Raw genomic sequence first — 250,041 nt, 5'->3', positions numbered from 1 at the left:
TACAATAAAAAAGTACCCAGCATTCACATTTCAGATGTTAAGATATATTAAGTTTTTTACACTAACTAAATCGAAAAATAAACATTTCCCCCCCCCCCCGAATGTTAAATGTATTGAGCTACTGTAAAACAATCTGATTGCTTTATGCTATGGGGAAATTTCAAATTATGGATAAGCTGCACAAACCATATGAACAAGTATATAACAAAGTATATTAGTCGGAGTAAAGCAACTCTTGAGCTCTAGAGCTCAAGCCTGACCACCCTCTCCAGCAACTTCCTTAAAAAAGGGAAGATTAGAAAGAAACTGTCCAGGATGGCTAAGTCCAGTAATGGTCTGTTAAGATATGGTGCACTGCAGCTTCCTTCAAAGCTGAAAAGACCACCTGCCAAGTCACCTTTCCTCCATTGTCACCTGGACTCTAACCAAACCCATGCCCACTGTATTGATTATCTAACCATCTCATCTTGTGCGTACCCTTCTCCTTCTGCCTTCAAAATATAAGTATGCACATATGTATGTGTGTGTGTATGACAAAGAGTTAAAGGGAGACTAGAATAGCTATTTCGAGCTATTTAGTTCTCATCAGCTTGCCATACCCTTCTGAGATTCGAACCTGGGCTGCATTGCATATTAGGCAGCTGAATTAACCTCTAGGCCACAGGTTCTCCTCGCTTTTTGTCAGCTAAAACAAGGGAGGAAAAATTTAAGTGTCTGACAGAGCACCCGGTCTACCCAAATATGGGACAGAAATCTGCCTTTCAGACCCAATCTAGGAGCTTTGTCAGTAAAATTTACTATATACACACAGTTTGTTGTAACTACATCTGCCTGCAAAATGCTACACACACACACACACACACACACACACACACACACACACACACACGTGTATGTATACGTCTTAAGTGTTTTTTTCTGATGCACCCAGTTGGCACAAATATGGGAAGAAGAAAGCTTTTGCCTGTATCAGCCCCAATATAGGGCTATCCCCAGGCAGCAGACTGGTATGGCTATTTCAAGAAGAAATGGAAGTAGTGACAGATTTTATTTTCCTGGGCTCCAAGATCACCGCAGATGGGGACTGCAGCCAAGAAATTAAAAGACGCTTGTTCTTGGGGAGGAAAGCCATGGCAAATCTAGACAGCATACTAAAAAACAGAGATGTCACCCTGCCAACAGAAGTGTGTATAGTCAAGGCCATGGTTTTCCCAGTTGCAATGTATGGCTGTGAAAGCTGGACCATAAGAAAGGCTGAGCGCCAAAGAATTGAGGCCTTTGAACTATGGTGCTGGAGAAGACCCCTGTGAGTCCGGTCAGGCCTAAAAGAAATCAACCCTGACTGCTCTTTAGAAGGCCAGATCCTAAAGTTGAAATTCAAATACTTTGGCCACCTAATGAGAAGGAAGTAGATTGAGGTGGCTGGATGGAGTCACTTAAGCAGTAGGTGTGAGCTTAAATGGACTCCAGAAGATGGTAGAGGACAGGAAGGCCTGGAGGAACGTTGTCTATGGGGTCGCGATAGGCTGGACACGACTAACCTAACAACTAACAACTAACAACAAATACATACATACATACGTGTGTGTGTGTGTGTGTGTGTGTATGTATATGTATATATGTGTGTATATATATATATATATATATATATATATATATGTACATACATACAAACATACATACACACACACACACACATACCCCATTGTTCTGAACTGACCGCTAGTTCATGCTTGTGGACTCTAGGACTCTAGCCTGGAGGCTTTTTGCAGTTTCCCCAACATAATTGCACTGGCAATCGTTGCAGTTAATTCAATAGACTCTGGATGACATGTCGCCTTCGGATACAGGTTCCTTTGGGCACATTATTCTTGTGCGCAGGGTCTGGCTGTGTTTGTTCGCTACATTGATATCATGGGTTGTAAGTATCCGTGCAGCCGGCTCAGATATTCCATTAATATATGGAAGCGTCACACCAATAGTTCTCAGGTGTGGGCACACATAGGTGAGAACGATCATACATTTAATTTTGCAGGTGTTGAAGTCATTGCCCAAGATCCCACAAAGGGTGACCGCCTATTAAAAGAGGCCTGGCTATCTGATCAAAACTCTTATTAATCAGAACGTGGAATTACTACCAGCATTTCAATTGCTGAAACAGCACGAACAGTCGCACAGGGAATTAGAGCAAACAAACCGTCGACCACCTCCCTTCCGGATGAATAGGAGGATGAAAGATCTGGGTTGCTTACCCATGGAATGGCAGGGTGTCACAACAAATGGAGATATGGAAGTACGAACTGGACCCACCACAAGATCAAGGGAAAGACAACAAGCCAATGTGACCGGTGCGATGCACATGGCGGAGGACCACCAATTGGCGCAGCTGCACGGCATACTGACAGCACAGGTGGGTGGGACAGCAGGAGGAGTGATCCAGCAACGATGCTGGACAGCCGCAAGCTGCAGGATGGACGTGACCGGCAGGCGGGAGGAAGGAAAATGGCAAAATCGAAGCGGATGCTGGACAGCACAGCAGAACCAGCATCAATACAGTTAACTACGGGAGAGGAAGGGGCAGGTAGCCCTGTGACCGCTCGATGACTAGATCGTTAACATCTAAACAGCTATAAGAACAAGCGCCTCTAGATACTAGCTCATACTTTGACAACGTCAACAGTGGTTTGACGAAAGCTTGGTTATTAATAAAGGGGTTTTTTTGTCCAGGAGATCAGTGGTTTTAGCAGATATTAAATGAGTATACCTGGGACTCAGGTTTTTAGAACAATTAAGGAGATATATAAGTTTGTGCGTGCGCACACACACACACACACATTTATATGTATGTATGTATGTATGTATGTATCTACCTACCTACCTACCTACCTACCTACTCAAAAATTAAAAATACAAGAAAAGGAAAAACAGAAAAAGAGAAAAAAATACAAGGAAATGGCTTCCAATTTTCTTTTACAGCGGTTTTAAATCTTCTTCTTTACTTCCTCTTACTTACAGCTTAGAGTGTTGATACAAAGTTCTTATTCTTCTGGCGACCTCAAACATTGTTAACTGATATTGTTGTAGTCTATCTTCTTTTGGGCCTGCCTTGCGTTCTTTGACATAACTTTTTGCATATGCCTTGTATATGCCAATTTTTTAAGTACAATTATGTATTTACCATACTTATTCTATGGTTACAACAGAACTCTCTAAAGCCACAAATCATAAATTTATTTTTTTCTGCAAAAGTCCACTAGGGGTTTCATACAAAATATTCAGCAATAAACATGGATGTTATCTTTGCTCTGATTGAAAGTCAATTTACCACCTCAGACATTTCCATCATCTACATCAACCATTGTGCCTAACGCCAAGTTTTCTATTTACGTGCATGCGATAATCTTGCTGCCATTATCATATACAAAGAAAGTTCATGAATTTTTCCCAAGTATTTAAAACTCGCAAGAAAAGACTGATCTCAGTTGAATATTAATCTTTAACATTCTCTGAAACAGTATGTGTATTTGAATACAAAGTTTTCTAGCTTTTTATATGTCCAAATCAAATTAAATCTGAGCAATTTTATTAAATAGTAAAATTATTCCTCATTATGGCCCTGCAGCTAGCTGTGTGATCCATCTCTCCAAAGCAGGGAGTGGGTCATCTTCAAAAAATTGCTACTGAGCAGATATTGGCAGATACAATAAAGGGAAAAATATGTGGCTTTGTTGCTCTTGATTTATGCCCTTATATGAATTCTTACCTAAGTTCAATTAGATTTATCTCCTAGAGTTCGCATCAGAAAACAAAAGCACATCCTAGTTCTGTGTGAAAGGCCCCACATGGACAATATGGTCTAGGCCTTCTGCCACTCTCTTATTCCAGTTGTAATCAAAAGTTTCAGGTAGAATTGCCACCTAGATCTTCAGAGAAAATCCCAAGCTCCCTCTGAAACCCAACCATGTCTTTCAGGCACCCAATGCAAACTGATTTAACATCTCACCCTTGCCAGGCCAAAAAGCAACCACTGAGTGATCTGACAATAAATTAATAACAATATCCTCCAGATCAACTGTCCTGAGACAAAAACCTGATCTAATGTGCAGCTCCCAATTTATGTTCAGCCTCTTATGACTTGGGGCAGATGCCATAGTTGCCACAAATTCCTGAGCTGCCCCAGATTTCTGCCAACATCATCAGGCTGGCAAATTGTAAACCCTGATTACTATCAGCATCAAGATTTCTATTGCCAGCCCAGCAATGGAATCCAATGGCTATTCCTTACAGCTTAACTTCAACCAAGAAACTTCCCAAATGGTCTGCAAAGAGAGCTTCTGAAAGCCAGCAACAACTTGTGGATGACAACTGTCACCCCACTTCCTCTCCCCTGGAATTTTGGCTGGTGCCAGATCCAAAATCTATTTGCAAGAGGAAAACACTGTTGGTAAGCCCATCCGGCCCCCAAAGTCCTCACAGCCCAGGATTAGCTGCTCCACACCAAATTTTTCCAGGTCCTTTTCAAGAACCATCCCAGATCTCCCTTCTGCAGACTAAACCACCCCAGGGAATCAAAGCACCAATTGTCCAGGCCTACATCAAATATTCCATCTCAGACTTCCGATTTGTCATGCAGCCGCTATGGACGTCTGGGAGACTTGCTCTCTCTCCCCTGTCCAGTTTCACATCGCTGGGGGGGGGGCTGAAAAGGGCCGAAAGTCGCCCTGAAGAGGTGACCAGCAAGGAGGGGCGCTTGCTGGATCGTGGGAGAGCCGCAACTCTCCCGTTGGACCTGGCGGTCCCTCCAAAACGGCAGACGAAAGGACCGGCCATTATGGCTCGTCCCTAGGCTATGAACAACCAAAGTCACATTTTCCACCAGGCAACTCTTAAAGCAGTGCGGAAAGGACTGGGCGAGATCTACCTCTTTTACATGCTAAGCATTCTCCCCCCTGCGGTGAGGGAAGGGGGACTTTAGCCCTCCCTCTAGAAAGAGCAGTGACTAAATACCCAGGGGCATATTAAACGTTGAAAAAATAACTGAATCCCAATTGGAACTTCACTTCTTTTTTTTTTAATCCCATTTATATCCTGCCCTTCTCCGAAGACTCAGGGCGGCTTACAATTTAAAGCACAAATCAATGTGCTTAGCAATAGCCTTCATTCTATGTATATGCCTGCTTATTAGGGCTTCCCCCCCCCAGCGGCATTATTACAAAGTCAGCTTAATTGCCCCCAACAATCTGGGTCCTCATTTTACCTACCTCGGAAGGATGGAAGGCTGAGTCAACCTTGAGCCTGGTGGGATGCGAACCTGCACTAATTGCAGGCAGCTGGTGTTACTTAAGGAGGCATTAGCCCACTGCTCCACCAAGGCTCAAAGCATGTGGACTGAAAGATCTTTTACTTTTTATTTTTCATTGTCTACTTCTGTTGGAAATCTGGGTTTTTTCTTATATAAAAAAAGAAAAACTGAAAAGATTAAAATAACTTTGGGACTCAAAAGGGAAACTTTAAAAGGGGCCTGGCTGACTGCCCAGGGAAATAGATAAGATACATAACCTTGAGAATTTTGAAACAACAGCTGTGAAAGGCTCTGTGTTCCCTACCTAGAAAAAAAAACTTTTTCTCCCTTTTGGATTTTCTAAGTGTAAAGCCTTTAGTTTAAAATACCAACATGGAAGAAGACCAGGAACAAAATTTATTTATAGATGAAGATCAACAAACTCTTGCTATGTTAAAAACAATAATCCAAATTCCAACCACAACCAATGAAATATTAAGAGTTTATGTGAAGGAACAAGAAGACAGCCCAGATATGAAAGCCCAAACTTTGACCAAAATTAAAGAACCATCTATACAAAATACAATAGAAAAAATGAAACATTCAAGTACCATGACAGAAGAATATACTATTAAACAAATATTGATATTTGAAAATCCAGAAAAGACATTGCCAACCTGGAAAAAGGAAAAGGTTTCTTATACAAGTCAGAAGGAACTTGAGGATCTAGAAAAAGAATAGTTGGATGAAAAGACAAACAATTCAGAACAACTACATCGATATGGCAGAATAAAGAGACGACCCACTAGACCTATAAGTAGTCTCAAAAAATGGCAATCGGATGGTTTTGCCAATATCAATTAATATACATGATATTACAAGGAGATTGGTTTGATGACCCAAAAACAAGGACATGGAAGATGATCTGGCAAAGGAAAAAAGCCAGAATAAGAATCAAGAAGAATGGAGTTTTGACCATCTTATTGAAATCTGAAACAGAGTAAGATGTATATATTGAACACAAGACATTGTTATGAACTGAGTTAAAGAAAACAAATTGCTCATTAAAATTTAGCAGTATAAATACTAATAGCTAATTTGAATATTGATTTGTGCAGAAAGGTCATGTAAATGTGAATAATGTAGATAAGCTAAAAACTTATTGATGAAAGTCTAGATGGAATGTTAAAAATGAAAATTATCAGTTTAAGCAAGAGATAGCAGATATTAAGAGGAAGCATTAAATATTGAAATAAAATTTTTGATTACTACTTAAAAAAACAACAACTGAAAATTAGCAAAAAGGAAGGATATCATATTGTATCCTTAACTTGTTGACATAGAGGGTGAGAAGTTAAGTAAACGGGATGTGTATTTTGAATATTAGATTTTGTGAGGAATGGTGATAGATGAATTGGGAGTATACTAAAAATCTTGAGAATGATAAATATCAAACGTTAAATCTAAATGTTAGTGGAAATTAAAATTGAAAAATCTATTAGGTCATTGATTGTCTAAAAGATTGTATGTTAAAACAATTAGAATACGTGTAAACTAAAAACTTCCTGGCAAATAGATGGGGAAGAAATGGAGGTAGTGACAGATTTTATTTTCCTGGGCTCCAAGATCACTGCAGATGGGGACTGTAGCCAAGAAATTAAAAGACGCTTGCTCCTGGGGAGGAAAGCCATGGCAAATCTAGACAGCACACTAAAAAGCAGAGACATCACCCTGTCAACAAAAGTGCGTATAGTCAAGGCTATGGTCTTCCCAGTTGCAATGTATGGCAGTGAAAGCTGGACCATAAGAAAGGCTGAGCGTCAAAGAATTGAAGCCTTTGAACTGTGGTGCTGGAGAAGACTCCTGCCAGTTCCTTGGACTGCAAGGCGATCAAACCGGTCAGTCCTAGAGGAGATCAACCCTGACTGCTCTTTAGAAGGCCAGATCCTGAAGCTAAAACTCAAATACTTTGGCCACCTAATGAGAATGAAGGACTCACTGGAGAAGAGCCTAATGCTGGGAAAGATTGAGGGCAAGAGAAGAAGGGGACGACAGAGAATGAGGTGGCTGGATGGAGTCATTGAAGCAGTAGGCGTGAGCTTAGATGGACTACAGAAGATGGTAGAGGACAGGAAGGCCTGGAGGAACATTGTCCGTAGGGTCGCGATGGGTCGGACACGACTTCGCAACTAACAACAACAAAAACTAAAAACTATGGATATATGTAAGAAAGTTATTTGCTATGTGATGGATAGGATTACACTTGTCTTTTAATTTACAAATAGACAGTATATATGAAGGGAAAAGGAGAGAAAATATTTATGGTAGCAATTTGAAATCTGTACTAATGATATCTGTATGTAACTGAAGTACTACTACCCAGCCACCACACTGCTTTTCAAATATGTGAATGTAATATCAGAAAATCAATAAAATTTGTATAAAAAAACCAAAAACAAATATTCCATCTCACTTTGGGGGTGGCAGGTAGGCAAAATAAACCAATCTCAGTAAATAAGTGAATAATCTTAGAAATTAACCTAATTTATGCTTTACATTTCTTAGTTATTTTGGAAAGTAGTAGTGTTTGAGAATCCAACATTAGAGTATTGTTTGGATATTGAAGCTGCTTAAAAATACTGCAGGCTATAAAGTAAAAAAGCACTAAATATGTAAATTTAAATTCCCCCCTTTTCTCTTTATGGCATCTCATATAATTTTCTTAATCACATGCATAACCAAATATAAAGATAATTATTTAGAGGCTCAACGACAGAGAAAGACAAAAACCAATTTTTCCTCCTCTCTCTCTCTCTCCCCCCCACCTCCCTCTCTCTCTCCTTCTCTTTCATATAGAAAACTTTTTTGTTACATAGGTGTTTTGGTATACTCACTATCAGTTAGATCCCATAGCCGTGGAGGAAGATCACTGAAGTACTCATGGCTCAAAGCTGCCTGTGCTGACAATCTGTTTTTGGGGAAACATTGGAGTAATTTGGAAGCCAGATCCTCTGCATGATCCACGTAGCTTAATCTATAATAAAGGCAGATTCAAATTAGCCAATGTACATACACATACACATTCACAAATATACTCTTTAATGCAATATAACACTGAGACCAAGAAAAGCAGAAACATTAACTAAAGTCCATATACATGACCATATTTTATTATTTTATTACCAAATAAAATTAAGTAAAATAAAAATTTATATTTCAGGATGCTTCAAAGGCATTTTAGGTATACCTCTGGTAAACTATGAGAAACATGACCACTAATAATAAAACTGTATTAGACCTGTAATACAAAATTTCTTATAATGATTATAAACTAAATTTATAATTATATCAAATTAGCTTACATCTCATTCTACTGAAAACAATGAGACTAAACAATGACATTTTTAGAATGGAACATAGAAATAATTTACAACCCAGTTCTAAAAATAATTATTAGGAAAGGAATTTCACTGAGCTTAATGCAACTGTTTTGGATAATTAAGTATAGTATTACAACCTTCATGTAAGAATAATTCTTTGCTTGCTCAGATAATGAGACCACTCCCATCGACAGACTGATCTCTGGGAACTAGTAATACATGAAGTAGGACATCTGACCCTTTCATGGATTATTGCCTTGTCGTGGTGAAGGGGCTTGCGTAATTCAATGAAGCTATGAGCTATGTCGTGCAGGGCCACCCAAGATGGATAGGTCATAGCAGAGAGTTCTGACAAAATGTGATCCACTGGAGAAGTATCTTTGCCATGAAAACCCCACGGACAGTACCAAAAGGCAAAACGATATGACGCTGGAAGATGAGCCCCTCAGGTCGGAAGGCGTCCAATATGCTACTGGGGAAGAGCAGAGGGCTAGTACTAGTAGCGCCAGAAAGAATGAAGCGACTGGGCCAAAGCCGAAAGGATGCTCAGTTGTGGATGTATCTGGTGATGAAAGGAAAGTCCGATGCTGTAAAGATTTTTCTCCATAGGAACCTGAAATGTAAGATCCATGAATCAAGGCAAGCTGCACATGGTCAAATAAGAGATGACAAGACTGAACATCGACATCTTAGGAATCAACGAACTAAAAAGGACAGGAATGGGTGAATTCAGATGACCATCAGGAATACTATTGCGGGCAAGAATCCCTCAGAAGAAATGGAGTAGCCTTCATAGTCAATAAAAGAGTAGGAAAAGCAATACTGGGATACAATCCCCCAAATGACAGAATGATCTCAGTTCGAATCCAAGGCAAACCATTCAATATCACAGTAGTCTAGGTCTATGCCCCAACCAGTCAACAAAGAAATCAGATTGACTATGTGCTCTGCAGCCAAAGATGGAGAAGCTCTATACCAAGGGTGTCAAACTCAATTTCATTGAGGGCCACATCAGCATTGTGGTTGCCCTTGGGGGGCCGGGTGGGTATGGCCAGGGTGGGTGTGGCCTACTGGGTGGGCGTGGCTAGAGTGCGTAAGGCCTACTGGGTGGGCATGGCCAGCTCTACATCACTGGCATCAAGGGGGCCTATGGGGGCCTGGGCAGGAGTGGGACAGATCTGGGGGTCTCTGGCAGAAGGAGGGTCTCTGGGCAAGGGCCAAGGCAGCGAGGACTGTTCCCTCACTGTTTCCAGGAAGGCTTCAGGGGCCACATGAAACCACTTTGCGGGCCGGATCCAGCCCCCGGGCCGTGGGGTTGGCATGTCTGCTCTATACAGTCAGTAAAAACAAGACCAGGAGCTGACTGTGGCTCAGACCATGAGCTTCTCATTGCAAAATTTAGGCTTAAACTGAAGAAAGTAGGGAAAAGCAGTAGGCCACTCAGGTATGAACTAAATCATATCCCTGATGAATATACAGTAGAGGTGACAAATAGATTTAAGGAATTAGATCTGATAGACAGAGTGCTTGAAGAACTATGGACAGAGGTTCCCCAACACTGTACAAGAGGTAGCAACTAAAGCCATCCCAAAGAAAAAGAAATGCAAGAAAGCAAAATGGCTGTCTGAGGAAGCTTTGCAAATAGCTGAGGAAAGGAGGGAAGCGAAAGGCAAGGGAGAAAAAGAAAGATACGCCCAATTGAATGTAGAATTCCAGAGAATAGCTAGAAGAGATAAGAATGCCTTCTTAAATGAACAGTGCAAAGAAATAGAAGAAAACAATAGAATATGGAGGACCAGAGATCTCTTCAAGAAAACTGGAGAGATGAAGGGAATGTTTCATGCAAAGATGGGCATGATAAAGGACCAAAATGGCAGGGACCTAACAGAGGCAGAAGAGAATAAGAAGAGGTGGCAAAATTACACAGAAGCACTATACGAGAACGAGCTTAATGTCCCTGATAACCACGATGAGGTGGTCCCTGACCTCGAGCCAGACATCCTAGAATGTGAAGTGAAGTGGGCCTTAGGAAAGCTGAGCAACAACAAAGCTAGTGGAGGTGATAGTATTCCAGCTGAGCAATTCAAAATCTTAAAAGATGATGCAGTAGAAGTGCTACACTCAATTTGCCAGCAAATTTGGAAAACTCAACAGTGGCTACAGGATTGGAAAAGATCAGTTTACATTCCAATTCCAAAGAAAGGCAGTGCCAAAGAATGTTCAAACTGTCACACCATTGCACTCATTTCACATGCTAGTAAAGTTATGCTTAAAATCCTACAAGCTAGACTCCAGCAGTATGTGGATCGAGAACTACCAGAAGTACAGGAAGGATTTCGAAGAGGCAGAGGAACTAGAGATCAAATTGCCAACATACGCTGGATCATGGAGAAAGCTAGGGAGTTCCAGAAAAACATCTACTTCTGCTTTATTGACTATGCTAAAGGCTTTGACTGTGTGGATCACAGCAAACTGTGGCAAGTTCTTAAAGAGATGGGAGTACCAGACCATCTTATTGGTCTCTTGAGAAACCTATATGCGGGTCAAGAAGCAACAGTGAGAACTGGACACGGAACCATGAATTGGTTCAAAATTGGGAAAGGAGTCCGGCAAGGCTGTATACTGTCGCCCTGCCTGTTTAATTTATATGCAGAGCTCATCATGAGAAAGGCAGGGCTAGATGAATCAAAAGTTGGAATTAAAATTGCTGGGAGAAATATCAACAACCTAAGGTATGCAGATGATACCACTCTAATGGCAGAAAGTGAAGAAGAACTAAAGAGCCTCTTGTTGCGGGTAAAGAAGGAAGGTGCAAAAGTTGGCTTGAAACTAAACATTACGAAAACCAAGATCATGGCATCCGGCCCTCTCAATTCCTGGGAAATAGATGGGGAAGAAATGGAGGTAGTGACAGATTTTATTTTCCTGGGCTCCAAGATCACCACAGATGGCTACTGCAGCCAAGAAATTAAGACGTTTGCTCCTGGGGAGGAAAGCCATAGCAAATCTAGACAGCACACTAAAAAGCAGAGACATCACCCTGCCAACAAAAGTACGTATAGTCATGGCTATGGTCTTCCCAGTTGCAATGTATGGCTGTGAATGTTTGACCATAAGAAAGGCTGAGTGCCAAAGAATTGAGGCCTTTGAACTATAGTGCTGGAGAAGACTCCAAGGCGATCAAACTGGTCAGTCCTAGAGGAGATCAACCCTGACTGCTCTTTAGAAGGCCACATCCTGAAGTTGAAACTCAAATACTTTGGCCACCTAATGAGAAGGAAGGACTCACTGGAGAAGAGCCTAATGCTGGGAAAGTTTGGGGAGAAGAGAAGAAGGGGACGACAGAGAATGAGGTGGCTGAAGCAGTAGGTGTGAGCCTAAATGGACTCCAGAAGATGGTAGAGGACAGGAAGGCCTGGAGGAACATTGTCCATGGGGTCGCAATGGGTTGGACACGACTTCGCAACTAACAACAACAATATATGAATCTGTCATGCACCAGATTTTTAATTACTCCAGCTGCCATAAAGCAGTCTGAGAAACTCTTATTGTTCTCCATTTGCTGGGTGATGGTTTTGTTTTTTGTTTTTGTTTTTTGCCCACCAGCTGAAATTCTTTTTTTTTTAAACTGTGTAATGGGCAACAGGGAAGATCTTGTTTTCCCCTTTTCACCTCTGTGGGGATTTTTTTTCCAGCAAGAGGTGTGAAATAAGCCACGTTTACTCTGTCTCTTATAGACAGTCTTCTATAATGTTGTCACAATATCAGGGGTGTAGAGAGACAAGGAACCCCAGCAAAGGGCACTAGTAAAATGTCAGTACATAAAATTCTCACAAAAGCATAGTTGGTAGGCTCTAGGAGGAAAAAATATTCAAATGTGTATGTATAGTATCTCATAAAATAATATTGATTTAATCTAAAGTAACTTGGAAAATCTGTATGATTTAGGTAAGCCAAATCCAGTCAAATGTGGCTGGATAACTTTAAGCATCAAGACTTCCCAAATATAGAGATTAATATTCAATAATAATTTACTAAGAAAATAATTACTTAAAAATCAAGCATTAAATTTATCATTTCCAGTAACATTGTTATATGAAAACAAAGGATATAATTCTGATGCAACTGGAACTGAAATATAAACATTTTTATTATGAACTTTGACCAGCATGATGATACCAAGCTACAAGTACAAATACAACTTATGACTGGATGCTTAGTGACTGGTCCAAGTGTATGATGGACCTTGCCAAAGTTACTTATGACCTGGTTTCAAAGTTCTGATGACTTGCCCCCTCCCCCACATTTATATGATCGTATTTTGGCACTTGGCAACAGCCTGCATTTATAGCTGTTTGCAGCATCCTGTGGTCACATGACTACAATTTTTGGCATTTTTGCAAGAAACCAACTTGTCATAAATTGATAAGTGTCTAGATAGTAATGACTGCGGGGTTATTGAGATGGCTGGAACTTCAAGGACCAGTTGTAACCATCATTCATTCAGCACAATTGTAATTTTAAATGGCTGCTGAAGAAATAGTTATAGTTCAAGGACTACCTGTATCTGAATGTCTTCCGACTGAAAAATATAATTATTTAGTAAAGAACACAATGGCTGTCCCAATAAACAAAGGAAAGGCAGATGTTATCATGTACGATGTAGTTCTGGACTAAGGATATATCAATTGTTAAATAGTGAAGACCTCCGATTTACTTTCAAAATTAAGACTTGACTATTTAAAAACAATTATTAACCCACTACTTCTGATTTAAAAATCAAGTAAAAGTCTCTGAAAATAATCCACAACGTATCATCTTCTTATTCAGCAAAACATTTTTTTCTTTACTGGAGAGATCAAACATCCCTAGTGTTAAATGAATAACCAAGCTTCCAACATAAAATGTTTGACTAAAGTTAAACATATTCTGATTTGGTCAGAATATGCAGTGTAAGTAATCCTTAATTAACAGTGACTATTCAATGTTACAACGGTGCTGAATGTGAGGGACTTAAGATGAATTGTCGTAATTGAGACTGTAGTAGCATCCCTATGATGATGATTCAGGCGCTTCGTAATCTTCTTGCAAATATGAGATCACAGCATCCTGTGGTCATGTGATTGCCATTAATAACCTATGCTACTGGCTTTCAACAAGCAAAGTCAATGGGAAGTTAACAGAAGCCCATAAATGGCAAACATGACTATGCAGGATTCACCTAATACAAACTTGAGACTACCAGAACTGCTGTCACATGTCAGCATAGCCATGGGACCATGACCTTATGACTGCACCTTTTAGCAATGGGGTTCCCTGTTCCAATTTTTAGAAGTAATTAGCAAAAAATTTATACTTGGTATGGTATCTAATAGTGCTCTATTATTTTGAAGTCTCTCCAAGTACAAAGAAATACATACATTTTTGTTATGAGAAGTTTGCTGGTGTCTTCAGAATTGGAGGTAGAATATTTTTGAATGTCTCTGACAACTAGATTAGAAAAGGATTTCTAAACTATTTGTCAGAGACATTCTGACAACATTTCTATGCATTTAATTAACAATAGAAAACAGGATTCTGCACTGAATAAGCTTTTGGTCTGATTCAGCAAATCATTTCACGATTCCATCAAAATGTCTGAATACAAGTATAGTATATTTAGGATCTTAGCCACACAATATTCACAAGGGCAGATTCATTATTATTTTTTTAAAAAAACCAAACTGGTTTCTGACAACATATTTGCAGTGAAGGAACTTCCTTACTTATTTCTGGCCATTGTGACTAAGCCTAAAGGTAATAACTAGAGGCTATAGATACCATTTTTTGCTATCCTTACTCCCAATTTGAAATGCTGCTCACATGCTGCCAGATATGAACTCTTGATAGCTTAATAAGTACTTCAAGAAAATGAAAACTGATACTAGTGAATGCTGTGCTGCAAATGTTGACGAACAAAGCTCTTAGTAAATTTAAGAGCAGGATCCTTTTTAAATAATATATTTAATTTGTTCCAGAAAATTCTTCGTCCCAAATCCCAGACTGGAATAAAAACTACTTAAAAAACACTGCTTACAAACTCCCTTCCATGTACCTGGGCCTGAACAGTATGTTGCTGTCCAGTCTAATCTTTTTCTCTCACAGCTCATTCATCTTCACTTTCTCTGCCTTCTCAATTGCTAAGCTTTATTGTTTCTTTTCTTCTCAATATCTAGTCTTAAGCACTTCTCTCCCCTCCAAAATCCTTTAGCATCCTTATTTTTCCTTCCTATTAACCTCCATCCTCCCCACTTCTACCTCTTACTTATTTTTCTGCATTCCTTTCTAGTCCAAAGCCATATTATTTCTCTTCTATACTTGAACTGTTTTTCACGCTCAACCTCCTTTCTCATTACCTCCCCACTTCCCCATTCATTTTCAGATATTCCCTTAATTGATTAAGGTTCCAATAATGGCCAAGGAAGTATCAATAGGGACAACCAAAATCATGAGCAGAGATTTCTACCCACCATGTCTCCCTGAATTCTTACAGCTGGATACATGTTATTTATTTATTATTTATTTATTAATTTAATTTCTATACCGCCCTTCTCCCGAAGGACTCAGGGCGGTGAACAGGACAATACATAAAAACAAGATACAAAAATTAAAAATTATTAAAAAGTAATTAAACAGTGCCCATAATAAATTAATACAGATTAACAGTTAAAATCCATTTATAAAATCCAACCCTATTCCATCAGGCCAGGCCAGCTTGTTCAAAGAGATGGGATGTTCTTTTTCTCATGTGACTAGGAAAAGATAAAATGATATGTTTCACAGTAACTGAGTTCAATAAGATTTGTGGAAGTGGGTACTGGATTCTGACCTCTGAAAATAAGAATAGAGGGGATAAATAAGGCCAGAAAACAAGATCTGTGTGTAAGTAAGAGAGGTGGGTGACAGGAAATAACATTGACTGAGGCTCACCTTATAAAACAGCTATTATATGGAGTCTATACACAACTATTATGCTTATTGTGATGGAATGTGCACCTGGAGAAGCTGTGTGTGTGCATGCGCGCACACACACACACACACACACACACACACACACACACACACACATGCATGTGTGTGCATGCGTGCATTTAGAGTTTTGGCACCATACAGTTTTTTCCAGAGAGAGGCTCAAATGAAGAGATTGTGTAGTCCCAAGCTGGGTGAATAGGGGAGAAGAGGTTCAGGGTAGCCATGCCCTAGAATCTCTCAGGATACCTCTAGTAAGTTAGAAAGTTATAGCTTTAGTTTGGCAAGATTCTGTCCATTAGTGTAAGCAAATAAAGGATTGGGCTCAATTAAATATTTTCTTTGAGTTCAAGCCAACATTATGGACCTACACAAATGAAGGCAGATATACCTGTCCCAGGATAATGTTGCAATCTAGATCAGTCACCGGGATCAAAAGTTTAAACTTCTGAGCTTTCTGACTCATGCTGGAGGCCATCGTTAGGAACTTCTCTCTCACCAGAATGTGTGCTTTGGCTATTCTATGCATAGCATTTATGTGGTATTTATATGGTGCCTGGTTGCCTGTGGCTTTTTGGTTGTTATTAGGGTGTTGATGGCTGGCCAGTAAGTTGTTAGCTGTTGTTTTCTTGTGCTGCCAAGTCCTTGGCTCCTGAGTACTTATTAAGCTGATGGTAAATCAGCATGCAAGTGGGCAATGCACACTGCCCAGAGGCTACCATACAAGGACAAATCATGTATTACACAGATCGCTTGGAGGTGAGAGATACTTCTAATGTAATCTGTTAGATAACCCTGCATGGATTGCCCTGTGATTATGTAGAACAGAGGGGAGGAAGCTAGCCACCGGACTGCAAGAACACAAGCAAGCGGTCATAGAGGAGATCCAAATTCATTGGTAGCCTCACATTGCAATGAACAAGGACATATATTCAATTTCACAACTACTAAGGCTATTGTGCAAACAGGTACAAAAATAGCCAGATAAATGACTGAAGCCTGAGAAAATGGGCCTCTTGTCCGTCAACAGTAGTGCTAATTTACTGCCAGGTTATCACGTAATCAGGAGCCAAAGACTTGGCAGTACAAGAAAACAACAGCTAACGACTTATTGGCCAGCCATCAACAGGCACCATATAAAACTACGCATAGAATAGCCCAAAGCACACATTCTGGTGAGACAGAAGTTCCCTGAGGAGTGAGTTAGCCACATATGCATGTTTAGCTTGACTTTTTTTTTTACAGAAAAAACAAAATGTCAAGATAAAAATGCAAAGTATTGTTGTCAGAACTCTGAAGCAACAAGCCAGACTTGAAACAAACAAACGAACAAGAAAAAAAGTCTCTCTGAACTGTGAATAGACTTATTAGAAAAATGTTTAGGGTGACAGCACAACATTCCTAATAACTTCATTTTCTAATATGTAGCTTATATATTTCATTTAAAGTAGTTAATATCGTATTTACTTTCTCCTGCACTCATTGTGGAGGTGGAATGCACACTGTTGCATCTGGGCTCACATCTTGAACAATATTTACACAACAGAAGCCTCCTCACCTGTATGAGAATTCACTCTCATGAAAGACTGGCATGCCAAAGTCAAATTTATAAAAATGAATGAAGTAAGACAAAAATAACAAATTGGGATGAGGCAACAAATTCAATTTTATTAAAATAATATAAATTAAGTTAATATTGTGTCACTCTAAATATTTACTAATATATATGCATTAACTTACATTAAAATTATAATTCAGCTGAAAATTTGGGAGGGGATTTGTGGTATTCTATTAGTATTTTCTCCATTTTTGCCCCTTTTCATTCTGATATATTTTATCAATATTCTATACTGTTCCAGTTGTGATTGCTGGAATTTGTAAAAACAAATTGTCAAAAACACCTACATCTCAGAGCTGTGAGGGAAAAGAATAATATTATGAATATTTGCCACCGTGTTCATTATACTTCACTGTGAAGTAATGAAGATAGAAAAATAAAAATAAAATAAAATATTGAGGCATATTTTACATGTAATTTTACAGTGAGAGCTGTATTGAAGGCTGTGAATCCCAGCAAAGCCACAGGCCCAGATGGGGTGCTGGGGATAGTGGTCAGGAATTGTGCCAATCAGTTAGCAGGGGTCCTGACAAGGATTTTTAACATCTCCTTGCAAACGGCATGTGTACCATCGTGCTTGATAGCAGCTACCATTGTCCCAGTCCCCAAGAAAACTGCAGTTGAGTGCCTGAATGACTACAGACCTATTGCATTAACGTCTGTAGTCATGAAATGCTTCGAAAGATTGGTTCTCCAACATCTTAGGACATGCCTCCCACTGGACTTTGATAAACATCAATTTGCCTACAGGGGAAATAGGTCGACAGACGATGCCATAGCTACTGCTTTACACTCTGTAGCAAGTCATCTCGAGAAACCTGGAAGTTATGTCAGGATGCTTTTTGTTGACTACAGCTCAGCTTTCAACACCATTTTGCCGAGCATTCTCATCGAGAAGCTGACTGACTTGAAATTCTCCCCCGCCATCTGCGATTGGATTCAAGACTTTCTTAGGGATCGGTTACCAACAGTGAAGGTCGGGTCTGCTTTGTCCACCCCCCTGAAGCTTTGCACCGGCACACCACAGGGCTGTGTCCCTACCTGTACTCTTTACACACTTATGATTGTGTATCATCTAACCCATCCACTGCGATAATCAAGTTCACAGATGATACAACTGTGGTGGGTCTTATTACAGGTGGGGATGAGACAGCATATAGGGCGGAGGTACAAAAACTATCCATATGGTGTAGTAACAACGTGCACCTAAACATCGGCAAGATGAAAGAGATGGTGTTAGACGTCCGGAGAAAAAAGGAGGAACCTGCCCCACTTTACATTGGGGAGGACTGTGTAGAGAGAGTTTCCGCCTTTAAATTTCTGGGAGTCTATCTCTGTGAAGATCTCACCTGGCAAGTTAACACAACCCAGGTGGCTAGAAAGGCCTAACAGAGGCTTCACTTTCTTAGGGTCTTGCAGAAGAACAGGGTAGAACAACAGCTAATGACCCTATTTTACCGGTCTACTATAGAGAGCGTCCCCTCGTATGGTATTGTGGTTTGGTATGCTGGTCTGACAGCCGCGGACAGGAAAGTATTACAGAGGGTAGTGAGCACAGCACAAGACATTGTGGGCTGTTCCCTGACACCACTGGATGACATCGCCAGGGCTTGTTGCCTTGGAAGAGTGAGGAAGATTCTCAGGGATGACTCACACCCTGGACGGTATCTCTTTCCTACCATCTGGTAGGAGATATAGGAATATAGCCAGCCATACGAACAGGCTGAAAAATAGCTTTTATCCGTGGGCTGTTAGGCTTTTAAATGGGACATAATCTTATGCAGAATTGACTTGGGAGGCCGGTGTGTGGTGTAGTTGGTTCACATGGTGTGGTAGGATGGAGGGTTTGTTGTCACTGTGCGTTGGGGGGAGAGAGCACGGGGGGAGGCTCAGCTAATCTCAATGTACACATGTTGTACTTTGACAATAAAGGTTTATTATTATTTATTATTATTCATCAGGACTAGACTACCTTATTTTAAATCTTCAGATAATGGGAAATATGCTCTTCTAGATATTTTAATTATAGTATTTTGCATGTCACCACTTGGCATTTATAGATTTCAGTTTGTATATTAATCAGTTATATTCTCTAAATTTATTTAATATTATTCATTACTAGGTAAGAAAAAATAGTTCTTGTAACAACTGAATTTTCAAAATGAGAATGTTCAGGATTCAAAGCATATTTGAAGACTGTGGTCTAACTTTGAATATTGTTTAACAGACACTACAACTTTATGGTTGCTTTTAATTAGATGTTTTTGATCCTTTGAGGTTACAAGACTTTTAACCAGGACACTACTTTAAAAAGTCCTTCTTTTCTATCTCAGCAAACTGATAAGAACATCTTTAGAAAATAAATAGAAGTAAAATAATTACTCGAGGTGTCATTTTGTAGCCTATTATTTCCACAGCAAATAAATGCTGAATCACATTCAAATTTATTCAATCACTCACTCGTTCATTCATTTAATTTCTATAATCGCCCAACTCAATCAAATGATTCTGGGAGGCTTACACATTGCTAATATATTTAGCAAATATTTACTATTAACATATTCTAAATGAAAAACTGTATTTTAAGTTCCCAAAAGTTTGATTTTTAAAATCACCTCTAACTAAAGAAATTTTGCTATTCATAAATCTCATTTCTTGCCTCCAGCGTTGACGTTCAGAACTAGAAATGATTTAACTTTACCACAATGTAAGTAAGGACTTGTGGCCATTAATTCACTTCCCTGTCACTGAAGTCAGTAATCATCCATCACTATTAAATTTAAATGTTCCAGCAATGTATTCAAATCTGTCATACCTCACAGCACTCCTTGTCCCTACCACATTAATCTTTTCTATTTCTTTTCTGTCAAAACATATTAATGAATAAAGTGCATTGATTGGGAAGAATAAAAGAAAAGTACATTAATATATACCCTGTAATATCACTACCTGACATAGCATATTCCATCCAAGTTCTATTAACATTTTTTAATAAATATGTAAGATGCTCTCCACATTTGAATGCAGCTACATAATTATAAATATCCTGTATTAATCAGGGGTCTATAAATATTAATGTCCATCTATTGCTTTCTGAACAGTATTTTTTTTAAAAAAAGAGTAATTAATTTACCTAAGAAACTAAAAAAAACCCTCTGAGTATACATCATTTTCTACTACCAAGAAATTAAGCAAAAATATTTTGGTTATGTGAACTATTTTAATATTTTTTTTAAAAAACGGACTTCTGGTTTGACGTCGCAGTGTAATGGAACAGGAAGACGGGGCTCCATCTTCTATGTTTGATTTTGCCCTGCTGGGGAACCTAAAAAAAGTAGAAAGTCACCCCTGAGAGGACTCGTTAATCACAGATGGGTGGGAGCCCTTCCGTTTGATCCAGGGAAGCCCTCCAAACCGGTGGGGGAAAGACTGGCTACATTTGTGTAGCCAGAAGCTGCTGACAACAGAAGGAAATAAGCACTAACAAGCAACATGGATGAAACAGGGTGAGACTATATCCTCTCTTTATAACTTTAAGACTTTTTCCTGGAAAAAACCGCCCAAAGCAAAGAATCCTCCCCAATAAGAGAGGGAAAGAGAATTTCCACTCCATTCCCTCAGGAAAAAAAAAGCAGTGAACTAACTGCTTGGGGGGAAACCGAGAAAATTATAAGGTTAATTTGGAATCAATATATAGCCTTGAAATTGGGACTAAAAGTGCTTTTGAGACTTTTTAGAAAAGAGACTTGAAAAGTTTGCAATATAAGTTTGAAGCTGGAAGAAGGCGTTAACATCTAGTGACGAAACACGGCACTACAATTTATTATGCTTAAAGGAAATTTGGCCTGAAGCATAGGCTCAGATAAGACTTTGGGTGTCCTTGGAAACTTTCGCTTTTCAAGATTGCAGCTGGAGAAGGAAAAAAAACACTTGGGCTGCTTATCTGCATGGCAAAGACGATAAACTATTTTGAAATTGGCCTGCTTGGATTATGAATATAAATACTGACTTTTTAGAGCTGTGTCGTGGAACTATTCCCCTGTAGAAGAAACAGGCATGACTGATCGAGGAGATGGGACACTTTGGATTAAAAACTTTTGATTGATGAATAACTTTTGCTTCTTTTCTCACTGAACAGAAAGGATATGTTTTTCATTAGAGAGAAAAACCCGGACTTTGCTTATATTTCTTTAAAAAGGTAAAGGTAAAGGTTCCCCCGCACATGTGTGCTAGTCGTTTCTGACTCTAGGGGCCGGTGCTCATCTCCGTTTCAAAGCCGAAGAGCCAGCGCTTGTCTGAGGACGTCTCCGTGGTCATGTGGCCAGCATGACTAGACGCCAAAGGCACACGGAGCGCTGTTACCTTCCCGTCCCTATTTTTCTACTTGCATTTTTACGTGCTTTCGAACTGCTAGGTTGGCAGAAGCTGGGACGAGTAACAGGCGCTCACTCTGTTACGCGGCACTCGGGATTCAACCCGCCAAACTGCCGACCTTCTGATCGACAAGCTCAGCGTCCTAACCCACTGAGCCACCGCATCCCCTTATATTTCTTTAGGGGAGGCCTAAAGATAGACTGACTGGCTGTCTGGCTAATTTGGACTTCAAATGATAATTGACTGAAATTTTTAAAATCTCAAAATAGATTGGACTATAAAGACCAATAAAATGATTACAAAGAAGGAACCAGTAAACTAGAAAATAGAAGGCTCAGAGAACAGATAATTGTTAGAAATAAAAGTATTATTATAACTAGAAAGATAAGATATGGAGTTAAAATACTATATTTTGGTATGAGAAGGGAAATATGAAAATGCCAAGAGGATCTGAATAAGGGAAACCTTTGGTTACCCAAAGAAAATTTACTATGAGAAAACTATAAGCAATAGAGATGGGATATTATATTATTTAACAGATGTTTGAATATGATTAAGAAAATAAATAACTGTTAGAAATAAAAGTATTATTATAACTAGAAGGATAGGATTTCTAACTAGATTATATCTTGTTATGAGATGGGAAATATGAAAATTCTAAAAAGGTTTGAATAAGGGAGGCTTTTGGTTACCCAAATATAATATATTATGAGAAAATTATAAGCAATAGAGATATTTTGAACATTGATGGGTTGTTTTTTTTTAAAAAGCGGGAAAAATAGGATACTGATGGAACAAATGGATTTTAAGTGCAAATGCAATTGAGATACTTTTTGGCTAGAAAAGATATTATAGACTACAATATTGATATTATGTACAATACCATAAAGATATGATGAAAATGTCTATATTTAATTGTATATGTATTAACAGTAACAAAAATTGTATTTGCCCAGTGTGCAAAAATGCATACCACCAGAAGAAGAGAGGATCAAAGGAGCACTGGATGGTGTAGTATTGGAAGTAGACTGAGAAAGTTAATATATACCATTGAATTACCAATGGTCCCAGACAACATGTTGTTTATTAAGTATTCATGATTGTAAAATTATAAAATTAATAAAATGTTTATAATTTTTTTAAACCCACTTCAGTTAGGCAAATACTGCTACTTAGACATGATATTCAGAGAAATAATTGACTTCCTAAAATTATACTTTACTAATGATACTGTAATATTATAGTTTTTGTCCAATTTGAATGCCCTGTGATCATAGCTGTGATCACAGCTATACTGACCTTGTATAACTCTGTGAAAATTAGAATATTTTCTATAAAAACGTGATGAATTTATAGGGATGTTTTTTCAAACACATGTCCCTCTTATGATTATAAAAATGGTATTTTAAAGTCCAATACAACCAGGAATATAACCACTTACAAATCAGATTTGTAGCCTTAGGATATGAAATTGACACAGTGCCTAAAAGAAAAAAAAATCAGTTCCCCTTGGAATCGCTCGCCTATTTGCCCTCCAGCAATGACAGGTGCACCAATACTCTAGTAAATTGCTTTATTCACATTATACTGCTGAATGAGCAACCTGGTCTATCTGAATGCTGTGGCAAGAGAAACAGCACTTTTTGGCAAGACACACTAACCAATATAACTGTTACCAAAAATAAATACTTTATAAAAGTGCTTTGGGGTTTTATTCTACCATCAAAATTTCCTTTATAAATTGCTTTTACTGAGTACTTCAAATTGACTGAATGGGGAATATAAACTATATTCATAGGCATCTGGTATAAGCCAAAATGATGACATATCTTTTGGCATCATTATGCAGATGAGATATATTGTGTTATGTATGTTGTAGAATTAGTATTATTTAGTTTTATTGGTATTTTTAGTAATAACCTAGACAAAATGGCTAAATAGTACATGAACATATTGCAGTGATGATGCTAAAACAAGAGGGATGGTTAAGGATATCATGCATATGAGGAAAAAACCATTAGGGAGATAATATTAAATAAGATTGGTCATAGAGAACATTCAGTCTGTTATTTTAATGCAAAATACCAAAAATTAATCCTACCAATTAGTGTTCAGACCTTGTTGTACCATCTCTGAAACTGCTTAAAATACTGGTTCAGTTTATTCCTGGCTTGTACCAAAATAGTGTTTCTGCTATTTCTATTCCCAAAATAAGGAATTCTATTTTAATCTCACTAAACAAAATAATAAACCAGATTCATAAAACATTGAGAATACATTTGTAGAGTCTTTGACATTTCCTGAGCTTGGTTGGTTGTTTGCATAACCAAACTAGGTAACATCATCAATGTGGTGTTTGTTCCCTATTTATTATATACTGAGAATATAATTCACCAGTTAGGATGTAATAGGAAACCCTGCATTAATGCCAGCCAGAAGAGATATGCTGAAAGGTACTGCATAAAGAAGAAAGGAAAATTTAGGAAGTCAATTCCATAGCTCCCAGGAGAACTCCTAAATTGGAGGTAGAAATTGAAAGTTGGAATGTGGTTCCTGATCCTTAGAAGGTAAAACTCTGGGTTTAACTTAAGATATAGTATATATTATATAATAATTAAATGAAAATAATTATATATGTCTGAGATGACTGTTTTTTATCACTGAAATGAAAATAGCAATATTGTTAATGATTTCAACTGAGATTATTTTGTTAACTGTTATTCAGCTAACACAAGTGCTCCCCCAAGTGTCCAAAGTATTATTTTAAATTTGATATAATTTATTTTAATGGAAAGCACAAAGATTTATCTAAGTGACTGTGAGATAATAATTCAATATTTAATATGCTATACTTCAAGAAATTGAAGAAGAGTAATTGAAGATGTGAATAAGTAAAATTAATTTACACACACACACACACACACACACACACACACACACACACACACAAACACACACACACACACTCCAGCTCCTGGATGGCAAATATAAAGATACCATTGGCTGAAAGACTGTCCCTGTGATTCTGGAGAGGTGGAAACCTTTGGATATATCCTTTTTCACTGCTCTTTTTTATAGACATTTAAACAAAATTTATTTTCCCAATAATTATTAGGTATCCTCATTGTTCCTATACTGTTTAAGTTCAGTGGTTGCTTAAGATGTCACATAATGCAGATAGCTAGATTCTGCACAGCAGCACTAAAGATTTCTGGAATTTGATGAATAATCCGTTGTAACTGTTTTATACAATTAATGCACCAAATCTTTTGATGTTATTACTTTGTTGTATTTTAGTGCCTAGTAACTATAGACTTTTACAATATAAGGATTAATATTACAATATAGCTTAGGCCGTGCTCTTGTTTAAGTGCAATCTAATTACTTCGCTGCCCTCATCGCGTCCGCAGATAATCACCCAGCCGCCCTGTTTAGGGTGATTCACTCTCTCCTTGATCGGGAGACGAGGGAGGAACCCTTACAGGGGCGGGCTGAGTTTAGTCATCATCTGGTGGACAGATCCAGACTGGTTTGGACTCTGACTGGGCAGAGTCTGACATGGAGGAATCAAGCAGTCTTGAGCATGTTATCTGGACTGAGTTCGACCCCGTTTCCCCCGATGACATGGACAGGATCATGAAGAGACTGAGCTCCACCACTTGTTTACTGGACCCATGCCCCTCCTGGCTGGTTTATGCGGCCTGGGAGGAGACACGAGGCTGGTTCCAGGCAGTAATATCTGCTTCCTTGAAGGAGGGTATCTTTCCCGCCGCCTTGAAGGAGGCGGTGGTGAGACCCCTCCTCAAGAAGCCTGCCCTGGACCCGGCTGTTTTAAATAACTACCATCCGGTCTCCAACCTTCGCTTTTTGGCGAAGGTTGTTGAGAGTGTGGTAGCGCATCAGCTTCCTCTGTTCCTGGAGGAAACTGATTATCTTGACCCGTACCAATCAGGTTTCAGGCCTGGGTACAGCACGGAGACGGCATTGGTCACACTGGTGAATGATCTCTGGCGGGCTCGGGACAGGGGATGTTCCTCTGTCCTAGTCCTTTTAGACCTCTCAGTGGCTTTCGATACCATCGACCATGGTATCCTACTGCGGCGTCTCAGGGGGTTGGGAGTGGGAGGCACTGTTTTACGGTGGTTCTCCTCCTACCTCCTGGGCTGCTCACAGTCAGTGTTGACGGGAGGGCAGAGGTCCGCCCCGAGATCTCTCGTTTGTGGAGTGCCTCAGGGGTCAGTCCTCTCTCCCCTCCTGTTCAACATCTACATGAAACCACTGGGCGAGCTCATTCGTGGTTTCGGGGTGGGGTATCATCAGTACGCTGATGATACCCAACTTTTTCTTTCCACCCCGAACCAACCCCGTGGTGCACTTGACATGATGTCCCGTTGCCTGGAGGCGGTCCGGGTTTGGATGGGGAGAAACAGGCTTTGTCTCAATCCTGCCAAGACTGAGTGGCTCTGCATACCGGCATCTCGGGTTAGCCAGGCCGTTCCATCATTAATGATGGGGGGTGAGGTGTTACCCCGTCGATAGGGCTCGCAACTTGGGCGTCCTCTTGGATTCACAGCTCAATTTTGAAGACCATATAGGACCTGTGACCAGGGGGGCTTTTGCCCAGCTTCGTCTGGTGCGCCAGTTGCTGCCCTATCTGGACCGAGATGCCCTACGCACAGTCACCCATGCGCTCATGACCTACTAGACTACTGCAACGCTCTCTACACGGAACTGCCCTTGAGGACCACTCGGAGGCTTCAACTGGTGCAAAATGCAGCCACGCGAGTTGTTATGGGAGTTTCCTGATACTCCCGTGTAACACATCTTCTCTGTGAGCTGCATTGGCTTCCGGTTGCCCTCCGGGTGAGATTCAAGGTGCTGGTAATGACCTATAAAGCCCTAAATGGCTTGGGTCCGGATTATCTAAGGGAACACCTGCTGCCGGCATCAACTTTCCATCATCCTGTGCGCTCCCACAGGGAGGGCCTTCTCAGGGTACTGCTGGTTAAGGAATGCCGGTGGGTTATTCCCAGGGGAAGGGCATTCTCTGTGGGTGTGCCGGCCCTATGGAATCAACTTCCCACAGAACTCAGGACTGCCCCCGACCTTCGCTCATTTCGCCGGGGCTTGAAAACCCTGTTCTTCGAGCTGTTTGGCCCAGACTGAGGGGTTTTAATTTAATTTAATTTAATTGGGTTTTAGTTTAACTTCAGGGACTCTAATTTAATTAATAGTTTTAACTGATTTTAATTTTGTATGCTATGTATTTTAATTTTCCCTGTAAACCGCCCTGAGTCCTACGGGAATAGGGCGGTATATAAATTTAACTAATAAATAATAAATTGATAAATAGGTGCCAGATTATGATTTTAACAGATTTTATTTGTTTTGTTATTTGTCATTATTTAGATCTATACCTATATCTAGAATCTTAACTAGATACTCTCTTAATATTTTTAATTGTCTTTGACTGTAATAAATATTTTTTTGAAAGGCCTTGATTATGAGTACAACAGAACCATGCCCAAAGATCAAAGGTATTTATAATGCGCTGTATGCTTTTGCTTGCAAAAGCATATTTCCAGAAATATGACACCCCAAAGCTGTTCACACCCATCTTATTTATTTACATGATCTATATTTGTTGTCTTTGAAAAACTCCCAGTAGTGTATATTCATAAAAAATAAAATAATGAAGCCATTCTAAGCAAAACAAAACTGAAACTATACCAAATAATGATATGTGAGCCAACCATTAAATCTTGAAAGCCTTACAAAGCAAATACCTTTAACTGTCTTCGTAAAATATAAAAAAATCAGAGCCATCTGCATTTCTGGCAGAAGAGCATTTTAAGCAATACTTAGAAGTTCTATTTCTGGATATACCTTCAAAATCTTTAAAGAGAATAAAACTTAAAGCATTTTCCATTTGTTTAAATATATAGGATGGATATATTCCGTTGGCTAGAGACTGAAGGTATCTGCAACCCAAGCCATTTAAGATTTTTACATTAAAATAAGCACTTTGAAATGTACTAAAAATTATTTGTATGCAATGACCATACAGTCAGTGATACAAGGCTGTGGCAACTCTCACTTTGAACCAATTATAGTTTCAAAGGAAGACCATATATGTATAGTAATAGTCCAGCCTTAAGCCATTGTTACCAAGAACTTATCAGTAAAACTCTTAGTAGAATTATGGCATACAGCCATGTCAAACTAGTGATGTCATGTGACGCCGCACAACGTATCGGGACAGTTTTGCCATTGCCGGCAATGGGGTGGGCGGGGCTTCTGCATGATGCGTCCGGCCCTCAGGCCGGAATTTGACATCTATGACATACATTGTTAAACCTGTAATTAGAAGATGTCTATATTAATGACTAGTTTTGACAGGCAAAACCTACAAAGCATACACACCACAGATATACATGTATCTATACAAATACATTGTACAATATTCTTGAAATTCATGGGATAGATGACTTTAGAATTAAAGTGATACTTTTTTTTACAAATCAATTAGAACTGCTAACAGTTTACTAGCTCAACATCAAAATAGTTCTAGAGCAAACTTTGTGTTACAAAGAAAAGTATGGCAACAATATCATTAGCAGAAACTGTTTTTCATTACAGAAAAAGACATCAGATAAACATAAAATGGCCCAAGACATTCTAGGTTATAGTGCATCTCCCAAGTTACCAACTGCAATAATTTGGGATATAGAAAGTTTCATTTATATTATCTAAAACCAAAAAAAAACAGTATAGACCAGCATACTGAAATATATAATAATGTAATTTCCTTGGGTGTCTCTCCACATATTCAGTTTAGGTAAAACTGTAATGTAAATGTGGAAGTTTTGATAATTACTTATCATCTGAAAGGTATTAATTTACTTTACCTTTTAAGGAAATTATTAGGATGCTATTCAGTGTAACTATGTACATTCTTCCTTTTAAGGTTATCTCATATGATAAATGAGAATATTTGGTTTGTATATAATTCAACCAATTCTAAGATAGCAAAAAATATCTAAAACATTTAGAAAATTCAGATACCAGGATTGTAAAAAATCTTTATTACCCAACACTAAAAATGTGTAATGAGGCATTTTATTCATCTTCCTTTCCTGTGAAAGCAACTGACATTTCACAGTTAAACTGGAATATTTCACAGTACTAGTTTTGTGATTATTGTCTACCAAACTGGATAATTTTACAAAAGGATAAGACAAATTCATTGAGGCTAAGAATACCAATACTCTCTCTCTCTCTCTCTCACACACACACACACACACACGTCAGAGACACTATATACTCACTCTATATTAGTATTAATTATACAAGAATCAGTTAGAGCAGGGGTGTCAAACTGCTGGCCCGTGGGCCGGATGTGTCATGCCAAAACTGCGCCCACCCCATTGCCGGCAATGGAAAAAAAGTCGCGATATGTTATGACACGTCATGTGACTTGCGAGTTTGACATCCCTGAGTTAGAGGATATAGCATATGTTGTGTCTGTAGACTTCCTAATAAGCACATGTTGTGTCTGTAGACTTCCTAATAAGCATCCAATCGAAACCTTTCTGACAGACCAGGGAAGCCTTCAGTTTAATTTAATACAGTTTTATATTCTGAATCACTCTTTTTCTCTCTCCTAAATGTACAGATCCAGTATATCATATGAGTATCAGCTGGCTCAATCATGCTAAATTTGGGAGAGAAAAATAATATTGATCACTTAATAGAAGCAGAATTAGCAATAGGCAGATACAATTATGCATTGCCTTACACATTTCATAAATACTTATATAACAATGAAAAATAATTTCCATTTTAACAGTTTTGATGGCACGTCCAAAGCAGTCCTGGATTTCAGTTATCGATCATCATTTAAATTTATCTCCAGGACAGGTGCAATCCAATTCTTTCTGCAATAAGGAAGCTCTGCAGAGTATGTGGGCCATGTACACACACCAAGTACTAAGAACATAGAACATAATATTACATATTCTTTTCAGTGGCTCCAGCTTGGATAGATGACCCATTCTTTTTTGCAGGTGCTTGTTTTTTGTAGATGCTTATGATGCTGGCTGCTGAATTTTCAGAGGCACAAGCAGTAGTACTATTTCAAACTATTATAAAGAGATTAGGGACTAGAAATAGTATTGTATAGAAGTACCATTTATTTGTTCCTTGAAAAGAATATCAACCAGTGGAAGTAAACTAATTCCATGCATGCCTTGTACTTTTAGCTAAAGAAAAACTCAGATGTAAAAAAGTTATTTTTAGGTAGTTATAAATGTCAAGCTACTTTTTTTGTCGTTTGTTAACCACTGGTTGAGAAATTTTATAAGCTAAATATTTGAATTAAACTTGGGACAGTATTCAGCATTAAAATACAGACAATGTTGTAAAATGAGAAGTACTTCCTAATTAATTAGCAAGAAATCAACAATATAGCTAGAATGGCTTAATTGAAAGACTTACTTATTCCAGGCTTGTCTAAGATTTTTAGCACTGTACTGTGTAAAGCGATCTGCAACAAAAAATAAGGACTTTTAATTTTATATTAAACATTTTCCTTTAATATGCTTACAATTAAAGGCAATGTTTACAAGCTAGCTAAAATATGCCGATAGTAAACAATAGCTTCTGAAATCAAATAACAAGAAAAGCAGAGAGTATCCCATTACTTGTAAAAATAAATCATCACCTAATTCCTAAAACCAAATAGTAGGTCTGCAGATTAGGCAAATGGAATCATCCCTAGGAAATCATTTATAAGAACAATAGAGCAAAACAATATTGTTTATTAAATTTATTTAAGAATAAGTTTCTTTTCAGATATCTTGAAAAATGTTAATTCAAAGTAACTTCATGGAAACTGTATTGGAAACTATTAAATATTTAATACTATTCAATAATATCATTCAGTACTTTAATCTATCTGCCAAGATCTTGCACACATTAAACAACTTTGCAGAGACACAAGGATCCAATAGCATGTATCTTGTAATGTGGTGCTCTTTAGCAAAAATGCATTCAGAACATCACACATGTATGATTCAGGCTATCAGACTGAAGGCCTTAATATTCCAGTGTTTTATTCCTACAGTGACAAATCATAGCAGTTTCTCTTCATGTACATTCATATGACATTTTGATCATTGTATTGGAGGACATTAACATTGGTCCGTTGTTATGGAAAAATCATACCTTCTTTGTCCTCTTGGTCCTGTAGTTCTCCACAACTGCCCCCCTCCATTGCAGGGAGTTGGGCCTGTTAATCTACCAGACATGATTGGGTTTCACAAGGAAGTTGGATCACACAGCCGTTGATCAGACAGCACCTGTGCGGACTCAGCGTGATTGAGGATCATATAGAGTCCCTTTTCAAAAATCCATCTTTGGATCCACCTGTGTTAGATAACCTTCATATACTTTTCAACCTTCCCCTAGGCTCCTTTTAAATTTACATGAAACTGCTGGGGAGAGATAATCCAACAGTATGATATGGAGAAGTAGAACTCCTATCTGGCCATCCAGACATTGGTGTTCAGATGTTGATCCAGTGCTTGGAGGAAGTGGCTCCAACTCAACATGGCAAGATCAAGTGGGCGTGGATTTTTGGCTCCCATTAATCTGGTAAAGTGTCATTTCCAATTCTACAATCCCCCAGACAGACCTTGTGCATAATTTGGGGGCTTTCCTGGATTTGCAGCTCCTGCTTGATAGTTGCTGGAATCAACTGTAGCTAGAAGGGCCTTTGCCCAGATTTACAATGCATTCAGAAAGTATTCAGATCCCCTTCACTTTTGTCAATTTTGTTATGCTGCAGCCTGATTCTACAGTTGTTGAAATTCACTTTTTCATTAATATACACTCATATATATACCCTATAATTTCAAAGTGAAAAGAGGTTAGAAATGTCTGTAAATTTACTAAAATATCACATTGGCATAAGTATTCAGACCCTTCACTCAATACTTTGTTGAACCACCTTGGGCAGCAATTACAGCCTCAAGTCTTTTGGGGTATGATGTGACAAGCTTTATACACCTGGATTGGGGGATTTTCTGCTATTCTTCCTTGCAAATCCTCTCAAATTTAGTCAGGTTGGATAGCCATTTTCAGGTCTCTCCAGAGATGTTCAATAGAGTTCAAATCAGAACCCTGGCTGGGCCACTATAGGACATTCACAGGGTTGACCCTAAGACACCCCTGTGTTGTCTTGATGAGTGCTTAAGATCATTGTCATGTTGGAAAGTGAATCTTTGGTTCAGTCTAAGGTCCTGAGCGCTATGGAACAGGTTTTCATTGAGAATATTCTTGCATTTTACTCCATTCAGGTTTCCCCAACCCTGAGCAGTCTCCCAGTCCCTGCTGCTGAAAAACACCCCCACAGCATGATGCTGCCATCACCATGCTTCACTGTTGGGATGATACTGGGCAGGTGGTGAGTGGTACCTTTTTCTTTCAGACATACTGTTTAGAATTTAGACCAAACAGTTCAATCTTGGTTTCATCAGGGCAGAGAACCTAGTTCTTCACAATCTCAGAGTCCTTCAAGGGCTTTTTTGCAAACTTCAAGCAGGCTTTCTTATGTTTTGCACTGAGGAGAGACTTCTCTCCAGCCACTCTGCCATAAAGTCCAGATCGGTGGAGGGCTGCAATGATGGTTGTCCTTTTGGAATTGTGTCCCATCTCCACACAGGATCTCTGGAGCCCAGTCAGAGTGACCATCAGGTTCTTGGTCACCTCTCTTACTAATTTCTCCCACAATTTCTCAGTTTGTGTAGGCAACCAGCTCTTGGAAGAGTGCTGGTTGTGCCAAACATATTCCATTTGAGAATTATGAAGTTTCTGTGCTCTTAGGAACCTTCAGTGCAGCAGAAATTTTATTGTAGCCTTCCCCAGATCTGTGCCTTGCAGTAATCCTGTCTCTGAGCTCTACTGGCAGTTCCTTTGAACTCATGACTTTTGCTCTGCTACAGTATGCATTGTCAGCTGTGAGGCCTTCTATAGAGAGGTGTGTGCCTTTCCAAATCATCTCCAATCAATTTAATTTATCACAGCTCGACTACAAACAAGGTGGAGAAGCATGTCAACGAGTAAGAAAAATGGGAGGCATCTCAGCTAAATTTCAAGTGTTGATGGAAAGGGTTTGAATAATTATGCCAATATGATATTTCAGTTTTTTCTTTTTATAAACTTATAGACATTTCTAAAATTCTGTTTTTACTTTCTCATTTTGGGGTACTGAGTGTAGATTAATGAGAAAAAAATGAATTTCAACAACTGTAGAATCAGGTGGCATAACAAAATTGACAAAAGTGAAAGGGATATGAATACTTTCTGAATGCACCGTAATATGATATTTAAGATACTGTGAATAATTAGTAATGATAATTTTCCACTCTATGTACATTTATTTTTATTCTTTGATTTTATATCCTTTATAAATGAATTTCAAATTGAAATCAGATATATAATGTATGTAGAAACAAACTGGGAGGTATTGCTTATGTCTCTCTTTGGATAAAAAATATCTACAATTATAGTAATAACTTGTTTCTTTTCCCATAATAATAGACCAAGAAACAAAAGTTGTTTTTTGTATATACTTCCTAAATCACTACTATAAGGCATTCAGTTCTAGTTATGTACTATTTCCTCTATGTAGGACATAATTCTTTCAGAATTACTAAAGAAAGAACTGTGCACATTTCTTGTACAATAGTAATGTAATGCTTAAGTATAATTGATAATACCATTTATATTATTGTTTTACATGTGCTGCCAGAGCTCAAGGCAGCATAAATTAAATTTTACAAGTATAGCCACTGAGATAGGGTTGTTCTGTCTCGAACAGAGTGATTTCTTTAAGGACACCTCTGAAAGTTGAACCTGTGTTTTTAATACCTTATTAGTCCTTGACTTGCAACAGTTCATTTAGTGACCGTTCAAAGTTACAATGGCACTGGAAAAAGTGACTTATGACTGTTTTTCACCCTTATGACTGTTGCAGCATCTCCAAGGTCACATGATCAAAATATAGAAGCTTGGCAACTGACTCATATTTGTGACTGTTACGGTGTCCCAGAGTTGTATGATCCCCTTTTGACAACAGAGTCAATGGGAAAGCCAGGTTCACTTAACCCATTACTAACTTAACAACTGTAGTGATTAACAACTGTGGCAAGAAATGTCGCATAATGGGTCAAAACTCACTTAACAATTGTCTCATTTGGTACAGAATTTTTGGGCTCAATTGTGGTCATATGTCAAGGACTACCTGTACTACACTATTCTACCTTAAGCAACTTTTCCCCCCACTAGGCATCAATTTTTTCACTGGTAATTTGTGATCACAGGTTAAGTATGGCTACAGCCAAAATGGGTGAAAAAACTGCAATTTCTTATTGGAATCAGTTTCCTTCTTTTTGTTAATTTATTTCTTTTCCTCACAAGTAGCAGGCTTCAGGTGACAGAGACATATTTTTGTTAGCAGTTGTATTTAAGAAGTTGTGTTAATTGTAAGAGAACTTCTTTGAAACCAACCAGGTTTTGGTATAGTTTCTATGCAGAACAATTATATTATGCAATTTATCAGAATGGAAAATGCTCAAGCATTGTATTGAATCATATTGGACAAAGGTTGAGATATTTTTAAATTCAAGGTGCTAATAATCTTCAGATTAAAATATTTTAATTAAATCACAATGAATGCTGCAAACAATCAATTAGATTGCCAGTAATTATTTTTAGTACGATGGGCATATAAGACCTTAACTGAAAGGAACCTTTTTGGCCTTTCATGGTGAGTAGTGGATTTGGATCACATGTACATAATCATATCAAAAAATATCCCACTGATAGACATATGATCACACATAGAACAGTGAAGAAAGAAAACTCTTTTCATCTCTCTCCCCATGAATTCAACCTGTCCTCCATTTTAATAGGTTGCTATGGGATATCAAGCATACACATTGCTGCAGTGAACAAGGTGCCTTGGGTTCTGAAAGTAGTAAAAATTGCTCTAGTAGTTTCGTTGAAAACTTTTTAGGACCAAGCACTGAAGTTTCCCACTGTGGCTGGCACATTAGCTGCCTTATTAAAAGGTCAATTTAAAAACAGCAGGTAGAAATAGAAGGTAGAGAACTGGAATCACCTGTAGCAGGATTTGGTCCTGGCAAGAACATACCAAGGAATTGAGTAATTTTGAGAAAACATGAAACATATGAATAGGAATTTTTAGTAAACATAATATTTTACTAATTTTTAAATAATCATAATATTTACTGTAACAGATAGACAGTATTACTTAAATAAAAGAATGGTAACTTTGCTTTTTTGTAGCTCAGTGGTTAAGGCTTGTCAGCTGGAAAGCTGGCAACGCAAGTTCCAGATCCAAGTGCCACGAGACAGGGTAATCTTCGGACCGTGCTGGCTCAATGGCCTTGAAACCGAGATGAGCACCACCCACTATAGTTGGTTACTACTAGCAGAGTAAATCTGCAGGGATTCCTTTATCTTTTTAACTTTACTTTTCCCTTAAGTTCTCAACTTGCAAAGATCACTGTTTCAAAGCTAAGTTCAAGTGATAACAGGCAAAGTATTAAAATTTTGAAGTATACAATTACTTCAAAAAGTTAACATTTCATTTTAATTTTATTTTTAAAGCTCTTCAATACACAAAACATTATATGCATACAAACATTGTGCAGTATAGCATCATTAAACAATAACAGATCAGAACTGCTTCCTGACTGCCACCTAGCATCAAAGCACTTTTCTCTTCTTAAATCAAGTACTACACATGAAAGTAAAAGAACATATTCATTCATTCAGAAATACCATTAGCACTCCTCACAAAATTAAACAGTAGTCTTAGAAAGCTACAAGGTTTCCTTCCAAATGAATTTCAAATTTTTCTAATTATAATTTTATTTTTAAAAAACAGATCTTTTAATGTTCCTAGAAATTTAATATTTGATTAGTTTTATGGGAAAATGCATATTTTATGGGAAAATGCATATTTATATCATTTTAAAAGTCTTTTATATTACAGGGCAGTTGGGAAGAATGAATATTTTAAAAAATAATAATCAGAAAGTAATAACAATGGATTTTTAGCTGGCTGACAAACTGTACTCAATGAGTAGTCCCAATGGTATATCCACGTGGAGAGAAGTAAGCAGTGGGGTACCACAAGGCTCCATCTTAGGCCCAGTACTCTTCAATATCTTCATCAATGACTTTTATGAGGGAATAGAAGGGGAACTAATCAAATTTGCCAATGACACTAAACTGGCAGGAATAGCCAAACTCCCCAGAAGACAAACTCAGGATTCAAAAAGATCTTGACAAACTTGAACAATGGACCCTATCCAACAAAATGAGTTTTAATGTGAAGAAAAACAAAGTTTTACATTTAGGCCGGAAAAAAATCAAAGATATAAGTACAGATTAGATAAGACCTGGCCCAAAAACAGTAACTGTGAGAGGGACCTTGGAGTCCAAGTGGACAATCACTTGACTATGAGCCAGCAATGTGCAGCAGTGGCCAAAAAAGCTAATACAATCCTGGGTTGTATAAACAGAGGCATAGAATCAAGATCACACGAAGTATTAGTAATGCTTTATAAAACCCTAGTGAGACCACACCTGGAATACTGCAATCAATTTTGGTCACCATACTACAAAAAGATGTTAAGACCTTGGAAAATGTTCAGAGAAGAGCAACTAAGATGATCCAAGGCCTGGAGACTAAAACATATGAAGAACAGCTGCAGGACTTGGGTAGTCTAAATAAAAGAAGAAATAGGGGTGACAGGATAGCAGTATTCCAGTATTTGAGAAGATGGGGTCAAATTATTCTCCAAAGAACCAGAGGGCAGGACAAGAAACAATAATTGGAAACTGATCAAAGAAAGAAGCAACCTGGAATTAAGGAGGAGAAAATTCCTAACAATGAGAATAATTAGCCAGTGGAACAGCTTGCCTTCAGAAATCGTGGATGCTCCATCACTGGAGGTTTTTAAGAAGAGACTGGACAGTCACTTGTCTGAGATGGTATAGGTTCTCCTGCTTGAGTGGGGGGTTGGACTAGAAGACCTCCAAGGTCCCTTCCAGCTCTATTCTATTCTATTCTATTCTATTCTATTCTATTCTATTCTATTCTATTCTATTCTATTCTATTCTATTCTATTCTATTCTATTCCTATTCCTATTCCTATTCCTATTCCTATTCCTATTCCTATTCCTATTTATTTGTTAAGGACTATATCACAGGGTTTTTTTCAGAAGACCAAAGCAATATGTAACATTTCTTCCTTCATTTTTTCCCTGCAGCAAAACTGTTTAGGAGATTTGGTTGAGAGAAAAGAATTGGCTCAATGAGTATTTTGGAAAATATTTTTGAAAACAAGAAGAGCAAAACCATAGGTGAGAATGATTACACTTACAAAATCAAGCCAGATTTCAAACTCTGTCCCAATTCACATTCTATGAGTTGTCTGAGGTTATAAAAATAATAACCATAAGTATTTCATTAATATTCTTTAAAAGATAGCTCTTTAGGAAAATGAATTATTAACATTTCAACAGAAACACAAGACATAAAGCATGGGAAGAAACATTAATTCCAGTCACATTTTGGGAACCTATTATAAAATATTTAATTTATATAGAATGAAAGATATAAGCACTGCAAGTTTTGTTTAGAATAATTTTTTGCTTATCTAACAGACGTTTTAAAACTATTTAATATTTAGTGTACTTTGCCCATAAAAGTTAACAGTGTTGAAAAGAAGAAAAGTATTACATCAACAAATAATATTAATATAGATAATAATTCAAACAATAATTTTGAACCTGGTGACACAATGGTTAGAATGCAGTATTGCAAGCAAACTCAACCCAAAGTCTTGAGTTCAATTCTGATGGGGCTCAAGGTTGACTAAGCCTTCCATCCTTCCGAGGTCGGTCAAATGAGGAGTCAGATTGCTGAGGGCAATACACTGACATTGTAAACTGTTCAAAGTATGCTGTAAGCACTACGAAGCAGTATATATTAGTCTAAGTGTTATTACTATTGGCAATTTTCTCTAGCTTAGTAGTCAGCTCTATGCTTTTCATATTATATTCCCACTTTGTACATCCTAATTACATTGAAGCAATTCTGGTATTCAAAAGAATAGATCAAAGCAATGTTACAACAATTGATTTTGAAAAATTTGGATACCAGTTTCAGAGATTAATGAGTCCATATCCAATTCACTATTTCAGAAAATACAATATGTAACTCTTTTCTTTAGGAACAACACACTGATTTATTGGCTAAGTACATTGTTCCTTTACAGCTCTAAAACATTGAGCTGAGATGCTTCAGCTCCTATTACAATTCCTAATAAGGTGTAAAATTGCATTTTGGTTGTAAAATTGCATTTTGGTTTCTTGATAAAAGAGATGCCAAAATGGGATGAGAAAAGAAGTGTGATGTTTCTAATCATTGTTAAAAGTCTCCTAGGACTGTCTTGAAGAGATAATATAGGACTTAAGATATTTCTAGAATAGCTGAGTATAAAAATTTGGGGGGAGAGAAAAATACAGAGGGAAAGAAGTAAATAGGTGGCCCAAAAGCCATGTTCTCCCTAGCTAAAGTTAACATGTAGAATATCTACAGGAAGGCACCACAGACTGTTCATTCAAGCATCTTCATAATATTTCTTACCAAATACATACGTAATAAAAGCATACATAAGTTTCAAGCAAAGAATGATTCCTGATAAAGAAAAGAATCTCTGATCAAATATTAAATTAAATATTTATATAATTTAACTTTAAGTTTATTAGAAATCATTTTGCAATGACTTTTTTCTACTAACACACTAAACCTTGAGATGGTGCTTCTGTTCATATAACCAGTATCTTTCAAAAATTTTGTGTGTGTGTGTGTATGTATACACACACACACACACACACAAATTTTTGGATTGCTAACAAAGAATTAAAGGGAGACTGATATAGCTATTTCAAACTTGTTTGTTCTCATCAGTCAGCCACACCCTTCTGAGATTTGAACCTGGACTGATTGCACATTACGCAGTTGCTTTAACCTCTAGGCCACAGGGTCTTTCTTACTTTGTCAGCTGCATCGGGGAGGGAAGAGACAGGGGAGATATGTCTTGAGTATTTTGAACACCTTGTCAGCCCAAATGTTTTTGCCTGTATCAGCCCAAACTCAGGCCGTGTGTGTACATACATACATACACATATATACACACATACACATACACACACACACACACACACACACACACACACACACACACGTTTTCTGAGGTTTTCGTGGGCGTTTGTATGTAGATCTTTGGTCATTCAGGTTTTTTCCCACGTAGAATTTATATATATAAACAAACTTTAATAGCATGCAAAACCAACCTGGCTTGAAATGTGGTAGAGCATGAACTCCAGGCCATGACTCTTCATTTGGAGTTCCTAAAACCTGGAAAGCAGACAAACAAAAATATATATTCATTTTTATGTAGATGATCGCTTATTATGAAGCATTTTAAACTTGGATTAATAAGAGTTAAACTTATATACAATTTATATAATTTATAAATATCAGTCAAACTTTATGATTATTTTGTCACAAATTATTTATACATAGAAAGTTATTATCCTTAATTATTATTACCTAATTAAAAGGACAGTGATGCTACTAATTCAAAAATGAAGTGTATGCACATATAAAATGTAAGTGTATTATATAAAATGATGAATTACTTAATTCATTTAAACTGAATACTCTGTGCACACAGAGACAGATTGCCTTAAAGCCTTTAAATCTACTATCAATATTTAGTATGCCCAGCAGATGGAAGCAGACAATTTAATTTACAAAGTCCTTTACTCTTATAGCAACTTATTACTGTATTTCTCAAAACAACACTAGATTTTTCCCTAAATAACTTAATTCTCTAAAATGGGCGGATAATCTTAGATTTGTTGGAAATACTATATTATGAGACAGAAAAGTTTCCATTGACAATTTGTGCATGCAGGTGCATTAAATTCAGGGCTGCCTTCCTTAGAAGACAATATGGCTTTAGTAAATTAATATCAAGAAACCTAACTTCTTGATGAAAAACCTGATCCTACTATATATAGCTAATTTTAAAAAGTAATGAGTTGCAAGATTTCATATACCATAACTATTTCATCAGTCACAAAAAATATAAAATGTAAACTAATTACTAGAAACTAATTTTACATTTTGAAATTATTTTTAATCTTAATCTTTTAATCTAATTTTCCAGGAAAAGTAATTTACAATTAAAAGAACCTATATTTAACATGGACAATATATGTCTAAATATATATGCATCTGCATGTGAGATGTATTGACTACGGCTTACCAATGTGAAATCAACAAAGGTTACAACCGATTTTGCTAAGTGTAATCAATTCTAATCTACAACAATTTTCTTAGATTTTGTAGATTATCTGACACTAGTTCAATTCCCACATTTTTTTGAAGGAACCAACATTGTTCTCAGTTTTTAAAAATATTTTACACAGGTAGAAATCCAATTACAAAATAATAACACTTTCAGAGTGAACCACAAAGCAATAAATAGACCACAAGATTGGGATGGGGGTGGGGGAAGCAGCTGTTGCCAGATCTCACTTAGACAACTTCTCCAAGTAACTATTTTACTTTCTCAAAAGATAATTTAAGAACTGAACCCAAAGAAGAAAGCAAAATAAAACTTCAAAAAAATTACGGTACAAATTCTTCTGTTCCGTTGACATCTTCTTATATTTACTCAACATATATGTATTTTTTTCAAGCATCTAGAAGCACACCAAATCAATCCATCTTTAAAAAAAAGTTAGCAGATAGGGTCAAGGTTATGGAATACTTTGAGTGCAACATAATAGTATCAGTCTAATTTCTCTAAACTTATTTTTTAAAACAGGAAAAAAGTTTGTATCATTTGCGTATGCAACTTTCACTAACATAAGTCTTTGTTCTTTGAAGAAATATGTAATCTGAAGGTAAGAACTAAATATTTACTAATAACTTTAATGCTGCATACGTGGTTTTTTCAAGAGTGAGCAAACTACTACTGCCAGAAGAATGAAGGCATTGTGTGAGATGAACCTGATCATGGTAAAAGGAGGTTCTTCCTATATTTTTCCCCTACAGATCATTTTGGTTAGCCTGAGGAAGAATCTAAAATCAGCAGATAAGATAAGAAAGCTCTTTTATGGACAGTTTAGATCTTAGTAAAAGGATTCTCCTAAAATATTATGCTAAGGGGCTGCTCCAGAGAGACATAGTTGTAATAGTTTGCTTTGCAAAGGCCTAAAAATCAATGTATGCAGAACTCTATCATGCAACTTTCACTAAGCCAAATTCTGATGGACATAGGAAACTTGCTGTTATAATATTAAGAATTTCTGAAAAAACTTTAAAGCCAAATGAAAATTCTTCCATACCACTCAAAATGTATGATGTTGATAGCCTTCTTAAAAGATTCTGTCTACCTTCACATCAGAAATAAAAATAGCTATTTCTAGAATTCCTAAGCTCAAGACTCATCCAAATAGCCCATTACTATCAAGTAGATGCAGACCTTGAGACCATAAGGAACTTTCTTTGGATCCACATATTAGATAAGGAAATATTCCATCATCCCTACAGCTGAATGGAATTTGTTTAGTCATTTGTTTTGGTTCTTATAGAAAGGGTTCAGAATGAACTACAAGGTATGGTTAAAGTAAGCAAGATTTTGTAAACTAATTTCAACCATGACTTCAAACAGATTTTATTGTCAAAATTGCATGTTAAAATAACCATATAAAATATAATTAGATAAAAATTATAGCTTAGCAATAAGTAGATTATGACCAAAACAGGCCAGATTCTTTTGTAACAATTGACTGTATATTTTGACCTTCCTTTTTGTGGGACATGACTTTGCAATTTGTTACCAATATTAATATTCAAGAAATTAATTGTGGATAGCTTTCACTTGCTTCTTTCTGGCATTTAATGCCAGAAAAGATAGGCAAAATACTAACAGAAAGTATCAGGAAGGGAAACTAAACTACATCAAATGCAACATAGTAAAAGTTGTCAATCTTCTGTACTTGAGCATTTCATAAAATATGCATGTTGCCTAACACAATCACTTGGAAACTATTAATTCTGAACAAAATCTATCTGTTTATGCATAACTAAAAATGCAAAGCAGCCTGGACAAAACCAACAAAAACTGAGCATAATTCAGTTCCTTCCCAAGTCACTAAAATGAGGACCCAGATTGTTCGGGACAATATGCTTACTCTTTAAACTGCTTAGGAAGCTCTGTAAAGCACTGTGAATCAATATATAAGTCTAATTGCTATTGCTAATTATTATTCAATTTGGAAGGGTAGAATTTTCAGAAAATCCTATACGGCAGGGGTGTCAAACTCGCAATGTCACGAGATGTGTCACGACGTATCATGACTTTTTTTCTATTGGGGTGGGTGCGGTTTCGCCATGACACATCTGGCCCATGGGCTGGCAGTTTGATAACCCTGCTATAAGAGATAGAGTGAATGTTAGAATGGTTAATAGGTGACCATGACATCATTTTTAAAAATTTGATAGGAACTGATAGTGTGTGGAATTGATTGAGTTGTTGAACCACCTCAATCATTTCATACCTTTCATCAGATCCCTGTTTTTTGTTATAATTACCACAATAAAGGATCAAGAAGGTATTCAAGGCAAGAAGTTTGTACTTTTTTCCTACAGTATTTGCAAGGAGAACAAGAAAAACACTATGTGAGTCTAATTATTGTCCCTAATAACCATTTAAAACTATTTCATTTTCTTGAATTATTAAAAAATTATACTAATATACACTCCATCACACAGAACATGATCACTCTGTATTTTGCTACTTTGGTCTCAAATCAATGCTTGCAAATACTTTATTCATAAAATCTAAATATTGTCTGGATAAATGATGCTAAGCTCAATTTTGTTCCATTATTACAAAATGGAACATATTGTTGGAGATGCTACAATTTAACTAGAAATTGTTCTTGACCTAGGTATTCTTTTAAAAAAAAATCATGTGGAAAAGTTGGTTTTTGAAATTTGTTTCCTTTGATTTAATAGATGTGTCAGGACCCACCCCAAACCACGTCTTAGGAAGACAAAAACTCTTAGAGTCAGTTCTAGTCCAAAAGGAATCTTTACTAGGACATGCTTGGTTGTGGGAATACAAGACAGGACTTAGTATTGTTTTACAAATTGAAATTTTATAAAGGGTACCCGGTTCAACCCCCCTTCCCTCAACCCCATTTGGTCAGCCCACATCCTTCTACTTTGTGTCATCCCTTTCGTGGGGGGAAAAAAGGAACTTCGAATCTTTATGGTTATTGCCTTCTTCCTCTCCAGAATTAAAAGAAAACACAAACCAGATACCTTCTTCTCTAACCCTCCCTTTTGATCCCCCCAGTTCAAAAGGTTTCCTTGGTCTTTGAAATAACCTAAGGCAGACTGAATCCACATATGATCCTCCTTCCTCGGGAGATGGCAGAATCCATATGGTGGGGGGATAATGTTTTAAACATACATTTATGAATGTGATATAAATGGATTCTGACAAGATGCTTTAAAGACCTGGCATTACTGATACATTTACTGATTGCATTTGTTAAAAAAAATTCCATCACTGTATTTGGTATTTTTTACTACATGAACAAGGCGGGGAAAAAACCTTTTGCTGAGTCGTAAGATTATTAGCTGTGTTGTTATCCATATATCTACCTTCGTTCCTTCCTTCCTCCCTCCCTCCCTGATTGCCTCCCTGCCTACTTAAGATAACTCTTGCTTTAGTTAAGAAGCAGGCGAGACAGCGAGTTAAACGGGTTAACTTTTATTCCGAACCAGGCAGACAACAGAAGAACATGGCTCTTATTTATACTGGCAGCTGTCAGTAGGTTAGCCAATCAGGGCTGAGCCGGTTCCCGCGCCGTTCGTCTCCTCCAATCGGAGCCGGCAGATTTTAACAGCTCGGAGCTGTCAGTGGAGGCGCGTGCAGAACTGTCAGTCGGATGCGCCTGCGTAGTTCTGTCCGGCAGCTTTTGACAGCTGTCAAAAGCTGCCGCGGCTTTTACCTCAGTCCTGTCAATGTTCATTACAATAATACTTAACAATGTAAATAATGAATACATAACAATGTGCATTATAAGTGAATACATAACACCCCTTACCCCTCCCTCTGATTGTGTTGATTTTTCCCCAACTGTTTCTTTTTTGGGTTTCCCCATTCGAAGTCTTGTAAGTAGGCGGGGGGTCTTTTTATCCTTTCGGAACGCCGGGGGGTCGTCTCAGCGGGTTGTTCCTTTTTCCCAGGCAACTCAAAGACTGGTTCAGGTGTCAAGGGGCATGGTTCCGTCGTTTCAGCGTCGTTTGGAGTGGGGTCTTGAAGTGGTACATTCTGATCGGGGGGGTTGCGGCGTGAAAGTGTTTGCAGTGGGACTTCTGCCTGCATTTCGTCGTTCCCCCTTTCCCCCATTTTTTGCGGGCTGCGCCTTCGGAGTTGGTCGATGTGCCTGCGGATGTGGGAATTGTGTCCTATGTCTATGATGTATGATAGGGGGCCCGTTTGTTCAATGACAACCCCCTGTGTCCATTTGTTCCCCCCCCGTAGTTCCTTGCCCAGACAGCTTGCCCTGTGCTGAGAGTTCTATGCTGGAGGGGCAGTTCTGGGTCTGGAGGGGATCTGTCAGGATGTAGACGGTCTAGTCTGGTAGTTAATCTTTTGCCCCAGCGAAGCTCTGCTGGAGACTTTCCAGTAGTTGTGCATGGGGTGGTGTGTTGTGATAAAAGGAATTGAGCCAGTCTACGGTGCCAGTTGCCGGAGATGATTTTCCGCAGTGCCTCTTTGGTTGATTTCACCATCACCTCTGCCAAGCCGTTCGTGGATGGGTGAAATGGAGCCGTGGTGGTGTGCCTAATAGAGTTCGCCGTTGTGAAACTCTGGAATTCGTAGGAAGTAAATTGGGGGCTGTTATCGGAAACTATAACATCTGGAAGCCCATGTGTTGCGAATAACCCCCTTAAAACTTGTACTGTGGCTGTTGAAGTTGTGCTAGTCACTGGTGCCACCTCTAGCCATCTCGAATAGCTATCCACGACTATTAGGAATGATTGTCCCTGGAATGGACCTGCATAGTCTATGTGGATACGAGACCAGGGTGTCTTTGTAGTTTCCCATCTGTGTATGGGAGCCTGTGGCTGGGCGGCTCTAACAAGTTGGCAGGAATAGCAGCCGGCTACATGTGTTTCAATTTGCTTGTCTAATCCTGGCCACCAGACATAGCTTCTGGCCAGAGCCTTCATTTTGACGGTCCCAGGGTGACCTTCGTGGAGGCTCTCTAACACCTTGAGACTGTGTTTGTCGGGTATGATTACCCTGCTGCCCCATAATAGACACCCTTGATGGGTGGATAATTCCTTTTGCTTTAAAATGTAAGGTTGGAATTCTGGGTCTGGGGGTGTGCATTGCCAGCCAGACGTGACATAGCCTAAGACTCTGCCTAAAATTTTGTCTGCAGCAGTGGCTGCAGAGATGTCTTTAACAGATAATGGGCATTCTGGCAGGTCTGAGATAGCCAGTATCCTTCCAGCTGGTGCTGGGTCTGGGTCGACTATCGGTTGGGGCAGTCTGCTAAGGCCATCAGCATGGCCCATGGATTTCCCTGGCTTGTATTCTAAGTTGTATGAATAGGCTGAAAGAAAGGTAGACCATCTCAGGATGCGGGGAGATAATATTTGTGGGGTTAGTTTGTTTACTGTAAAAAGTCCTAATAGGGGTTTATGGTCCGTAAAAATGGTAAAGGGTCGGCCGTATAGGTAGTCATGAAACTTTTTTACGCTAGCCACTATAGCTAAAGCCTCTTTGTCAATCTGAGCGTAATTACGCTCAGGTTTTGACAGCGTTCTGGAATAGAACGCTACAGGGGTCTGCGTTCCTTCCTTAGTTAAGTGGCTTAGGACCGCTCGGATGCCGTAGGGGGAGGCATCACAAGCCAGACATAAGGGCAGCTGTTCGTTAAACAGGGCTACTGTTGCATTGCTGGTGAGTAAGTTTTTTAATAGATTAAAACTTTTATCATGCTCAGATGACCAGTTCCAGGGTTTGCCTTTATCTAATAGCCTGTGTAAGGGTTCAGCAATGGAGGCTTTATGAGGCAGGAAGGTATGATAAAAATTAACTAACCCTAGGAAGGCTTGAAGTTCTTGTTTATTTTTAGGGGTTGGTGCTGTTTTAATGGCTTTATTTTTTGTTTCAGTGGGGTGAATTTCCTTAGCATCAATTTTAAATCCTAAAAACTCTGTTGAAGGCACCCCGATGGAGCATTTGTCTCGTTTTAATTTGAGACCAGCCTCCCTGAATCTAAGGAGCACCTTTGTTAATTTGTCAGCTAGGTCTTTTTCTGATTCCCCTGCAATTAGGATGTCGTCAAAATATGGACAGACCCCGGGGATCCCTTTAAGTGTTTTTTCCATGATTTCTTGGAAGATCCCCGGGGCTGCGGAGATGCCGAATTGAAGGCGGTTAATTTTAAATGCTCCTTTGTGGGTGACGATTGTCTGAGCTAAGGCGGTGTCAGGGGTGACAGGCAGCTGTAAATACGCCTGCGCCAAGTCTAACTTGGCAAAAATGGCGCCTGACCTAATGGCCGCGAGGATGTCTTTGACAGCCGGGACCGGGTAGGCATGGGCATTTAATGCGCGGTTGAGGGTCGCTTTATAATCGGCACATAATCTTATTTGGCCATTTGGCTTAATTGGGGTCACTATGGGTGTCTCCCACTCTGCCCCTTCTACTGGTTCTAGGACTCCTAAGTTAATTAATCGGTCTAGCTCAGTTTCTATTTTTTCTCTCAAGGCAAAGGGAACTCTTCTTGCCTTGATTCTGACAGGCATTACATTAGGGTTTAGTTTAAGCGATACGGGCGGTCCAGTGTACTTCCCTAGCGAGCTGTCAAAGACGTCCGCGAATTGAAGGCAGACGGATTCTAAGTTTGACAGCTGAATGGTGTTGACGCCTGTCAACGCTATCCCTAGTGCCTCGAACCAGTCTAGTCCTAGCAGGCTGATTCTGTTTTCCTGGGTCACTAGTATAGGGAGGGATCCTTTAAATTGTTTGAACTCCACGGGGACGGAAGCGTTTCCCCGGAGTTTAATGGGTGTTTTCTGAAAGTCAGCTAGGCGGAGTTTGGTGGGTCGAAGGGCGGGCCGTTTTCTACTTTGGTTACAAATGTCCCTGTAGGTTTGCCACGAAATGAGTGAGACGGAGGACCCAGAGTCCACTTCCATCTCACAGGGGATTCCATGAATCAGAACGTCCACCTTGACTTTGGGCTTAAGAGTGCTGTGGACTGTGTATTCCCCCGCCCTTCCCCTCACATTAAGCACTAGGGGTTTGGAACTGTGCCTGGCTTTGGGTGTGTGTTGGCTCATACCTGCGGGTGTCACCTCCAGTTCATGCAGATTTTCTCGGCTCCAGCACGCGGCTTTGAGGTGACCTGTCTTTCCGCACCCATGGCATTTGGCACTGCGGAACCGGCACGTTGCTCTCGGGTGGCTTCCGCCGCAGCTGGCACACTTAGCCCTGTTTGGCTGGAAGTTAGCGCCCCTCTGATTGTTGGCAGGCCCCCCTCTGTAGTTGCGTTGCAGCCTGAGCTTTTTGAACCGCCGCTGTACCGCATCGATGTCCATGGAGACGTTGTCATCTTCGGGACCGCTGAACCCGCCGTCCTCCTGGTGCACGGACCCACTGGGCCCGCTGTCAGGTGAACGTCGGTTGTCACCATGGCTGTCCTCGTATGCAATGACTTCCCTCGCCACATCGGTCATTGTCATTTCTGGCTTGGCGATCAGCTTCTCCCTCAGCCTCTCGTCTTTGAGCCCTATGACAATCTGGTCCCGGATTCGGTCTTCTAAGTCCGGGAACCGACACCGTCGTGCGGCGTGTCTGACCCGGGTTATGAAGTCATTTGCTGGCTCGTCAGGAAGCTGTAGTTTTCGGGCGAAATTTACTCTCCAGAAGAGTTCTGACTTGATGGGCATGAAGTATTTGCTCAGCCCCTCGGTAAGATCGGCGTAGGAGATAGTGGTGATCGGTTCAGGAGTGAAGATTCCCACAGCGGCATCATAGACAGCGGGCCCGCTGAGCCAGAGGAGGGCGGCTGCCTTGGCCCGGTCGTCCGTAATCTTCTTTACCACCAGGTATCCTTCTACCTGGACCAGATGAGATTCCCAGCCTTCTGGGTGGCGGGTATTGAACTCTCGAATGTGGCCATTGTTCGTCATGCTGTCTGTAAACCGTGGGTGCAGCTGCTTGCGTTGAATGGAAGTTCGGCTTCCAAGTGACTTCAGCGAGTGACTAGCTCGGGCTAAGGGAAAAAATCTCTTCTCCCCTTAGGTAGTGACTTCAGCTTAGGCAAGCAGGCATCCCATCCTCGTCGCCAGTGCTTTAGTTAAGAAGCAGGCGAGACAGCAAGTTAAACGGGTTAACTTTTATTCCGAACCAGGCAGACAACAGAAGAACATGGCTCTTATTTATACTGGCAGCTGTCAGTAGGTTAGCCAATCAGGGCTGAGCCGGTTCCCGCGCCGTTCGTCTCCTCCAATCGGAGCCGGCAGATTTTGACAGCTCGGAGCTGTCAGTGGAGGCGCGTGCAGAACATTTTCACACTCTACAGACCTAAATTTTAAAAGAAGCGTAAGACCATCCACTCTAAATCTGAACCAAATGTCAAGCCACCACCTGTATTTCCATCTGGTCTGGATTAGGTTTCAGCTCATTATATCCTATCCAGTCCTTCATAGCAGTCAATTAATACCCCAAAGTTTTCACTGTCTTCCTAGAATCAAATGTAAATGAGAACAAATTCGGTATTTCCAAGAGGAATGAACAAAGATCTTTCAGTACAATGCTCCAATGCGTACACTATTCCTCTTTTAATTTGCTGTGCCAATTTTATTTTATTTTATTTTAATTCCATTTATATCCCGCCCTTCTCCGAAGACTCAGGGCGGCTTACAAGATTAGCAGTAGCCTTCATTCTATGTATATGCCTGCTTATTAGGGCTTTCACACACACCCCCAAGCGGCATTATTACAAAGTCAGCTTAATTGCCCCCAACAATCTGGGTCCTCATTTTACCTACCTCGGAAGGATGGAAGGCTGAGTCAACCTTGAGCCTGGTGGGATGCGAACCTGCACTAATCCAACAGATTTAATTTATGTTTTATTATTTCCATTTCTCTTTTCAGTATCTTCTTTTGCGGATTCATTTGCAGTTCCGATTCTAATTTTTCAATTTTTTCCCTTTTTTGTTTTTATTTTTTTTTCCGCCATGTATGTTATAGCTATACCTCTAAAGTATGGTTTGGCTGTATCCCATGTGTTTTGTAATGCTGTATCTTCTTTTTTGTTTTCTTTAAAAAAATTCCATTTCTTTTGTTGCTATAAATTCTTTTTCTTTCCATACAGATTGATTCAAAGTCCTTTTGATATTCCTTTCCATGTCATTTTTAAGGGATTGTGGTCTGCCCATACACCTGGTTCTATCTCAATCTCCTGCATGCTTGTTCTCAATTCAGATGTCATCCAAATCATGTCAGTTCTGGACCAGGATTGATGACTATTTGAATAAAATGTCTATTGTAATTTTCCTGGATTAATTTCCCTCCAGACATCCTGTATCCCAATTTCCTCTATCATATTAAAAAAGTCATAGGTACAAAACAAAACTGTTTTGAAAATGCAAACAAACCAGGAATATGATTAGCTTACAAACTTAAAAAAGAAGAAACTGATAAATAACTTAGTAGATGAAAAAGGTTGCTTACAATTTAAAAATGAAGAAATAAAAAGATAATTAAAGAATACTATAAGAAACTGTATAATATAGAAGAAATTTCATGGGAGAAAATGATTCAATATCTAGAAGAAAATAATCTTCCAAAAATTTCAGAAACTTTTAAAACCATGCTAGAGGAAAAAATAACATCGATGGAAATAACAGAGGCTATAAGAAGTAAAAAAATGAGAAAACACCGGGGCCAGATGGACTACCAGCTGAACTATATAAATCTTTACAAGATATATTAAGTGAACCATTGAAGGATGTGTGCAATGAATTTTTGTTGGAGGCAAAACTCCCAAATACATGGACAGAAGCAAATATTACCCTAATACCAAAAGAAGATTCAGACTTGACACAGATAAAAAATTACAGACTGATATCATTATTAAATGTGGATTATAATTTTTTTTACTTCAATAATAGCAGAGAGACTGAACTTTTTTTAAACTGAATTTATACATTCAGACCAAAATGGATTTTTACCAAAGAGACAAATTAAAAATAATTTAAAAGTCATAATAGACATATTGGAATACTATGAATTAGATCCAGGGAAACAATTGGCACTAATATTTTTAGATGCCCAAAAGGCATTTAATATTTCCTGGCAATTTATAAATCAGCAATTAAAAATAATGGACTTTGGACAAAACTTTATAAATATGATTAAAACAATATGCAATAAACAAACATATGAAAAGATACAAGGCAAGGATGTCCATTATCGCCATTGTTATTTATTTTAACCTTGGAAGTTCTAAATAGAAATATTAGACAAGATAGAAAAATTAAAGGACTAGAAATAAAAGGTGAAACATACAAATTACAAGCATTTATAGATGACTTGGTATTTATTTTAGAAGAACCTTTGGAGATGATTCCTAAATTACTGGGAAAGATAGAACAGTACGAAGAAATAGCAGGACTGAAAATAAACAGAGAAAAAACTAAAGTAATAGTTAAAAATCTCTCAGATAAACAAAAAAAACTACTGTCAGAAAAAATAAAACTACAAATAGTTAAAAAGGTTAAATGCCTGGGAATATACTTAACAGCAAGATGTGCAAAGATAAAAGAAGATAATTGTACAAAATTATTGAACCAAATAAGAGTGGACTTGGAAAAATGGAAAAACTTGCAACTGTCAATACTAGGAAGAATTGCTACACTGAAAATGAATATATTACTGAAAATTTTACTTCTATTCCAAACAATACCTATAAAACTTGAGAAAAAATTCTTTGAAGATTTATATTCATTAATCTTGAAATTTATTTGGCAAGGAAAGAAAGCTAGAATCAAGATGAAAATGTTACAAGATAGGTAAAAGAATGGATAATTCTTAGAAACAAAAGGTTGTTATATTTGGAGGGACATGGTTTACAATTGGGGTGACATGCCTTCTTATGGTATGGGAAAAATAAAATTCATTAAGTACTTTCAAAATCACTATATAAGACATGCATTATTAACAACATGGGGAAAAATAAAATGTAAAAACTATCTGAAAATTCCAGGGTGGCTTTCAACAATGGAAGGATTCGTCCACCCAAATTTAGTTAATTCTGCAAAATCCGGACATACAGAGATATTCTAAATGCTGAAGGAAATTTAAAATCTAAATAAGAAATAGAAAATCATGGTATCAATCTATCATGATGGGTACATTTACACATGCAAGTTATATATGATAAAAAATCTTAAACTGTATGGATTTTACAAGGAGCAAACTTTGTTTGATATAATTAACTTCTGACGAGAAACTAATTAAGAAAATTTATAATTTTCTACTAAATTTGAAAATGGAAAGTGAACAAGCTAAAGAAACAATGATAAGATGGGTAAAAAAAATTTGGATACATTATAGAATTAGAAAAATGGTAAAATTTGTGGGAAAGAAATTATAAACTGACGATGTCAATTTCTTATAAAGAAAACTTATATAAAATGTTTTATGTATTGCACTTGTCACCAGCAAGATTAGCAAAAATGTTTAAAAACATGTCAGATAGATGTTGGAAATGAAAACATAAGTCAGGTACTTATTACCATGTTTGGTGGACATGTGCCAAAGCAAAGGGTTATTGGGAAAAAATACATGCCTGGCTAGAAAAGATGCTGGGAGAATTTGAAGATTTTAAACTTGAACTTTTTTTATTAGGATCACACGCTGAGCATGGCAGGTCAGCCACCTACAAATACACCTGATGATAATGCTAAGCCACATTTTTCTATTTTATCAAGTAGATAGAGGTTACACTGTGCTATTCCCTTTTTGAAGAGTGTGCCATTTTAGAAACATCATGAATGCTAATTGAGGGGGAGGAACACCAATGATAAGCTAAAATAAGGAAGCTTGGAATATCTTTATTTTTATAATCTGTCTCTGCGAAACATGATTTAAATTTCTCTATGAATCTGCCATGCTCATTGGATAATAGGATTTATAACTCATAACTCTGAGGTGCTTGTTGTGAGAGAGTAAAAGCTTCCAACCTTAACTGAATGTGACTGATTAAGATATAATTTCATACTTGTAGGTCTGCCACCTAAAAGATTCACTCTTTGACCACAAGAGGGAGTGAAAGAATATAAAAGAGTGGGAAAGCCAGGATTAATAAACAAGGTGAATATTAAATTACAAAGGAAGAAGCCAACAAACGGAAAGGGATCTTATTTCTCACAATAGAAAGGTAGATGGAATAAAACAATAGACCTGGTGGGAATGGCAAAGACAACTGTTGTACAAGCAGAGGAATTCCTTTAGTTTTGTTCCCATTTGGACTTTATACTCAATACAGAAGAAATAAATGAAACTTTAGGTTAAGGATTGGTTCAATTTTTCAGCTATAAAATGTCTTATTATTACCTGAAATGCAAAGCAAAAAGCTGAGGCTGTAACTGTATTTGTATTATACTTAAAAGAGTTTGAAATCACTGCTTTTTTCTTCTTTTTCTCCTATGCCTTCTTTCCCCTTTTTCTGATTTTTATTTTCATTATTTTATACTACAATATATTTTAATAAAATTCCTTGAAAAAATGAACAGAATATAAAATAGAACATTTAGACAATGTTGGCTGGCGACCCCCAGGGGGAGGGCCTTCTCTGTGGGAGCGCCAGCACTGTGGAACCAGCTCCCCCATGAGCTTCGGATGGCCCAAGATCTCCATTCCTTTCGCCGCGGCCTCAAAACACTCCTTTTCCACCTGGCTGACCTGGACTGACAGGGATTTTGATTATGTTTTTAAGTTTTTAACTCTAATTTTAAATTATTTTAATTTTAATTTATTGTACAGAGGCCTTTAATTTTAATTTTATCTTAACTTTATCTTAACTTCTGTATTTATTGTATGTTATTGTTGTTAGCCGCCCTGAGTCCTTCGGGAGATAGGGCGGCATATAAGTCCCAAAAATAAATAAATAAATAAATAAATAAATAAATAAATAAATAAATAAATAAATAAATAAATAAATAAATAAAAACACTTACACTGCACATCGCCAGTGCAAAAGGAAAATGATACAGATGTGAACTACCAATCCCAAAATGATAATGTTCAAAATAAGAATCACTTTTCTAAACATAAGGAATCACAATCTACAAATAGGCTTAAGATACAGGAGGATCTGGACAAACTTGTACACTGGGTGCTATCTAACAAAATGAAATTCAATGGTGAAAAAAGTAAGGTTCTACATTTAGGCAAGAAAAAACAAATGTACAGGTATAGTATAGGTGGTACCTTGCTCAATAGTAGTAACTGTGACAGGGATCTTGCAGTCCTAGAGAACAATCACTTAAATATGAGCCAGCAGTGTGCTACAGCTGCCAAAAAAGCCAACACAGTGTGGACTGCATTAACAGAGGGATAGAATCAAGATCACATGAAATGTTAATACCACTTTCCAATGCCTTGGTAAGGCCACACCTGGAATACTGAATCCAGTTTTGGGCACCACGATTTTAAAAAGATGTTGAGACTCTAGAAAAAGTACAGAGAACAGTAACAAAGATGATTAGGAGACTGGAGGCTAAAACATATAAGGAACGGCTGCTAGAATTGGGTATGTCTCGTTTAAAGAAGAGAAGGATGAGGGGTTCATGATAGCAGTGTTCCAATATCTCAGGGGCTACCACAAGAAGAGGGAGTCAAGCTATTCTCCAAAGCACCTGAAAGCAGGACACGAAGCAATGGATGGAAACTAATCAAGGAAAGAAGCAACCTAGAACTAAGGAGGTAAACTTCCTGACCATTAGAACAATTAATAAGTGGAACAACCTGCCTCCAGAAGCAGTGAATGCTCCAAAACTGGAAGTTTTAAAGAAGAGACTGGACCATTGTCTGAAATGGTATAGAGTTTCCTGCTTGAGCAGGGGGTTGGACAAGATGACCTCCAAGGTCCCTTCCAACATCATCATCATCATTATTATTATTCATTAAACATGAAACTCAGTCAATTGAACACTCAAATTGACTAGCACTAATGGTTGACACGGGTTGCTGCCAGCATCCTAGGTATCAACCAGGTATCTCTTTAAAATGTAAGATGTTCCGAGTAGCGCAGTTTTTTGTAGCTTTGCTGGAGTTATTGCAGGAAGCTGCAATTTCTTGATGTATTTTGAAAAGTTTTTGGACATAGTTCCCAATGCCCCAATGACAATGGGTATCACTGTTACACGTTTCATCCATAATCGCACAGTTTCGATGGACAGGTCGTGGTATTTTGTAATTTTTTCCAGTTCTTTTACTTCAACTCTGGTATCTCCTGGTACAGCAATATCAATCAACTGTACTCTTCGGTTCTCTATGACTGCGATATCTGGCGTGTTGTGTTCCAAATGGCGATCTGTCTATATTCGAAAGTCCCACAAGATCTTCTCCCTCTCATTCTCGATGATGATGATGATTATTATTATTATTTAGTTTTTCATGAGAAAAGGGGGGGGGATTCTTAATAATTAATTATTTTAGTTAATGTATAATAATGAGTTACACAAATATATATTGCACTGTTTTGTTCAAAAGAACTAATAATCTAAAACAATTTTTAGTTTTCAATTTTTTTATGAATAAGAGCAGGGAGGTAACAAAATTAAAACTCACTAAAAGGGTTGTAGGAACTTACCAGAAATATTCTTTCAAGCTGATCTTGAATATCTTTCATTCCTGGAAAAGCAGCAATTCCTTGAATCATTTCCACAAAAATGCAACCAACTCCCCTAAAAACAAAGAGTATAAAATAATTACAGGGAGAAAAAAATCTGCATGAACCCTAGTACACACCCTGCAAATAGTTATATGGGATTCTTGAATATAAGTAAGTATGGGAAAATTATTGTTATTGCCTATGAAAAACTCAGAACTGCCGTTTTACAAAATAGCTTCAACTATAGCAAGTATTTCTGTTCACAAAATTATATTTCCTAGAGAAATAAGAAACTTGCTCTGCATGTTACCTTAAGAATTCCCTGAAAAAAGATTTGGGGTACATGTAAGACTGAGCACACTAGTATCAAAGGAGACAAAATAAAGAAAAACTTTATAACCATTGTATTTTATTGATACTGGATGTGGCTCACATTTTATTTATTTATTTGTATATGTATACAGCAACTCAACTGGAACTTTACGGAACACTCCTACTTAAGACAGCCTTATTGGAATAGGGTCAACTATCTGCTAAGACAACCATATATGAACCAGGATCAAAATATAAACAGTGTTTGTAGATATTTCTCTAAATCAGGGGTCTTCAAACTTGGCCCTTTTATGACTTGTGGACTTCAACTCCCAGAATTCCTCAGCCAGGTATGCTGGCTGAAGACCCCTGCTCTAAATCGTGGAAGCAAAATGGTTGTTTAATATTGATTTCAGATAGTTTCTTTTTTTCTAACGAAGAGTATTGTTTCATGGCATAGACGTTTATGAACTTGTACAAAGACCTAATATTGGAATGAAAAATGAGAGGGTGATCATGGCTGAGACATCTGTCACCAAGGATGATTCAGCTGATCTGGCTGGCTAGGCACATGTCCCCTTCCTCCTTCAACACTCCATGCGTGTCCGTCCTCTTGGTGAAAGAGGACGACCATCCCAGCTATAAGGAGTGTACCAATCTTTGGTCAAGGGTATATGAATAAGGGTATATGAATAAGGGACGCGGTGGCTCAGTGGGTTAGGACGCTGAGCTTGTCGATCAGAAGATCGGCAGTTTGGCGGGTCAAATCCCGAGTGCCGCGTAACAGAGTGAGCGCCTGTTACTCGTCCCAGCTTCTGCCAACCTAGCAGTTCGAAAGCATGTAAAAATGAAAGTAGAAAAATAGGGACCACTACGGTGGGAAGGTAACAGCGTTCCGTGCGCCTTTGGCGTCTAGTCATGCCGACCACATGACCACCGAGACATTCTCGGACAAGCGCTGGCTCTTCGGCTTTGAAACGGAGATGAGCACCGGCCCCTAGAGTCGGAAACGACTAGCATGCACGTGCGGGGGAACCTTTACCTTTACCTTTATATGAATAAAAAAGTAACTTAAAACAAGTGTGTGTGTGTGTGTGTGTGTGCATGTGTGTGTGTGTATGTATGTATGAGAGTGTGGTAGCGCATCAGTTTCCTCTGTTCCTGGAGGAAACTGATTATCTCGACCCGTACCAATCTGGTTTCAGACCTGGGCATAGCACAGAGACGGCATTGGTCGCACTGGTGAATAATCTCTGGCGGGCTCAGGACAGGGGTTGTTCCTCTATCCTAGTCCTATTAGACCTCTCAGCAGAATTTGATACCATCGACCATGGTATCCTACTGCGGCCTCTCAGGGGGCTGGGAGTGGGAGGCACCGTTTTACAGAGGTTCTCCTCCTACCTCCTGGGCTGCTCGCAGTCGGTGTTGACGGGAGGACAGAGGTCCACCCCGAGATCTCTCGTTTGTGGAGTCCCTCATGGGTCGGTCCTCTCTCCCCTCCTGTTCAACATCTACATGAAGCCGCTGGGTGAGCTCATTCGTGGTTTCAGGGTGGGGTATCACCAGTACGCTGATGATACCCAACTTTTTCTTTCCACCCCGACCCAACCCAGTGATGCCCTCACTGTGATGTCCTGTTGCCTGGAGGCAGTCCGGGTTTGGATGGGGAGAAACAGGCTTTGTCTCAATCCTGCCAAGACTGAGTGGCTGTTCATACCGGCATCTCGGGCTGACCAGCCTTCTCCATCATTAACAATAGGGGATGAGGTATTACCCCCCCCCGTTGATAGGGTTCGCAACTTGGGAGTCCTCCTGGATTCACGGCTCAGTTTGGAAGATCATATAGGAGCCGTGACCAGGGGGGCTTTTGCCCAGATTCGCCTGGTGCGCCAGTTGCGTCCCTATCTGGACCGAGATGCTCTACGTACAGTCACTCATGCGCTCGTGACCTCCCGGTTAGACTACTGCAATGCCCTCTACATGGGGCTGCCCTTGAGGACCACCCAAAGGCTTCAAATGGTGCAGAATTCAGCCGCGCGAGTTTTGATGGGCTTCCCGATACTCCCGTGTAACACCTCTTCTCCGTGAGCTGCATTGGCTTCCGGTTGCCCACCGGATGAGATTCAAGGTGCTGGTAATGACCTATAAAGCCCTAAATGGCTTGGGTCCGGACTATCTAAGGGAACACCTGCTGCCGGCATCATCTTCCCATCATCCTGTGCGCCCCCACAGGGAGGGCCTTCTCAGGGTACTGCCGGTTAATGAATGCCGGCGGGTTATTCCCAGGGGAAGGGCGTTCTCTGTGGGTGCGCCTGCGCTATTGAACCAACTACCCACAGAACTTAGGACTGCCCCCGACCTTCACTCATTTCGCCGGGACCTGAAAACTTGGCTCTTCGATCTGTTTGGTCCAGACTGTGGGGTTATTAATTTAACTGGGTTTTAGATTTACTCTTGGGGCTTGAATTTAATTTAATTGTTTTGTTTGTTTTTAATTTTTTGTATTCATGGTTTTAACTGCCCTGTAAACCGCCCTGAGTCCTATGGGAATAGGGCGGTATACAAATCCAATAAAATAAATAAATAAATAAATAAATAATATATATATTTATATAATTTTTATATATATACATACACACACACACACACACACACACCCCTATCTCCCTCCTGTACACACACACACACACACACACACACACACACACACACAGAGGAGGGGTCTTCAAACTTGGCTCCTTTTATGATTTGTGGACTTCAACTCTCAGAATTCCTTAGCCAGGGACACTGGCTGAGGAATTCTGGGAGTTGAAGTCCACAAGTCATAAAAGGGGCAAGTCTGAAGACCCCTGATGTACAATCATGAAAAATATTTTTTTAAAAAATTCTTGAATTGAACTACAAATTTAAGAGGCAAATTTATATGCCATTGTCATTTGTTAAGATAGCAGAAATCATTACAAACTGCTATTAGAAATTGCCATGAAATGAAGTGATTCTGTGCTTAAAGAACAAAGATGATATATGTGTATCTTATTGAATGTATACATATCACACCATCCTGAGACTCTAGAATATCCTATTCACAATCCATCTGTAATCAGCTTCAACAATGCTTTTGTATAAAATTAAGCTTAATAAGGAAGTCATTAAGCATTTAAAACAAACAGGCACCCCACCACACAGCAACAAAAATCACAACCTTCCACAAGACCATGGCTCAAAAACAACAGCCAGCCAGCCAAACAACCCGAAACCAGACCATGACTCAGAGGCAACCAAATGAACAAGGACCATTTGCATCACAAAGACAATACCTAAACACCAAAGACTATGGCCTAGCCATAACAACCAACCAGTCAAACAGCCCATAACCAGACCATGATTGAGAAACATCCAGACAAATAACACCCACACCAATGTACATCACACAAAAAGTTATTTAAAGGCCAGTGCTCTGACAGATGAGCACAATTCAAAGCACACTGGAGATGTCTCCCCCAAATGGAAACAAAACGTTTACAGCCAAATTGCCAATCTCAGAGATCAAACCAACAGCCCAACTACCAACGCAAGCTACTAATATTCAAACACATCTCAACCACTTTCAGGGATCCAATGCTCAATGCTGCTTGCCGCTAGGAGACCTTCACCTGCAGAGAAGCCTCCACATGTAAGCAACTATTCTTCCTTCATGAATGCCTATGACAAAACAAACTCCCTTGAAGTGTTAACCAATCAATCATCCAGCAGCATGAACAACAGCAAAACATAATGGTAAACACATGGTCCGACTGATGATAACAGATGCTCATAACCACCTGAATAAATATATAAAATGCCTCACTGAGCAAAAGCTCCTATGCAACAATACCATTGGACCACAACTCATGCAAAGTTTTAAAACACCGCAATCGAATGTGGAACAACAAACACAAGAGAAAAGAAGCTATCCAGACTAATGGCCAACAACTCCCACAACAAGAAACAGGCCTGGATCAAGAACCTATCCAACCACCAACTCAAAGATGAGGAACAACAAGTCCTGACAAAAAGTCTCAACTTCAACCATAAAGTTGCGCCAAACAGAATTCCTAGCAAGCCTAGAATATGCCTTAAAACCGAAAGACCTCAGCAAAGCCCAACAACAAATATGCCAGACTGTCGTCCCAATGATGAGACAAAAACAAAACTCCAGCATCTTTAACAAAACTGGAACTACAAGCAAAGAAGTCCTTCAGAACAGAAAACAATATATCTACTTATAGACACGTCAACAGACACCCAACAATGAAAATGACCAACAAGATCAACAAGACCCTAAAAAAGTTGCAGAAACTGAATCAAATCACCAAAGAGGAATACCGAAGAATAAAGCAACCGGTTCAAATATAGCACAGTTCTATGGTCTTCCGAAAGTGCATAAAGAAACCACCCCGCTCAGACCAATTGTCTCACTCCCTGGCACACCCACTTACAACCTTGCGAAAGAAATGGGGAAACGCCTAAGGCACCTAATCAGCGATTCCCAATATTCCATAAACAATGCCACACAATTCCTGGACAAGTTCAATAACCTACACATTGATGAAGATGTAACAATGCCATCATTTGATGTTATCGCATTATTAACATCAGTGGATCTGAAACTAGCAATTGACCTAATCAAAGAACTACTGGACAACACACAACCACAAGAGGACCACTCACAACAGAAAACACATGCAAATTCCTCCAGCTATGTTTAACCACCTACTTCAAATTTGAGAGAGATCTATGAACAACTGAGGGGATTGCCTATGGAATCTCCTATATCTGGCCTGGTCGCAGAAGTCATCATGCAGAAAATCGAAGAAGTTGTACTTCCACAAGCTATGGGTATGTTAAATGGACGATACCTTTGTGACAATCAAGCGCAACCAGGTCGTCCACACCTACCAAAGAATCAACACTGTCTTCACAGACATCTGATTTACAATAGAAACTAGAAGAGAATAGAATAACAACGAACTGCCATTCCTGAACGTCCTTGTAACCAGAACCATCAATGGTCAATTTCTAACATCCATTTACAGGAAGGCAACACATACAGATCAAAGCCTCATCTTTCACAGCAACCATCCCAAATGCCACAAAAAAGCTGTGTCAGAACACTGTTAGGGAGAGCAGAATCCCATTTCAACACCACAGAAGCCAGATCAGCAGAACAAAAACACTTATGCAAAATGAATATCCATGAAACTTCATCTGGAGATAACACACAAACAATAGAAACACTCAAAGCAACACAACAAGTACAATAGGGACAACAATGACCAAATGAATCACAATTCCCTATGTACAGAATGCTTCAGAGATGACAGCAAGACTACTATGTCAACATGATCTCGCAGTAGCCCACAAATGAGCCTCAACTCTTAGACGGGCCCTGTCAAAACCTAAGGAGCAGACATAAACAAACCAAAGATCAGGCTCTCATATACCGAATCCAGTGCAAAGAACTGTGAAAAGAACTATGTCAGCCAAATAGGAAGAAAACTATCAGACTGCACAAACACTGGCTATCAAAAGACATGACCCACGATCCTTCATGTCCATCCACAAAGACTCAGAAGGACACAAGTTGAAATCAAGGGGAGAAAGAGAATTCCTCGAAGCCTGGTTCTCCACCAGTAAGTCAATAAACAGACACATTGACAACGACCCAGTCTACCAACTGCTGAGAATGAAAGAACTACTTCAATACCAAAAGCAGCATTTAAAGCAAGCAAACAGGCACCCCACCACACAGCAACACAAATCACAATCTCCCACAAGAAACCGGACCATGTCTCAACAACAGCCAGCCAGCCAGCCAAAAAACCCGAAACCAGACCATGGCTCAGAGGCAACCAAACAAACAAGGACATTTGCATCACAAAGACGATACTTAAAACTCCAAAGACTATGGCCCAGCAGCAACAACAACCAGACAAACAGTCCAAAACCAGACCACGACTCAGAATTATCCAGACAAATAACACCCACACCAATTTACATCACACAAAAAGATATTTAAAGGCCAGTGCTCTAATAGACGAGCACAATTCAAAGTGCACTGAAGATGTCCCCCTGAATGGAGACGAAATGTCTGCAGCTAAATCGTCAAGCTCGGAAATCAAACCAACAGCCCAACTACCAATATTTCTATGAAAACTATTTATGTAAACATTAACAACTTCAATATCATCAAAATAATTTTTGCAATAATCCACCATTTTGGGGTATAGTGGTTTTTTGGTATAGTGGTGATTTAGTGGTTAAGGCTCCAGGCTAAAAACCAGAAGAATGTGAGTTCTAGTCCTATTTTACTCATGAAAAGCAGTGGGTGATTTTGGACACTGTCTCTCAGCTCAATCTACCTCACAGGATTGTTGTTGTGGGAAAATAGGAGGAGGAAGAGTATTAGGTATGTTCACCACCTTGAATTATTTGGAAAAATAACCAAGGCATGATACCAATAAATCATTAATTAAATAAAATATTTCAATATCTGAGTTACTTATAAAGTAATACAGGGAAGGCATGAAAATGTAATAAATAAATAAACCTCATTCTAAGAGGTCTGAATATATACAATTCATATTTTGTTTCCTAAGAGGAAAAACACTCTCTGTGTATTAGTTTTTATTCAAAAGCCTGATTAAAAAATAATGGGAAACAGTGTCTTTATCCTTTAATATTGGAATAATTAGAAGGCAGATTAATCCTCCTGATTCTTTGGCTGGATCCTAAAATCAAAGATACATTTGTGTTTGATTGGGCAAAACTACTCTCAATTACCCCAAATAACCTTCCATTTATGACCCACAATTTAATGTTGAAATCAGTATTCAATAGGGATAGGAGAAAGGAACAAGAAAAAAAGGAGTGCAGCCCACTAATATGCAAGCAAGAGACTCCTACATCCTCAACTCATCCTCTTTGCAATGAACTGTGAATGTGTTTTGAAACCCAAAATATTAATCAAGCAAGTAACATTTATTAGTTCAGTAAGATGAACTGATTTCATTAATTTTGTGTGGAATTATGTGTAGGATTGATAGAAAAGGGTATTTATATTTCAGATTGAACTGTGGTGTTCTTGCTGCTCAGAAAGCAGCTTGGGTGCTTTCTTGCAGACATTTCATTACCAAACTAGATAGTATCATCAATCCTAGAAGGGAATGCTCTCATTTTATATACTAGAGGTTAATCTGTTAGTATTGGTGGGAATGATTTCCCTACCAGCACTGATGATGTTATTTAGTTGTGTAATGAAATGTCTGTAAGAAAATAACCAAGCTCAGACACCACCCCGAGGCATCCCATGCTCTGCTTAATGACTTACACACTGTTACAGATGGGAAAGACAAGATCGTAGTCATTGAGTGAGGCAGTCATATGGGCCCATTACTTAATTAGTACTATAAATTAGAGCTCAAATTCCAAATTCAATTGTGGTTATAAGTTAGAACTATCCGTATCTCTTATCTATAAATAAATTTAAAGCATTGTCATTTCAATCCTTGTGTTAGCAACAGTTCATTAAGGGTTACCAGAAATAACAACGTATCTATTTTAACCTTGATCAGATAAACCAACTTTATATTCCTTCTTTTCACTTCTAACAATCTTAATCTTTAATCCATTCACATAATGTTGTAGAACAACATTTCTGTCATGGTTCTGATAGATGAAACCCATCAAAAGAATTTTGAGGCAAAATTCTTCCTTAAATAATATTTATTCAGAAAACAAAATATCGGCACTACATAGTTGAACCCAGTAACTAAATTCCCTTCCGCCAGATACAAAGTAACAAAGTATAATTCCCATCCCCAATAAACTGTCATAAAGCACATTCCCCAATTAGCTTAAAGCGTGGGCTTTCTCTTCAGCTCCTCAACCCGTGAAAACGTTATCAGCTTGTCCTTGGGTTCTCACAGCAGCGTTATTATGGCTAGCTGAGCTTACATCCTAACACACACACACACACACCGCTGCTCCTGATTTCTAAAAGCAAGAAAAAGCATGTTAAAGGATTAGAGAAAATGGCTGCATTTTCATCATTGTCAGAGCAGGAACATCCAATGTTAGCAGCGTTGACAATTTGTTTTTACTTTTACTTTGCCTCTTCTCAATAGATTCTTCAAAACTTCTCTTTTGTTAAGACCAGTATAGAAAAACTATCCAGGTCCTCTCTTTTGGTTTATTGTTTTTAAGTCCCTTTTATTAATTAAAACATCAGCCAGGTTTTTTTGTATATCCAGTGTAACATATTTTCGGTGTCTTCTTCCATCACATCTTTTAGACACAGTCTATCCACAGAGGCAGATACAGCTGTTGACATTAATATTTATTTCTGATTTTTGTTTTTCAAAACTATCCTTCAGTATTTCTAATATTGGAATATTTTGCACCATTCTGTAACTGTTAGTCAAATTTAAATACATATATCTTTTAACTGAAATCATTCTAGTGCCCAATTTTTAAACTCTTTATTATTTAAAAAAAAATAAAAACAAAAGCATTTTCCCATAGGAAGGACTCTACTCACCAGATGCCAATTTTCAGAGGCTTCAAAGCAGTGCAAGAGCACTGCCTTCCCAGTTAACTTCCAAAGAGTCTGGAGGCCATGTGAGAGAACACCATGTTGTCACATAGCCTCTGGAACCTCCAAAAATCACATGAAAATTGGGATTTGCTTTCATGCAGTTTCATAAGCCACACAAGAAAGGGGTAAGCTTTCACATGGCCTCTGGACGAACTTACTGATTTTAACTCTGGTCCTGAGGACTGCCTGAATAATTAATGGTGCTCCTATCATCACTAACTTCAGGCCATCTCAAAGGCTGATGGGAGATGTCACTACAGAAAACAATTGAAGCAACATCACTGCAGAAAGCTGCCCATTATTCAAGTTTCAAGTTAATCATAGTCTCAAATGAATTACAAATACTATATGAAGGGTATTGATTAGGAAAGATATACAAAGTGCTGTCTCTTTAACATCCCAGTGATTTTCCATCTATGAAATATGAACGGAATGAAACAAAAAAAGTAAAGGAGGAAAAATGTGAGGTATTATAGTGGCTTATATGAAAGATATATCAAGAACCAACTGGGATCACTGCTTTTGCTTAGATAGCAGAGGGCTGTAAAAAAGAAGAAAAGATAATTCAAATTCCAGGATCTCTGATAGCTTATCAGAATGAAAGAAAGGGAAAACCAATGATGAAATATTAATCATGTCATCTAACTCAGAGCCTTTTTCCTCTTTCACTTAACTATAGCACAACAGCTAGAAAAGAGAAAATAAACAGAACTAGTTAGTATAGTGGTGAGTATCCCCCGCCTGTCACGCGGGAGACCGGGCTTCGATTCCCTGACGGGGAGGCTTAAATACATTTTGGAACAACCTGCCTCCAGAACTGGAAGTTTTTAAGAAGAGACTGGACAGCCATTTTGTCTGAAATGGTATAGGGTTTCCTGCCTGAGCAGGGGGTTGGACTAGATGACCTCCAAGGTCCCTTCCAACTTTACTATTATGATTATGATTATATTTAACTTTCAGGATTATTTTGTTGACATTTTTGAAAAAAAAATATGGATTTATACTTGTAATCATATTAAATAAGGATGGTAACCACTCTAAAGGAAAAAGGCACTAAAATAAACTGGAGCAGCTTTATATTACATAATATCTCTTACATATCACAAAATTTAGTTATATGGTGAGACTAGACCTAGTACACTATAATATATTCTATAATGATTCCCACTGCTTGTTTTTACTATTACTAATACCATGGATAGCTTCATTAATATTCTTAAACAGCTAGTGGCTATTTACGCAAAAAGCTGGAGAATATTAATACTGAATATGAATCATTAGCTTTTGGTTACTTTCCAATGCCATACAGTGACAAATGAAGTGTATAAATAGCTTACAGCCACTGCCACCTGCTTCCCACCATTGTACTGTGGTTAGATTTGTATTTCTTTGCCTTTTTAAAAAAATTCTTAACAACTATAGCAACCAAATACTGTAATTTCCAGATGGAGGTTTATGACTGATGAATTATGAAAATAAAGGGCTAACTTGCATTAGTTGCATTGGTGTAAGGTAAAGGTAAAGGTTCCTCCGCACATGCGTGCTAGTCGTTTCCAATTCTAGGGGCCGGTGTTCATCTCCATTTCAAGAGCGCTTGTCTGAGGACGTCTCCGTGGTCATGTGGCCGGCATAACTAGATGCCAAAGGCGCACAGAACGCTGATACCTTCCCACCGTAGTGGTCCCTATTTTTCTACTTGCATTTTTATGTGCTTTCGAACTGCTAGGTTGGCAGAAGCTGGGACGAGTAACAGGCGCTCACTCTGTTACGCGGCACTCGGGATTCGACCCACCAAACTGCCAATCTTCTGATCGACAAGCTCAGCGTCCTAACCCACTGAGCCACCGCGTCCCTATTTGCATTGGTGTATGTGCAAATATCTATGATATTTTATTTCTACTAATTTATCCATTCATATTTGTACACAAATCACATTGTTATATAGTACATCTCTTCCTGTATTACAATGGAATCAAAGATAAATATAATATAGAAGTAATCACAATTATAAATGTTTTTTCCTTCTGTATTAATTTCTCAATAACATTACCCCTTTGGTATACTTTTCCATGCTTATCCATGTATATAGGCTTTCCATTGTAATTTAAAATAGATATAGGGTTTCTATAATAGAAGATAGAAAACACAGATATAGGTAATTTGAGATAGGTTGTATTGTTATTTATATATACTAAAACTAGTGTGTCTTTTGTAACCTTCAACTGGGCGAAATGATGAATCATAGGGCAATAATTTTTACAAGATACCTCAAATGGGCTAACAAACACAATGCTAGGTCCCATTTCTACCACAGGAATGAAATTTGTGAAAGTTGTGGCCATTTTAAGCACCACTATGCTGCGACAATCAGATAATTTCCAATGCTTCCTGAGAGCTTTCCACAAATCAATGAAAGCCAGCAGGAAGAATAAATTCAACTGTGATTACTGATGTCCCATACCAGCTTCCTACAAGTAATGATGTTGCTAGGGAATTGATTGGTAACATAGGCCAGGATGTTGTGATTCCTCGCCAGCCAGTGGATCTGGCAGCTAAGTCTGACGACTCAGATGCGGAGGAGGGGCCTGGAGTGACATTAGAGTTAGAGGAGGGCTCTGAAGAGCTCCAAGACTTACAATCGGATGAGGAACCTGGCTCCTCTACTCACGCTCGGGCTGAGACACAGCCGTGCTGGAAGCCTGAGTTGGACAGAAATGAGGAGCAGCTGGAACAAATCCCAGATGCACAAATGTGTAGACAGGAGAAGCAGGTGGGAGAGAGGAATGCAATGGGATGGCTCCAAAGGCAAAGGAGAAAGCATTAGGAAGCTACGCCTTGGCTGAATTATAAAAGGGGAGGTGTGGGAGGTGCTGGTTGCCAAAGGCAAACATTCGTGCTGAGGATCGAGTTTCTGTGAACTGTTTGTTTGCCTTGGACATTCACTTAAGTCTGTGAGAATAAAAGGGACTGTTTTTTTCTTGCGGTTCCTGCCTGTTTCTTGGAAGAGGGGGTTTATCCTTATGAGTACAACAAGGACTCACACAGGCTGGGACAGAACACAGGGCTTTTCAACCGGTGGTACGCATACCACTAGTGGTACATCAGCACCTGGCAGGTGGTACATGTACGATGGGTTGAACACCATTGTAAAAAAAAGTGTAACAAAAAGTGTAGAAGTAGATGAGGTGATGCAGCGGCAGCACAGCACAGGCTTGTGGGAAAGTCAGCTGGAACTGTGCAAGGCGTTGCCTGGGTCCTACTGAGAGCCCAGGATCAAAGTGCGCAGCTCCAGCTGATTGGCGGCAGCCTTGGGGGTGGGAGGCAGCCTCACGCAGTCTTCGGGTGGAGATTCAGCTGGAGCTATGCTATGCTTGTCTGCCTGGATCCTGTGGAGAACTCAGGATCAGCGTGCACAGCTCCAGCTGATTTGGGGGCACAGGGAGCCTCACGCAGTCTTCAGGCAGAGATTCAGCTGGAGCTGCGCAAGGCTTTCCCTGGGTCCTGCTGAGGGGGACAGAAGAGAGGATATAAAGGGGGGAGAGAACAGAAAATATAAGGGGGAAGAGAAGAGAGAATATAAAGGGGGGAGATAAGAAAGGATATAAAGGGGGAAGAGAAAAGAGGATATAAAAGGGGAAGAAAAGAGAAAAATATAAAAGGGGGGACAGAAATTTGTTAAATGAGTTTTGCCCCATTTTATGACTTTTCTTGCCACAGTTGTTAAGTGAATCGCTACAGCTGTTAAATTAGTAACATGGTTGTTAAGTGAATCTGGTTTCCCCACGGACTTTGCTTGTCAGAAGTTGCAAGAGGGGATCACATGACCCTTGGACAATGTGACCATCCTAAATATGACTCAGTTGCCAAGCATCTGAATGTAAATCACATGACCCTGGAGAAGCTGCAATGGTCATAAGTGTGAAAAATAGTCATAAGTCACTTTTTTCAATGCCGTTATAACTTTCAACAGTCACTAAGTGAACTGTTTTAAGTCAAGGACTACCTGTACTTTTTTCCATTTTTTTTTTTTTGGTCATCAAGTTTTTGACATCTTGCTAGGCGACTGGTGGTACTTGGGTATTGCCATATTCTAAAAGTGGTACATTCGGTGAAAAAGTTGAAAAGTCCTGACATAGGCAATGGGGAAGCCAGCAGGATTGGGCACTAGATCTTATACTCCAGCAATTAGGGCATATTCCCCAACATGAACTAAACTCCCATGCACCCTCCCTAATCCATGCATTCTTACACATTTTTGCACACACCCTCCCAACCAACACATCCACACATATCCTCCCTGACCCACACATATCCCGCGCTATTTCTTTAACCCCTTGGTACTTCTTATGCACCCTCCTCAGCCCATGCTGCAATCCCATATGTCAACATTAGAGAGCATATAAGTAGGTACACAAAAGTACCATGTAGGTCAGGAGAGTACACAGAGATGCAAGGAGGTGCACAAGTGGTACTATATGGATCAAAGGTACACCAGAATGCAAAGGGTGCACAAGAGGCATAGTGCAGGTTTGAGGATAATACATGGGAAGAACATGAGAGATGTCAGGCAGGTAAGTAAAGATATATGGAGGTGTGGATGGGATTGGGGGATGGGTGAGTTAGTTAAGGAAATACTTCTGAACAGTGAGCCAATCGTGGGTTGTCCAGTTTAAATAAATATATTTTGATAACTCGCAATAACAAAAAATTAAGGAAACAATACAAAGAAAAAGTTAATTTTAAGGAGAAACCTAAATTGAATTAAATAATTTCAGAGTCACTCTAGGAAGCTGTTTTAGGCATAGGCTTGCAGGATAGGAAAATACGGAACTTTGTAATAATGACTTTGTAATAATGCCACTGTGTGTGTGAAAGCCCTAATAAGCAGGCATATACATAGAATGAAGGTTACTGCTAAGCTTGTAAGCCGCCCTGAGTCTTCGGAGAAGGGCGGGATATAAATGGAATTTTAAAAAAAATGCCAAATAACTTTTGGATAACTGAAGCAATGATGCAGGTTAAATAAATGTTACTATATGGAATACATCTAGGCACAGTGATTATAACGCAGTATTGCAGGCAAACTCTGCCCACAGTCAGGAGTTTGATTCTGATGGGGCTCAAGGGTTATTCAGCCTTCCATCTTTCCAAAGCCAATAAAATTAGGATCTGGATTGTTGTGGTAATATGCTAACATTGTTAACTGCCCAGAGAGTGCTGTAAAGCACTATGGGGCAGTATAAGTGCTATTGCTATATGTCTAGAAATAACCAAGAAAAATGATGAGAAAAATAACAATCAATTCTAAGATGAAAGGAAATTATTCTGTCAAAAGAGCCTTAACTGATGGAAGACTTTAAAATTGTTTTGAAAAGTCAGAAGGTATTTTCTGACAAGATTCTGATAGAAAACATAGAAATTTGTTACTGAAATAACTACAGTTAAAAAAATACAATTGAAAACAGACCACCCATAACCAAAATCAACAGCTGAACAAAATAAAACAAAAAGGCAGCTCAACTCTACCACAAATGCTCCAAATCATCTAAATGAATTTGTGTAATGCTTTTTGAAAAATAACTATATGGGGCCAAATTTTAAGTAAGGTTATATATAACTCTATAATCTCGGGACTACCTCTAAGATGGAAATAAAATGGCAGAATATAAATCTAATACTGGACTTACAAATTTGGCAGCCCATGTAATGACCTCAGCACCAGTGTTATGGTGCTAAATTAGAAGCCAAATGGGAAGGGGCTGTATTCTGAACCAGTCTGCTATAGGATGGAAATGAATCACTGTTCTAAGGGCTGTGTTATATGGTATAATTATTTACTCTATTCAACCATATCTGGTTCTTGGAGACTGCCTGGACAAGTCCCTGCTATTTTGCTATAATATAACGCACAAATTTATGCTATTTCTGCACGATGAAGCATATAAGATAAACAAAATAATATATCTACACAGAGCTATTTTTAATATAGCTAAAACTCAGTTGAACATTGTAATAATAATAATAATAATAATAATAATAATAATAATAATAATAATAATAATAATAATAATAATAATAATACGGAAGGGACCTTGGAGGTCATCTAGTCCAACCCCCTGCTAAGGCAGGAAACCTTATACCATTTCAGGCAAATGGCTGGCCAGTCTCTTCTTAAAAACTTCCAGTGTTGGAGCATTCACCACTTCTGGAGGCAGGTTGTTCCACTGGTTAGTTGTTCTAACTGTCAGGAAGTTTCTCCTTAGTTCTAGGTTGCTTCTCTCCTTGACTAGTTTCCATCCATTGCTTCTTGTCCTTCTTTCAGGTGCCTTGGAGAATAGCTTGGCTCCCTCTTCTTTGTGGCGGCCCCTGAGATATTGGAACACTGCTATCATATCACCCCTCACCCTTCTCTTTGTTAAACTACACATACCCAATTCCAGCAACCGTTCCCTATATGTTTTAGCCTTCAGTCCCCCAATCATCTTTGTTGCTCTTCTCTGTACTCTTTCTAGAGTCTCGACATCTTTTTTACATCATGGTGACCAAAATGGATGCAGTATTCCAGGTGTGGCCTTACCAAGGCATTGTAAAGTGGTATTAGTAGTTCACGTGATCTTGATTCTATTCCTCTGTTAATGCAGCCTAACACTGTGTTGGCTTTTTTGGCAGCTGCAGCACACTGCTGGCTCATATTTAAGTGATTGTCCACTAGGACTCCGAGATCCCTCTCACAGTTACTACTATTGAGCAAGGTACCACCTATACTATACCTGTGCATTTGATTTTTCCTGCCTAAATGCAGAACCTGACTTTTTTCACAATTGAATTTCATTTTGTTAGATAGTGCCCAGTGTTCGAGTCTGTCCAGATCCTCCTGTATCTTAAGCCTATCTTCTGGAGTATTGGCTATTCCTGCCAGCTTGGTGTCATCTGCAAATTTGATGAGTTCCCCATCTACCCCCTCATCCAAATCATTGATGAAGATGTTGAAGAGCACTGGGCCCAGAACAGAGCCCTGGGGCACCCCACTACACACTTCCTTCCATGTAGATGCAGTTCCATTGAGGACCACACGCTGAGTACGGCCTGTCAGCCAGCTACAAATCCATCTGGTGGTGATGCTATCTAACCCACATTTTTCTATCTTATCAAGTAGTAGGTTGTGATCTACTTTATCAAATGCCTTACTGAAATCCAAGTAAATTAAATCTACAGCATTTCTCTGGTCCACTAGTTTTGTCACTTGGTCAAAGAATGCAATAAGGTTTGTCTGGCACAATCTGCTTTTGACAAACCCATGTTGGCTTTTAGTGATAACTTTGGTCTCATCAAGGTGTTCGCTGATTTGTTGTTTGATTATCTTTTCCAGAATCTTCCCAGGTATTGAGGTCAGGCTGATAAGTCTGTAGTTTCCTGGATCTGTTTTTTTTCCTTTTTTTGAAGATGGAAACTACATCAGCTCTCTTCCAGTCCTCTGGTAGTTCCCTAGTGCTCCAGGACCTTTGAAAAATATAGTTCAGTGGTTCTGAGATCACGTCTGCCAGTTCCTTGAGAACCTTGGGGTGTAATCCATCTGGTCCTGGTGATTTGAACTCGTCTAGGCTGGACAGGTGCTCACTTATCATTTTCTTGCCTATCTTAACTTGCGTTTCTATTCTGTTTTTTATGGCACTGGTTTTGGTAGGTTGGACTGTTTTTTCCCTTTGTGTAAAGACAGATGCAAAAAACGAGTTAAATAGTTCTGCTTTCTCCCTGTTGCTTGTCACCTTCTTGCCACTTTCCCCCACTAATGGACCAATCATTTCCTTAACATTTTTCTTGTTTCTTATGTGTTGAAAGAAGCTTTTTTTGTTATTTTCGACTTTGATCGCCTTAGTTCATTTTGAGCCTTAGCTTCCCTCACTTCATCTTTGCAGGCACGGGCTGTTTGCTGATATTCTGCCTTAGTTATGTGCCCCTCTTTCCACTTCTTATACTTGTCCCTTTTATCTTTCAGTTTATCAGAGAGTTCTTTATGCAGCCATGCTGGTTTCCTTTGAAAGCTGTTATTTTTCTTCTTTGTTGGTATTGTGCTAGACTGGGCCTTTATTATCTCACTTTTCAGAATTTCCCAAGCTTCTTGAGTTGTTTTCCCCTCTAGGATTCTCATCCATGGAATTCTTCCCCTCTCTAAGTTTATTGAAATTAGCTCTTTTAAAGTCCAAGATTCTAGTCTGGCTGTGTTCTATTGCTTGTGCTTCCAGAATGTTGAATTCCAATATTGCATGATCACTTCCCCCCAAGGTTCCTGTGGCTTTGACACTTTCTATCATTTCATCTCTGTTAGTGAGAATTAAATCCAATATGGCTAATCCCCTAGTTCCCTTCTCTACTTTTTGGGAGAGAAAGTTGTCTGCTAGGTTTGTCAGGAATCTGTTAGATCTTCCACTTGGTGCAGAATTTGTCTCCCAGTTGATATCAGGGTAATTAAAGTCCCCCATTACTATTGTGATACGCTTCCTACATACCTTAGTTAACTGACTAGCAAAAAGTTCATCTATTTCCTCTGTTTGGTTGGGCGGCCTATAGTATCCACCTATGGCAATGTCATTTTTTCCCCTTTTATATTGACCCAAATACATTCAAGTTTACAGTTTTCATCATTGTTGTGCTCTATTTCTGTAGAGATAAAAGTTATCTCTTATATAGAGAGCAACTCCACCTCCTCTTTTGTTTAGTCTATTTCTTTTAAATAATTTAAATCCCTCTAGCTGTGTGTTCCATTTGTGGGTTTCGTCCCACCATGTTTCTGTAATGGTAACAATATCATATCCGCCCTCATTTACCTGAATTTCTAGTTCACCCTGCTTACTGTTCATACTCTGCGCATTGGTGTACAGACATTTGAGTCCTTTATGAGTGACCCTGTGTTTACTTGCTACATAACTTGTGTGGTCCCTAAGTTCCCCTATCTTCTTAGATTGCCAGGGACAGTGATCTTCTGTATTAATTAACTCACTGTCCCCGTTTAGTTTAAATATTCCTTCAGAATAGCTGTGAATTTATTGCTAAGTAACTCAGTCCCTTTCTTGGATGGATGCAGACCATCTCTTTTGTACATTTTTTCATTGGACCAGCTACAGACATCGTGACTAATATAACCAAAGCCTTCTCCTTTACACCACTCCTTTAGCCACATATTAAATTCTGCTATACGCTGGCCTTTTCCATTTTATTTATTTATTTATTTGTTTGTTTGTTTTTATAAACCGCCCTCTCCCGAGGGACTCGGGGCGGTGTACAGAGTAAGATAGGCAACATAATGAAACAGTATTGAAAAACAATAATCAGAACAAAACAAACTGGGACCCCAATTAGAGCTATCAGAGCTATCAGGCCAGGCCGGACTGCTGGAATAGGTAAGTCTTTAAGTCGCGCCGGAAGGTGCGGAGGTCAGGGGCCATCCGGATTTCAGTTGGTAAGCAGTTCCAGAGGGCTGGCGCACCCACTGAGAATGCCCTCCCCCTGGGGGCCACCAGCCGACATTCCTTGAGCGGTGGCACCCTGAGGAGGCCCTCTCTGTGGGAGCGCACAGGGCGGTGGGGTGTTGACATTGGCAGAAGGTGCTCCCGTAGGTAGTCCGGACCCATGCCATGTAGGGCTTTGTATGTCATTGTTAGCACCTTGAACTTCACTCAGAAGGCAACTGGAAGCCAGTGCAGCGCACGGAGAGGTGTGATATGGGAGTATCGGGAGGCTCCCAAAAGTGTCCGTGCCGCTGCACTTTGCACCAGTTGAAGCTTCCGAGTGGATCTCAAGGGCAGCCCCATGTAGAGAGCGTTACAGTAGTCTAGGCGAGAGGTCACAAGGGCATGGGTGACTGTACGTAAGGCATCCAGATCCAGATAAGGACGTAGTTGGCGCACCAGTCGAACCCGGGAGAAGGCCCCCTTGGTCACAGCTCCTATGTGATCTTCCAGGGAGAGCTGTGAGTCTAGGAGGACACCCAGGTTGCGGGCCCTATCAACAGGGGGTAGTAACTCATCCCCGATGTTAAGGGATGGGATGCTCTGAGTATCCTGGCTTGCCGGTACGTACAGCCATTCAGTCTTGTCCGGGTTCAGTTGAAGCCTGTTCCTCCCCATCCATTCCCGGACCGCTTTCAGGCAGCGGGACATCACGTCGAGGGCATCACTGATGTTGTTTGGAGTTGAGATGAAAAGCTGGGTGTCATCAGCATACTGATGGTACCCTACTCCAAAGCTGCGAATGATCTCACCCAGCGGTTTCATGTAGATGTTGAACAGGAGAGGCGAGAGGACCGACCCCTGAGGGACTCAGCAAACGAGAGGCCTCGGGGTCGACCTCTGTCCCCCTGCCAGCACCGACTGTGAGCGACCCTGGAGAAAGGAGGAGAACCAACGCAGAACCGTGCCTCCCACTCCCAGTCTCCTGAGGCGTCGCAGCAAGATACCATGGTCGATGGTATCGAAAGCCGCCGAAAGGTCTAATAAGACTAGGACAGAAGAATGGCCCCTGTCCCGGGCTCTCCAGAGATCATTCATCAGAGCGACCAATGCCGTCTCCGTGCTGTAGCCCGGCCTGAAGCCCGATTGGTTCGGGTCTAGATAAACCGCTTCATCCAGGACCTGAGGAAGTTGGTGCGCTACCACGCTCTCAACAACCTTCGCAAGGAAGCGAAGATTGGAGACTGGACGAAAGTTATTCAATGAGGATGGGTCCAAGATGGGCTTCTTGAGGAGAGGTCTCACCACCGCCTCCTTCAAGGCGGTGGGGAAGTGACCCTCACTCAGAGAAGCAGAGATGACCACCAGTAACCACCCTCGTGTCCCCTCTCGAGCCGCATAAGCCAGCCAGGAAGGGCACGGGTCCAGTAAGCATGTGGAGGAGCTCAACCTCCTCATAATCCTGTCCACTTCCTTAGGAGTCACAGGATCAAATTCCTCCCAGATGACGTCGACAAGACTGTCCATGTCTTGTTCTTCCAACTCAGCCCAGTTGGAGTCCAGGCCGGATCGAATCCGAGCAATTTTATCCAGCAGATATTGACCAAATTCCTCGGCTCGACCCTGCAAGGGTTCCTCCCTCACCTCTTGCTTCAGTAGGGAGCGAGTCACCCTGAACAAGGCAGCCGGGCGATTATCTGCGGATGCGATGAGGGTGGAAAAGTAGTTGGATTTTGCCACCCTTATCGCAGCGAGATAAGACCTGGTGAGGATTCTTAATCGCAATCGGTCGGATTCGGATCGACTGGATCTCCAACAGCTCTCTAGGCCCCGTCTCCGACGCTTCATCTCCCGGAGCTCCGCGCTGAACCATGGGGCTCGCTGGGATCTGCGCCGGGTCAGAGGCCGCAGGGGTACAACTCGGTCCAGAGCCTCCGTGGCTGCCTTTTCCCAGGCTTCCACTAAGGCATCCGCCGAGCTGTGAGCAGGGAGCGCATGTGCATCCCCAAGCGCTGCCTGGAACCTATCAGGGTCCATTAGGCGCCTAGGGCGGTACCATCTGGTTGGCACCGTGCACCCACGGCGGAGGGTGGCAAAGGGGAAGTCTAGCCGTAGGAGGTGATGATTGGTCCATGACAGGGGCGTAACAGTCGTGGCACCCCCACCGATATCATCACGCCACCGTCCAGACAAGAACACCAAGTCTGGGGTGTGGCCTCTCTCATGAGTCGGTCCAGAAATTATTTGCGACAGGTCCATGGCTGCCATGGAAGCCATGAACTCCCGAGCCAGTTCGGACGATCCTCCCAGGGACGGTAGGTTAAAGTCGCCCAAGACCATGAGTTTTGGGAATTCAACCACCAACCCTGAGAGGACATCGAGTAGCTCGGGCAGGGCTGCCGCTGCACGATTAGGTGGTAGGTACGCCAGCAGCAGGCCCAACTGCGCCCCCGGGCCATATCTCAGTAGGAGACACCCGACCATCTGAGGGACGGTGGTCTCTTGCGGGCTAAGGGATTCCCTGATGATAACTGCCACTCCCCCGCCCCTCCCATGGGTCCGAGGCTGGTGCAGCACCTGGAAACCTGGCGGGCAGAGGTCAACCAGAGGGACACCACCCTCTGGGCCCAGCCAGGTTTCCGTGATGCAAGCCAGGTCCGCGTGCTCGCTCTCCACTAGGTCACGAACGAGGTGAGCCTTGTTAGCTACGGACCTGGCATTCAGGTAGACCAGCCTTAGCATAGGAGGCTGCACACCTTCGCTCCCGGGTCCTCCGGGGAAGTACAAAGGGTCGGAGCGTCTCACCGCTTGTACAGAGCGGAGATGACACTCCCGGTGACGATACGGCCCTCTGTTTGTGCACCTTCTGCCGTTCCCCACCATCCTGGGAATAGGCTGTTCGTCAGTTCGCCACTGGGTTTTGTCGGCGAATGGTCCTCGTTTTTCACCATCGCGAATGGTCGTAGGCCTGGCCTGCGTTATGGTAGCTGGAAGGCCTGCCTTTCCCGACCAACCATATTCTTTTCCCGCCCCCCTCCCTAACCCGACAAAAAACTTGACTAGAAACTTAACCAGGGGCCTCTTGTTGGTCTTGTGATGAAGGCCCCTGACCCTGCCTGGCCATCTCTCAGAGGCCCAATGGTCGGGCCTGTCATCGAGGTTTGATGTATTGAAGGCAGGACGAACCCAGGAGAGGGGGGAACTCCTGAGGGCGAGTAGATCTATGCTTGAATATTGGAGAGGCATAGGGAGCATTGGGAAGCATTGGGAAGGCGGTCCCCTGGGTGGAGCATTGGAAAGAGGGTCTAGTCGGGTAGGTGGGTATCTGGACCGTCATCCAACCACTGCCACTTGGCTGGGTGAACCCCAGAAGCAGGCCACTCCCCATCCTCTCACGATGGGTTGTGACTCTGCTTCTGGGGGTAGTCCAGGACCCACTCTGGGTGAAGCATACCCCATAGAGCTCTCACCTCTATGGGGCAGCAGGTGTAGGACAGGCCACTCTGCCACCGTGGCTTACACCCAGGCCCATCATGTCCTGTGGGGCGAGGGAGGGCAGGGGGTTCGGAGCTGGTGGAGGCAAGATGCTGATGGCCTCGGTGGTCTTGTCGCCGTCATCTCCACTGGTCAGCTGCATCCTGGCGTCTTTAGGTTGTTGATCGGCACGGAGACACCGTCGGAACCCAGGGTGCGGGCCGGAGACGCCACGCCGCATCTAGTAGTGCTGCCGTCGAGGGTTTTTTGGTGAGTTGGTTGACCAGGGCCTGGAGAAGCTTAGCGCCGCTGTCAAAGGCCCCTCGGTGGTGGTCGATCGGGTCCGCATAGCCAGTCTGCGGCGTCTCCTTGATCCCATGGAGACACCGCCGTTGTTCAGGAGCAGGCCAGGAGGTCGAGGCAGAGTAACGACTCCGGTCCTGCTCAGGGCGGTTGCTGCAGCTGCCTCTTCCGCCGCCTAGCTGATCCATTTGATCTGCGGGGTCTTTCCTGATCTTCCCAGGTGCCGCCATTGCCCAGGGAGGCATAACAGGGAGCCGAGGGTGGAAGCGCCGGCCCCACTCCGGATGGCTGCAGCAGCTGCAGCGGCTCAGGGGCGGGTCAGAGGCGCCCCACCGCCACTGCCCCCGCTGGTGTTCAGGCCCGTGGGGAGACGACAGACTAGGGCCCCGCGGGGTTCTCGACGTTGCCGACGATGCCGCTGCCTCCGCCACCCAGCTGGTCCGCGGCGCCTCCGTTGATCGCTTGGAGACGACGACGCCGCCCGGGAGCCGATCAGGGGGCCCGGGCAGAGCAGAGCCTCCGGCCCCTCCTGGATGGCTGCGATGGCTGTCGTGGTCCAGGGGCGGGCCTGGAGACGCCCCGCCGCCACTGCCACCGTCGCTGCCGGCTCCCTGAATAGACGACCAGACTGGGGCTGGAGAGTCGTCGCCGCTGCCGCTGTCGTCCTCGCCGCCGGCGCCTCCGCCACACAGCTGATCCGCGGAGACGCCGCCGCCGCCCGGGAGCCGATCAGGGGGCCTGGGCAGAGCAGAGCCTCCGGCCCCTCCTGGATGGCTGCGATGGCTGTTGTGGTCCAGGGGCGGGCCTGGAGACGCCCCGCCGCCACTGCCACCGTCGCTGCCGGCTCCCTGAGTAGACGACCAGACTGGGGCTAGTGAGGATTTTTAAAAAATCCTTTCAAATCTACCATTCTTGATTTCCTAAAATTTGATTGGTGGAGAAAAATTATAACAGCTATTCTGTTCCACTGTACTTACTACCAGGTGCCTGGATGCTTGGAACATTGCAGAAATGTTAACTGTCCCATCTTCAAAACAATGCTTCATAATTTTAAAAGCTGAAGATAAAACCATCAGTAGTTATATAGTTTCTTCCATGTACAGATTGAGTAGTTGTAAAAATTCTCAAAGGAAACCTAAATTTAAATGATTTTAAAAAAGCCTTCAAGACACTCCAAAGCAGTATAATGAAGATGGTGAAGCTTTTTCTGTAATAGTGACTTTGACCTACAAAGTTTTCTGGCCTCCTTCCATCTGATCTGACAAGTGAGATTCAACTACTAAGACCCCAATCGGTGCCTCTATAGGTGCTGTTTAGAAAATGCCATTCCAGTGTCCTATTATTGTGACTGGTGGGTATGTATGATTCTTCCTTTACTTAAAGGGAGTAAAAAAATCCCCAAAATGGAAGATTGTTTAAATGAAAACTAGGACTGTTTTATCACCTGTTTAGATGGCAGTAATAAAATTCACAAAAAGCTTCATAGATTTGAGAAATGGGCTAAAATAACAATGAAATTAAATTGTCACACAATTTTCAAACTTCTTTCAGTAGAATTTAGAAATGCACCACACAAATAAAAAGCATCATATTGATTGCTATTCACTGGATTCTTTGTCCCATTGGGTTTCTAGATCAGTATGCATAATCTACTATAATAACTTGTCAAATATATAATTTGACTAAATAAGTCAATATGTCCATAATATATGGATTCTGAAAACATGCTGTATTCTTACCACATATCGAGGCAAGTGGAATATTCTGTTGAGCCTAAGAGAACATCTGGAGGTCGATACCAAAGGGTCACCACTTCATTAGAGTAAGTGTGACTAGGAACAGATTTTGCTCTTGCAAGACCTGAAGAATAATGCAAATACAACAATAGAAAGATAAGAAAAAATAACTGATGTGCCTTTAATAAAATTGCTCATAACACTGCTTGAAAGGCAAATTTTGATAACTGTATGTTATTTTAATCAAAGAAAACTAATATTCATTTTTATCATTCAGCCACTGTAAAACAAAATGAAAATTCATCATAATAGAGATTGCAACAATAAGATCTGTCACCATTACCATCTTTTTAAAGATCTGATGTCCATAATTAAATAGAAGACAGAAAATGTAATTGAAATAATTTTAAAACTAGTAGAAATAACTATTAAATATAAACATACAGATACATCCTTAAGCATCAGGAGCCAAAATAAAGAATATAACCAAACCAATAAGATAAATATTACATCTTTATTTATTTTATACTGGAATCATTTCAAGCTTCAGGCATATGTTATACTGAAGCATGCTAAAGAATGGAAAAATAATATTTCCATACTGTTTTAACATTTACCGGTAATTCATATAATACATTTTCTTTGAAGTTCATAGGTATCTAGAACGTTTATGACAAATAAAGATATGTAGAACATCAAAAATTTAAAATATTTATCACCAAGAGAAATTTGTTTTTCTTAAATCTCAGTGCAGGTTGATGCAAATACGAACTCATGAATAAATGATAAAAAATTGCAGAGGTAAGAGTTATGGGAAGAATTGTGGGAAGTAGAAGAACTGCCAGTAGTAGAACTATGCCATTCAACAAATCAAGCAGGCATTATGCTCTATTATGTAGAATACTGTACTGCCATACAGCAATTATGATGTCTTTTTTAAAACTTTGTTTTCTAAAGTAACCATACAGAATAAGGTTAGTATATTATTAAAGTGTACTTGAATAGCATTTTTTTTAAAAAATGGGCATAATAACTGAAAGTATGTCTTGATAATTTAGCAAAAACATAAAAATAAAACAAAGCTACTAACTATGTCTGAATACTATTATTACAATTAGCAGTTTGACAAAATTTCAAAAACTGCTAACCACAATAAGCTTGAAGTTTATTCTGTTTTCAGAAGATCAACTGAAGAAATAAATACAGAACTATCACATATTTTTATTATGGCCGTAGCCTGCAAAAGCTACTGCCTCAAACACAAAATATACACCCAGAAGGAAAATACTCTGTCACATTCTGAGAGTTCAGAATCAAGGTAGTCCTAGTCTTCCCTTCCTTCTCTATTGGAGATGAAGAAAATATGTTGGGGTTTTTTTAGAAGAAGAGGAAGAGGGCTGAGAAAGAGAGGAAATTGTTGTGTATAGCCACTCAATTTTTAAGAAGCTGGAATAGTCCAGAAAATTGAAAAATAATCCAGATAATAGCCACTTTGGACATATAGCATTTTATATGTAGGCCTTCAATCTCCGTTGGATGATCCTAAGCATTATTTTGCTAGTATGTGAAACTAAGGATATACACTGGTATGATGGTTTCTACACATTGATAAGTCTCTTTTTTATTGGAATGTAGGTTGATCTCTTCCAATTTGTTGGCCACTGTATTATTCTCCAGAACTGCTGGCCCGGTTAGAACCTTATTTTTTGGTTGCTTGCCATATTTCTATTAGCATTACATCAGTTTCTGTAGCCTTCTGAATAAGTAATGAGTGGAGTGCTGTTATAACTTTAATACCAGACGTTCTTATAAATAGGGAATATCTTCTAGGATAACTGTAAACCATATAGTATTTCAATATCTCCTTTAATTTTTGTTTTTCTTTGAAAACGATTGGTGTTTATTGGTGTCCTTTAGCATAGTTGAAGCTCGGAATCTCATTTTCAGTTCAGAAATTTTTTTCAAAGATTTTTTTGCCATGCTTACTTCTATCTTCTACATCTTAACATATGCTATTGTAATACTGCTTATCTTTCAACATCTCTCCAAAAAATTTTGTTAAAATCCTTTCTAACATTTTTGTCCTCGTCTTTGGTTTCTTTAATTTCCTTGGCAATTTTCAGAGTTGTTCTGTCATCTAATTAATTTCTTCTGTTTGACAATCACTGACTGCATTCTACTGGTTAAGGCATCAGGCTGGAAATCAGGAAGTGAGTTCCAGTCCTGCTTTACACATGAAAGCTGGCTCACAGGGTTGTGGTTGTAGGAAAAATAGGAGGAAGGAGTATTGGGTATATTCACCACATTGAGTTATTTATAAAAATAATAAAGACATCTTTAAAAAATTGTTCTTGCTATACCCTGCCTAGCAATATAAGGAATGCCATTCTTTGTTTTTCATGACCTAAGTAATAGTGTGATTTTTCTAACTGAAATGTGCAACTTTCTGATGCCTGAGATGACAATTTCTAAATTTAACTTCATTTAATCTTTCACTGTGTAGAGTTTACCCCATGGTTATGCTTTTTATGTTCCATGTTTTCAGCTTCAGATTTTCTTTTCCATTATGGCAATATCATCAATTAAACGTTCCAAAAGCCTTAACTGAGCCACATCATTAGCACACTGAAAAATCGTCAGCTTTTCCTCAATGTCATGTTGAATGCTAACTGATCTGAGAAGTTCATCATCTGGTATTATAAATCTCATGTTCTCTTTCAATGTAATCGTCTCAGTATAAATATAGAAATGATTTATCATTGCCTTCTCTCGCATAGTATAAATGGATACCACTAAAGTATCCTGCTTTCAGGACTTCTTATATCACTGCTATGCCCTATATAGGTTCTTGCTTGGTTTAGCTAGGCAGTTAGGATGACCCTGATGGGCTGGTGACCTTGCTGGAGATATATACTCTTGGCATGAACATCCAAGTTCTTCACTCATTTTTCTAGGAACTCCACACCACCATGAAAAGATAGCATAGCAGGATTTGGGGAAGACAAATATTATTCAACTTTATAATGTACTAAATACTGAATTGTAATTTTTCTCCATCTAACAGGGAGATGTGATTTGTAGAAGACAGTAGCATTTTGTGCACTGCCTAAGGCACTGAATCTTCTTTTCAAATCTTCCTTTTAAGTTGTCAACAATAACATTGTTGTTTGAATAATTCTACAATTGGCTTTTACCAATTTATTTATATTTTATTATCTCAAATTTAAAATAAATATTTTAAATAGTTAATTCTATTTATCTCTTGTGAGATTAGTCTATCTTTCAATGAGAGGATCAAGAGTTGAATTATCTAACTGCTTGCACCTATTCTACTTGGATGCGTTATTGAAATTGTTATTTCTTTCTTCCCTGCATTTGAAACTTTAACTTTAAAGGCAGTATAAATTGCAAAATCCCTAATCCTGACACGTACAGGGGTTGTGAAAGAGCACAAAGATGATATGTCCTTATACAATATCTGCTGTTGGTAGGGTCTACTAAGACTATATCCCAAAGCAGAGGATGAAGTTGGGACTGAAGACCCATCAGTGCTTAATCTCCAATCTACTTGTGAGCGCAGCTATTCCACTGCAGTTTTTAAAATATAGTTAAAGATTATTCAATTTTTTAAAATCCCATTTATATCCCACCCTTCTCCGAAGACTCAGGGCGGCTTACAATCTAAGCACAATCAATGTGCTTAGCAATAGCCTTCGTTCTATGTATATGTCTGCTTATTTTAAAATATTTAAAATATTTTTTAAAAAGATGTAACAATTTTATAGTAGCAATTATAATCACTGCACTTAAATAATTTCAATATTAAAAGAATATGTCTTAAAAAGTATATCTAACATGAAATTGTTTCTAAAGCAATGTAAATCTTTAAATATTAGTGTTTTATTTTTCTATAGTCTTAGTCAAGAGCCAGTTTGATGTAGAAACCAGGAGACTGTGAGTTTTAGTACTGCCTTAGACATAAAACCATCTTGGTTGCTTTGGGCTAGTGACTCTTCTCCCAGGCCTAGGAAGCAGGCAATGGCAACCCACTTCTAATATCTTGTCAAGAAATCTTCAAAAACTTGTCCAAGCAGTTGCCACTGCAAGTCAAGCAGTGACTTGAAGACAAAAAATAAAAAACAAAATAAAACAAAAAGTCTTACTAAAGATCTATAACTGGGTACCAGACTACTGATGGAGGTACAAATTCAATGCACACTGCAATATTTGTCCTTTTGCTTGAAATGCAATATTTAAATATTTTCTACATTTAACATCATATTTAAAAACAAAAGAATATTATAGGTGGTCAGAAGGAAGAACAAAGTGATTAAATATTCAAGAAAGACGTAACTATGATGTAACAGGCCTAAATTATTTAAGTAATTACAGTCTCACGACCACTATCTGAGCTATCAAACAATAGTTCAGCATCTCAGAATCAATTTTATTGTTGTCATTATACTACAGCATTACGAAAAACCTAAAAGACTGCATTTTCTTTAAAACTTTCAGGTTACAAATAAATGTTCATTACATCATTATTGGCTTTTTCAGCCTAAAAGTGGCAATGTATTTCATATTATTTGTGAATCCATACATGGATCCTCATCCAAAATTTATCTAACTGCTTCTTCCAGCTGAGGGAAAACTGTAGGAGAGGATTAATTAGCACAGCATGTGCAATCACTTTGTTTAAGGATGTCTTGTCTATTTCCATGGTTACACCACAGGAAGCTACGAACTCTCTTTTTATAGTCAGGGTTCCTGATATTGGTAGATATGAAAAAATTTTAAATTTTCAAGTGAGAGTGAAAGCAAAAGCAAAAGCAAAAGGTAATTAGGAAAATAATATAGTGAGCAGACAATATTTAATAATGTTGGCCTGGACTAATATGGATAATGTCATGACAATTCTGTGAAGTGCCTTTCAGAGCTTGCTCTTTTTTACAAATAAAAAGGTCACTAAGGAGGCATCTTGCTGCTACCCCTCTATTTTTTACAACGAGCTAATAGTCAAAACTCAGCATATCATCTAATTGTCGAGTTATTATATGTCCAATAAAAAATTTCAAGAAAATAATAGGTGAAGGGTATGTGCTATTTATGTTATACTTTGTATCAGTATCACTACTTATACCACATATTCAAACACATCAAATGCCAATTAAATGACTGTGAATTAACAATATTTAAGACATTAAGAATGCAGTTAAATATGTTTCTTGTTATCAATACCAGTGAATAGTTTGGTCTAGTGGTTAAGGTATCAGGCTAGAAAGCCTGAGACTATGAATTCATGTCCCACCTTAGCAGTGAAAGTCAGCTGGGCCAGCCACTCTCTCTCAGCCCAACACTCCTCAAAAGTTTTATGTTGTTCAAAAACAGAGGGAAGAAGATGTATTGGATATGCTTGCTGCCTTGAGTTATTTGTAAACACAATAAGGTGGAATACAAATAAGTAAACAAAATAAATACACCATGCAAGGGGTAGTTCATTAAACAAAATGAATTTTAAATTAACCTTTGTAAGGTTATTTTTTAACAATAATAGAAAAAAAACATCCTGGTTCCCAGTAATTTTTATATGATCTTTGAAAAATCACAGAGGTCAGTTACTGGCAGAAAAGAACAGAAAACATCTTCAAAAAGAGGAGAAAAAGAAGGCCTGGGTAACTACAGAATGGACTGTTTGATGCTGATGAGAAAGACATTGACAAAATGAGAAGTATCAGAGAGGAACAGCTAGCAGGTATTGGGATGTTTAGCTTGGAGAAGAGAACACTGTAGGGAGACATGACAGTTCTCTTCTAGTACATAAAAGGCTGTAATATAGAAGACTCAGAATTGTTCAGAAGATATGACAAGAAGCAATGGATTTAAATTACGAGGATGTAATTTAACTGGCTAGAAATCAGGATAATTGTCCTAATATTCTATTATCAATGAGATCAAACACCATAATATGCCACAAATAAATGACAATATCCTGAAACAACTCATACAGGACCAAATTTATCTAATGCTGTACTAAATAGCATCCTATTATAATTAGTATGAAACTCCAGAACAGTAAGAAGATATGCTTATACATATTACTTAGAAATCTTCTGGAACAGAACAAATCTGACTTGGGAAAAATAGTTTGCAAAGAAAATGTTACACATTCTTGTTTAGCAACTGTCAAAAGAGTGATTGTTCTCAAATATAACTTTAATTAAACAGAAATTAAAGGCCATTTTCCAATTGGCATTTAGGATAATAAATCCCCCACTGTGAAAATGACTAAGTTCTGGTCAGTTTCAGGCGGCAACTAAAAGTGAGCTAAAGGGTGCATGGCTGAGCCTGTTAACCTTTGATTAGTGCTTTTTAAAGAAGCATTTTAGCTGTCTGAGAGAAAAAAACAGCTAAGGAAGAGATAGCTTGCTTAATTAATCTGCCCTGCAAGGGGAGAAAAATAGGGGAAAAATGAGTCAGAATACTATATGAGAAAATTCTATCTGAATAAAATGGCAGCAACAAATGATCTTTGCAGTCTTCTCTTTCTCAAATCACTTAGCAACAATTTCACTTATCTGAGAAAAATCAATAAAATTATATATATATATATATATATATATATATATATATATATATATATATATATATATATTTGTTAGCATATATATATTCTTTGTTAGCAATTTACACAAATATATGAGCTGTCACCAGTGTGACTACTGCCTGTTCGATAGCCTTCAAGATAGGCTGAAACAGGAAATATATATATATATATATAGATATATATAGATATATAGATAGATAGATAGATAGATAGATAGATAGATAGATAGATAGATAGATAGATATAATTTTATTGATTTTTCACAGATAAGTGAAATTGTTGCTAACATACACTGGATATATATATATATATATATATATATATATATATATATATATATATATATATATATATATATATATGCATTTCTTTTGTATATAATATTACTGGTATTGTTATGAGTGGGTCTTCTATGTAATTGAAATATTTATGGTTTGAAAACTGTATTTATACACCTTTTTCCCTATTTGAAAAAATATTAATATTTCTATCCTGTGAAATATAATGTCTTTCATTTAAAATCCTATGATAATTAAAACCTTGCAACTATGAATTCAAATGATCTCTTTAATATTCAAATGGAAGAAGGGGGTGACCAGTTAACAAGACAGATGGACTCAATATCAGTGGCAATGGGTGCACTGTTACAAGACCCGAAAGGCGAAGTTGGAAACAGAACAACCTGAAGGAAGTCTATGGGGCCGCTAACAATAACAACTAGATGGTGCATAATTAAATATGAAAGATGAAAGATATTTCAGTCTTTTTGTATTTTGTGGGAATAGGAAGCAGAAGTACTGTGTGCTGCCTTGATCAAAATAAAGGCAGACTAAATCAAAAACATATGAACTTGCTGCATTACCTGTTCCATTTTCTCTATTGGTATGGTGGCCAAAGTCAACTTATACTGTAACTAAGAAGAGAAGTTCTCAAGCCATCTCTCAACATTGCTTACATCATTATCAAATAATCTTGTAATTAATGGCTTGCCTACCAAAATCTGCCAGTTTCAACTCCCCAGTGTCACTGATCAGAAGATTTTGGGGTTTCAGATCCCTGTGCAAAATGTAACGTTGGTGGATGTACGAAAGTCCTCGCAGCAATTGAAATAAAAATAACTGAAAAAGAGGGGGGAAAACATGTTCATTAATATTTGTATGTAGTGCATTGCCTTCCTACATAAAGATCAGAATGCATATATATGGTGAAACGTTATTAATATAAATATTATTTAAAACCAAGATTTTTAACTGAACCGACACAACAGGAATTAACACTCACACATATTTCACTACATCCAACTGCATAAACCTTCTTTAGTTAATTCCATCAAAAAATAAATTGTATCAAGTCAGTTATATTCTACTTATTTGCAGTTTTACAGATTAGATGACAGCCTAAAAGACAGGTATGTATGCTTGCTAATTATAGAGAATAACAGCAACAGCACATGGAAAGTAGAGATGCACAAGACCACATTCCTTACAAGAAACAAAAAGGAGTGAAAAGGGATTACATTCAAAAATATTTTAACTATAAAACGTCATTCAAATCTTTATTTTGAAAGTTCAAACTATGAACAAAGTTATTTTATTCTTTTTCTTTCATCTACAGTAGCTTTCAAAACTGAAAATGAAATTAGCTATTTTCTCAGTATGTCAACCAATGTGCATTTTAAATATTATTAAAAATTCAGTCTTGTATGAACATTTGTCAAAACATTACATCAAAAACTGTCTTGGATGCTGGCAAAATATTATTATTCCATGCAGACTTCACAGAGATTTAAGGCAAAAGTAAATCCTTTGAAAAATAACTGTTTTAACATTAATATTAATGATAAGAGAGTAAATTGATAAGAGAGACAAACAATACAAATTCAATTTTGTACAGCAGTACCATTTTCAAAAAAAATTGTAAGATTTATAAGCTATTATAAATTCTTGGATTCAGTATGCTGAAATGAAATAGTTCCTAATTACTTAGCATCTTAGCATCTGTATGAACTTGTAAACTATGATTATGAAAGAAGTTAAACATGGAAGTACAGAAATCTTTCATTTCTTTTCTTGTATACACACACTATTTTAAAAAAGCAATTTTTGCTGAGGATAATATTTGTTAATAAAATACAGGAATAATATTAGAAATTTCAAAAGCTGCACTGCACTGCAGTAAAATAAAACAAAGAAGAAAAAGTAAAAAAAATGGAACTGTATTATAAAATTCTATTTTGAAAAAATACAGAATTAGGATGGTTGAAATTAAACTGCATGAAAATTTATTTCTGACTCACCTAACCCTAACCCATTAATAACATTTTTTCCAAAGAAGAAAAAGAAAATAGAATTAATTTAAATTATTGTGACCTCTCAGCTGAATTCTTGCTCTAGTAAAAATTTCAAAAAATGTCACTGGAGTTAAAACAACACATTTTCTTCTCATCTATATCCCATTGCGACTCACAACTTTAGTCTAGCCTCCCATTGCTGTAAAAGTTATACATACAGAAGACTATTTATACAACTCAAGTGTTCTTCTAATACTTTATCTGCTTTGGACAGAAAAGCATTTTTATTAACTCCTTTGTATTAACATTATACAATCTATGGTTCTGGAAGGGGACTATAGCAACATCCCGGTACAGGATCTCCTCTGCCCAGTTCAAGGAGATCAGTGAATTAATTTCTCACGTTCTCTTGCATTGTTCAATGTATTAATCAGGTGCTATGCTTTATTAAACACCCACTGGTTAACTGCTTGGATGAGGATAATTTTTGCTAGGGGACCTCGCTTCCAAAAAAAATCCTGGAAAGTTATTAAATTCTGTTCAGAAGCAGCTGCTACAAGGAGTATCTGGATATAATGTTGTCATTATTAATATGGTATTTATATTTCTATGTGATTAGATCTTGTTATATAGTCTAGTAATAATGGTATCTTTTATAAATATTCCTTTGTTTTTATCTTGCAATGATTTTGATCTTTGATGACAAATAAACGCTTAGCTAAATAGGCAGTTTGATTCTATGGGAGCCTTAAATAAAGATCTCTGAGTACAACCAAATGTGTAAGTTACCTTTAAGAATCAAGGTTCTGTTTCAAACTATTTGGTTGGAAGAGAACATATTACAGTATGGAATAAAAAATATCTGAATGGTGTCTCAGCTGAAGCTGTACTGATTGGGAAAACAAAGAGTAAAATTTACATGTGAAGAAATATATTTAAGTTTTAAATGTATAATTTAAACACAGAGAGGCATAATCTTATGATCATACTATTTAGTCCTTATTTTCATCCTGAATAAAGGATAGTCTTTATATTAAATTATTTTAAAATGTGCATTTAATGATAAGTGTAAAAAAGAAACAATATTTTTGCTGTTCTGTCCTGACAACTGCACTTTAAGTGAGGTAATGCTTTTCAGTAATAAGTCCCGGGATGTGTGGGAGGAATGTTACCATATGAAGGTCAAACCAATTTAGGGGTTTATGGAGTGTGATATCAGTGTGTTAGCAATGATTAAAGTGTAAGGGCAAACACATTAAAAACAACAATTTCTCTAATAAAGGCACATCAACTCTTGCCTCAAAGAGATACATTTTTCCAACTCACATTATAGATTACAGATTGAAACATATCCTGCTAACAAGAATTATCAACAGTTCTGAAATACCATTCATTGCACTTGAAACTGATGCGCTATGAACAAAGGCATGAGGAAATAATATAGAAAGCTAAAATTTAGCCATATAAATTTTTAAAATCTTTTCTATTTAAAAATGGTGGGGAAAATGTTAGTCTGAAGAAAAACTTTGCAATTGTCTAAAGCAGACACGTCAAACACAAGGCCTGTGGCCGGATCCAGCCCGCCATGTGATTCCATCTGGCTCGGGGACCTGCTCTAGAAACAGCAAATGACTGGCCTGCAGCCCCTCAGCCCAGCCCAGGCCGACAGGGCACTGATCTACAACCTGGTGCCAGCCATCAAAGCCAGAATGCACTCAGCCTTAGATCCACGGGGCAGTCCTGGAACCAGCGACAGTCGCCCCTGCCCCATCCCCTGGCAGCAAGCAGGTGGAGTCTGGTGTCCCAGCTGTCTTGCCCCATGGGCTGACTATACCCAGGACGCTGGCACTGGTTGTCTCCTGTGGGCACACCCAGTGGGTGGGGCAGAGGTGGCGGGGCAGCTCCTCGCTGGTTCCAGGGCTGCCGTGTGGATCTAAGGCTGAGCACGTTCTGGCTTTAATGGATGCAGCCAGGTTGCAGATCAGTGCCACTCTCCTTCACAACAGCACCTCTATGGCCCGCTTACTGACCTAGCCTCACAGCCACGAGGTTTCTCTTTCACTGGGACTGGCCCTGCCTGCGTGGGATAGCAATGGCTGGCAGCAGCATGGACACCAGCAGTGCTGGCAATCTCTCCCCCTCCCATCACCCTTTCCTGAGCACGGAGGAAGGAAAGAGATGAGAATTAGAAGGAAGGAAGGAAGGAAGGAAGGAAGGAAGGAAGGAAGGAAGGAAGGAAGGAAGGAAGGAAGGAAGGAAGGAAGGAAGGGAGGGAGGGAGGGAGGGAGGGAGGGAGGGAGGTGGGTGGGAGGGAAAAAAGGGAGAAAGGAAGGAAGGAAGATGCCCCAGTTCACGCAGTTCTGCTTCAATCCTGGATCCATTGAGACTTGGGCTCAAAGGAGAAAGCAATTTTTTGTTCTCTCTTGTCATAGACAGGACTTTATTGGTATTCTTGAATTGTGAACTCTTAGGAAAGTATCCCCTCCTTGTGTGTTGCAAACAGCCATTTCCAGTGGAGAAAAAAGGCAAAGCAGACTGAGGAAAAGTATTTTCCTTTGCTATATTTTCAGTCTGAATTGGACCATGGCAGGATCCCTATAGGTGAGCTCTCTTAAGGATTATGTATTAATAGAAAAGCAACTAATTTACCTCTGATCCTAAATGCTGAAGCTGTTGCACATAAAACACAGAGGAACTCTGATCAACTATCATAGCCACACTTTGACAGTTTTGCTATACTGTTTTCTGTGGACGCCCCCACTAAATGCAAGCATGGAATAAACTGAGCCTGGTTTGTTCTCAGTCTTTTAAATGGCCACAGACTACTAGCAAAAGTGGCATTTGATCACAAGACAAGGATCGAGAAATGTTTCCCCTTTTGCATTTGAGCATCCAAGAAGGAACAGGAAAGGAGAAAGAAAAAGAGGCAAGACAAACAAAATGAAGGGAAAAGGAGAAGGAAGGAAGGAAGGAAGGAAGGAAGGAAGGAAGGAAGGAAGGAAGGAAGGAAGGAAGGAAGGAAGGAAGGTAGGTTATAATGAGAGGAAGGGTCAGAGGGAAGTCCTGCCTTAGAACTTGGCCATGAGCAGCCCTGCTGCCCTTTCGCCATCCCCTTGTTCCCTGACCTGTCCTGGTGGTCTCCCATCCTATTGCTGAGGATGCTTTGGTTACAAAGCTGGGTCTCCTCGCAGGGAGAGGAAGTGGGCCTCCCTCTGGCCCACACATTTTGCCCTCCCATACATACCATAGGCAACATGGCCAAAAAGAGCGAGCCAACCAGCAGCAGCCTTGAAGAGGAGGTAAGTGCAGCCAGCTACCCCCTTGGGAAAGGCTGGACTGGATGCTTGACCTCCACTGCCCAGGGCTCCAGGCATCCTGCATCACTGGGAGTACTCTGCATGGCCTGAGAGGGTCAGCAAGGCTCCTCTGGTGACAAGGGTATAGCGCTTGTCCTGGTCTCGCCTTTTGCAGCTGGAGACAATGGATTCCCCTCCAGCCCCATCTGGTCTACCACAGGCACCCCCGACAATGTTAAGCTGGCCACTCCCACCTTGGCCACACCCATCCCAGCCCCCCAAAGGTCAACCACAAACCTGATGTGGCCTCAATGAAATCAAGTTTGATACCCCTGGTCTAGAGGTTCACTTCTCTAGCAACTGATGTTGGATAATTTTTTATTTAATTAAGAGGGAAAATATTGCAACTATGATTGTTCACCTGGTGAAGAATAGCTTTCTATTTTTTTTTTATTTTCAGAACTTCAAGAGCAGCTGGTAGCCAGGCCAGCCAGCATACTTGAGTTTTCTGGTAAAATATTATTGAGGAATGATAAAATATACATTCTCTCCAGACTTTTTTGTTTATTTTGTTACTCTTAAGAGTATGGAGGAGAGAGGCAAGCAAGAAATTATCCGGTCAGTTCCACTAATTCTTTAATTAATTAATTAATTAATTAATTAATTAATGAGATTTATATCCCGCCCTATCTCCCGAGGGACTCAGGGCGGCTAACAACAACAAAACTTAAAGGTTCTCTGTACAGTAAATTAAAAAATAAAATTTGAAATAAATTAAAATAAATTAAAGAATAAAGTTAGAATTGTAAATATAATTAAAATCCCTGTCAGTCTAGGTCAGCCAGGTGGAAAAGGAGTGTTTTGAGGCCGCGGCGAAAGGACTGGAGATATTGGGCCATCCGAAGCTCAGGGGGGAGCTAGTTCCACAGGGCTGGCGCTCCCACAGAGAAGGCTCTTCCCCTGGGGGTCGCAAGCCGACATTGTCTAGCCGACGGTACCCTGAGGAGGCCTTCTCTGTGTGAGCGTACTGGGCGATGGGAATTCGTTCCCGGCAGCAGATGGTCCTGCAAGTATCCTGGGCCTAAGCCATGTAGGGCTTTAAAGGTAAGAACCAGCACCTTAAATCTCACTCGGAGGGCAACCGGTAGCCAATGCAGCTCACACAGGAGAGGTGTAATATGGGAGTATCGGGGTGCTCCCATCACTACCCGTGCAGCTGCACTCTGCACCAGTTGAAGCCTCCGGGTGGTCTTCAAGGGCAGCCCCATGTAGAGAGCATTACAGCAGTCTATACGGGAGGTAACGAATGCGTGGGTGACTGTACGTAGGGCATCTCGGTCTAGAAAGGGGCACAACTGGTGTACCAGGCGAATCTGGGCAAATGCCCCCCTAGCCAGGATTTTCTATATGTAGTAAATGAATGATAAAAAATAGTGCATGAATGAAAAATTAACTCATTTTATTCCCAATAATATGTAGAGAAACATGCTCTGCTATAGGACAATGGAATCTATAGTTATTTTTGAAAATATGACAGCCTCTGTGCATTATTATTAAAATGACTCTTCTTTGTGTGTTAGAATAAGAGATATTATCTGCATCTTGAAGAAAGCTAAAGAGAAGGGTTGTGATATTTAACAATTTACTACTGAAACAAACATACTGATTGAATTCAGCGACTTGTGAAGAGTGTGATTTGTCAGGAGCATGGATTAGGGATGTGACAGAACAATTTCCAGTGCTTATCAACTTCACTGACAGTGATTCCTTCTACTAATATGTGTGGAGATAAACTGATAATGCCAAGAGCAGCTACATCTGTATCACATAATGTCTAGGCAAGAAGTTCAAGAATACAGGGCTCAGCTGGTAATCCTATCTGTGAGTTGCCTTCTACTTCAGAAGAGATAATTGGTTAAAAAAAGGATTTGGCTGAACCATGACAAGCTTGATGAGGAGGGCTTTGAAAGAATCCTGAGGAAGTTGAGACAAAACCGTGAAATAAAAACTGCAGACAAAAGATTTATGCACCATATAAAAAAGTAGAAGTGCTTTAATTGCCTTATTGAAACACAGCAGTAAAGAATATAATTAATTTAAACAGAAAGGAAGCAGAGAAAGGGAAAAGACTTTAAGCAAATGCTGAACACACAAACACACACACACACACACACACACACACACACACAAACACACAAAAATGGGGGGGGGAGATCCAAGAGAATGAGCAGTGGATTATCATTTCCAGTAGCAAACTACAGAGACATACAATAGCAATGATGAGGAAATGGTAAGCACTGAGGTGATCACAATAGTCACAACAACATATACTTAATTTGCAATGTAGAATTGACTTGTTAGCATTATTTTATCCTTACTTAGTTACTACTACTACTACTACTACTACTACTACTACTACAAATATTTAGCTACCGTATCTGCCGAAGTGGTGTGAACTGGCTGAATCCCACCACTGTGTGTATCTATCTGACTTTTAAAATAGCTTTTATGTATTTACATAGAAATTAGAGATCATTACATTTGAAATGTTACATAATATTTCCAGAATGGATCCAAAATTTCTCCCAAACAAATTTAGTGAAACAATTATAGATATGAACCACCCACATGCATTTAGATAATCATGTTTTCGAAGGGCATTTGTAGCTTATATTGCTGAACCACACTAAATCTATGCATAAATTATTTTTATACAGTATATTCACTGATTCACTAAAAATTATTATTCGAAGTTAAAAAAAAGCAAAATACAGCTACTGTATTCAATCTAATAAGCTCAAAATCATGAAACTGTATTTAAAAAGTTTTATGGTAGAGTTCTGAGAATGGACAATAGAAAAATATCTTAATAAAACCAATAAATATATTCCAAATACTTCTTTATGCAAGACAATTCAGGTTTTCCAATGGGTCATAAAATATTAATGTTTTATTGATTAGAATTAAGTCTTGTTTCATTTATTGTCTTGCACAATAGTACTTGAACATAGATTAGAGAAATTTTGGAAAGTATTCCTTTTATTTACAATTTAAATATTTATCTTAGAAAATATATTATTAAGTAGATAAGCATATACCCGCACAGTCTATTAATGTATTACTGTAAGCAATTAGATATTTTGGAAAATAATATTTGGAGATATGCTTTGTGTGCACTTTCATAGGCATATTTCAAATGTTTACATCTTTATTTTTAAAGAAAAAATATGCCTAATAAAGGTTAATAAATTGCATACATCTTCTGAAGACTTTTTAACACCATATTGTTTTGGGGTGATTTCAAACATAATTACATATGCTTTTAAAATATATTTATAAGAATACAAAGGAGTGACCTTGTTAATATCTAAATTGGTCATTAAGAGCTACAATTATTCATGTAACTATTAGTTAACGTTGGCGGAAATACATAGGATAAATGAATTTTAGTAGCTACAAATCTTAAAAAAAAATCTTTTTATAGGTAGCACAATAATCAAAGTCTATTTGTTCTGAACACATACTGCTCACAGTTCAAATACATATCAGCTGTTTTCCTTATATCAGGCCACTTATCTTGCCTGCTTGGAGTTATTTATAAGTTTATATTATTGCTTGTGGCATGCCACATTGTGAAGGTATGTGAAAAGACAGGGAACACATGCACCCAGAGGCACATGCTACAGTCTGACAGCTGTATGAACTTCTATTACAATTCTGTCAAATATTATAATATAGGTAGTCCTTGGTTAACAACCACTGAGTCAGTGACCATTCAATATTATGATGGTACTAAAGGAGTAGTGGTTATGACCAATACTCAAAGTTCCAATCATCACAGCACCCCTGCAGTTAGGTAATTGCAATCTAGATAGTTGCATCCAGCTATCAGTTGTAGCATCCCATGGTCACATGGCTGCAATGTGTGATCCTCCTGCTGGTTTCACAGAGTGAACAAGGGAACTGGCAGGGAAGATTACAAGTTGCATGGATAAGTCTCCTGCACCTATACTCCCTCTCTGCATCTCATTACACTCATGCTGTGCCTCCCCGGCCACCCATGCATCCTCCTTCGTACATTCTCCCATCCAAGCCCCACAATGCTTGCCCACGCTCTGTGCCCTCTGCTACTTGCACACTCTCTGTCACTGAGCAGCAACCCTGCTGTTCTTGTGCCATGCTTCTCCTACCACTCAAACATCCTTGCAGCCACCCCAAACCCTGGCACAGTCATGCTCCCTGCAACCTGTGTATACTTGTGCATCCATTCTCATCCTGGCAGCAGTCATTGCAAGCCCTGACTCATTTGTGCTTCTTGCCATTGGTGCCTTGCACACCCTCTTCCACCTGGTAGCAGATGCCACAAGTCCTGCCATGCTCACACCTGCCCTGATAATCACACACACTAACATGCCTTCTCCCATATAGTATCAGCCATCCCAAACCCCACTGCCTCATCACTCTACACAGCTCTCTTCTTACAAAGATTTGCAAAGGTTTCTATATTTTTAACTGTGATTCAGTTTGCCAAGTTCTGCAGTTTTAAATGCACCTTGGAATCATTTATTTAGCTAATATTCTACTCTATATATTCTGTTCTGTATTAGTCATAACAGAATAAATAAACAGCAATGGTTTTGTAAACTTTTAGCGATTATAAACTCTGATCCTCATATACTTTTCCACAAAAACCACCATTTGACATATTTCTGTAAAATACGTTCCTCCATATTTGTCTATCTTTACTAGTAGAAACATATCAGTCCAAACATTCTGGTTTACTTCTCATGTAACAGGAAAGCATAGTTCCTCTTCCTTACATTACTAGGAAACATTTTTTTAAACTATATGAAATAGAAGTGTGGTTTAGGGGGAAAGAACAAGATTAAATCCTTTTCTCAATATAGGGTTATAATCATAGTTATTATTGCAACAGGGTACAATGTAGATACTCTCTCTCCTTTCTCTATTGTGTGAAAGAGGATAATATAAGAAGGAATTCTAAGTCAAATATTTAGTACAACTGATTACACAATAGAAAGTGACTCTCATATGGATAATTGAACTTGACTTTGATATGAATATGTGAAGTATATAAATGAAAGTATGTGAGCATAGTATATCAAGCTTGGACATAGGGAGTTTCAAGAATGAAGCAAGTGAAATGTTGCCTCAAGTGAGAGTGGAAAGAGATAAAAAACGAGGACTGATATGTCCCTGCACTTGTACCTATACAATGGCAATAGAAGTGGTGAAGTGTGCATCTGTTCTACTTTTACTGCATCCTGTCCATCAGTTCTTTCAGAGTGATCCAGCCCTTCTAAAGGGTGTGCAAAATACCATAAGACTACCTGGACGTTTTGGCAGGCTTCTTTGTAATCATTTAATTTTTTAAAGAGAAATTTAAACTGCAATCTCACATAAAAAATTGCAGCATATGTCATATGATATATAGCATTTCTGAGATGTTTGTTGATGAAAAGCATAAGGGGATACTATATTTGTACAAATAGAATATGATGGGTTTTGAAACATATGCTGCTGTATGTTTAATTGACTCCATTTATGCTAAAATAATTTGTCTGATTTCCATGTAAGTGGATGGCAAACCGGTCTACTTACATGGAAATCTTATATTCTCTAATCTTCTCTAAATAAAGAAATAAATGGGTAGTTATGGGCCTACTTTTAAAAAAATCCTCAGTATAATTAAAAATGTTTATTTATTGAGTTGATCTAATCATTAAAAAATGTGATTATAATTACATTATTCATTGCTCAGGTTAGCAGCTGCAGGGGATAGCAAATTACTTCCTATCATAATATCATCATGCAAAGGATGTGAATTACATTTCATAATGATATTAAGATGTAAATAACCTATAGTATATAATTTACAACATTTGCCCAATGACACCACAATATATACAGCATCATCTGCCCCAATCTTGCAGCTGCTAATGGTGACTGGTTGCTTTCAGCAGGTTAGATTTAATCTACTTAAATTAACAATATATTATTGCTCACTGCTAATACAGTAACATAATATTTATCTGAAAAGTAGTATCCTACCTTCACATTATCTGGATGAAGTCCTCCAGGATGTTTGTCCATGTACTGACATAAATCAGTATGCTTGAAAACAGAAAGGAAATAAACTATTTTTCAATCTCTTTTTAAAATAAATCTGCATACTTCTGTTTGAAAGCCACTATTATATATTCTGCTGGATATAACAAATGAAAAATAGGGAAAATGTAAGTGTAGTTTAAATAGTGCCATATTTATACCACCATCAGGCTCTGTAATATATGATTAATATATTTACATATCATTTTCTTCTATCTATCTGTAATATCATAACACAAAGACTAAAGTCTCAAACAACTTCAGGTATGTAATTCAATATGGTTAAATAATAAATAAGCATTCTTACAATATGCATAAATCATGACCAAACAAGTAATAAGCGTTTTGATAGAATTAAGGAAGTTTAAATATGATTGTTTCAAAAGTTCAAAGTTATTGAACTTGGGACTGCCACAAAAAGGAGGAGGTCAACGTATTATCCAAAGTGCCTGAAGGCAGGACAAGAAGCAATGGGTGGAAACCAATCAAGGAAAGAACCAACCTAGAATTAAGGAGAAATTTTCTGACTGACAGAACAATTAATCAGTGGAATGACTTGTCTCCAGAAGTTGTGGGTGCTCCACTACTAGAGGTTTTTTAAGAAGCAACTGGATAATCATTTGTCTAAAATGATATAGGGTTTCCTGCTTGAGCAGGGGGTTGGAGTAGAAGACCTCCAAGGTCCCTTCCAACTCTTGTTATTCTGTTATTATTAGAGATTCTGGAACTGGAGTGGGAGTTAGACAAGCCATGTGACTTTTACAGGTCATATAAAATGTTTTAACACTTTTAATATGGCATCAAATAGTTTAATCTAGTAAAATTAAGAACAAGAAAAACAACAATTCATTCCAAGAAACATAAATTTGCTTCACAATATTATTATAGATACATAGAAAGGATAATGCTAACCTGCATACTAAAAACAAACTTCCAGTTACTCTTGCTAAGTACATCGTTAATTCTTGTGATACACTGGAATGCAGAAACTACATTTATTCTGTTGAATATGTTTTAAGCCAGGGGTCCCCAATCCCCAGTCCATGGACCAGTACCAGGCTGCAGCATGCCAGCAACCGGTCCGCACAAACAAGGAAAGCCTCATTCACAGGATGCAGGCAGAAACACAAAACCACACCCTCTCCGGTTTGCAGAAAAACCTATCTCCACATAACTGGTCCCTGGTGCCCAAAAGGTTGGGGACCTCTGTTTTACGCCATCTTCTTGCGCTACCAAACAAAACAAATTAACGGTTTAAGTATACTACTTAAACATTTTAAGTGAAGCAGCAGTGACTGTTACAGGATCAGACATTTAATATTTAGCCACCCAGCTTTACCTTAGCAGCTATTTTTATAATACAAAATTTGTTTAAGGCAGACATCATTAAAAATACAGTAGTTGGGATATATTCTCTCATGTAGAAATGACCATTAGGAATACAGATATGAGCACAGCTACAAAGGATGGATATGAGAGTCAGCTGTCCTTTTAAAATAGTTGGGAATATATGCAATGTCTGCAATGTTGGCAAAAGATTGGTGTTCTTTGTACAGTGGATTAACAAGACTTCAAGCCATATTACTGAACAAGTTTGCAGTGTAAACTGCTTGAAACTGCAGCAAAACATAAAGGATGAATGATGAAGAACTTTTTTCTCATTCTTCTTCAGTCCTGTATTAGTACTATTACTAGATGCAATGCTTTATTAGTTCCTTTTTAACAGGTAATACATTATATTGTCATCAAATCATTACTGCATTGTGTGCTTGCTTTTTGAGAGTACTGAAAACCTTTTTTCTTTTCTTTTTTTAAAGTAAGACTAGGACAATCTCCATAGATTGCCTTAGGATAGTCTTCCATCATGAAAACTCACAGTTCAGAAATTTCTTTTAACATTTAAGAGATAGGGGAATTGTGTCTTTCATCAAATATTTATGTCCTAGTATTACTCTCTATTTCTCTTCTGCAGTTTAAGCAGTAGCAGCTGCAGCAATACTTTAAATTTGCGCGCACACACACATAGCTAAGCAATGTCACAGAAATGAAAAAAATATATGAGACCTAATTTATAAAACTGATTTAAAGTTGTTAGTAAGTTTTTTTAAAAAAATTCCAATTTTAACAAGCTTGTAAGCCGCCCTGAGTCTTCGGAGAAGGGCGGGATATAAATGGAATTAAAATAAATAAATAAAATAAAATATACTTTTGTCTACTCTTTTTTAAAAATAATAACATTAAATAAATAGAGAAAAAATATTTCAAAGATTATTAGCGTACCAGTGTACTATATGATGAGTCACATGTATTCCAGTGATCATGAGTCTGGCAGCATCTTTTCAGAATAACATATTTTATTAAAAATATAAGATTTCATGAAATGTAGCTCACTTTGTGAGATGTATGGAATAGTTAGACTGAATCTATGATTCAAACTGGGATGAAGCAAAGGGAAAAAGGTAGGGGAAATGAGAATGCAGATGACAAGCAAGGTAGCTGTGAAGATGCAGATAAGATATTTATATTTTATAAATTAGCACATAATCTGTAAAAAAATTAACAAACATAATCTGACTATGCTAAAGCCTTTGATTGTGTGGATCATAACAAACTGTGGCAAGTCCTTAAAGAGATGGGTATACCAGACCATCTTATTTGTCTCTTGAGAAACCTATATGCGGACCAAGAAGTAACAGTGAGAACTGGACACGGAACCACTGATTGGTTCAAAATTGGGAAAGGAGTCCGGCAAGGCTGTATACAGTCACCTTGCCTATTTAACTTATATGCAGAGCACATCATGAGAAAGGCAGGGCTAGATGAATCAAAAGTTGGAATTAAGATTGCCAGAAGAAAGATCAACAACCTAAGATATGCAGATGATACCACTCTAATGGCAGAAAGTGAAGAGGAACTGAAGAGTCTCTTGTTGCGAGTGAAGAAGGAGAGTGCAAAAGTTGGGTTGAAACTAAACATTAAGAAAACCAAGATCATGGCATCTGGCCCTCTCAATTCCTGGCAAATAGATGGGGAAGAAATGGAGGTAGTGACAGATTTTATTTTCCTGGGCTCCAGGATCACTGCAGATGGGGACTGTAGCCAAGAAATTAAAAGACACTTGCTCCTCGGGAGGAAAGCCATGGCAAATCTACACAGCACACTAAAAAGTAGAGACATCACCCTGTGAACAAAAGTGCGTATAGTCAAGGATATGGTCTTCCCAGTTGCAATGTATGGCAGTGAAAGTTGGACCATAAGAAAGGCTGAGCGCCAAAGAATTGAAGCCTTTGAACTATGGTGCTGGAGAAGACTCCTGCGAGTCCCTTGGACTGCAAGGCGATCAAACCGGTCAGTCCTAGAGGAGATCAACCCTGACTGCTCTTTAGAAGGCCAGATCCTGAAGCTAAAACTCAAATACTTTGGCCACCTAATGAGAAGGAAGGACTCACTGGAGAAGAGCCTAATGCTGGGAAAGATTGAGGGCAATAGAAAAAGGGGATGACAGAGAATGAGGTGGCTGGATGGAGTCACTGAAGCAGTAGGCGTGAGCTTAAATGGACTCCAGAAGATGGTAGAGGAAAGGAAGGCCTGGAGGAACGTTGTCCATAGGGTCGCAATGGGTCGGACACGACTTCACAACTAACAACAACAACAACAATCTGTAAAAGATACTGTTGAACTTGCTCAAAAGGGTTTCAGGCCATATCTCAACAAACACAAATGGTGTTTTAATACATTAAAGCTGTTTGATAGAAACTCTAATATCTGCAAAGTGTAATTGTACACAGGTTCAGACATGTGTTATTTATTTTTAATCATCTGGAATATTAAAATAAGGTACATTATAAAATCAATGTTAATTCTATTTTAAGAGAAAAAGGAGCACACATGAATGAAGTATAAAAAAAAAACCATGTCTCATCAAACATGCATTGGAGTGGCGTAAAAGTTCCAGAAAAATAAGAACATGAACAACATATTAATCAAATTAACCAAACACTGGAAGTTTTTAAAAACAGACTGGACAACCATTTGTCTGAAATGGTATAGGGTTTCCTGCCTGAGCAGGGGGTTGGACTAGAAGACCTCCAAGGTCCCTTCCAACTCTATTATTATTATTATTAGCCCACATTTACACAAGACAGGCATGGGCCTAAATAATTTCACATACAAAGTTAGAGGTCCCTTTACATCCTCTTGCTCTACTGCGATACATGGGCTTAATTTTGCCAGCACAATTGGACATGAGACAGTTAAACTCACATCAAGAATTTTCAGGCAATCTTAGAAGTCCTAAAAAAATCCAATAACTTTTTTAATATCTTAAAATTGTTAATAGATAACATGGTTGTAATTTGTCTCCCTTGGAACCGTTATTTGAATTACTGATTGTCTTCTCTTCCCTTTCCCTAACTCTAACTCCATCCTATATATTTTAATCCATATCAATCAAGCCACACCATAAATGTAATGAAATGAACTTTGTGATTTTAAAATATTGTCTTGCAAGGTGTACAACTTTGAAATCTGGCTGTTATTCTATGTTTTAGAATAGGGTAGATGCAGTTGATTGATTTTATGATCAAGTTTAATTTGAAATTTACAGAATATGCATGCAATATGTGCTTCTTATGATTAAAAACTGGAATGCCAAAGTTAGAAACATGAACGGAGAAAATGTAGTTGGACTATATGGTTTATTAAATCAAAAATAAGTAGGAAATCATCTTGTCACTTTTTGCCATTCCAAAGATTTCTTGATAACTGCCAATGTCTGTTCTGTACCAGCCTGCTACCGGCCCTGCAGAAAAGGCAGGGACAACCCCTTTTACAAGAAGGCAAGAGGCTGGAACTAAGCCTGCCAAATTTATGGATACAAAAGCAAATAGAACAAGACACGAACCATGAAACAGGAGCTATTAAAGCGGTTGCCTTCAGCAAACCAGCCGTCCCACGCATTCCCCTTTTATACAGTTCAGGGCGTGGCTTCTCTCTGCCTCCTTCCGAGGTCCCCCATTGCCTTCCTCTGTTTACTCCTGATTGACTGCCTCCTGCGTCGGGCGTCCTTGAACAGGGCCAGCTGTGGGTCATCTTCATCCACACTGTCAGGCTCACACAGCTGGGTCTGCGTCGTGACCAGGTGGGAGGGGCCTGGCTGAGGGCTCTCATCAGCAAGCTCTCCAACCCCCTCAGCAAGCTCTCCAACACCCCCTCCTCCTCCTCCTCTGAATCGTCCAACCCAACTGCCGAACCCACAGGCTGACCCTGAATCACAACAATGTCTTCAAACGATTAAAATGTTACCTCCATACACAGACATCAAAAGATCAAATATATTGAAATCAAATTGACTGTGGATGCAGATCCTCCCCTTTAGCATCAAAGACATTAGTCAGATGCTAACTGTGGAACAGATCAGTCACGTTCCAAGTTAAGCTAAGAAAAAGCCAGTCAAGCTTCCACAATATGATCTTGAACATATGCCCACCATTTTCTAGGAGAACACTAGAAATCATTTTGAAGTCCTGACCCTCATTAATAAAGAACCATGGGAATTATGGAATGAAGTTAAATAAGTAATTAAGGATGTGTGTGAAAACAGATTACTGAGGAAAAAAAAGAAGCAAACTGGTTATCAGAAGAACCATAGAAACTGCCAAGAAGCCAAAGCCCAAAGGACAAAAATTTCAAAAAGGAATATAACAAAGAGTTTCAGGGAGATGTTGGAAGACACAAGAAGCAATAGGTTATAACCGTAAAGGACTAAAAGAAACACCAAAAGACAAATAGTAAGCAATTTAAAGGAGATCAAATGAAAATGGAAGAAATATATTGAAGTACTATACAGTGAGATATTAAAATATGTTACAATGATGCATTCTCTCCTTTCCTTTCCTTGCAGGCCTCTCCTCAGAAACAGGGGGCCTGGAGAATAAAAAACTGAGCATTTCTGCAAATGGCGTTGGGAAATCCACCCTCGCCTTTCCTTTCCTTGCAAACTCTGCCAGTTCCCATTTGCTGACACATCTCCGGGTGATTTTTCTTCTGGTGGGGTACCGAGTTAGCCCTGCATCCAGTTGCCCAGGTCAATTTGTTCTACGCCCACCTGGCCACGTGCACCCGGTGGCCCCCAGCCAGTCATATTCACGTTGCTCTGTGCAGATGGTCACCCCCACCCAGCTGCCCTGAGTTTTCTATGCTGAGCTGGCTGTACCTAGTTCTCCATGCCGACCTAGCCATGCCCACCTGGCTGTACTCAGATGTTCACGCCCATTCAGCCGCGCCCACCTGGCTTGTGAGTTTCTATTGCTGCTACAGATCTGATTAACATTCATACAGACCTACAAATGCAGGTGTCTATATTTATATAGTAATCATTTTGAACTGCAGGAACAAATGTTAATTTTCAAACTTATATCTACGACCTTCTTCTTCAGCATTCTTTCTTTATCTCTTACACATATTTCCAATGAAATATGCTCATAGCTCTTTCCTTAGCTATGATAAATCTGTATGTGACTTAGCTTTTCCATAGTTCTACCTAATTGGTTTCAGCTGTCATATCTAAAATGAAACGGATGGAAAGCCTGAGGCCTATGAATGAACAGGAAGCATTTGCAACTACATTCCCATCATGTCAAACCAGCAACATGAAAGAGCTCTCCCATTAAAACAAAAACAGTACTATTTGGCTTCTGGCAATGACATCATGAGGCAGACAGATTGGATTGTTTCACTGAGGCTGCAAGATTGCTACAAACCATTATTTTCTGCTAAAGAGATTGCACATACATTTATCATGTTCTGGATAGTCTACTGACTAAACTACTTCCCTATTGTCACCATTCTTAAGCAGACGAGGCAATGGAAAAAAGAATAAGAGAACTAAATATGAAACAGAAATAAATATGAAGTAAAAGTTCTGCATACAAAATCCAAAGGCAATATTTTTTATTTATTGTTATTAACAGTTTTGACATAACTAAAAGATAAAAACAAAAATATATAAAAAGTAAAAGGGAAAAAATATGGAAAAGAATACAATTCAAGAAAGAAAGAAAAAGACTTTTGTCATTTCACACAGTTACAAACTAACTTGTGGCAGGATGTCCTCAAGATACAACCATAATGGAACCATAATGGAACATGCCCATTATGGTTGCATGTCACAACAGTAGTTAGGTGAGTCACTTAACCACACACAGACACACACACACACACAACCTGGTCTTCCCAATGAATTGTTAAAGGAACGTGTGAGTTGCTAAGCAGAGCACAGGGTACTTTAGGGCAGCAAATATGATTCTTTTTGACTTCCGGTTTGCCGACATGGCCACTATGGATGCTTGGAGGATGGCTCTCGTCTTCCACATCTAGCTTCGCATCACTGGGGAGCCCTAAAAGGGCTGAAAAGTCAACCCGGACAGGCGACCAGCAAGAAGGGGCTTTCACAGAAACATGGGAGTGCAGCAACTCTCCTATCAGTGCCTGCGTTCCCTTCGAACCGGTGGACGAAAGACCTGCCATAACAATATGACTGGTCACTAGGCTGCAAACAGCTGAAGTCACACTTACCATCAGACAACATTAAAGCAGTGTGGAAGAGACTGGGTGGGATCTACCTCTCTTATATTCCAACTTTTTTCCCATCTAAATAAGCTGCTAAAGTATTTTTTCCCCTGTGGAGAGGGAAGGGGGATTTTAGCCCTCCATCCATAAACAGCGGCAATTGAATATACAGGGGAGATTTTTTTAAAAAAAAAGTTGAAAAAATAATTGGATCTCAACTAGAACTTTATTTTTTAATACTTGTGGATTAAAAGCTTTTGATTATCTACTTTTTACTTCCTATTTTTATTTGAAAGTTTGGCTTTTCTCTCCTAAAACAGAAGAAATAATTGAAAGGAATTTCCTAAACACTTGGGGGACATCTTGCATCTAAGCCTGAAAGTGCAATATGTCATTTTAAAGAAAAGAGACCTGACTGAAAGTTCAGAAAACAAGATAAGAGTAACCTTGAACACCAGCTGTGAGAGTTTTAGCTGTTTCTTATTCACTGAGGGGGAAAAAAAGAACTATAAAAGTTTTCAACTTAACTCATTACTATGGAAGACCAGGAACAGACTTTTACTATGGAAGAAATGCAAAAAGAAATTTCTGCTATGATGAAAATAACTTGCCAAACTTACCAATTCCTTTTTACAGCTGGTGATGAAATAAGAGCTTTTGGGGAAAAACTAGAAAGCGTCTTAGATAAGCAAACCCAAACTCTGACTACAACTAATAAACTATCTGTACAGAATACAACAGAAGAAATTGAACAATCAAATATTTTGACAGAAGATTTAACTACCCAACAAGTACAGATAAGAGAAAATTTGGGAAAAAAATCTGACAAAATGGATGGAGGGGAAAACTTGCTACATAAACCAGAAGGAATTTGAAGATCAAAATGAGAAACAGGTGGAAGTAAAGATAAGACAGTCCAGGACAACTATGCCAAGAGGACAAAATAATGAGAAGGTTTGGTAGTTCTGCCAAACCCCTCAATCCTCCAAAAATGGAGACTGGATGGTCACCTCACTATGATACAATAATACAAGAATTCTTTGATTATCCTGAAGCAAAGACATAGGAAATGACATGGCAAAGGAAAAAAGCCAGAATAAGACTGAAGAAGAATGGAGTGTGGACATATATCTAAGAGGCCTAAAATAGAATATATCTAAGTAGATAGGATCCATATCTTGAATATGAGATATTGTTATAATGTGAAGATAAAGAAAAATGTTGACTAATTGAAACTTATATGTATGAATATCAAGTTAAATTGAAATATTGAGTTGTTTATAAAGGTTAAATAAAAGTGATTAAGACATATATATGTTAAGAGTGATGTAACATAGGAGCTGTGACCAAGGGGGCCTTCTCCTGGGTTCGACTGGTGCGCCAACTACGACCTTATCTGGACCTGGATCCCTTAAGTACAGTCACCCATGCCCTTGTGACCTCTCGCCTAGACTACTGTAACGCTCTCTACATGGGGCTGCCCTTGAGATCCACTCGGAAGCTTCAACTGGTGCAAAGTGCAGCGGCACGGACACTTTTGGGGGCCTCCCGATACTCCCATATCACACCTCTCCTCCGTGAGCTGCACTGGCTTCCGGTTGCCTTCCAAGTGAAATTCAAGGTGCTAACAATGACATACAAAGCCCTACATGGCATGGGTCCGGACTACCTACGGGAGCACCTTCTGCCAATGTCAACACCCCACCGTCCTGTGCGCTCCCACAAAGAGGGCCTCCTCAGGGTGCCACCGCTCAAGGAATGTCGGCTGGTGGCCCCCAGGGGGAGGGCATTCTCAGTGGGTGCGCCAGCCCTCTGGAACTGCTTGCCAACCGAAATCCGGATGGCCCCCGACCTCCACACCTTCCGGCGCGACTTAAAAACTTACCTGTTCCAGCAGTCCGGCCTGGCCTGATAGCTCTAATTGGGGTCCCAGTTTGTTTTTACTATTGTTTTTCACTATTGTTCAATCTGTATACCTACCTTACTCTGTACACCGCCCCGAGTCCCTCGGGAGAAGGGCAGTTTATAAAAATAAATAAATAAATAAATAAATAAATAAATAAATAAACAAACATAATCAATATGTTTGGATGTAGAGATAAGAATAAAATTATAAGCCTAAATACGAGAGAGCAGACATAAAGAAGAAGAGAGAGGATGTACTAAATGCTAAAATGGGAGAAATCTTGGTTATTGAATCTATAATATGTGGAAATTACAATGAAAATAAGAATATTCTATTATATTATACTTATCTGTTGATATGGAAATGAAATAGATAAGATGTGTATCTGGAATACTAGGTGTCGGGGAGAATTGTAACAAAGGGAAGTGGGGTCATTCAGAAATTTGGAAATGATAAATTTCAAATGTTTAACTTAAATATTAATGCAAAATTAAAGCCAGGAAAATTTATGTTATTGATGATCTGTAGATGGAATTTTAAAATAAATAAAATATATAAAATTATTGACAAATGTAAGAAAACTACTAAATAACTAATGGATAGAATAAGAAGTATGTTAGTTTAGATAAGAGACAATATGTTTTAAAGGAAAAAAGAGGAAATATTGGCTGTAATAATTGGAGATTTGTAATAACATACATCTGCATGAAATGGAACTATTGTAACCCAGACACCACGTTGCTTTTCAAAGATATAATTGTAATATTAGAAAATTAATAAAAAGTTTAAAAAATATATGATTTGTTTTTATACATGCCTTATTTTATTGGATTATTGTATGCCTTTAATGATATGGATGGATGGATGGATAGATAGATAGATAGATAGATAGATAGATAGATAGATAGATAGATAGATAGACAGACAGACAGACACAAAATATTTACATTTTTTCTTTTTTCACAAGTCCTCCATACATGGTAAAATGTCCACATTGACACAATATTGACTAAAACTACTTTTATACATTTAAATCATGTCTACGATGTCATATAGTCGCAGCACATCATCCTGTAAAAATTCTCTCAAATTATAACACAATCTGAATTTCAGTCCCTTTAGTACATTGACTCCTACTATATTGCAGCCAAAATTCTTAGCCCATTCCATCATACTCTTTAATTTGTTCCCGTTTTGTTTCAAATTTCAACAAAGGTTTGTACATTCTTGCAATCAGATATTCATCCTTTGTAGAGTTCAAGCCAGTGTCCTACCTTATTCTGGCAAGAGCGATAGGATACATTAACATAGCCATCCTTCCATTTGAATGTTAGAAGGCAGCCATTACACACTAGACTGTTTCTTTTTCATAAATCAGCACCAGGTATTTTATGTTTTGGTATGTTCCATCAGAGGATAAAATCTTATGCCTGAAGGAACCATGACCAGGTGGCAGCCGCACAAAATCCTCCATCCCGGAGGGATTAATGCCAAGGTGGCTATTGAAATGACCTGTAATCCATGTCTGGTACTGTAGGTATAGCTTGAATCTTTTAGGTAATTTTATATATTTTAATCTACTTGGTATTTACAACTAAATGTTCAGATTGGGCACAGAAAGAAAAATAACTTTTCCATCAAGTTTAATGCTGCTGTAAAAATAGTCAAGCCATATCATACGATTTATTGTTGTGGGAAAAATAGGAGGAAGGAGTATTAGTTGTGCTCACTGCCTTGAGCTTCAGATAGATAGATAGGTAGGTAGGTAGGTAGGTAGATAGATAGATAGATAGATAGATAGATAGATAGATAGATAGATAGATAGATAGATAGATAGATAGATATACACACACATACATACAAACATACATGCATACATACATACACACACATTTACATGTATGGCAGAATTAAATTATAACAAGAACAAGTTACATTTATGTGTGTGCGTGTGTGCCTCTGTGAGAGTGTGTGTGTGTGTGTGTGTGTGTATCAAAATTAAATTATAACAAGAACAAGATAAATTTATTGGCCTTCCGTAACATCCTGCTGCTAATGCTTGGGGGAAAGCCAACTTTTAACAGGCCAGAGAGTTAGGGTCATCCAAGTTCCAGGAGAGAGTGTTTTTTTTTTATGGGATAAGCACAGCAGCAGAAAAGTTAATTATTCCTCAGTCCCACAAGATGGCACTGTTCGATAGAAGGGACCTGAAACATGCCCACCCTTTCAGATCTGATGGAACAGACCAAAACTCTCAAGAGATAGTCCCAGAAGTAACCTGGCCATGTAAAGCTTTAAAAATATTAACCAGCACCTTCAATTGTACCTGGAATCATATTGGAAGCCAGCTAGAGCTTATGCAAAAATAGAACTGCATAAGTAAGCTTTGAAACATTCAAAGCTGTGTCAGTTGGCACATTCTACACTAGCTGGTTTATAAATCCTTGCACAGCCCCTTCCTGCTCCCCCAGTCATTAAAATAGTTAATGCTGTAGAAGTATACTCCCACGTCCACAATAACTTCAAAGTAAATCTGATATTGAATTCAGTTCTAACTTGAAACCATTCCTAGTTTATTACTTAATGTGTGGCTTTGTACCTCATTCACACTTAGTTTCTTTGTATAGAATTATATCTAATTTAATGAATATTCCAATTAGAATAGATTCTCACTATTAATTCAGTTGATTAGTTTTTATTTCAGTCGTAATTTATATGCTGTTAGCTCTAGCTACTAATACATATTTTAGTTCATAGTTTAATAGTAGTTATTAGTTTTTAAGTGATGCATTTTAAATGGGAAAAAATGGGAAAAAAGTCTCTGACACATAATAAATTCCTCATTTATTTACTGGTATTGTGTTCCCTTTTCCTTTTTCTTGCTTTTTGTCGCTGTTTATATTCTTAGAGAAAGATACATATAATAAAAGAAATAAGAAAACTAATAAAATTCATTTATCTTAAAAGATATTACCAGACTCTCTCATTCTTGGCAAACAGCCAAGACAGCTCTTTTCCTACAATGTTTTTAGAAAGAAAACATTATAATAAATATACATTTAGTGTTTTCTATCAATACAAGCCAAAATTTGATAACCCCATTTTTTAAAAAAATATTTCATGTAATTGCTGACATATAGTAAATAAAAAGAAAATTTACATGCCAACAAAAATAATCTCCATTTTCTTATAGAAGCTACCAAACCTTACAGTTTTATTTAAAAAGGGGGGGGAACGTAATCCAGGAAACAGATTAAAGAATTGAGGCTTACAACAGCATGCAGGTTAAGTGACAGAGGAGTGAAGAAAGAAAAAAAGTGAACAGATTAAGGCTTTATAACTGTTAATATAGACAATTTAACTAATACTTCTTTAATGCAATGAAATCATTACACAGAGTTACTCTTGCAGAAATATAGAAAATAGAATTCCAAAGTTTCCAACTGCATGAAAATGTTCGGAATTGCAGCATCAAAACATTGGAAGGGGGCAATCAATGTTCCCCATTGGGGAAGACCTCACTGAAGTTTTCTTAGTAACTTGAATAGGAACTGAAAAAATTCATCATGCAATAAAGTTATAGAATGTGATTTTTTTTGTTCAAAAATGAAGCTACAAAAATGTCATGAATAAAGTTTCGACACAGTTTAAGTTGTTCTAGATGGAAAATATCATGCCTTTTATTGATATGTTATGCTATTTTTTCCTGGCTTTAATGTCAAGAAATGTTCAGGACATTATTACCAAAGCCTTGGTCTGGCATTTAATAAAAAATACCATTTCTGTCATTTCATATTATATTCAGAACAAATAGGATTAACATGCTTTTAAATTAACTGATTATGATAAGCAATAGAGGTCTGCTATTAATTGCAGAAGTATGAAACACTAAGGTATTTCTTATATCTGCATTCCATAATGAAACCCAAGGTTACCTAGATAATTTGTTTCATGAAACCCAAGGATACTTAGATAATTTACTTCTTATATGGTCCTACATTCAGTCTTAGATCAGAAAAAAAATCTGTTTGATTTTTTTTTTAAATGTTATTGGTACAATTTTATTTACATACAACATTGCTAAATAGAAACAATTTTTTTCCAAATTAATCATGGCTAAGGTTAAAGAATCAACAATCTTTCATCAATCTTTCATTTAGAAGAGAAGTCTGATCCAGCCAGCACAAATTGACTCACTCAAGATCACTTCTGTTCTTAAAATGTGGAGCTGTTAAAATGGTTTGCCTAATAACATAAATTAAATCTGCAGACCCATGATATGAATGGCTATTTGTTTATTTTTTTTAATGTTTTCTGGTATGAAAGATTTAGAAATACTATTGTCTAAGTAATATCCTATAATAAAGATATATATCTATTTAAAGATCCTCATATTTCAGGGACGAAGAGATATCCATCTCCCTATAAACAGCCAGACAACAGAATCAAATTCAGACAAGGAGATCATTCTTTTATCTGAATTTTTGTCATTTCATGGACAATAAGAGAATGGCATTCTCATCCATCAAAGAGTGACATTGATAAATGCATGGAAAGCGAGCCATCTGTTTGCATTATACTTCTACCAAATCCTTCAGCTACGCAGAACTGTCACATAAAATTGCTTGCTCTAATATAGCTATAGCAGGATCCAGTATAAAGCAAGTCTTTCTTAAGTTACTTTTATTATTTGTTTACTTACTTACTTCAGTTTCTATGCTGTTCCAATTCCTAACTCCGCTCAGTACCTCATAGTAAACCAAAATACATGCAAACATAAATAGAGGGGGGAGGGGAAATTACACAAGCATCCTAAGCACTACCACTGGTTAGACTGAGTAACTTTTAGTACTACAATGGTATTGCTACGTAAAGAAGTTAAGGAAAGTCTGAATGTCAAGAGTTATGCTGTTCTAGACATAAAGGTGTACCTTACCCCAAAATGCTTTATAAAAGAAATTCATCAAAGCTTGCCATGCAAGTCCTGCTACAATCCTAAAGTACGGTATGCACATTTCTCAGTAATAGATGTGATTACCCCATATCTGAGATGAAAATTATCAATACAATGCCACTGACTTATATTGCTGCAGTTCTCTAGAAGTGCATAAAACTGGCACACTACCATAATTATGATGTTAATACAGTGATACTGACTTTTGGAATTTAACATTTCAGTCTCAGAGGACAGAAAAAATAGCAGCAGCATTCACAGGAAGATTAGACCATCAAGCCATATTTCATTCTCTTTCCTTCTTATTGTTACAAGACAAAGGAAAAATGAATAGACTATCTATCATGAACAGATCTCTATATGTGTTATCTCTGACTAGTACATTTAACAAAGAGCTATTAACTTAAAAATATATTTAATTTCAATTACTTGAATATTTAAATGACATATTTACATTCACTAAGAGAAAAAATAAAAAAGGGTGAAGGAAAGAGGTTTTTAATGGTAAAGCAAGCATCTTCTTCATCGCTGAAGCAAGAGTAAAGTTTTAACTTGATTTGTGAATCATACACACACACACACACACACAGAGAGAGAGAGAGAGAGAGAGAGAGAGAGAGAGAGAGAGAGAGAGAGAGAGAGAGAGAGAGAGAGAGAGAAATTGTATTTTTTCATGAATATTGCAAACTAGTTTTCAAAATTAAAAAAATCATAATGGAGAGCCCAACTGCCTATGTTCTCTTTTAATTTCTTATTAATACAAACATAACATTCAAGTATCAGTTACTGAGATAATCATCTTCATCATTTTAGCCATTGTTTATCCACTGAAGGATGAAGGCCTCTTCTGCATGTTTCCAACCAATACTGTCCTAAGCTTCCTTTAACCCAACTGGGCCCACAATACTTGCTGATGCCGTTGATCGGTCTTATTGTGATGCTTTTTATCAGGTGGGATCCATTCTATGACCACCTTGATCCACCTGCCATCAGTACTTCTTGCTATGTGGCCAGCCCATTTCCAATCATCATCATCATCATCACCCAGTGAGGCACTACCTTGACATGGTTGTGGGGCTTGTGTACTCTGAGGAAGATGAGAGCTATGCCAGAAGTTCAACCATACTGGACAGGTCTCACCAGAGGAGTCAGACAAAGAGTGTCTCTCCCATAAAAAATATGGTGAGACGTCAATTTCAGAATGCCGTACTGGCTCGGATATAGGCTGGGTTAACATGGTCTGCACTAGATGTTGGAGTTCCTAGATATCTGGTGAAAAATGGGTTACAGGACCCAGGACTGTTGGCTGAACAACCAGGGCCAGCAGCTGCAGAACTAGTGGAAGAAAAGATGTTTACCCATCGCAAATACACAGTGATTGAAAACAAAGAAATAATGATCTGTTATTACAGATCAAGTCCAACAAGAAGAGGATATCTAAAACGAATGCACCAGTTCTGGAAAGAACATTCAGAATCAGAAATAACAGAACAGAGACTAGCAGATCAATCACGATTTATAATACGAAATAAAGTATTCACAGAAACAGAATTGGATGAACTGCAAAGGTTTACCCAGGGCTAAGAAATCAAAGCTTTGACAGAAGTAATTCAGAATGTAGAAGCAAGCCAGGGGGAGTTGGCAGTAAGGAATCCAGCAGAGATATACAAGTGTTCTCATTTGGAAACCAGGCACCTCTTCCTCAGGAAGAACAAAGCCCTCTAAAGAAATAAAAGAATTGAAACAAAGAATAACTGAGCATCCAGAACAGCACAAAAACAACAGAATAAGGGTGCCTGTATTGAAGCTTATTCCAAACAAACAGCTAGCACAAGCATTAAAAGATGCAAATACTGCAATATCAAGTATAAGCACCAATTCACTGCAAGAAACAAACTAACTAATGTACAGTTGCAGCTGCAGTTATAACTGAATACCTGGGGTACAAAATCAACAAAGAAGAAAAACAAAAGAACAGTGCACCAAAAAAATGGAAGTTAGACTAGAAAATAAGATCAGCAAGTTAAGATCACATGCAAGCAAGCAAGCTAAGACAGAAAGAAAAGAAGCTGAAGAACAAGAAGACCAAAGAATACCTAATCAAGAAATACCACTAGATGGAGGAGAAATTGGAGAAACTGGAGGAGAGAATGGAAGAGAGGATGGAACAGAAGTTCAGCGTGATGAAGGTAGACATTTTGTCTTCAGTGCATAAAGTGGCGGAATGTGTGGAAGATTTAGATGAAAAAGTGGATGATTTGACCCAAAAGAATGCAATATTAGAAGTAAAAGTACGGGAGAATGAAAATTTAAGAGACAAAATGGAAAGGGAGTTAAGCCTTGCCCAATATTACCAGATGCAGTTTGCTGTTAGAATCAGAGGTTTAAAAGAGAATATTAAGGAAGATTTAAAGCAGCTGGTTTCTGAGGCTCTCGAAGTGGTATTGAACCAACCAGCATCTGAAATAAGAGCAGCTATGGATAAAGTGTTCCGTGTGAATTCATGGATTGCCAGACAGAGAAAGTTGCCTAGAGATGTGGTGGTTTACTTTGCAAAAAGAGAAATTAGAGATGAAGTTATACAAGCTGCCTATGATGCTAAAGTTGTGATTGCTGATCAAGAAGTCTTGGTTTTAAAAGAAATCCCTCCAAAGATTTTAAGGAGAAGGAAGGACTTTACATTTCTTGTGCAAGAGCTCAAGCAACGAGATATAAGGTTCAGATGGGAGATTCCAGACGGGCTGATGGTGATGCATGAAGGTAAAAGGTATCGGCTGATTACTGTGAAGCAAGCGCGTGATTTCTACAATAATGTTTTAAAAGCAACCCCATTAACACTTCTGGAAGCTGCAAAGGGATCTGGAGAAGGAGAACATCAAGAGGATGAAACAGAGGAAAATGGTGCTGGAGGAGATCAAGCTGTAACTTCTTTGGATGATCCTAGAGAGCAAAGGGTAACGCGTGCTGCTTTAAAACGAGCAAAGAAAATAAAAGAACAAGACCAGCAAAAGTCTTCAGAATCTTCACAACGTACTCATAGCCAAGCAGTGGGAGGAGCACGGCCTAAAGAAGATAGTCCTATCAAAGCTGTGCTCCAAGAGCTTTGGGAGGATATGCATGGCAACTAAATTCTTAACCTGGAACGTTAATGGACTAAATTCACCACAGAAGAGGAAGAAAGTTTTTCAATATTTAAAACAATTTAAGATAGATGTTATATGTTTGCAAGAAACGCATATTAGAGTTTTGGATCAAAAGTATTTATCGAACTCGAGGTTGGGTACGCAATTTGTTGCTTCTGCAGAGAACAAGAAAAATGGAGTGGTTGTTTATGTTAAAGGTGCCTTAACAGCAGACTTAATTGAAGCAGATAAGCATGGAAGATATGTTATGATTGAGCTGCTGTTAGAAGGTAAAAAGACGCTTTTAGTTGGATTATATGCACCTAATCAACAACAAGATGACTTTTTTAGTTTACTTCACACAAAGCTTACCCAGTTGGATTATAAATCTTTTATTTTTATGGGGGACTGGAATGGTGTTTTGGATGTACAGTTGGACAAGGCTGGAGTTTTCAAGCGCATTCCAAGTCATGCTAGATTGCCTAAATCTTTTTTTGAAATGAAGGATGACCTGGAATTGCGAGATATTTGGCGTGAGAGACATTTGCAGGAGAAGGATTATACTTTTTATTCTGATAGACATCAATCTTTTTCGAGGATTGATTTTATTTTGCTGACTAATTATTTTTTTTTGAGGACTAAAAAGGTGAAGATTTGTGCAAGAACTATCTCTGATCACAGTCCAGTTTGGTTAGAGATTGATAAGGAGAAAAGAGATAGGCGCTCGTGGCGCGTAAATGAGAATTTGTTTAGAAATCAGAGAAATGTGGAAGAATGCAAACAGCGGATGAAGGATTTTTTTGAGATTAACATGAATAAGGGTACCTCTATGGATATGGTTTGGGATGCTAGCAAGGCCTATATGAGAGGGGTGTTGATATATATGAATAATAAACATAGACGTGCAGTGGAAACTAGAAGGAAAGAACTGGAGAATGAAATAAAGGAAAAAGAAAAGGCTTTGATTTTGAACTCAGAGGATGTGAAGACCAAGGAGGCTATTAGACTGTTAAGAGGACAATTTGATAAATTAATGGCTGATCAAGTGGCGACCAATCTGCGGTTTGCTAGGCATAATACTTTTTGCAACGCTAATAAACCAGGCAGATGGTTAGCTTATAGATTGAGGAAAAAACAAAGGGCTTCTAATATAGATAAGATTGAGTATAAAGGAAGGGTTGTGTTTCAACAGAACCTTATTAAGGATGCTTTTGTGGATTTCTATTCGAAATTATATGCTAAAGAAGAAATTAATGAAAAAGATATTGATATATATTTGGAGAATGCTAGCATCCCGGTTCTTACGCAAGTACAAAAAGAGGGGATTAATCAACTGATTACAGAAGAAGAAATTTTCACAGCAATTAAGGAATTGAAGGTGGATAAAGCACCAGGTACGGATGGCTTGACTGCGGCCTATTACAAAAATTTGCAATTAGAGATGATAAAACCGTTAAAGGAACTGTTCCAGACAATCCAGAGGGGGGGGAAAGGTGCCACCGTCTTGGAGAACAGCTTTTATTTCTTTGATTCCGAAGGAAGACAAAGATGCTACTCAAGTTAAAAATTATAGACCGATATCGCTTTTAAATACAGATTACAAGATATTTGCTAAGGTTTTGGCTAATAGACTGATGAGGGTTCTGCAACAGGTGATTCATGGGGATCAAACGGGGTTTATTAGTGGTAGGCAAATGAAAAATAATGTGAGGCATATAGTTGATGTGTTAGAGTTTTTGGAAAGGAACAACCAGATCGCTGCGGTGCTAATTTTTTTAGATGCTGAAAAAGCTTTTGATCAATTGAATTGGAAATTTTTGTTGAAAGTTTTAGACAAAATGGATTTTGGGGAAAAATTTTTACAACCGATTAGGGCATTAATCAAAAACAAACTGCCCGAATTATAGTTAATAATAGCTTGACAGAAGCATGTAATATTGAGAAGGGCACAAGGCAAGGGTGTCCGTTATCGCCCTTGTTATTTGTGTTAACATTAGAGATATTATTGGTTAAAATTCGGAATTCGGAAAAAATTAAGGGGATTCAAATTGGAGATCAGGACTACAGATTGAGAGCATTCGCAGACGATCTGGTTGTTACAGTGACCCAGCCAGAGAACTCTGTTGTGGACCTGATGGAGATAATAACACAATATGGGAAGGTTTCTGGATTTAAAGTTAATACACAGAAAACCAAAATTTTGGCCAGAAATATGACAGTTTCGCAAAAGGCTCTCTTAGAAGGATTAACTGGATTTGAGATTGTTAAAAGGGTTAAATATTTGGGGGTGATTTTGTCGCCCTCTAATACAAAGCTATATAAAAATAATTATGAAAAACTATGGGGGGAAATTCAAAAAGAATTGGAGAGATGGGAAAAATTGCAATTGTCTTTGTTGGGACGGATTGCAGCAGTAAAAATGAATGTCCTGCCTAAATTTTTATTTTTATTTCAAATGATACCGATTCTTAAGAAAGATTCTAATTTGGAGGAATGGCAGCGAGGTATCAATAAATTTGTGTGGGCAGGGAAAAAGCCACGAGTTAAACTTAAGATTATGCAGGATACTCGTGAGAGAGGTGGCCTTAAATTGCCTAATTTTAAATTATATTATGAAGCTGCTGCATTAGTAGGAATAAGTGACTGGATTAATTTGACGCAAGGGAGGTTATTAAATCTTGAGGGCCATGATTTGTTGTTTGGCTGGCATGCATATTTGTTGTATGATAAGAAGGTAGACAACGTGTTTAGGGTGCATATTTTAAGACAGGCATTGCTGAGAGTTTGGAAGAAGTATAGACATAAGTTAAGTTGCAAGATACCATTGTGGGCAATTCCAAAACACGCAATAGAAAATATACATGCTGGCTTCAAACATGATGTGACTACGTACAAGGAGATCCTGTTTGGAAAGAAATGTTTGGTGTTTGAAATCATATAGCCTCTTGCGAGAAGAGAAGGTTGTTCAAAATTGGTTTCAATATACTCAGTTACGGGCCAGGTGGAAAGAAGACCAGAAAAATGGATTTACAATGACTGATGAAAATTTGATAAAGCAAATTAGAAATCAGGGACCAGCACATATCAAACGGATATATCTTGCATTGATAGAGATTGACTCAGAAACAGAGCTTGTTAAGGATTGTATGATAAAATGGGCCCAAAACATCCAGGAAGTTATCACAATGGACACGTGGGAAAAGATTTGGGTGAGGAACGTAAAATTTACTCAAGCTCAAAATCTAAGAGAGAACTTTTACAAAATGTTTTATAGATGGCATTTAGATCCTAAAAAGCTTGCAAGTATGTATCCGAATTATCAGCCTAAATGTTGGAGGTGCGGTGATGAAGATGCAACATATTTTCACATATGGTGGACATGTAAGAAGGTTAAGGCTTTTTGGATAAAAGTCTAGTGGAATATGCAGAAGATTTTTAAACAGAGGATAAAGTTTTGTCCGCAACTTTTTTTGTTGGGAATAATTGCAGACGCTACAGTTGTGGACACCAAGTTGATGTTGAACTTAATTACGGCAGCAAGATTTTTGATAGGCCAATATTGGAAGAAAGAGGAACTGCCGACCATAGAAGAGTGGACTTTAAAGGTTTCCGACCTGGCAGAGATGGCGAAGATTTCGGCCTATTTGAAAGATCATTCGCAAGAACGCTATATTATGGAATGGAGAAAATGGATTGAGTTTATCCAGAACAAGTATAGGGTTAAGAAGTTTTATGTAGCATTTGAATAAGTCTTCTTTCGTTTTTTTTTCTTTTCTTATTTTAGTTTCTTTTTATACATATTTAATATTACTAAGGCTTGTTTTATCCTATATAAGCTAGAGAGTGATGGATTTTAGAGTTTATAGTTGTTAGTATATGATTGTTTATGATTGCTTTATATATATATACCTTGTATTTAGCTCTGGGAAGTCGGGGGGGGAGGGGGGGAGGGGGGGAGGTAGGGGGGGGAGGAGGGAGGGGGAAGGGGGGATTCTTAAAGGAAAATTGTATTTTAAAACTTTTCAATAAAAAAAAAAGAAATACCACTTAGAAACAAGGAAGATCAAGGAAACACTGGAAATAACAAAGCAGCAAATAATAGCTATAGCCAGGAAAATCAGTAGATACGAAGCTCGAATTGCAAATTATAAGCAGAACTTCCAATTTCAATCTAACTAGAAACGTTTCTACCAATCCATCAATGGAGAAACTGCAATGAAGCAGTCAGTACCAGACAAGGAAGAAACAGTGCAGTTCTAGAAGCAGATATGGGATAACACAAAGAAATACAACAAGGATGCGGCTTGGTTAAAAGAGGTGGATGCAAATAAAACAGAAGTTGAAATGAAAAAACTAGTAATAACAACAAAAATGGTAGAAAAAAAAGCAAGGAAGATCTAAGAATTGGTCAGCACCAGGTGAACATGAACTGCATGGGTTTTGGTTGAAGCATCTGTTATATACCCACTCATTGCCAAGCATTGCCAATATACTACAAGGAGGAGAAATTGAAAAGTAGCTAACAACTGAGAAAACCTACCTAATAATAAAAAATCCAGCAAAAGGGGCAACACCAGGCAACTACAGGCCAATTGCCAGCTTACCAACAACTTTCAAATTGCTAACTGGTGTGGTAGCTGATGCAGTACAACAGAATCTACCGTAGTTTCTGGCATATAAGATGACTTTTTAACCCATGAAAATCTTCTCAAAAGTCAAGGGTCGTCTTATACGCTGGGTATTGAAACTTTAGGGACAGGGCTGGCTGGAAAACCTGGAGCGGATCTCCCATTTAGTCTGCACAGGGAAAGCGGGACCAATTGTAGAAGAAGCTGCAGTCTGTGATTTTTTACAGGCTGGGGTCTGGGCATCTTTCCTTCTAAAGTTGAAGAGCAGCTGTAGTCTATCCCAACTTGAAAGACAGGTGGGGAATGCCGCAGCCAGAGCAGCTGCTTAGCTCTAAGGACACATTTGACTCAGGAACTGGGCGGGCTGGCTGGAAAACCTGGAACAGGTCTCCCATTTGGTCTTTTTTTTTTATCCCATTTATATCCCGCCTTTCTCCGAAGACTCAGGGCGGCTTACAATTTAAAGCACAAATCAATGTGCTTAGCAATAGCCTTCATTCTATGTATATGCCTGCTTATTAGAGCTTTCACCACCACCCTCCAGCAGCATTATTACAAAGTCAGCTTATTGCTCCCAACAATCTGAGTCCTCATTTTACCTACCTCGGAAGGATGGAAGGCTGACTCAACCTTGAGCCTGGTGGGATGAGAACCTGCACTAATTGCAGGCAGCTGGTGTTACTTAAGGCTCTGCGCAGGGAAAGCTTTAGAGTGAATTAGGAAAAGTGAAAAAGTGAATTAGAAAAATAGGAGACGGTTGCTGGAATTGGGTATGTGTAGTTTAACGAAGAGAAGAGTGAGGGGTGACATGATAGCAGTGATCCAATATCTCAGGGGCTGCCACAAAGAAGAGGGAGCCAAGCTATTCTCCAAAGCACCTGAAAGCAGGACAAGAAGCAATGGATGGAAACTAGTCAAGGAGAGAAGCAACCTAGAACTAAGGAGAAACTTCCTGACAGTTAGAACAATTAATCAGTGGAACAACCTGCCTCCAGAAGTGGTGAATGCTCCAACACTGGAAGTTGTTAAGAAGAGACTGGACAGCCATTTGTCTGAAATGGTATAGGGTTTCCTGCCCTAGCAGGGGGTTGGACTAGATGACCTCCAAGGTCCCTTCCAACTTCTTCTTCTTCTTCTTCTTCTTATTATTATTATTATTATTATTATTATTATTTATTAAAGTTTAATCCACTTGCACTGTTTTATGTTTACATGTTTGATGACAAACAGCCTTATGTTTATAAGTGACAGTTTTCCTACTAAGTACCTGCATGTCATAAGCATTTGAATTAAAATTACCATATTAAAATCAAATCTGATGTTTTTTAATTTTTATTTGGTGTGCGTTGGAAGAGGGGTAGTCTTATACGGCGAGTATAGCCCAAACCCTATAATTTAACAGGAAATGTAGGGGGTCGTCTTATACGCCCAGTCGTCTTATATGCCGGAAAATACGGTAGTTGAAAACAATCTCTTTCCACCCGAGCAGAAAGGAAACCGCCCCAATAGCAGAGGAACAAAAGATCAAGTCCTAATAGACAAAATGATCTTGGAAAACTGCAAGAAAAGGAAGACCAACCTGAATGTGGAATGGATTGACTACAAAAAGGCATTTGACTCTCTGCCACATGACTGGATAATCAAGTGCCTAGAAATAACAGAAGTCAGTAGAAACATCAGAAAATTTGTGCAAAGATCGATGGCGCAATGGAAGATACAGTTGCAGGTCAACGGTGAAAGACTGGGAGAGGTTAATATCAAGAGAGGAATATTTAATTATCACCACTACTATTTTGTTATTGCACTGTTTCCTCTGTCAACAATACTGAATAACTCAGGACATGGCTATCAAACATCAAAAACATCTGCCAGACTATCCCACCTCCTTTACATGGATGATCTGAAGCTGTATGGAAAAACATCATCTGAAATAGAATCGCTGCTGAACACTGTCCATCTATATAGCCAAGATATTGCAATGGAGTTTGGCTTGGACAAATGTGCCACACCCACTCTCAAACAAGGAAAAATATTAAAAACTGAAGGAATCAAGGTGCCCCACAAAAATAACATTAATAACATTTGGTTGGAGATTATTAAGATTAACAGAGATAGGCGCTTTTGGCGTGTAACTGAGAATTTGTTTGAAAATTAGAGAAAGGTGGGAGAATGCAAATAGCAGGTGAAAGTTTTTTTGTTTTTTGTTTTCTTTTCTTTTTTCTTTTTTTTGAAATTAATATGAATAAGGACTGGGATTAAGAAAATTTATTTTGAGTAAAGCTCTTTTTTGTTTTCCTCTTTTTTCCCCTCTATTTTATTTGTAATGTTAATATTGTTTGTATTCATTTTATATGAGCTAGAGAGAGATAGAATTTATAGTTTATTGTTGATAACATAGGGGTGTTTATGTTTGTTTTTTGATTTTATGCCCTGTATTTAGCTCTGGGAAGTCGGGGGGGGGAGGGAGTGGGGGAGAGGGATAGGGAGGGTTGGATAGGGGTGGGGGGGATTAAAGTCAAAATGTATTGTAAAACTTTTTAAATAAAAAAAATAACATTAAGAGTCTGGATGAGAAAGATTACTACAAATACTTGGGTATCCTTCAAGCTGACAACATCAAGCACACTGAAGTCAAGAAAAAGATTAGAGTTGAATACATCAAGAGAGTAAAGATGATCTTAAAGTCCAAACTTAATGGAGGAAATACCATGAGTGCAATCCCAAAACAACTGGAGCACCACTTGAACACCATTGGCACTGACAAATTTGCCATTAGTCAATTGCAAAAGGCGGCCTTACTTGGAACTGCTTCCGTCCTGCGATGATATCTATAATACCATCAAACATCCACATCTGCCTATCCCAGGTTCTTGGTAAGGACTTGATAGGTAGACAAAAATGCCAAATCCAGTCTGAACATCTGACTGTGTGATGATCAATAATAATAATAATAATAATAACAACAACAATAACAAAAGTTGGAAGGGACCTTGGAGGTCATTTAGTCCCACCTTCTGCTCAGGCAGGTATCTCTATACCATTTCAGACAAATGGCTGTCCAATCTCTTCTTAAAACTTCAAGTGTTAGAACATTCACAGTTTCTGGAGGCAGGTTGTTCCACTGATTAATTGTTCTAATGGTCAGGAAGTTTCTCCTTAGTTCTAGGTTGCTTCTCTCTTTGGTTAGTTTCCATCCATTGCATCCTGTCCTGCCTTCGGGTGCTTTGGAGAATAGCTTGACTCCCTCTTCTTTGTGGCAGCCCCTGATATATTGGAACACTGCTATCATGTCACCCCTCATCCTTCTCTTTATTAAACTAGACACACCCAATTCCAGCAACAGTTCTTTATACAGTCATGGACGAAGTTTGTTTGTTTGTTTGTTTATTTATTTATTTATTTATTTTTCTATACCGCCCTATTCCCGAAGGACTCAGGGCGGTTTACAGGGCAGAATAAAATTGTTGTTAGCTGCGAAGTCGTGTCCGACCCATCGCGACCCTATGGACAACGTTCCTCCAGGCCTTCCTGTCCTCTACCATCTGCTGGAGTCCATTTAAGCTCACGCCTACTGCTTCAGTGACTCCATCCAGCCACCTCATTCTCTGTCCTCCCGTTCTTCTATTGCCCTCAATCTTTCCCAGCATTAGGCTCTTTTCCAGTGACTGTTCTAACTTGTAAATATGAAGTGCTTTTAATTCTGTGACCAGCCATATGGTAAATAAATATATAAGCATTTAGAGAACATTATATTATAGATTTTTACTAATGGTTACTACTCATTAAATGAAGCAGGTATTACTTACGACAACATCTGAAATGATTATCACAGTATTTTAAGTATGAAATATCCTTTATATCAGGTGTCTCTAGCCCCCAGTCCGTGGACTGGCACCAGTCCGTGGCATACTAACAACCGGGCTGAGCAAACAAGCGAAGCCCAATCTGCTGGATGCAGGCAGCACATGAAACAACGCCCCCTCTGGTCCACGGAAAACTCTTCTCCACAGAATTGGTCCTTGGTGCCCAAACGGTTGGAGGCTCTGCTTTATATTATTTATTTATTTATTTATTTATTTATTTGTTTGTTTGTTTGTTTATTTATTTATTTTTATAAACCGCCCTTCTCCCGAGGGACTCAGGGCGGTGTACAGAGTAAGGTAGGTATACAGATTGAACAATAGTGAAAAACAATAGTAGAAACAAACTGGGACCCCAATTAGAGTTATCAGGCCAGGCCGGACTGCTGGAACAGGTAAGTTTTTAAGTCGCGCCGGAAGGTGCGGAGGTCGGGGGCCATCCGGATTTCGGTTGGCAAGCAGTTCCAGAGGGCTGGCGCACCCACTGAGAATGCCCTCCCCCTGGGGGCCACCAGCCGACATTCCTTGAGCGGTGGCAATCTGAGGAGGCCCTCTCTGTGGGAGCGCACAGGACGGTGGGGTGCTGACATTGGCAGAAGGTGCTCCCGTAGGTAGTCCGGACCCATGCCATGTAGGGCTCTGTATGTCATTGTTAGCACCTTGAACTTCACACGGAAGGCAACCGGAAGCCAGTGCAGCGCACGGAGGAGAGGTGTGATATGGGAGTATCGGGAGGCTCCCAAGAGTGTCCGTGCCGCTGCACTTTGCACCAGTTGAAGCTTCCGAGTGGATCTCAAGGGCAGCCCCATGTAGAGAGCGTTACAGTAGTCTAGGCGAGAGGTCACAAGGGCATGGGTGACTGTACGTAAGGCATCCAGGTCCAGATAAGGCCGTAGTTGGCGAACTAGTCGAACCTGGGAGAAGGCCCCCTTGGTCACAGCTCCTATGTGATCTTCCAGGGAGAGCTGCGAGTCTAGGAGGACACCCAGGTTGCGGGCCCTATCAACAGGGGGTAGTAACTTGTCCCCGATGTTAAGGGATGGGATGTTCTGAGTATCCTGGCTTGCCGGTACGTACAGCCATTCAGTCTTATACTCCAAACATCAGCAGCATTGGACTACTATGCAAGTTATACAGATTTCTTTTATCTAATGGTGGCCATTTTGTGTCTAACTGTCCTAGCTTAGGTTATAGAATGCAAAAAAAATTGTAAAAACTTACCACAAACTCAAATACCAGTGTCAGTGTCTCCTTTGTATGGATGATATCATGAAGCAGCACAATATTAGCATGTTTTAGACCTTTCAAGAGAGACGCTGAAAGACAAAAAGCAAAATCTCTGAAAAAAAGTATTCAATACTTTTCTCTAAAACAGTGGTTCCAAACCTTTTCTATACCCCGCACCCCTAGAACACTTCTGATATATTCTTGCACCCCTTACAAAATGTTCAAAATAATGGCAACGAATTATGCATATACACTATAATTTTGAAAACCCAAGTTTTTGCACCCTTTGAAATATCATCTCGCACCCAGTTGGGAACCCGTTCTAAAAAGTGCTTTTAACACACTAATATTTTGTACATCTTCTAAAAATTGGAATGCCCCAACATCACTGTTTTCTTTATTTTTACATATAGCTGAACCCACAGAAGTAGAAATTAGTGCAATTTCTCCCAATTATATAAAAAAAGAGAAAATTTATTCTTCCTGGATTATCTCTTCCAGAAACAAGAGAAAAAATATAGTAAAGAACGTTTGTGGGTGTGTGGGTGTGTCTGTGTATGAATTCCCGTCTTCATGACAAGTATAAACAATTTTAATAATATATCATCTCCTTTTAAAATACAAACAATTATCCTTTCTTCCCATATCTCTTTTACCTATAAACAAATCCATAAAGATAGTCATTTCAGTCGATATCATTAACATTCTTTCAAGGGTTACAAGAAATAACAACATATCTATTTTAACCTTGATGAAATAAATCAACTTTATATTCCTTCCTTTTTACTTCTAACAATCTTAATCCTTAATCCATTCAGAACTTGATTTCTTTTAATTTTTGCTTTATCCTTTTTCACAAGATTCTTCAAAAAGTTAACAAGATTCTTTTGTAAATTTAATACAGGAAAATTATCCAGGTAACTCTCTTGGTTTATTGTTTGCATATCCCTTTTAATTATTAAAACATCACCAGTTTCTTCTATATGTGCAGTGTAATCTTTTTTGCAGGAAATTCTTATAGCTGTCATTTAGAGCCTTGGTGGAGCAGTGGGCTAATGCCTCCTTAAGTAACACCAGCTGCCTGCAATTAGTGCAGGTTCGAGTCCCACCAGGCTCAAGGTTGACTCAGCCTTCCATCCTTCCGAGGTAGGTAAAATGAGGACCCAGATTGTTGGGGGCAATAAGCTGACTTTGTAATAATGCCGCTTGGGGGTGTGTGAAAGCCCTAATAAGCAGGCATATACATAGAATGAAGGCTGCTTGTAAGCCGCCCTGAGTCTTCGGAGAAGGGCGGGATATAAATGGAATTAAAATAAAAATAAATAAAATTTATAAATTCACTTTCAACTCAATCTTGATCTTATCAAGTAGAACTTGTTCCTTTTCCATAACCTCTTTTACACATAGCCACTTGATAGACAGATGTCTCTGTTGACACTGTTAAAATTAAGTTTTGAGTCCATAGTTCAAGTTTATGTATACTCCCTTAATTGTAATCCTTAGTATTCTCTAATGTCTAATTACCGTATGTTTTTATTCAACTCAAAGGAATTTTTCCATGAGAAGAATCCTTTATAATTAATTCCAAAATCTTATTTAAAATTCATTTAGAGTCTTAATCTGTTTTAATTTCTAAAATCAAATTTTTAATTTTGCTATTTTTTCCAAAATATTTTTGTAAGTTTTTAAACTAGTGGCTAAAACTTTATTTTGGAAAACAATTGAAACAAATTCACCAACTGCAATAAAGCTTGATCCAAAGGTTTCTAATAGATAAAAAACAGTTAACAAACTATTTCTAAAAATGATCAGAAAATGAAGTATATGAACTTAATGTTCTTTCAAAGGCAGCTACTGCAGTTTGTGCAACATGCCTACTCCCTTGTGCCCCAGATCTTTAAACTTGCTGGAGACTGCTACCTTGAGTAAACAGTTATCTGTAGCACTTTAGGATATCTCAAGTCTTATTATTTGGAGAGAAATTACTAAAGAGTTGGTCTATTGGTCAATGACTTCATTTTTTGTGCAACCATCTTCAGTCCTTTATTTCTTTCTCTAGAAGTCCAGAATTCATGAGAAGTTTCCCAGATAATCAACAGGGAAACCAGCAGAGAAGGCTGTAAGCTGATGCTGCCTACCAAAGCATTTCCCCTACCCTCTAAGTACAGGAGGAAAATTCTTTATCAGGCTGCAGAAACAAAGTCTGGATCTTTACTGCAGATCCTACTTTATTTTACCACTTTGCTCAATTATTACAATCCTGGCTTCTTTAGTTGTAGTCATTAAGATTCAGGATCTGAGCTTTGGTACTGCCTTCCATCCAGCCCTCTCAATTCCTGGCAAATAGATGGGGAAGAAATGGAGGTAGTGACAGATTTTATTTTCCTGGGCTCCAAGATCACTGCAGATTATTATTATTATTATTATTTATTTAATTTATATACCGCCCTTCTCTCAAGAGACTCAGGGCGGTTAACAGGGCAATACGTAAAAGACAGATACAAAAGTTAAAATTATTAAAACATGATTAAACAATGCCCATAGTACAAATTTAAAATTAAAGTCATAATAACAAACCCACCCCGTCCCATCAGGCCAGGCCCGCTTCCTTAAAGAGATGAGTTTTAAGGTCGCGCCGGAAGGAGCGGAGGTCGGGCGCCATCCGGAGCTCTACCGGAAGATGGTTCCATAAGTCCGGTGCACCCACAGAGAACGCTCTCCCCCTGGGGGCCACCAGTCGGCATTCTGGAATTCTGAAGATGGGGACTGTAGCCAAGAAATTAAAAGACGCTTGCTCCTGGGGAGGAAAGCCATGGCAAATCTAGACAGCACACTAACATCACCCTGTCAACAAAAGTGCATATAGTCAAGGATATGGTCTTCCCAGTTGCAATGTATGGCAATGAAAGCTGGACCATAAGAAAGGCTGAGCGCCAAAGAATTGAGGCCTTTGAACTATGGTGCTGGAGAAGACTCCTGCGAGTCCCTTGGACTGCAAGGCGATCAAACCGGTCAGTCCTAGAGGAGATCAACCCTGACTGCTCTTTAGAAGACCAGATTCTGAAGCTAAAACTCAAATACTTTGGCCACCTAATGAGAAGGAAGGACTCACTGGAGAAAAGTCTAATGCTGGGAAAGATTGAGGGCAAGAGAAGAAGGGGACGACAGAGAATGAGGTGGCTTGATGGAGTCACTGAAGCAGTAGGCGTGAGCTTAAATGGACTCCAGCAGATGGTAGAGGACAGGAAGGCCTGGAGGAACATTGTCCATAGGGTCGCGATGGCTCGGACACGACTTCGCAGCTACCAACAACAACTGCCTTCCATGCACGAAAGGGAATTGCTGCACTGGACTGAAGAAACAAAGCTTTGGTACTGAAGATCTAAGCTTCATTTGTTCATCCTAGTTCAGGAATTCCTTTCTGTACACAGTGGGAAGTGAACTCCTGTGTGGGCTAAAGAACAAAGCTTAGAGTATAAAGATCTGAGCTGAGCTTCCCCAGCTTGGAGCGGGAGTGCCCTTCCATATACCAATCTTGAATCTTAGTGGCTACAACTGAGAAAACCAGGATTGCAGTTGTTAAGCAAGGTGGTCATGTGAGTATTTCACTTAACAATTACTGTGCTCAATGACCGAGATTCCATTCCCAACTGTGATCATAAATCACAGAGTAACCGCATTTAACATGCAAATTTAATATTGCTAGTATATAACATATTTACTCAGTGTGACCTGACAATACACTTTGCTACCAATGCTAACATATCAGCAAATTATCAGTCCATGCATATATCACAGAACAAAGCAGAAAATTACAGTTTTTCAATAAGTCTATGAAAAATTCCATTCCCTTCTACTATCTGAAATATGAATGCATTCAATTAATAGTTGGACATATTCAAATTTAAAGCCAAATCTGAACATCATGTAGCCCTCCACAACCAATGTGTTTGAAGTTCTCACATACATACATTCAAAACTGAAATTAGGTGAACTTGCAGATTAAATTTCATTTATTCATTTATCGTATACACTCTCTCTAACCCTAACCCTAAAAAGAGAATTCCATAAATTGTTTAACAACATCTTGAAATACATTTCCAGAAAGGATCATACTATTAAATAGACAGAACATCCCAAAATTAATCAGGCTTTAATGAGTACTTATCAAAATTTAAGATTGTACAACAAATTGTGTTATTGCTAAAGGAAATCATTATAATATTATGATTTTCATACAAGGTCATGAACCTATTCAATGCAGATGATACTTGACAGACATATAGCTATTTAAAGCTATATGTATTATGATATGAAATAGTCTATGTGCACCTATAAAACCTTTCTTCAAATTATCATTATAAACCCAGTGTGAGTTTAAAAAATGAATATTTAATCTTGCAAGCCTTGTTAATAAACAATTAAAGAACATTTTCTTCAGTAAAGAAATGAATAATGTTTTTGATTCACATTAAGTCTTCTATAAACAAATTTTTATTTAGTTATAGGACTTTTGTGGAAAACAGATTGTGCTTTAGGTTACATATTTATTTATTTATTTATTGAACTTATTTATGCATAAATATTGAAAATTCAAAAAGTTTCACAAAATTTTAAGCACCATTGTAAATAATAAAATTATATTAGATAAATAATTTGCGCACCTTGGTAGAAAATAATTAAATATGAGGAAATGGATACAAAAATGCCATGAAAGTATTTGTGTGAAAATGCTGGTCAAATGGTAATAGTCAAAATGAATTTAGTTGAAATATATGAATATCTGTTGAAAGAAATATAATGGTTGTACATAAAATGCCCATTTACAGAAGTTAAAATTGGGTAAATGAAGAAAAACATAAAAATACATTTCATGTAACAAGAATGGGTTACATAAAAAAATATATCAAACAAGAAGTGATAGAATTAGGAATGGAATGGGTACCAAATGAATGTGGATTGAATACAAAAGTGTATGATCAGTCATACAGAGCAAATGAATGAGGATCAATTCACTAATCAAATATATGAAGAGTAAATGTATGTAAAGGAAGAGAGAGATCAAGATATTCAATTAAAAAACAGACAAGTAAACAGAATGTAGTACTTGAATTGATATAAGGAGATGATGATGATGATGATGATTTGGAAGGGACCTTGGAGGTCTTCCAGTCCAGCCCCCTGCTCAGGTAGGAAATCCTATACCATTTCAAACAAATGGTAATCCAATCTCTTCTTTAAAACTTCCAGTGTTGAAGCATTCACAATTTCTGGAGGCAGGTTGTTCCATTGATTAATTGTCTAACTGTCAGGAAATTTCTCCTCAGTTCTAAGTTGCTTCTCTCTGATTAGTTTCCAACCATTGCTTCTTGTCTTGCCTTCACGTGCTTTGGAGAATAGCATGACCCCTGAGATATTGGAACACTGCTATCATGTCACCCCTAGTCCTTCTCTTCATTAAACTAGATATACCCAATTCCAGCAACAGCTCTTTATATGTTTTAGCTTTCAGTTCCTGATCATCTTTGTTTCTCTTCTCTGTACCCTTTTTTATATTATGGTGACCAAAACTGGATGCAGTATTCCAAGTGTGGCCTTACGTGATCTTGATTCTATCCCTCTGTTAATGCAGCTTAGCACTGTGTTGACTTTTTTGGCAGCTGCAGCAGCACACTGCTGGCTCATGTTTAAGTGATTGTCCACTAGGACTCTTGAGATCCCTCACAGTTATAACTATTGAGCAAGATACCACCTATACCATGCTTGTACATTTGGTTTTTCTTGCCTAAATGTAGATCCTTACTTTTTTCATCATTGAATTTCGTTTTGTTAGATAGCATCCAATGTTCAAGTCTGTCAATATCCTTCTGTATCTTAAGCCTGTCTTCTGGAGTGTTGGCTATTCCTGCCAGCTTGGTGCGAATAAATAATAATAATAATAATAATAATAATAATAATAATAATAATAATAATAATAATAATAATAATAGTTGTTGTTGTTGTTGTTGTTGGAAGGGACCTTGGAGGTCACCTAATCCAACCACCTACTTAGGCAGGAAACCCTATACCATTTCAGACATTTGTCTCGCATGATCTGTTTTTGACAAACTTGTTGGCTTTTGATTATGACTTTGTTTGCTTCTAGGTGACAGGTCTGCAACCCGCAGCTCCGGAGCTGCATGTGGCTCTTTCAGCCATCTCCTGCGGCTCCCAGTCCTCTGCCATGTGTAGTCCAAAAAAAAAAAAAGTGGGACTAAAAAAGTTCAACCAATCAATTCAAATATGCAGGGTAGGTGCATATCTCGCCTTGGCTCCACTCTTCAGTCAAACCCTGTTCTGCGCATGCGCGCATGTACACACATGCGCCCCCATTTTTTGCGGCTCCCAGTTTTTCCTTTTGTGAGGGAACCAGTTCCGAGTGGCTCTTTCACTGTTTCAGGTTGCTGACCCCTGCTCTAGGTGTTCGCTGAGTCATTGCTTGATTATCTTTTCCAGAATCTTCTCAGGTATTGAAGTCAAGCTGATAGGTCTGTAGTTTCCTGGATCCTTTTTTTTTCCTTTTTGGAAAATCACCTCTTTTCCAGTCCTCTGGTAGTTCCCCAGTGCTCCAGGATCTTTGAAAGATATAGTTCAGTGGTTCTGAGATCACATCTGCCAGTTCCTTCAGAACCTTGGGGTGTAATACATCTGATCCTGGTGATTTGAACTTGTCTAGGCTGAGCAGGTGCTCACTTACCATTTTCTTACCTATTTTAACTTGTGTTTCTAATCTGTTTTTTATGGTACTGTTTTTGATAGGTTGGTCTTTTTTTCCTTTTGTGTAAAGACGGATGCAAAAAACAAGTTAAGTTCTGCTTTCTCCATGTTGATTGTCACCTTCTTGCCACTTTCTCCCATTAATTGTTTTTTTGCATGTTTTTTACTTCCGGTAAAAGTATAGTTGATATGAAAGGAGATAAAGATTTGAAAAGGAGGTATTGGTATAAACTAGATTTACCTAGCTTTCCTCTTTCTTAACCTCCTGGCTTTAATTTAATTACTTACTACTAATTACTCTTCTTTGTAACATAGTTTATTTCAAAGGTATCAGAGTGATAGGAATATAAGTGTAGACAATATGATAACAATAAAACAAAGATAACACAGATATCTGAATAATCTTAGTGAACTGTCTGTAAACTAATTAATAGTTTGGATAGTTTTAATCCACTTGCTTAAATGAGGCTCTGAACATCAATCTACAATACATAAAATGCATTTCCTAGGGATAATAAAAACTAACATAAAATAAATTATGAAGCAAAACTATTTTTATTAATGAAAGTAAAACAGCACGATCTCCTATGGGTTAAAATAGAAATAAATTACTCTAACTATGCAGTTCACGATAGATAATTCTTGCATATCAAGCAATTTACAATTTTGGAAACCATGGGTATCTAAATAGCTCACTAACAATCCTCTGTAATGCTAGTATTAGACTACCCTTATTTAGACATTCTTCCTACAAATAACAATTTAAGGAATTTAGAGAATGGAGAGTCTAAAAAAATATGCAAAATGAGACATTTATTTATAGGAAAGAAAGCCATTTGTCTTAAAGAAATAGTCAATTAGGAGATACATGTATAGATCTGTATCTATAGAAGCATTTGAACAAGGAAACAAATAATTTCTCTCTTTACAGATTTTAAAAACTAAGTTATCTTTCATTAATCAAAATGCATGTTATCAAAAAAATATTCCACGCATTTATAAAGAACCATTACAAATAATGATTAAAAAATAGGTTTACAAGTGGCACTAGAAATCAATACTTTATTTCTGTACAGAAATTTAGCTAAGCTATTTTAAATTGCCAATGTGCTATAATTTTAGGTGTATATCACTCTTACTGACTGCATATAATCCTATCCTCAAATAAAAATCTTAACAATTTAATAATATAAGTAGAAATAAACCAGGAGAAACGATTACATATAAACATAACCAATACATCAAAGTTGTTGAAAACCAACAGTTATGGGTTAATGTGAAATAAGAACTCATACTTTTATTAGCAAGCTTGTTATGTAATTTTAATTTAACATGATTTTTTGTTCTTGCAGCAAATGTAAAGATAAACATATGGCTCTGTTTTAATTTAATTCCCCAATGAGTTTTGAGCAAGTATCCTAGCATATGATGCAATACTCTAGTCTAAAATTAAAATGAATGCTTTTCTGGTTTGCTTATATTCAAGTTTGTTACATTTGATATACTACTTATTCCATTGTCATACTATTTTAACAGTTAAAATCTAATGGTTGAGGAATGGAAGGAAATACATATAATTTTCATTTTCTTACTGAGCATCAATAATGCTCTATTAAACAATTCTATAAAGGTTCCCCCGCACATGCATGCTAGTCGTTTCCGACTCTAGGGGCCGGTGCTCATCTCCGTTTCAAAGCCGAAGAGCCAGCGCTTGTCCGAGGACATCTCCGTGGTCATGTGGCTGGCATGACTAGACACCAAAGGTGCACGGAACGCTGTTACCTTCCCACTGTAGTGGTCCCTATTTTTCTACTTGCATTTTTACGTGCTTTCGAACTGCTAGGTTGGCAGAAGCTGGGACGAGTAACAGGCGCTCACTCTGTTACGCGGCACTCGGGATTCGACCCGCCAAACTGCCGATCTTCTGATCGACAAGCTCAGCGTCCTAACCCACTGAGCCACCGCGTCCCTAAACAATTCTATACACAGGTGTAATTCCAAATCTTGTTTTAATTGAATGTTATATTGAAACCCAAATCAGTTGAAGTTTTTAGAGTTGATATGATATATAGTATTATAGATCTATATATTATATTCTATTTTATGGTAGTGACTTATCATGTGACCACATTTTACATTCCAGTTTTCAGCAAAACTGCACTCATAGTAAACTATTGGTTTACTTAAAGATCATGGCATTTGCTTGGTTACTACCAAATTCACTTAATGACTGCCACAAAAAATTATGAAATTATGAAATTATCCAATTACATAACCAATCCATTTTACAATAGGTACGACATACGCCAAGGAATTACAGGGCTTTGAATTTCTGTCTCCTTTCCTTCCTCTGATTCTAATTCATCTTTTATCTCCCCTATCTCCTCTTCATCTTTTATATTTACAGGAGATGTATTATCATTACTAGTTACATTATCAGAGGAGTCCTCAAACACTAGAGGATCAGTATTAATAGTTTCTTGCTCTAACCTATCCCAACCAACGTGCTCAAGGAATTTTGCACTAGTACTATTATATGGTTAATATATTTTCAACCCAACATTGTAGGCTAGCACCATATGCCTAACAAATACTATTTACTATTCATTTCAAAGCTTATAAACGGGGATGATTATTTCAAGTTCAATCTAGTACTATAAACTTCTGACAGTAAGTTTTGTGTCTAGACCAGAGTTGAATTCCTGTCTCCCAATTTGTTTTTCAGCTGATGAGGTACATCTCAGTCCTGTTGATTTTCATCCAATAATTTATAACAATATATATAATATTAAAAAGCAAACACTTGTTAGATCTCAAACAATTTCCTTAGAGTTTAATAAAGGAAAGAGGAAAAGTTAGTTAACTTTGCTTTGGTAAATCTGTTTCTTTGGGCTTTGCCTAATTTTCACTTTTTTTTAATTGGCTTCTTGAATTATAATTTTAATCTGTAAATTCTTTTATAGACTAATCCAGGGGTCTCCAACCACTAGTCCATGGACTGGCACTGGTCCACAGCATGACAGCAACTGGGCCTTGCAAACAAGCAAAGCCCCATCCATGAGATACAGGCATCACACCAAACCATGCCCCCTTGGGTCTGCGGGAAAAACTTATCTCCAAGGAATTGGTCCCTGGTGCCCAAAAGGTTGGAGGCCACTGGACTAATCCACATTACCTATAGTGGAACTACAAAACAGTCCAGCTTTCCTCTGGTTTGATACCCTTCCCTATGTTAGACATCAGCTCAGAAAATTCATAGTGAGATGATCAACATTAAATGGTTAATTAATCTTGGTTGGAGCCAAGCACTTCTTAAAACCTCCCTCACATTATTTTAAAGCTTAGCTCCTCTTTGAATGCACATTTCTTTCCTTATGTCCAGTAGCATCAGTTAATAATTTGGATCATTCTGATTACATAGTTTATTTTTAAAGTCAAATATTTATTATTTCACATTATCTTTTATAATGTTATCTTTGGTACACTTTTAGTGACTTTAATTAATAAATAAACCATCATCCTTAGAACACTACTTAGTTGAAATTATTCTGGATTTGAATTCTACTTCTCAGTAGCAGTTCCGTGAATAGAATATTCTTAACGTGAACTGCTACTAGCATTTCTATACCTCCACAAACACACACATGCTGTCATGTATACCTGATACCAGTTCCTACATGAGCCATTCACCAAAAACAACTTTTTGATTTTATAACTTGCACTCATTCGAGTGGTTTTGATTTTTAAGTAGCAATCCTACTCCTCCAAGGACTGTAACCATATAATTTGAGAAACATAAAGGCTCTTCAGAATCAACAAGTAGAAAAAAATATGTCTGTTGCAATTACAAAAAGAAGAGAAAGAAAATTGAGAGCAACATAAAAAACATACCTTCTCTGATAGCTGTAAATGGAGCACCTTCTTCTTCTTGAAGTCTTATTACTTTCAATGCTACTAACTTTCCATTTACTCTGGAATAAAAAGAACAAAATACAATTATCTCTGCACTTTAGTAGACTTTTCTATTTGCAGCACAGAGAGCTTCTTATGATTATTACTCACAAAACAGCACATTATCATTTTTAAACCATTTTTAAAAAAGTAATCTTGGGTATTTATTCCAATTATACAGTGACATTTCATTTGTTGGTTTAAACTTAAATGGACATTCATCATTCATTACCAACCAAAATAGAAATAATGCCTACATAGGCTTGTCTCCAAACTACTGAATTAAGATGAAACAGATGTAAGAATTTTAGTTGCTTTGTTGGTTCAATTATACTAAGGCTCATGGTTCATGCTGTCTGAGTTTAAAATGGGAACATCCATCAATATCCATTATTTATAATTTTTGTCCTTTCCTGGGAACAGAACAAACCTGCTTATCTCTTTTATGCTTGGTAATGTTTCAGAATATGTTATTTTATTGTGGGTTTTTTCTGTGTTGTTTTTTTTTTTGCACTTAATATTGCACTGTTTTCAAAAAGTGTAAGGTATGGTTATTAAGTTGCTTTTGTACTTTTTTTACTTTTAGATTATTCATTAGTAAACAAGGCAAAACCAAAAGGATATTTTTATTTGTATTCACAATACATTTGTATTCTAAATAATTTTAGGTTGCTTCACAACATATTGTCCCTATGCTGCTAGGAAGGTGGGATCTTATGAGTTTAAAAGTCATGGATAAACCCTGAGGATCCAGAAGTACATTAGTAAAATGGCACCCAAAATTGAGTTGCAGAGAGAACATCTGGGGCAGCAACAGACATGGGAAGAAGATCAAGAAGAGGAAGTGCCATAGCAAGATGGAATGTACCATCAGCTGACATAGCAGACACTGGGAAATCCTATCAGTGACCGGAAAGGGCTGGCCTGAAAGACAGCACTGAGGCAATGATCACAGGAAGACAAGAACAAGTACTAAGCAACAGATCCATAGAAGTAGGTGTTTACCATACTTGAAGGGCCCAAGCTACAGACTGCACAGACAAGCCTCAGAGATAGTTCAATACACAGTGCCAGGATGTAAGAAGCAGGCAGGAATAGCACACAATGAAAGGCACAACAAAGTAGCTGGCACTGTATATGGGAACTTCACTTTAACTTACTAAAACAAACAACTTTTAAACATTTCTCAATCTAAGAAGCATTTCCAAGTTATTAGTTCCATTAAAATTATAATTTCAATTGTTAAACTTTCAAGCAGTTAATTATTTTTACAATATGTATAAGATTTTGATGTCAGGTTGTTCTAAGCCTAGAAACATACACAACAGTAGATTCAATTGAAGCAAACCATTCTTGTCCATTTAGTGATGACCTGATAACTTCAAATTGTCAACAAAATCAGATAGTTTAATTAGTTAAATTAATATATTCTACAGATAGAAAAATAAAATTTAGCAGAACATAATAGACTCTGTACTAATAAGAAACATTTTTAAAAGAAATCAATTGTAGATTATAGGTTTCAAACCTACTGACTCCAAAAGCATATTGATACATACACAAACGGCCAAAGAAGACCAAAGAAACGAATTTGGAGGCATAGATTTAAAATATTGAAAATAATCATGCCAATCTCATTGGCCTTAGATTTAAGCCCATTTAGTATCCTGGTTTTTAATATGAAGCTTTACTTTAATATGTGCCACTTCCGAGTCACTGTTGAGATCCGTCAGCTGCCAGCAGAGCTAGCAGCAGAGTCAGATGAGGAGGAGTAGGAGAAGGGGGAGCCTGCATCAACATTGGAGCCTTTGGAAGGCTATGATGAGGCAGAGGCAGATGCAGAGTCGGGGCCATCTGTTTGCGCCCAGGCAGAGAGAGAGGCAGCTGTCTTCAGGGCCTGAGATGGGGAGGAGGAGGAGGAGGAACAGATGGGGCCCGTCCCAGATGCGTGTATATGTAGAGAGGAGAGGAGAGGAATGTAAGGCAATAAGCCAGCTCTCAGGGAAAAGGAGGAGGAGACGCTAGCCAACACCTCCCCGGCTGAGAAATAAATAGTAGGGGTTTGGGAGTGGCCTGTTGTCACAGACAACCGTTCATTTTCCCAGATACATCGATCAAGTCAGATTCCTTTGCCAAGACCCAGGTTGGTCAGGACTACTTGCTCTCTATTTGAGGTGCCAACTCTTGTCTCCCTGCTGGGAACTAATAGACAGTGCATTTGCCTCAGCCGGTGTGAACAGGGACTGTTTCTGCTTGGCTAATCATTGAAAGACTTGTTATCTGGAGGTCTCATGTGAACAGAGACAGTTCTTGCCCTGTTTCAGAAGGGGAAAAGACTTTCTTTTGGGACTACTTCCTTTGGTTTTGTCCACCCAACATGAACAGAGATTGTTCCTGCCTGGTTTAATAAAAGGGGTTTGTTTACTCATGAGTAAACAGTTTCTCATTACTTGTAAAGGCTGGGTCAGAACAGTGACAAAGTTATAATATTTTTATTAAAATGTTACTTTAATATCTACATTAAAATTATTTCTCTAAAAATTTTATTTGACAAAATCTTAAACTTGAATGTTATGTATTTACATGTTTATTAACGTTAACATAATAATAATAATATACAGGGCTGAGGTAAAAGCCACGGCAGCTTTTGACAGCTGTCAAAAGCTGCCAGACAGAACTACGCAGGCGCCCACCGTCTGACAGCTCTTGGCTGTCAGAATCACCTGGCAACAGCACGCGCTACCGATGACAGCTCCGAGCTGTCAAAACCAGCCGGCTCGGATTGGCGAAGCAGACGGCGCGGGAAACCGGCTCAGCCCTGATTGGACAAACGTTGACAGCTGCTAGTATAAATAAGAGCGTTGCTCTTCTGTTGTTTGCCTGGTTCTTAATAAAGTTAAGTTTACTTAACTTTGCTGTCTCGCCTGCTCTTTCAAAGCAAGATTGTTCCTGCCTGGTTTAATAAAAGGGGTTTGTTTACTCATGAGTAAACAGTTTCTCATTACTTGTAAAGGCTGGGTCAGAACAGTGACAAAGTTATAATATTTTTATTAAAATGTTACTTTAATATCTACATTAAAATTATTTCTCTAAAAATTTTATTTGACAAAATCTTAAACTTGAATGTTACAAATATACTTACTTGCTTTTCCCTTTGTACACTGTAGCATATGAACCTTCACCCAGTTTTTCTAGTTTTTCATAAGAATCAGCTTTTCCAAATTTGGGACTTGTTGGCTGCATAATATAAAAAAAGAAAAAGTATATCAATGTTTATGCACTCATAACTGTAACCTATAACAAGTATCATGAAGGCCAAATATGATTACTGAATCTAACAAGATTATACCAGAGATATTTACTGCTTGATGATTCAACGTTCTGGATGGTATGTTATTTGATCAGTAACCCTCTATCAGGTGAATTCAGAATTATAAAAGGCTTAATTCACAGAATAACAAAATCTGTTGCATATTAGCCAATGCTGCCAAAATAAATGAAATATAGTATCTTGTAGTCAGGAAATCCAAAGCTTTAAGGAGCTCCTATAAGGAAAACATTTGAATTAACTTTTTACTGTACAAAATGCATTTTTTTCCATTTTATATTCAGCATATCTATATATAAGTGTAAAGCTGATAGTGAAATAACTCAATAAATAAAATCTCAGTGATATAAGCATTCTTCCTATTTAATGTACTTGCCTACTGCATAGTTCATCAAATATACTGAAATGTAACCCAACATATAACATCATACTATAGCTCCTCCTTAGTTATCATTCATCATTAAGCATATAAGACCTTTATAAGGTCTTATCTTGCGGCGATAAGGACGGCGAAGTCTAACTACTTTGCTGCCCTTATCGCGTCCGCAGATAATCGCCCGGCCGCCCTGTTTAGGGTAACTCGCTCCCTCCTTAATCAGGAGGTGAGGGAGGATCCCTTGTGAGGACGGGCCGAGGAGTTTAGTCATCATCTGGCGGACAAAATCGCTCAGATCCGGACCGGTCTGGACTCTGACTGGGCAGAGTCTGATGTGGAGGAATCGGACGGTCTTGAGCATGTTATCTGGACTGAGTTCGACCCTGTTTCCCCTGATGATGTGGACAGGATCATGGGGAGGCTGAGCGCCACCACCTGTCTGTTGGATCCGTGCCCCTCCTGGCTAGCTTATGCGGGGACACGAGGCTGGTTCCATGCAGTAATAACTGCTTCTTTGAAGGAGGGTGTCTTCCCTGCCGCCTTGAAGGAGGCGGTGGTGAGACCCTTCCTCAAGAAGCCTGCCTTGGACCCAGCTGTTTTAAATAACTATCGTCCAGTCTCCAACCTTCGCTTTTTGGCGAAGGTTGTTGAGAGTGTGGTGGCGCATCAGCTTCCTCTGTTCCTGGAAGAAACTGATTATCTGGACCCGTACCAATCGGGTTTCAGACCCGGATACAGCACGGAGACGGCATTGGTCGCGCTGGTGAATGATCTCTGGAGGGCTAGGGACAGGGGTTGCTCCTCTGTCCTGGTCCTATTAGATCTCTCAGCGGCTTTTGATACCATCGACCATGGTATCCTGCTGCGGCGTCTCAGGGGGTTGGGAGTGGGAGGCACCGTTTTACGGTGGTTCTCCTCCTATCTCCTGGGCCGCTCGCAGTCGGTGTTGACGGGAGGGCAGAGATCCGCCCCGAGGCCTCTCATTTGTGGAGTTCCTCAGGGGTCAGTTCTCTCGCCCCTCCTGTTCAACATCTATATGAAGCCGCTGGGTGAGATCATTCGTGGTTTCAGGGTGGGGTATCATCAGTACACTGATGATACCCAACTTTTTCTTTCCACCCCGAACCAACCCAGCGATGCCCTCGCCGTGATGTCCCGGTGCCTGGAGCCGGTCCAGGTCTGGATGGGGAGAAACAGGCTTCGTCTCAATCCCGCCAAGACTGAGTGGCTGTGCATATCGGCATCTCGGGTCAACCAGACTATTCCATCTCTAACGATGGGGGGTGAGGTGTTACCCCTCGTTGATAGGGCTCGCAACTTGGGCGTCCTCCTGGATTCACGACTCAATTTTGAAGACCATATAGGAGCCGTGACCAGGGGGGCTTTTGCCCAGGCTCGCCTGGTGCGCCAGTTGCGACCCTATCTGGACCGAGATGCCCTACGCACAGTCACTCATGCGCTCGTGACCTCCCGTTTGGACTACTGCAACACTCTCTACATGGGGCTGTCCTTGAGGACCACTCGGAGGCTTCAACTGGTGCAGAATGCGGCCGCGCAAGTTGTGATGGGGGTCTCCCGATACTCCCATGTAACACCTCTACTCCTCGAGCTGCATTGGCTTCCGGTTGCCCTCCGGGTGAAATTCAAGGTGCTGGTGATTACCTATAAAGCCCTACATGGCTTGGGTCCGGGATATCTGAGGGAACACCTGCTGCCGGCATCAAGTTCCCTTCGTCCAGTGCGCTCCCACAGGGAGGGTCTTCTCAGGGTGCCACCGGTAAGAGATTGCCGGCGGGTAACACCCAGGGATAGGGCCTTCTCAGTGGGGGTGCCCGCCCTTTGGAACCAGCTGCCAGTGGAGCTGAGGACTGCCCCCGACCTCCATTCATTCCGCCGGGGCCTGAAGACCTGGCTCTTCAAGGTCTCTGGCCCAGGCTGAGGATTAATTTATTTTAATTGGGGGTTTTATTATACAGGGATAAATCTAATCTTTTTAAACTTGGTTTTTAACTTTTGTATTTTTGGTTTTTAATTACCCTGTAAACCGCCCTGAGTCCTCCGGGAAAGGGCGGTATAGAAATGTAATAAAATAAAAATAAATAAATATATTCAAGTCAAAATATTTATGAAATATATAACAAAAAAGTGAAGTTTTTAATGCCTATGGTATTCTTCCTTACAATAAAAATATGATAAATTGGACTTCTGAACATTTCTATTATTAATCTAAGTTAAATAAAAGTTAAATACTGATATTTGCTACAGATTTGCTAATTATACAGATCATGATCTAGATGAAAAATTCACAATTTTGTATTGATTGCAAATTAATTTCCTTTTAATTATTTCTTTCCAAGATAGTTTGGAGTATTTAAGAGATTTTCTTAGATAATAGTTTATATAGCTTTCAAGTGAACCTCAAATATTAAATAAAATTAATTATACGTAAGAAATTTAATAAACTTTAACAATTTGCAAAGATTGAAATATCCTTGATAATCTGTCCCTCGTTATGGTATGTCCCTTGTTATTAAAAAACTATATTCTTGTAATCCCTGACTGTGGACCAAATTGCCAATATCTGGGTCCAGCATCAGAACCAGGTTGTAATCCTTAACCCAGAGCAGCAAGTGGGCCTGTAGAGAAATATAGAGATATTTATGAAGAAGGTACACAGCAATCATTAGGAAAAAGTGAACTTAGCCCAAAAAGATAGGAAGGGATGGATGAGGAAGAAATTTAAGGCCTGGGGTTTTTTGGTATAAGATGGTGAGAAAATGAAATACTATCAGGCTTTCAAGATTGTTGTCAGTCCTATGATGTAAAACAGGTGAGAAAAGACACACTACCAATAAATGCTAGAAATCTACTTTATTGATATAGAGACTATAAAGCACTTGAAAAAAAGATACTAAGATATTAGAGTAAGACTATGCCTACAAGAATTGAGCAGGCAATGACTTTCCTGTGACATTCACCTGAAGCAAAACTTTGAAGAAGAGGAATAAAAAGAGTACAGGTAGTCCTCAACTTACAACAGTTCATTTAGTGTCTGTTCAAAGTTACAATAGCAGTGAAAAAACTGACTTATGACCATTTTTCAAATTTACGATTGTTGCAGTATCCCCACGGTCATTTGATCAAAATTCAGATGCTTGGTAACTGGTTCATATTTATGACAGTTGCAGTGTCTTGGGGTCATGTGATCAGCTTTTGTAACCTTCTGATAAGCAAAGTCAATGGAAGCCAGGTTCACTTAACAAATCATGTTACTAACTTAACAACTCCAATGATTCACTTAACAACTTTGGCAGGAAAGTCATAAAATGGGGCAAAACTCACAACATTTCATCTAGCAACCTAAATTTTGGGGCTCAATTGCAGTTGTAACTTGAGGACTACCTTTATAGAGGCTTTAGTGTTGGAATACATTGGGTAACAAGGAAAAAAACCAAAAGGACGTATTATTAATTCAACCCAGAATTCTCACTTCAGACACAAACAACCAGATTTAAATTATTACTTGGGATACATAATGCAAAGACCTATCTCTTTGAAAGGTCTATAGTGCTAGGAAATGTAGAAGCAAAAAGAAGAGCACACTGACAAGGAAGCGAAAGGATTTAATTAGACAGATGTACAGTTGGAAAATCTGAAGGATTGAAGTTGGAAATAGGTGGAGATGGAGAAAATCTGTCTATGTAGTCACTAAATTGATCCTTACTTGATAGCACTTGATAACAGAATTTAATTCCTATTCCAATCCATTTCAATTTGCTGATATCTAAGACACTGTATATAGTTGCTTCACTTCATTTTTCACTATGTGGAGCTTTCCTATGTTCATGCTATTAACATTCCGTGTTCCCATTGTAATTCTGTCTTTGTTTAGGATTACCTGATTCTTCATGGCAACATCAGCAACCAGATGTCATAAAGGCTTTAATCTAGCCATGCCATAAACAACATATGTAATATGAAAGAGCAAAGGCTCTTGCTCAGCAACATGTTGAGTGTCATCCAACTCCTTGTCATGATCAATTGTTTTACTGTTTATTTATTGTATTTTTTGTACAATACAGGAATGGTTTATCACTGTTCTCTCCCATAACAGGATGACTTTTCTGTTGTTATTAAAACGATAACCCACCTTGAGCAACTTCCTATATCATTGCTGCCCAATATACATTCCTGGACAGCTGGGATAACCATCGTATCTTGGGTAACCTTATAGCAACTACATACATGGAATTACCCAATTTCACCTCTGAACAAGGTAGACACATACACAGTGGACTTCACCTCATCAAGACATACACATTCCATGTCTCCGCTCTATAGGCACCACATTTCACCAGTATAAAATAATCCCTATATCCTAATAGTGACACCCCCCAAGTTATAGCAAAAGAAATAATTTCTCCAATCTAAAGAAAAACAATTAAATATAAACCAGATTTAGCACAATAAAATTAAAACCACATAAACTAATTATATGAAAAAATATATACCATATCTTTTTAGGCAACTCTAATAAGGTATAAAAAAATCCAAAAAGAATCACCCAGAATAATGTATACCATTAATCCCTGATTGAACAAACCAGTATACAATCTTTTTTTTCTTTTCAATAAGTCTTTGTCTGCAATCCATTCAGATGGTTAATAAACCTTATTACAAATTTCTTTAGCACCTTAAACAATCTCTTGTTAATCCAATAAAAGTAAATTATTCAAATTATTTTCTGGGATTCTCATTTTTATTGTTTGATTTTTAAAATCTCATCCAATGTACCTAGCAACAGATTTTTGTTCAAAATGTTTATAGTATCCTTACGTAAATTTTCCTGGGTATCTTGTTCTGATATCTTTATTTGGGAACAGACTGTTCTCTAGATGAGACAACAAATTTCCATTTCTTGAAGCAGATATCAACATAATTCTTCAAAGATGTCTTAAAACACTATTATAAATTGCTTGACTTCTAGCTCAATTTCCTCTCACAAGCTTACATTTATTTTATTGAAAAATAGTGTCAAAATCTTAATATTCAAAGTCCAAAGCTCCATTTTTAACCCCTAGAACTTTTGGTAGCCAAAACCTTTTCTTACTTTTTGCTGCTATATTTTAAGTTCTTAGGAATTGTAAATCTTCATATTTTTATATTGAAGATTAAATCCATTAATATGTCACTTCCAAAAATAGTTAGCAAGGGAAATGCACAATTTAGCGGCCACAAAGGGCTACAATATGTAGTTAGAGGGAAATAGTAAATTACTCCATCCTCCCACCACCCAAAATTGCTCTGTTGCAATCTGTTTGTGAGGAAAAGGGATGATCATAAGGAGAAACAGCTTGGGCAATATCCAGTAATTCTCTTTCATTCAGAGAAAATGGAGTTCATCTGCTTTAGTTCCCTTGTATAAGCCTGCCAATCATGAGCTCTGCTTGTCTTTAGAACTATATTCAGTCAGCCATTTTCCCCTGGAAGCATAAATAGTGTTTAGAACTTCAGTTGATAACCCAGAGAACAGAAGTTTTATCAAGTTGGCAACCAAAAGATGATCTTATCTACTTACTCTAAACTCACAAAGATTTCTGTACTGCATTTTTCTGATTTTTCAAAAGATTCAGCTATCTGATTCAAATGGCTAGATGGCCCATTTATTACAGAGCAGAAAATGGAAGCTGACAATTCTGGATTTGAATTAAAAGGGTCAACTGCTTTTCCTGAAGATGAAAAGTGGGTCCCATGTTGTAAGGTGGGTTCCATGTTTTAAGAATTAACAGTGTCTCCCATAACATAAAAAGAATGCAATTGTAATGCATTTTTCATCTCAGAAAGTCTCTGGTGTTTCAGAGAGAAGTATAGATGAATATACTTAGCAAACAAGACATTCAAGAATTCTTTTCATTAGGAGAGGGGAAATTCTCAAAATATACAATAGAAAAATTCACAAGTACAACATGAGAATTCTAAATAGTTCTTTTTTCCAATTATTTAGACCATTTATATCCCAACTTTAACATTAAGCAGTTCTTTTATTGACATTTTCAATGTTTAAAAGACGAGATGGGGGAAACAAAGATCTGACCATTTTGTTTTGGTATGAGCTGACACAAAATGTATTTATTTCAAACACCACCGAGAGGGAACAGGGTAGCTTAGCACTGTTGAAAAGTAGGTCTTAAAGCAATATTCTGAGGTAAAAACTACATCCCTCTCACTTTAGAAAATGTACTATTAGGTAAGAGAAAGACCTATTGCTAAGAAGAAGAGTGGACATACAGGATACAAATACTTGAAGAAATAAGAGCTTCATAAAAGGCTATTTCCTGATGAAAGACAGGAGCTTCATTGAAAATAATGGTGCACTCTATTTCCTCCATTTATGTGGTGTATTTCAGCAAGTCTCTGAAGTTCAGAGAGAGCAAATTTGTCCTCTTTGGATGCAAGAGTAGCATGATTCATTTATTTCAGAACAATTTTGCCTTACATATCTTTCTATCAGACTAAGAATAATTTTGTTTCCATCACCTAGCATAGTACACAATGAGCAACTGAAATTTCAAAGAACCAAAATACCAAATTCTAAGAACAAAAGCTCGGTTTACATAGTTAGTACATAAGGCATCCAACTAATTTTATTGGCAAACATACCCAACCATAAGAATATTCAATCAAATAATAAAGTAATTACAAATCCTGTACCCTGCACAGCAAGAACCAAATAATTAAAGCTAGAGAAGCTACTCTTAGTTTAATCTGTGAAATTACCTACTACTACACACATATACATCACTGAAGACATGTTGTGAATGAAAAGAATGAAGTTTTTTAATTGCTTTGTACAAACCAATAACCCTTTGAAAGAGGGGGGGCAGGCAGGCAACCTTTATTGTCATATTTTATTGTGGGCACACTGGCACACATTAAAAATGAAATTTTGTTGCTTGCTCTCACACACCCCTCCCATGGTCACCTGACCGCGTTTTAGGACGGTTTGTCAAAAACTGACTTTTATTTCTGGTTTTTGACAAAACTGGCTCATCGCAAATCATTGGTTCACTTAATGTCAGCTGCAAAAAAGGTCATAACATTGAGTTGTGACCCGATTTACAAACATCAGGACTTATGACCATGATGGGCAGTGTCCAGTATAGTTAATAGATGAGAACTATCTGCGTTTTTTAAGTTATTTAAATTTCTTAACATACAATATTTTAAAAAAAACTTTAAACTTAAAATGAAAACAAAATACAACCCCAAACTAAACATACAAACTAAGAAAGAAAAGGAAAAATAAAAAACTAGCTTAGGCTTATCAATAGTCACTTGTTTACTAATGCACCACTATAATATAATCAATACAAAATATTTAGTCAGTAATGATTCCTGATTACTTCCTGGACAAGTTCCTGTAGTTTTATTTATTTATCACATTTCTACACTACCCATCTCACCTGAGTGATTCTGGGCAGTTTTCTTAACAAAATTTTGGAAGTGGTTTGCCACTGCCTTCTTTCCTCAGGGCTGAGAAGATTTAACTGGCCCAAAGCCTAAGGAAGACAATTCGTGGTCTACCAGTTTCTAGCTTGGTGCCTTAACCACTGCACCAATATGCTTAAGTTGTGAAGTCAGGACCTCAGTTATGATTTGGGAAGGAAGGAAAAATCCTTAAAACTGTAATTACATAACAAATGGTTTAGAGTCATGAACCCTTCTTCTGTCCAAACTTTCCAATAGAAAGTTTTACACCAATTTTCAAAGTGGAATTTTTCAAAAGAAATATTTATAGCTTATCAAAACTAAATCTATATTTCCATATAGTTCAAAGATTCTACTTTTATAGCTTTGATTAATATTAATATAAGCACATAAATAATCATTGTAGATCTTTTAAATAATCTTTTATAATTGATTTTATCACATGTTTTATCCAGTTTTAGACTATACTCATTGTATTTTTATTGTCAGGTCAGTATGATTCAGTTTTCTGAAGATAGCTTGTTTTTTATATACTGCCTGTAAAACTAGCCAGACCTTGGTTGCCTATTGATTGCATCATGGATTGCTATGTCCTCTTGTGATGGTTCTGTTTAATTTTGTTCTATTTGGATGTTTGACATGTGTGGCCTTTACTATTAATATAAGATACACTTAAAACTCCTGTAGTAAAGAGTCTCCAATGATCTCGAACTATTAATTTAAAAACTACACTATTTTATTTTAATACCGGTATTTACTTGAAAAAACATTGACTTTTTAAAAATAGACATACTTTCAGAGGATCATTTGTATTAAGCAACACTGCTATTAAAATACCAAAATATCTAAAACTTGTTTGAAGAATTTAAAAGAGACAAATACAGCATGCCTGGACTCACAGAACTAGGACTGGAATGCCGTCTGATTTTAGGAGATTCCTTCTCAGATGATGAAGATTTGAAGCTAATACAGGTGTTGTTCTCTGAATGCACTCTTTTTACTTGATTATTTGGCTTTTCAAATGGGTCAAAAGTGCTTTGTGTCCTCTGAACTCTGACTTTTTTGTCTTCTGGAATTGTGTCCAAGGGTTTGATCACAGAATCCATTCCTTGGCAATTCCGTGTGGACATCTTTGTGACACATATCTAAGAAAAGGAGACAAAATAGTTATTAAATGCTTATTTAATTTGCTAAAATACTTTTATGGCAGGATAAGAAAAGCAATATACTCCTACATTCTATAATTCTATATTAAAACCACAACTGAGTCCCAAATTTCTATTGCTAAGCGAGACATTTCTTAAGTGAGTTTTGCTCAATTTTACATCCTTTCTTGCCACAGTTGTTCAGTGAATCAGTTGTTAAATTAGTAACATGGTTGTTAATTGAATCTATCTTCCCCATTGGCTTTGCTGTCAGAAGGTTATAAAAGGTAATTTTGACCATGTGACCATGTGGAGGTTGCAATGGTCATAAGTGTGAAAACGGTCATCTCAGTGCCTTTGTAACTTTAAATGGTCACTAAATGAATGGGTATGTCAAGGATTATCTGTATAAGATAATTCTGAATTAAAATGTGTATACATTAATGACTGCAGGATTAATTAGAATAAAAAAATGGTTTCCAAAGAAGTAAACATGTTGGGAAACTGGTAACTACAGGTCAAATAAAGCATTTTGACTTTTATATGCAAACTTCTCCCCAATCTTTCATTATATTAAATGAAATCAAAAGCTTAGCAAACATTTGAACTGACCTTTTAATTTTCTATAATTAAAAATTAATAAAATACTATTATCTTGAAACTTTTGAATTTTAATTAGCGCATATCACATTGAGGGGTCCTTAGTGCTGTCTGAGTTTGGTTGTTTTTTTTGCATACATTTCATTAACCTAATTAAGTAAATCATCAATGCTAGTAAGGAGTGTTGTTTGCTGTCAGTTTATATTCTGGTGTCTTGCCTGTATGGGTTGGGGTGGTCTTAGGGATTCTTTGGTTGGGCTTTTCACTAATGGCTCTTTGGCATTTTCTTGATCAGTTATTGCTTACATGAAGATGACCTTGGAGTTAATCTATACTGATCTGAGTGCTGATTACTGGCGGAGAGGTGCTGGATTCCTTATCTCTTTTGGGGCGGTTGATTGTCTCTTTTGCATAATCTATAGATGTTGTTAATGTCTATGGGTCTAATATATATATATATATATATATATATATAGAGAGAGAGAGAGAGAGAGAGAGAGAGAGAGAGGGAGGGAGGGGGAGGGAGGGAGGGAGAGGGAGGGAGGGAGGGAGAGGGAGGGAGGGAAGGAGAGGGAGGGAGGGAAGGAGAGGGAGGGAGGGAGGGAGGGAGGGAGGGAGAAGTAAATCAAACACCAGGATGAAGTAAAAACCGAGCTTTCGTTGGCCAACTGCCAACGTCGTCAGAGTAGAATTGCTGGAGAGGTGAAACCGCATTTATATTACTGGCGCTTTTGCACTCTGCTCATAGAGTGTGTCAGAGGCCTATTTGCCTCCATCAGCCATATTATCTTGAGCTGTTTCACACTCGTTCTCATGGAGTGTGGTTGTGTCTGGGTGCCACCTGTCAAGGGGGAATCATGGACCTTTTTTTTTTGGCTGCGGTCGGCACCTTCATTGTTGCACATTCCCCCATGTCAAATGTTTTTGGAGATTCCTCTCCCCCCCTTTTTGCCTGTTGTGATGTGATGCTGTTATGCAGTCATGCTGTCCTGATCCTGGCTCAAAGATACATGCTACGAGTGCTTGTGTTGTCTGCACTGTTCTTCTTCCCAGCTCCTAAGGGCTTGGTATGCAGGGAGTAAATCTATATGGCGGTTAATTGAGAACGGGTCTGAAAACCAGGCTTTTTTAAGCAATCGGCCGCCCTTGGTGTTGTCTTGGGCAATGGCCTCAGCCCCGGCCAAATCAAAGGTATGATTGTAAGTAGCCATGCGTGCCCACACCTGTGAATGCTGTTCCTGCCGTTTGACAGCAAGCTCATGTTCATGCATCCTAGTCCCCAATCATTTTGAACAGCCGGCAATGGGATGGGTGCGGTTTCTTGATGATGCGTCTGGCCTGCGGGCCGGCAGTTTGACACACCTGCTTTAGAGCATGTCCACCATATATGGTAATAAGTACCTGGCTTTTGTTTGCATTTTCAACACTTGTTTGAAGTATTTTTAAACATTTTTGCTAATCTCACTGGTGTTAAATGCCATTTGTAAAATATTTTATATAAGTTTTCTTTATATGCCACTGCTTTCATTAATTTAGCATTTCTTTCCCATAACCTTTGAAAGTATTCTACTTCTATATTATGTCCAAAGTTCTTTGCTCATGTTACCATTGTTTCTTTTACTTGTTCCTCCTCCATCTTTAAGCTTAACAGATATTTAAAGAGTTTATTAATCGGTTTTTCATCAGTTTTTAGCAGTATCTGGTTGAATTCTGTCTGTTCTTTATAAAATCCTATTGTTTTAGCATCTTTTTCATATCTCATTTGGATTTGCAAATATGGCCACCATGATAGATTAATACTGTGTTCTTGTAAATCTTGTCTATCTTTCAATTTCCTTTCATTGTCCAAAATATCTTTATAGGTCACAACTTTGTTGTAATTTATTAAATTTAGGTAAGCAAATGCTACCATTGTTGAAAGCCATCAAGGTATCTTGATAATAAATTTTTGCTTTTATTCTTTCCCATTCTAAAAGACGTGCATTTCTTATAAAGTGGTTTTGAAAGTATCTATGAATTTTATTCTTCCCATACCACAGAAAGGCATACCAATAAAGTTGGAGGTCATGCGCCACTAGGTATAATAGTTTTTTATCTGTGAGCATTAGTGTGTATGTGTCTATTGATGGCTGATTTGTTAGAGTAACAGGCTTCTAGAAATTCTCTGGAATTTTTGGATTTGGACTGGTCTAAATTTTCCCAACTGAAACTATGGTTAAATTTGTCTATATGTTGTGAAATTAAAGAATTTTCGTCATGCCAGTTGATGTTCATGGATGCATTCTGCCAGTCTTCTGCCTGTTTCTCCTACATAGTGGTTATTGCAGTTCTTACACTGTATTTTGTAGATGACTCCTGTTTTTTCTTCTGGGGTTGCTGGGTCTTTGGGTTTACTTAGGATGTCTTGAGGGGCTTTAGTACGCTTATGTGCTATGCTAATTCCATGTGGTTGTAGTAGTCTATTTGCAGTTTCTGAGATGTTCTTGATATATGGCAGTAATACTTTTTAGCGTTTGTGTTAGTTGTGCTGTATTGGGTTGAATGGTCAGGGACTTTTTGATGAAGCTGCGTGGGTAACCATTTTGTTGGAATGTGTTGTATAGATGCCATCAATAAACACATAGACATTAACAACATCTATAGATTATGCAAAAGAGACAATCAACCACCCCAAAAGAGAAAAGGATTCCAGCACCTCTCCGCCAGTAATCAGCACTCAGATCAGTATAGATTAACTCCAAGGTCACCTTCAGACCAACAATCAAGTAAGCAACACCCCAATAAAGAAACTGCCATCAGTAAACAGCCCAACCAAAGAATCCCTAAGAACACCGCCACCCACACAAGACAGGCATGACACCAGAATATAAACTGACAGCACACAGCACTCCTTACTAGCAGTGATGATGCTACCTAGTAACAGTAATGAAACGCCTGCAAGAAAAAAACCAAGCTCAGAGAGTACCAAGGACTCCTCAATGTTATATGTGCTAATTAGAATTCGGAAACTTTCAGATAATAGTATTTTATTAACTTTTAATTGTAGAAAACTAAAGGGTCAATTCAGATATTTGCTAAGCTTGTGATTTAATTTAATATAATGAAAAATTGGGGAGAAGTATATAAGTTTGCATACAAAAGTTAAAAAGGTATATTAAGTACACAGAGATATTTTGCATGTCTTAAAACTGGATTGGAGGGCAGATGATTTGGTATTCTTTGACAAATAGAAATAATTTTAAAATATTTTTGGCAGGTCATCAAAAACAGCATAAATAAAATTTATTCTGCTAGAAGTACACTGTATAAATTGTCTATCAGAAAAATTATAAATAAAGCAATATATTATCATTTTATGGAATTCCTAAATTAGTTAGGCTTCTAAACCAAAAGTTCGGCAAAAATTGGTAATTACAATTGGGCCATAGAATCACTAAATGTTGGACATGACTGAATGGATAACCTCAACATCATTTAAAAGTAATACAATATTAAAATCCCATCAAGATTTGTAAGAAGCAGTAGCAATACCGAATACATAAATTTTCATCTTAACGTGGAAAATATCAATAAATATTAGACAAAAGCTCTTTTGACTTCCTCCATAATTTTTAAAAGTTGGGAGTGGTCCCAAGGAAAAATGTTTAAGAAACACTGCCTTAGGAGATGTTCTCAACTTCAAAACCTTTACTAGTAATATATGATTTTTTCACAACATTTTGGTCATTACCAAGATGGAAAGTTGTAGAAATTGATGCAGTAACTACAGAAATAGGACAAGCAACAGAAGAAGAATCTATAAAGGTTCTATGCCAGCAAATATGAAGAATGACACATAGGCCAACAAAATGGAAGAGGTTAATCTACATACCAACACTTTAAAAACCAGACTTAATAGAGTGCCCTTAACTTCACAGGCTAGTAAATAATTCTTAGCCTCATGCTACAAGGGGAGATGCCAAGTGTTCAGAAAATATTATTGCTGATACATACTGAATAACTAAAAAAGCTAACTGAAAATGCCCAAGTATGTCAAAAAGAAATCAATATATGTTTCATATATTTCATAAACTAAAAAAAGCCTTCATTGTGTCAATCAACTGTGAAAAATGGGAATCTCAGAACATCTCATTGTCCTCATGTGAAATCTATATCACACATCAGGAAACCAAGTCTGGGAAGAACATGGGTGAAAATTACTGGTTCCAGGTTAGCAAAGGAGTGAGACAAAGCTTTTTTTACATCCATATACTCTGAATTTATCTTGAAGGAAATTGGATTGGAAAAAGATGAACATAGCTTTAAATTTAGCGAAAGAAATATTAATAGCTTGCACTATGCAAATGACATTACCTTTATAGCTGAAAATGCAGCAGATTTGCAACCCTCAGTTCTCAAACAATATAGTGAAAAATGGGACTAAATTTAAATATAAAGAACAACAAACTAATGACTAAAGAAGAACAACCAGCTTTATAACTGGCAATGAAGATATCAAAATGGTGGATAGCGTCTGCCCTTTAGGATCAACCAGCAAAGGAATAGAAATACATCAGACTAGCACTTGGTAAAGCAGCAATAAAGGACTTGGAAAAGATATTCAAATGCTATGATGTGTCGATACCTACAAAGATCAGAATAAAGCAAGCCATATAATTTTTTATGACATTCTAAGGAAGTGGAAGTTGGACAAGATAAGAAAAGTACTGACATTTTTGAACTTTCATGTTGAAAATACCATGGATGGGCAAGAAAACAAACTGATGGATCATCGAACAAATCAACCTAGAATTCTCCCTCAAGGTAGAAATGACCAGACTCAAATTATCCCTCTTTGGACAAATTATGCAAAGACCTATGTCTCTAGAGAAGGCTCTAATGCTGTGGAAAGGTAGAAAGAAATAAAAAGAAAAGGACAACCAGCAGTAAAATGGATAGATTCATTGCCACTGTAACTGAAAGAAGAAAGATTGGAGAAAAATACATCTATGTTGTTCCTAGGAATAAAAAACTTGATGATACATAATCAAACAAACAAACAAAAATTAAGACTTTTATTCAATTGCCAATGATAAGAGAGTATTAAAACATGTTTTTTATTCATTTTCATTGGACACCTCAGAAGATGGATATGAAAGATTGGGTTTCAATCTCTTTACATTGGGAGTGTTATATTTAGGACAAGATACTGGCTTATACATTTTGAGCTTAACAGCACATTTTGGTTTAATATTCCTAAGATTATTATAGGTATAGGGCAGGGGTCAGCAACCTGAAACAGCAAAAGAGCCACTTGGAACCGGTTCCGTCACACACACACAAAAGTGGGAGCCGCAAAAAACAGAGCCTCGGTGGAGCAGTGGGCTAATGCCTCCTTAAGTAACACCAGCTGCCTGTAATTAGTGCAGGTTCGCATCCCACCAGGCTCAAGGTTGACTCAGCCTTCCATCCTTCCGAGGTAGGTAAAATGAGGACCCAGATTGTTGGGGGCAATTAAGCTGACTTAGTAATAATGCCGCTTGGGGGGGGAAAGCCCTAATAAGCAGGCATATACATAGAATGAAGGCTACTGCTAAGCTTGTAAGCCGCCCTGAGTCTTCGGAGAAGGGCGGGATATAAATGGAATTGAAATAAAAATAAAAATAAAAAATAAAATTAAAAAAATGCTCAGAACGCAAAATGTGCACCAGCCCTGCCCCCGTCCACCTCTAGTGTGGACGGCTCTGCCGTCCTGACTTTTCCTCCCTTAGAAAAAACTGCTCTCCCCCCGCCCTGTGCTCTCTCTCTCTGGGACTTTTTTCTTTCCACCTTTTGTGAAGCTTCGGGATCAGCTCCTGCCCTGGATCGCTTGCAATGTGCCAATCCTCGGCAGCCCTGACGCCCACGCTGCATCCTGAGCCGCGCGCACCTGTCACTGCCCGGTGCCTCCAGCTTACTGGGGGAGGTGGGGACTCGCAGGCCGAGACAACCGTGGAGGGCTGCGCAAAGACGAGAAAGGAAACATTTTTTCAGAAGATCCCACCCGGCCCCACCTCAGAGGCATCGGGCCCGTCCCCGGCCAAAGGAAGCCTTGCGAGCGTCTCTCGCAGCGTGGATCCCCCAAGCTGGGAGACACCTGCGTGGCAGCGGCGGCGGGTCTCCCTAGTGACGGGTGCTGGGTTGCAGCGCTGCCTTCAGCCCGGGCACCGCCGAAGCCACCCGAGCACCCTGCCCCTCCCCCCGGGGCCTCCAAACCTGCGCCGCCCCGAAAGAAACACGGACGAAGGCAGCAGGTCTCGAAACCTCCTCCGCCCCATTTGCAGGGCTGCCGGCTTCGTGCATGTTTGAGGAAGCCGGCAGAACTCCAAACGGACAGCGGCGGTTTGGAGAGCTGCGCGCACAGCTCTCCAAACCTCCTCCGCCCCGTTTGCCTGGCTGCCAGCCTCGTCCATGTTTGAGGAAGCCAGCAGATCTCCAAACAGGTGGCAGCAAACAGGCCGGAGCAGATTTCCAAACGGGCCGCCGCCCGTTTGGAAATCTGCTGGCTTCCTCAAACATGGACAAAGCCGGCAGCCCTGCAAACGGGGTGGAGGAAGTTTGGAGAGCTGCGCGCACAGCTCTCCAAACTGCCGCCACCCCGTTTGGAGAGCTGCTGCCTTCGTTCGCATTTCTTTTGGCCCCGAAAGGCACTAGCTCTCCAAACCTCCACCGCCCCATTCCCTCAATGGGACTTTTTCCCAGAACAGCGGAGGAGGACTGGGAGCCGCATGAGACGGCTTGAAGAGCTGCATGCGGCTCCGGAGCCGCGGGTTGCCGACCTGTGGTATAGGGAATATAAATTATGAACAAAGATGCAAATGCTTTAGCTACCAATGTCATGTAATTTTGATTATTTGGCTTTCTGGTAAGTTTCTGTTTGGTTTTGGTGATCTAACTGAATTTTTAAAAAACCTAGATGCAATTATTCACCTTAGTTAACAAAGGTCTTGATATACTGTAAGCTACAACATCTAGGACTTCTGCCAACTGGCCTTCAACAAAAACAGCTTTTTAAAGCAGGCATCTGCTATCCAGGAATCTTGAAATCTACTGACATTACCTGAGTCATTGTTGCTATACTTTAGTCAAACACAGGCAGTGAATAACATGAGCAGGAGGAGGGAAAACTTTCTGTGCACTATCAATTTTCTGATCTGCAGGAGGTCTAAAAAGCATTACATTTTCATTGTAGAAAACACACAAGGCACAAACTGTACAATCTGCTTTCCAACACAGTTTTCAGTTGAATTTCAGTTGCATAAATGAACATTCCATCCTCACAAACACTGATGGAACCATTGGCTGAAAACCTATATATACTTAAAACCAGTGCTTTTTTTCTAAAAAAAAAAAGTGCCAGAACTCTCATCTTGGCTGGCGCAGGAGGTGGTGGGGGTGGCGCTGTTGCAGCGGGCTGCCCCCCAGGGGCTGGAACCAACGCACCTGGTGCTATGGAAGCAGTGGGGCCTGCTCTATATGGTGGGGCTGTGCAAGCTACATTAATTGAACACATGGCACACATCACAAATCAGATTCCTCTTTAATGCCCTATTCTTTTGCATAACCGTAGGACTTTCAGAAACGCAATTACGTTCTTATGCTTCCAAAGCATTCTTTCTTATCTTCCTAGTACACTGATCACCATAAAAATACTCAAGGTCTCTTGGCATAAGAATAAGTATGGTATTTAAGGAACGCAATAGAAAGCATTCAAAATGCACAATGTATTTAAATTTCATTTTGTTTGAGGCAACTTCTTATAAAAGAATTGCCATTAATTTGTTTTAATAAAATAATTTTTATCAATTTTTCACTTGATTTCAAATTAAATGAATTATATTGGTTGACAATGAGATTTTTTTAATACAATTGCCAAATGCAATAAACTAGTTTTAGGTATATATGTGCACTAATTATTTCAACACCAATACATTTTAACAACATATTCTAAATGTAAATGAATGCAAATGCAAATTATACAATATTTTTGTGCAAAAATAAAACAAAGTAAGAGATTTAAGAGCAGTTATCATTAGTTATCCTTAGATAAAAAATAATTCCATCATCCAAAACTTTGTTATACTGTATTTAACGAACAGATGCTTTGGGATTAAAAAAAAAAGACTGACTACATTTGATTGTGTATCACCATGGCATTAAAACAAAATTTGAACAGTGTATGAAAAATAAAGGTTCCCTAAACGTCTGCTGGCTATATCCATACATTTTCCTTGTTAGCACTCTATTGCCTTCTTTTTTTAAAAAAAATTTCAACTTCCCAGCTTAAAAAAGGCAAGGCGTCCCGCACCAGGAGCTGAAAGTTTGTTTAAGCAGGTTGCTAGTCAACCTGTTCACACTTCAGCCCTTCTTACCCTCCTAGTTTTGAATTAGCCCATGCAGAAGATGTTTCCTTCGATTTGAGCCATCTGAAGGCCTGTTGCTGCAATGCATTCTGCTGCTCTGCAATCTGGCTGCCTCGTTGGTGTGCTGCTGAGGAGAATTTGGCTCTCCAGAACAGTTTCATTCAACTTGTGTGTGTGTGTGTGTGTGTGTGTGTGTGTGTGTGTGTGTGTGTGTAAAAAAAGGTGCCAGAACGCCATTCTGAGCGTTCTATGGGAAAAAAAGCCCTGCTTAAAACACAAAATACAAATACTTCTTGTTGACGTTTCTGTAAATGAAATTTATTTCTGGAAGGCCTCATTTCCAAATGTCAAGAAGGAGGAAAATATTAGTTTTATCATTTCGAGAGCCTTATGGCAAAAGATTTCATTAACTTTATATATTCAGCTTTCACAGAATGTGTGAGGGCACACCCTTCCCAAGTTATTTCCAGTATTAAGCAAGTCTGTTTCCTATTTTCTAAAAGAAATACTATTAATAAGTTTAGTCTTGCCTCAAGAGACTCCATTTCTCAGAACCAATTTTGAAACATGATCCAAAATTAAAAGGGGGGAAAGGTCCTGAAAACTGTGGCTCGCTTAAAATTACATCACATTTTGGAAAACATTGTAGCCAGATGAGGTAAATCTTATTTGTATCTAAAATAACCCTTGACAACCGGAATAATGTTGCTGTAAAAAACATTTGGATCTATTTTGATTCCTCAAAAATATTATTTGTTTCTACTCTATGATATTTCAAATATTAATTTTAATCACAATATTAAATATAGGTGGAATGTGCTGCCCTAATAAAACAAAAAAATGTTTGAGATTCAGAACCTAATTTTTAGTAATGCAAGAACAGGAAATTGCTCTTTCAACTTGTTTCTGAGCGTAGGCTATTCAATATTCTTAGGCTTCATGATGTGTGGTATAGCAATTAATATGTTGAATTAGAACCAGATTTAGCAAAGTAGTAGTCCATCTCAATGAGCGAGACTGGACCAGCCTCCCTGTCAGCCCAACCAATCTCATAGGACTGTTGTTAGGTAAATCTGGAAGAGGGGGGTATTTTAGATTCTTGGTTGCCTGGAGGAAAATAATAGGATATAAATATTACAAATAAATATAAAAATATTTTGAAGAAATAATCTGAGATGAAAATATTCACATCCATTTTTTTACGTTCAATCTCAGCCTTTATAGTAACCCTTTCCATATGAAATAAAGACAGATCAATACCACTCTAAGACGTTTAATAAGTTCTGAGTCACTTTAATATTGTATTTCATATCATTTTGTTATAATAATAATAACAGCTTATTTTATAAAACAAAATAGCATATACATAGCAAAAGTAATTATTCCACTACAAATTAATGAGATTAATTTTCCATACAGAAAATTAAGTTTTTGTTTCAATGAAATTATAAAATTTTGGCCAGCTAGGAGAAAAGAAGGATGCTTTTGTCATTTTCATTTAAGAAAATATGAGCAATTTTAATAATATTAATATGTTTTCATTGTTGCTTTTATTACATGCTACCCAGAATCACCTATATGGGAGACTATATAAATGTGACAGCTAAGTAGCCAAGTAGACAGGAGGTAGGTAGATAGGTAGAGATGATATAGACAGACAGACAAACAGTGAGAATGATTGACAGACACATTTGTAATAAACGTCACAAGGACCTAACTTTGCTTTTCTGTAAGCATAGCTGTTAAAAAATTTTATTTTTTTAATTTTAATTCCATTTATATCCCGCCCTTCTCCGAAGACTCAGGGCGGCTTACAAGCTTAGTAGTATGGTGAGAATTGATATACCATGGGAGACTCTAGTTTCAATACGATTTGTCACATAGTATGCTTAGGATAAAGAAATGAACAATTTTTTACCTGCCATTTCAAACAGACAATATATTATTATATAATTAAACTTACATATAAATTGCTCATGCTATTCCTACTGAAAGTATTATCCACTGACTTCACAAATCCCTCAGATTCAAACTTTCTCCATACTTAACATTCTAAATTTGAACTTTCAAAGAAAGAATAAAAATATTAATAGCTTTGTGATTTTTTTTTGCTACTGTTGTGACTCAGGGCCAGCCTGTGGGTCCGACAGCCGGCTCCGATGTATCGGATGACTCAGATGAGGGGGAGGGAAACGAACCGGCTGATGATGGTTCGGAGGCTTTGCAGAGCCCTCAGCCGGGGACCTCTTCTCAGCTGCGTGAGCCCGAGAGTGCGGAGGAAGATGATCCACAGCTGGCCCTGTTCAAGGACGCCCGACGCAGGAGGCAGTCGAGCAGGAACAAACAAAGAAAGGCTGTGGGACTCCTTGGGAGGAGGCACAGGGAGACCACGCCCTGAGCTCTCTATAAAAGGAGTGTTTGGGGAGGGGCTGGTTGCTGAAAGCAACTTTTCCGCTTGAGAAGACAAGCTCTAGTGTTTTTGTTAACTGCGTAATTAAATCTTGGCAGATGCCTTTTAGCCTTGGACGCTCTCCAGTCTCTTCTTTCTGAATAGGGGTTTGCCTTACTACAAGGCCAGAAGAGGGCTGGTTCAGAACAGCTACAATCCATTTGCCACTCTATTCGAAACAATATGCAATTTATATAATACACGTTCCAATTAATGAGATTTAATTTTAATTTTAAACATATGTGACTTGACATTTTTGAATATTAACTATAGTTAATATTCGTTAAATATTCCACTAAGATCTAATATGCTGCTAATATTCCCATGCATCCATTTCTAATGTTTTAGAACATCAAAATAAAGCTTACCCACAGGTAACAAACCAAACATTTCTGTTGACCTCACATCATTTGGCATTTCCTTCAAGGATCATTTCAGTGCAGTACTGAAATTCACATTAAGGAAAGCCTCTAATTTACTGAAGCTATTTATTCCATATAGATGACACAGACTTGTTTGCAGTGATGAAAAAGTGACTGGTCACATCTTTCATCCATTTGTCTCAGAGGACACTCAACCAAGCATGTATGAACAAAATTATCTATAGTACCTTTTCTCCACTCCAATAAAACATACTATGAGAGAAAGACATAACCAAGATGCCCAGTTCTTTAAACATTCCCATCATTTTCACCAAGAAAAAGAGATTTCTTCCTGTAATCCCCAAGGAATCTCAAGACAGAACACAATCTCTTGGGTCATTTTGAACTAGGTACAATATTCATCTTCCTTGATTTTAAGAATATAAAAAAACCAGAAAGAAAACCATACATGCACACAGCATGAAATAGCACTTATGTAGCAAATGATAACCAGGGATCAGTTTTGCTAATATAACTCACATTCAATTTATCCTGTTTTATAAACAAGCATAGCCTTACCATTTTGGTGGCAGAATGGTTCCTGTTAGATTCATCTGTAACTCCTTAACATTCCTCTAAGAACATTTCTAATTGCAATCAGGACAGACTCATTCATAGCAACTGAATTCACATCTTTCTGCACTAGCAAGCTGAAATGGTACGGCTGAACTACGACTAAGAGAGGGGGAAATTATAAGCAGAAAAACAAAGAAATCCCTAAAGGTAGAATGTTCTCACCAGAACTGCAATGAAGAAGATATCAACAATCATCAGGGAAAGAAATTCACCTGTCTAAATTTCATTCCCAGGACATGGATATAGGAAAGTAGGTTTTGGGTTCTCCTTTTTCACATAAATTGTGATGGACTTGCCTGTGGAGTTCCCAGGAAGACATTCTATTCAGGCTCTGCAGCAGCACTGCAGCCAATACACATGCTGTTGATGGTGTAAAGCTCTGTGAATATTTTTCGCTTAAGAATATTTAATTTACTACACAGAAATCTTTTAATGGAAGAATAAGCTGCAAATGAAGTATGCACTATCATCATTCTTATAAGATGCTGGAGGAATACATTAAGATTATAACTAACTATAGTCAGTTTGACTGTTTCCCTTGTATTAAACAGAATGAAAGCCTGTAAGTCACAGAGCAAAGGAAAAGCATGGCATTTTAGCATACAGTTATATTTAAAAGATGGGAAATTATCATCTGGTACAAAACCACTAAATGAAGAAAATTTTTGAAGTTTCTCTCTCATTAGCTGGAAGGGGCCACACAAGTGATCATATAATAAATGTAATATAATACTCTTCTTATCATGTAATAAAATTTAGGACTAGTATACAATATATTTTATTACATATAGTAGCAATTTCTTAAAAGTAAAACATATGTTTTATGGAGCTTCAAGTTGTCACCAAAAATGAACACTATATTAATTATCCATGAATTTAATTTCCTTTTATGATGCATTTAACTCATTCTATTATTGGTAGCTTAGATGCACAGAAGTTTCTCTTTTACTTATCACAGATTTCTAAGCAGCACTGCTTTTGGTCAAATAGCAAAGATTCTAAAAAGGTTAATAAGATCCAAGAAGCAGGACTACTCAAAGTCAAGAGCACTGAAAATAATTAACTTAGTAAAATATGGGTATATTGGTTAAATGTACCCAAACACACATTTTTACTTGAAATACTAGACTTGCAAACTGCCAAGAACTATTTTAGTGATCTTTAATCTGTTCATTGGTGTGGTTTGGTCTAAAAAAGAATGCACCAGGGTAAGTGCTAAGGAACCTTGCTAGAACTGGAAACAGATAGAAATTACAAATCCAAACAATGAAAGAAATCAAGAATCCTGAATATGTCTTGGATTTGATTTGAAGTTACCACAGAATATGCAAACCCTCTAAATCACATGGCTATCCATATGGTTGGCCTAATACAGGCATGTCAAACTCGTGATGTCACATGACGTGTCGCGACATATCGCAACTTTCCCATTGCCGGCAATGGGGTGGGCACGGTTTCGGCATGACGCATCTAGCCCGCAGGCCGGCAGTTTGACATGCCTGGCCTAATATATCAACTAGAATCTCAATCCATTGAACTTAATAAAATGGCTAGGGAGTCTTACTTAAGATTAAAAACCCTCTTGTATTATAACGTCTAAAGATACTGCTACAGTTTGGCAGGATTTGATGCAAATTTTGGAATTTGCAGACCATCTGGAAAAGCAACAGGTTGGAAGAAACTGCTCAAGACAATTGTGAAGCACTCATATACAGTATCAGTGGCCATCTAACAGAACCACTGCTCTTCAGGCAACTGATCATGTTTTGTATTCATTTTGGCTTAATAAAAACAGTGAACACTTGAAATTGTTATCTTAGCTACTGTTATCTATTCATGGCAGTTTTAGAAACACACTGCCGGTAGTATACTGTTCACAGATTACTTGAGAAGAAATCAAGAAAACCAGCTATTGCAAGACAGCCATAAAGGTAAAGGTAAAGGTTCCCCCGCACATGCGTGCTAGTCATTTCCAACTCTAGGGGCCGGTGCTCATCTCCGTTTGAAAGCCGAAGAGCCAGCATTTGTCTGAGGACATCTCCGTGGTCATGCGGCCAGCATGACTAGACGCCAAAGGCACATGGAACGCTGTTACCTTCCCACTGTAGTGGTCCCTATTTTTCTACTTGCATTTTTACGTGCTTTTGAACTGCTAGGTTGGCAGAAGCTGGGACAAGTAACAGGTGCTCACTCTGCTACGCGGCACTCGGGATTCCACCCACCAAACTGCCGATCTTCTGATCGACAAGCTCAGCGTCCTAACCCACTGAGCCACCGCGTCCCTCAGCCATGTGAAGCTACAAAAATAGATTTGTCCAGCAAGGACTATAAACAATCAAGAAGTAATAGCAAATACATGTACTTTATAAGACAAAAAATTAATATATTTTATGTGTGCACAAAAGTGCGTTCATCATTTTGTACATACTATATTTTGCATATGCCCAAACCTTAAAAACTTGTAACTTTTATATATACTCTGAGATTTGGCTCTTTTTGGCAACAAAATTACTCCACAAATGAACGTTTACATTGCTTGCATGGTTAAAATCCTTTTAAAAATATTGTCATAAAAAAATAGTAGTTTAGACCAGTGGGTAACCTGTGGTCCATGAACCCCTGGGGGATCCTTGATGTCACCACAGGAGATCCATGAAGCCTTGAAGAAATGCTATTATTTAAATCTTGAGTTAAGTCTTGGGGTCCATGGCCACAAAGGGTATTAAAGGGGGGTCCATAGTGAAGAAAAAGTTGAGAGCCACTGATTTAGTCTATATAATTTTCATTTCTAAATGTATACATAAATTTGCTACATTCAAAACTCATGTTCCTGATCTTTATTTTTCAATCTGTACCTGGTTTTCTGCTGATTTCATTCAGAGTCCTCAGAGTTCACCATTTTAACTGTTGAACAGATAAAAAAGCTAAATACAAATGAATGGTAATAACACAATAAAAAGATTTATACCATAAGCCACCAATGTAGGTTGAATTCATTAGTGACTTTTCTCAATTTCATACTTTTCTCCTAAAACATACATCAACGTTTTAAACACCAGCCACTGCCTAACCTTTTTAAAATTGTAGATCAAAACTTTTGATGCATCACTGCAAAAGACTTCTAATTGCAAGATTAGGATTATTCTTTTGATAAATAAAGCGTTTTCACAGGGTAACCATTTTCACTGCAAAATGTCATTTGTTTTTTGGGGGGGCTAAAAATGTTCAGGAGTTTAAAGTCAAATTAATATCAAGGTGCAAAATGACATTTAAGGAATTAGCTTTTGTGTAAACTAATTGTAATATAATATTTAAAAGTTATTCAGATTTATAAACTAAGCAATGCTAATAACTCTACAAAGTAGGTCAGTACGTTCTTTACCCCAAAAGCAAGTGCCTAAGAAAATAGAAATAGACTTTGCTGGTTGACACAGTTCCTTTAATCATTTGTATTTCATTTTAACATACAAATAAAAAGTAATAATAAAATATTAAATGCAATCTATGCAAGCAGGTAGGGAGGACTAGCTTAGAATTCCCTTCATCATGCCATTGTTATGATTTGTCACACAGCCAGATGTTCAGAGTGGATTTGGCATTTTTTTCTGCCTATCGAGTTCTTCCCAAGGACCTGGGATATTTATTTATTTATTTATTTATTAGTTTTTATAAACCGCCCTTCTCCCGAGGGACTCGGGGCGGTGTACAGAGGAAGGGAAGGTATACAGACCGAACAATAAAATAATAAGAAACACTAATGCACACAAACTGGGACCCCAATTAACGCTATCATGCCAGGCCAGCCTGCTGGAACAAAAAAGTTTTTAAGTCGCGACGGAAGGTACGGAGGTCAGGGGCCATCCGGATTTCGGTAGGTAAGGTGTTCCAGAGGGCTGGCGCACCCACTGAGAATGCCCTCCCCCTGGGGGCCACCAGCCGACATTCCTTGAGCGGTGGCACCCTGAGGAGGCCCTCTCTGTGGGAGCGCACAGGACGGTGGGGTGCTGACATCGGCAGAAGGTGCTCCCGTAGGTAGTCCGGACCCATGCCATGTAGGGCTTTGAATGTCATTGTTAGCACCTTGAACTTCACACGGAAGGCAACCGGAAGCCAGTGCAGCGCGCGGAGGAGAGGTGTGATATGGGAGTATCGGGAGGCTCCCAAGAGTGTCCGTGCCGCCGCACTTTGCACCAGTTGAAGCTTCCGAGTGGATCTCAAGGGCAGCCCCATGTAGAGAGCGTTACAATAGTCTAGGCGAGATGTCACAAGGGCATGGGTGACTGTACGTAAGGAATCCAGGTCTAGATAAGGCCGTAGTTGGCGAACTAGTCGAACCCGGGAGAAGGCCCCCTTGGTCACAGCTCCAATGTGGTCTTCCAGGGAGAGCTGCGAGTCTAGGAGGACACCCAGGTTGCGGGCCCTATCAGCCGGGGGAAGTAACTTGTCCCCAATGTTAAGCAGTGGGACGTTCTGACTCTCCTGGCTTGCCGGTACGTACAGCCATTCAGTCTTGTCCGGGTTCAGTTGAAGCCTGTTTCTCCCCATCCATTCCCGGACCGCTTTCAGGCAGCGGGACATCACGTCTAGGGCATCACTGATATTGTTAGGAGTTGAGATAAAAAGCTGGGTGTCATCAGCATACTGATGGTACCCTACTCCAAAACTGCGAATGATCTCACCCAGCGGTTTCATGTAGATGTTGAACAGGAGAGGCGAGAGGACCGACCCCTGAGGGACTCCGCAAGCGAGAGGCCTCGGGGTCGACCTCTGTCCCCCTGTCAGCACCGACTGCGAGCGACCCTGGAGAAAGGAGGAGAACCAACGTAGAACCGTGCCTCCCACTCCCAGTCCCCTGAGGCGTCGCAGCAAGATACCATGGTCGATGGTATCGAAAGCCGCCGAGAGGTCTAATAAGACTAGGACAGAGGAATGGCCCCTGTCCCGGGCTCTCCAGAGATCATTCATCAGAGCGACCAATGCCGTCTCCGTGCTGTAGCCCGGCCTGAAACCCGATTGGTACGGGTCTAGATAAACCGCTTCATCCAGGATCTGAGGAAGTTGGTGCGCCACCACGCTCTCAACAACCTTCGCAAGGAAGCGAAGATTGGAGACTGGACGAAAGTTATTCAAAGAGGATGGGTCCAAGGTGGGCTTCTTGAGGAGAGGTCTCACCACCGCCTCCTTCAAGGCGGTGGGGAAGTGACCCTCACTCAGAGAAGCAGAGATGACCGCTAGGAACCAGCCTCGTGTCGCCTCTCGAGCTGTATAGGCCAGCCAGGAAGGGCACGGGTCCAGTAAGCATGTAGAGGAGCTCAACCTTCTCATAATCCTGTCCACTTCCTTAGGAGTTACAGGATCAAATTCTTCCCAGATGACGTCGACAAGACTGTCCATGTCTTGTTCTTCCATCTCAGCCCAGTTGGAGTCCAGACCAGTTCGAATCCGAGCGATTTTATCCAGCAGATATTGACCAAATTCCTCGGCTCGACCCTGCAAGGGTTCCTCCCTCACCTCTTGGTTTAATAGGGAGCGAGTCACCCTGAACAAGGCAGCCGGGCGATTATCTGCGGACGCGATGAGGGTGGAAAAGTAGTTGGATTTTGCCACCCTTATCGCAGCGAGATAAGACCTGGTGAGGGTTCTTAGTCGCAATCGGTCGGGTTCGGATCGACTGGACCTCCAACGGCTCTCTAGGCCCCGTCTCCGACGCTTCATCTCCCGGAGCTCCTCGGTGAACCATGGGGCTCGCTGGGATCTGCGCCGGGTCAGAGGCCGCAAGGGTACAACTCGGTCCAGAGCCTCCGTGGCTGCCTTTTCCCAGGCTTCCACTAAGGCTTCTGCCGAGCTGTGAGCAGGGGGTGCATGCGAGTCCCTAAGCGCTGCCTGGAACTTATCAGGGTCCATTAGGCGCCTAGGGCGGTACCATCTGACTGGCACCGTGCACCCACGGTGGGGGGTGGCAAGGGGGAAGTCTAGCCGCAGGAGGTGGTGATCGGTCCATGACAGGGGCGTAATAGTTGTGGCACCCCCACCGACATCATCACGCCACCGTCCAGACAAGAACACCAAGTCTGGGTTGTGGCCTCTATCATGAGTCGGCCCAGAAATTATTTGCAGCAGGTCCATGGCCGTCATGGAAGCCATGAACTCCCGAGCCAGTTCGGACGATCCTCCCAGGGACGGTAGATTAAAGTCGCCCAAGACCATGAGTCTTGGGAATTCAACCACCAACCCTGAGAGGACATCGAGTAGCTCGGGTAGGGCCGCCGCTGCACGATTAGGTGGTAGGTACGCCAGCAGCAGACCCAACTGCGCCCCTGGGCCGAATCTCAGTAGGAGAGACTCACACCCGACCATCTGAGGGACGGTGGTCTCTCGCGGGCTAAGGGATTCCCTGATGATAACTGCCACTCCCCCGCCCCTCCCATGAGCCCGGGGCTGGTGCAGTACCTGGAAACCTGGCGGGCAGAGGTCTACCAGAGGAACACCCCCCTCTGGGCCCAGCCAGGTTTCCGTGATGCAGGCCAGGTCCGCATGCTCACTCTCCACTAGGTCACGAATGAGGTGAGCTTTGTTAGCTGCGGACCTTGCATTCAGGTAGACCAGCCTTAGCATGGGAGGGTGCGCACCTTTGCTCCCGGGTCCTCCGGGGGAGAACAGAGGGTCGGAGCGTCTCACCGCCTGTACAGAGCGGAGATGACACTCCCGGTGACGATACGGCCCTCTGTCTGTGCACCTTCTGCCATTCCCCACCATCCTAGGGATGGGACGTTTGTCAGTACGCCACTGGGTGTTATCGGCGACTGGTCCTCGTTGTACGCCGTCGCGAACGGCCGTGGGCCTGGCATGCGTTATGGTGGCTGGAAGGCGTGCCTTTCCCGCACAACCATAGTCTCCTCCCTCCCCCCTCCCTAACCCCACAAAAAACTTAACTAAGAACTTAATCAGGGGCCTCTTGTTGGGCTTATGCTGGAGGCCCCTGACCCTGCCTGGCCATCTCTCAGAGGCCCAGTGGTTGGGTCCGTCATCAAGATTGGATGTGATGCAGGCGGGTCGCACCCAGGAGAGTGGGGAACCCCTGAGGGCGTGCAGTGCTATGCTAGAGTATTGAACGAGCATAGTCACAGGTGGTTCCGGGAAGGCTGTCCCCCGGATGGTGAATTTGCAGGAGGGTCGAGTCGGGTAGGTGCGTATCTGGATCGTCGCCCTGCCACTGCCACTTGGCCGGGCGAACCCCCAGAAGCAGGCCACTCCTCATCCTCTCACGATGGGTTGTGTCTCTGCTTCCGGAGGTGGTCCAGAACGTACTCTGGGTGAGGCATACCCCATAGAGCTCTCACCTCTATGGGGTAGCAGGTGTAAGGCCCAGCCACTCTGCCACTGTGGCTAGCACCCAGGCCCGTTATGTCCTGTGGGGAGAGAATGGGCAAAGATGGGTGAGAGTGGGCAGAAGGCAGGATGGAGGGATCCATTAATTGGCGTCAGCTCCGGTGGTTCAGCCGCCCCAAACAGTTCTCTCCCTGATCCTCTGGGCGTTGCTCCCGGCCTATTGATTGAGGACCGTCCAGAGCGTGGTCTCCCAGAGGTACGGGAGTCCCTGGTGTCATGCCCCTGGTGTTGCCGTCTCCGATCAAGGTGTCTCGAGGAGGTGCAAATGTTGATGATTGATGGTATTACAGATATTGTCATAGGATGAACTTGTTTCAAGTAAAACTGTCTTTTGCAACTGATTTGTCAATGTCGATGGTGTTCAAGTTCAATTTGGGGGGAATTGCCCCCAAGGTGCCTATTACAATTGGTACAATCTTTACTTTTTTATGACAGTCATTGTCACAGTCTATTATTGTTTGCAGATCTTTGTATTTTGTTATCTTCTCCCATTCCTTCTCTTCTATTCTGTTGTCTCCAGGTACCGCCACAGACTTTTTTGTCTTTCTTATTGACAATTGTTACGTAACTGTAACTGTCTTTTTCTTTAATTTTGCTGTCTCTTTTGACTTTCTCTTTTATTCTGCTGTCTCCAGGTACTGCCACATCTACTATCCAGATTTTTTTTGTCTTTCTTGTTGGTCTTATCAGTTATAATTTCAGCTGGTTTAGTTGATTTTGCTATAACTGGTTTAGTTATAACTTTATAATTTTAGTTGGTTCGTTTCTTGTAGTGAGCTGTGCTTATATTTGATACAGCAGTATTAGCACCTTTTAATGCTTGCATTTACTGTTTCTTTGGAGCAAGCTTCAACTTGTTTTGTTGTTTTTGTGCTGTTCTAAATGCTCAGTTATTATGTTTCATTGCATAGTAAGCCAGATTTTAGACTGGATTTGGCATTTTTGTTTACCTATCAAGTCCTTCCCAAGAACCTGGGATAGGCAGATCTAGATGTCTAATGGTGTTACAATATCATTGCAGGATATAAGTTGTTCCAAGTAAAGCTGCCTTTTGAAATTGACTGATGTTGATTTGATAAACACTGATGGTGTTCAAGAGGTGCTCCTGTTGTTTTTGGCATTACACCCAAGACTTTATTTTGCCACAGCCATTCTAATTCTATTTGTGAGTCTTTGTATTTTGTTATCTTCTTCAATACTTTCTCTTCTATTCTGTTATCTCCAAGTACTGCCAGATCTACTATGCAAACTTTATCTTTCTTATAGAAAATTAAGTTGGGGGTGCTATGTGACAAGTGCCTGTCTGTTTGAATTCTAAAGTCCCAAAGCATTTAGCTTCTTCATTTTCTATGAATTTCTCTATTTTATGGTCCCATCAGTTCTTGCTTACAGGGAAATGATATTTCTTGCAGATCTTCCAAGATACCATTGTTGCTACTTTGTCATGCTGTTGCTTGTAGCCAGTCTTTGCGATCTTCTTGCAGCAGCTAACTGGGTGGTCCATTGTTTCAACTTCTTTACATAGACAGCACTTATTGTCTGTTGTTGTCTTCTCAATTCTGGCTTTGTATTCATTTGTTCTTAAGGCTTGATCTTGTGCAGCCCTCTGTGTCTCTCTTCAACTCTTCTGCTCTTAGCCATGCCATCTTCTGTTATTATCTACTTTCCCTACTACTTTATTTTTATAAATATTTTATTAATTTTCTAATTTTACAGTCAAATACTTAATAAACAACGTGTTGTCTGGGTCCATTAGTAATTTAGTGGTCTATATTAACTTCTTCAGTCTAGATCCAATATCACACCATCAAATGTTTCCTCTCTTCTTCCGATAGTACCTGTTTTCCCACATTAGGCAAATACAATTCTTCTTGTTATTAGTAAATATATAATTGAGTATCAACATCTTTGTTACATTTTTCTGGCTTCCGGTTTTGATGTTGCGACAGGATGGGCACAGGATAATGGGGCTCCATCTTTCGCATTCAATTTCACCCTGCTGGAGGACCCTGGAAAGGGTCGAAAGTCATTCCATAGAGGCAACAAGCAAGATGGACACCCTCATTGATCATAGGGGGTGGCAGCCTTCCCGTTTGATCCAAGGAAGCCCTTTGATCCGGTGGGGAAAGACTGGCTACATTCGCGTAGCCAGTCCTAAGCTACTGACAACAGAAGACAATAAGCACCAACAAGCAACATTACCGCAAAGTGCATGAAACTGGGTGAGACCTGATCCTCGCTTTATGATTTTAAGACCTCTTCCTGAAAAACTGCCCAAAACACTCCCCCCGATGAGAGAGGAAAGATAAATTTCTGCCCCATTCCCTCAGGAAAAGAAAAGCGGCAATTTAATTACTTGGGGGAAATGCAGAAAACTATAAAACTAAGTTTGAATTTATATTTCTCATTGGAGAGAAAAATCTGAATTTCACTTATATTTCCTTAGGGGAGGTTTAAGAAAGGATTGATAAGTTGGTTGGATAATCTGGAGCTCCAATAATAATTAACTGAAACTTCCTACGTTTTCAAACAGATTTCTATAAAGGCTATTTACAAAAAATAAAATGGATGTTCCATATTTAGCTCTAAATGGTAAAAAAAACCATCCTTAACATCTGTCTCCAGAAGCCTCAGTTTGATATACCACCAAGAATATAGTGATGAATCACAGAAATTAATTGTCTCCATGTTGAAATTAATACAAGAAACAATTGCCTTAGCTCGTGATGAGATCAAAAATAACATAAAGGAGATAAAAGAACCTTTTTCTAATTTAAATCTACAAACTCCAAAAATAACCAGAGAGAAGGAACTAGCAACCCAGAAAACAGAAGGAAAACTAGAGAAAGCTGACCCAAAGATGGAGGACTCAAAGGAAAAAAACTAACAGCCAGACTCAGACAAATGAAGAATTAGAAAACATAACGATAATATTGGAAATGGAAAAGGCATTTTATCAACCAAGATTTCAGAGCATACTGGGGGATAAAGAAGGAAAGCTGATGGAATGGAAGAGTTGTTACCAGAACTGTGGGGAATTGGAGAAGGAAGGAGGCTGTTTAATGAATATCAATGGCTAACTTTTCCAAAAATACTTTAACTAAATTGTTTCTTATGCTCCAAATAATATGTATAAACTTATTTGATGATCCAAATGCACTGAGTTGGAAAATCAGTTGGCAAAGGAAGAAAGCTAGAGTAAAACTGAAGAAAACAGAAGCTTTGACCTACTAGAGGGGATATTATATTATCAATTAGATGTTTGAATATGGTTAAAAATTGTTTGCTAGAAATAGAAATATTATTATAACTAGATAGATAAGCTTGGTAATCAGAGTATCATATTTTGGCATGAAAGGGGAAATAAGAAAATGTTAAGAAGTTTGAATAAGGGAAGCTTTTGGTTATCCAAATACAACTTGTATAGTTTTGAAACTATGATTGGGATATTTTGAACATGGATGGGAAATTAAAACTGAAAAAAAAACCAAAAGTAGGATACTGACTGAATAAATGGATATTGAGTACAAATGCAATTAAGATATGTTTTGGTTAGAAAAGATATTTTAAACTGATATCATTGATATTATTAGAAAACTGTAATAAATGCTGATATTCAACTGTATAGGTCAGGGGTCGGCAACCTAAAAAAGAAAAAGAGCCACTGGGAACCGGTTCCATCACAAATTAAAAAAAGAGGAAGCCGCGTGCGTGTGTCCATGCACGCGCATGCGCAAAAAGTTTTTTTTGCGCATGCGCGGACGCACGCGGCTGCCATTTTTTTAAAAATGAGATGGAACCGGTTCCCGGTTGCCCGATGGCGACGGCCCATCTGCAAAGCTGCCGCTTTCGGCAGCTTAGCAGACGGGCCGCGGCAGCTTCCTCAAAGAGCGGCGCCCCTGCCCATTTCGAGAGGTGCGCGCGCACCTCTCCGAACGACCGGAGGTGCGCGCGTACCTCCGCGCGAATGGGCAGCGGTGCCGCTCTTTCAGGAAGCCCGCCGCGGCCCGTCTGTGAAGCTGCCGAAAGCGGCAGCTTAGCAGACGGGCCGCGGCAGCTTCCGCAAAGAGCGGCGCCCCTGCCCATTCCGAGAGGTCCGCGCGCACCTCTCCAAACGACCGGAGTTGCGCGCGCACCTCCCCAAACCTTTGGGGAGGTGCGCGCGTACCTCCGTGCGAAGGGGCAGCGGCGCCGCTCTTTGAGGAAGCTGCCGAAAGCGGCAGCTTCCTGAAAGAGCGGCGCCGCTGCCCGTTCGCGCGGAGGTACGCGCGCACCTCCGGTCGTTCGGAGAGGTGCGCGCGCACCTCTCGGAATGGGCAGGGGCGCCGCTCTTTGCGGAAGCTGCCGCGGCCCGTCTGCTAAGCTGCCGCTTTCGGCAGCTTCACAGACGGGCCGCGGCGGGCTTCCTGAAAGAGCGGCACTGCTGCCCATTCGCGCGGAGGTATGCGCGCACCTCTCCAAAGGTTTGGGGAGGTGCGCGCGCACCTCCGCCCATTCGGGGAGGTGCGCGTGCACCTCTCCAAACGGGCGGTGCCACTCTCCATTTGGAGAGGTGCGCGCGCACCACTGCCCGTTGGAAGAGGTGCGCGCGCACCGGGTGGCTGGGAGCCGCAAGAGACGGCTCAAAGAGCCGCATGCGGCTCCGGAGCCGCAGGTTGCCGACCTGTGGTATAGGTATTAATAACAGTAAGAATTGTATTTGCTTAATGTGGAAAAATGTTTATTACCGGAAGAAGAGAGGAGATATTGGATGGTGTAATATTGGATTTAGTTTGAAGAAGCTTATATGAACCAAGAATTATTAATGGACCTAGTCGACATGTTGTCTATTAAGCACTTGTTTGTAAAAATAGTAAATTAATAAAATATTTATTAAAAAAATCTTTGTTACATTTTTTCTGATACCAATGTCAGTTTAAGATATCTTTTCTAACCAAAACATTACTTAATTGCACTTGCACTAAATATCCATATGTTCGATCAGTATCCTGTTTTTGCTTTTTTTAAAAAACATTAATTTCTCATCAGTGTTCAAAATGTCCCTATTGTTTATAATTCCAAAGTAAGTTATATTTGGATAACCAAAAGTTTTCATTCAAACTTCTTAGCATTTTCCTGTTTCCCTTCTCATACCAAAATCTAATATTCTAATTACAAATCTTATCTTTCTAGTTATAATAATAATTCTGTTTCTAGCAGTTATCTATTCTCCACCATATTCAAACATGTAATTAATAGTATAATGTCCCATCTAATGGGTCAAAATCTCTATTTTCTTCAGTTTTACTCTATTCCTTTGCCAACTAACCATCCAAGTTCTTCCTCTATTTTTGTGTATATTGTTTGGAATAAAAAACACCATTTGTTTAAAGTATTTTTGGAAGAACACTCAGCCCATTGATATTCATTAAACAGCCTCCCTCTTTCTCCAATTTCCCACAGTTCTCCTAACAGTTCTATCTTCCATTCAATCAGTTCTTCTTCCTTTTCCTCAAATGTGTTCTGAAATCTTGTCTTTTCCGTTTTCAATATTATCACTACATCTTCTAGTTCCTCAGATGTCTTTTCCGTTTTCAATATTATCACTACATCTTCTAGTTCCTCAGTTGTCTGAGTCTCTGTCTGTTAGTTCCTTCCTTTAGGTCCTCCATCTTTGGATCTGCTTCCTCTAGTTTTCCTTCTAGTTCCTGGGATGCTAGTTCCTTCTTTGTAGTCATTTCCTGGGTTTTAAATTTATATTAGAAAATTGTTCTTTTATCTCCTTTGTGTCATTTTTAGCCTCATCATGAGCTAAAGCAATTGTCTCTTGTATTGATTTCAACATGGAGAAAATTTCTTTCTGATCTTCATCCATATTTTCTTGGTGGTATATCAAACTGAAGACTTTGGAGACAGGTGATAGGGATGGTTTTTTACCCTTTAAAGCTGAGTAAGGAACATCCATTTTATTTTTTAAGGTGGTCTTTATAGTAAAAATTGTTCATCAATCAAAGATGTATAATCCAAAATATTTCCATCATCTCAAGCAATGATGTGTGTTTCTCCTGCAGGGAAATAGTTCCACAACACAGCTCTGAAAGTCAGTTAATGTTTATATTTGTAGTTCAGGTTTCGAAGTAGTTCATCATCTCTGCTACACCAATAAGCAGCCCAAGAGGGGGTTTTTTTCCTCCTTTTCACAGCTGAAGTCTTCAAAAGTATAAGTTTCCAAGGACAGCAAGAGTCTTATCTGAATCTGGGCTTCAAGCCAAGTTTTCTTTGAACATAACAAATTATGGTGCTCTAATTCGCCACTAGATGTCATTAACACTTTTCCAGCTTTTAAAATCCAAACTTATATTACAGTGATGGCGAACCTTTTAGAGACCGAGTGCCCAAACTGCAACCCCAAACCCACTTATGTACCGTCGGGGTGCCGGGTGAGCGTGGCCCATTGGGTGGGCATGTCTGCAGTGGAACGGCAGACTGGGTGAGACTAAAAAGTTCAATCAATCAATTCCAACTTTGCGAGATTTTTTTCCCCGCAAGAAGTTGAAATTGATTGATTGATTGAACCTTTTTTTTTGGCACACGGTGGCAGAGGCCTAAAGCAAAAAGGTTTTATAAAACCCAGATTAAGGCCTAGGACTGGGGCAAGAGCGCGCATGCCCACAGAGGCCTCTGTGTGCCACCTGTGGCACGTGTGTCATAGGTTTGCCACCACGGTTATATAACAAGCTTTTCAAGTCTCTTTTTTAAAAAAAGTCTCAAAAGCACTTTTACTCCCCAAATTTCAAAGCCATATATGTCTATTAATTCCAAATTAGTCTTTTAGTTTTCTGTTTTCCCCCTAAGCAATTAATTTGCCACTTTTCTTTCCCTGAGCGAATGGGGTGGAAATTTCCCATCCCTCTCTCATCAGGGAGGATATTTTGGGCAATTTTTTCCAGGAAAAAAGTCAGAGTCATAGAGAGGATAGGGTCTCACCTAGTTTCATCCACGTTGCTGAAAAGTTGCTCGTTGATGCTTATTGTCTTTGATAGACAGCAGCTTCTGACTGGCTACATAAATGTAGCCACTCTCTCACCCGCTGGCTTGGAGGGCTTCCTCCGATCAAACAGAAGGACCGCTGCCCTCCCACGATCAACAAGGGTCCCCTCCTTGTCACCTCTACGGGGCAACTTTCGACCCTTTCCAGGGTCCCCAATGGGGCAAAATTGAATGCAAAAGACAGAGCCCATCTTCCTGCGCACGTTCCGCCGCAACGTTAAATCAGAAGCTCCCTGCTTCTTTTTAATGTTTGTTCTTGTTAGCTGCGAAGTCGTGTCCGACTCATCGCGACCCTATGGACAACATTCCTCCAGGCTGTCCTGTCTTCTACCATCTTCTGGAGTCCATTTAAGCTCACGCCTACTGCTTCAGTGACTCCATCCAGCCACCTCATTCTCTGTCGTCCCCTTCTTCTATTGCCCTCGATCTTTCCCAGCATTAGGCTCTTCTCCAGTGAGTCCTTCCTTCTCATTAGGTGGCCAAAGTATTTGAGTTTTAGCTTCAGGATCTGGCCTTCTAAAGAGCAGTCAGGATTGATCTCCTCTAGGACTGACCGGTTTGATCGCCTTGCAGTCCAAGGGACTCGCAGGAGTCTTCTCCAGCACCATAGTTCAAAGGCCTCAATTCTTTGGCGCTCAGCCTTTCTTATGGTCCAACTTTCACTGCCATACATTGCAACTGGGAAGACCATAGCCTTGACTATACACACTTTTGTTGACAGGGTGATGTCTCTGCTTTTTAGTGTGCTGTCTAGATTTGCCATGGCTTTCCTCCCGAGGAGCAAGCGTCTTTTAATTTCTTGGCTACAGTCCCCATCTGCAGTGATCTTGGAGCCCAGGAAAACAAAATCTGTCACTACCTCCATTTCTTCCCCATCTATTTGCCAGGAATTGAGAGGGCCGGATGCCATGATCTTGGTTTTCTTAATGTTAAGTTTCAACCCAAGTTTTGCACTCTCCTTCTTCACCCGCAAGAAGAGGCTCTTTAGTTCTTCTTCACTTTCTGCCATTAGAGTGGTATCATCTGCGTATCTTAGGTTGTTGATATTTCTTCCAGCAATCTTAATTCCAACTTTTGATTCATCTAGCCCTGCCTTTCTCATGATGTGCTCTGCATATAAGTTAAATAGGCAGGGCGACAGTATACAGCCTTGCCGGACTCCTTTCCCAATTTTGAACCAATCGGTAGTTCCGTGTCCAGTTCTCACTGTTGCTTCTTGACCCGCATATAGATTTCTCAAGAGACAAATAAGATGGTCTGGTACTCCCATCTCTTTAAGAACTTGCCACAGTTTGTTATGATCCACACAATCAAAGGCTTTAGCATAGTCAATGAAGCAGAAGTAGATGTTTTTCTGGAACTCCCTAGCTTTCTCCATGATCCAGCGTATGCTAGCAATTTGATCTCTAGTTCCTCTGCCTCTTCGAAATCCTGCCTGTACTTCTGGTAGTTCTCGATCCACATACTGCTGAAGTCTAGCTTGTAGGATTTTAAGCATGACTTTACTAGCATGAGAAATGAGTGCAATGGTGCGATAGTTTGAACATTCTTTGGCACTGCCTTTCTTTGGAATTGGAATGTAAACTGATCTTTTCCAATCCTGTGGCCACTGTTGAGTTTTCCAAATTTGCTGGCAAATTGAGTGTAGCACTTTTACTGCACTGTCTTTTAAGATTTTGAATAGCTCAGCTGGAATACTGTCACCTCCACTAGTTTTGTTGTTGCTCAGCTTTTCTAAGGCCCACTTCACTTCACATTCTAGGATGTCTGGCTCGAGGTCAGTGACCACCTCATTGTGATTATCTGGGACGTTAAGCTCATTCTTGTATAGTTCTTCTGTGTAATTTTGCCACCTCATCTTAATCTCTTCTGCCTCTGTTAGGTCCCTGCCATTTTGGTCCTTTATCATGCCCATTTTTGCATGAAACATTCCCTTCATCTCTCCAATTTTCTTGAAAATATCTCTGGTCCTCCCTATTCTATTGTTTTCTTCTATTTCTTTGCACTGTTCATTTAAGAAGGCATTCTTATCTCTTCTAGCTATTCTCTGGAATTCTGCATTTAATTGGGCATATCTATGTTTTTCTCCCTTGCCTTTCGCTTTCCTCCTTTCTTCAGCTATTTGCAAAGCTTCCTCAGACAGCCATTTTGCTTTCTTGCATTTCTTTTTCTTTGGGATGGTTTTGGTTGCTACCTGTTGTACAATGTCGCGAACCTCTGTCCATAGTTCTTCAGGCACTCTGTCTATCAGATCTAATTCCTTAAATCTATTTGTCACCTCTACTGTATATTCAACAGGGATATGATTTAATTCATACCTGAGTGGCCTAGTGCTTTTCCCTACTTTCTTCAGTTTAAGCCTAAACTTTGCAAGGAGAAGCTCATGGTCTGAGCCACAGTCAGCTCCTGGTCTTGTTTTTACTGACTGTATAGAGCTTCTCCATCTTTGGCTGCAGAGCATATAGTCAATCTGATTTCTGTGTTGACCGTCTGGTGATGTCCATGTGTAGAGCCGTCTCTTGGGTTGTTGGAAAAGAGTGTTTGCTATGACCATCGTATTCTTTTGACAAAATTCTATCAGCCTGTGCCCTGCTTCATTTTGTACTCCAAGGCCAAACTTGCCTGTTATTCCAGTTATCTTTTGGCTTCCTACTTTAGCATTCCAATCCCCCATGATGATAAGGACATCATTTTTTGGTGTTACTTCTATAAGGTGCTGTAGGGCTTCATAGAACCGGTCAATTTCATCCTCTTCAGCACTGGTGGTTGGGGCATAGACTTGGACTACTGTGATATTGAATGGTTTCCCTTGGATTCGAACTGAGATCATTCTGTCATTTTGAGGATTGTATCCCAGTATTGATTTTCCTACTCTTTTATTGACTATGAAGGCTACTCCATTTCTTCTGAGGGATTTTTGCCCGCAGTAGTATACCTGATGGTCATCTGAATTAAATTCACCCATTCCTGTCCATTTTAGTTCTCTGATACCTAAGATGTCGATGTTCAGTCTTGTCATCTCTTGATGTTCAGTCTTGTCATCTCTTGTTTGACCACGTCCAGCTTTCCTTGATTCATGGATCTTACATTCCAGGTTCCTATGGAGAAAAAATCTTTACAGCATCGGACTTTCCTTTCACCACCAGACACATCCACAGCTGAGCGTCCTTTCGGCTTTGGCCCAGTCGCTTCATTCTTTCTGGCGCTACTAGTACTAGCCCTCTGCTCTTCCCCAGTAGCATATTGGACGCCTTCCGACCTGAGGGGCTCATCTTCCAGCGTCATATCGTTTTGCCTTTTGGTACTGTCCATAGGGTTTTCATGGCAAAGATACTGGAGTGGGTTGCCATTTCCTTCTCCAGTGGATCACGTTTTGTCAGAACTCTCAGCTATGACCTTTCCGTCTTGGGTGGCCCTGCACGGCATAGCTCATATCTTCATTGAATTATGCAAGCCCCTTCGCCACGACAAGGCAGTAATCCATGAAGGGGTCTTTTTAATGTACTGGCCATGTAATGCTTTGTCTTCCCATGCCTCCTTTCTTTTCTTCATTTGATCTTTCTTGTAGGCCAGTTATTCAGTATTGTTGACAGAGAAATTAATGCAATGACAAAATGCGCACACATTTTTTGCGGCTCCCAGTTTTTCCTTTTGTGAGGGAACCAGTTCCGAGTGGTTCTTTCACTGTTTCAGGTTGCTGACCCCTGTTCTAGATGCTCAGTTATTCTTTGTTTCAATTCTTCTATTTCTTTAGTTAAAGGTTATTTCTGAGAAAGAGGAGAGGGTGCTTAGTTTCCAAATGAAAATAATTATAGTTCTATATCTCTGCTGGATTCCTCTAATACCAACTCTCCCTTGTTTGACTCTACAGTCTAAGTTACTTCTGGCAAGGCTTTCATTTCTCTCCCCTGAGTAGACCTTTGCAGTTCTTCAAATTCTGCTCTCTGAATACTTTATTTCATATTATAAACTGACGTTGATCTGTTAGCCTCTGTTCTGTTATTTCTGATTCTGGATGTTGTTCTTTCCACAACTGATGCATTAATTTCAAATATCTTCTTCTTGTTGGACTTGATTTGTAACAAAAGATCATTATTTCTTTGTTTTCAATCACTGTACATTTGCAACTGATAAACAACTTTCCTTCCAGTAGTTCTACAGTTGCTAGCCCTGATTGTTCAGACAATAGTCCTCAGTCCTGTAGCCCATTTTTCACCAGATGTCCAGGAACTCCAACATCTAGCACGGTCCTTGTTAACATGGGTGACAACCAAGCTGGTACAAATTTCTGTAATTTATGTCTTGCCATATTTTTTAAGGGAGAGACGGTCTTTCTCACTCCTGCTTGCGCAAAAACATCCCTCCCGCCCAGCCATCACTGCTGCCACCACCAGTACTCAGAACCAGAACAGTTGAGGACCACTGTATTAAAGCTATCTAAGAACAAATGCATACGAAGCCAGAATAGGGAGTGTAGCAACAGGAAGCAAATTCCACCTCTAAAAAAGCAGCTGAAGAAACTACACCACTTAGTTAGCAGCTGCAAAAGAAGATGATACAGATGGACTATAAGCAGTGGCTTGACAAATTAGCAACAATGGTTTCATTGGAAGATCTGCAAGAAATACCTCACCTAATGACAGCAAAAAAGACTGGGGCGATTGCCACTACTAAGCAATGTAGTTACATGACTTTCCACTTTGCAACCATGTTGCTTAACTACAAATATTCCAGTCCCAATTGCCATCATAACCCAAAGACTACTTCTATCTGCAGTCCAAATTTCTAAACCACCCTCCAATTGGGACTCCTGGCATGAAAACCCTTTGTATTGTTATTATTTGCTATCAATGGAAGCATATGACTATTTTATAGTTGTCTTGCTAATTTTTTATAATTCAAACTGTAAATAATTCAAGAATACATTATTACCTAAAACAATGAACCTTCTCACCTCAAAATTCATGTGAAATTTCTTCAAAAGTTCAAAAGGGAATCACCATAACACAAAACTACATCATTATTTATTTAGGTTTATCATGTGAACTAATATTGCTCTTTGAGTATCTCATCTCCAACAATCAGCTGAACGTAACTATTTACAGACACAAAATAACATTTATTAAATTAAAATTCTCAGTTCAAGGTAAATTATAAGCACTAGAACCCATGAAAATTGCCAAAGGAGAACGAATTTTGACAGTTTGGTAGTCCTGACATGAATTGGCTCAGATTTCAATCAAGTAATATTATATTGAGAAATGGCTCCAAAATCCTAAGATTCTCATTTAACAATAATTACAAACGTCACTAGACTAAATTTCTTAAGTCATCTTATCAAATCATAAATTCACAACTCCGCCTAATCAAGTGTGCTAAATATTCAACATATCAGCCAGGTAGGCCATATAGTTAGTGAGAGACTGGATATTTAAGTGCTGTACACTTTTGACATGCAGCATGGAAGAAACAGTTTACCTGTTAAGAGGATGGCCTTAAAAATTGGAAAAATAAACAAGAAATAATTAATCTTGAGGTCATAATTCAAAGAACAAAAGGGCAAATGTAATGTGAGCGGGGGCAGGCAAGGGGGCGGGGGTAGTTTTGGGGCATTCGGTCTCTAAAAGGTTCACCATCACTGGGCTATAGAATACAAACACATCCGCCACAAACTGATCTCAACCCAAATCACCTTGTTGTTGTTAGTTGCGAAGTCGTGTCCGACCCATCGCGACCCTATGGACAATGTTCCTCCAGGCCTTCCTGTCCTCTACCATCTTCTGGAGTCCATTTAAGCTCACGCCTACTACTTCAGTGACTCCATCCAGCCACCTCATTCTCTGTCGTCCCCTTCTTCTATTGCCCTCAATCTTTCCCAGCATTAGGCTCTTCTCCAGTGAGTCCTTCCTTCTCATTAGGTGGACAAAGTATTTGAGTTTTAGCTTCAGGATCTGGCCTTCTAAAGAGCAGTCAGGGTTGATCTCCTCTAGAACTGACCGGTTTGATTGCCTTGCAGTCCAAGGAACTCACAGGAGTCTTCTCCAGCACCATAGTTCAAAGGCCTCAATTCTTTGGCGCTCAGCCTTTTTTATGGTCCAACTTTCACTGCCATACATTGCAACTGGGAAGACCATAGCCTTGACTATACTCACTTTTGTTGACAGGGTGATGTCTCTGCTTTTTAGTGTGCTGCCTAGATTTGCCATGGCTTTCCTCCCAAGGAGCAAGCGTCTTTTAATTTCTTGGCTACAGTCCCCATCTGCAGTGATCTTGGAGCCCAGGAAAATAAAATCTGTCACTACCTCCATTTCTTCCCCATCTATTTGCCAGGAATTGAGAGGGCCGGATGCCATGATCTTGGTTTTCTTAATGTTTAGTTTCAACCCAAGTTTTGCACTCTCCTTCTTCACTCGCAACAAGAGGGTCTTTAGTTCTTCTTCACTTTCTGCCATTAGAGTGGTATCATCTGCATATCTTAGGTTGTTGATGTTTCTTCCGGCAATCTTAATTCCAACTTTTGATTCATCTAGCCCTGCCGTTCTCATGATGTGCTCTGCATATAAGTTAAATAGGCAAGGCGACAGTATACAGCCTTGCCGGACTCCTTTCCCAATTTTGAACCAATCAGTGGTTCCGTGTCCAGTTCTCACTGTTGCTTCTTGGCCCGCATATAGGTTTCTCAAGAGACAAATAAGAAGGTCTGGTACGCCCATCACTTTAAGGACTTGCCACAGTTTGTTATGATCCACACAATCAAAGGCTTTAGCATAGTCAATGAAGCAGAAGTAGATGTTTTTCTGGAACTCTCTAGCTTTCTCCATGATCCAGCGTATTTTAGCAATTTGATCTCTAGTTCCTCTGCCTCTTCGAAATCCTGCCTGTACTTCTGGTAGTTCTCGATCCACATACTGCTGAAGTCTAGCTTGTAGGATTTTAAGCATGACTTTACTAGCATGAGAAATGAGTGCAATGGTGCGATAGTTTGAACATTCTTTGGCACTGCCTTTCTTTGGAATTGGAATGTAAACTGATCTTTTCCAATCCTGTGGCCACTGTTGAGTTTTCCAAATTTGCTGGCAAATTGAGTGTAGCACTTTTACTGCATCGTCTTTTAAGATTTTGAATAGCTCAGCTGGAATACTGTCAACTCCACTAGCTTTGTTGTTGCTCAGCTTTTCTAAGGCCCACTTCACTTCACATTCTAGAATGTCTGGCTCGAGGTCAGTGACCACCTCATTGTGATTATCAGGGACGTTAAGCTCATTCTTGTATAGTTCTTCTGTGTAATTTTGCCACCTCTTCTTAATCTCTTCTGCCTCTGTTAGGTCCCTGCCGTTTTGGTCCTTTATCATGCCCATTTTTGCATGAAACGTTCCTTTCATCTCTCCAATTTTCTTGAAAAGATCTCTGGTCCTCCCTATTCTATTGTTTTCTTCTATTTCTTTGCATTGTTCATTTAAGAAGGCATTCTTATCTCTTCTAGCTATTCTTTGGAATTCTGCATTTAATTGGGCATATCTTTCTTTTTCTCCCTTGCCTTTCGCTTCCCTCCTTTCCTCAGCTATTTGCAAAGCTTCCTCAGACAGCCATTTTGCTTTCTTGCATTTCTTTTTCTTTGGGATGGTTTTGGTTGCTACCTGTTGTACAATGTTGCGAACCTCTGTCCATAGTTCTTCAGGCACTCTGTCTATCAGATCTAATTCCTTAAATCTATTTGTCACCTCTACTGTATATTCAACAGGGATATGATTTAATTCATACCTGACTGGCCTAGCGCTTTTCCCTACTTTCTTTAATTTAAGCCTAAACTTTGCAAGGAGAAGCTCATGGTCTGAGCCACAGTCAGCTCCTGGTCTTGTTTTTACTGACTGTATAGAGCTTCTCCATCTTTGGCTGCAGAGCATATAGTCAATCTGATTTCTGTGTTGACCGTCTGGTGATGTCCATGTGTAAAGCCTTCTCTTGGGTTGTTGGAAAAGAGTGTTTGCTATGACCATCGTATTCTCTTGACAAAATTCTATCAGCCTGTGCCCTGCTTCATTTTGTACTCCAAGGCCAAACTTGCCTGTTATTCCAGTTATCTTTTGGCTTCCTACTTTAGCATTCCAATCCCCCATGATGATAAGGACATCATTTTTAGGTGTTAGTTCTATAAGGTGCTGTAGAGCTTCATAGAACCGGTCAATTTCATCCTCTTCAGCACCAGTGGTTGGGGCATAAACTTGGACTACTGTGATATTGAATGGTTTGCCTTGGATTCGAACTGAGATCATTCTGTCATTTTGAGGATTGTATCCCAGTATTGATTTTCCTACTCTTTTATTGACTATGAAGGCTACTCCATTTCTTCTGAGGGATTCTTGCCCGCAGTAGTATACCTGATGGTCATCTGAATTAAATTCACCCATTCCTGTCCATTTTAGTTCGCTGATACCTAAGATGTCGATGTTTAGTCTTGTCATCTTTTGTTTGACCACGTCCAGCTTTCCTTGATTCATGGATCTTACATTCCAGGTTCCTATGGAGAAAAAATCTTTACAGCATCGGACTTTCCTTTCACCACCAGACATATCCACAGCTGAGCGTCCTTTCGGCTTTGGCCCAGTCGCTTCATTCTTTCTGGCGCTACTTGTACTAGCCCTCTGCTCTTCCCCAGTAGCATATTGGACGCCTTCCGACCTGAGGGGCTCATCTTCCAGTGTCATATCGTTTTGCCTTTTGGTACTGTCCATAGGGTTTTCATGGCAAAGATACTGGAGTGGGTTGCCATTTCCTTCTCCAGTGGATCACGTTTTGTCAGAACTCTCTGCTATGACCTTTCCGTCTTGGGTGGCCCTGCACGGCATAGCTCATAGCTTCATTGAATTACGCAAGCCCCTTCGCCACGACAAGGCAGTAATCCATGAAGGGGCAAATCACCTTACCTTCCAGCAAATTTCAGAAATACAATATTCAAAGTGTGGACCATAAAACTGATTTTGATTCCAATAAAATTCAATTACTTTGGAAAACAACAAATAACACAGAAAGCCGAATTCAAACAGGAAAGAAACTTACAGTATATTCTTTTGAGATTTGATCATCTCAGAGCATGCTGATTTTGTCAAAAAAATTAAAATTATAGTACATTTACAGCTATAAAGGGCCAAGGAAAGATGTTCAATGGCAGTGTAAATTATATATAAAATTCAATTGTTCCTGCCATGAACATAATGGAACATAATACAGAGCACTGTAATCAGATTTATATGTGTGTCCAATTTATATCACTGTGCTTGTATTCAAGAAACCTGAAACAGCAAACTAATAAAAAAAAGAAATGTAACCAAAAAGAAATCCATAAATCTGTACAGAAACTCACTAAAACCATAAAACCACTAATTGCACCCATGTCAGAGACCCCATGCTTAGATCCCTATCCCAATACATGGAAAAAGAGATCAATTTGACAGCCTTCTGAAAGGACATAGTAGAAGCCATTATTTGTCAGGAGAGAAGTTTTTCCATAGGAGAGATGCTATAACAGAGTTATCATATAATAAGGCATTCAATCTCCATGAGGGCTCTATATGTGAAGGTCATTGTGATCAATAAGAGCACCATGTAATTGTCTCTAATCAATGCACATTTAGCACATCTTTTATAGAAATCAGAAATACAGGCTGATGAAAACTAAAAATAAATGTGAACACAACTGGATTACTGATCATTTGAAATAATTTGCAATCTGACAAAGACAAAAAAGACAATTTAAAATAATCTTGCTCCCCCAGAAGATTGGATAGAACAATGAAGTACTGCACATAAATCTTGTCTGCTTCGCTATTTATTAGCTAAAGTTTTCAATTCCCATTGAAACTAATCCTGGAATTAATAATGCATGTGATACTGTGATACTATAATACAGGAATAATATGACTATAAGACATATTCAAAGAAGAGCTGGTACAAAAAGAAATTAATTGAATTCATGCTATTTATTGCTATAAAAATAGGGCATCCCATTTGTAAATTTATTATCTGCCATTTCCATACACACATAAATTATTCTATTATACACATAAATATAAAATAGATTATTTGTTGAAATCTAAGCTAAGCTCATTATTGATCCTTTTTTCCCTTCTATTTACAAAAAGGAATTTTCTTAATTTTTCCTGAATTTTAAATATAAATAATCTCAACAGATAAATAATATGGGCAGAGGAAAAGTTACACTGGAAATATTGTGTCCGTGTTGAAAATGGCAAGAGGGCAGGGCTAGCAGGCTCACTCCCCTTAAAACATGTAGGAGCTTCTTCTATTCTTCCATTTTCCTTCTAGACACTTTTCCCCACTTTTTCATTCAATCTGAATAGTGCTTATTATTATTACCATATTAGCACTGAATGTAAAAAACTCCTTAATACAGAACAAATTATTTGGAGGAAAAAAGGCTTATTAAGTCTTTGAAATTCACCATAGAATGTACTGGACAAGAGTCTGACCAAAATGTGCCAAGCAAAAGCCTCATGTACAAATGTGTTGTAAAAGATTTTACAGACTCATTCCAATCAGGCACAGCATGAAGCTCACTTGCGGGTCTATGCAGTGATCATAGAAGCAGCAAAGCAGCAGTCTTCTATCTGACACAGACTGCATATAAATCCCACAGCTGCTGAGTTTTTTGCAGTTGTGCAAGGGCTAATCACATATTCACTGTATCCTCTGAAAGTTTAATTACAAAATGTTCTTATTTAAATCTCACACTCAGGCCAATCTCAGTAATGCCAATGATGTAGAGCAAATTAAAGAGAGATCTGGTAACTCTTCTTATATGGTTATTCTGGATTAGTTTATGACAACTAAGGATTAGAATAGGCTATTAAGAGCCTTGTATCTTCCACAAATTGTCCTCTTAATTATTACCCACATAACAGTGTTGACTTTCTATGGACACTGCAATAGTTCCAGTTCCTTCTAAGACATTGCTGTGAGATACCTGTTTGGTGTAATGGATGTTGGGATATGGTGTCACAATGTTTGTGGCTTTTGTGCTTATTCAGTAATTTATGAAAAAGAAACATCATCAATGTGCACGTTTTCAAGGTCCTACTTATAAACCCTACAGGAGCCAGGTTATTTGCAGGACCCGCTATCACCACTATTTACCAGATTCAACAGAGTAAGCATACTGTGGGCCCCTTCTAATAAACAACACGTTACTAGATGCCCAATCATGGCTTCTCTGTCACTGTGCCTACCACGTGGCAAGCATTTCCCTAGAAATCTAGATGGCCCTGACCCAACTGACCTTTCATAAGGCACTAATGATTTTACTGTACCCTTAGGAGGTTCAAATTATTTTTTTTACTAATTGTAAATTAGAATGATTTTTAGACCCTGAAGACGTTGATTTTTTGATTGTTCACATTTTGACTTTTCTTTGGTTTTAATCCAGTGTCATTATTATGAGAGAATCATCCATATAAATTGTTCAAACAAAGAAATAAGGTCTATATTCATCTTTTGAGAGGCTGTTCCAAGGATTGTTTCATTCTTGGCCATGCAGATGACTATATAAGGACTGTCCTTCTGGCTTCTGGTTCCGGACTTTCGGTTCTCCCAGACGCTTGAGGGAATTGCTCCTCATATCGCCTGGATTTCTTCATCGGGGGGGGCCCTGTAAAGGGGTCAAAAGTCACCCTGGAGGGGCAATGAGCGGGGGAGAGGTCTCTCCAGTCGGCAGTAGAAGGGCGGCGGCCCTCCCGTTGGCTTGGAGCTACTCTCCGAACGAAAGAAGAAAGGATTGGCCAGTCCCATGGCCCATCATTTTAGCCATTTCCTGCCAAAGCCAAAACCACAACAAAGCACTTGAAAGCAGTTGAAAACTGGGTGAGAATTGCCTTCTTGTTTTCCCAATTGTCTACTTTCCCTGTCAAAAGCTTCTTGAATTTGCTTCCCCCTGCAAGGAGGGAAGGGATTTTTTTTCCCACCCTCCTTAAGAGCGGCCTTTGTCTACATTGGGAGAGAAAAGAAACAGCCTTCTACTAAATTATACTGATTTATTGGACTAACTGCCTTTCTACTTTTGGCCCAAAGTTCCTATATTTACAGAAATTGACTATTCTACCTATTAGTCTAAAAAAAAGGGGACAAAAAAAGAGAAATAAATAAAAAGATACTGTCTGAAAAGGTTGAAGTATTCTGGAGACATCTAGTGAATACTATTGGCAAACAAGCTTGCTTACATTTTGGACTGACCTTGGTATTAAGATAAAAACCTGAAACAGCTGGAGATGAATTTGGCTTAGTCTTGTGGAGGTGGACTCTTACTGACTTTTGTTTGAAACATAGCCTCCACCAAGGACTATTTATAATTATTACAAAATGGAGAAGGATCAGCCACAAACCTTGCTTGATTATAACCTCATACTTGAAACAATCTACAGTCACTTAGATGTCTATCTCCAGATTTAATAATTTACATGCCAACCTTAAGTCATAAATTGAAACCCAAACTGCAACTGAAGAATTTATACATCAGAATTTAACAAAATTGGAAGATATTACTATTGAGACAGAGGAATATAAGCAACAACTATCCAAAGAACTGACAACTCTAAAGGTACAAGGAACTATCACTATGGCAAATAACCTTAAGGACCAAAAACAAACTATGAGAAAACTTAATACTCAACTTTTGACTCCATCAAAAGAGCCTATAACTTTAGAAGTATACTATGTACAAGATAGCGATGCTAACATAGAGGACGTGGAAGATCAACAAAGACAAGTTTTCTGAAAGCCTGGATAGCCAAGCATTAATTACAAAATTGGATAAGAATCTTTACTTAAAGCAGATGAACCCAGACGGAAGAGGAATCCAGACCAAACTGAAGATAAAGTTTTTAGAGCAAATACAGAGACTTAAACTAACAGGGCAACAACATAAAGATTACAAATGGTTTGGTTTTACAAATGGTTTTGTGGATCACTGATGGCTAGATGGCCTCCTTCGATTCAAATAATATGTATTGGAGCGAAGGGAGACCTGTCTGGCAATTCAAAGGCCTTGGTTTGGAAACCTGATTGGCAAAAAAAGAAACCCAAAGTTAGATTTAAAAAGTGAGTTCTTAGAGAACCATTAAAGGTTATCCTTTTTGTAATCAGTGATCTATTAGGATCTAAAATAGAAAATGTTTATGAGATAGAACTAGAATGTATTTATGTATCTATTAGGCTTATTTTAGACATTATAATTTGTGCACTGACATAATGGAAATTTGGTTTATAGATCCCACTTGATGTTAAAATACATTTGATTATTCTATTTAAGAATTAAGAATTAGCTAAAATTTAAAACAGAATCTGGTTGTGTATAAATAGTTGTAGATTGATAAACATAGGCTGTGATCCTCTCAGTAACATGTGATGTATTAGGATATGAAACAGATGATGTTTATTAGGTAGAACATAGCTACTAAGCCACTGCATACATGTTAGATGCTATACTTTTTGCTGTAATGAAATAAGGGAAATTTGGGTTGTGAACATTATTTGGGATGTTAGGCTAAATTTGAATAATATAATTAAAATTACGGTAGGTAAACTTTAATAACAGGACATAGATATATTTCAATGAAATTGAATTGACAAATTTTTCAACTGACCATGCTATTTCTAGAAATTTACTACTTTAAACTGGTTGTATGAAATGTTAAGAGAAATTGAGAAGGATGTTTTGATAATGTAACCTGAATTAGGTACTGAAAACTCTGTTACTGAATCTCTGATTACCCAGTCATCATGATGCTTTCTAAATATGTAGATTTTAACTGAAAAACCAATAAAACTTGTTGTTGTTGTTTTAAAAAAGGACTGTCCTTCTCACTGCAAAACCCAACTTAGAAACTGCATGTGTTGTCATTCAGTGCCAGGCAAAGATCTTTTTATTCTCCTTTAATTTTCCAGATTTCTGTGGCAATATATTAATTAATATATATTAATTAAACTGATCTGTATGTTAAGCTTTAGTAGCTAACATTATTAGTTCAACTGTACATTTCATTGTTTGGATATATATTTTTATTCAAGTGTTACCATAAATCATCCTGGGAGCTGGCTAACAAAAAAGCTGAAATATATTCAGTAAATAAATAAAACACTTTTCTGCTTTATCACTCAAATAAATGCATAAATTAATCAAAGAACATTTTCTGGATGATATCATTTATAATGATCACAATCACAATTTGGGTTTTGGAAAAATAGAAATTATCTATGTGAAAACAGACTAAATCTTCGTAATATGGAACTATTTTTCTGAATCTTATAAAAATGAGAAAAGAGAGATCACCATACTTGGACTTAATACAAAATTAGACTTTGTTAGAAATTTATTCTAAAAGCCTCCAGTATTTCACAAGATGAAGGACATGATTAGGGTGTGCGTGTTTAAAAGAGGAGATTATTATTACAGAAACAGTTTGGTCCAATGATTAAGGTACCACACCAGTGGTGGAATTCAAATATGTGAACAACCGGTTCTCTCTGTGGATGCTGCTTCCGGAAGTCCATTCTGGGCCTTGGCAACAAAAAATTAGCTACCGGTTCTGCCAAAGTGGTGCGAACCGGCTGAATCCCAACCACTGTGCCACACTAAAACTTGGAGGCTGTGAGTTCTAGCCCTGCTTTAGCTATTAAAGCCAGCAGAAAGTCATTCTTCCTCAACTTAACTTGCCTCACAGAGTTGTGGGGAAAACAGGAGGAGGAAGATGTGTTGGCTATGTTTGCTGCCTTGAGTTATTTGTACAAATAATAAAGGCAAGATACAAATAAAAATAGAATGTTAAACAAACAATCAAATAATGGCCTACCAGAGCCCATTATAGTAGAGGATATTCCTAAAAAAAACCTATTATCCTAAACAAAACATTGTCAAATAGCAGTTTCTCCCAACTTGTTATTGGTCATAATTCTAATTAGTACAGATGCTAATTAAGTTAGCTAGTGAATCTGTGAATGCAGATCAACATATTTAGGGGACAAATGTTATCTTATGAAGGATACACTGTAATGGCAAGAATTTTAAAAATGGCGTTTTTTACCAAACTAAAAATCTCAAAATAATGAGATGTAAATACCTTCCATTTAGCTTTCTAGAGAGGGCATATTCTGTTCAGCATGAAAAGGTCAGCCTAACACAAAAAGACAGAGGGACAGACGTCTCAAGATAATTCTGCACTTCCTGGGCAAAAAAAGGGTTGGACTTATGTTTCTCAAGCAGCCTCAGGCTACATGGCAAATACTTTTGAAACTGGAAAAAGCTTTAAAAGCAAATTTGTGACAGAACATGGTACCATGCAGTTTAGAGAAAAGGTTTAAACACACAATTCCTCTGAGTAGCTGGAAGCCTTCAGGCATGTCTAACGTAGCATACTAAGTGGATTTCCAACTAAATGTTTATTTCCAAGTGATACTATTCCTTGTTGCTTTCCTTAATTCTAGATTCTAGTATTAAATAAATTATTTAAATCCAGAACACTGGATTACTGAAATGAAACTGTTTATCCATTCTGTAAAAAAAAAACTTCTGAAGAACAAAGGCTTGCATGTTACATTATCAATAAACAGCAAATTAAAATTTGTTTTATGTTTTTCTTTAAAAAAAATAAAATATTCCTGGAAAAAAAAGATGTCTTATAGCTGGCAGAGTCTCTTCAGTGGAGTGGCCAATATAACCAATGTGTCACAAAGAAGACATTCAACAAACTACTTTCAATTGCAATTTAACAGCAACAGAATAAGCTAATAAAATATGTATTAATAGAATGCAATAGCCTCTCTGAATCACAACAGAACAGAAAACCATCTTTAATAACCCCACGAATTCATCTACTTCTTAACATGAAGACGATTATGCTTCTTTTCTGTTCCATTGGTGATCAATATAATTCACTAGGGCAAATTCCATGTTTTATGTGTATTAATCTGTTTACATATTGATCTCACCAGGACAGGCTAAAGTGATTATTTATAAGTAGGACATAGCAGTGCATAAAAGTCCATTTAAACAAATTTCTCTCTTGTGTTAAATGATTTTATAATGATCATTTTCAGCTGAGTGGAATGAGACATTTCTCAATGACTTTTATGGCAGGGCAACCTAACTCTATAGTAACTTGTTTGTTATGCTACAGTTCAACACAGTGGAACTAAAAATAGTAAAGAAATCCAAAAGATCTTCAAACTTTCTGACTTGACCTTTATAAGCAATATAAATACTTCAATCATTAATGATTAAATACAATAAAATATAACTAATTAATTAAATCTATTTTGGTCATTAATTTTTTTGAAAGTATTCATAGTTTATTAGGAATATTTGGAATCCATAAAACATGTTAACATAAAACAAAGAATTGAAATAAATAGCTGAATAAAATCCACAATACTAATCTAATAATAAGATACTTCCACCAAAAACAATATAACATAGCTAGACTGTAGGTAATCTAAATGTAGAAGTAAAAGCTGAAGCCCAAGTCTTTATCTAGAACTAAAAAACAGAAAGTGCTAGTCAATGCTTTTTACACGCAGGCTGCTTACAATTCCTAATATTCAGGTAGGGAAATTCAAATGGGAGAGGCACTACCTCAAAAATCAAGGATCTAAACATTTATGCGCTTAAATATAATTATTAAAATCTTGTCATTTGGTACAAAAATTATATGCAACCAAAATAGTGCCTTTAGGACTAATACCATATAATCTTTAAAATCATGGAAGCAAGAACTGCAACTGTCATCATTAACTATACAATATTAGTAGAAATGACAAGACTTGTTAATATATCTGGAGGATAGCAAAAGTGCTTCTATGACTTTAAATAAAAAAACACCATTGCTATTTATTCTCTACAAAGCCAACTGATCTTTTCTTTATTTAAAAAAAGTCCCTGTAAGAGCATAAGAATTATTTGATTGCATAATAAGAACAATTAAATCTTAAAAGTAATTAAATTTTACATATAGATTAAGTTATTCTGCAGAATAGTTTAGGAAGCTTGCCTGGACACATGTAGTATGTGTTGCATTATTTAATTTCACTTGCATTATACCAATACACTGGACTGAAAAGTCTGGAACAAAATGACGGCCTAGAAGGTTCAGCAACTGACAGGAAAAAGAAATGATCCGAAGTCCAAAAAATTAGAACCCATTATTTATGTAGGTTCTACATTAGTTTTATTACAAGCTGACTATATGCTTTCTTTAAAGATGGATACCTGCTCCCAATTTTTTGTCTATATATTCAAAGGCTAAAATATATTTTTCTTGTTAAATAGGGATAAGAAAGCTTGTAATTATTTGTAGACCCATTATGTGAGGGGATGAGAATTTTTTGGTTTCTTTCATTTTCTTTCTAATATGTAGCTGAGATGGATTTTTTTGTATGTTTAATGTTAGATATATTTGATGTTCAGATTTTTTCTCCTCTTTTTTGTACATTTTTTTGTTACTGTTGGGACATATGTTTTTTCTAATTTCATATATATACATCTGTTTTTGAAGTGCCCCATTGGCTGGCAGGCAGACAGACCTTCCCATCTGTGTCAGGTCTCCGTTCAGATAAAAAGTGTTTGAGCGGCAGCGTCTTGGGTTTCTCAGCTCCACCTGAGTGGAAGAAAGCAGAACTGCAGCAGCAGGATTACTCTCAATAAGGCTGGCGCACACGAGCAAGCGGCACACACATAGCGGAGAAACCCAAGCCACTGCTGCCACTTGAGAGGGGAGGGCGAGGAAAGAACGGTGAGGATTTGTGCCAGCCCGCTGGCCAGACAAGGAGCAAGTTAGGTGGGATGGCCAGGTGACTGGCTGGGAAGGGGGGATCATGGCCACTCAGGTGGCTGCCACTGCTACTACCATCAGCTTCAGTTTCTCAGCTCCATCCAAATACAAGAAAGTAGAGGCACAGCAGCAGGATTGCTCTCAATAAGGCCAGCCCACTCAAACTAACAGCGCACCCGGGTCTTATTGTTTGAGAGCAATCCCCCTGCCACGCCTGCTCTATCTTTCAACCCAGATGAAACCGGAGCACCCAGGCCATTGGCAGAAGTAGCCATCTGAGCGGCTATGATTCTCCCCTCCCCACAGCTCAGTGGAAGGCTTAGTCCTGCCTCATGTGAGTGAGCAGTGCACCAGGGCCACTGAAGACATTGGTTCCTGCACCCAGCCAACTCCAGTTCCACGCTTTGCACCATAGGCATGCAAACAAAGCAAACACTTTTTCCCCCTGGAGAATGGAAGCTTCTGGGAGCCATGATCTCTTGTCCTGTTGATCTCGTAATCCTCTGCTCTCTTACTGTTCCTTCATTTTCTTGATTCATCTTCTCTTTTTCTTCTTCCACCTGTGTAATTGTTTCCTCTATTGTTTATTCAGTCCGTCTCTGGCTTTTTCTATCCTCTTGTTGATATTGTGTTCTTTCTCCCAGAAATGCTCTATATGTTTCATCAAAATCCTCTGCCTTCCACATTGAATCCAATTGATATCTTGTATTATTCCAATTGATTAAAATCCCTTCTGGCATCAGCCATCTAAATTACTCCTTTTGCAATCAGCTTTGTAGTCAAGAAATGATACTGTCTTTGAGTATCCCTTATTCTCTTGGGAATATGTTTCAGCACTACTATTTCTTTATCTTTATATTGTAATGGATCATCTCTAACTCTTCTTAATATCTCAAGGAGTGATCTTGTTCAAAGTATGAGATTCACTCCCACCAATTCTCAAGTTACGAACGGAATTGGCAGGCTCCATTACATTCGTAACTCAAGGACTATGTGTACATCCAATAATTAACAAAAAATGTAGAAAAAAGAGAAAAAAATCTGAACATCAATAATAATAATAATAACAACAGTAGCAGCAGCAGCAGCAGTACTAATAGTTTCTATCCATTACTTCTTGTACTGTTTTCAGGTGCTTTGGAGAACAGCTTGATTCCCTCTTTTTTTGTGGCAATACCTGAAATATTGGTACACTGCTATCATATCACGTCTAGACCTTCTCTTCATTAAACTAAACCAACCATTCTTTATATATTTTAGCCTACAGACCCTAATCATCTTTGTTGCTCCTTTGTACTCTTTCTAGAGTCTCAGAGAAGCATTTGCATGTATGCAGGTATCCTTAGGATGCCATAGTTATGGATGAGAAATATTGGTTGCAAAGTTGGCATTTCTGGATGTAATACAGATATTTTGGACTTATTTTTGTTTCTTTGCATGTTTGATATTTTTAAAAAGGCATATGCTACTGACTACACTTATGCACATATGTAACATCTTTTGCTAGGATACATGATCACTGCTTGTCCAAAATTTTAATATACAGATAATACCACCAGAAATTATTTTAGCCTTTTTAATAAATGTTGTTATTAAATGTTGTTATTATGTTAAGCTCACCAGGGAAAACATCATATATTGTTATGTATATACTGGGTTAATTATTTAAAGATTGAAGTGCAACATAACTTAGATTCTTCAAAACACACAACAGTCCAAACAGTAAAAGTAAAGTCCAAATTAAGAATATTTCATTCTTAAGAATTGTTTAGATTCAAAATAATTTTCAAGAGTGTACAAAAGATACTAGAATCAGCTAAATTAGACATATTACATTGAGAAAAATGTTTCTCATTTCTTTCCTGTTACCTTTGTTTTCATTGCAGAGATGTTAACATAAGAAATAGATTATTTTGTTATCTAATTTTACCTTCCAAGACAGAAGCAGATGAAAAATCTGAGGTTCTTTCCTGTTGGCTTTTTTGAATTAGCTGCTTTAGATTCTAAAAGTTTAGTTCCTAAAGAAGTAACCCTGTAAATAATTTTAATGTCCTCCTCTAGTGCAGGCTCTTTTATGACTCAAGGACTTCAACTCCCAGAATTCCTGAGCCAGCATGGCTCAGCTTGGAAACCTCTCCCTTTCCCCTCAGCATGGCTGGCTCAGGATTTCTGGGAGTTGAAGTCCACGAGTCATAAAAAAAGAGCCAAGACTGCCTAGCCCTGCAATAGGGATCACTGAATAACTCTGCAAAAAATGAATAAGAAAAAAAATTCTTCCTCCACCCTAATATACACAAATACAAATGCATGCACACCACACACATTTTTGGAGCTCAAAGCAGCAAACATCTTTTTAACATATATATAAAACAAAAAAGTGTTTGAATGATGCATCCCATTTTCTTTGTACTTGTTTGCAAATCATTGTGATGCACAAATTGATGAGCTCCCTTGCTCAGAAGCAGCCAGACATTACTGTTTAATTTTCCTACCCTGTGCCTCCTGAAGACTCCCTCATAGTTGCCAGTCAGTCCCTACCCTAACACTGAAGTCACCCAGAACGACAAGTTTGTCACTGGCAGGCGGTTTGAATAATTTGGTGCTGGTCCTCATAGAAACCTTCCTTGTCTTCAGCTGGACCCATGAGATTTGGCACACAGAAACAGACAATAGTGATGTACCAGGACTTGTTGAAAGAAAAGTAGAACTTTATCATACATTCATTTATTCCAGTGGGGAAAATATTCTTCATTTCTCTAGAGATGTTTTTCAGCAGAGGAGTCTGTGAATCCTGTTGGCAGTCTGTGGTTTCCCCCTTTTTAAAATAATTTATATTCACATGCTCCTCCCTATAATGAACACTAATCTGCAAGTCTGGTCTCACTGAATGCAGCAATGTCAATGCTGTAACAGTGAAGTATGGCTGCTATGAGTACTGTTAATCTTTCAGGCCTTGACACCTACAGACCAATCAGTTTAACATCAATACCTGGGAAGATCCTAGAAAAGATAATCAAAAAACAGATCTGTAGACGACTAGAAGCAAACAAAGTCATAACCAATAGCCAGCACGGATCCTGCCCAACCGATCTTATTTCATTCTTTGATAAAGTGACTAAATTAGTAAACCAGTGAAATGCTGTGGACATAGTATACTTAAGATTTCAGTAAGGCATTTGATAAAGTAGACCACAACCTACACCTTGGTAAACTAGAAAAAGGTGGAATAGACAACATCACCACCATATGGATCTATAGCTGGCTGACAAACCATACTCAACATGTAGTCCTCAATGGCACTATATCCACATGGAGAGAAGTAAGCTGCATGGTACAAGGTTCCATCTTAGGCCCAGTACTCTTCAATATCTTCATAAATGACTTAGATGAGGGAATTGAAGGGGAACTCATCAAATTTGCAGATTACACCAAACTGACAGGAGTAGCCAACACTCAGAAGACAAACTCAGAATCCAAAAATGATCTAGACAACTTGAACAATGGGCCCTATACAACAAAAATGAACTTCAATGTGGAGAAAAGCAATGTTTTACATTTAGGCAAAAAAAATCAAAGGTACAAGGACAGATTGGGGGAGACCTGTCTTAAAAACAGTAACTATGAGAGGGAACTTGGAGTCCTAGTGGATGATCACTTGACTATGAGCCAGCAATGTGCAGAAACAACCAAAACAGCTAATAAAATCCTGGGTTGTATAAACAGAGTCATAGATTCTGAGATGGTATAGATTCTCTGCTTAAGCAGGCACCTGGACTAGAAGACATTCAAGGTCCCTTCCAACTCTACTCTATTCTACCTTGTCTCTGTCCAGAACTGTCCAACACTCCAGGTTTCAATGAGTTTTCTTTTGTTTTTCTTGATGCTCAACCACTAAGCAGATGATTTGCCACCCATATTTAGCAAGCCAAATGTGGATCAAGCAATGTTTATATCTTTTCTAAGCCTTTCCTTCAAGTGAGTGCTATTCTAAAAAGGGCTGTCCAGTCCACTTGGATGCTGCTGGACATCTTTTCTGTCCCAGGTACTAAGAAAAATGTCTACTTGTCCAAAAGCCATCCGTATATGCAGGTTTGTGACTATAATTGTCAGTGGTTATCTCTATTTATTGCAGAGGTGAACTGCAGAACAAAAAAAACTTCCATGTGGTGGAGTTTTAAGTGGAGGAACCATTGCTCAGGGACAGTCCCACTCTCTCAGAAGAGTAGACTTATAGTGAAACAAACAACTGTTACAATTGGAGTGGATAATGAGGATGCTTAAGGATCCTGTCATGCTCTCAATACCCCCCACAATGCTTACATGTCCTGCCTTGTTGATCACTGGACTGGTGATTGGTCTCAGCTCAGTCTGCCAGGGCCAGGCTTCACATGCTGGGATAGACAGATCTCCTACCTCATCAAGGGTAGAAGACTCATGTCAACCCTCCCCTAGTTTAGCCAGTCTTTTCAGAGATAACACTGTAGGTTGATATGAGGAGCTGTGATAAGTTATTTTTGTTGCAATATGTTTCCAAATTGGACCCACACATACTGATACTGTGTGCTCAGAATGGCAATTACAGAATTAAATTGTATACTTTATATGTGCTATGGTCAAACATATCTATTCTTCTCAGTCCAGATAATTGTGCAGTTATACCTTTGCTAGGTTTCATTGTGAAATTACCAGTTTGTTGTTGTGATGCTACTTTCCTTTATATGAACCTTTTACCATTCCACTTTATTAGCTTCCAAAATTTCATATTCCAATTTTATATACAAGACAGGAAAATTACCCCTAGTTTCTAAAGACTCTGCCTACTTTTAAAAATACCCTATGTCCTCCCTTTCCAGAAACAAAGTTCCCCCCCCCTTTTCTCATTGGGAGTTATTCCAGCCCCTTGATGTTGTACGCTGGCATATATAGATTTTTAAAACTTCCACTGAAACTCTGAATTTTTGAAATGAAAAGGAATTTGTCAATTACAACTTTATGATTGCAAGATGGGAAGTCTATCCTAGTGTAGCGGGGCTGGCTGAAAGGCTTTGCAGGAACCTGACCAAGGACAGGGAAGCTTGAACAGCTGCTGCTGGTTTTGGACGCAGCAGGTGTGGATCGGGCAGAAGGAAAGAAAAAGGAGGAAAGCTGGTTGCTGTTCTTGGGGAGAGACCACGTGAAGCCGAAGAGGGATTTGAGGTTTTAGCTGATCCCTTTCTCAGAAGAAGAGGGAAGGAGAGAGTGAGAAGGTGGAATTTTATTGCTTCTTTCATAGGAGGGGATATCCTGAGCAGAGGCAAGAGAGAGAGTGAGGAGAGAGAAAGTTGCTGGGGTTGCTAAATTCAGTTTTTAACAATAAAGGAAAGGGGGGAGGGGTTTTGACATCGATGAGACCTGAGGCTGCGAGCCACGACAGAAGAGGAGGCTGGTTGCTATTGCTTTGGAGACCAGCGGCCATCCGAACTTTGGTTACTGTTACTTGTGCAAGTTAGTGGAAAATAATTCTGTGTGAGATATACCTTAGCTTTCCTATTTATGCAATACTATAAGAAAGGCTCTTTGTGCGTGTGTGTGCGCGTGCGCACGTGCACATGCCCATGTGTATTTCCCATTGTCCTAGCTTAACAATCTACCAAAGTGGTTCCACAGCCACTTTAATGATATCTACCAAAGGAGAATTGCTCCAAATAATGTTATATTAAGGGAAGCGGTAGCTCTAGCTGCCTTTATGAAGCTGGTCCTGAAAAAACCTTGGATATATTGTCTTAATAGACCTATTCTAATAGAAGAGACTTGAGAACACTGTCAGTCAGTCTTTCAAATGATTTTTGTGGGGGAGGCAGATGCAGGAAAGTTTAATAGGCTGAATAATTCAAGCTAACAGCAGTTTTCTAAAAACTGCTCACTATGCTCTGTCCAAATTTTGTGTATTTTGGAAGAATAGTTACGAGTACTGAAACCTTTTCCAGCATTCTTGTGGCAATGCCAGTGTTTCTCCATAAGTTCTTCCTCCAAAACTTTACATCTTTGCTACTCTATCCACAAAACTCCCAAAGGTGCAAGGATATACATTACTTAGATGAGAGAAATGAGATTCATTGCTCTTTTTAGGGGATCTAATCTAACAGAACTAAGCTTGTGTAAGTACACTAATAAAAAAACTGTTTATTCCTGATTCCAGTAATCCTAATGGCAAAGTTCCTCTAAAGAAGGGGAATACATTGTGGTTGGAAAGGCATTGACTGCAGGAATTGAACAACTGAAAGTTCTCCAAGGTTAAGGAGAGATCATTAGATCACCATATGTGCTTCAAATAACTGCTTTACAATCAAGTTTTTATGGTCAGCTTGTAGTTGTTAATGTCATTTATATGGACCTTAAATTCATCTAGCTCACATTTTAATTTTTTCAAATTTTCTTTTTTAAAATTCTATGGCTTTCCTTAAAAATCAAGAACTCTCAGAGGGCACATTTTATGGAAATCACTGGGTGGATATCCTTCAATCCTTAAAAAAAAGTTTAACCATAAATTTAATTTATATTTCTAATGTTTGGAATATCAGTAAAAGGATTATTGTCGGCTTTGGAAAGTAGGGGCTCACATGGTCTTTTAATTTAATATTTGATTATTGACTGGAAGAATCCTCTTCCATAGGAGAAAACCTCTATTTACAATCTATACAGATAAAAAGAGTTTGAAGATTAGACATTAGAGGGAACAAGATGGCTACTTTAAAAGAAAAGTCTGAACCAGGGGTCTTCAAACTTGTCCCTTTTATGACTTGTGGACTTCAACTCCCACAATTCCTCAGCCAGCCTACCTGGCTAACGAATTCTGGGAGTTGAAGTCCACAAGTCATAAAAGGGACAAGTTTGAAGACCCCTGGTCTGAACCATAGCTACAGATTTTTGAACTATTCTTTATTAGCATTGGCTGGTTTAACTGCAGAGCATCATGCCTGATTGAATAAAGTGATATTGATTTGTATGTGTGATTAAAAAATACAATTTACAAGAAAATAATAAATTTACAAACAAAAGTTGTTTCAAAAATTGAAAAAGAAATACAAATAGTAAACCTTATGAATGATTTGGATTATTCCCTTACACTGAATTTACAAGAGGGGTTTGCTAATGTTGCTACAGTAGAAGTACAAAGCTGAAGAAAAGAACTTTGAGAGAAGAGTATGAGAAGGCAAATGCTAGAACTTTGAGGATTTTAAAGACTGTTTGCAAAAGAAAAAAAGAATACAAAATTAATCTTACTTGATCAAAGTTAAAATAATGGGCTGTTATTTAATGGCTTCTTGGTTAGGATTGGTGATTGGTGATGGTTTCTTCTGGTAATGTTTAATTATTTTTTGAGTGGGACTAAATTTTGATTATTCCCAGAGAGGAAATGGTGGGAAGGGATTTGCTTAAAAGAAAAGGCTGCATTCAGATTGTAATAGATACAATGATAAGATTTATATTGATATTTCTGATAGCCCTTACTGAACTTTTGCCATTTAATAGAGATGAGGCTTTAGAGATGGGTTTACAGAAATTTAGTTAGATATAGAATGAAGAAATTGTTTGGTTTGTTTTTTAAGAAATAAGGTAGGTTTTTTTAAGGCTGATTATACTTGCTGGGGCATAAAGGAATTTTTTCCCTTTTCTTTCTTTTTCTTTTTCTGCTTCCCCCTTTTTAATGTATCTTTTTATTTTGAAGTTGCTTTATCTTGTATAATATAATCCCTAATAACTTTACTCAAAAAAAGAAGCATTGACCCTCTCCCTCCAAAAGCAACACTCTTTTTATCACTTAACTTCTCATCTCTCATATACTATAGAAAGTCATGGAGTCTTTCCTAGAGTAGGACAACAGAGCGAACTTCCCCTCCCCTTCTCTGAGCACTGGTCTTCTCATGGAAGTCTTATAGAAGAGAAGGACTAGGGGTGACATGATAGCAATCTTCCACTATTTGAAGGGCTGTCACAGAGAAGAAAAGATTGACCTGTTCACCAAACCACCTGATAGCAGTTCAAGAAGCAATAGGTGGAAGATCTTTAAAGAGAGATCCAACTTAGAACTAAGGAGAAATTTCTTGACAGTGAGAACCTCTAATCAGTGGAACAGTTTATCTCCAGAAGTTGTGGATGCTCCATCACTGGAAGTTTTCAAGAGACTGGACAGCCATTGGTCCCAAATGGTATAGGATCTCCTGCAATTGACAAGGGGTTGGATTAGAAGAACCCCAAGGTCCCTTCCAACCTTACTATTCTATGTCTCTATGTCTAATTTCCAAAGTATTTATGGGCCAATGAACAGGCCCAGAGTCAACCTCTGAGGAGGGGGTGAGATGTTTTAAAAATATAAAATGATTTATCTGATCTTTTTAAGCCAACTTAACATCTGGAGAATGGCTAGAGAAAATCATAATCAGCCCTTTTAGCTCCTCCTCATATATGCCTGGGGCAGTAGTAATTCAAGACTGCATAAGAAAAACTGTCCCAATTTCAGTATGTTGTCCATTCAACACAGTTCATAAAGCATGTATTCACACAAGTACTCATTCCTTATGACTTTCCACTATCTTCTTATTCCTACCTTAAGAGGCATTCAACATCTGTCTTGCATTTTCCCACAGTATCTTGGCTTTTAGATCTTGATTGCATTTTTGTGCAGTTCTTAAAACTTTGAGGAATAAAAATTGTTATGGCTTGCTTAAACTAGTTATTATTCTGATACATCTTTTCTCAGGAAAAAAGGCCATCCAATTTAGCAAACTTGGTATTTCAGAAAGAGCTTGTTGAAGAACCAGAAACATCTAGTTTAGCGTATGATTTTTACAATAAAGAACAGAAAGTCTATGGGAAATTCTAACATGGGCTATAGAAGTTAATTGCCTTAAGGGCTATACTGAAAACCAGTATAAATCAAACTTTTTTCAATTTCCTTATTAAATTGTATTTTGTTGGTTCTTTTTGTCAAGAGACAGGTAATATCAATAAAATGCCCCTCAAACTTAATTTCTATTAACAATAAGTAAATGGCTTGCCATAGTCATCTTGTCAGTCTGTTTTTCTACTTCATCTAAATTGAAGGTACCTGAATCAAAGGGCCCTCCTCAGTCATTCATGCCCTGATTACCTCCCGGATGGACTATTACAATGTGGTCTACATAAGGCTGCCATTTAGCTGGTGCAAAAATACAGCAGTGCAAGCATGTGTGTTTCTGGCAGAGTACATGTTACATATCTGCTGCATGAGCTGCACTGATTTCCAGTTTGTTTCTGGGTACAATTCAGGTACTGATGTTAACCTTTAAAGCTCTACATGACATTGAACATCGTTATTTGAGGGATTGCCTCTCCCAAATTTCATCACAATGCTCCACCAGATATCCCAAAATGTATATTTTATGGCTGCCATTATCTAGAGAACTATATTTGCAGGCCCTGGGCAATGGACCTTTTTTGCTCTGATGCACATATTGTGGAATCTGCTCCTCTTGGAGATAAGGTTGACCTCATCACTCCCTAACTTCTGAAGGTCCTTCAGGATCTGGTTATGTCAGCAGGCCTGGGGACCCTAGGACATGAGTGAACTCAAGAGATGGCTCCCCTATCATTAACTATTGATGTAGGAGAAGGCTTGGCAGAGCCAGGAGGAGGGTGAAAAGAGGGATTAGCCTAGCTGCAGCAGGGCATCTACTAATAGTTAAGAGACTAAAGGTACTTTTCCAGTCCTTTTTTGTGGCTCCAAGTTATAAACAACAGCAGAGGCAAAATAGTGAATAGGTGTAGGTTATACTCAATTGCTACCATTCAAATCAAAGCTTCAGGGAATTACTCTCTTTTCTGTTTCTCCTCTGACTAAAATATTGGGAACAGCTCACCTTAGGCATCGTATTACAATATAAATGTATAATAAAAAAACAACATTAAAAGAAATCAGCTATTGTGAAAATCAACTGTGTACTGAAATATCACATTACATATTGAAAATATCCTTTCATCTTAACACACATAACCATTAAGGTATCTGCTGCTACCTTTTTGGAAAATGAGAATAGCATATAATAATATATATTATACTACTTAAATAATTCAAAAATTATATTAAAATGCAATTATAGTAGAAAAATGGTTTACTGTCCACTCTAAGTTGTTACAGAAAAATGCAATGGTGGCCATTAATTATAGCACATTTGCAACAGAAAATGGGACAATGAAGTGCTTTTAAATGGATTCCAAATTATGAAATTGGAATTGGAACTGGAGAAACAAACTTATTTGCCTTCTCTTTGTAGAGCAATGAAATCTTAGGCCAAGATTCTGTGGTCTAAAAGAAAATTAAAGTGCTATTTGAAACCATACATCCTGAAAATGCTTTGTACTGGAACTTAACCTCATTTCCACCAGTGGCACAAAGGTCATATTTATACAACCAAGACTTTCCACTTCCCCCTTTTTCTGCCGCCACCAGTGAAAATCTACACCAAAGCTACAGAACTGATAAACAAATTGATATCTTCCAGATGTTTTGGACATTAATTTCCATTTGCCCAACCAATCTGGTCAATGGGAATGATGTCCTAAATGATGTCGTAAATATTTAGATGGCAAAGATTAATACCGGTCTCCAGTATTATTGGAACTAGGGGAATCCTAGCTGAAAAGCTAACTCAGCTCTGATGAGAGTTGATACAAGACAAGAAAAAACAAAAATATAAGGTTAGTGCATCTTTCCAGGATTGCATCCCATCAATACATTAATGTTTATAGATAGTGGACTATATTCACAAATATTCACTTACATGCCTCTTTAAAAATATGAAGGAACTGTAACTCACACTTTTTATTTATTTTTTATTTTTTATTTTAATCCCATTTATATCCCGCCCTTCTCCGAAGACTCAGGGTGGCTTACAATTTAAGCACAAACCAATGTGCTTAGCAATAGCCTTCATTCTATGTATATGCCTGCTTATTAGGGCTTTCGCCCCCCCCCCAAGCGGCATTATTACAAAGTCAGCTTATTGCCCCCAACAATCTGGGTCCTCATTTTACCTACCTCGGAAGGATGGAAGGCTGAGTCAACCTTGAGCCTGGTGGGATGCGAACCTGCACTAATTGCGGGCAGCTGGTGTTACTTAAGGGAGGCATTAGCCCACTGCTCCACCAAGGCTCTTACAATGATTGCTTTCTTCAAACAGCAAGACTATCCTAATAAACCATTCCTTTTTTTATCATAGACAAATACACACAGAAGAGTCTATCAATTAGACAAATCATTTCCATATAATTTAGACTAAGAATACAATACCTAGTATACTATCACAATCTGCTCACACTGCCACACTGAGCAGGATGAAGTCCAAATGGAGAGCATAAGGTTACGCTCAAATAATTCTTTATATTTACTGCTTAAATTTCCTCTGGGATTTTATGCTACAGTATATCCACTCATTTTGAATTTTCTATTACTTTTTCCACTTTGAAAATGTCTCTCATTTGTTCTTTGTGGATCCCTTTATGTGTTGGCAATCCCACTCTTACCCAGACTTTTTTCAGTTTCCTGGTTCAATCTCAAGCCATCATCCTGGTACAGAAAGACAGAATATTGACCTCTTTTTTTCTTTTCCTTTTTTTTACCAATGAAGCACTGCTCATGTGTAAAAATCAATAGCTTGTTATATAAAGCACAGAAATGGCAAAAGAAGTTGATTGATGCCTATCTTGTTTTTTACTGAAAGGATCAGAAACCATCTATTTTCTGTTGCAGTACCCAGCCAACCTTTGGCAATAAGTTCCCCTAGCATCAATTTAAAAAAAAAAACAAAATAAACTTAAGCTGTAAATAAAGCTCCGGAAGGAAAAATAATTTATATTCACCCACCGAATGATTCCTAACATTCCAGGACAATTCATGAATCTCTGTGCCTTTGCCTGAACAAAAAAAATGTTCCGCTTGCTTTGTCAACTATGAGACAAAAATAGAAGAATTAAAAATCCCCAGAAATATATTATGCCCTCCCTTATTTTGCAATGTTCAGTGACAATACCTAAAAATCTCATTAAGTTAACAAGAAGGATTTTGAGAACATGGAAAAATAATTTAATTCTACACTTTATCCAATCCATCTTTTGCATGTCAGCAAAATAATCTGTCAGGGTTCAGAACTACATTTGAAAGTTTTAGCAGAAATATAAAATTGACATAAAGTTAGAAGTCATCTGCATAATGACCAGGTATTCACTACTTTCATGGGGGATATGGGAGCACATATTAAATGCAGCAAATGCCCTAAATCCCTTTTATTTTTAAAAGGGGTGGGATAACACTGATTAAATAACATTAATAATTGAAAGATACATAAACAATGAACTTCCTAATACCTTTGCACAAACTACTGTTGTTTTTGCCACCATTTTCCCCACACTTTCCAAAATGGGCAAGATAGACAATTTCAGGCTCTTCAGTAGAATATTTTTTTTAATTTATATATATTTATATGAATTTTACCCCAAAGTAAATAACATATAAAAAACAGAGAAATAGGAGGAAGATAGAATTGCAAAAGAAATATATATGAAGGAAGAGTGAAGAGTAAGGAGGGAGACCAATAAAATTATATTTGAATGGAGCTGATAAAATCCTCAAAAAGAGGAAGCTGAGAAGTTTAGATGAGAAAAACTATGTATGAATCAGTGTTTTCCTTTCATACCAGTTATTTTTTTTTACGTTTTTCTAGGGGGTATAAAATATTGCCCAGCCAAAAGAATGTACTAATAAAATGGCTATACATGTAGTTCTCGACTTAGAACCATTCATTTAGTGACTGTTCAAAGTTACCAGACATTGAAAAAAGTAACTTATGATTGGTTTTCACACTTACAACAGTTGCTGCATCCCATGGTCATGTAATCAAAATTCAGGCACTACACATCTGATATGTATTTATGATAGTTGTTCTGTCCAGGGTCATTCAATCACCATATGTAATCTTCCTATCTGGCTTCCAACAAGCAAAGCCAATGGGCAAACCCAAATTCATTTATTAGCCACATGATTCACTTAACAACTGCAGTGATTCACTTAACAACTATGGCAAAAATATCATAAAATGGGGCAACTCACGTAAAAACTTAGCAATAAAAATTTTGTGCTCCATTGAAGTCATAATTGAGGACTACTTGTATATGTATTTTGCCTTATGATTAGAGTACATATATATTTTCAGATGCACAGAACATAGGCAAATTGATCTAAATATCACCTAAATATTTTCTTTTCTAGCTATATTGAGCTATATATTTAGTAGATAAATTAGAATGTTGCCATATTCTTACACTGCAAAAAACCCCTATGTTTATACAATTGATAATAGTATACGCTTTGCAGGCCACAAAGCTAAGGTAGCATCCACTAATCAATTCAAAGAGCAAAAAAAAGTTTTGTCTCACTTGAGATTTAATTTGGGACAAGCGCTTTAAGTACAGTTTAATATTTTCTTCCTATATCAAAAAATTCTAAGGAACTCTTAACATCCTGTAAATTTTATAAACATTCTAGTCACTTCCACAGAGAAGAAACAAAGCATTAGAAGCATGCCAGATTTATAATACAATTAAAAGAACAGCCTGATAAAGGTCTGGTTGCAGAATTTATGACTTAGGCTTTTAATGAAACAATTATAGGACTTATACTTTGACGTAATTTCTGTACTTTCACAAATTCAGTATAAAGAGAGATTCAATGAATTCATCATTCCAGACAACCTGATTTCCAGAGTGGCATATTCCATTTTCTTTAATGGAAAGTTGCAATTCACATTAACTGTACTCACTTGCTTCTCAGTTTTCAGAGAACAGAAGATCAAAACATAGTCTTAAAGCAGATGGAATCGAAGTTGCTGCCTAAGGCAACAGCCTATCTAAACAATAGGGATAGGCCTTCATTTGGAATCCAGTGACAAATTAAAGCAAAGAGGTAAATGACTCAGAATTAGGCATAAACCTTTATTGTTCATAATTTTATGGCATTATACAATAGATTCTCACGAAATATTATCACAGCATTAGCTGAAAAACATAGTATGTTTTATCTCCTTCACCATTGCTTCACACAATAACTATAATTAAAATACAGATTCTTTATAAATTTTTATTTGTTTCAAATTCTTCTAATCCTTTTATCTATTACTTATTTCAACACATAACAAAAAAATTTTCCTCTATAGCTATGGGATTATTTTTAAAAATTCAGAATCAGACAAATTAAATAAACTATCGTTGAGATTTGTTTATGATGACATAATTTTCAGTAAGAACATGTAAAACTGAAAAAAATCAATAACATGTGAAAACAAAAGTCAATTCAGTTCCTCTTTCATCTAGAACAAGAATAATTTCTGGTTCAGAAAACTAACTTCCAGAAAACTTATAAATTATTTCTGGAATAGCTGGGTCAGAAAGGAGCCAATAAGGAATGGAACATTCCTTCAGAACATTCCAGAATGGAACTGTTACACTCCTTCGGAACATTAGAGAATGGAACTTGTAAATTAAGTAGTTGCCTACTTTTAAGTTGAAGCAATTCACATTAATTAACTCAGGGAGTGCAATGTTTTAGGACAATTCTTCAATTTTCTGAAATAAATTAATATTCTCTAGCATAAATTCATACGTTAAAGTTACTTTAAATTTTTGAAGCACCTTTCCAAAATTTATTTTAATCATGGAAAAATATGATTCCTGTAGAAAAACAGCAGAGTTAGGGAGTTAAGTGCACTACCAATTTAGAGCCATTGTGTACCCACAAGCGCTCAGGTCCAACCCCTCCTGAATTCAGTTGACCTTTATCTGGCGCCAGTTTAGTGTTAAACTTTAATTGATCAGATTCTTATGTATACGCTTGAACAAATCTTCTATACTGCAACCTAACTGGTGGTCCTAATTCTTCATAAATCCCTTTTTAAAAGAGGATTTCTGTTGAGTATCTTCTGCAGAAAAATTGGTCACAAATTCTAGTGTGGTTTTAAACAACTATATTCAATAATTTATTTTTCAACTCATAAGATCTTATAAAACAAAGATATAAACAATTTAGGAAGTATAGTGGATTTCTAAAACACCTTAAACCGGAATAATTTCATCAATACTTTAGAAATTCTTACATTAAATAGAACAGACTTTCTTCAAAATGTTTGAACAAACAGGAAATTACCTGGGATTTGAAATTTGATGAGTCAATACAAAATATTATTTAAATTTATTTTAGAAATCATCAACTATAAAAATAGCAAATCATGCTACATCTCCTTAAAAGTGTATTACAGCCTCTATTGAGCCTTTATTTCATATTCCTACCAAAAAGTGTCATTAACCCCTTTGTTACTCATTTTGGCTAGGAGTTTTTGAAGACATTGGTAAAACTACTAAAAGTGTTTAATAAATAATTCTAATGCAGCTATGTTCTTCAGAAAATATAAAATAGTGCAATATGAAAATTATTCAGTTTCCTTCCTATGAATTTGCTGTAGCAAAAACTGGAAAAATTAAAGTAAATCTTTCTTCTTATCAGTGATATTTAAAAGTATGAAAAAGAACTAGCTAAAAAAACTAATACAGCAAAAAAAATTATATTTCTTTATTTCTTTTACAGATTAAATCAGCATAATAACATATTACTCCATCTACACATACACCTTTTTAAAATAGAAGTGTTCAATATGGATGTTTAAAATTGAGTATTCTTACAGTTAGAAATGTAATTATATCGAATTACATTAGTTTTCTGTAGTTTTTTCATGGTTTATGTAGTTGTGTTGTATAAATAATTCTTTTTAGTCACTATTATTCTTTTTAATTCATCTTTCTAATTTGTAATATTTTGCCCAATATATGTTTAAATAAAACTTGAAATAAAAAATGCAACTTACCTCATCAAACCCATTATCATCTTTGTTCAAGGCTAGAAAAAAAGAGATAATTTGTTATCTAATTAGCTTACATTATTCGTACAAAATACTAAAAAGAACCAAAATATTTCTTTGTAGTTATTAAACTGAACTTGAATAAAATCACTTCACTTAGAAAGTGATGTGATGCTGTCTCTCTTCAAGTTTATTGTTCTATATGTAAAAAAAGAAAGATGTATAGTGTGTATAACTAATAATTTACTCTATTTTTAACAACAAATGTTATGAAAGGAGGGGAAAGGAAGAGGTGCTGCATATGCTGCTTGAACTGCTGAATAAATGGAGAGGTACTGAGAAAATAAGAGGCCACAGATCTGCTTCATCTAAACAAAATTAAGGCAGTGCTGGAAAACAACAACATACAGTACAAACAACAAATTGTTCTCTGTAGCTTTTCTCAAGCTACGAGAGTTACATGTGGACTTGAAATCTGACAGATTTGTGCTTTCCTGTATGATAGTATCTTCAAACACACCATTTTTTGCTTTTATACATATCCTGTACAGCTCAATACACCACAATAATCAAGTTTCAAGAGACAGAAAATAAAACCAGAGCCTTGTTAATTAACAAAAAGATCATCAGTGAGAGCAAGTGCACTTTTGGAAGTACATTCTGAGTTCTACCAGATGGCTGCCACATAAGGCATTAATAAGAAGGAAAACTCTCTCTCCCCTTTAGAATCATAGCTTTTTAGCACTACAGCTTATCCTTGCCTTTACCTCAGTAAAGGGTCACCTGTTCAAACAAAGCATTGAGCTGGAGAAACCACCTTTCTGATTCATATGGAGCTGAGAATTACTATTTTGGGGAAAAAATGCTAAGGAATGGTGGTTGTTCTGTAACAAATCAGGTTTTCCATTTTCCATTTATTCATTTCTTTCAATGTGTATACACACACACACACACACACACACATACACACACACACACATATAGGGACGCGGTGGCTCAGTGAGTTAGGACGCTGAGCTTGTCGATCAGAAGATCGGCAGTTTGGAGGGTCGAATCCTGAGTACCGCGTAACAGAGTGAGCGCCTGTTCTCGTCCCAGCTTCTGCCAACCTAGCAGTTCGAAAGCACGTAAAAAATGCAAGTAGAAAAATAGGGACCACTACGGTGGGGAGGTAACAGTGTTTCGTGCGCCTTTGCCATCTAGTCATGCCGGCCACATGACCACGGAGACGTCCTCGGACAAAACGCTGGCTCTTTGGCTTTGAAACAGAGATGAGCACCGGCCCCCTAGAGTCGGAAACGACTAGCATGCATGTGCAGGGAACCTTTATCTTTCTTTCTTTCTTTATATATACATGCATACATACACACACACATATACACATATACATACATACATACATATATACACACACATATACATATATATATATATACATATACACACATATATATACATACACATATCTATATATATACACACAGACATATACATACATATACATACATATATATATATATATATATATATATATATATATATATACACACACACACACACACACACACACACATATACATATACACTACACACACACACACACACACACATAGGTCTTGGCGTATTCGGGTCTTTTCTCATGTAAGATTGACTGTGTCTTGGCGACGTTTCGATGAGGTCCCACTCGTCATCTTCAGGCTGGTGTCTTCGGCTTCATGCTTGTGCGATCAAAGCGTGATCGGAGCTGCCATCTCTCTATAAATATTGGTGGGGGAGGTGTGGTGCTAGCTTTGTTGCTGTAAGCGGGTTGGTTGGCTGTGTTGTTACATCTTGATTGGATGATGGAGTTATTGTTTGCAGCTTAGTCGGCTGTTTTGTAACATCCTGTGTGGCTGTGTTGGCTGTGTGCCTATTAGTCTTTTGTGTTGTAACGACTTGGGTAATGGGCTGTGTGATGACATCCTGAATTCTAGTGTAGTGATAAACTGAGTTCTGTGCTGCAACATCCTGGGTGGTTGGCTGTGTTGTCACATCCCGAACTTTAGTATTGTAACCTCCTGAGTTCTGTGATGTAATGTCCTGAGTAGAATGTTGTGGTGTAACATCCCGGGCTCTGGTTTATTTATTTATTTTATTTATTTATTTGACTTATATACCGCCCTATTCCCATAGGACTCAGGGCGGTTTACAGGGCAATTAAAACCATACAGTACAAAAGTTAAAATAAATTTAAAACAATTAATTAAATTTAAGCCCAAAAGTTAAAACTTTAAAACCCAATTAAAAACCCCTCAGTCTAGGCCAGACAGCTCAAAGAGTCAAGTTTTTAGGTCCCAGCGAAGTGAACAGAGGCCGGGGGCAGTCCTAAGTTCCATAGGAAGTTGGTTCCAAAGGGCAGGCGCACCCACAGAGAAGGCCCTCTCTCTGGGAGTCACCCGCCGGCAATCCTTCACCGGCGGTACCCTAAGAAGGCCCTCCCTGTGGAAGCGCACAGGACGATGGGGAGTTAATGTTGGCAGCAGGTGTTCCCTCAGATAATCCAGACCCAAGCCATTTAGGGCTTTATAGGTCATCACCAGCACCTTGAATCTCACCCGAGCTCACGGAGAAGAGGTGTTACACGGGAGTATCGGGGGACTCCCATCACAACTCGCGCAGCTGCATTCTGCACCAGCTGAAGCCTCTGAGTGGTCCTCAAGGGCAGCCCCATGTAGAGAATGTTGCAGTAGTCTAGCCAGGAGGTCACGAGCGCATGGGTGACTGTGCGTAGGGCATCTCGGTCCAGATAGGGCAAAAGCCCCCCTGGCCATGGCTCCTATATGATCTTCAAAACTGAGCCGTGAATCCAGGAGGACGCCCAAGTTGCAAACCCTATCAACAGGGGGGTAACACCTCACCCCCCATCATTAACGATGGAACAAACTGGTTAACCCGAGATGCCGGTATGCACAGCCACTCAGTCTTGGCAGGATTGAGACAAAGCCTGTTTCTCCCCATCCAAACCCGGACTGCCTCCAGGCAACGGGACATCACGGCGAGGGCATCACTGGGTTGGTTCGGGGTGGAAAGAAAAAGTTGGGTATCATCAGCATACTGATGATACCCCATCCCGAAACCACGAATGAGCTCACCCAGCGGCTTCATATAGATGTTGAACAAGAGGGGAGAGAGGATCGACCCCTGAGAGACTACACAAACGAGAGACCGTGGGGCGGACCTCTGCCCTCCCATCAACACCGACTGCGAACGGCCCAGGAGATAGGAGAACCACCGTAAAACAGTGCCTCCCACTCCCAGCCCCCTGAGACGCCGCAGTAGGATACCATGGTTGATGGTATCAAAAGCCGCTGAGAGGTCTAATAGGACTAAGACAGAGGAACACCCCCTGTCCCGAGCCCACCAGAGATCATTCACCAGCACGACCAATGCCGTCTCCGTGCTGTGCCCGGACCTGAAACCCGATTGGTACGGATCCAGATAATCAGTTTCCTCCAGGAACAGAGGAAGCTGATGCGCCACCACACTCTCAACAACCTTCGCCAAAAAGCGAAGGTTGGAGACCGGACGATAGTTGTTCAAAATCGCCGGGTCCAGGACAGGCTTCTTGAGAAGGGGCCTCACCACCGCCTCCTTCAAAGCGGCGGGGAATACACCTTCCCTCAAAGAAACAGTTATTACTGCCTGGAACTAGCCTTGTGTCTCCTCCCGGGCCGCATAAACTAGCCAGAAGGGGCACGGGTCCAATAAACAAGTGGTGGAGCTCAGTCTCCTCATGATCCTGTCTACGTCATCGGGGGTCACAGGATCAAACTCAGTCCAGATAACATGCTCAAGACCGCTCGATTCCTCCACATCAGACTCTGCCCAGTCCGAGTCCAAACCGGCCCGGATCTGAGCGATTTTGTCCGCCAGATGATGACTAAACTCCTCGGCCCGCCCCTGTAAGGGCTCCTCCCTCATCTTCTGATTAAGGAGAGAGCAAGTCACCCTAAACAGGGCGGCCGGGCAATTATCTGCAGACGCGATGAGGGCAGCGAAGTAATTAGACTTCGCCGTCCTCATCGCCGCGACATAAGACCTTTTAAAGGTTCTTAGTCGCAATCGGTCCGATTCAGACCGGGTGGACCTCCAACCGCTCTCTAGACCCTGTCTTCGATGCTTCATCTCCCAGAGCTCCACAGAAAACCATGGGGCCCAACGGGATCTGTGCCGGGTCAGGGGCCACCAAGGCATCGGCCGGGCTGTGAGTGAGGGAGATAGGTAAAGACCCAAGCGCCATCTGGAACCGTTCCAGGTCCATTAGGCGCCTGGGGCGGAACCACCTAGTCGGCTCCGCAGCCCAGTGGCAGGGGGTGGCATAGCGGAAGACCAGCTGCAGGAGATAGTGATTGGACCATGACAGGGGGACAATAGTTGGCAAACCCCCTCCCAGATCATCCAACCACTGTCCAGATAGGAAAATCAGGTCGAGTGTGACCCCCCCATGAGTCGGGCCCTGAATTACTTGGGTCAGGTCCATGGCCGTCATGGAAACCATGAACTCCCGAGCTAACTGTGACGACCCTCCCAGAGAAGGCAGGTTGAAGTCACCCAGAACTATGAGCCTGGAAAACTCCACCATCAACCCTGAGAGGGTGTCAAGCAGCCCGAGCAGGGCTGTTGCCATACAGCTAGGCGCTAGGTATGTTAGTAGCAGGCCCAACTGAACCCAAGGGCCGCACCTCAGGAGCAGGGACTCACTCCCGCCTATCTGCACAACGGTAGTCTCCCGTGGACATAGGGTCTCCCGTATAACCACCACCACCCCACCACCCCTACCCTGAGCCCGTGGCCGGTGTAGCACACAGAAACCTGGAGGGCATAACTCAGTCAGAAGGACCCCTCCCTCCGAGCCCAACCAGGTTTCTGTAATGCATGCCAGATCCGCATGTTCCTCCTCGATCAAATCCTGGATGAGGGGAGCCTTGTTTACAACGGATCTGGCATTAAAATACACTAGCCTGAGCTCAGGGGCCTGATCCCCCTCACCCCCGGACAAAAGGGTGCCAACCGGAGGGTCGGAGCACGCCACCGCTCGAAGACAGCGGGGGCGCGATCCCAGATGTTATGGTCCTCCGAGCAGACACCTGCTGCCATTCCCAATCGTGGGGATTTGCAACTCACCCCAGTACTAAAGGAACCGGAAGCCCCAAACCCCGACCCCATCCCACCGGAGACCATCACAGACCCAGACTGACAGCCGGTTGATATACACCCCAATTCCCTCCCAACCCTACCCTTACCCCCCCTCCCCAACCCTTTAAAATAACCAGCTAAAAACACAAAGCGGTCTGGCTTTGTGTTCATGGCCTGTGTCAGTTTGCTTTGTGTGGGGGTAGGGAGGGGGTGCAGCAGCTGGAGATGCCGCCGTGGTTTGGCTTCTGGATGGTGGTTGCATTTCGTCTATGGGGTGGGTTTGGGTTTGAGTCTGGTGAGGATGATTGGTGGTGGCGTCCTGTGTTTTTGTGGGTCCGGTGTCGGTTTTCGTGGCTGGGACTCGTTTGTTCTCTAGGGCTAGTTTCCAGATGTCTGGTAGGCGGGAGGTATCGTCACGTTTATTCATGTTGTGGGGTGTTTCTCTATTTCGATGGCTTCCATAATTATTTTCTTAGTGTTCAGTTTTGGAGATTAATTTCGTTCCTTCAAACTTGCCTGTAATTTTGTCCTACTACCTTAGGGGAATGTAAACACCTATAGAAAACTTTTGTGGTTTTGTGCTTGGATTCTAGCTTTGTGCCAAAAATATACTCCTCTTTATAAATCATTTCCAGAAATTTCCTAGTCCAAAATATTGATTGATATCACCTTTCCCTCTATCTTTATAGCCCCTTGCTCCTTCGCATCACCAGTAGGCATCCAGTGCTGTGAGACTTGAGGCTCTAAAATACTGACTAACCTTAATTCTAAAGTTCTAAAATTACTAAAACCTAATTCAAGACAGAGATTACTAAATGATTTTGAATTAAATCATTAAATATGCTGCTTTAGCTCTGAATAAAAGAAAGGCTTGAATAAAAAATTAAGATCTCACTAACATGCTGTTACTCATTTGATATCATTAAAGTTTGCAAAACTATAATTTTAAGTTATAAAATTCCATACTACTGTAATTCACCACACATTAATTTCCATATCTGAAATGCTATGTGAAAATGACCTTGGGACGCCAAGCAAAGAGATGCTTGCCTAGGGAACAGTCAGATAAGAGGGAACATAGCACACAGCCGCAGAGTCGGCAGAGCTAGAGGCTCAGGAGGGACCCTCACTAAATTATTGGGTGATATAAGAAGAAATATACTTTGAGACTTGTAAGATGCTCTTAATGTAGCAGAATTATCTTATCTGTTCATGTTTCTTGTCTAATCTACCTGGTTAGGCTGACATATTATCAGAGTCAGAATATATGCATGTCTGTCACTCCAATCAGAAACAGATACTGGCAACAGTAGTAGTATAGAAAAGTATGTTAATAATAAATGTGAAGCCCTTTTCTGACTCACAAAAATCAGAGATAGATCTCACTTAACATAAAAGACACAGAGCAGCCTCATGTGTCAGATATTTAAAGCTTAATTATATAATGATATTGCTTTAAGAAAAACATCTAAGTTTTTCATAAAGCTGAAATTCAAGCGACATTCAATGAAGCTGTGTAGCAACAGGCTGACAACAGAAAAAACAAGTTCACAAAATTTGTAATATGCTTGGGACTTTAATGCCTGATACACAGAGGGCTTGTTAGATTTAAAAAGAACAAGTTACTTTATGATTTTTTTTCAAAAATAGAATTATCCACTATAGATTTTTCTCTCCTAATAATGTATTACACATTCAATGAAAGTGACCGGACAGAAGAAAGTACTTCACATTATGCATAATTCATTTATAAAAAATAATTGCAATATGATATTGTAGTACCCACTAGCTTCAATAGCAAATTAACAGATTCAGGGAGGAAGTTTATCAATGACTATTAAGTATGAGTCAAAAACAGACCACCCAGGGTTTGAGGCAAAATGCCAACAAACAGCAGCTGCTAGGTGGCAACAGCTTGAGAAGGCCACCATTAGTGTGGGGTTTTAGGGCTAGCTGGCCAGCTAGCCAGTGTGTGAAATAACATAGAGCTCCACAAGCTTTGGCCAAGAAAGCTCAAGTTCTTATAATTAATGAATGAAATGCATTCCTACAGCAATCTGCAATGTCTACAACAGTGCTTGAAGCAAAACACTTTGCTCAAGCATTAAAATAATTAACACTATAAACGGGAGTAACAGGTCAGGACTAATGGGCCCTTTTTTATTTATCTGAATGGTTTGCTGATTTTTCAGCCCTTTAGCAAGAACACCATTACTGTACTATCAGGTGCTTAGTATCAATCAGAGATTTAGCCCAGATAAAATGCTATTTAGAAATCCTCCCCAGGGCTGGTATTATTGACATCAGATATGCCTTTATTTTGTATTTGAACCACCTAACATCCAAACTAAAGATTCAGTTCTACAACTGGGTGTGACAAATAGTTCTGTCTTCTCTAGTAGAAGTCCCCAGGTGAAAAAGAATTCTTTGCACTTAAGGTATCCAGAGTCACAAGCAATTTTGTATAACAGAATGAAGGTTCTGATATTCTTCCGTTTTAATTCAAGCAAAAATTGTTTTGTACTTCCTCAAGCAGCCTAAAAATTAAATTAGGAATAATTATGAGTAATGTGATTGGTAGTAACAGTATACAATAAGGGCATTCACTCATTTCCTTTTCAGTAGTTGATCTGAAACAGACTTTCTCAATTGCTCCCAAAATGTTGGCCCAGAGTGATACCAAAGGTCATGTTTACTGGAATTTTGAAAGATACAATCCATTTTAGGAAAAACTGACCTGAAATGTTCAAATTCACTGTGATTCCTCAGATCTTCATATCATCACAACTGAACATTTAGATAAGAGTTATTTATTTCAAGGAATCCTCATAGAACTAGCAGATAACTTTGAATATAATTTACATTAGTCAGAAAGAACTATACAGAGACTAATTTACCTCAATAGAAGCAATTCGAATTTTTCCAAATTTCAATATCCCTTTCTATAATCTACCCAATATCCACATCTCTTATTCTGACCAGGAGATAGCTTAACATGTACTTAAAAGGTAGATTTGGCACTGTATTTGCCAACCTGTAAAAAAAGTGAAAAAATGTTGCCTGCCTTGATCTGCTTAAGGAAAAGCAGAATACAAATATAATAAGCAACATTAAATCAACTTGCATCCTAATGAAATTTGCTTCAAGTACATAGGAATACTACATTCATATGTATTCTGATATCTTATTCAGATGAATAAAGAGAAATCTATGAATAATTTAGGAGATGGTTGTAGAGCATCTTATGTAAATATGACACCTTATATACATTTGTGTTGATGACACACCATCATGTAGTGTCATCCAAAACCTGTTTCTATATTTACGAAGCAAGAAGTGCCAAAAGATGACAGAAACATTGGGCCAGCAGAGGTAAGAGAATTTCTGAGCAACTAATTTGGCTAAATAAAAATAACATAAATAAAAGGTACAATGCACACAGTAAGCTTTTTCTTATACTGTGAACAACTTGCAATACCTTGGTGAAGTACCAAATCAGTAGCACTTTATATTCCAAACAACTTAAATCACAAATTAATGGGCAAGTGAAGACTTCTATACTAGGAAATTAGTGTGATTTCCGATTTTTGTCTTACCACTAAGCCGTCTGGAAGCATTTTCATTTTCCCACTATTATTATTGAATAAGGTATCCATTGCCTAAAGGCCAAGGAGATCTCTTTTGTTATGGAAGCCATTATTATTGATGATGGTGCAGGAATTAGCTCTATACATATGTTGTATATAGTATGTTTAGGTGTGTGTCATGTATGTGTTTCACTATGAGAGCAACTAAATTTCATTTTTGATGTGTGCCTGCAGTAAAAAAAATGACAATAAAGGTTATCTTATCTAAATCCCAATTTTCAAATGCAGTTCACATACTACTCCTTTTAAATCATTTTTTCTGAAACACAATTAGTTTACATTTGTAACTTGTTCCATCTCACAACTGGGAGAACTAATTCTAGAAAGTACATTCTGGCCCAAAGGGATACTGAGCAATTTTAATTATGCAATTGGAACCTTTTTTCCTCTCACACATTCGTAAATGTTAATCCAGAAGAGAATCACTCTGATGCTATTAAAACAATAGAACAGTTTTTTTCTAAATACAATTTACAACTATCACCTCTATTAATGATCTGGTATAACAATTTTATTATAATAACCTTCATTTATTTTTGATAATTTAATTTTTTATTTCCATTCTCTTTGATAAACTTAACTTTTTTATTTCCATATCTTTTGTAGGAAATCCTTCAATCTTGCATTACAAAATAATGAAACAAATTACAATTGGGTCTTCTGAAACATGTGACAGCAAAGCCACTAAAACATGCATTAGAAAACAGCAGTGAGTCTTAAGTTCATACACTTTTTTATATGCCTGCTTAAGAAAAATATATTTTAACATTCATCCATAGGAAACAAAACATCTTTTTCCCCAAAAGCATAGTTTGAAGGCACTTGAATCCATTTTTAAAAATAATTTTCAATTAATTCAAAGTACTTTCTACTCTTTAGTTTTTTCAATTGTTCATAACAAATTAATATCAATCTAATTTCATACATTTTTTTAAGTAGAATGCTGCCATTCAATTACCCTATTTGGAGATGTTCCATGTTAAATTACATCAGCAATTTAAGTAGTCAAAAGCAGATTATAGTTAGTTTATATTCTGCTAAACACAATCAACACTCTAGCAGCTAGGTTTTTTTAAGGGGTGAGTCAAAGTGAAAAGAACATTTCTACGCTAATGTTGTAATTCTCGGGACATAACAGCTGTTAATCGTTTCAATTTAATCAGCAAGACTATCTCTGCATAAAACGGTTTGAACTGGGTACATTTTTATAAAAAAATCAATTTTCCAAAATATTATTACAATGCAGAAAAAGAAGTCCAGAAAACGGTCAGCGAACCCCTGAGTGTTATGAAGAAAATAACTTCAGCCAAGCCGGCAGCCTCCAGAGGGTGCTGGACTACAACTCCCATCACTCTCCCCATCACAGGTTGGAGCTTCCTTGGCAGCAAACAAAATTTCAAGGAGCAAGCCAGGCAACTCAGCTCCTAAACTGACCCACTGAGCCGCGAGGCGCTGGTTGGAACAGGGCTCGGGGCTTAGGAATGCAGGCTCGCTCCCTCCCTCTTTCGGCCCTCTTACCTAGTCTGCCGAAACTCTCCGACAAAGTTCGCCGTAACTTTTTCATTCTGCTCAGTTTCTCGGCCGGCTGCTGCGAGTCAAGCAAGTCGCACATCGGGCTGGACGGGCCGAGCGCCCCAAGACAACGCGACGCCTGGCGGATCACCAGAGGGACGATCGCCGCTGCCGCTGCAAAAAGAGGTTGCCGCCGTATAGCTCACCCTCCCTGGCCGAGCCCGAAAAGCCCCGCTTTTTCTAGCTGGCGCTGGAAGGGAACCGGAGAGCCACTGGGACTGCCTGGTCCTCGCCCATAGCGAGTTTCCCCCTGCTTTGGAAATTGGGCAATAGGCTGCAGAAGACAATGAGGGGCGGAGGAAGAAAGGCAAGGCGGTAGGAGCGGAGTCTCTCTAGGGGAGAGAAGTGGGGGGATGTCGGAGAAAAGGGATTAAAAGACCCGGGGATGGAGGGGGGAAAGGAAGAAGAGGAGAGCAGAGGGCTGCCAGGAGGGGCAACCAGAGAGAAGGAGGGACGGGGAAGCCCCGCTACAAGAATGCTGCAGCCGGGAAAGGAACGCGAAGGAAAGCTGCTTGCCTGCCCGGGGAGCAGCAGGAGTCGCGCGTGCAGCCGCGAACCAAAGAGCAGCCCCGACGCTCCCCAGCCCCGAAGCTCCTCTGGGGCCCCGCCCGGCCCGCGCTCTCCCCTAAAGGCGGAGGCCGCCCATCCACCCTCGCCCCGCCTCCCTCTCCCCTCTCCGCCGTCTCATTGGCCGCAGCGGCGGACGCCGGCTCGCCGGAGAGTTTCTCTCGCACGCGCTCTGGCGCGTTTCTTGTTTCCCCTCTTGGTGCCCTTTTCCTTTTCCGACGTGCTGTGGGAGGTGGGGCGGGGGGGAACCTGAGCCCGGCTTCTGTGGAAGAAGCAGTTGCCCCGCTCGGCAGCATCGTAGAGGGATATAACTGGGTGGCTTTTGTTTTTGTTGAGAACGGTGAATATCAGCTTTCCAAAGTCTCACTTTTAGGTCTTTTCTCTGAATGTAACCCACAGTAGTTTTCCCGGTTTAAGAGAGTGATTCCCGATATAAATTAAGTCCCGCTGCCTTCCTTTGGATTTGCTTTCTGACAAATATGAGTTAAAGACTCGGTTTATGCATTTAGAATATTTAGAATAAGGTCTCCCTGGAGTTGAGTTCAACCCAGAGGATTACAGGGACCTGTTGTTTCCCAGCAACGACACTTTGCGCAGAGAAGTAATCGACTCTTGCCTGCCTCAGCGATGCTTTCTGGACTTCTTCCCTTAACTTTCCATTTCATTCTTCAGCCCTGACGTTTCTTCCATCTATAGTGGCAAAGCAGAAGACCATTGTTTTTAGGAGGAGTTTAGTGACGTATTTCATATTAAGAAAAGTCTGGAAATTTAGAGTTCATTCTGAGCTAACCCACTTGTTTTTCATTCTTGCTGACTGAAGGGGCTGGGCAAAATTACCAGATAGTCTCAAAGCTTCTGTTGTGAAAGTCTCACGCTCTGGAATTCCATCCCAGGGTCATGTGCCAGCCAGTCAAGGTCACGTCCTGACCATATCAGGGCTATCAGGTTTTGATAAAAACTGCAGGGTTGTTGTTATTTGTGAGGAGCTTCTGTAACTGAACCTAATCTTGGATAGGTTAGGGGTACCTCTGCTATTTTGAAGGAGCTCCTTACATCTTACAAGAAATTTGGGTATTATCTTGCTTGGTATATATATGCTTTTAATAATTCTATTTGCTTGAGCTAGTAATAAAGCTTAAAATCCATGGATCAGAGTGCTCGTTGTCTCTGGACCCAAAAGAATCAATTGCCTGGGCATCTGATCACTGCCCTGACACTTGGCAAAATACCATCCGAGTATTAACCAGCTGTGACTGTACCTAGCCAAGCTGGAACAGAGCCTTGGAAAATAGAGAGATGCACATGAATCTACTGCTTTAAATTCTCTCTTAAATAAAAATTTGTGTGCCTTCAAATCAGTCTTGACACCTAGCGATTGTCTGGTCCAAATCTTGCTAAAAATTTCTTGCTTAAATTTCACAAGTGGTGTGTCACGGCTTTCTTCCTAGGTCTGAGAGAAAATGACTGGCTTTGTGTCTAAGGGGGCACTAGAACTCATAATCTTCAGTTTTAGCCTGATGTTTTAAGCACTACATTAAACTGGCTCTCTAAAATGGAAACTAAACTGGCTCCCTAAAATGGATTTGCTATACATTTAAATAATGCTAGGTACAACACAAAGGTTGGATTCATCCCAATATGCTGAACTAAAATTTGGTTTATTTGTGGTTTAATGTATTGTGTAAACCTAGCTAAATTGTGGCTTACTCAATAAAATATTAAACGAAGACTGACTGTACTCCTTTGCCTGAATTAGTAACCCCTTTGCTAACACTAATTGAAAACATTTTGTTTATTGCACACACACCACCCCCTCAAGGTGGGGATGGGATTTATGTGTCATGCTAAACAACATCGTATGTAATCCCAAATGGTTGAGCTCAAAGCCACAAACATTGATTTACAATTTGTGTATCATGCTAGACCACAAACAAGCAAACCACATTATATGGATTAGCATGATGCGTGAGCTCGGGCAGTTTGATTCTATTTTAGTTTAGTATATAAACCTAGCTAATTATGACTTATTCAACAAAACATAGTTCATTAAACTGACTTAGAGAAAAATGTGAACTTGCAAATTTGTCTCAAAGTTGCTTGATGTTAAGAATGGTGTGAAAAAAAAGTGTGTCAACAAACACTGTAGGGTTTGGAAGTAGGTTTTTGTTTTGCCTAATGCTACTGTGTTCTTACTCAATTTTAAAGAAATGGATTAGCCCACAGATATACATTTAAATTTCCCTTCTAAGCTTCTGATATGCAAATATGCTCCCCTTCTTAGCAAGCATTTATAAAAGGCAATTTTAACACATTTTTCAATTCAGGAATTCTCACAGAAGATACTGTGTGCTTGTACTTAATATGAAGTACAAACTACATTTTAACTATTTGAAACAACTTATTTAGCAAGGTATATAAATTATGTATTAACTGACTAAGTGGATGATAAGATTTAAAGTTTAATAATGTAGTCTACACAATTCCACTGGTTCATCCTTGCATAAAACCTATAGTTTCAGTCCTGTTCCTGCAATAAATATAACTTTATCATAAATTCTAGAGTCACATTATTTAAAATGTATGATTTATTAATGATATTGTAGTTTGGCTGAATTCACACAATTATAAAGTATAGTTCATAAATGCTATAGAGAATAAATTTACACTGAGATATAAATTCACACTGAGTACGCCAGCAGTTCATGAAAACGTTCAGTTTCAGCAATTCAAAGGCTCAAGAAAGGATATTGCAATCTCCCATTTTTAGTAATATGCAGCCCATTCATAAGTACAAGTGTCAATTAACAAACAAATCTGAGTTAAAGACAGATTTAAGAATGGAACTCTTTCTTAAGGAACTGCTTATATATAAATCCAGAGTTCATGGGTATGATATTGTTTAGTGAGTCATTGAATGAGTAAATCATAGCTGAATTAACTATCATTAAGTGTGTCATGCAAAACAATCCATCAAGTCAAAGCTGGGCAAACTATAGCTAAATGTAGTATGTAAAGCTGGCCAAGGACTTGGGTAAATGCAGAGAAAAGGAAAAAGTGATGTTGCATGTACATGTCAGATGTGATGTTATTGTGGCCTCTATCCACATCTAATTTAATTTAATTTAATTTAATTTAATAACATTTATATACCGCCCTTCTCCCTGAGGACTCAGGGCGGTTCACAGGGCAGAATAAAATAGTGAATACAAACATTAAAAAAGATTAAACAAATTGCCCTAGTTAAAAACAATATAAATACAACACTAAAAACCCCCAGAAAAGTTAAAAAACAAAAAATAAAATAACCCCAACACTCCCCCTCAGGCTAGGCCGGCTTGTACAAACAGAAATGTCTTAAGATCGCGACGAAAGGAGCGAAGATCGGGCGCCATCCGGAGCTCAACCGGTAGCTGATTCCACAGCTCCGGAGCGCCCACAGAGAAGGATCTCCCCCTGGGGGCCACCAATCGACATTCTCTGATCGGTGGCACCCTGAGGAGGCCCTCTCTGTGGGAACGCACAGGGCGCAGGGAGCTTGATGCCGGCAGCAGATGTTCCCTGAGGTACTCCGGCCCCATGCCATGGAGTGCTTTAAATACCGTTACCAGTACCTTGAATCTCACCCGGAAGACAACTGGCAACCAATGCAGCTCACGGAGCAGAGGCGTAACGTGGGAGTATCGGGAGACTCCCAACACCACTCTCGCGGCTGCATTCTGTACCAGTTGGAGCTTCCGAGTAGTCCTCAAGGGCAGCCCCATGTAGAGAGCGTTGCAGTAGTCCAGACGAGAGGACACGAGCGCATGAGTGACCGTGCATAAATCGTCCCGGCTAAGATAGGGCCGCAACTGACGCACCAGGCGAACCTGTGCGAAGGCCCCCCTAGTCACGGCTCCTATATGGTCTTCCAAAGTGAGCCGTGAATCTAGGAGGACCCCCAAGTTGCGAGCCCTATCTACGGGGGGTAATAGTTCACCCCCCATAACTAGAGGTGGAATGTCCGAATAAACCCGGGACGAAGGTATGCAAAGCCACTCAGTCTTGTCGGGGTTGAGCTGGAGTCTGTTCCTCCCCATCCAGACCCGAACCGCCTCCAGGCAACGGGACATCACGTTGAGGGCATCACTGGGGTGGTTTGGGGTCGAAAAGAAAAGTTGGGTATCATCAGCGTACTGATGATACCCAACTCCAAAGCCACGAATGATCTCACCCAGCGGCTTCATGTAGATGTTGAACAGGAGAGGCGAGAGGACCGACCCCTGAGGAACTCCACAAATGAGAGACCTCGCGGTCGACCTCTGCCCCCCTGCCAACACCGACTGCGAACGTCCCAAGAGATAGGAGGAGAACCACTGTAAAACTGTGCCTCCCACTCCCAATCCCCTGAGACGCCACAGCAAGATACCATGGTCGATGGTATCGAAAGCCGCCGAGAGGTCTAATAGGACTAGGACAGAGGAATGCCCCCTGTCCCGAGCCCTCCAGAGATCATTCACCAGCGCGACCAATGCCGTCTCCGTGCTGTACCCAGGCCTGAAACCCGATTGGTACGGGTCTAGATAATCCGCTTCATCCAGGACCAAAGGGAGCTGATGCGCCACCACACTCTCAACAACCTTCGCAAGAAAGCGAAGGTTGGAGACAGGACGAAAGTTGTTCAATACAGCCGGGTCCAGGACAGGCTTCTTGAGGAGAGGCCTCACCACCGCCTCCTTCAAGACGGCGGGGAAGATACCCTCACTCAAAGAGGCCGATATAACTGCCTGGAACCAGCTGCGTGTCCTCTCCCGGGCTGCATAAACCAGCCAGGAAGGGCACGGGTCCAGTAAACATGTGGTGGTGCTCAGCCTCCCCATGATCCTGTCCACTTCCTCCGGAGTTACAGAATCAAACTCCTCCCAGATGGTATCGACAAGACCACCCGCGTCCTGATCGTCAGACTCTGCCCAGTCAGAGTCCAAACCGGTCCGAATCCGAGCGATTTTGTCCGACAGATGTTGGTTAAACTCCTCGGCACGTCCCTGCAAGGGATCCTCCCTCACCTCCTGATTTAGGAGGGAGCGAGTCACCCTAAACAGGGCGGCCGGGCGATTATCTGCGGACGCAATAAGGGTGGCGAAGTGGTTAGACCTCGCCTCCCTAATTGCAGCGAGATAAGACCTAATATAGGCTCTTAGTCGCAATCGGTCGGGTTCGGATCGGCTGGACCTCCAACCGCTCTCTAGGCCCCGTCTCCGACGCTTCATCTCCCGGAGCTCCGCAGAAAACCATGGAGCCCGACGGGATCTGCACCGGGTCAGGGGCCGCAAGGGTACAACTCGGTCAAGGGCCTCAGTGGCCGTCCTTTCCCAGGCCTCCACTAGGGCCTCGGCCGAGCTGTGAGTGAGGGAGGCAGGTGGGGACCCCAGCGCTGCCTGGAACCTTTGGGGATCCATTAAGCGTCTGGGGCGGTACCATTTGAGTGGTTCCAAACACCCACGGCGGGGGGTGGCAAAACGGAAGACCAGCCGCAGGAGATGATGATCGGTCCATGACAGGGGCATAATAATTGGAGAGCCCCCACCAAGATCATCTAACCACCGTCCAGACAAGAAAACAAGGTCAAGGGTGTGGCCTCCTTCATGAGTCGGTCCCGTAATTACTTGCGTCAGGTCCATGGCCGTCATGGAGGCCATGAACTCCCGAGCTAACTCAGATGATCCTCCCAGCGATGGTAGGTTGAAGTCCCCCAAAACTATAAGTTTCGGGAACTCAACCACCAGCCCCGAGAGGACATCAAGCAGCTCAGGCAGGGCTGCTGCTGCGTGACTAGGCGAAAGGTACACCAGCAGCAAGCCCAACTGCGCACCAGGGCCGCATCTCAAAAAGAGAGACTCACACCCGACTGTCTGGGGAACGGTGGCCTCCCGCGGACACAAGGTCTCCCTCACAACAACAGCCACTCCCCCACCCCTACCCTGAGCCCGAGGCCGGTGCAGCACTCGGAAACCTGGTGGGCAAAGATCAACCAGAGGAACACCGCCCTCTGGGCCCAACCAGGTCTCCGAGATGCAAGCCAGGTCAGCCTGCTCACCCTCGACCAAGTCTCGAACGAGAGGAGCCTTATTAACGACCGACCTGGCATTCAAATACACCAGCCGGAGCTCAGGAGGCTGCACATCCTCACTCCCGGGACCTCGGGGCGGAACCAGAGGGTCGGAGTGCCTCACCGCTTGTAAGCAGCGGAGAGGCCTTCCCTGAGACCGATACGGCCCTCTGTGGAGAAGGGGGACATTGTGTGTGTGTGTGTGTGTGTGTATACATACATACATATATACAACATATACAACGTCGAAACATTGCCAAGACACCCTCAATCCTACACGGGAAAAGACCTGAATATGCCAAGACCTAGGTCTTGGCGTATTCAGGTCTTTTCCCGTGTAGGATTGAGGGTGTCTTGGCAACGTTTCGACGAGGTCCCACTTGTCATCTTCAGGCTGGCACAAAACCAAAGACATCAGCCTGAAGATGACGAGTGGGACCTCGTCGAAACGTCGCCAAGACACCCTCAATCCTACATGGGAAAAGACCCGAATACGCCAAGATCTACATACCTATACCCGTGAAAATCTACGAAAACATATATCCATAGAGAGAACGAGACAGAGAAAATGAACAATATCTGAAATGATAGATGTCAAGATCCCTTACTATTGTTTAATGCTGTATGAGGTTGCTAGAGCAACATTATATAAAATAATGATGATGATATTAACAACAATAACAATAATAATAATAATATGGTATCACTTTTATGGGTATCACTGTTATGGATGAAACGTGTAACAGTGATACCCATTGTCATCGGGGCACTGGGAACTATGTCCAAAAACTTTGCAAAATACATCAAGAAACTGCAGCTTCCTGCAATAACTCCAGCAATGCTACAAAAAACTGCACTACTCGGAACATCTTACATTTTAAGGAGATACCTGATTGATTCCTAGGATGCTGGCAGCAACCCGTGTCAGCCATCAGTGCCAGTCAATTTGAATGTTCAGTTGACTTGAGGTTCATGTTTAATGAATAAAAGATATAATAATAATAGAGTTGAAAGGGACCTTGGAGGTCTTCTAGTCCAGCCCCCTGCTTAGGTAGGAAACCCTATACCCATTTCAGACAAGCGGTTGACCAGTTTCTCCTTGTGTTACCCCATCCCTAGTGTATGAGGTTTAATTATCACAATTATTCTTACAATGGCCCTTTAATTAGGCACTGTACTAATATTCATCTGTACAGCCAGTTTGGTTAGGGATTCAGGCATTAGGCTAGGAAGCAGAAGACCATGAGTTCTAGTTCTGACTTGAATACAAAGCATGCTGGGTGTCCTTGGGCCAGTCACTTAGGAAGGAGGCAAACCACTTCTGAAAAGCCTTGCCATAAAACCTGGAGGGACTTGTCCAGGCAATGTCCGAGAATCAGTCACAATTGAAGCCGGGGTGTGTGTGTGTTTGTGTGTGTGTGAGAGAGAGAGGGAGAGGGAGAGGGAGGGAGGGAGGAGAGAGAGAGAGAGAGAGAGAGAGAGAGAGAGAGAGAGAGAGAGAGAGAGAGAGAGTCAGGACCCACCTCAATCCACATCTTAGGAAATAAGAACTCTTGGATGCAAGTTTAGTCCAAAAGGAAAATGTTTACTAGGAAGGAATCAATTGTGGGAATACAAGACGGAATCTGACAAAGGTTACATTTCAATCCTATATAAACCATTCCCATTTCAGCCCCTCCCCTCATCCATTTGGTCAGGCTGTCGTCAGTTGCTAGGTGTCAGGTCCTTCCATGGGAAAGGGAACTCTCCTTGGTTTTATGGTTATTGCTTTCCTTTTCAGTTGTAAATGAAGACACAAACCAGATCTGTCTGTCCCCCTCCCTTCCCCCGTTAAAACATCCCCTGTTGTTTGAAAATCGCTTTAGTAACCATCCTCTCCCCCCCCCTCGGAGAGATGGCAGAATCCCCAGTAATAGCACGTTGTTCTACCTATACAATTATGAAATGTGATATAAATGGATTCTGACATTCGGCTCTCCTTTCAGAAAAAAGATGAGTCCATCTGTGGGGAAAGAAAACATATAAATGTTAGCCTGGTTTGTTTGGATATTCTGTATGAAACCTCTTAAGCAACTTAGGTGCTTTAACATGGAGTTTGTTAACCCACTCATTTTCTGAGGAGGGGAGGTGTTTCCATGCCACTAAATATTGTATCGTTCCATGGTGTTTTCTGGAATCTAAGATTTCTTTCACTTCAAAATGTTGTTCTCCTTCCACCATGATGGGGGGGTGGTGGTGGGATTTTTTCTCGTAGTGGAGATTGTTGTTCTCTCTTTAATAGACTGCAGTGGAAGGTTGGGTGTATTCGTCTAAGATTTTTGGGTAGTTCTAATTCAACTGTTACTGGGTTTATGATTCTTTTAATTGGAAAGGGTCCAATATATTTTGGTCCTAGTTTTTTACAGGGTTGGAGTGATTTCAGGTATTTTGTGGATAAATATACCATCTCTCCTAGCCTAAATGGTGTGGGATCGGTTCTTTTTTTGTCTGCCTGTGTCTTGTATGCTTTTCTAGCATCTTCCAACGCTTTCCTAACGATTGGCCATGTATTTTGTAATTGAGCAATCCATTCCTTCAGATCAGGGATAACCGGTTCTTTTGGGGTTAGTTCTGGTATTGGGTTGAAACTCTGGCCTGTAGCTACTTGAAAAGGAGTGTAACCTGTGCTTGAGTGGACTGCATTATTATATGCTACTTCTGCAAAAGGCAGTAGGTCCGTCCAGTCGGACTGCTGAAAATTAATATAGCATCTCAGATATTGTTCAAGTATATTATTAAGTCTTTCAGAAGCTCCGTCTGTCTGAGGATGGTGACTAGATGACAGTCCTTGGGTGGTTCCTAAGAGGGATAAAAATTCTTTCCAAAATGCCGACGTAAATTGCACCCCTCTGTCAGATATGATGCGTTGTGGTACCCCGTGCAATCTGTAAATATGCTGTACAAAAAGTTTTGCTAATGCTTTTGCAGTCGGGATTTTTTGGCAAGGTATGAAGTGTACTTGCTTAGAGAACAGATCTGTGACAGTCCAGACTACGGTGTTTCCATTACTTTCTGGCAGTTCTACGATAAAATCCATGGCTATTTCTTTCCATGGGGCTGAGGGGTTTGCCACCAGTTGTAACAGACCTGGCGGTTTCCCTTGCAGTCTTTTGGCCATCGCGCAAATTTGACAGCTACCCACATAGCTTTCTATGTCCTTTTTCATAGATGGCCACCAAAATTGCCTTTTAGTTAAGTGTAAGGTTTTTACAAAGCCAAAGTGTCCTGCTGATTTTGTATCATGGCACAGTTGCATGAAATTGATTCTCTGTGTGGCAGGTATATATAGCTTCTCCCCCACCCACGGCAGTCCATCTTTAATTGTGCACACATGTTTATTTTTCTGGAACCATTCATCACTTTCCAAAGATTTCCTGAATTCTATTCCAGTTTGGCTATCTACCTTCGGCTTCATTTTTTCTTGTGCCCTGGTGGTGACTGGTGCTGCCAGTTGTTGTTCCGGTACAAGTGGTTTAAAGTCAGTAACTCTTGTGCTGTTATATTGGGGCATGCGGGATAATGCATCTGCAAGGAAGTTCTTTCCCCCCGGTAAGTGTTTGAGAGTGAAATTGAATCGGTGAAAATGTTGGGACCAGCGGGCTTGCTTAGGAGTGAGCTTCCTGGGCGTTTTTAGTGCTTCCAAATTTTTGTGGTCTGTCCAGACCTGGAAAGGTATTTTATTTCCTTCTAAAAATTGGCGCCATGTTAGTAATGCCCACCTCAACGAGAATGCCTCTTTTTCCCATATTGGCCAGCGTTGTTCTGTTTCTGTGAGTTTTCTGGATGTGTATGCGCATGGTTGCAATGTCCACCCATCATTTTCTTGTAATAGTACGGCTCCTACCGCTACATCACTCGCATCTGCCTGTATTACAAAAGGTTTGTCAGGATCTGGGTGTTTTAGGACAGGTTCAGCAGAAAAAAGTCTCTTTAGCCTCTCAAATGCTGCTTGACATTCCATTGACCATTTCAGAGGCTGGCTGGGTTTCACGGGTGACCCCCCCTTCGTTTTCAACAAATTTGTGAGGGGCATGGCTATTTGGCCAAATGCGGGGATGAATTGGCGGTAGAAGTTTGCAAACCCCAGGAAACTTTGCAATTGCTTCCGTGTGCGGGGGGGTGCCCACTCTAGTACTGCCCTGACCTTCTCAGGGTCCATTTCGATGCCCTCTGGAGATATGCGATATCCCAGGTAGTCGATTTTTTCCTGATGGAATTCACACTTCGATAATTTAGCATATAAGTGGGCAGCTCGCAACTTCTTCAGGACTGCTCTGACTAGTTTAATATGTTCCTCTTTGGTTTCTGTGAAGATAAGGATGTCATCGAGGTAAACCAGGACCCCCTTATATAGGTGCTCTCTCAGCACGTCATTAATTAATTGCATAAAGACTGCGGGGGCCCCTTGCAGTCCGAATGGCAATACTTTGAATTGATAGCACCCTATTGGGCAGTTGAATGCAGTCTTCTATTCGTCTCCTTCCTTAATCCTAATACGGTAGTATGCTTCCCTCAGGTCTAGTTTGGTAAAAATCTTTCCTTTCGATAGGTGGGATAACATATCCTTCATTAGGGGAAGGGGGTACAGATTATATTCACTAATTGTGTTCAAATTTCTATAGTCCACAACCAAACGAAAGGACCCATCCTTCTTCTCCCTGAACAGAACCGGGGCGGCCACTTTGGGTTTGGCAGGCTCAATAAATCCTCTTTCTAAGTTTTTCTTTATGAATCTTGTTAAGGAATTTGTTGTGCAGGGTCTCCTTGTGCTACCAAAGAGTTGCACAGACAAGGAAGGGTACTGAGAGTAGTAAAAGTCACACACAGGAGTACACTGATTTGTAAAAGCAAAAAGTATTTTACTTTTAGGTGGTGTAAAAACAAAAATGCACAGTCAAAAATAAACAGTCCAGGTCATAAACAATAGCAACAGTCCAAGGAGTAATCCAAACACAAAGTCTTCTTACCAGTCCAGAGGTCAATACACAGTTCAGGTTACAACAGTAGTAAACTAACAGCAGAGCAAAAACAGTAACAGTAGATATCAGTGAATTCAGAGAGAGAGAGAAGCTACGTTACTAGCTTCCTCTTATGGCCATGAGAACACTTACACACCCATTGGCCAATTAACTTCTTAAAGACATAGCATTATGGTTAATATATTTTCAACCCAACATTGTAGGCTAACACCATATGCCTAACAAATCTCTCCATTTCTGCCATTTCCCTTGGGCTCATGGCATACATCCTGGGTTTTGGGAGTTTTGCCCCAGGTTTGAATTCTATGGTGCAGTCTGTGGGGCGGTGGGGGGGAAGCTCATCTGCTCTTTCCTCACTGAAAACCTCAGCCAGGTCCCTGTATTCCTCCGGTATCTCTGGTAATCCCTTCTCTTTCCCCACTGCTGCTGTCTCCTCCCTCTGGGTTGGGGGGGGTGCTTTTGGAGTCTAAGTTCTTCTGCCCCCCCTTTGGGAAGTTGAGTTCTGCTGTCCTCCAGTTTATCCCGGGGTTCCATTTCTTCAGCCATTCCAGTCCTAGGATCATTGGGCATTCCATGCCTGGGGCCACTATAAACGTTATGTCCTCCTCATGGGGCCCCAGTGATAGGTGGATTGGTAAAGTGGCTAGGGTGGCTGGTCCTCCCCCTGCTATTGTCCCATCTAATTGACTAAAAGAGATTGGATGTTTTAGCCTCCTCACTGGGATGCTCAATCTCTCCACCAGCGTTGGGCTGATAAGGCAGCGGATGCACCCAGAGTCTATCAGAGCTTTTATTTTGGCTGCTTCAGGCATAGGGGAAGCTAATATAGTCACTGTCTTAAGTATGGGTGGAAGGGGTCCACTTACCAATGGTTCTCCCTCTGAGCTGTCTTCCGAGTTGTCCACCGTCCCTGCGGTGCAGGCCGGAGTCCAGTCCCAGTTCCTGGCAGGAATTGTGGACTCTACAGCCTCTGTCCCCTTCATGGAAGATTCTTTTGTGTTGCCTTGGGGCTTCCCCGGCTTCTTGGAGGATGATGCCTCTGGTTTTCGTGGGGGGGCTTTTGAACGACATTCTGCAGCACGGTGGCCCTCTCTCCCGCAGTTGAAGCAACTTGTTGATTTTTTGGCTGTGGCTGGTGGTTTTTCCCCCTCGCGTGTTTGCTCGGGTGGCAGGCGGCCCCATGGTTTTCCTCTGCGGTGTCTCTTCAGTAGGTCTATTTCCACTTCCTCCGCCAGGATGTACCAGTCGTCGAGGTGGGGTGGGTCTCCTCGAGGCAGGCAAGCATCATACAGGTCGTAGTTCAGACCGTCTTTGAAGTGGCTAAGGAGGATGTCTTCTGGCCAGTTCAGCTTGCTGGCAATGGCTCGGAATTCTTGGGTATAATCAGCCACTGCTCGCCTGCCCTGCCTCACCGTTTTGATTCTCTCCCGGGCCTTACGGTCAGCCAAAGGATCCTCGAACCGTCGCCTCAAAGATGACATGAATCGGTTGAAGTCGTTGAGTTCTGGGGCGTTGGAGTCATGCAAGTTCACCACCCAGTCTGCAGCCATCCCGTCCAGGGCAGATTGCACAATTCGGATGCGTGTTTTGTCACTGGGGATATCCCGTCCGTACTCTTCCATGTAGCTGAGGACTTGGGTTAGGAAAAATCCCAGTCGTGATGGCTCCCCCTTGAATTTGACTTCCAGGGGCGGGAGTCTTTGGCTGGAGCGTTCTCTACGCCGTGGCCGGTATCGCTCCTCATCCTGGTCCCCATCTGTGGTTCTGGGGGGGGTACTGCTGAGGCAGCAATTCCTGTTCCATTGGATGGCCCCGGGGTTTCAGGTGTTGGATCCCCTCCGTTACCTTTCCAGTTGCGTCCCCAGGCGCTGCCTCGGTTGCAATTTTCAGCTCTCTCCTCCCTCAGTGAACTCAGGGTTGCTTTCATCAGATCAATGGCCTTTTCCAGGATCCGCTCCTCCTCGCTGGCGTGCAGGGAACTCTCCATCTCTTGCCTCCATTCTGGTTGGTGGTTACTACGCCTCAGGCTCTTTCCTCCCGAAGCCTTTTCCCACTCACTTTTCCTTCCAACGCCCATCGACCACCGGGGTTTTCGGTCGTACTGCTCCACCGCTTCTTCCCCGGGGCAATATGCTGCTTCAGCTTCCCATTGTCTCTGGGATTCCATTTGGGGGGAAGACTCCCCCTCCATGGGGCTTCCCTCCTCTCTTGCTTCGTCGCCAGACATTTGTATTTGTTGCAAAGTCCCCCGGTAAGGTTTTCCCTTCCAGGTTGACTCTTAAAGCAGATTCCGTCTACTGTCAGGACCCACCTCAATCCACATCTTAGGAAATAAGAACTCTTGGATGCAAGTTTAGTCCAAAAGGAAAATGTTTACTAGGAAGGAATCGATTGTGGGAATACAAGACGGAATCTGACAAAGGTTACATTTCAATCCTATATAAACCATTCCCATTTCAGCCCCTCCCCTCATCCATTTGGTCAGGCTGTCGTCAGTTGCTAGGTGTCAGGTCCTTCCATGGGAAAGGGAACTCTCCTTGGTTTTATGGTTATTGCTTTCCTTTTCAGTTGTAAATGAAGACACAAACCAGATCTGTCTGTCCCCCTCCCTTCCCCCGTTAAAACATCCCCTGTTGTTTGAAAATCGCTTTAGTAACCATCCTCTTCCCCCCCCCCTCGGAGAGATGGCAGAATCCCCAGTAATAGCACGTTGTTCTACCTATACAATTATGAAATGTGATATAAATGGATTCTGACAGAGAGATTGATTTTCTTCCTGGCTGGCACATAAATATGCTAATTCTGATTTCATTTTTAATCCAACAATAGAGATGAATAGTGTGTGTGTGTGTGTGGGGGGGGAATCTGTATGTTTACAGATCTTAGCCAAATTAAGAACATCATAATTTACCTCAGTCTATTCTATTTATTTTTTATCCCATCCTGAGGAGCCCAGAACATTGTCACCAGTTATTTTCCGTTCTTTTTATCTTCACAACACATCTAACCCAGGGTCATCTTTAAATTTATTTAACTATCCAAAGCAATTTAGAGCAATTTTCAGTTAAAGCACAAAGTATAACAACAAAATTTTTTCTAAAACATATAGAATTGGGGGATGGACAAATGGTAAAATTATACACACAATCATACACACACAGAGATGAACTAATTCCCTAGAATTTATTTTTAACTTAATATTGATATGTATTCCCAAAGTGGAGATATGAAGTCATAAACTGATATTATAAGTTGCCCACTTCTACCACTTCTGCACAAATCCTACAGAGTTTTAGTTGCCAAATAGAGAGAAACAGAAGCCATGGTTTATTTAATTATATTTTATTGAAGAAATTTTAGTGACTGGAGTCAATATAAACAAAATAAAGAAAATTATGGTTCCCTGTTTTATAGGAACCTAGTCTTGTGTGCCTTATCCTTTGCTCTTCTCTGGTTGATTGTGGCTCTCTATAAAGTAATACCAAACAAAGTTTATAGCATAAACAGATTACAATAAAAAGAAGGATTTTCATATTAAATGGTTGCTGTACAACATTGTGCTATATTTTACCCACTTTATATGGAAGAACTGTATTCTTAGTTCATTGCTATGGAATGCTAAATCAGGTCTCTTCTGAGTACAATAATTGAAAACATATTTTTCAAGAATGAATAAAAATAGATTGGAGATACATAGTTTTGACAGATGTTTCAGGTGTCAAAGTGATCATATAGGGGCATTGTTTGGGGCTTTGTTTCAAACTGAACAATGAAGATTTGCAATGAAGATTTGCATCAAGTGGTACATTCCCAACTGTTGTTTCAATGTAATTTATAATGGATAAATGTTATAACTAACATTCTACAAGTGCATCACATCAACTTTTTATTCTGCCCGGTGCACAAATGCTGAATAAATAAGATAAACAGAAATGTTCTAGAGGTGTCAAGCTGTGGGCAAGGGATTATATGAAAAGTTCTATGTGGCATTCAAATAAACCTAGCACTCTAGGCTTTTTTTAAATTTTCCAAATCAATCTTAGGTAACTATCACTGAACAAAAACTATAATGGGAACAGATACAGGGAACAGAACTGGTTTTACTGCCTCTGTTATCTGGCATGCAGCCACAGCCACTGTAAATGTCAGGAGTGCCTTTATAATTAAGATTGAAAGTCCTGGACCAGGTCATAAAGAGGACATGGTAGCAGCATTTTGTTCCATAATGTGGTCTGCAGCACATTTCTGCTGGCTAGAACTGTGAAGAAGAAAAAAGAGCTGGCTATGTAACATAGCCTTTTAGGGATTGCATAGTTTCCATGATCTTGTTCCTTGGCCTGCTTTATCCTCGAATCTTAGAGAAGGCTAATGAGTTATTATTATTCATGTAACTCATATTAGTCAAATGCTACTCAAACAGAAATATATTTGAGGATGCTAATAATATACATTTGTGAAGAGCCAGTTTGGTGTAGAGATTAAGGTGCTGGCCTAGAAACCAGGTGACTGTGAGTTTTATTTTCCCCTTAAGAATGAAAGTTGATTGAGTGACATTCACTCTCTCTCAGCCCAATTCACCTCACAGAGTTGTGGTGGGAAAAATATGAAGAGGAAGGACTCAGGGCGGTTTACAGGGCACTGTTTTAATTTGCCCTGTAAACCGCCCTGAGTCCTTCGGGAAAAGGGCGGTATATAAATCGAAACAAATAAATAAATAAATAAATATTATGTTTATTGCCTTGAGTTACTTGTAAAGTAATAAAGGCAGGATAGAAATCAAATAAATAAAACCATGCATAGGAAGATAATTCTATAGCTACTGTGAATCACTTCATTATAGGAAGATAAGTGGTTTTGCTAACAGTGACAAAATGTTGTGTGGGCTTGATTTTTGTCAAATTAACACAGTTCAAATTAGTAGAAAGCAAATTTTCAATAGCTTTTAAAAATATAGGGGTTCAAAGCAAAAAAGAAGTGCTCTGAAGAAATACACTATTTGGGCTGACACTAATTATTGCTTAGACTCAAAAGACTGAGCTCTGCATGCATTTCTTCACTTTTCTAGATATACATTTGCAACAATAAGCATTGGGTAAACTGTCTCAATTGAAGGATTCAGTTTGAAGAACTTTGCAGGCTCCACCATGAGACATGAAAAGGCTGATAGAGCTCACTATTATGCCAGGCTCAGAGCCAATTGAATCAATCCAAAAAGTATCAGACCAAAGAGAATGAATGTTTTAGGAAGAGCCACAAGAGGGAATCCAGGAAAGCAATAAAAAAATTATATTGCAAAAAGTCCTTTTACTTCTTGGCAACACCATCTATTAGCAGAAATTGGGATGCACTTAGCTACTTAAGATATTTGAAGAACTGTCAAATCAGCTTCAGGGATATATCTTCAGCAAGAACTGATTCACATTCATTTTGAAATCCTTAACTAGAGATACGTAGCAATTACAAAAAAAACACACCAAAAACAACAACAGCTGATAATACAAATCTATCAGTAGAAGTAACTGATACTGTTGAGTTCAATTTATCTGTAAACCTACTTAAAAGATAATGCGAGTTATAGCAATCAAGAATTTATTGAGTCACTTGACATACTTTGAATGCTGTCTTTGCCAGCTGCCCCAGGAGGGTATTAAAAGTATGATTCAGTGCTTTGTTTACATCAAACATGCATTATATGTAGTACATATTGAAAGCTTTATTTAGGGAGAAGAGATCATACCCCAAAAAAGTTCCCAATCTACCTGCTATGTGGTAGCTTGAGTTAATTATTAAGATTTTGTTTCTCTGGAACCTGGTTCATAGTCAGGTTTGCATTTCTGTGTATTATATATTCCATTATGCATTTACAGCAGGGGTGTCAAACTCAATTTCATTGAGGGCCGCATCAGCATTGTGGTTGCCCTCAGGGGGCCGGGTGGGTGTGGCCTGGGTAGGCATGGCCTACTGGGTGGGCGTGGCTAGAGTGCATATGGCCTACTGGGTGGGCGTGGCCAGCTCTACATCGTTCACATCAAGGGTGCCTATGGGGGCCTGGGCAGGAGTGGGACAGATCTGAGGGTCTCTGGCAGAAGGAGGGTCTCTGGGCCAAGGAAGTGGGGGCCGTTCCCTCACTGTTTCCAGAATGGCTTCGCGGGCCACATGAAACCACTTTGCGGGCCGGATCTGACCCACGGGCCTTGTGTTTGATATGTCTGATTTACAGCTTCAATATGGAAGTAATATTCCTATGTGTGGTGCCTCATGGAGCCTGAATGGTGTATAAGCATACCAACAGTGCCAGGTGGCCCCCAAAATATCGTTGCGTAGCAATAAAAAGATATTGAAACCCCTGGATGCCCAGGAAAGAGGGGGGGGGGTGAGAATAGGCAAGATAGAAAACAAGTCTGATAGCAGTGAGTAATGCTACCCGGGTGTGTCATCTTCCTTTGGTTTGACACAGCTTTTTGTGTCTTTAATTATAATCCAGAAGCAGCCAGCCAACCATTTAGTATACAGAATTACAGATGCTTATTTTCTTATTGTCACATTTAAAATAGTACCCTTTTGCACAGTAAAAGAGACACAAAAGATCAGTATAATAGGAATAAATTCCATCTTATTTCTATAGCAGCGGCTTCCAACCTCTTCTATAGCCCACACCCCTAGAACGCTTCTGATATATTGTCGCACCCCTTACAAAAATTCAAAGTAACGGCAATGAATTATGCATATATACTATAATTTTGAAACCCCAAGTTTTCGCAACCCCTGGAATATTGTCTCGCACCCCTGGTTGGGAACCCATTCTATAGTCATCCAAGATGGAAACCTGAAATTTAAATGTGACATACTACATCATGTCTAGTAAACAGTTGTGCTTTGGTCATTTGTTTTTATCTTGATTATATTAGAAACTATGTACGTCGTGTGTGTGTGTGTGTGTGTGTGTGTGTGTGTGTGTGTGTGTGTGTGTGTTATAGTTACAGTGACTATCAGGAGGCACTGGCTTATAAGTTTCAACCTTATTGGGAATTCTCAGACATGGGTACCAGATGTTATTTTACAGGGTTCAAGCCCTCTACATGAATTGGACCTTAGGTGACTATATACAGTGAATTAGTTTTAGGAGCAAAGTGATACTAATATTATATTATGATGATGATGATAACTTTATTGTCACTTTGAATGTACACCAATCGGCATACACCAAAATGAAATTTCGTTGCATACAGCTCTCAAAGGGTCACCACCTCCAATATATACTCCTTGTTCAGGGCCCGCTCAAATTTCACATTGTCCATTTTAGTCTCTAAGGAGTGAACGATGGCAAACAGAACAGATGGAAATGGGGCTCCATGTGGATTAGCCCTCAAATTCGCTTGTATTCTGACAACCTCGCCTTCTTTCCTTTTTCTGATCCTGACTCTTCCACCCTTTCCTTAAAGAGGCCTTGCTTCTTTTTGCCCCTGGAGCACGCTGCTGCTGCCATCACCAACTCCTCCAAAAGCCTCTCTTTCTTCCTCTGGGCCTGCTGACAGCCTCATCCAGTTCCTTCGCTCCATAAGCTCCAGGTCCTCTCCTCCTCTGCCTCCTCTGGAAACAGCCCTGATTTGCAATAGAATCCATCACTGGGCCAGCAGTCAGATCTTGCTGCTGGTAGAACAAATTCAAACAGCGCCAACGACTTTTAACGGTCTCACCAACAATTCCAAAACAACTAGAAACTAGCCAGGCCAGCAAAGATTGTCGGTCGTATGTCGTATGTTACCTTAGTTCTACCATGTTGCTCAAACACATTAAAATCTTCCTGATCATGTGGCCTATAGCCCTTACTATCCCTCCCAAAACTATTCGCCTTCAAGAGCCAATGCAGCTGAAGCCATTCCAGGCGCTGCCATCTTAGAACATAGCATATAACATAGCATCTCACCCTCTAAAAGATAGTGAACTGAATATACCATTCTAATAGCATTGTTAAACACAGAGAAGCAATTGTCAAATTTAAAATACTTACTAGTGGCCAGGTAGTGATAAGAGAAGTACTAGTACAAGTCACAGCTGAATTAATGCAGTCTAGCCCATTAAAGCAGGGGTGTCAAACTCGCAACATTACATGACGTGTCACGACGTATCGTGACTTTTTTTTGCCATTGCTGGCAATGGGGTAGTCGCAATTTCGCTATGATGCATCCAGCCCACGGGCCAGCAGTTTGATGCCCCTGACCAACTAACAGTGAAGTATTAAATCATATGAAACAAGAAACATCATTGGAATCTAAAATCCTAAGATATCTTTGGCCATGTCATGCCTGCAAATTCATTGGAGAAGGCAATGATGCTAGGAATGGTTAATGGAACAAGAAGAAGGAGCAAGCAAAGAATACGTGGGTTGATAAAATAAACAATTATTATTTATTTATTTATTTATTTATTTATTTATTTATTTATTTATTTGGTTTATATACCGCCCTACTCCCAAAGGACTCAGGGCGGTTTACAAGGCAAAATTTAAAAACAATACAATATAAAATTAAAATTAAATTATATTAAGTCTAGCCACAAAAATTAAAATCACAATTTAAAAACATTAAACCCCTCAGTCCAGACCAGATAGCTCAAAGAGCCAGGTTTTTAGGTCCCGGCGAAATGAACGAAGGTCGGGGGCAGTCCGAAGTTCCGTTGGCAGTTGATTCCATAGGGCAGGCACGCCCACAGAGAACGCCCTCCCCCTGGGGATCGCCCGTCGGCAATCCTTGACCGGTGATACCCTGAGGAGGCCCTCCCTGTGGGAGCGCACAGGATGATGGGAAATTGACGCTGGTAGCAGGTGCTCCCTTAGATAATCCGGGCCCATGCCATTTAGGGCTTTATAGGTCATCACCAGCACCTTGAATATCACCCGGAGGGCAACTGGAAGCCAATGCAGCTCACAGAGAAGAGGTGTTACATGGGAGTATCGGGAGACTCCCATCACAACTCGTGCTGCTGCATTCTGCACCAGCTGAAGCCTCCAAGTGGTCCTCAGGGGCATCCCCATGTAGAGAGCATTGCAGTAGTCTAGCCGGGAGTTCACGAGTGCATGGTTGACTGTGCGTAGGGCATCTTGATCCAGATAGGGCCATAACTGGTGCACCAGGCGAACCTGGGCAAAAGCCCCCCTGGCCACGGCTCCTATATGATCTTCCAAACTGAGCCATGAATCCAGGAGGATGCCCAAGTTGTGGGCCCTATCAACGGGGGGTAACACCTCACCCCCCATAGTTAACAATGGAAAAGATTGGTTAGTCTGAGATGCCAGTATGCACAGCCACTCAGTCTTGGCAGGATTGAGACGAAGCCTGTTTCTCCCCATCCAAACCCGGACCGCCTCCAGGCAATGGGACATCACGTCGAGGGCATCACTGGGTTGGTTCGGGGTGGAAAGAAAAAGCTGGGTATCATCAGCATATTGATGATACCCCACCCCAAAACCACGAATGAGCTCACCCAGCGGCTTCATATAGATGTTGAACAAGAGGGGATCGAGGACCGACCCCTGAGGAACTCGACAAACGAGAGGCCTCGGGGCGGATGTTTATCATGATAAACATCCAACAACTGAAAGAAGCTGTGCTTGATGGGAGAGCATTTGTTTATAAAAGAATCAGACACAGCTAAATGGTTAAAAAACAACAACAACATATAAATGTAATGAAATGCAAGTGTCTTTAATGCTGCAGATTTCATCGTAGACTGGCTAAAATCTATTAAGTTACATACTCTTATTTTTTGGTAGTTTATGAAAACAGATGCCTGCTTGAAAAGTTAGAGACAAAACATTAACTCCAAGAATTTGGAAAATAGATTTGAAGAAAAAGAGGCACAGTAAGAATTTTCTTCTCTATTCACACCGTTTCTCCCTGCATGACGTGAGGTCATTGTATCACATTGAGTCACTCAGGCTGATAATCAAAAGCCTATCAAATATAGTATCAATGTAGTTTCTTAAAAGTATATCAGGGCTACCAGGAGATGCCTAAATGTAGGAATATGATGGACCAGATATAGGGACACTTCTGCTGAAGAACAATTCAACTTCAGGCAATGAAGTATAAAGAAGAATGGAACAGTGGCAAAACTCAATCCTTTCCATATAGAAGATCACATATTCAGTCTTTGCCACCTTCAGGCAAAGTTATAAAAATCTGCATTGCCAGCCAGCAGCTGGTTCATATATTGTGAAAAGCAAAGATGCATTTTTGCTATGGCTTGTTGAACAAATTGCAGTGGCCTGATTTATGCACCTCATATGGGCTTACAAAACATATTGTTTAGTTTCAGATATTACCAGTCAGTGGCTAAATCATATATTGTGCAAAGCAAGGCTGTGTGTTTACTTGCTCATTGAACAAATTGCAGTGGCCTGATTTACACTCATCTCATGGGCAAATGACCAAGTGTCATATCTGTTCCCATTAAGGATTTTGTCTGATTTTAAGACACAATGTTTTATTAATGATTTATATTGGGATAAACAGGCCACAATATCATTCTTTCAAGCAAGAGATTACACTATAATGCCCATACATAAATATGACACATAAATTGTTGTGAAGCAATACTAGGCAAACAGAACTAAAACATGCTGTTTTTAGAGTACCTTAGAATCCTATATCCAAAAAAGGATTAAGATAGTCTTGAAAAAAATATTGTTAAGGCCCAGATGGGAATTCCAAGATTATTTTTTTATTTTAATTCCATTTATATCCCGCCCTTCTCCGAAGACTCAGGGCGGCTTACAAGCTTAGCAGTAGCCTTCATTCTATGTATATGCCTGCTTATTAGGGCTTTCACACACACCCCAAGCGGCATTATTACAAAGTCAGCTTAATTGCCCCCAACAATCTGGGTCCTCATTTTACCTACCTCGGAAGGATGGAAGGCTGAGTCAACCTTGAGCCTGGTGGGATGCGAACCTGCACTAATTGCAGGCAGCTGGTGTTACTTAAGGAGGCATTAGCACTAGTCTCCTTTGCTCACCTGTCTTACTGTGGGATTCATATGCAGAACATTGGAATTCCTGCACCAAATTTCCTTATTGTTACAAAATATCAGAACTTCTCAAGTTTGGGTACTTTTTTAATTACTTTTAAAATATTATCATTTATAAATGATACTATAAATGTTAGCGATCCATATTTATCTCATGGACATTTGGAATGTAATGAGAGAAAAAATAAATAAGGATACATTTTAAACCATTAAAACCCAATCCTCTATTTAAAATATTTACATTTTGACTTAAAATTTCAGAAGAACATGCATGGCATGGCATTTATAACACCTTTGTAATTTAATTTGTGCAGGATCAGGAAAATCCTAACTACTGGCAAAGTGGTTTTTCACATATTTATGATAATCTTCAGTTCCTCTAAAAACTCAAAGCTGGTGGCTCTATGGATGTGCCCATGTCTCTCTTTTTTTTTTTTTTGCAATGATATAGATGTGTTTTGCTGTTACTGCCTTATGGGATGCTCCTACCTTTCAGTTTAGCCTACAGCCCTGTTATTCTGCCCCCCAAGTCCTGCTTAGTAACCCCAGGCAAGGTCGACCAGATGCTACTAACAGCTTTTGTTTGTTTAATTTTAGTTAAAAAGCAGATCTGTACAAGCCACCAATTTGCTGCTAACAACCCTAATTTCTGACTAAATTTGAAACAAATCTTAAATAATGTCCCTTTTCCCTAATACCTTTTTCAAAGCTTGATTTTAATTCTATTATACTATGTTTTTGCCTCAGGGGTAGAGTGGTATAAATAAGATTAAATATTTATACATCATATTCAAGTGCTTTATATCTAAGGTGGAAAAGAAATTGCATCAGGAATGTTACTATATCCAGACTGACGGACGTTAACAAAAATAAAGATTTTCTGAGCAGGTTGTTTTCAATATGGGTAAAAGATTATTTGCATAAGGACTGAGTTGCCAGTTAAGAGCACCTGATGAGAAATGTACAACTTGTCAAGAGCTCCACTTGACAGCTCAACATAAACAATTCATAAATATCATAGCCAAAGAAAATATATGCTTATGACTGTTTGCTCATTTTGAAAAGATCAAACTGTTGGATATCAAAGACCAGTGGCTTTATGCAGCTGACTCACTCACAATGATTTCTCAGTACTGATACATTTAAAATTAAGTAACTAGACCCTATAAGACTTTTCTCACCAATCTCATATCTAGAGAGCCGTGGTGGTGCAGTGGTTAGAATGCAGTACTGCAGGCTATTTCTGCTGACTGCCAGCTGGCAGCAGTTCGATTCTCACCGGCTTAAGGTTAACTCAGTCTTCCATCCTTCTGAGGTTGTTAAAATAAGGACCCAGATTGTTGGGGGCAATATGCTGACTCTGTGAACTGCTTAGAGAGGGCTGTAAAGCATTGTGAAGCAGTATATAAGTCTAAGTGCTATTGCTGTTGCTAGAGAGAAATTACTAATTATCTGAATCAACTGCATATTTATAATCACATATCAGCTACAGTCACCTCAAGCAAGCCATTTTTGTCATGACTTTTCATTTGTTATGCAGAAAATAATACTAATTTTGCTAAGAGGATTGGAATAGGACATTAAGGATTTTTTGAGCTAATATCAAAGAAGTATCTTCAGTATTGTTTTCTGAACCTTTTGATCACATTTATCGATTAATGTATACATGTTCAATGAGAAGTTGCACATAGATGTTGATGGTGGGTTTGTTTTGGGGGTTGGGTTTTTGGGTTTTTTTTGCATTTTTTGGTTGTGTTTTTTGAAAATCCATATATCTTTGAACTGGGCTGGACATACTTCTTGAAGCCCAGCTGTTTTTACCAAACCCATCCTCTCAATCAGGTCCGGATACAAGTGTTTATTTAGTGAAATTTCACAAAAATGAGATTATTCAGAAAGGGTACTTACATTAGAAATTCAAAATTGCGACCAAAAACAGGTTTCTATAGCCATGTGTCTCCGCTATTTGTGGCAGCCATTTTAACTCTGTGCCTTGCCTGGGAAAGTTTGGGCCTATGAGAAGCTGGAAGTGGATTTGTGTGTGTGTGTGTGTGTGTGTGGTCACATGGCCAAACAAGATCCAGTGATTTTTGCAGCCGGCACTGACCATTTCTTTTTGTTTTCCTGGAGCTGGGTGGAAGATCTGCTGCTTGCTGGGCTTGAGGACTACTGCAGAAAGCTAGAATTACTTCTGTAAGTATTTTAAAATATTATTTTTTGTTATTCTAGAACAGACATGTCAAACTGCTGGCCTGCGGGCTGGATGCGGTATCCTGAATCCACAGCCACCCCATTGCCTGCAATGGGGAAAAAGTCATGATACGTTGCACGACATCATGTGACGTTGGGGGTTTAGTACTCTACTGTATTGTTTGTAATCACTTTGGGATCTGCTCTGCTTTCTATTGTGTTTGTAAGCACAGTACTTTACAAGATTGTTTGTTTTCATTTGTCTGAAACTTACAGCATGTGGCTCCTGCTGCCTCCTCTCCCTAGCACAGAGATTTTTGCTGACCCCTTACTGGAAGGAAATTTCCTCCCCCCCACCCCATATTGGATTTTGTCTGGAGAGGCTTGTGCTGATTGCAGGCAGTTTTTTTAAAAAAAGGTTTTAAATTTAAATTGCCTCCAGAAGTTGTGGGTGTTCCCTCACTGGAGCCTTTTAAGAACAGACTGGATAGGCATTTATCAGAAACACAGTACAGTACTGTACTCTCTTGTGAGAGCAGTGGGTTAGATTAGATGACCTCAAGGTTGCTTCATCTCAGTTACTGTTGCAAGCTGACAGTTCTGTAAACTCCATCATCTTCCTCTGTATGCCTGCCTGGAGATGCTTAAGCTAAAGCTACTTACCTTAAGTGGCAACTGCAATAGGAGAGCTCTGTAAACTCCACTCCCCTGTGAAGAAGCTTGAGCTGCTGAGTAACAAATCATTTTTTTAAAAAAAAGTCTGCTGCCTGCTTGGGAGGCAGTTTACAGTACTGTAATTCCTGAAACCTGAAACAGCTGATTGGTGGCCAGAAACAGCCTGCAGCACAAGCAGGAAATGTCTCTCAATTCAGACAGCCATTGGAGGAAATAATAAGTCAGTTCTTTGTTCATTTAACGACCCATTTGATTCAACTAATGAGTTTGATTTTAAAATGTTGAGTCTGATTTATTTGACAATTGTGAGCCTAATGTGCAGGCTCTATTCGGCTCGTACCTCGGGGACTACTTGTGCCTCTCTTTTTCCACTTCTGTGGCTGGACTATATACTTTAAGGCAGGGGTCCCCAACTTCCTGGCCACAGTGGAGTACAAGGCTATGTCCTATTCAGAACTGGGCTGTGTGAATAGTGGGCTGGGTGTATGCATGTGTGTACAGGTTGACTTGTGCGAGCAGTGGACCGGCACATGTGCATACACATGCACAGCTCAACTTGCTCATGCAGGCCCATTCCCCTCTAATGCCCCAACCAAGCCACAAAGGTTGGGGACTGTTTCTTTAAGGAACCTCTGAGAAATACTAATTACTCAAGATAGATGATTTCATGCTGGTTGTTCCTTAGCATGACCTCTAGGAATAGCAAATGGATCGGGTGCTTTCAGCCATAACTACTAGCGGCAAATATTAGAAGATAAAATTTTTAATGTTTTTAAAACATTTTCCTATTAATTTCTACATTTATTTCAGAAGTGGAAATAAAGCAAGGTTGATTTATAGAAACTTTAACCCTTACTCATACTTACTATGGTTATTAAAAATGGTAGTGCAACAATATCTGGAGGAACATGAGTTCCCATACCACTCAAAGATTGTTATCTTAGTTTATGAATCTATTCAAACACTTTTCTTTTAGTAAGATTGAAATTGGGAAAAGGAATGTAGAATCTAAACAAGAAAAATGGCACTATAATTTGTACAATGCAATTTTTTTTTTAAAAAAATGTAGGTTTCACTTCGGGCACATCCATTGTGAAAAATCTATTGTGTGGTTCTGTTGAATTGGTAGAGATATGCATGAGAACCAGGATATTGTCCAGCTTCTTATGAATATCAATGGGGTTTAAGCAGGGTTTTTTTTATGGCTGCTGTCCTTTAATCCAATCATGTATTCACATTAAGTTTTCTGCAAATATTTTTTTCTGTAGTCCCCAAAGCTGAAGTATAATAAATAAGCCCAGTAGTACATACATATGTGTAATTCAGCTTAAATTGAATTTCAGTTTGATCTAATATGTGTGCTAAAAAACATTAAGCTACAGCATGAGCATGTTTGCAGAATTTTCATATCATTCATATGCCAGAAAAAAAGTCATATTTATTTGATTAACTACAATGAATGAAACAATAAAATGAGGGAAACAAAATAATTCCTGCTTAAAACAAATTAAACATTGCAGGTTTAAAAATTAACTCCTAAATTATCTTTTCATCGTACTCTCTTAACATAAAATCATCAAACTGAATATTGTATAAATCTTTATAGAAACCAGATTTCTCCAAAAAGGATTAATACCTCAAATATCTTTTGTGTCCTAGATAACATTTATCCCTTAAATGTCTTGTTTTCTCTGTTGTTTGTTTTGAAGTGTTTGCTTTTAATTAATTTGTCATTTATTTTTATTTGGTTTTATTATGGAACCTGCCATGAGATCCTCTGAATTATGGCAGGCAAGAAGTGAAATAAATAAGATTTACTTTAAATTCTTCAGCCCTTCTCTGCTACCTCTTATATTTCTCACAGCTTTCCCTGTGGAGCACCTGCGTTGGCCTAGGCGGAGGTCTTCAAACTTGGCTCTTTTATGACTTGTGGACTTCAACTCCCAGAATTCTTCAGCAAGGCACACTGGCTGAGGAATTCTGGGACTTGAAGTCCACAAGTCATAAAAGGGCCAAGTTTGAAGACCCCTGGTCTAGGGAGAGTGATCCTGGCAGCACGCAGTCAGATTGAAGGAGTCTCTGCCTCTTGGCCTGTCCTGCCTGACCAGGTAGCAAAATAAAGTGGGGGAAGCATAGAGAAAGAAGATTTGTATGTTTAACTGAAGACCTTTTAAAAAGGACAGGATGATAATGTAATAAATAAATAATGAATAATGTTGGCTGGGCTTGATCTATTTGCTCCCAATGGGATTCTGAGGTTTTATTATTTGAAAGGAAAGAAAGTGCTGCCTCTCTTTTTTACTTATTGAAATCACACAGATTGGTAGTTCACTCTTCCGCTTTGTTGTTGTTAGTTGTGAAGTCATGTCTGACCCATCGCGACCCCATGGACAACGTTTCTCCAGGCCTTCCTGTCCTCTACCATCTTCTGGAGTCCATTTAGTCTCATGCCTACTGCTTCAGTGACTCCATCCAGCCACCTTATTCTCTGTTGTCCCCTTCTTCTATTGCCCTCAATCTTTCCCAGCATTAGGCTCTTCTCCAGTGAGTCCTTCCTTCTCATTAGGTGGCCAAAGTGTTTGAGTTTCAACTTCAGGATCTGGCCTTCTAAAGAGCAGTCAGGGTTGATCTCCTCTAGGACAGACCGGTTTGATCATCTTGCAGTCCAAGGGACTTGCAGGAGTCTTCTCCAGCACCATAGTTCAAAGGCCTCAATTCTTTGGTGCTCAGCCTTTCTTATGGTCCAGCTTTCACTGCCATACATTGCAACTGGGAAGACCATAGCCTTGACTATATGCACTTTTATTGGCAGGGTGATGTCTCTGGTTTTTAGTGTGCTGTCTATATTTCCCATGGCTTTCCTCCCCAGGAGCAAGCGTCTTTTAATTTCTTGGCTGCAGTCCCCATCTACAGTGATCTTGGAGCCCAGGAAAATAAAATCTCTCACTACCTGCATTTCTTCCCCATTTATTTGCCAGGAATTGAGAGGGCCAGATGCCATGATCTTGGTTTTCTTAATGTTAAGTTTCAGGCCAACCTTTGCACTCTCCTTCTTCACCCGCAACAAGAGGCTCTTTAGTTCCTCTTCACTTTCTGCCATTAGAATGGTATCATCTGATATCTTAGGTTGTTGATATTTCTCCTGGCAATCTTAATTCCAACTTTTGATTCATCTAGTCCTGCCTTTCTCATGATGAGCTCTGCATATAAGTTAAACAGGCAGGGCGACAGTATACAGCCTTGCCGGACTCCTTACCCAATTTTGAACCAATCAGTGCTTCCGTGTTCAGTTCTCACTGTTGCTTCTTGACCCGCATATAGGTTTCTCAAGACACAAATAAGATGGTCTGGTACACCCATCTCTTTAAGAACTTGCCACAGTTTGTTATGATCCACACAATCAAAGGCTTTAGCATAATCAATGAAGCAGAAGTAGATGTTTTTCTGGAACTCCCTAGCTTTTTCCATCATCCAGCGTATGTTAGCAATTTGATCTCTAGTTCCTCAGCCTCTTTGAAATCCTGCCTGTACTTCTGGTAGTTCTCGATCCACATACTGCTGGAGTCTAGCTTGTAGGATTTTAAGCATAGCTTTACAAGCATGTGAAATGGGTGCAATGGTGTGATAGTTTGAACATTCTTTTGTACTGCTTCTCTTTGGAATTGGAATTTAAACTGATCTTTTCCAATCCTGTAGCCACTGCTGAGTTTTCCAAATTTGCTGGCAAATTGAGTTAGCACTTTTACTGAATCGTCTTTTAAGATTTTGAATAGCTCAGCTGGAATACTGTCATCTCCAGTAGCTTTGTTGTTGCTCAGCTTTCCTAAGGCCCACTTCACTTCACATTCTAGGATGTCTGGCTTAAGGTCAGTAACCACCTTATCGTGGTTATCAGGGACGTTAAGCTCGTTCGTGTATAGTTGTTCTGTGTAATTTTGCCACCTCTTCTTAATCTCTTCTGCCTCTGTTAGGTCCCTGCCATTTTGGTCCTTTATCACGCCCATTTTTGCATGAAACATGAATGAATTTTCTTGAAAAGATCTCTGGTCCTCCCTATTCTATTGTTTTCTTCTGTTTCTGTGCACTGTTCATTTAAAAAGGCATTCTTATCTCTTCTAGCTATTCTGTGGAATTCTGCATTCTATTGGGTGTATCTTTTTTTTCTCCCTTGTCTTTCGCTTCCCTTCTTTCCTCAGCTATTTGCAAAGCTTCGTCAGACAGCCATTTTGCTTTCTTGCATTTCTTTTTCTTTGGAATGGTTTTATTTATTTTATTTATTTTATTTTATTACATTTATATACCGCCCTTTCCCGAAGGACTCAGGGCGGTTTACAGGGTGATTAAAAAACCAAGATACAAAAGTTAAAAACAAATTTTAAAAAAATTATATTTGTCCCTGCATAAATAAAACCCCAGTTAAAATAAGATTAATCCTCAGCCTGGGCCAGAGAGCTCGAAGAGCCAGGTCTTCAGGCCCCGGCAGAATGAACGGAGGTCGGGGGCAGTCCTCAGCTCCACTGGCAGCTGGTTCCAAAGGGCAGGTGCCCCCACTGAGAAGGCCCTATCCCTGGGTGTTACCTGCCGGCAATCTCTTACCGGTGGCACCCTGAGAAGACCCTCCCTGTGGGAGCGCACTGGACGAAGGGAACTTGATGCCGGCAGCAGGTGTTCCCTCAGATATCCCAGACCCAAGCCATTTAGGGCTTTATAGGTCATCACCTCTTGTATAATGTTGCAAACCTCCATCTATAGCTCTTCAGGCAATCTGTCTATCAGATCTAATTCCTTAAGTCTATTTGTCACCTCTACTGTATATTCGTCAGTGATGATTTAGTTCATACCTGAGTGGCCTAGTGCTTTTCTCTACTTTCTTCAGTTTAAGCCTAAATTTTGCAACGAGAAGCTTATGGTTTGAGCCATAGTCAGCTCCTGGTCTTGTTTTTACTGACTGTATAGAGCTTCTCCATCTTTGGCTGCAGAGCATATAGTCAATCTGATTTCTGTGTTGACCATCTGGTGATGTCCATGTATAGAGCCGTCTCTTGGGTTGTTGGAAAAGAGTACTTGCTATGACCATCGTATTCTCTTGACAAAGTTCTGTCAGCCTGTGCCCTACTTCATTTTGTACTCTAAGGACAAACTTGCCTGTTATTCCGGTTATCTTTTGGCTTCCTACTTTAGCATTCCAATCCCCCATGATGATAAGGACATCATTTTTTGGTGTTAGCTGTATAGCTTTATTTTTTGGTGTAGGGCTTCATAGAACCGGTCGATTTCATCCTCTTCAGCACTGGAGGTTGGGGCATAGACTTGGACTACTGTGATATTAAATGGTTTACCTTGAATTCAAACTGAGATCATTCTGTCATTTTGGGGATTGTATCCCAGTATTGCTTTTCCTACTCTTTTATTGACTATGAAGGCTATTCCATTTCTTCTAAGGGATTCTTGCCCGCAGTAGTATGGTCACCTGAATTAAATTCACCCATTCCTGTCCATTTTAGTTCGCTGATTCCTAAGATGTCGATGTTCAGTCTTGTCATCTCTTCTTTGACCACGTCCAGCTTTCCTTGATTCATGGATCTTACATTCCAGGTTCCTATGGAGAAAAAATCTTTACAGCATTGGACTTTCCTTTCACATCCACAGCTGAGCGTCCTTTCGGCTTTGGCCCAGTTGCTTCATTCTTTCTGGCACTACTAGTACTAGACCTTCCGACCTGAGGGGCTCATTCTTCCAGTGTCATATCTTTTTTCCTTTTGGTACTGTCCCTGGGGTTTTCATGGCAAAGATACTGGAGTGGGTTGCCATTTCCTTCTCCAGTGGATCGCGTTTTGTCAGAAATCTCTGCTATATACCTGTCCATCTTGGGTGGCCTTGCACGGCATAGCTCATAGCTTCATTGAATTACGCAAGCCCCTTCGCCACGACAAGGCAGTAATCCATGAAGGGGCTTCTGCTAACTAAGAGCATAAGAATCATTTAAAGGTAAAGGTAAAGGTTCCCCCGCACATGCGTGGTAGTCGTTTCCGACTCTAGGGGCCGGTTCTCATCTCCGTTTCAAAGCCAAAGAGCCAGCGCTTGTCCGAGGACATCTCCGTGGTCATGTGGCCGGCATGACTAGACGCCAAAGGCGCACGGAACGCTGTTACCTTCCCACCGGAGTGG

General features: G+C 39.4%; 1 protein-coding gene across 2 annotated transcripts; it reads right to left on the bottom strand.

The window, feature by feature from the left end:
* Positions 1-8,112: 8,112 nt before the first annotated feature.
* Positions 8,113-218,889, bottom strand: CDK14 (cyclin dependent kinase 14). 2 transcript variants are annotated; one of them, XM_083376252.1, is made up of 14 exons: positions 218,257-218,889; positions 207,923-207,954; positions 162,603-162,651; positions 147,074-147,319; positions 138,125-138,219; positions 134,923-135,002; positions 124,270-124,364; positions 96,953-97,015; positions 86,289-86,412; positions 78,694-78,814; positions 54,764-54,857; positions 39,119-39,182; positions 30,158-30,206; positions 8,113-8,315 (listed from the first exon to the last, which is right to left on the bottom strand). In XM_083376252.1, the coding sequence occupies exons 3-14, from the start codon at positions 162,621-162,623 to the stop codon at positions 8,150-8,152; spliced, it is 1,218 nt and encodes a 405-aa protein (XP_083232378.1). In that variant the 5' UTR covers positions 162,624-162,651; positions 207,923-207,954; positions 218,257-218,889; the 3' UTR covers positions 8,113-8,149. The 2 variants fall into 2 exon arrangements, with proteins under 2 accessions (XP_083232378.1, XP_083232377.1); XM_083376251.1 differs by lacking the exon at positions 162,603-162,651.
* Between the last annotated feature and the right edge of the window lie 31,152 nt (positions 218,890-250,041).

This window comes from Vipera ursinii, assembly GCF_947247035.1.
Source record: "Vipera ursinii genome assembly, chromosome: Z".
Lineage (NCBI taxonomy): Eukaryota > Metazoa > Chordata > Lepidosauria > Squamata > Viperidae > Vipera > Vipera ursinii.
This window is presented reverse-complemented; position numbering and strand designations above follow the sequence as displayed.

What these genes read in the sequence shown, in the direction of transcription:
- CDK14 (XM_083376251.1), bottom strand. Translation starts at nt 218,350, where the DNA reads ATGTGCGACTTGCTTGACTCGCAGCAGCCGGCCGAGAAACTGAGCAGA. An exon ending in GGAGAGTTTCGGCAGACTAG is followed by an intron (nt 207,955 to 218,256) that starts GTAAGAGGGCCG and finishes CTTTTTTTCTAG; the next exon opens with CCTTGAACAAAGATGATAAT. An exon ending in GTTGAAACTGGCAGATTTTG is followed by an intron (nt 78,815 to 86,288) that starts GTAGGCAAGCCA and finishes ATTATTCTTCAG; the next exon opens with GTCTTGCAAGAGCAAAATCT.